A 214,124-nucleotide genomic window follows, 5' to 3' on the forward strand; every position below is an offset into this window, starting at 1 on the left:
GCGGCTTCCCAGTTTCAGTAAATGTGCATACTACCAAAACTCAGTAGAGGCACCTTGTTGGTGATATTTATTTATTTATCACACTTGTATACTGCCCCAAACTCATGTCTCTCCATACTGACCTCTGAAGGTCAATATAACCTTCAGTTTAATAAACTACCATTGATTAGTGGCTGTATATTAATATTTATATTCATATCTTTAATATTTTCATTTTGATTCTCGGCCGTGGTTCATGACTGAGGCAGTTTGTTGCAGGGGCGTAACTATAATAGGGCAAGGGGAGACAGTTGTCTGGGGGCCCACTGCCTTGCCACCCCCCCAGGCAAGTCACATGACTGACTCCCCCCAGCCGTGCAACCGCCCGGGCTTCCTTCAGTTGTATTCATCCTCCCAAATGGATGTGAGTGTTAAGACTTGGAGCTACCAGCACAGCATGTCTTTCTCTAGTACCATTACATGACTTGCATCATCCACAATTTACAAAACCTTTTAAAACATAATTTAGGATGACGTTCTATTGTGGCACATAGGAATATATATATATAGAGAGAGAGAGAGAGAGAGAGTGGTCCCTCGACTTACAAAGTTAATCCGTTCCGAATGCACATTCGTAGGTCGAAAAGTTCGTAAGTCGAAAAGCGGTTTCCCATAGGAATGCATTGGAAACGGATTAATTCGTTCCGGAGCCTAGGAAAAAGACCCAGACACCCAGTTTTATGTGCAAAACTCTTTATCAAGTGCACTTTAAAGGCATGCAAAATGCAAACTCTGCAAACTCCTGCGGAGCATTGCTTGCCATGGGGCAACGACCACATTATCAAAATTCGTAAGTCGAGGAAACCGCATCTAAAACCGCCAACGGTTTTCCGTTCGGATGTCGAAAAATTCGTAAGCGTGCGGCCATTTTTTCCTTTCGTAAGTCGAAAAATTCGGATGTCGAGTAGTTCGTAAGTCGAGGGACCACTATATATATATATAAATTTACAATGCTTGTTGTTACCACTATTCAGCCTTATTTAAGATTTCTTTACTTCGTGAGCTGAGCTTCAGTGCGGGGGGTGGCATTTTAAAATCTTGTCTCTGGGCCCACTTATGGCTGTTGAGTACTTACCAGGATGGGCCGGTGGTGTCATAGCCTGTAGTCATACTGTTTTGGCAATATTTAAAGCTTATATTTAATAGTTAAAGAAATATATATATATATTTCTGCCAGTTATATCCCATCCTTCCACTAAGGAGCTCAGGCACTCCCCTACAGTCTCCCCCACAAAAAAGGAAAAATAGCTTTACAAGCACCCTAAGGTTGCTTAGCCAAGAGATGGTGTCTGGCTTAGGCTTAATGGCTGAATAGAGATTTGAACTTGGGTCTCCTGATCCTAGTGCAGATCTGCACAACTAAGGCCCAGGGGCCAGATCTGGCCCACGGGGACTTTTTTGCTGGCCCCAGGGGTGTCCCAAAGTACTGTGGTGCCCCAAAGCATTGTGGTGCCTGGGGTGAGGTGCAAAATGCCACTTTGCCCCATGGACCTGGTGGGGGTCAGCCCCCTTTCAAAATTGACCTTTGCAAGCATTGAAAGTGTATGGGGGACAGGGAAGAGAAAAGGTTGCTTGCTAGGAGCCTCCTCGTGCTGTAGGTAACCAATAATTGCTTTCATTAATCTTCTTAATAATTAATTTTAATTTAATCATTAATGTGCTGAAAATTTACCTCAGTTCTTACATACCAAGTCATGGATGGTTCTGGCTCATCAGGGTATTTGACTTGTGCCCCCCTGTCCTAGTGCATCAATCTAACCACTATACCGTACAATAAACAACAACAACTAAGGTTTCCAGGTCCCTGAGATTTAGGGGGAAGAGTCTGGGAAATCAGGTATTTACCTGAATCCAAGACTAGGTTTCCCCCCAAGTTTTTTGGTATTAGAAATCAGAAGGTTGTCTTAAACAGAGGTGCTCCTAGGTAATTTCGGAGCCTGGACCTAAAGGCCTTTGGAGCCCCACCCCCCTTGCAAGTTAAGCATCATTTTTAAACACATTTTCTTGAGGGCACAAACCATACCACCCAGGACAGACTAAAAAGGATTTGGGGGGCCCAGGGGGTGTGGAGGCCCTGGAATTTGTCCCTGAAGTCCACGGGTATGAGTGCCTCTGGTCTTAAATGCAGAGTCCTGTTCCTTTCAGTTAAATGCGGGTATAACCTGTATATAACCACTACTTTGTTTTTAAGGAAGTCATCTTAAATTCAGAAGCCACCTAATGGTGCAGTGGGGAAATGGCTTGACTAGCAAGCCAAAGGTTGCCGGTTCGAATTCCCGCTGGTATGTTCCCCAGACTATGGGAAACACCTATATCAAGCAGCAGTGATATAGGAAAATACTGAAAGGCGTCATCTCATACTGTACAGGATATGGCAATGGCAAACCCCTCCTGTATTCTACCAAAGACAACCAAAGGGCTCTGTGGTCACCAGGAGTCGACACCAACTCGACAGCACACTTTACTTTACTTTACTATTACTACTTTACTACTTTAACTTTACTACAAACTTTTTAGATTGTGAGCCCTTTGGGGACAGGGATCCATCTTGTTTTTATTTATTATTTCTCTGTGTAAACTGCCCTGAGCCATTTTTGGAAGGGTAGTATAGAAATTGGAAAATAATAAGAATAAGAATAATAAAAAATAATATAATGACTTCCGACTACAAACAGACAAACATCTGCCACACAATACACCAGATATAACTGTAGTTGAGAAGAAAGAAAAACAAGTGAAAATAATCGACATAGCAATACCAGGGGATAGCAGAATAGAAGAAAAAGAAATAGAAAAAATCACCAAATACAAAGATCTACAAATTGAAATTGAAAGGCTGTGGCAGAAAAAGACCAAAATAATCCCAGTGGTCATTGGTGCCCTGGGTGCAGTTCCAAAAGACCTTGAAGAGCACCTCAACACCATAGGGGCCACAGAAATCACCATCAGCCAATTACAAAAAGCATCTTTACTGGGAACAGCCTATATTCTGCGACGATATCTATAACCATTGACAATAAAATTCAGCCATCCCAGGTCCTTGGGAAGGACTCGATGTCTGGATAAAACAAACCAGTCAATAACACCTGTCTGACTGTGTAAACAAGCATCATCATCATCATCATCATCATCATCATCATCATAATAATAATATTCAGAGTAGTCTTTGATTTGGGTAAATGGAGATAGTACCTGACAGATTGAAAGGAGAAGCTTAGGGTGGGGTGGAGCTAAGTAACAGCATGGGGCAGAGCTTGGCTTTGGCTGGGGAACAGGAGTGGTATAGCAAATAGTCAAATTTTTCAACCCAAGCACAAAATAGCCTGCCTCTTTGGTTCTTTCTGAAATGTTAGTCCTCCTGGAGACTCTAAGAAGCAGGGTTTAATCCCTGAAACCTCAAGCCAAACCCTAAGACTCATAAAATTACTCCTGTACTCCTCACTAAGCCTACCTGACTATACCTGCTCATTTTCGCTTCTAATGCTAACATGCATCTAGACAGACATATCAGCCAGCCACGAGGCCAAACAGATATTGTGCATATGCGCATGTGCACGTACACACACTCTCCAGCCCTGGCTGCTGAGGGTGTGTGTATCTACAAGTGACTCAGTCCATTCACATTCAGATAAGCACTATTGGAAAAGGTTTATAAATAAACGTGGAAACACTGTGGCATTACAACTCTGCTCTCCAAAGCAGAGCCTCTGGCTGCTGATGAAGCCCCTCACTGCTCTTTGCTGCCTACAGTTCCGCACAGAGACAGACAGCTTCTTTGAAGGGCAATAGAAGGGTCCAGCTTGCCTTTTTACCTTGGAAGTCCTGCCTCTAGTCCAAGGGTGTGGGGTGCGGGTGAAGATTGCAAAAAAAAAAAAAAAAAACCATGGCAAAAGCCTTCTGTTTGTGTTTAGGGAGGGAGGTAATCTTTCTCCTAACTTGCTCATCATTGTATTTTGAGATATCTGTCAATAATAATAATAAAAACAACAACAACAATTGTTGTTGTTAATATTAATAATTAATATAACAATTAATTAATAATTAATATTATTATTAATTATTATTAATAATTATTATTCCATTTTTCCACAAGAATACATGCAAAAGTATACTATGAATTGAGTTTTCAATTATTATTATTTTTAATTTTGCAAGGGCAGAATTGTGTGCCTGAATAAATTCCAATGGGTTCTGCCTTCACTTTCAAAAATATATCTTTTGAAGGCAAGTTTCTAGAGGCAGCAGAGAGGAACAGTGAAGCCAGCTTTAATAATTTTTTAAAGGATTAAGAGCAAACTGTTGCAAAGCAATATAAATAAAATACAATGTAGTTATCAGGATAAAACCTGAAATTGCTGTGTAGGATCACAAAGGTCTATAAAGAGCATTAAGCATTAGCACCCTGTTTTCCAATGCCTTTTAAAAATAATTAGCATAATCTGAAAGTCTGGGTCTAGAAGAAGTCCATGATTTTATGTGGTTGCTACAAGGCTCTTGATGCCCCACTGATTAGATGAATAACTACACCGTCCACAGTTTGCCGGGTTAAAAAGTGGAATGCAGAGACAAATCTTCGTCTACATATGATGACAAAACCGGATATATTAAAAGTTCAGACCATGTTTGAAAATGAAATCCGAAATGTTTTATATTTTTTGAAGGCAAAATTCAAGAGGGCAGCACTACAAATCAGAAAAAGCAAGAACAAGAACTTTCTGGGTTCAGAAGACAATTTAATTTTCAAACAGTTTGTCTAGCAGCCCCAGTGCATTCCAGGACACAGCTCTTCTTCAGGGAGTAAGGCAAATGTATCACGAAAAATAACACTCCTGAAGAAATGGAGACTTCCAAGCTGTGTTTGGAAACACTTTTTGGAGGACACATAATCCACCTCAGACAAATGCTTGAATCCAGGTAAAGATAAAGTGTGCCATCAAGTCGATATCAACTCCTGACAACCACAGAGCCCTGTGGTTTTCTTTGGTAGAATATGGGAGGGGTTTACCATTGCCTCCTGCCGCGCAGTATGAGATGATGCCTTTCAGCATCTTCCTATATCGCTGCTGCCTGATATAGTACCAGCGGGGATTCAAACTGGCAACCGTCTGCTTGTTAGTCAAGCATTTTCCCACTGCGCCACTTAAGGTTACATACTTGAATCCAGGTAGGGCATACCTAATTAGATAGGAAATCATGTGTGCAAGGTATATATTAATTACCTTTTTATCTCCAAGGGACTCAGAATAGTGTATATACAGGTGAAACTCGGAAAATTAGAATATCGTGCAAAAGTCCATTAATTTCAGTAATGCAAATTAAAAGGTGAAACTGATATATGAGACAGACGCATTACATGCAAAGCGAGATAAGTCAAGCCTTAATTTGTTATAATTGTGATGATCATGGCGTACAGCTCATGAAAACCCCAAATCCACAATCCCAGAAAATTAGAATATTACATGGAACCAAGAAGACAAGGATTGTAGAATAGAACAATATCGGACCTCTGAAAAGTATACAGTGTACTGTGCTTGATTGGCCAGCAAACTCGCCTGACCTGACCCCATAGAGAATCTATGGGGCATTGCCAAGAGAAGGATGAGAGACATGAGACCAAACAATGCAGAAGAGCTGAAGGCCGCTAATGAAGCATCCTGGTCTTCCATAATACCTCATCAGTGCCACAGGCTGATAGCATCCATGCCACGCCGCATTGAGGCAGTAATTGCTGCAAAAGGGGCCCAAACCAAGTACTGAATACATATGCATGCTTATACTTTTCAGAGGTCCGATATTGTTCTATTCTTCAATCCTTGTCTTCTTGGTTCCATGTAATATTCTAATTTTCTGGGATTGTGGATTTGGGGTTTTCATGAGCTGTACGCCATGATCATCACAATTATAACAAATTAAGGCTTGACTTATCTCGCTTTGCATGTAATGCGTCTGTCTCATATATCAGTTTCACCTTTTAATTTGCATTACTGAAATTAATGGACTTTTGCACGATATTCTAATTTTCCGAGTTTCACCTGTACATGCATAGAGTGTTGGACAAAGACTGGGGAGACCCGAGTTCAATTCTCCGTTCAGCCATGAAATTCACTGAGTAGCTCTGGGCAGTGTTGGTTACAAAGATAAACATAACCAAGTACACAGCTTGGTTTATTTGTTTTTATATTTATATCCAGCTCTTCCTCTGAGGAAGAGCAAGAGTGGGACATAAATATAAAAACAAATACAAAAATATCCTGTGTACCCATTGGCCCCTCATCCTCAAATGACTGTGGTCTGCTGCAGCCTCATGGTTTTGGCTTGTGTGCAGTGTTCCCTGTAAGAGGGATTCCCTGATGTTGCTGACTACAACTCCCATCAACCCAAGCTGTTATGGCCGCTGTCTGGGAATTATGGGAGTTGTAGTCAAGAACATCTGGGAATCCTTTTTACAGGGAACGCTGCTTGTAGGCACTGTTCCCTGTAAGAGGGATTCCCAGATGTACAAGCAGTATTCCCTGTAAAAACAATTCCCAGATGTTCTTGACTACAACTCCCAGCATCACCAGCTGCAATGGCCTTTGGCTGGGGTTGCTGGAAGTTGTAGTCAATAACATCTGGGAATCCCTCTTACAGGGAACACTGTTTGTAGGTACTATTTCCTGATGAGCATGAGAGCAACTGAGGGAATTCCCCCCCCCCCAAAAAAATGGTGCCCGTTGGACTCCCTGAGCAGCTGCACTTTTGCAACAGCAGTCCTTAAAGAGAAACATCTTGGGAAAAGGTTTGCGCAAAGCGGTGGGGAAAGCAGAGTACTCTTGTGGAACAATGGCATTTTCAGGAAACGGAGAACCACACATTCATAAATTTGTACTTTCTTTTTCTATCTCTCTCACACACAGAAGTTCTTCAAACATTGTGTTTGATTATTCACACCTGTCAACTTTGGAACATTTATGGAATATTTTGGCCCCTTTTCTCTTGCAGCCTACTTTCCTTATTCCGGCTGCTTTCTCCATTTTTACAGCCGAGCCAAGAAAACTGGATATTTCGCTATATATGCACTCCTTTCAGATTGTATTTCTAAATATTATCTTTGTATTAATCTAAATAATTTGATTTCCACATGTATTTAGGAGCGCTCTGAACTTCCCCCTGCTAAGATGAGCAAAAAGGCACCTTTCTAAAGTGGTGATTCTCTTTAGTGAGCAGGGGGAGAGCAACTGGCCCTATCCATCCCCAGGACAGCATCCCTCCAGTGGCTGTTGCTGGTGTCTGCCTTATGTTTCTTTTTTAGATTGTGAGGCCTTTGGGGACAGGGAGCCATTTCATTCATTCTTTCGTTCATTCATTTCTACGTGAGCCACTTTGGGAACTTTTGTTGAAAAGTGGTATATAAATATTCATCATATTTGTACATCTGAAAGGAATGCATATATTGAAGTGACCACTTTGATTTCCGTAGCTTGGCTTTAATAACAGAGAAAATAGCTCCATCCTGCCATTTTTTAGGGATTAACAGACTCCATACAGCCTGTCAGGCTTCAAGACCGGGGGAGTGCGCTGTCCATCTAAGTGGGCTAGAAGTGGAATGTAGTCAAAGGCAGGCAGAAGCCAAGACAGAACTCAACTGGAAGAGGACAGGAGCTATTAGGCAGAATCTGCAGAGGAGGAAGACAGTACTCAGACTGAGGTGCTGCCTCTAAGACCACACTTTCCATATGCATCAGGACTGGCCCTTGGGATCAGTGGACTGCCAGGCTAGTACCATGGCCTAGGTCATAGGAACATAGGAAGCTGCTTTCTATGGAGTCAGACTATTGGAACATCACTCCATCTAGCTCAGTATTGTCTACTCAAACTGGCAGCAGGTTCTCCAAGGTTGCAGGCAGGAGTCTCTCTCAGCCCTGTCTTGGGGATGCCGCCAGGGAGGGGACATGGAACCTTCCCTGCATGCAAGTAGGCTGGTGCTCTTCCCAGAGTAGCCCCATCCTCTAAGGCAGGGCTGCACAACTTCGGTCATCCTGCAGATGTTGGCCTTCAACTCCCATTATCCCTGGCTATTGGCCACTGAACCTGGGGGTTATGGGAGTTGTGGTCCAAAAACAGCTAGGGGGCCAAAGTTGAGCAGGCCTGCTCCAAAGGGATTATCTTACAGTGCTCACACATGTAGTCTCCCATGCAAATGCAAACCAGGGTGGACCCTGCTTAGCAAAGAGGACAATTCATGCTTGCTACCACAAGACTAGCTCTCCTCCTTCAAAGGTCAGGCGTGTAGCAAGCCTGAAGTGGACCCAGGGACACACTTCTTGTCCCCTTCGTCCTCCCCCCCTTCCCCCACCCCATATTGGCTTCAGAAGAACTGTATGGACATGGTGGAAAACAAAACATTCTTAGCGTGTCCTTCCTCTTGCTTCTGCGCAAAAGAATAATTTTAAAAAACCACGCCCTCCCCCATACTCTGGTCAGAAGCCAGCAGCTTGCCAATGTGTCAGGAAGCGGGGAGGGGAGAGCAGTAGCCCCTCCCCCCATGGGCCCAGGAATGGCCCCCTCCACGGCTTTCCTATTTATAGCCATACCCCTTGCCTTAGTGGAACCCTTGAAACTCAGAGTTCAGTCTACCAGAGTAGGAAGAGAGTACTGGTGGTACTAGTGCCAGGTCATGATTGCTAGGAGCCCCAGTTTCTCTCTTACACACAGAGGCACTCTTACCCGTGGACCTCGGGGCTCTGGCCCGTGGCCTCCTAGGTCTGGGGGCCTCTCTGAAGGCCAAGGGGCTCCTGTAGCCACGTTGCCCTGCCCTGCCGGGCAGCTCCAGCATGCCTTTACAAAAAATAAAAAAGCTTTGCTATGCAGCAGCAGCACTAGCTGTGGGGGTGGGGTGAGTTCCCCTTTAAGGAGATTTTACTGGGGGGAGGGTGGGATGGGGCGCAGCAGTGGTGGTTGCAGGGAGGGTGGGGTGGTGAGGAGGAGAGAGTGCCCCCGTTACCCTCCGGGATGGGAGACGACGAGCTCCATCCAGCTCCGCTCCCATCTCCCAAATGATGGCAGAGGCATATCTAGGGAAAATAGCGCCTAGGGCAAGCACTGAAATTGCGCCCCCTGTCCAAGAATCTGACACCCATCTTTCAGATAACTTTACCATAATATCAGCTGAAAAATACAAGTCAAGCTCGTTAATCTTTTAATATTTCAAAAACTATTTAGCAGTGGATGTAGCCAGACCAAACAATGCTGGGAAACTACAAATTTCAGTATGCTGGGGCAATTGAAATACCCAAATACTATGTGGAGGTGTACTTGGAAAACAAAACAGAAGTGCCTGTCTAATTCTCTACTATGCATTGTAGAATCGCTATTACATAAGTTTTAAAAATCAATGGAGAATTTGACTTTTCCCAGATACTCTGTAAATAATTAAAGGATATGCAGAGTAAACTGTGCCACTGCTTGGAATATATTCTAGTATTTCAGAAAGACAGTTAAAATGAGAGAAGGAGAGCAAGAAACTCCCAGTGGGCCTTAATACTAGGGATTTCACACTGATTCAAAGACAAACTCATCATTAATAGCCATATTATTAAGACATCACATTTAACTCACTTATCACAAGAAGCAAAGCAAGAGCAAATGAATACAATCCTAGCTCATAAGCTTCAGCTCAGTATTCACAAGCCCTGATTCTCTGTACATAGTGCCAAACTAAATATGTGCACAGTGACTTATATTATATTAATTTTTTAAAAAAATTTTTTACCTGTAGCCCCTTTGGGGTGCTTCCTAAAGGCCATGGGGGTGGGGGTCTGCAAAGGTTCCCCCTCCCCCCGCTGGCCTCTAGGGCCTTGCATGGACCATTTGAGCATGTGTGGTGGCCATTTTTTAAAATAAATTTTGTTTTTAAAAAATGGCCGCTGAAAACAAAATGGCTGCCGTGCATGCTCAAATGGCCTCTGCAAGGCCTGGCATGGTCTAAGGCCTCACAGAGGCCATTTGAGCATGTGCAGTGGCCATTTTGTTTTTGGCAGCCATTTTAAAAAATAATAATTTTTAAAAAATGGTGCCCCCTTCAAGTGGTGCCCGGGGCACATGCCCTGCCTGCCCCTACCCTAGATAGACCCCTGCCTCTCACCTCTCTGCTTCCTCCATGTGGAGGAAGGCCACTCAGCAGAGAGGCGAGAGGCTGTCACTTGGGAGATGGGAGCGGGACGGAGCTCGCCGCCTCCCATCCCAGAGGGTAACAGGGGAACTCTCCCCTTCTTGCCGCCCCACCCTCCCTGTAACCGCCACGCCCTATCCCACCCGCCTCCTGGGTAAGCATCTCCTTAAAGGGGAACTCAGTCCTCCTCACCACCCCCTCCCTGCAACTAGTGCCACCGCCACACAGTGGCGTCTTTTTAAAAAAAACAGTTGGCAAAATGGGGGGCTTTCTCCTCACCACCACCATCGCGATGGGGGGCCTCTGAAGCCCTTCAGGTCCAGGCTCCCAAATGACCTGGGTGCGCACACCCACACACATGCACACACACACACACACACACACACACACACTTTAGCCCTTTACTAGTAGATTTTTATTACTGCACTATCTAAATTAGGCATACATTGCTTAACATGCTGGAAAAAGAACTAACGGGAGTGAAAGAAACTTTGCTCAATGAGCTCCTAGATAAGCTGAGATCTAAGATCCCAGAAGAGCTACTTGCAGTACCATCGATCTGAGCTCAGCAGCTCAAGCAGGGCTAGTTTCATGCAATGCAATGTTATGTTTTCTTATCTGAAGTACGTTTGACCGTGTTCCCTGGGGTTTATCCCAGGTAAGCAGGGCAGGAATCAGGATTGCGGCCTAACTGACTTACAAACAAGCTGTGGTCGCGAAAGAATCTGGGCTGACATGAGAAGTGTTTTGCTTTGAGCCTTTGACACTTTGACACCTCGCAAGCTTGGCTTAGAACACTGGGCACAATGCATGTGGAGGTCCTTCTCCTTCATAGTGCTCTTGCATAACTTCCATTCGTTTCAACTGAGTTTATATAGAAGAACTTCCTAGTGGCGCTTTCCAGACTAGCTGCTCAACAGCAGCAAAATGCCTCCATTCAGGCAAGTTGCATTCGAAACGGAAACAGCAGCGGGGGAGCAGTCTTGTGGAAACTAACAACCCGAAAAAGAGCAACTTTTCCACGCTGGATATACGACGTCCTAGCTCTATATCACAGTGATTAAATTCGAAACAAGGCATTGGAATGTGAATGGCACCCTGCTATCCACATAGGGACTGCGGTGTCACAGCACAGAAAGTGTGGAAGCACACTTCCGAGATATGACGTGGCCCTGTTGCAGGGTCTAATTTGGAAAGTGTCCTGGTAGAACAAAATTATCAGCATGCAAAAGGTCCCAAGGTCAGTCCCTGATGTCTCCAGGTCAAAAGTTCTCAAGTAGCAGGGCTGGAGAGCCACTGTCAATGCAGATACATAATGCTGAGGCAGATGAACCAATGGTTGGACTCAGTATAAAATAGCTTAGTATATCTAGGAAAATGACTACCACCATAATCACCCCCACCTGTTAAGTGCCTATAATTCCTAAACAATGGAAGTCCCAACTCTACAAGTCAGCTATACAATGGGAGTCCCAATAATAAAAATTAGTTATGTCTGGCTCAAGGTGGATGTGTTGGGACTGGTTTCTACTAGTGCTTACTTTTTAAAAGTAATAATATTCCATGGCAAAGGTACTACCAGAACTCCTTTTTCACAAAAGTGACATGTGTTGGCATTTTTGCTGTACATCCAGTTGCCAAATATCCAAATAATCACGAATGCAAAAATAAGCACCACTAGTCAGTCCAAATGAGCTTAATCAGTTTAGCTGCTTGCCTACAATGTACATAAATGTCTGCCATACGTGGCACTTCATGGCTTCTGAAAGGATTTTCACTGTGATTAAGATGTTTCCTGTTAATGCCTCATGAAGCTTGATCATTAAATGCAGGAGATTTAATGGAAGAGAACAGCCAGGAATATTGATGGAATAGGGCAGCTCCGTCTTCATGGACATTCAGAATTAATATTTGGGATTACTTCGAAATATTTTAAGCTTTCCCAATTGGCCATACTGCTTCATTCCCCCCCCCCCCACTTTTTAAGCAGACTCACTTTTGTAAATTCACTATTGAGGGTGGCTAACATCCATATTCTTGGAGACGATTCTCCATAGAGGGTTGAAACACCACAGTCCTTTCACATCTGGTCAGCTCTCGTATTACAAGCCATCACCCTTGGGTTCCCAGACGTTGTTGGACTACAACTCCTATCATCCTTGCCACAATGGCCAGAAGCTGGGGATGATCAGAGTTGTAGTCCAACAACACCTGGAGACCCAATGTTGAGAGACCCTGATCTCACTGCAAGGGCATGACACAGAGCACCTGTGCTTTGGTGGCATGAGGTCATCAGTGGGGGTGTGGAGCTGAGAACAAATCTGCTTCCTAAGATCTTCCTTCCAGAGACAGACTGGCAGTGGTCCTCTTAGAATCCATATGAGATACAAGGGAGAAGAACTGGTCTGGTGGCAGCAAGCATGAATCTTGATTACTATATGAATCTTGACCTTTGCTAAGCAGGGTCAGCCCCGGTTTGCATTTGAATGGGAGACTATGTGAGCATTGTAAGATATCCCCCTTAGGGGATTGGGCTGCTCTGGGAAGAGCACTTGCCTGCTTGTGTGTAGAAGGTTCAAAGTTCCCTCCCTGGCAGCACCTCCAAGATAGGGCTGAGAGAGATCCCTACCTGCATCCTTGGAGAAGCCGCTGCCAGTCTGGGTAGACAATACTGAGCAAGATGGACCAATGTTCTGACTCAGTATAAGGCAGCTTCCTATGTTCCTAAGTTCAATAATATTAATATGAAATACAAACAAGATTCATTGCTTCCCCCTGCAAGCAAAACTGTCTGCAAAAAAATCACCAATGCATTTTATTAAAATTTGGTAGGGTTCCTGGGAGTCAGGGATGGTTGTTTAAGGGACCCAGTGCAGCCCTTGGGCCCCCAATTGGCCGACACTATTCTACGTAATCAGTAAGTCATGGAATACCAAAGATATATTATTTTAAAATTATTTTTCTTCCATTGGCAATAAAAAATCATGCCTCACAATTCAACCTTTTTGTTCTCTAGCACTTTTGAGTCTGCCAGGTGTTTTTTTACAATTCTTCTTGGTGAGTATTTGTTCGACTTAAAACAAAATTTGACATGACTTCTCTTCTCCAGCAGGTGGCAATCCCATCTCAATAAACGTTCAGCTCTGGGGTCAGCCAAATCGACTTTCAAATGGCTATATTTAGCAGGTTTGGTTGACGTAGCTACAGCTCAGCCCTTCTTGCTGCTCTGTGTTGCCACAGAATGCTTAGGGGCAGACCAAACATAAGACTTTTTCTGTTCCTTTTAAGATCATGACCTGCCTTATACAGAGTCAGACCACTGGCCCATCTAGCTCAGTATTGTCTACCCTGACTGGCAGCGGCTTCTCCAAGGTTTCTCAGCCTTACCGAGAGATGCCAGGCATTTGAACCTGGGAACTTCAGCATGAAAAGCAGATGAGCTACGGCCCCATACCCAAAGGTGGCATACATGGGTCCCCCATCCAGGCACTGACCACACCAAAATGTGCTTAGCTTCAGCAAGGCGTCTGTATCGTGTGCCATTAGATCAGGGCTGCACAACTCCGGCCCATCGGCAGTTGTTGGACTACAACGCCCATCATCCACAGCCACTGTGGCCTGCTATGGAATGATGGAAGCTGTAGTCCATCAACAGCTGGAGAGTGGAAATTCTGCAGCCCCGCCTTAGAACATGCTGTGGGACGGAGAAACATAACTTAGCCCATCTGGTCCTTCATTGCTCTGTCTGCCAGTCCCTGTTGTGAAATGACAGCTTGCAAGTGAAGTTCAGCAAATTGTGAGGAAAATGCACTGTGTTTTAGGGCCTACTTTACTCCAGTGATCTCTCCTGGGTCACGCCAGTATCTGGGAACAATGCCTTGTCGGGATGGTCATGCTTTTGTCTGTTTTGGCCCATGGAGTCCAGGCCGCTGAAGTCGCTGAGAGCTCCTCTTGGCACTGTGGGAAAGTTCTTGTCTTCTATATCAGTGCAAGCAGAATGGACAGGAAAGAAATAGGCCAGGTGGTGATCCCAACTTGGGGTCTCCAGATGTTGTTGGACTATGCCGCCTGTGATCCCAGGCCACAATGGCTATTGGCCATTATGGCTGGGGATGATGGGAGTTGTAGTCCAACAACATCCAGGGACCTGAGACTTGGAACCTTAGAAAGAGAGTTGCAAGAAATAAAGTATCTTGCAAGAAGAGAATGTTGATCTTGCAAGAAATAAAGTTGATAAAGCAATTCATCACAGCATCCATCTGGTGGCGCTGTCATCCCAAATCTAGATACCCTCTGTGCTTAAAATACTAATGTGAGTTCTCAGTGAATTGCACTGGAAATCAGACTGCAGGGGTTTGTTTTGTGTTTGCAACTTTTCTAAAGGAGACGTCAGGTACTCACTTGCATTCCCCCCCCCCCCGTTTATGCATAAGAACATATGAAGAGCCGTTTTGGGTCAGACAAAGGGTCCATCCAGTCATACTTCCTTGGACAGTCAGATGCCCCTGAGGAGCCCACAAGCAGAGAAACCTTCCCCCACTCTGACCCCAGCAATTGGATATTAGGAGATAGCATGCATCTGAACATGGAGGTTCCATTTAGCCAGCAATGATGAATATCTGTTGATAGACCTCTCCTCCTCAATGGAGTCTAATATCTTTTTAAGGAGTCTAGTTTCCTTTTAAGCTACCTAGGCCATCATTGCAATCTGTGTCAGTAAACACCATAAGTCAATTATGCATTGTGTGAAGCAGTCTTTCTTTTTGCCTGTCCTGAATCTTCTAATCAGTTAGAACAGATTAGGAGAATCTCATAACATTAGAACCAACACTAAGTCTTAATGTTAGGAAAGAGAAAGGAACATTTCTGCTTATGTACTTCGTTCGCTCCATACAGGTGCTCCATCTGAAAGGATCATTTGTAATCATACCTTTACAGAAAGGCAACTTTTCAGCAGCATGGTATATGCAAATATAGAAAGGGCCAGGAATAACGGTGTTGAATTTGGATACTTGTACACATACACTAGAGAGCTACACCCATACAAAGATTCCTGCAGATTTCCACTTGATTTAGTACATATCTGAAGGCTCCCTATGTTCCTGAAAGTTTGCACTGCTTCTCAGGTTGAGAGCCAGAGTGGTGTAGTGGTTAGAGTGTTGGACTAGGAGCGAGGAGACCCGGGTTCAAATCCCCATTCAGCCATGATACTAGCTGGGTGACTCTGGGCCAGTCACTTCTCTCTCAGCCTAACCTACTTCACAGGGTTGTTGTGAGGAGAAACTTAAGTATGTTGTACACTGCTCTGGGCTCCTTGGAGGAAGAGTGGGATATAAAATGTAAATAATAATAATAATGTTGGTTATTTGATATTTGCTTTCTTGCACAGGAGCTGAGCTGAGCTCTTGCAAAGAGGTTTGCTTTGACTGAGTTCCTTGCCTCCTGCAGAATTTACCTGGTTTATCTGAATTGCCAATAACCACTGAGGATTTTTATCTATATTTTGAATCATTATTATAGCAAAGGTAAAATTGATAGCTGATGATTCACGAAGAGGTCTGAGCGGGAAGTCCCTATTTGTTTATTTGTTGTGAATGTTAATAAGAATATTGTCAAAATCAATAAAAATTTAATATGCAAAAAAAAAAAAAAAACCCGCTGAGGAAATTAGCCCTTTGTGACAGCTCAGGTTAAGGTGATACACACAAAGTGGTAAACAAGATCCCGAAGTGGTAAGGAGGGAGGCCAGCACTTCAAAGGCACTGAAAGATCTATGGATTGAAAGATCAAGAGGCATCTGGGTGATTGCTCTTAGAAACAGAACCGTAGGCTAGATAATCTTTTGGTCTAATCCAGCATTGCTCTTCTTAAGTTCTTAATCTTATTATTTATGCAGTACTTTTAAAAGTGTAAAGCATTTTCCAAGCTTAACTATATTGCTCTTCAGCAATGGTCTTAGTAGGCATTGCTGTGTGCATCCCACAGTTCCATCCAAACCCAGGATTTGGTACTACTATTACTACTACTACTACAACAATTTATATACCGCATTTCAACAAATGTTCTCGAAGCAGTTTACATAGGCGGTAAATATAATAAACAAATAAGATAGTCCCCTGTCCCCAAAGGTCTCACAATCAAAAAAGAAACATAACATAAAGACCAGCAATAGCCACTGGAGGGAGGCTGTGCTGGGGCTGGATAGGGACACTTGCTTTCCCCCTACTAAATAGAAGAGAATAATCACTTTAATGCAGATAACCTGGTAGTGGATGCAGATTACTGCATTTAAAAACAAATCGATAAATGTTTCTAGCCGTTAAGACAGCAAAGGTGTGCTTGAAAGCGGGTAGCCATTGTCTGGCAAAGCTTCAGAGACCAGGGAGAGGATTAAGCAGAACTAGCTGGGCCAAGCGCAGAGCATCTGTGCCTCTAGAAACATAGGAAGCTGCCATCTACTGACTCAGACCATTGGTCTATCTAGCTCAGTATTGTCTTCACAGACTGGCAGCGGCTTCTCCAAGGCTGAAGGCAGGAATCTCTCTCAGCCCTATCTTGGAGATGCTGCCAGGGAGGGAACTTGAAACCTTCTGCTATTCTCAGAGCGGCTCCATCCCCTGAGGGGAATATCTTACAGTGCTCACACTTCTAGTCTCCCTTTCATATGCAACCAGGGCAGACCCTGCTTAGCTATGGGGACAAGTCATGCTTGCTACCACAAGACCAGCTCTCCTCTCTAGTTTGTCACCTGTCGCTGCAGCCCCCCCCACCCGCTGTTGCCATTTTGTTGCCTGCCCGTTGCCGCCTCCTTCTTCTTCCGCCCGCCCATTTCCGCCTCCTTCTTCCCCACACCCGCTGCCACCTCCTTTCCCGCCCGTTGCCACCTCACCCTGCCCGCTGCCGCCTCTTTCTTCCACCACCTGCCCATTGCCACCTCCTTCTTCCCCCATCCCCACCACCTGTCGCTGCCACCATTTCCTTGCTGGCCAGCTGGCCTGCCGCTGCCACTGCCGCCTTTCCCCCCCTACCACCCGCCCCATAGCTAGCCTATCTTGGAGCTCTACGAACCCTCGTGAGAGCTGCCACACATGGGATTAGCCACGGGTATGCCTTAGAGAATTAAACATATATATGTCCAGACTTGAGGAACTAGGGCTTCAGTGCTCTGTGTAGCTCCTTCTCCCTCCCCATGACTTGCAGGTGGAACCATACATCATACAAATAAAACATACATGTGCAGATCTGCTCAATTTGCATACAGCTACTGTTCTCAGTAGAAAATCTGAGATACCTTTGTGCAGAGTTGTCATACATTTCTAACCGAACCGAATGTAGACACAGCCTATGTAGGCCACTCCACACAGTGCATTCTTCCAGTTGCAAGCCCATCTCTTTCTCTCTTGATTCTTCCACATTATTGTTGAAACGATATATTGAAGCCACTGCCCAAAACATTTTCCCTTGTTCTCATTCTTCCAAGAGACCTTCACAGAGATGCTGATAGCCAGAGCTGATCGAACAGCTGCCAATCTATTGCATGTAAAAGCCCCAGATTTAAGTCTGGCCTCTACCACTGATGCATTCAGTATCCTTAGGCATGACTCTCAATCTCTCTGGCCTGAGTGGCCCAGCTATACAATGAGAATGACAGTCGCCTGGCTCACAGGTAGGAGTGCCACAACTTCCCCCCCTGGCAGGTGGCTTAACAGCAGCATAAGGCAAAATTAAGCATACTCAGTTTTCCCACGGTTGCATCTCCATGCTAGGAAATGGTTTGCCTATTGCATTGCTTTGCAACAGAAGTGGTTTGCCTGTTGCATTGCATGTCACGCCCAGGAGCCCGACCAGGAAAAGGGACAAGTCAAACATGACTACCCTCCATGGAAAGTTGGTGTGAGGACTAATTGGGAATCGCCGTTTTGCAAACAAGTTGTATCTAATGAATGGGAAAGGGGGGAAACACCCATGTTTTGGACTGATGTTCAGACAAAATACTGAACGGGAAAGCAGTTTGAATTCTGAAAAGTGCAATCAATATCCAACAATACGACTGTAGCGGTGGCAGTGTGGGAGCCGGGGTGAGGGAGCAGGTCAGCTTGCGATCATTGGCGTCAGGCCAGTGGCTGGGGGTGGGGGGGGGTGGAGAGTCTGTAACAGAGGCAGAGTGGAGGTTCACTCCCCAGTCCTTGAGAAGGGAAGTTTTAATGACACAAACAACAACAACCCCCGACAAAAGAGGAAAGGGAGGAAAGGGAGAAAAGGCCCCCCGCAGGGCTGGTTCCCATGGAGACCCCAAGGAAGTTTGAACTAGCCCTGCGCTTTTCACAGCCGCCTTTGAGTCATGGAGGGCATTATGGCCATTGATAAAAGACGACGTGCGCTCTTTCGGTCGTTGAGGGCCAGCCTCTCTAGTTAGCAGGCACCGTGGCTCATTTCCCTTCTTGCCAGTTCTACATTCCGGGGGTGAGAATCTAGGGCAATTCCTTCTCCTTCCCCTCCGTGCTCCCTGTGCTCTCTCTCTCTCTCTCTCTCTGGAATCCCATTGCGGGAGCTAAGAGAAACAACTGTGTTTGGCAGTCTGCTCTCTTGTCGTCCTCCTCACAGCCATTAACCTGGACATAGCCTCTTTCCTGATATGCGCTCCAACTGTCTTTATTTACCAGGCACAGTTCCTGTTTTCTGGAAAAGCCACTGTCCTTCTCCTCATTTTTTGCTTTGTAGAAGGTGAGAGATGAGAATAGAGATATTTATGTAATTCATATATGCACTAGAGTACTTCAGGTTGCAGCAAGTTATAGCCCCCCCTGCTTCAGGTCTTGATGTTAGATCTCTGACGAGTGGTGGTGTAGGACAGGTATCCGGACTCTAGTGTGCATGCACATAAATGCCTGCACATGGGGATTATATGAGTTGCAATTAGTCTATAAAAATGACAGCTCAATCTCTTCTGAACATTCTACAAAGAGAACTCGCATTTTGGACAGTATGAAAATGTGATAGATAAAGAAAGAAAGAAAGAAAGAAAGAAAGAAAGAAAGAAAGAAAGAAAGAAAGAAAGAAAGAAAGAAAGAAAGGGGTTTCAGTTTAACGAAGCCACTGTTGCTGGTTACTAATACACCTGCCTTTGGAAGCCCTTGCACGACAGGCTGTTTCAGAGCAAATCAATTAAATATCCAGCATGGAGAGAAGAGCCTTCAGCAGTGTGGAATGGGGTGTGGTGGGGAGCTCAGGTAATGATTTCTGGTGTACAAACAGCAAGCACACACAGGGGCATATCTAGGGGTAGGGCAGGCAGGGCACGTGCCCCGGGCGCCACTTCAAGGGGGGCGCCATTTTGTAAAATTAATTTTAAAAAAAAATGGCTGCCAAAAACAAAATGGCCACCGTGCATGCTCAAATGGCCTCTGTGAGGCCCTAGGTCATGCCAGGCTTTGCAGAGGCCATTTGAGCATGCACGGTGGCCATTTTGTTTTCAGTGGCCTTAAAAAAATTATTTTTAAAAACGGCCACTGCACATGCTCCAATGGTCCCTGCGAGGCCCTAGAGGCCAGCGGAGTGAGGGGGAACCTTTGCAAACCCCCCAGCCTTTAGGAAGCACCCCAAAGGGGCTACAGGTAAAAATAATAATTATAATATAATATAAGACACTGTACACATATTCAGATTGGCACTATGTACAGAAAATCAGGGCTTGTGAATACTGAGCTGATGCTTATGAGCTAGGATTGTATTCATTTGCTCTTACTTTGCTTCTTGTGATAAGTGAGTTAAATGTGATGTCTTGCTAATATGGCTATTAATGGTGAATTTGTCTTTGAATCAGTGTGAAATCCTTAATATTAAGGCCCAATGGGAGTTTCTTGCTCTCTTTCTCTCATTTTAACTGTCTTTCTGAAAGACTAGAATATATTCCAAGCAGTGACACAGTTTACTCTGCATATCTTTTAATTATTTTCAGAGTATCTGGGAAAAGTCAAATTCTCCATTGATTTTTAAAACTTATGTAATGGTGATGCTACAATGCATAGTAGAGAATTAGACAGGCACTTCTGTTTGGTTTTCCAAGTATACCTCCACATAGTATTTGGGTATTTCATGAGCCCCCGCATACTGAAATTTGTCATTTTCCAGCATTTTTTGATCTGGCTAAGTCCACTGCTAAATAGTTTTTGAAATATTAAAAGATTAACGAGCTTGACTTGTATTTTTCAGCTGATATTATAGTAAAGTTATCTGAAAGATGGGTGTCAGATGCTTGGACAGGGGGTGCAATTTCAGTGTTTGCCCTAGGTGCTATTTTCCCTAGATACGCCTCTGAGCACACAAGACTGTCCCTGTTTTTGCCTGTGACATGCTCAGTGGCATGTTTCCCTAGGGTTATACCCAACTGCCATACAGTATATCTAGAGACAGATCGTTAATTGTGAACCTTTTCAAATCATCGTTCCTCCAAGGTGCTCAAAGTGGCAGCATTATTAGCACTCCTAAGTCTATCACATCCTCCTTTTCAGAGGCTTTCCTGCTGTTAGAGACATCCACAAACATGGGGGTTTCCCTCCCCCCAATTCTTGTATTACGGCTGTGTTGGTTTTTTTGCTGCTATGTCAGTGCAAGAATGTGGGATAGGAACTTAGGAAGCTGCCATATACTGAGTCAGACCATAGGTCCATCTAGCTCAGTATTGATTACACAGACTGGCAGTGGTTTCTCCAAGGTTGCAAGCAGGAGTCTCTCTCAGCCCTATCTTGGAGATGATGCCAGGGAGGGAACTTGGAACCTTCTGCTCTTCCCAGAGTGGCTCCATCTCCTGAGGGGAATATCTTACAGTGCTCACACTTCTAGTCTCCCTTTCATATGCAACCAGGGCAGACCCTGCTTAGCTAAGGAGACAAGTCATGCTTGCTACCACAAGACCAGCTCTCCTCTCATAGGAACATAGGCAGCTGCCTTCTACTGAGTCAGACCCTTGATCCATCTAGCTCAGTATTGTCTACACAGACTGGCAGCGGCTTCTCCAAGGTTGTAGGCAGGAGTGTCTCTCAGCCCTATCTTGGGGATGCCACCAGGAAGGGAACTTGGAACCTTCTGCATGCAAGCATGCAGGTGCTCTTCACAGAGTGGCCCCATCTCCTAAAGGGAATATCTGACAGTGCTCACATGTAGTCTCCCATCCAAATGCAACCAGGGCAGACTCTGCTTAGCAAAGGGACAATTCAGACTTGCTCCCACAAGACCAGCTCACGTGGCTTCTATGTTTAGCAGAATGAGGTGGTAGAGTCCTGTCATGGGAAAGCAGACTGTTCGACTTCAGATTGCTAGTGATGGCTTCAGATTCATTCATGGAAATGAATCTCCATATAAAGAAAACATCATACAAGTAAACTAGAGAGAAATATTCTAACCAGCTCTCTAACTGCTATACAGTACTTTTTACTTGCAGGCCAGGATTTGTTTTGTTTGTTTACACAGAAGAACCATTAAAAATGTGACCACCCTCCACTGTAGTAGTACAGTCTGTCCATCACGTCAAGACTCTGACACCTGATTCCCAGCTCATTCTGCTATACATGTCGATCCAGTCTTAGGAGTTCTAGCAGGTGACTCTCATCAGAGTCAATAGTTCATAATATATTGGAACTCAAAAGGCCAAAACAATTATATCAAAAGGACACTAGTCACCATGGCTGAAGAGGCTGCAACACAGGGCTTTGTGTTGCTTGCAATCCCACTGCACAAACCCAGAAAGCTAGCTTACAGAATTCACCATCCCTATCATCATCATCATCATCATCATCATCATCATCAGCATCATCATCATCTATTATTTTATTTTACATGTATTCAACTTATTTCTTTTTTCCATTTAAAAAGGCAGGTTTCTAGTCCTTAAGTCTGCAAAGATGGGCTTGAAAATGGATGGGTTCTCGGAAGTTTGGTAGGATTTGGGAGCTAAGCAGGATTTCCAAAGGAAAAGTGGCTTTAAGACCTGGCATAACCCTATTCATGACTTGCCATCTAAATAGCCATAGGTACATCTGATTAATTTGCATAATATATTCAGGTGTTCTGCTTTTCTTGATGCAGAATTAACTAACATTCTTTGTGCAGCTTTTACTCAGTTCAATGGGGTCAAAGTAGAAGAACTCCTCAGTGGATAGCATCTCCAGGGATCTTTCTTCCAGGTCAGACTGGCTGGGTGACCCAGGTATTTGTCTTTTGTCTTTTTTACTAGCTCCTCGTTATTTGGCTTGGCTTGCTTTACATGAGTCCTCTGAAGGCATTTGCCTGGTGGCATCTGAAGGTGGCAGAACATCTGTTTCTGATTGTGGTGTGGGGCTGGCTGGTAACTGGTGCTGCTTTGGGGTGGGAGCAAGGGGTTGGAACAAATGGTCTCAGCCCCTGTGTGATGAAACAAAAATGTCAATAGCCCTATTCACACATTGTATTCCACACACATACAATCTGTGTACAGTGTATGCACATATAGATCAGTACAGATGTAAAGTCATTAAGACTACCACAAGACCAGCAGGGCTAGTCTTGTGGTAGGAAGCATGAATTGTCCCTTTGCTAAGCAGGGTCCACCCTAGTTTGCATTTGAATGGGAGACTACATGTGAGCTCTGTCAGACATTCCCCTTAGGGGGCAGGGTCCACTCTGGGAATGGCACCTGCCTGCTTGCATGCAGAAGGTTCCAGCCCAGGTTCCCTCCCTGGCTTCTCCAAGATAGGGTGAGAGAGACTCCTGCCTGTAACCTTGGAGAAACCGCTGCCAGTCTGTGAAGACAATACTGAGCTAGACGGAACAGTGGTCTGACTCGGTATATGGCAGCTTCCTATGTTCCTAGGCATTGTGTTCAAGACACGTACAGCAGCACACAGAGACTATACTATACATTTTGAGGGGTCCAGGCCCCTGGATACACTTTGAAATGAACACATGTACAGTCATTCACAGGGGAAAAAATGTGCATGTATACAAGCTCCTGTATGCATGTACAACTTAATGTCTGAATAGGGCTGATCTCTCGTCATTCACACTCATGTTTAAATTTTTATTGATTTTCTCACATTAAACAAATATTGACTTTCCGCTCACACCTCCTCGTGAATCACCACCTATAGAATTAACCCTTGCTATAATAGTAATTCAAAACATATATCTTAAACCTTACAAACTCGATTTTGATTTACTCAACCTGCTATTATTACTAAATTCCAAACCCTGTTGTAAAATCAATATTAAGAAAATAATTCTTTAAGTATAATAAAAATGGTTTCCAATCTTCTTTAAAACATTCCAAATTTTGATCTCTTATCAGTGCTGTGAGTTTTGCCATCTCCGATCTCTCGTCATTCAGACCATGGGGAGGGATGTAGCTCAGCGACAGAGCACCTCCTTTGTGCCCAGAAGATTCCTGCTTCTGGTCCACTTCCCGGTGCTTTCTGCCACTAGGGCAGCCAAGGCAGTTGAATGCCAAACCTGGGCCGAAAGGCAGATAAGCAATGGCGCCGGGTGATCAGTATCATCCGAAAGTGTCTAGCGTGGGCAAGCCACCCCATCGACTCCCTCTGTGACTCTTCGCCGTCTGGAGCGACTAGCCTTCTTTGTCCCCTTCCCTGCTGCTCAGGACTGTCCCCTTGCATCAGGCTGGCTGCAGGGGGTCGGGAGGGCACTCTGAAAGGGCAACCAGGTATCAGTTCTTTCGCCAGAAGAGGGGTGCATTGGGATTTTCTGGCACCAAGAGGTTTTGGGCTGTTGCTGTTGGAAATTCTCTGTGGTGAGAGAATCCCTTTCTCATTATAGCAGAGTGCACAGAGGCACAACACAGCGGAAGTTTAGTTAGGCATGCGTGTATGCTGAGAGTAAAGTAACTTGGAGCCAATTCATAGTTTCAAATCAATCTATAAGACATTTATTAAGGAACTCCATTCTAGATAGGAAAGTGAGGAGTTAGGATCTCTAATCTATCTATCTAGCTGGATGCAGATGGATTCTGCATCCTCTCTGCACATATCGTGCAGGGAGAGAGGCTTGCCATGTTGCAAGGCAGAAGGGCAGGTAGGGAAGAGAGAGAGGAAGGAAGTTGAATCCCTAAGATTAGCAATCTACTTTTCAAAGGGATGCTGGGATAGCATCAGAGCAGTGGAGACGGGATGACCAATGTCTTGACTCTCTAGCCCTCTGACTTACTAGTCTGTCCTCCACTGTCTGAGACAAAGAGACCACGCAAAGTCCTTTAACTTCCAACAGTTGCTACCTCAGGCCCTTGCTCCATGGGACTCCTTACATCTGGTACCGCCTCCCCTCTCCACCTGTATCCAGAGCATCACTGACTCTTCCTGCAACCATAACACTTAGCATGTACATTTCTCTAGGGCAGTGGTTCCCAACCTGGGCTCCTCCAGATATTGCGGAACTACAACTCCCAGCATCCCCAGCTACAATTTATTATGGCTGGGGATGCTGAGAGTTGTAGTTCAGCAACACCTGGGGGAGCTGAGGTTGGGGACCACCTCTCTAGGGCATGCAAAGAAGGGGCTGCAGCGCAGTGGGGAAGTACCTGCTTTGCCAGCAGAAAGTCCCAGGTTCCAACCCTGGCATCACCAGATAGGGCTGGGGAACATTCCAGGCAGGAGAACCATGGCTGCCAGTCAGTGTGGGCATTACTGAGCTAGCCCAGGGGTCCTCCCCAGCTGTGGATCCCCAGAGGCCATTAGTTAGAATATTACTCCCATCATCCCCCCTGCCAAAGGCAATTGTGGCTGGTGGAGTGGGGTGGGGTGTGTGTGTGCCTGATGGGAACGATAATCCAAGGACATCTGGGATGCAAAGTTGAGAACCCCTGAACCAAATGGTCTGACTTCATATGTCAAAGCCATGGAGGTCCTTCACGCAGTCAAAAACACTTGTGTTCTGCCCAGGTTTGGAAGCTGCGTATGCTCCCAACTTTCACTTGTGTGGAGCAGTGTTCTCTCGAACAGGCATTCCCAAATGTTGTGGACTACAATTTCCATAATCCCTAGTGACATGCCATTGCAGCTGGGGATGATGAGAGCTGTAGTCGTCAACACTGGGGAATTCTCGTTACAGGTGACATTGGTGTGGAAGCAAGGTAGGAGGGAAACCTGGGTAGAAGCAATTGTGTGGAAGCATGGGTGGCATCCATTGGACAAGTGGAGAAAAATGTCCTAGGCCTGGAGGGTCAGGGTGCCCACAAGGCTTGGGGTGCGCCGTTCTGATGCCATCCTTTCTGTGCTGGGCGCTGCTGCCCTGCAGTTGGGGCAGTGGGAAGCAGTGCACTGGGGCTTCCTTTATCCCCCCCCCGCACTTCCTCCTCCCAGTGGATCACTGCTGCTCCACCCGCTGGTCGCTATGCAGGAGCCGCCGGAGGCGGGGTTGCCTGGCTCCAATCTACCCGGCCCCATGCCAATGAGCCGGCGCTGCTGCTGGCCATGGTGGTGGCCACTCTGCTCTGCACTGGTGAGTTCAAGAAATGGGGATGGGAAGGCTTGGGTGGGTTAGGTTGTTGGAAGTTAAAGGACTTTGTGCTGTCTCTTGTCTCAGACAGTGGAGGACAGACTAGTAAGTCAGAGGGCTAGAGGGTCAAGACATTGGTCATCCCTTCTCCACTACTCTGACACTGTCCCTTTGAAATGTAGATTGCTACTCTTAGGGACTAACTTCCTTCCTCTCCTCTCTCTTCCCTACCTGCCCTTCTACCTTGCAACATGGCAAGCCTCTCTCCCTGCACCATATGTGCAGAGAAGATGCAGAATCCATCTGCATCCAGCTAGCTAGCTAGATTAGAGATTCTAACTCCTCACTTTCCTATCTAGAATGGAGTTCCTTAATAAATGCCTTATATATTGATTGGAAACTATGAATTGGCTCCAAGTTACTTTACTCTCAGCATACACGCATGCCTAACTAAACTTCCGCTGTGTTGTGCCTCTGTGCACTCTGCTATAATGAGAAAGGGATTCTCTCACCACAGAGAATTTCCAACATAGGTTGCCCTGCCCCCTTGCGTCTGACATCAGACACAGGGGGCATGGCTTGGGGTGCTGGGGTGCATGCAAGTTTTGCGTGTGTGATAACGGCCCCCTGGCTGAACTTTGTCCCCCAGCCACCGGGAACCTCGCTACACCCCTGTGTAGAAGCAAGGGAGGAGGAAAAGCTACCCAGGTTTTCCTCCTACCTTGCTTCCACGCAACCATAAATTGGGAGCACATACAGCTTCCAGACCTGGATAGAACACCGTTTTTTGATTGTGTGAATGAGCTTATACTCTCGAATCTTTCTATGAAAAAACCTGCTTTCCCCTTTAAAGCAGAGCTGGCCCATTTTATTTTGGTGCCAGAGGTGGGAAATACAAATGGCATCCACATCCCACCTCACAAATTAACAGGGACAAACCTACAGGAAGCTCTCCTGTGTAAGCTTCATTGAAATGAATGGAAGCTTGTGTGGGAGGAGTCGCGGGTGGAGGTGCCCCCTGAGAGATCTCTTTGTCACTCACTTTGCTTCAGTGCCCCGCAAAGAGCTCGGGCTTGTTGGCCTTTCTCATGGTTAGTGGAATCCAGATACATATTGTGAGCATAAATTGCAAGGAAATATGCAAAACAAAAGAACTTCTGCACATGTTCTACTACCACTACATATTCTTCATATACAAGCCAGTGTAGTGTAGTGGTTAGAGGGCTGGACCAGGACTGGGGAAACCCGAGTTCAAATCCCCATTCAGCCATGAGACTTGCTGGGTGACTCTGGGCCAGTCACTTCTCTCTCAGCCTAACCGACTTCACAGGGTTGTTGTGAGGAGAAACCTAAGTATGTAGTACACCGCTCGGGGCTCCTTGGAGGAAGAGCGGGATATAAGATGTAAATAAATAAAAAATAATTCAGCTTTTGTTAAGTGCAGTGTTAGGACTACATTGGTGCAGAGCTATAAGTGGTTGTGTGTGTGTTTAGCACAGACAGTTCTGAATATGATAGCTAAGTGAAACCTCCACTTTCAGAGGCAATCTACCTTTGAATACCAGATGCTGAGCACAAACAACTGTTGCCCTCATGTCTTGTGAAGCTTCCCAGAGACATCTGCTAGACACTGTATGGTGACCTGTACGAAGTTCTGGCCTGATCCAGCAAAGCTCTTCTTATGCTAGTGACTGAAGTCTTGGACTTTGTACATACCTTTTATTTTGATTTCTGGAAAGGCTACATTGAAATTGGTCCAGCACTGCCTCTGGCTGTGCCATTCGCACTTCCTGTCTGCTTACAGGATCAGAGGTTTCATTTTTGATGCTTCTTCCAGACACAACCAGCCATTCCTTTATCTGAATTCTAATCATTCAACAGGCTCTCCAAACCAGAGCAACCCTCCCCCAGGGTAGATCGCATGGAAGTCGACAGTTGCTTGGGGGCAGATTTCATGTTTGGAAGGCCAGCCGGTCAATTATGTTGCAGAATTGAAAACAAGTCTAGGCAAACGTCTCCAGCTCATCATCTGCCCCAAGGCAAAATCTGTTCGCCACTTCTGCTTCAACCCTTTCTTGACTATGAGGAAGAGAGACCTTTATATGTCTACATACGGAAAAGGGGAAGTGATTAGGAGATGTGGGGTTCAACGTTATAGAAACACACTGTTTGTCTTACCCCAGCCAAGCTGCATGATGGGGAGAGGGGGAGGCCTGCCGGCTATCCTGGTCTGAGACAACTGTACGGAGACAGACTGCTGGATATAGAAGGAACTGGGCCTGTGATGACATAAGAGGAGCCTTGCTGGGTCAGACCCAAGTCAATCCAATCCAGCATCTTGTTTCCGATGGTGGTCAGCCAGATGAGAAGCCCACAAGCAGGACATGAAGGCATCGACCTTCCTCTGCTTGCTGCTGGCATTTCATGCTCAGAGCAGAAGCAGGCTGCCTTTTAAACTGGAGGCTCTATCTAGCTATCCAGGCTCATAGTCATTGATAAACCTGTCCTCCATGAATTTGTATAATCACTTTCAAAGCCATCTATAAAGATGGGGACAAAGGTAACAATACATTCCCAAACGGGGTAGCTATCAGGAATGTTGTCCCCAACATGAATCTCAAGGGAATATTCCGTTCCTTCATAAAGCAGTGGCCTCTAACACAATGAAATCTTATAGGGGCTGAAATGTGTTCAGTTTTATAAGCTGGTGATGTCAGCCATCCCTTGACACCTGTTGAGAGGTACTTGACCTGCCCGGAATTTTGATAGAATGAGTGTGCTGTCCCCAGCACAAGATCACAAGGGCCTGTGACTGTTGGCTCATTAAAGTTGACCTTATTTATTTATTTATTTACTATAGTGCCATCAATGTACATAGTGCTTTACACTTTAGGGGCTTAACACAAGCAAAAACGAGAAGCTCCTGCACCTAGCAATGTGTGATCTAAGTAGGAAAGACAGTAGGAAAGACACCAAAGGGAAGGGAAAGGAAAGGAGGAAAAGTAAAGACAGGGATAATAAAGGAATGATCTGTGCAAGTGCCGTAAATCAGGACTGCACAACTTCGGCCCTCCAGCTGTTTTTGGACTACAACTCCTATCATCCCAAGCCACAGTGGTCAGTAGCCAGGGATTATGAGAACTGTAGTTCAGCATCTGCAGGAGAGCCAAAGTTGTGCAGCCCTGACACAGATCATTCATTTTCAGTTGAGTGTTCAGCGGTTTCAGCTGGGAGTTAGAACTAATGGGATAATGTCTATTGGCTCCACAACTGCTAATGCAGATTAGAATTCCTACTTATCCTGCAGGTATTTAGTGAACAAATGACTAACTCTTTTTTGTACATATGCCAGCCTGGTTCTGCTCAGAACTAGGCTGCCTTCTCCATCCATCATTTCCAGACCACTCTGCTGAAGGACCTATAAAATGGAGAGTGTTGCCACCTCTTCTTGTCCGCTGACAAACGATACTCCCCGTTTCCTTGGTTTTTAGTATCCGTGCAGTTCCTATGTGTTTGTTTCGCTTTCTAACCAGTGGCTGTGTTATTTGGTGCCAAAGTGGTCCATTTTCTTTGTGTTCCCCTCAGCATCCTGAAAGCACCCTGCTATCCAAGGCTAAAGCCTTGGAAAACTAAATACTTACACTGGTCAATTGCCACAGCAAACGTTAAAATTGCACATAAATCTTCATCAGGCAAAATGAAAAGAGTGGTAATCTTCAAACACCTGGAAAGTAAAGTTTGTCACAAAGGCAGACATGTTAATAACCATGGGTAGTTAAAGGCCAAAACCCATTTCCCCTTCACACAGTAAATATGCCATGTACCGTTGTACTGTGTATTTTGGTTTGAAATAGCTACTGCCCCCTGATTCCCTATTCATAGACACCCATCTAGATTCGAATCCCCACTGCGTTCATAAGCATGCATTAGAAGAGCAGAGGAGAGGAAATCTACATCATCATCATCATCATTTTATTTTATTATGCTCTTTACACACAGTCTACCAGATGTTATTGACTGGATTTGGTACTTTAATTATCGGGCCCTTTCCAAGGGTCTAGGATAGCTAAAGAAAACTTAAAGAAAACTTCATAGTATTCATGCTGTCCTGAGTAGTGTGACCTTCTGCAGATGATGTGTTGTAATGTCATTGATGCCCTATTATTATTTAATTTTAATTTTATTTCATTTCATTATGCTTTTAAACCAAATAGTTCTCAAAGCAGTTAACATAGCAAAAGGTATAAGACAATGGTTCCCTGTCCCCAAAGGGCCCATAATCCTAAAAAAACAAAACCTACAAACTTTACCACAGTTTAACCTCTCCAATTTGGAATGGAACAAGATGGTAACATTAAAGGCATTTTAAAGAGAGCACATCAAATAGCAGAAGGCTCCAAACCAATTCCAGCTGCCCAAGATAAGGACTTTGTTTCAGCTTGTTGCCAGCATTCATGAGACGATGGGTTTTAAAATGTCAAAGATACTTCTTTTCTCAAACTGCTGCACAGGTTGTTGTGTATGCCCTCTGAGGTCAATCTTCCTTCTCTCTCTCTCTCTCTCTCTCTCTCCCCCTGCATATCTATGCATATCCAGAATTTCAAATCTTCACTGTACCATGAAAGTGGGTGAGTTGTTAAACAAAACAGTTTTTTAAGGCACCACACACACACACACACACACACACACACACACACACACACACACAAACAGCCAGGTAGACACAACTACATGTAGTGAGCTAGAACCACTGTCTGTTCAGCCATGAGTCCCACCCACTCAGATCCATCTATGCCACCCATCCAGGTCACAGTACACCAGCAGAGAGCAAGAACCATGCTACAGAAAGCATGGAGATGACTCTTGAAAGCGAACCAAGCAGAAACCTCAGATGAAAACAGATGCCCTCTTCCCACACACAAAAGTGTGCAGCTGCTACTTCTGGTGATGGGGAGTCATCAGATATATTGACAATCTGTCAAACCCTGATCATGAACCCCATCTGCTAAGGCTGCTTTGCATGTGATGGATCTGTACTGTGTAATGTCTAGTGAACCCACATCGCCTCTTTCACTTAGTGGTTATTTGTGTATTTTTATTTTTAAAAACCCCACCTTTCTGTCAAGTTTCATATTCAAGGCAGCTGTGACAAAACAGTGATACATGTAAATAATGAAATCAATTAAGATTAAAGTGCCTGAGCCCTCAGATAAACACATCAGTGAAAACCCCCTTGATAATATCACCAAATAATTCAGATGACAGCCTCCCCAAAAGCTGTCTTAAAAAGTTGAGTTTTGGCTGTGCCGTGGGAAAACAGGTAGAGCCTAAGCCAGGTGGACTTCCCTGAGGAGGGTGTTCTGCAGCTGAGATGTGGCGACAGAGAAAGCCCTACCTTGTTTCGTTTTATGGTGTGTTGGCTTTTAATGCATTTTGTTTCATGTTATGAGTTGCCATCAGCATATTAATGCTTCAAAATGGAAAGGCGGGATCTAAATAGGTATAATAAATAAATAAAATACCTCACAAGCCTATCAGACAGCAAGAAGGAGATGATGGGAGTTGTAGTTCACCAGCAGCTGGAGAGCCAAGGGGATGATGGGAGGTGTAGTTCACCAGCAGCTGGAGAGCCAAGGGGATGATGGGAGGTGTAGTTCACCAGCAGCTGGAGAGCCAAGGGGATGATGGGAGGTGTAGTTCACCAGCAGCTGGAGAGCCAAGGTTGCCATTGCCAGCCTCTGTTCTGCAGGGTATCTTACATCATATGCCCCTATCCGTACACTTCATTCAACATCGGTTAACAGATCATATAAGAAGATTGTCAATATCAAATCATGTATGTGATAATATACTATATTTTTTGGAAACCTATTCCAAGAACCCACGACTGAGCCCCATGTCTCTGGTGTTCATGTATGAGCCACACTTCTAACATTATAATTAAAGAGTCATTCTACAAAGTGATAGATTGAGTGGTAGAATTCTGTAATGTACCATTTCAGAATCTGGATGGGGGAAATCATTTCTGAATACTCCTTCATGTTTAAACAAAAAACAACAAAACCCTCCCTGCATGTAAAAAAAAGAGCATGTTGGAAAGAGAAAAAATTGCTGTGCAGCCCTCTCTCTGAGAAGTTAGTTTACTACCTGCAGTGAGGTGTTTGTGTTTCTTTTTTCCACATGGGGGAGCCTTCAGAATTGCAGCCCCTGCCCCCCCAGTCTGAAGAGGTAGTGTCCAGAACTCTGCCACCGCATTTGGTGTCATTGCGCAGAACAGTCCAGTGTCTGCCGTGTGTGTCCTCACTAACAGTGCAACGTGTGAAGCAGCCCCAAGGCATCGTTTTCACTCTTCAGATGCTTTTTGGCATTGCCCATGTCCATAACTTGAAGAGTAAGCCTGCAGGAGCTCGACTGTACATCCCATTCAAAAGCAGCTCTCTTCCTCTTTCTGTCCCAGTTTAACAACACCTCAGATATGCACACAAATTGCACACAAATTGCTCATGTAAAAGTCCCCACATTTTTCAAAAGCCATATTATGGGCAAAATTCCATGCCATCCATTGTGAGATATGGCAGCCCTCTGTCCTTCATAGGGGATAGGAATAAACTCCAAAGATCCTACGGTGAACGCCGGCAGGAGGAAGAGTCTTTCCTGATCCCCACTGGCTATAGGTCTCACCCCAAAAGTATCTGAGAGAGTCATTAGAAGAACATGAGATAAGAGTGTATTTTAACCTGCCCTGAGCCCTTGAAGTAGGATGGGAAATATATCTAAATAACATACGAATCGATAAGTTGGTCGCTTAATTACAACATGCACATCCCAAACTGCAGTGATTGGGAGACCACACTGAGGCATTTTCCTGCACTGAAATGAAATTCAAAATCCAAGAGACTGTTTTCCCCTCTTACCTTGCAAGAGGCTTGCCTTATCGTGTCATGCCAGATGGGCCATGTGTCGTACATCCCTCGGAGATTTTTTTTGAAAAAAGAAGAAATCATGTTAGCCTGGAACACTCTCTTTCAAGGTTTGTCTGTTCCCTTCCCAGAGCGTTAGGAATAAAGTTGCAAAAGCGGGGGCAGGGGGGGGTGAATGTTGGAATGATTGACAGCTCTGAACTATAGGCTCATCCCTTACCTTAGGCCATGCAATCTGATTGGCTGTCTGCTGACATCCCCAAAGCACAGCACTTTTTCATAGAAGCTTTGGGTAGACTGTCGGGGGTGGGTGGGGGAAAAGGTTCGGGGAGGTGCATTTCTGACAAGGCATAAAGTCATTTTCCACTTCAGGAGACTTTCTTGGGCTTTTTTGGGTGTGTGCGCACATGAGGGGGGTGGGTGGGGGGGTAGAAAGGACCTGAATTTTTTTTGTCCTTAAATGTTTTTCTGCAAACTTCACGGAGAGTGGTCTTCTCCTCAACACCAAGCCTGGACTAATGGATTACCACCTGCTTGGATTAATTTTAGCTTTTCTCATCGGTGATACAAAGGTCTTAGCTGGTTACCCCATTTGGTGGTAAGACTTCTTTCCCCCTCGTCACAAACTTTTGGCAACTTATTTCTTTATTTACCTCATATCCTTGTGTGTTCACATTCTCTCTCAGTGCTTTGCTCTGATTCATATGTTTGATCCTCCCACTTTTTGATAATTAATGCAAAGTGTGAAGGTGATGGCATTTCATTTTTTAAAACTTTGGAATGGTGATGGTTTTAAATAGATGCTTGGTTTTACTTGATAGCTAGTTTTCCAGTCTCAGCCATTACTAGTTTCAAAGTAACATCTTTGAATGTAATCTTTAAGTAGCAGACAATAACATTGTGAAGGCGGAGGAGATAAAGGGATGGACACTTGAAAGTTTGAACAAGAAAGGTATAATTCAGATCCAGTATTATGAAGTATTTTGCTACCCGTCACAATGGAATACTGGCAGTACTATATAAAGTGCATTTGTCAGATGTGCCTTTTCTCTTGAGATAATGTGGCCATCTCTCACTCTTTTAAGGAATGGACCTGGGTGGGAGGGTGTCTGTTTTCCTTGGGTATGCTACAGATTGTTCTTTTGCGATATTTGATTATAAAGTCAGTGATGACAGAAAGATAATTAATGAAAACAAGTGAGATAAAAATTCTGATTTTATGAAGGTTTTTGTGCTGACAAGAATCTGTCATTTGGGGGCCCCCCAAAAAAATTCACCAAAAAACAAACAGAATTTTCTTTCCCAATAAAAGCAGCTCTTCAATGCCTTGTGTCTAGTCTTTCATTAAAACACCCCCCCCCAAAAAAGAGATAAAAGCTAAAGAAAATGTGGTTAAAGATTCACCTCCCATTGTTGGGGGGGGGGACATTTATAGCACAGCCAGATCTCAAGTTAATCTGAAGATATCAGAATGCAATATTCAATGTTTTGCTCCATTTATCTCAGTTAAGATTTCTCCTTGAAATATATGTGGTTGAAAATGCTCAGCCAAATGGAACTAGAAGCCGCAAAAGCAATGTGAACCCCAGTAGCACCTAAAAATGCCTCTCTTCTATCTTCCAACAATCCTTTTTATATTATTCATTTCTTAAGTCCCTTCTAAGCTAACTCAACAAAGAAATTAGCTAGACCGAACCATGGAAATAGGCTAAAAAGAGACTATTTTGGAAAAAATGTGTTTTGAAGTGGCAAAGCTCTGCTTTAGCTCCCTTGTAAATATAATTTTAAAAATGAATATTTCACACATCTGGATTTTTTAAAAAGTATATATTTTCTGATAATGTGGAAATGAGAAAATGACCTAAAACACAAGAACAGTGTATTTTCCTTGCCAAATGGATCATAAGTAATCAATTGGGAGCATAGCAAGTGTATTTATCCATTTCAATATCCCTTTATTTAGATTCATCAGATCTCTCTTTACCCCAGGTTTGATAAAAGTACCTTCCTGCAAGTTGCAATGTTCATTAAGAGAAGTTGCAAACGGAGCACCTCTGATCATCCAAGTTAAAACCTTTGTTAAATGCTGAGGAATTGCCAACGGGAGCCGATTCAAAGGACTGGATCCTGTTACCAAATGCAGCTCTCTTGGAGTCCAATTGGGCTTTTCAACCAGGGCAGGGCTCTACATCTGGATTAAAGCTAATCGGTTGTGAAACACAAAGAGCTATCTTAACATTTTAATAACATGAATAATCAGTTATCCTTCCTGATGAATGAAGAAACAAGGGATTAATTTCCCCCTTCTATTTAGTATTCCAAAAACTCTTCTTACCCTTCCTTCCAAACCCGCCCAGATGAGTCTCTTAGTTAAGTGAGCATGCAGAAAATAAAGGGTTAAATTTCTGGTTCCAAGAACCTGGACAACTTAACATATCTATTTCAAGAGGGATGGCACCCAACATCTTTTATTTGAAGGCAGCTGGGGATCTGCAGAGAATTAAAAAAAATAGCAATTACTTTAGAGAGTAAATATTCCATCTCTAAAGAGTAAATAAATCTCCATATGAATTAAGCTCTCAGTCTGTACAATTATGCTCTCTAAAGTAGGGGGTGACTATTATAATAATGGTATTGAGTACCAAGACTCACATATCTGTTCAGCTGGTCATTTAAAGGTAAGTGCCTGCTTGAGTGCATTAATATGCTCTGAACCAAATCATAATTTGTCATGAGCTGGGAACTTGGGTGTATGTGTGCTAGATCCATCTTCTTACCTTATTGTAGCGGATATTTTCTCCCTTGTGATCATTAACTTCCCTTCTAGCTCAGTTTATTATTTTCAGCTGATATCAACTCTGTCCATTTATTCACCTTGTGAGGTTTCCATATCTACATTATTCATTGGGTATGAAAGGGATGGCTGAACTGAACCAGAGCTCCTTGCAAGTGTTCAACTCCCCCTGCAGGATATAGCCAATATAGTTTGCAAGATATTAGCTGCAAAAAGGAAAAAAATATCTACGAATAGTGCAAGAAAAAAATTAATGGAGAGTCTTAAACACATAGCAGTTCAAGTCTCTGCATGGTTGGGTGGTTTAACAAACAGTGAACAATGTTATCTGAATAAATGCAAATATGTGCTAAAGTATGCAAATATTGTAGTATATGAGTGAGTTGTATCAGCTTTATTTCAGCATGGAGGGTGGAGAGGGCAGCCGTAGGCCAGGAAACGTGTCACATCAGACAGAGACATTTTGATCCAGAGATGCAAGAGTCATTGTCTATATACCTTGTGGGTTTTAAAAAGTGGACAGTTAGAACCTCAGCTGTGAACAGACCGCAATTCTCCCCAGTCAGAACTCTAACCAGAAATTATGCACTGATGGTACAGTTCTGAATTCCGGGCTAAATTTGGACTCATTGACTTAAAGTGTCCCTTATATTCCAGCTGCAAAACCTGAGGTTTATGGGGCAGGCAGTAGCATTCAGACTACAAAGGAATTTGTTAGGAGTACCAAATGTGATGTTGGATATTAAGGATGGAGTGATTGTATATGGGAAAGTGGGACAGAAGAGAGATGTCTGCTCAGCTTTCAACTTGCTTGGAATCTGAAGGATGGGACAAGGATTGTGCAGCTGGTCTATGCCCAAAAGAGCTTGCAAAAGGCTGTAGAGTCCCAGGGATTCAGCAAGAACCTTTAGCCTCCCGTAAGGCTTGCCAGTTCTGTAAGGCATGACTTATTATATTGTACCCCCACTCTGAAATTTCAGTTTACACTGAGCAGTTTCAATGAAAACATCAGATGTGTTAACTGGTGTTTATTTCACTGTTCATTTGTGTGGTTGACAATCAGCTGAGAGGGAGCTGGCTTGGTTCTAAGGTACCTTGGTTTTCCACATCCCTACCTTGATGTAAATTCATTGTGTACTCTGAATAGCCTACTTCCATCAGCCGCTTCTGATCCTTGCAAATGAGAAATAAGAGTGACTTAAACTGGGATGTAAGGGCAACAGTCAAGATTGCAAATAACTTTGCAGATGAACAGTGCTGTGTAGGTGGTGAGAACAGTCCTAGTATACAGACCTGGCTGGCAGAAGCTGAGGGCTGCTGGGTCAGACCCAGACCTCCTTGCAAGAGCTCAGCTCCTCAGCACAATAGTTTAAAATGTCACTATCATCTTGTGTTAAATATGCCAGATTCTGTGACCATACTGAATCAGCCCAAATTCACCCAATTCAAATACGAGGTCGTTCACACGGCTGGTTGAGTGCGGGCTGGGGGAGGCTAGTTTTACAAACCTTTCCCGCAAGATGAGTGGTGTTATGATTCTGGGAGCGCAGACTGCACTTCCAAACATGTAGTGCTGTGTGGAGCAGTACGCCGCTCCGGAGGTTAGGACGATGTGTCCCAGCCTCCGGGAATCCCATAATGCATCAGAGGGGCCCGTCTCTGTGTGCGGCTGGGATGGAAGCAGCCCGTGCTTGAACATGATAGCCCAGGTGAATGAAGCACTCGCTTCCTGAACCTTGGCTAACAGCTGGGCTGAAAAGGCCGGGCTAGGTGGCCCCAGAGGCATAACTAGGGAAAACGGTGCCCGGGGCAGGCACTGAAATGGCGCCCCCCCCACCGCGCCCCCCCACCGCCCCCCCAACATACTACATTATACTTAGGTTTTTCCTCACAAGCGCCCGCCGCCGCTGCCAAGCCAGGCCACTGACTGGCCGCCAGGCGCCAGCAAAGCAATGCGGGGGGGTGGGGGCGCAGGCAGCACGGAAGGGACCACTCGTGGGGAAGGGGGCACCGACGCGCTCCCTTGACTGCTGCAGCGCTGCTGCACTGAGCAGGAAACATTTGTATTAACAAAAAATTAAAAATTTTTAAAAAATTGGTCATGGCGGCGCCCCCCACGTGACCAGAAAAGATGGCGCCCGGGGCACGTGCCCCCCCTGCCCCCCCTATAGTTACGCCTCTGGGTGGCCCTGCTGGGATCGGGCCTGATCCCGGCAGTTCTCACGCACAACCTAACCCAGGCTGGGCTTCCCTAGCCTGGGTTAGGCTATGCATGAGAACAGCCTCTATGTTTTGCACCCAGGGCAAAGTAGCATGGACCCACTTCAAATGCATGCCTCGGCTATGTAAGGAAATCAGATTTCATGACATAAGCAAAGCAGCCTGATCACTCGCTAGGAGCTCTTATGCTGCGCCTTCCTACAAGGAGGACAGAGTGGGAGCAGCAGCTGCTGCTGCTGTGCCTCAGGACTGCTGCAAATGGGATTCCTTTTCTACATGAGAAGCAGTTCCATGTTTTTGTTTTTGTTTTAAGCATATGAAACTCATGTCATGTAACCATTGCACATCCATTTACAGCATTGGATCACACCTTCTGAAACGTCATCGTTGATTGCTACTTCCCAATATGAGTACACACAACAAAAACAGATGCATACATACAATGAACCACATATGGCCTGAACACTGGTCCCTACGTGGAAGTGCTTTATTCATAGGAAATAGCTGCATGATGTATAAAGAGGCCTTCCAGACTCTCTACTTATTTTCATCTTTGTGTGGAATGAGTTTTGTTCTGGGCGGCAGTATCCAAGCAGTTTATGTGCGCTTGCATTCAGAATGGGGCATTCCTGATTCAACCTGAGCAGTATCTAAAATTAACTGAGCGGACATCAAGAAACATGTGAGCGCACATGCACGCCTTCAACATGCACGTGCACATGTTTCAGTGAACATCTAAGGTGCCTTAATTATACACCTGAAAACACAAAGTGTAAATGCAGCAGTCAAGTGATTCCAACACAATCAGTGCTTGTCAAGAGAGCTGGGATTGGCTGCTCTTCTCTGAGTATACACTTAGGAGCAAACGCAAGTTTACTGTAACGGATGAAATGGTCCTCATGACTGGTAATTCAGGAGACAAAGTAGGGGGCTTAACCATTTCTCAGATACCTGGCTGCATACGCAACCTGAACCTATCCAGGTCCTTTTATGGATGTTTCAACACTTGCATCATATTAAAAGCATATTAAAACCCAAATATTCAGAGTTTTGGAATTTGGCAGGTTTTTGTGTGGCAGGTTTTTGGTATTTGGAGAGTTTCTTCCTTTGGAAACTCCCTATCCTTTGAAAGACAAGTGGGTCATATTTCCTTTGTCCCAAAGGAGCCCCCTCCTCCTCTTGCTGACAAAGCAAGGGCACCTAAAGTAACAGTGGCTGTTTCTTGACTCTGGAGCTCATATCCTCCTCTAAAGGCCTGCCGGCATCACTCCCAGAAGTGATGCAAGACCCTTTTAATGAAAGGATTTTTATTCAAGTAAGCGTTTTGTGGCAGGATGGGTGTGGAAAGAGTGCTTTTAGGAGCTGGGTTTTATTTTCATCACTCAAAAAGTTGATGGCTTGATTGAGATGTTGTTACCTGGCAACCAGTATTGTCAGATGTTGTCAGAGACCTATCACAGCCAGCAGCCAATGGACAGGTAGCGGTTGAGTTTAACCAATGAGATGAGCGAGGGAACCTAAACTCGGCATCCAGGTCAGTTTTCTGTGTGGTGCAAATAAGTCTAGGCTCTGAATCACCCAATCCAAGGATGAGCATGGTTGAAGGGGAGGAGGGGAGGAGACACTTACTTTTGAAAGTGCAGAGTTGGGGGAAAGGCCTTTGCATACTCTCAGAAGCATTCCTATTCTCATATTCCAGAGCTGAGCCTTGGAAGCAAAAACAGCTTGAGGAGCAAAATGTGAGCAAATCCTACTTCAGCTTAAAGTCCTGGCTGTAGAATCATAACATTTGGAGGTATCCTATGGAGTCACCTCATCTAATGCATGCATAGGGCTGCTGCTAGGAATGAAGTTTCCAATCCTTTTCCATTTTAATCTTTGTTAGAGGTCACCATAATGGAGCTGAATTGAGCAGATTAATAAAGGAATTGACTATTCCCTTAATAACTCAATGCTTTGGGAACATCAGTCCTAGCAACTCTCCTGTCCTTGCATTTGCTGTGAATTATGGCTGTCCTTGATCCTCTTCTTTGTTTGTTGGTCATCTAGTCTCTGACCCTTCCTTTATAGACAGGCTTGAATAAATCAAGCCTCCCTGACAGATGCCTGCCCAACTTTTCTTTGAAAACCTTCAAGATAGGAAAGCTAATCAGAAAATAAGCACTTTGTACATCCTCAGGGGCATTCATTATTTCTGCTTCCCCTCTAGTTTAAACCATTGAGGCTTTTCAGACAGCAGGCTTTACCACAGGTTTACCATGAGGCTTTACTGCGAGTTCAGGGCATAACAGATACACCAATGCAAAAAGAGGATTCTTTTCCCCCTCATAAAGATTTTTTTACCCTTTTTAACATAAATCAGATTAGGTTCCAGTATGGAGGGAAACCCCGAATTGTGTGTGAAATGCTCTCTGAAATTTCGCACGGACTTCCGGGTAAATCTGGCCAATATGTGAATGCACACCCACCCTCCCAAAGTAAAGTCACGGTAAAGTCGCCATCATTTACTGCTCCTCCTCTTTCAGATTTTCTTTCAAACATTTGAAAACGCACGCATATACACATATTGTAGTGAGTGTCATAAATCTGGTGAACTTTACATTTACCTTTACATCTTAAGAGGCTCAGAAAGAAATATTAGAAAAATTCTAACTCCAGTATATCTCAAAAGAATCCACATATCTTTGATACAAATATAATCCCCATTTCCATAATTTATCTGGAAAAGAAATGTATCATGTTATGAGTGTCAATTGTTAAAAACAAGCCTTATGAAACAAACATTCCTGACACTTCCAGCTGAACTTCATAAAGCCATCTGACGCTTCCAGTTGAACCATCTTAAGAATTACCATTAAATGTCAATATTCACCACATTTCTGACATTTACCATTGCGCGCACGTGTGTATGTTTCTAGCGCATTCATATATATGTGTGTGTGTGTATGTGTGTGTTGTGTCTGTGTTTCTGTGTGTGTCTGTGTGTATTTGTGTGTGTATATATATAATACAAGCATTTCATACCATTTTAAAACTGCCTGGAGCCCAGCTTAGGTATGCAAATGGTATCCACTTATGTAAATGCCAGACTGAATAATAATATCACAAGCCTTGGAAGAAGTTCTGCCGCATAGCGAATCGCTCAATTTTATTCTCTGAACACAAAGCAAGAAACACTCCTAGTTCGGACATGACATTTCTATCTGGCACCGTCATCCACAAAAGACACCCAGTTTTGCCTGTGAGATGCCCGTCTTTGTTAGCATCTTTATTCAGCTTGCTTTTACGATAGAACTCAGTCATGGCCTTGCCTAACATCCTTTGACATATTTTTGCAAGATGTGTAATACTTGTATTTTGGATCTCCAATAATGGCCAATTATCCAGAGAGATCCCTGTAGGAAGGGGGGTCTGGCTGGGATGCATATTAGCACCAGCTCTTTTCAATTTCTACATAAACGGCCTAATCACCCACCTACGGCAAGTTGAAATTCACGCACCAAAGATAGGGATAGGTGTTTACCTATCCTCATGTATGCAGATGACACGGCCTTATTGTCACAGACCAGAGTCGGCCTAAAAAGAGTGCTAGAATGCTTGGGTCTGCTCTGCAAAGAGGAATTTTTGGAAATTAATTATACCAAAACCAAAATCGTGAGATTTGCAAAGAAGCAATGGATCTTTAGATGGTCTATAGGTGGAGCTAGAGTAGAGCAGGTGAAGTCTTACAGATACCTGGGGGTGGTGTTTCAGTTCAATGGGGGTACTTCTATGCACACCAGTGCCGCTAAATTGAATGCCACCCAATCTTCTATGGCAATTAGGACAATTTTCTGGGCACAAGGTGGTGGCTACATTCCGGCAGCAAATAAAGCCTTTCAGGCCAAAGTGATACCTCAGCTGCTATACGAGGTTCAGGTTAGACCGTTAAAAGACCTAAAAGCTTTAGAAAAAGTCCAATCCAGTTTTCTGAGATCACTGTTGGGGGTACCAAAATGCGTCCCAAACTCCTTAATACGGCTGGAGACTAGGGCCTGGCTTCTTATCATCCTGTATTGGATTAAGACTTATCTTTACCCAGTAGGACTTATACCTAATCTCCTTGCCGCTACCCCACAACCCCATTGGTGTAAGGCAGTTGAGGAGAGACTCCGGAAGATGGGCTTCTGCCCAGCACAATTGTTAGAGCATGGCGAGTCAACGGCAAGACGCCTAGTTAAACAAAGGCTCAGAGACATAAACTTTCAGGAGGAAAGGCCTCTATAAGTAGGCCTCCACAACTGCTAAGCGCTAAGAAAGATTGGGCCATAGCCTCTTATTTTTACACAATCTATTCACCCAAACTTTGCTGGGCATTTACAAGAGCTCGCCTGAATGCCCTACCCTCAGTGGTGTTAGGGAAATTTGAGAGAAAACCCTATGATGAGAGACTATGCCCTTGCGGATCTGCTCCTGAAACATTGAAGCATTCACTGTTACATTGCCCGCTTTATATCGCTGAAAGAGATTTATTTTTATCCCAGTACCTGAAAGGTCTCAAAAGCCACTCGGAGGAGACGATTCTTACATATTTATTAGAAGATAGGGACCCAACAATATCCTTGGAGGTTGCCAAATTCTGTTATATTTTGACCAATTTAAGATAGGCTAGAGCACAGCAATCAGCTACTGCCAAAGGTTCTTGATTTTATGTATGTGATAACATTTTAGTTTTTGTTTCCGTTTTTCTCTCTTTACTGAGTATATTCTGTTTCTATTGCTGTTTGATTTAAGATCATAAATAAACAACTAACTAACTAACTTTGACATATTTTTGCAAGATGTGTAATACTTGTATTTTGGATCTCCAATTTCAGCTGACAACTAGGAGATTTTTAACTATTAGACCTCAGATGACCTGGAACACTGACCAAATAACCTCAAGGCTAAAGACACAGTAGCATACATTTAAGAAGGATATTGTGTGATTTCTATTTTGGAAACTCCATCATGGAATAAGGGAAAGGTCTCTCCTCCATATGAGGATTGACTTCTGCATCTTTTTCCCTGGGACCCCCAGAGATGCTGGGTTGCATGGAGTTGCGCCCAATCACATATCAGTCTGGGGAATGCAGTACCTAGCTTTTGCTCATGCTCAGAGTCCAGCTGAATACTACAGTTGGGTCTAGGAAGGATTTTTCTGGCCATTCCTGGGAGGGGATATGGTAGGCTTGTGCCTGAAACGTTTCGGAGGCCATTATGAAGGCCTCCGAAACGTTTCGGCGCTGGGGGCAGTTTTGGCGCCGAAACACTGACAGGGGTAGCACTTTAAGGGTGGGGGAGGGTGTACTCACCCCTCCCGCCGCATTTCCCCCGCCGGCGCACTGTCGTTTTGAAGCCCTTCGGGGCGGCAGCATTCCTCCCTTCCGCCCCGTTTCCCCCCGTCGGCCGGAAGTGGCCGGAAGTCACGAGCGTGCGTGAGGAATGCTGCCGCCCCGAGGGGCTTCAAAACGACAGCACGCCGGTGGGGGAAATGTGGCGGGAGGGGTGAGTACACCCTCCCCCGCCCTTAAAGTGCTACCCCCCGTCGGCACCGAAGATCTTCGTGCACATCCCTAGGATATGGTGTCTTCCTTTGTAGAATATAACATTTATTTATTTAGCACATTTATATCCTGCACTTCAGTTGTGGAACTTTCAGAGGCAGCTTACAAAACAGAAGTACAAGTTAAAACAACATCATCACAGTTGCATTGGTCCATTTGTCTGTCAGCCCTCAAGGATAACATGATGGGTAACATCCCTCTCTCTGGGAAGCCCTGGATGTTTTGAATAGGATATATAGGTATCTGATGACTGCTCATTATATGCATGTACATTAAAAGAAGGACATGTTTTAAAGTGTAGAAACCAGAAATTAACTCAAAAAATATCAAAATATCTGACTTCAGAATTGTGATTCCTCTCCACTGCCCCCTGATGCAAATTACTGCACAGGGACTCAAAATTAGGTTTTTCTCTAAATGTGCCTTCATCTTTGAAGGGCAACAATAATGGATAACTTCTTAGGGTATGGGGGTGAGACGTGTGTGTGTGTGTGTGTGTGTGTGTGTGTGTGTAGACCCACACAGCAGAATATTACCATATTTACTAGAATCAAAGATGGCTCTGAACTTAAGACAATCCCCTTAAAAGGTAGAGGTTAAATACAGGTTATACCTGGACTCAAAAGGAAACAGGATTCTGCATTTAAAACGACCTCCCGATTTCTAATATTTTTTAAAAATGGAAAAACCCTAGTCTTGCAACCGGGTAACGATAGCACAATGCGAATACAGCAAACCCATGTATCCTACTGATGCACTCCTCAGGGAGCTGTGATTGGCTGCAGCTCCCGAGTTGAGTATAAGGTGTGAAATGTTCCTGGTATTGGCTTGGATGTGGGAGGAGGCCTACCTGCTCCTACTGAAGGGCTAGGAAGCTGCATGCAGATGATTGCAGGGAAAGGGGGCTGGGGAAAGCGCTCAGGGCAGCTGGAAGGTGTGAGGGGAGTTGACCAATCTTTGTGGAATGTGAACTGCTGCTGTACAGTAAGCCAACTGAGCACAGCCTGACAAGCTCCTGACATAAAAGCTCCAGGCTGATCTGATAAAAAATGACAAGACTCCTGAAAAATGTTTAAACTTTTCTTTCTTTCTCTCTCTCTCTCTCTTCATAATGGGGCGGTACAGGGAGGGAAGCTCACTCCACAATGAAAACCAAAGGGGAAGAGAGAACAGATGTGGCTACAACAGGGAGACCATATTGAAAAATTGCTGTTTATAAAACAGCTTTAAAAATCCATTTCAAGAAAGCAATTGCTCCCTGAATTTAGATTATTTCAAAACCAGGAAGCTTTTCACACCCGTCTTTTTAGTTAACATCTTCTCCAGAATGGAGTGGGTGCATTCCCATATAAGCCAAATTTACCCTGAAATCCCTGCGAGCCTTTGGGGAGCACACACAATTTGGGTTTTTCATTGTGTGTTAGAGTGTAGCCTGATTTATATCCAGGGTTTAAAAAAATCCACTTTTTGTGTCAGTGTTTTGGGGAGCAATTTCAAACCCATGGCAAACTCATGGTAAACCCATGGCAAAGCCTGTTGTCTAGGAAACCTCCATGATTTAACTGCCTATGGTCGTTGGCTTTCCATATTAGTTTCCTTCCTTCCTTCCTTCCTTCCTTCCTTCACTTGTGTTTGCTGAATCACTTCAGAATCTGCTTTGGATTCTGAGTTGGTTTCATTACAAGGGCTACAAATGGTTTAGGAACTCTAAGAAACAATCAGTCTGCCAATTAAGATAACAAACTTTTTGTTACAGGCATGTCTGTAATAGCTGAGCAGCTAAGATTAAACCAGAGTTCTGTGCAGTAGCTCAGCTCCTCTGTAAGATCACTGATAAAATTTTAAAGTAGTTGACCTGATAAAGCAAAACCAATAATACAAGTACAGCTGTGGGTTTTCTGGGAAGTTATGACTTTAAAAATCAAAGGGTCATATAACTAAGTCATGACTTGAGTTATTCTATAACTTGTCCCATGGATTTCAATGGTGCTTAGTCATGGCTATCTAATCCTCAAGTAATTTCACTTAGTTTATTCTTATGCCTTAAATACATTGTGATTTCATTAGGCATGTTTATTTGACATTTGTTTGTTTATTTAGCAAATTTATTGACCACCTGACTTCCTTAGACTCAAGGGGGGGGAGAAAGAAAAGGGGGGAAAGAAAAGAAAAACACCCACACACTACATGTCAAAAACTAAACGTCTGGCAAAATAGATAGGTTTTCAGGAGCTTCTTAAAGGACAGAAGAGAGGGGGCATTACAAATCTCAGGAGGCAGAGTCTTCCATAAGGAGGGAGTGCAACAGAGAAGGCCCTCCCACTAGCCTGGGCCCCACATACCTCCCCTGGGCCCAAAACTCTGAGAAGGCCCACCTGAGATGATCTCACAGGGTGGGTCAAAGTTGGACAGGAGAGGCTGTCCTGAAGGTACACAGGCGCCAAACCCTGAAGGGTTTAATAGGTGATAACCAGCACCTGAATTGGTGAACAGTACCTTTATTTACTGAGCACACAAAAAAAGTCCACAAGCTAATTTTATATAAATGCATACAGTAAATATCTCAGACATTTTCCTATAGTCAAAAGTATTTGAAATATTTGATTAGAAAATAAATAAGTACATTTAATATGGTGTAAGTGTTGTATTCAATTGCAAAGCTTTATGTAGAAAATATTTTTTTTACTGCAATACTTTTAGAAGTTTAAAGACAGAGCATAGTATCATGTTTCCCTTGATTAAATTTTAAGGGGGGAAATGTCACTTAAAACTTTTGTTGCCACGCGGACTTTAGCAAAACAAAAGAGCCATGTATAATATGCCATTGTTGTCCATTCATCAACTTGGGTTTTTCTCTCTGAGGGCATTGGGGCACCTTCCATGAAGCACTTGCATGGCTTCTTAGTTCTTGTTCAGATTGAGGCAAATCTGATTTGCAACTGCTCAAGACATGTTCCTTTTCCACAAAAGGATGGTCCTTCTATGAGCAGAACATGTCTATGGGCAGAACATGTCTATGGGCAAGGGCAACATCATCCTACCTTGCTTGTGACTTATTCTTCATTAGCAAAAGGTTTTAAGAATCAGAAACAAGTGTAGCAATGTGTTAACTCGTTAGTCCAGGAATGGCCAACCTGAGGTTCCCCATCTGTTGTTGGACAACAACTCCCATCATCCCCAACCAAAATTTGTCATTGGTGATGATGGGAGTTGTAGTCCAACAACAGCTGGAAAGCTTCAGGTGGCCACCCCATGTTAGCCAATTCTTCTTTTTTTTGGTCATGATTGAGCTCTCTCTCAATCTCAGTTTCTCTCTCAATCACACACACACACACACACACACACACACACACACACAGAGAGCCTAAGAATAATCACTTGAAAAAAGTTAATCACATCTTTAAAACCAGTCAGCTTACTTCACATTGTATTCATAGTCATTCGTTATGTGGCACTGGTGTACATAATATTAAATAGTCATTTTAGAAATGGAAAATGCTCCACAGAAAAATATAGCAGTGGGAAATGTAGAGGAGAGCTGGTCTTGTGGTAGCAAGCATGACTTGTCCCCATAGCTAAGCAGGGTCTGCCCTGGTTGCATCTGAATGGGAGACTTGATGTGTGAGCACTGCAAGATATTCCCCTCAGGGGATGAAGCCGCTCTGGGAAGAGCCGAAGGCTTCAAGTTCCCTCCCTGGCTTCTCCAAGATAGGGCTGAGAGAGATTCCTGCCTGCAACCTTGGAGAAGCCACTGCCAGTCTGTGAAGACAATACTGAGCTAGATAGACCAATGGTCTGACTCAGTATATGGCAGCTTCCTATGTTTCTATGTTCCACCCCACATCATGGTGTGCACCTCCTCTTGTAACCCAATTTATAGGACAAAGCAGAAAAAGCTTGCAAGAATGATCCCAATAAGGGGAAGCCATTTCAAGACCCTTCAGTTGCTTATTTTGGTAAAGTATTGCAGGTATTGAGCAAATGAATCCAAGCTTACTGTTGGAGTTCATGCCCTCAGTGAGATACGCAATAGATCAAAATTGGAGCAAGTTACCACACAGGTGAACAGGACCAAAAATTCAGTTTAGGGAGTTAATCTGCTAGGTCTAATCAAAGCATCTTGCAAGAGCTCACCTGTAGGTGAATGAAAGTAAGCAGGGTAAAAATCTGAAGCTAAATTAAACACAAGGTCCATAGGTTTACATGCAGGTTGAATGCATCTGGTTAATTTCATGCTTGTGCAAGCTTTGCTTTCAGTTTTGGTGTAAAGAAATCAACATTGACCATGTTTGAGATTCCTGCTATAACACAGTAGTAACTGGGCTAGATTTAAGAGGGAAACATGGGGGGAAAATAAACCAGGATGAATGATTGTTGAATAGCTTGCCTTGTGATCCTCTGTTATACAGAGATACCTTGCAAATACTATTGGGTGATCTGCTGTGATGTCATGGAATATACCTTTTAACTTCTCAGGAGAAAGCATTAGAATGTTGGTAGAGAGCAGCAACTCTTGAGGTTTTTGGTCTAATAAAAAAGCTTCCCACAGGCCGCAGGGTTGTGTGGCTGGTAGGAAAGGAGCAGACCAGCAAGAAGCACTGGAGACTGGATGACAGTTATGTTTAAATCGTATTATCATTATGATTTGAAAACTGCCTAATATAGTTCTCTCTGCGCTTACTTTTATGGCTGGAGTTTGTAAATTTTCTGCTTTGATTTTGAGTTGGGCAGTTGTGAGAAAGGCAGCATATAAGTAATGAAGATAGATAAATAAGGATGCAACCTTGATTCTGCACACTACTGTGCTCTTTCCTGATCATGAGCATGGCGCTTCGGGGAAATCCATCATGGTCTTGCCCCATTTGGCCTCCTGAACTGCCCATATTGCTTTGCAGAATTACTCTCTTGGAACGATGCCGTTTGATTTCAAGGAGTCTGAAACGATTGGCAGATTTCAGTCCGATCCTGAAATTTTGAAGCAGATACTTATAGACAGTCTTAGAAGCTATTCCCACACTCACTGGAAAGTGGGCTGAGGGAGCTCAGCCCACTTTCCAGTGGTTGTGGGAACCACCAGGCTCACAGGCGAGCCCAGTGCTCCCAAGGCAGCTAGCCTGGCTAAACCATCCTCCTCTTAAATGAGGTGAATAGAGCAAGCAATCCTGGATCTTCTGGGGGCCGTGTGGCCCCTGATCCCCACAGCCCCGGCCGGCTCCGTGACAGAGCCGGCAGTCATGTGGGTGGTCGATCTGGCCGCCCAGCTACAAGCAGCTGCTCGGATGCAGGGAGAGTGGGCTAAGCCTGCTCGCCCCACAGAACCCCCTCAGGCGCTTCCCACGTGTCCTGTGAAGCACTTCTTACTGTGACTATCGTGGTTGTTAGCAACTAGAAACTGTGTGCATATTTGCTCATGAGCAAAACAGACATGTAACAGAGACACTCTTCCCACGTTAGCAACTGGAGATACTGGAGAGACATCTGGGAGAAGTGGCCTGTGGTTAAAAATTGTGAAGATGACTAGGGAAGACCAACATGTGGGCATCTGGGATAGACCCTAAATCTTGTTGAAATCAAGCTAAAACACAAGGCAGTAATGCAACGTTGTAGCACTGAAAGCCATTACAGTCCTAGGAATGTTGTTTTCAGGAGGAACAGGACTAATCTAAGTACAGGGAAACATGATTTGCAATGGCCTGGTTAACACAATTATTCAAATCTAGATTTCGAGTCAGTAACTGAGAGAGTGATTGTGTGAACCCATACTTAGATTACAATGTTGGTTTGTGTCCCAAGGGAGGTGCCTAAATCCCAGGTTCAATCCTTGGCATCTTCAGGTAAAAGGATTCCAAGACTGGGAATGATCCCTTCCTGAGACCTTGAAGAGCCACTGGTTGTCAGAATAGATTGAGCAATAAACTAGATTGATCAGTGGTTTGAGTGATGCTTAGGAAAGGCTCTGTTTCGTATGGTGACACCAAAAGAAAAATGCACAGGCAGGAACCTTTGGGGGGGGGAAGTGCTATATAAATCCAATAGATAATCCTAAGAATCTACTTGGGCCTCTCAGGGCTCCAAGTAGGTTTCAGAGTCACAGGACATTTGCACACCTTTACGTGATTGCTTTTTAGTGTGACTATTATTATAAACAGTTAAATAGACCCGTGTAAGACAGAAACATGCCAAAAGCACACGTCCCTTTGCTTGAAATTAAAGGTGACTGTCCGACCTGGGTTGATAACATTGCTGTGGTTATTATGACAAATGTATATTAAAAAAACCCACCCAGCAACAAATATATTTTGCAAAACAAATTAAATGTATATAATGTAATCTTTGATGTATTCAAGAACAGGCCTTTAAATCTTCCTAACATATTGCACAGCGCCCTGCTAATAGAAGAGCGGAGTGCATGCACTGGATCCATGTGATTCTGTGTCTCCTAAGAGTGGTCTCACCGAGCTAGCATAGTGTAGTGGCTAGAGTGTTGGACTAGGACCGGGAAGACCTGAGTCTGAATGCCCATTCAACCATGAAACTCACTGGGTGACTCTGGGCCAGTCATGTATCTCTCCGCCTAACCTACCTCACAGGGTTGTTGTGAGGATAAAAATAAGCATGTATGCTCTGAGCTCCTTGGAGGAAGAGCGGGCTATAAATGTAAATAAATCTCTGCAACGATACTGCTCCCATGATTTCTAACGGACCAGCGTCGCTACAGTGATGATGCAATTCTTAGGAGTCACAGAGGCTCTACAAACTCAGCAGCAGCGAGGATCTAGTCTGGAATTGCATGGAGCGAGTGGATGCCCTCCACCACACCGGTAGGACACTGCATGGCATGTAAGCCAGCCTTGCCTTCCTCCTCCTCAGATCTCTTGGCCCTCCTTTAGAAGTCTGAAATGGCACCCCTGGCCCTGGTTTTAAGTGAGGGGGGTTGGACCCCTTAAATTGCTTCCCTCTCACCATGTTCTTGACTCCTAAGCCCCCTCCTGTCACCCCATCTTCCGAGCTTCTAACCTTGGAGCCTTCAAAGCAGATCTAGCCAGCAACACACATAAGGGCTCTAACTTGGACGTCAACTCAGCTTTGGCAGGAGGCGTGAAGTGTCACGAGTGCCAGTTCTGTTCTTTCCTTGGATGCTAAAGATAAGCTGCGTTTCTTGCCCGAAGTCAGGTTACCTGCAGAAGTAATGACAACAAAGCAAGCAGCCGCTTACAGAGCAATTATTTCCGCCTAATCACCTCCCTGGGGCAGGGAAACTTGCCAAAGCTCAGACAAGCAACTGCACGGTGCCCTGTGGGGGTGACTCTTTTAGACCGAGCCGCACCTCATCGTGGGTATGGAAAGACCTTCCGCACCCATGGCAGGCTTGATCCTGACCCAACAACAAACTCGCCAAATCTGGCCTGACTTCCCCTCGGTGGCTCTTGGATCTTACAGCCTGAGGATGCAGCAATGTCTGCTGGAAATGTTCATAATTCACTGTAGGGATCGCATTTCTCCAGGAATACTGCATTTGCATCTAGCATCCGAAGATGCATGCTCGCAAAACAAGTCTAACGGTGTTAATTAGGAGCTTCCACAGGGCTTCCCTGGGACTTTTACACACAGCAGGCTTTACCCTGAGTTTATGGGGAGGCTTTAATACAAACTCAAAGTTGTCCCCCAAAAGCGACACAAATAGTGGACTTTTTAACCCTGGATATAAATCAAGTTACACTCTAATGTGCAGTTAAAAAAAAAAAAAAGGAATTGTGTGTGAACGGCTCCCCAAAAGCTTGCAGGAACTTTGGGGTAAATCTGGCCGATATGTGAATGAACCCCCCCCCCCATTCCAGTGGAGATGTGAGTTAAAGGTCTTTAAAAGCCCTGTATGAAAAACTTCCTGGAGATCAGGCTTTATTCCGAGCCCATGTTCAATGCCAGATTGAAACCCTGTGGCACCCGATGTCAGTAGCACTTCTGAGCATGTGCCAAGTGCTTTTCTTTCACCTATGAGTAACCGTGATCAGAAGGTGTAGTGATCAACACCTTAGCTAAGTTTTCAGTGTTGATTTTAAAAGATAAAAGTCTTTAGCCTTTTTACTTATGGAGATGTACAGGATAGCCTTAAAGGCACAGTGCTACTCCATTGTTTAGTCGTGAGACATAACCCTGTCCCTGCCTTCCAGTATTCTGGCTAGACAGTGCAAAATTACAATAGGCTGACAAGCACTTGGGAACTTGGAATTTTAAAATTACCAATGGAATATGGTTTCAATTCTAAAGCTAAGTGCCTTGCGTAAAGGCATACAGACTTGAAAGGGACTAGAAGGTTGAAGCTAAGAAACAGAGTTGGTAGAACTTGTCAGGATAGAATTTAAGCGAATGCATGGAGAAAGAAAGTCAAGAGCCGTTAGAAATATATTGACTGCAAAAGGGATATGCAGACCAATGGAAAGCCAGTCTTCTAGAACAGTGATGGCCCAAGGATGGATCCTGACATCAGCAGTGGGTCAGAGCGTATGTGGCAGGTTTTGGATTGGGGAGGGGGGAGAAAAACAGCTTGTATCTGGGAAACAAGAGTGGTTTATGAAATTATGAATGGTATGGAGAAAGGGATTTTCCTCCTCACTCTTATTTAATCCTAAAAGTTGGGATCATTCAAAGAAATGTACTGATAGTAGGTTCAGGACAGACACAAAGAAGCCCTCCCTCCTACACTGGGTGAGTTCTCACGATCAAAATGGCATCCGTTTTACTGGCAAATCTGAGATCTCCAAGCCACATGTGCACCTGTGCAGCATGTCATGTGAACACAGGCATTTTTGTCAATCCCAGATCTGTGCGGCAAACACTCAGCATTTAACCAAGATTGACAAGCCGAGTTCAGATCGAAAATGAACAATCCCAGTTAAATGGGTGTTTGCAGTGTGGATCTGGGATTGATGAAGAATTCTGAGTTCACACAACACCCTTCATGGGAGTTTGAAAGGCTCAGAGATCTCAAATTTGCCTGTAAGCAGACATCATTTTGATCATGAGAACCTGCCCAATGTGTAATTAACAGAATTTGCTGCCACAGGATGTGGTGATAGATCATACTAGAGATGGCTCTGAAAAAAGGGATTAGGCAAGTGTGTGGAGGATGGTGTGGGAGCCATCATCGCCAAGTAGAATCTCCATGTACAGGAGCAGGATACCTGTGAATACCAGTTGTTGCAGACAAACAAGGTAAAAGCACTGCAATAGCTATCATTACCTGCCCATTAACTTCCAGAAGCATCTGGAAGGCTACTGGCAGAGACACTGAGCTGACACTGAGCAGGACTAGCTGGTTCTTGGTTTGATCCCGCAAAGCAGTTCTTACAACAAGAGAAGTAATCAACCAAGGCACTAAAGCCAGCGTGGTGTAGTGGCTAGAGTGCTGGACTAGGAGTGAGGACACCCGAGTTCAAATCCCCATTCAGCCATGATAATTGCTGGGTGACTCTGGGCCAGTCACTTCTCTCTCAGCCCTGCCTACTTCACAGGGTTGTTGTGAAAAGAAACTTAAATATGTAGTACACCACTCTGGGCTCCTTGAAGGAAGAGCGGGATATAAAATGTAATAAATAAATAAATAAAGCTGCATGCTTTTTGAGATGAAGACCGATAACTGGGGTTGAACAAAAGTGAGACATCAGTGGCATCTAGAGATAGGGATGTACTGTGTTCTAATTGGAAACAAAACAAAAACACCAACCTGTTTTAGTTGGTGTAGTGTTCCCTACTCTACTGCTGTATGGATTCTCAAAGCATGAGGTGGATCTTGTTAGGGAAGACCAGAAGGTTGCCAAGAAAGACCTATAGCCCAATTCTGCCCCACACAGTCTCTTGACTAAGCCATGACAGGAGCCCAGCTCAAGCAAGACATGCTTTACCATTAAGTGGTCTGGAAGCATTCAATGCTGTAGCATTGTTGGCCGGGTGTGTGTCCTCAGCGCTTAGGTGGGAGATTGCTGAAACTGAAAGCCCCACCACTCAAGCTGCCTCAAGTTTACTAACACTGTGGGTTTTCCAGAGGAATCTTTAGATTAGTAAAGTCTGTTTTCCAGTAGCTGCAGTAACAGGATTCTATTGTTCCTTTGTGAGATATAACTTTGCCAAAGTTAAGAGTGTAGAGGTCTAAAAAGATCTGCATTTGGCCAAACTTGATGGTACACAGAGAATGTCGTTGCAGTTTATATGTTTGTTTTTAAAGATATAAAGAGCAGCCACGCAGGGCTCTAGTGCAGATTGGGACCACAGCTGGGGAGGAGGGCCGTAACCCTTTACTCCCATCATGAGCCCAGTCTGACTGTATCAGGACCCTGGTGGCTTCCTTTTTTGCCCTGGAGGGAAATTCTCACTGAGACTCATCATGTAATCTGACTATCTTTACAACATGGCCGCCAACATGATGAACAGTGGTACGTCTCTGTAACACGGTGCCCTGGGGATCCTGGAGAGTCAGAATGCATCCCCGATGCTAGTAAAATCAGGTGGTTGTGCTAGCAGCACTGCTGCCATTTCCCCCATTTGTGACAATAAAGGAAAACTGTGAAAGCAGTTGCTCAACCTTATCAGCGTGCGGGCTGAATTCTGAGTCCGTAGCAGCCCTGGAGCACAGCATGATGGAGGCAGTGTTCCCTCTAAGAGGGATTACCAGATGTTGTTGACTACAACTCCTAGCATCCCTAGCTGCAATAGTTTTTCCTTGGGGATTATGGGAGTTGTAGTCAACAACATCTGGGAATCCCTCTAAGAGGGGACACTGGATGGAGGTGTGATGCTGTGTGTGCATCCCGTGGGCCACCATTATGCACTGCACTGTCATCTAAAGAAATCTTCACCAATTCATCGCAGGAAATTTTAATACATCATTAGATTATATCTCAATACATTTATATATGAATTGAAACAATAGTTCTGAAGGGGGAAAGAAGCATTTGCTTTCCCAGCACTGTCAGCACATCATTTCGGAAGAAGCATCCCTACCTCGCTCATATGCAAAAGAAGTGTATCTTCCATGTGCCTGCATTTTTGTACGTTCTTAAATGTGTTGTTGTTGTTTTTATAATAAAAAATCTGCTGTCAATTAATAGAGGACATCTTTTTAAACAATAAAAGGTTTTTAAGTGATTAATCTAACCAATTGTCTACACTGTCTAAAAATGTTTCGTTATAAAGCATCTTGATGCTGGGAATATTACCAGAGTGACTATAGATTGCAAAACTGGTTTCAGTTTCCTTTGCTTGACTTTAAATGTAGATCAAGTTGTAGGGATGGGGAGCTTCAGGTGAGAATAGTGGACTTCTCCTTCCAGGAGAGAAAAGCACATGGCCCACTACTGAACCCTGCCCAATCAGGTAGACTCTCTAGAATTTGTGAGCTCAAGGTGGGTAATATAGGAACATAGGAAACTGCCATATACTGAGACAGACCATTGGTCTATCTAGCTCAGTATTGTCTTCACAGACTGGCAGCGGCTTCTCCAAGGTTGCAGGCAGGAATCTCTCTCAGCCCTATCTTGGAGAAGCCAGAGAGGGAACCTGGAACCTTCTGCTCTTCCCAGAGCGGCTTCATCCCCTAAGGGGAATATCTTCCAGTGCTCACACATCAAGTCTCCCATTCATATGCAACCAGGGCAGACCCTGCTTAGCTAAGGAGACAAGTCATGGACATGGGAGAAAAACAGAAGCCTGCATCCACATCACACCAACTATGAAAACAAGGGGAGAGGGGCCTCCTGGGGTTGGAGGTGGCTCACCAGAGGGCACCTTGCTAAGGGCCCCCTCCTCACACCTGGAGCCAGCCCTGTTTCCCTCTCTTGGATGCTCAGATACAGGCAAGTTTGCAACTGCCTTAAAATTTCTTCCCCTACCACCTTCAAAACATGCGTTGAGCGTTTGTGCTCAGATACCTCCTGCCACACACACTCTGCTTTGAACTTATGGCATGTTCTACCTGCTCCAAGGAAAAGCATCAGCACTTGAAGGCTGACTAACAGTGCAGATGCTGTAGGAGAAGTCAGAGGCCATTTTGATTAGGAACAACCATTGTTCTGGGCCCAGGAGCAGGTAAAGCCATGTATTTATTGTGAAGACTGGGAATGAGGGCATGATTCTAGGTGAGGGATGTGGAGTGAGAGAATTAAGGGTTCTGCAAGCTGAATTAAGTGGGGCAAATTAGATAGTAAGCTGAGAAGGAAATATGGTTATGAGCACACAAAGAGAGGGGTGTGGGGGGGGGGAGGAAGGGGTTTTTTGCCCCTCATGATCAAAAAGTTCTCCCCAACTATCTTATGTTTCTTTTAGATTGTGAGCCCTTTGGGGACAGGGATCCATCTTATTTATTTATTATTTATCTGTGTAAACTGCCCTGAGCCATTCTTGGAAGGGTGTTATGGAAACCTAATAACAATAACAATATCAATAACAATAATAAAAATAAATAATACCATCAGCCAATTATAAAAAGCAGCTTTACTGGGAACAGCCTATATTCTGCGACAATATCTATAACAGCAACAACATTGACAATAAAATTCAGCCATCCCAGGTCCTTGGGAAGGACTCAATGTCTGGATAAAACAAACCAGTCAATAACACCCGTCTGACTGTGTAAATAAATAAATAAATAATAATAATAATAATTATTATTATTATTATTATTTATTACTTTTTTGTTTTATTTATAATAATAGAAGTGAGCAATGGCTGGGAATTTGATGGAGAATATTGTGGAGCTATCTCCTTTCCCTTTCCTAATTTCCTCAATGGATGGGGTTTGCTCACACGAAGATTCTGATTAACCTCCACGTTTGGAGTCAAAAAGGAATTTTTCCATGCAAGTCACCATGGCTGTTGACTCTGATAGGGTCCGATTATCTGCCTGTCTCTAATATTTTGTATATTAAAATATAAAAATGGGCACACAAAGATAAAACAGTATGAAACAAAGCAACAGGCAATCAAAATTAATAAGGTCACTGAAGAAGAGAACTCTGCAAAACTCAGATAAAATCAATATAAGCAGCAACAAGCAATCCATAAAACCACTAAAAACCTTGGAGGACCAGGAGGTCTTAACTGGTCTTTGCAACGAGAAACGTGTTGGCAGCTCTCTTACTTCTTGTGATTAATCGACAGAAGGTCGATTTGACAATTTGACAGTGATGCAAGATTTTTTTTTTAACCTTTTAAAAATCATTTACCATAATCTTGGGTTTTGCATTTTTGGTAGCACGAAGCTGCCCTGGATTACTTACTTGTATTATCTGGATCTGTTGTTGTGTGATCTATCCCTCTGATGTAGCCTAGTTGTCTGTATTACATAGATGTATTTGTTGCAGGGTTAGTGCAGAGGTAGATTGTGTGTGTGTGTGTGTGTGTGTGTGTGTGTGTGTGTGTGTGTGTGTGTGTGTGTGTGTGTGTTTTAACTAGATGGCAAGGCTTGTGGTCCCATTGGTTGGTTTGCACCTGCATGTACATTCCTTGATTTCTCATCACTAGATTACTCTAAAATTGGTAGCTTCTTGTTGTAGCTGAATATGTGAAAGGACCCTACTAAAAGCAACTGCGTTCTGGAGCTGATGTGAATACCTGTGGCATTTCATCAGTAACGACTAATTCCTGTGAGTAATGTTGCACATGAAGCACAATATTAGCTGCTTTATAGATTATCAACATTACAAGGTCATCATTAGACTTTACAGTCCTCAAGCAACAGATCTGCATTAAGGAATCCACTGTAAGATTAGTCTTGAATGGAGGGGTGATTTGGTTTCCCCTACTCTGTTATGTTGTTGTTCTGTAGATTCACTCTAGCCTATGTTCTGCTGCTTGCCTTCTGGTTTAAACTTGGTGAATTTATAAAACCAGTTTCAGAATTGCTATATGAAGTGTGCAGTTTGCTGCCATTTCCAGTTTGCATCTTTCCCCTCCTTACAGGTGACTGATCCATCTCAGCATCCCATGTGCACATTTACACTGCTGTCAAAAAGGAGGTTTGTGGTCACACGATCACATCATGATTGAATTTTAATGTCATTGTGTGATGCTAAAATTCCTTTTTCTAGTTAATGCCTACATGCGAAGTTGCAACAGGAAAACGGCACGAAGGAAGGAAGGGTTTGTTAACTTATGGGTGCCACTCCAGAAAAAAGGCCAGGAAATGTGCGGGAGATGGCGATGGGAAACCCCTCCCGTGTTCTACCAAAGACAACCACAGGGCTCTGTGGGCACCAGGAGTCGACACTGACTCGACGGCACACTTTACCTTTTTACCTTTAATTTGGAACCTAAAGATCTGGGATACATTTGGAGGGGGAACATTTCCTAAGCATCCTTGCTTGAAATGTGGAACTGCCTTCATTTGCCACTGTCTGAACTTGGAGTGCTTTTATTCTAAGGCAGGCAGGATAGGGGGAGTGTCGGACAGCCATTCAGCATCTTGTGTCCTGAGGACTTTCTAAAGCCTTTCTCCTTGTGATCCTTTATTTCACCCCTGCTGAGACTGCTCCTTATCAAAAGGGCAACCACAGGCATTATAGGCATCCTTAACCCCACTAGGCCGTTTCCCTGGCGACCTCATTAGAAGAAGCTTATGCCCTCTTGTCCATGGGGTGGGGGGCTTCTGCTGCAGAACCCACAATGGAATCAGCCCGCCGTGTAATCCACATGGAAGTATCCAGCTTGTGCCTGCGCTGGAAGAGAACCTTGGAGGAAGCAGCTAGCTGGGGATGTAGCCAGAGGTGGCAAATAAAAGCTCTCATAAGCCTGCCATCCTATGCACACTTATTTGGGAGCAAGCATCAGTGAAACCAGGGGCACTTCTTGTTTCTGAGTAACTGTGCATATGGCTGCCACCTGCTGAGTCAAACCACTGGTCCATCTAGCTCAGTGCTGTCGACTCTGACTGGTAGCAGCTCTCCTGTGTCTTATCTGGAGATGCCAGGGATTGAACCTGGAACTTTCTGCATGCTGAGCAGACTCTCTGCCGCTGAGCTACAGCCCCAGCCCCAGCCCCCCAAATATAGATAGAAAAATATAGGTACCTATAGCTGCTTTATACTGTCAGACCGTTGGCCCACCTAGCTCAGGATTGTCTACGCAGCAGCTCTCCAAGGTTTCAGGCAGGAGTCTTTCCCAACCCTACCTAGAGATGCTGCCAGGGATGGAACATGCGGAGCATCTTCCTTAGGAGGCTAGGCTACAGCATCTGGGGCTCTTTACTTTGGAAAAGAGGTGACTGACTTGACTGAGGTGTATATAATTATGCATGGAGTGGAGAGAGTGGACAGATGGTAATTTCTCTCTCACACACACACACATGAACCAGGGGTCACCCCATTTTATTTATTTATTTATTACATTTATATACCGCTCTTCCTCCAAGGAGCCCAGAGCGGTGTACTACATACTTAGGTTTCTCCTCACAACAACCCTGTGAAGTAGGTTAGGCTGAGAGAGAAGTTATTGGTCCAGAGTCACCCAGCAATTATCATGGCTGAATGGGGATTTGAACTCGGGTCTCCCCGGTCCTAGTCCAGCACTCTAACCACTACACCACGCTGACTCCCATGACACTGAAGGTCGGAAAATTTAGGATGGACAAGAGGAAGTACTTTTTCACACAGCACATAATTAATCTATGGAATTCTTTGCCATGGGATGTGGTGATGGCCACCAGCTTGGATGGCTTTAAAAGGGGCTTGGACAGATTCAGGGAGGACAGGTCTATCCATGGCTACTAGTCTGGTGGCTGTGGACCACCTGCAGCCTTAGAGGCACGATGCCTCTCAATACCAATTGCAGGGGAGCAACAGCAGGAGAGAGGGCATGCCCTCACCTCTTGCCTGTGGGCTCCCCAGAGGCATCGGGTGGGCCACTGTGTGAAATGGGATGCTGGACTAGAAAGGCCTTGGGTCTGATCCAGGAGGGCTGTTCCCACAAAGCAGGTGCTATACCACTAAGCTATATCCCCATCCACATGATTGGGTTATGGCTGTATTAACCGGAATCCAAGAATAGTTTTCCCCCAAGTTATTTGGTATTAGAAATTGGGGAAGTCATCTTAAATTTAGTGTCCTCTTCCTTTTGAGTAAATACAGGTATAATCTGTATCTAACCTCTATTTTTAAAGAGAGTAGTCTTAAGTTCAGAATAGTCTTCTATTCGGATAAATACCCTTTCTCACTTCCCTCATTTTCTGCCAAATTGAAAGTGAAACCAACAAAGCTACGTTGTGTAGTCTGAAAACTTGGATTCCTCTAAGGTATGAAAGAACTATCCTAAAGAGGTTAGGGCACTCGTGATCGCAAAAAATGCTCAGAAATCCCTTAATATCACCAAGAGGAATGAGCAGACTGAACCTCCAAACTCCCCAAAATCACTAAAATGCCTCACCAACTGTAGATACTCTAGTATCTTGCCAACTCGGGTTTGGCAATTTCCCATTTGCGGATACTTAAACCCTTGGATGGTAAAACCGTGTTTGCTGGATTACTGTAGAAATATCCTCCGTCGTCGTCGTCGTCGTAAAGTGAGAATCTATAAAGGGTCAATGCCAGGTTATGTCGTAGAGCCCCTGGTGGCGCAGTAGTAAAACTGCCACCCTGTAACCAGAAGGTTACAAGTTCAATCCTGACCAGGGGCTCAAGGTTGACTCAGCCTTCCATCCTTCCGAGGTCGGTAAAATGAGTACCCAGAATGTTGGGGGCAATATGCTAAATCATTGTAAACCGCTTAGAGAGCTCCGGCTATAGAGCGGTATATAAATGTAAGTGCTATTGCTATTGCTATTGCTATGTGCAAGCACCACCTGTTCAGGTTGATGGATGCTTCATACATTCATGTGCTTATTTGATGCTGCAGGTTTTTCCTCCCATTAGGAGAAGCTTCATCCCCTCTTCCTGAGCACCATAGTAGAGACAAGAGGTGTAGGGCTGTGTCTAATAATAATTTCAATAGAATAATGGGTGGATTTTGATTATGCCCAAGATGGCTCACGCAAGACCACACATCTGGGGCCAAGAACCAGTTAGTGGTTAGACATCAACCGTTTCTGCCTTCATCTTTAGAGTATGGTTTGGCTCATGTGCTCCAGTCTCTAAGAACAATTTCCTCTGTAAGTGGCTTTCTGAAGTGCACCTGCTTTCCCCTTGTGGCACATGATAGTCCACTGGATTGCGTGAGCTGGATGATGATGATGGGTGGTTGGTGTGTGTGTACAAGAAGGCTCTTGTAGTCCTTCCCAGTTCTACAATCCTGTGTCCCATAAGCAAAGGGAACTTGTAGCAAGCATGAACTGTCCCCTTTGCTAAGCAGGATCCGCCCTGGTTGCATATGAATGGAAGACATTTGAGCACTGTAAGATATTCCCCTTAGGGAATGGGACTGCTCTGGGAAGAGCACTTGCATGTAGAAGGTTCCAAGTCCCCCACCACCATCCCTACGTCTCCAAGATAGGACTGAAAGAGACTCCTGCCTGTAACCTGGAGAAGCCACTGCCGGTCTGGGTTGACAATACTGAGTTAGCTGGACCAATGATCTGACTCGGTATATGGCAGCTTCCTGTGTTCCTAAGTGCCAGCCATGATCTGGGGAACAGTGCTCTGGGGAACAGTGGCATTGCCAACGGGGCTTGAGATCATGCCCAACTCTTCTGGAAAATAGGAGGTAGTAACAAGGGATGGCACTATAGGAAGTTGTAGGAATGAGGGAAACTGGAAATTGTAATGAAGACAGTTTGCAAGAGGACAAATGGATGTAGGAGCAGATGTTAAAGAGTTGTGTGAAAAAGATATCCAGTCACAAAGACTAACTAGTAAGATGGCAAACCTTTAGCCTGTATGTGTCAACTACCGGCTAAATGTATCTATTTATATCTATTTAAACTGCTTTGGGAACTTTTGTTGAAAAGCGGTAAATAAATATTCGTCCAAGAGACTACAACTTTAGCTGATCAACTGATGGGAGATCGATTTAATCAGAGAGAGCTAAGGACATATTTGTGCATTTTTAGAAACCATTTTGGTTGTGATATGTTATTGTAATAGGCGATGAAAAATGAAAGAAGTTTTAAAAAGACCCTTTCCATCTTACATGAAACCTGACATTTCAGTTCTACATTCTCACAATTCACTGGATATCTCAAGTTTTGGTATTGTGTACATTTGTTTAAATATCATCGGTTAAGTTAGTTATAAAGGCAGACATTGGGCCAACCCCACAGCCTTTACTCCGTTGACAGCCCTGCTGACTTTTATTTGCAGACAATGACACTGTGGCAGCAGTGTTCCCTCTAAGGTCTGTGCATGTGTGTGCGCTCACAAGCCTTTTGATATCTGCTCAGTTAAATTTAGATCCTGCTCAGGGTGAATCCGGAATCCAGAAGGGCCCACTCTGAATGCATGTGCGCGCACACTACCTTGATACTGCTGCCCAGAACAAAACTCATTCCGCACACAGATGGGGGGGGAAAGAAAGAACGAACATTGACTGGCAGCTTGGAGCACAACTTCAGGTTGCCTGTTCCATGTCAGTGGTAAACCCTGTGAGAGCAACCTGGGGAGTGGTTTGATGCAAACAGCTTACTATGTGAAGAAGCTGCCATGTGCTTGAGTTTTCGGAGAAGACATGGAAGGAGAACCATTCAGAGCTGTGCTTTGCGTGTGTTTATAGCCCCATTGGCATTGAACATGTGTCCAGGTGTCTGTACAAATGTGCATGTTTTTGTGCAAATGACTGTCCATGAGTTCATTTTAAAAATGAACCTGGGTAGAGGACCCCTAAGGCAGAGTACAGATAGGAGACGTACTGCTTTTCATGCACTGAACATAATGTGTGACTACTATACATGTATACACATCTGCACATGTGTATACTGTGTACACAGATAGTACATGTGTTGAACATACTCTGTAAATAGGGCTTATATACAGGTGAGTAGGACTGTTTTCATCCCATTTTATCATGCTTATAGCCTACCCTTCCTCCAATAGGCTTTGGACAGCATATATCAGGTTATCTATTTTTATCCTCATAATGATGTGTGGAGTGGTTCAAGCAGAAAGCTGGTTATTAGCGTGGTGTAGTGGTTAGAGTGCTGGACTGACCGGGGAGACCCAAGTTCAAATCCCCATTCAGCCATGAGACTAGCTGGGTGACTCTGGGCCAGTCACTTCTCTCTCAGCCTAACCTACTTCACAGGGTTGTTGTGAGGACAAACCTAAGTATGTAGTACACTGCTCTGGGCTCCTTGGAGGAAGAGTGGGATATAAAATGTAGATAATAATAGATAATATTAGGTCAGGGCTACCCAGGTTGCTTGGTGGCTGAGTGAGAATTTGTGTCCTAGTCTTCCTGATCCATGGAGAATCCTCTGTCCATTATTTATTTATTTGTTTATTTATTTACATTTACATTTATATCCCGCTCTTCCTCCAAGACCTCCACACTGGCTCTCAAATGCATCTCACAAAGGAACTAGCGTTGTTGATATGAGATAAAGAGTTTGAATTAGGGTTGCACATAGGAGGTGGTGGTGGTGGGGAATCTCAACACTCAAAACTGCTAAGCAGGGGCTTGGTGGAGAAAATCCATCTCTCAGTTGGGGACATTCATTGGATTTTGAAAAGCTGCATCAAATGGTTCCCCCCGCCCCGCCCCCCAAAATAATTATCTGCATACCAATCCAGTTAAGGATTTTGGATTTGAGAAAACCTTTTAGCATTTGGTTTGCTTTTAATAGATTTTCATGAACATTTTTTTTTGGGGGGGGGGGAGTCAATATTACTGAATATAAATTAATTTAAGGGGACTTTCTGATCCCAAAATTGCAAATAATAATAATCTAAAAAAGCTTTCCTAAGGATAGTGGCAAGATTATTGGAAATTCTTTTAAAAGTGCATTTCTGTCTTTTCCTATATTGGTTTCCTCTCTTTTGTTTCCTCCATGCTTTGATTCAGGACTGAGAGATCTGGGAACCCTCTCTCCCCTGTTTGTTAATATGCCATTGCTCTTACTGAGCCCTTTGGACATAACAGCCTGTGCATTTAAATCCAGACATTTAAATAGGGAAGATTCTATCTTGTCACATCATAGTGGACCAATTAAAGCCTCATGCAGGTGGGCTACCAGGCTTCATGACCACAGGTTCAGCACCTTCTCTTGGATAGCTCCCCATGCAAGGAAACTGACCAGGCAGCCCTAGTTTCCCATTTCGCACCTAGAAATAGGAGATTCACAGCTGACTTCCTCTAGTGTTTAAAAATGTATCCAGCCCTGCATGCTAGATGCCCTACAGAATACACAAGTGGGCAGCCCCTGCCCCACAGATCTTTCAATCCACATGGGATGAACTGGAGCATTGCCTTCCAGGACTGAACTGCTATAGTGGGCTGTCCTCATATGTGCTGCTTTGCAGAGCAATGTGAGCAGGCAAGAAGAAAGGTCCCTGGCCCAAGGAACCTCTGATCTGAATACTGGCAGTGGGGAAGGAGTGGGAGGATAGAGAAGGGGTGGATATGACCTGCAGCTACATATAGTGACGGTTTGTTTCAGATGGAGATGAAGGTTAGATTTTCAGACTCTCTCTCGTGGAGGGAAATCCTTTCTACTTATACTTCCCCCCCCCTCGTTTTTCTTTTGGCTAAGGAACGCCTGCACATCTGCCGTGAGAATGCTGTGCATTGCAGAGCACTCTGGAGCGTGATCTAGATCAGAGATTCTCAACATTGGGTCCCCAGATGTTATTGGACTTCATCTCCCATAATCCCCAGGCCCAGTGGCCTTTGGCTGGGGATTATGGGAGTTGAAGTCCAATAACATCAGGGGACTCAAAATTGAGAATCCCTGATCTAGATGCATCGACAACCTGTATGGGACATTTCTCAGTCTTCTTGGATTGTACCACCATTATGAACTGAGAGTGCGCATGCGCAACTTTCCTGTGCCTTCACAATGCTAGGGAAGATTGGTTGGCAAAAGGACGCAGAGCTCCCTAAACGTTCCCCTACTAACTGAGCAAAGAGGCACCTTTTTAAAATTGTGATTTTCTTTATTGAGCAGGGGGAGAGCAACTGGCCCTATCCAACCCCAGCACAGCATCCCTCCAATGGCTGTAGCTGGTGTCCATCTTATGTTTCTTTTTTTAGGTTGTGAGCCCTTTGGAGACAGGGATCCATCTTTATTTATTTTTATTTCTCTAACCACTTTCGGAACTATTGGTTGAAAAGTGGTATTTAAGTAGCAGTAGTCGTCGTAGTAGTTAAAAGTCTTTGAAAATCACTGGGTTAAACTTATAGGCATCATGGGCTCCCAAATTCATCCATCCCAGCATTCTTTTTCCAAAAGGGGACAGCTCAAAAGCCTCCGGGAAGCTCATAGAACAACATGAGATTATCTGGGGCACCAAAAACGTGTGTGTGTGTGTGTGTGTGTGTGTGTGTGTGTGTGTGTGTATACTTTATTGCACACTGAAGGTATTATGGATGTATATGATGTATATACATACTTTTAGCAATAGTGTCAGAGTGGTTAGCAATTAATTTTGAGGTTGTTAAAAATTCAAAGAACAGCAAGAAATTCAAAGCAATAATGAAACAACAATTCTCCCATTAAAAGAGCAGCAACTGGTTCTAATAAAGATCGGATTCTGGCAAAGTAAGTGCTTTGTGGACAAGGAATGTGTTCGCTTTCTTTCGGAAGGGGGATAGAAAGGTAGCGAGGCAAACCTCCCTGGGAAGAGTGCCTACCAAAGTCCTAGAACCGTATGGCTGTCTGTACCTTTGGAGAAGGCTCCTTGCTCAGCAGTTGAGCCTGTGCTTTGCATACAAAAGGTCCCAGGTTCAATCCCTGGCATCTCCAGGTAGAACTGGACCTCTTCCTGAAATGCCGCTGCCAGTCAGTGTAGACCATGGGTTCTCAACCTTGGGTCCCCAGTTGTTGTTGGTCTTCAACTCCCATCATCCCCTGCCAAGGCCATTGGGACTGGGGATTGTGGGAGTTGGTCCAGTAACCTCTGGGGACCCAAGGTTGAGAATCCCTGGTGTAGATGATACTAAGCTAGATAGACCAATACTCTGACTCTTAATGCATAGAGAGGTGGGCAATGCATGGAGAGGGATATAGAGGAGGAGGTCTCTCTTAACATAAGCAGAGTACAGACTGTATAAGATTCCCGACTAAGGATGGCTGGCCACAGGGACCATGTTACAGCCCAAAGAGTTATACTGGTTACAGCTGCTTTCTGGGCACAATTCAGGGGGCTGGCCTTAACCTTTAGATCCTTAGACTGCATAAGGATTTAAAGGTTAAGGCTAGCCCCCTGAATTGTGCCCAGAAAGCAGCTGTAACCAATATAACTCTTTGAGCTGCAATATGGTCCCTGTGGTGGCCAGCCATTCCTAGTCGGGAGTCTGGACCAGCAGCCTTCAGTGGCAGAGTACAATACAGTAGCCCAGAATTTTCCTAGAAAAAACTGGGTGTGGATTTGAGATTTATCCCACTTTTAAAATTTTTATTGGTTTTTACAATATAACAATCTCATTACATCCAATTAAACAAATGTTGACTTCCCACTCGCCAATCTGTGCGAATCACTAATTATACAATTCAGCCATTGCTATAGTAATTCAAAACATATATCCTATACCTTACAAACTCAATTTTACTCTACTCAACCTGCTGTTATTACGTGGATTTGAGATTTATCCACATGAACGGCCTTCAAGAGAGCCCTTAAAACAATGTATTTTAGTCTCACCTTCCGTGGTTTTTAAATTTGTTTTTAAGCTGTTTTAAATTCTTTTAACTGTTTTGATTGTTGTTTTATGGCTTCTCAATTTTCATCTGTAAATTGGCCAATGCTCCCAGATGGAGCAGTATAGACGTGTAGTTAATCAGTGCAGCCCAAAACCCTGTCTCTGAACCATGTACCTTGGGCAGGCATAACATGTGCCCTAGGCTTGCCAGAGATATGGCTGCAGTCACTTGGAATGAACTCCTGCCGTCTTAGCAGCTGAAAATGAATGTGCTGCCAAGATCACCAACACTGCCACCGGGGATAGCCAGGAGGCACTGAGTGGAGAAGATCTAAATGACTGAACCAACTCGGTGAAAGCAAGCAAAGGCTTTGATCTTTACACCATGTATTAAAGTAATGCTGGTAGCCAACAAATGAGGCGGTATAATTGGTTTTAATGTTGTCCTGGCATGCACCACTTTCTCAGACTTGATGGCTGCGTGAGCCAGTGTGCTTCAGCGGGCAGAGCATTGGGCCCGGGTTCAAATCTTACCTCAGCCATGGAAGTGTTGCTGGATGCCAAAAGGCAAGCTGCTGCTTCCCGGCCTGAGTCAGTTTAAGAAATCTCTTAAAATGACAGTGGCCTGCCCCGAGTTGTTACAAAGGTATTAAGAACAGAAGCACCATTTCCTTGTGAGCTGGTGGTGGTAGTAGTAGTAATGTGATAATGTCTGGGCACTCTGTTTTTAAAAGCTGGAAAGGATCCGAGAAAGACCCATACAGTATGGCCTAGAGAAGCAGGCAAATCAGGTATTTTATGTATGGAACCTATTTCCACCCTATGGCCCTGACTGCCCCCTATGAATGGAGCTCACCTACCTTTGGGCCACCTCTCTCTCCTTTCCTTCAGTTCCTTCCTCAAAACTATATTTAATCCCCATCCCCAACTGCTACCAAGTTTGGGTAATTACATTTGCTCAATGCTGCCCCTTGTTTTCTGTCCCTTGTATTTTCCTTGGCTTCCCCACTTTCTGTTTTAGGTGTTAATCTCCTTAGGGGCAAGGCCCTGTTATTCCTTATAAAACTTCATGCTGTTTTCAAACATTTAAAAGGATTCACAGAAAATGGAATGGCTGGGGGGGGGGCGCAGTTCAGGACAAGGAGAAATGTTTTTATGTACAGATATAAAGAAAGGTTGATGGGTAATTTGCAGGAATGCCTTAGATATTGTGTCCTGGGGCAGAGCTTCTAGGGTATCTATCTATCTATCTATCTATCTATCTATCTATCTATCTATCTATCTATCTATCTATCTATCTAATTCTCTAAGATGTACCCGTGGATACTCTCATGTGTGGCAGCTCTCGTGAGAGTTCACGAGCAAGGGGAGGGGAGAGGAAAGTGATGGTGGCAGGGGACATAAGGCCAATGGACAGGCCAGCCAATGGGCAGGTGGGAGGGCAGGCAGGCAGGTGGGGAGAGAAAGCGAAAACAAAAGCAGTAGTGGCAGGGGGGAGAGAGAAGGTGGTGGCGGCCAGTGGGGGGGAAGTGAAAGTGGCAGCTGGGGGGGGGGAGAAAGTGGTGGGAGGCGGGAAGAAAGTGGTGGTTGCCGGCGGAGGGGGGGGGGAGAAAGCGGCAGGTGGCCCGAAAAAGCAGCAAAAGAGAGAAAAAAACATTGGAGGAGGAAAGAAGAGGGTGGAGGGCTGAGAATGAGGGAGGGGGACTGAGAACGAGGGAGAACTAGAGGTGCTGATGCTCTGCGCCTGGGCCAGCTAGTTTCTATGATTTGATGTGTCCCAAGCAGGGCTAGAGCTATAATGGAACAGTGCGGGGGTGGGGGCGGGGGTGGGGAATGGCCCTGGGCCCCTGAGGGAGAGGAGGCCCATCAGCCAAGAGGCAGCTTGCTCTTTGCTCTCACCCGCCTGCCTCTCTGAAGAAAAGGTGCTAGGGAGGTCACAGGCAGGAGTGGGGATTGGCTGGTGTCCATCTTCACGTTTGAGTCCCAGGCCCCACTCCATCCCACTCCCAAGGCCATTCAAGTTGAAGAGATTTCCAACATGGTCCATAAAGTGCCAAGGATCGCCTTGCGGGAGCAAATCAAGGCTGGTCCCTCCAGCCCTCAGCACTCTAAAAGCAGCCAGACTCAGGCCTGTGAGTGCTCACAAGCAGGACATTCAGGCAATGACTACGGCAGATATTTATATACTGCTTTTCAACAGAAGTTCCCAAAGCGGTTTAAAGTAAAGTTGTACCATCGAGTCAGCGTCAACTCCTGGCAACCACAGAGCCCACCTGTGGTTGCCTTTGGTAGAATACAGGAGGGGTTTACCATTGCCATATCCCACGCAGTATGAGATGATGCCTTTCAGCATCTTCCTATATCGCTGCTGCCTGATATAGGTGGTTCCCATAGTCTGGGAAACAAACCAGCAGGGATTCGAATTGGCAACCTCTTACTCCCTAGGCAAGTAACTTCCCTGCTGTGCCATTAGGTGGCTCAAAGTGATCTACATAGATATAAGTACATAACATAAAATGGCCTTCTTCACTGTTCATCCCCACTGAAATGGAGGCTCCACTGAACTATTACAGTGAATAGCCATTAGCAGCCAAATCTCCTGTGAATTTAGCTTTATGCATTTATAGTCTGCTCCCCTCAGCTTACGGGGCTCCCGGAGAGACTTCTATAAAATCAATAGACAGCAAATCATTCAAATAACAAAAGGTAGGCTTTTCTTGCCTTTGTGGCGCCTCTTCTTCTTCTTCTTCTTCTTCTTCCTCCTCCTCCTCCGCCTTCTCTTCCTCCTGCTCACAGAATAGTTAGTGGTTCCAACTATTTTGTTTTATTTGCCTTAAAAAAAAAAAATTAAATCTAAGCCAGTGCTCATCACCCCGTCTCATGGTGTCAAATTCCACACATTAATTATGCTTTATATAAAGAAGTATTGAGGATATCCTGGTCCATATCTTGGTGGAAGCAAGAGTTATGGGTCCCTGGTTTCCAAACGGTATGCAGCAGTGCCTTTTCAGCATCCGACTGTATGTTCTCTCTTTGCAGGTCCCTTGCATTAGGCCAGCAGTACACCTCACTGGGGTCCCAGCCGATCCTGTGTGGTTCCATCCCTGGCTTAGTGCCCAAGCAGCTTCGCTTCTGCCGTAACTACATTGAGATCATGCCCAGCGTGGCTGAGGGCGTGAAGCTGGGAATCCAGGAGTGCCAACACCAGTTCCGAGGCCGGCGTTGGAACTGCACTACCATCGATGACAGCTTGGCCATTTTTGGGCCTGTTCTAGATAAAGGTATGGCACATGCCACATTAGAGGCAACTCCCGTCATCTCCAGCCACAATGGCCAAAGGGATTATGGGAGTTGTAGTCCAACAGCATCTGGGGACCCAAGGTTTGGAGCCCCTGGCTTAGTGGAAGAGCACATGCTTTGTCCAACTGAGTATATTTCACTCCTTCAAAATGAATCTGAATCTAACACCTGAATGTTAAACCTTGAACTGAAAGTTCAAGTAAGAAGTATGTTAATTCAATTTGTTTATTGCTAACCAGAGCTGGGAGATTTGACTGAAAATTCCCCGACTTCCAATTTATATTATTTAAATTAAAAAAAAAAATCAAAGGGAGGCACACACAAAGACTGCCTCCAACCAACCACATGGGGAAATAAAAAGAACATCGAATTGATTTAGCCTATAGGGTGAGTGCGCATAACCATTTGCCAAGTGGTAACTGAGCACATGGTGAAAAAGAATTTTGCTACACAGCTGAACAATCAGAAATCTGGGGAAGTATAAAATATATCTAGGGGAATAGGGACATTCTCACCTTCTCTGCTGTCGCTGTAGATGATGTGATTGCAAGTCCACCCTGGGAAACTTGGCAATTGGTGTCTGTATCCTAAGGATAGGCAGAAGGAATCGGAGGGGATTTGAGTTATATCTGCTTGTGAGACCTTAGGGCTGAGCCACCAAGCAGCTCAAATTCAAGGAAAGTTAGCATGTGCCTGAGCCAAAAAGGTTGCTGAGACAGTAAGAGAGTCAAGTTGTTCTTTGCCTTGAATATGCAATCTTAGCTGAGCCTATCTTCATCTGGTAGGTTTTGACCTATAACTTAATCACATCTGAGTACATTATTTGTACTGTCTTTGATCTTTGTTATTTGAAAGCAGACAGAGAAGAAAGAAGACAGAGATGGAGAAAGGCCTAGTTCTCACTGAGGTGGTAAGCCAGTCTCTGTCCAGTACTACTTAATGCTGCAGATGGTGGCTCACGTGATTAAATGTCCCTCCATACAAAACAATCCTATACATAGAAAACTAGTATGTTATAAAGAAGGGCTCTAGATTATCCTTCTCTCTAACATATTAATGTGCAGCGTGTGTGTGTAGAAGCATTTGATTATATGAGCCCCCACCTGCAGTGATATGATCCAGATATTGGTAAACCACTTCAGTGAGTATAAGGTGAATATAAGATGGTAGCGGGGGGGGGGATAATAAAAGATGGGTCTCATGATTCAGGGCAGGGTTAAAAGGCAGGATTCTAGGTCTGAGAAGGTTGAAGACTACCAACGTAAGCAATCACAAGTGAATCAGATGCTGAAGAGAGAGCTGTGCTACATTTCCATGGAACAAACCTGTATAACAAAACCTATATCTTAAAGGCCTCTATGCTTAGGGAAAACAAGAGGCCAGTTCTGGAGGCTGCAAAATGGCCTACAGCATTGTGATAACCCAGCGGTGTTTTTCAGCTGTGACACAGATGACAAATTTGCATTTAAAGAGGAGACTGGATAGAAAACGCAGGAGATTTAAAGGCAGCGCGGGTGGCGGGGAGGGAGAGAAAATGAGCTTATATACAGGAGAAAAGAGCTAAGCTCCAATCCCTACTGTGCAGCAGGGCAAGGGATATCATTCCAGGCCCCGAACTGTTTCACAACCCCGCGCCATTCACACGCCCTTTTGCCACTCAGAGCCCGGGAGGGGAGGACCGGCATCAGAGGTCTCAATAGGGGATTTCCTAGCCTGCCTGGTGGGCTCACTGGGGGATGGCAGGGCAGGGTGAACGCAGGCCCCGTTGCCAAGGGGTGGCCGCAGGGAATGCCAGCGTGGGTACCGCTGGGCCTGGCGGAAACATTCTACATTATGTGGGTAATACAGTGTGACACATGGTGAACAATGGGAAATTGAGTGTCCCAGCAGGTAACGGGGTCTGGATAGGAGACCATCACAGTGAAGCTCTGTCAAGAGCCCCTAATCCGCCCAAGCGTTGCCCCCCTTCGCCCCTTCATGGCTCCTGAGAACTTCAATTTTATCACTGGGAAATCGCTCAGAGGCAACCCCAACCCCCATCCCCTAACACAAGAGAATTCCAGGGCCTGAGGGAGGGGTAAGGGGGGTGGCTTTTTCCAGACTATTCACCCCCACCCCCCCCACCCCGCAAAAAAAGAAGGATGGACATGAAAAATCCCAGCAGATTTCAAGGTGCCAACTCTGAGGCAGCCTTCTCCAGCTCTTTCCCTTGCAGGATTATTTTTACACACCAGAATATCATCCGTTTTTTTTAAATTTCTAAACTGAACGGATCTGGGGCTCAATCCTGCTGAGTGTTATTTCCAAAAATGACCACTTCTCTAACACAGTCTCAAAAGATGCCTGGGCTTTGGTGTGAGTATCTCAAGATATCCCCTCCAGGTCTGTAGGGAAACCACTTTAGCTCCATAAATCCAAAACTTCTCATCCCACCCAGAGGCACATGTTTCCTGACCTCAAACGGGAAGGCACACTTAACCCATGTACAGCTGGGAAAGGCTTACATTTAACATTTGTATGAGAAAGAATTACTCACCCAAAGGAGCCCATTCCCTTCCTTTCTGCATGTATCTCTCCTCTAGAGCAGGGTTTCTCAACGTGTGGGTCCCCAGATGTAATTGGACTTCAACTCCCATAATTCCCAACCCACGGCCACTGGGGCTGGGGATTATGGGAGTTGAAGTCCAATAACATCTGGGGACCCACACATTGAGAAACCCTGCTCTAGAGGCATCCTTCTTTGAGGGCAAGTTGTTTATTATTATTTAAAATTTCTTCCAGAGTGGAATCCAAGGTGGCCTCTATGGCAGGGTTAGGGTCAGACTTGGGTCTGAGATGCTGTTGGACTACAGCCCCAATCATCAATGGCCAAAGGCTAGGGATGATGGGCATTGTAGCCCAACAACATCTGGGGATCCCCCCAGGTACTGATCAGACTTGCTTAACGTCATCAAGGTGGTTGTCTGAAGTGCCTTCAGACCATGGCCCAGGACCATTAATTTAGATCCGGCTTGTCAACACATGTTCTCAAAGTGGTTGTCAGTGATACCCCATACAATACAATGTATCAAAACATACAATTTCAATTTTTAAAAAGTCAGTATAAACACAGAAATGGCAGATGGCAAGAGCCAGACCAATGGTAGGAGCCCGAACTTCCCAATGCCTCAGTGTAACACCTACTGTGTTCCTGCATCAATTGCGATTGAATGGATCCAGTGACCTGATGTGGCAGAATGACCCAGCCTCAGCAAAGGCTGACTGGAAGGGGGCCATGCCCGAATAGTACACCATTCAGAGACAGGGCAGGCAGCCTTCCATATGGGTGGGTTATTTGTTTTCATAGGATTCCTTCAATTGTTAATTACTCACAGTACATCGCTTGGGAATTAGCACCCTCAGATCTGTCACCATTTCTACATGGTAGGCAGGAACATCATGAACATACAATGCTAGTCCCAGGTAACTGGTCCCTGCTGCTTTCGTATGGTTCATGTGTAGAATGGGGCTGTGCCTCAGTGGTTCAGCTTTGCGTGCAGAACATCCCAGGTTCAAACCCTGGCATCTGAAGGTAGGGCTGGGAGGGTCTGACACCATGGAGAGCAGCTGCCAGTCAGTGTAGACCAGGGCTGCTCAACTTTAGCCCTCCTGCAGATGTTGGCCTACAACTCCCATAATCCCTGGCTATTGGCCACTGTGGCTGGGGATTGTGGGAGTTGTAGTCCAAAAACATCTGGGGGCCCCTAAGTTGAGCAGGCCTGGTGTAGACAATACTGAGCTTGATGGTCTGACTTGGTAGCTTTCTACATTTCTGCGTTCTTATGTTTATGGCTGCACTTATGGTGAATCGCTTTATTGCTTCACTGCTGTTTCCTTGTATTTTTCTTGTGATTTGATGTATTATTGCAAGCAGACTGAATTCACAAGTGAAACAAGCAGGGTATAATTTTAAAAATGAATAACATACATAAATATAGTGGTTGCCCTCCATAGGAATGAAGGAGGGGTTTTAGAAATATTGACCAGAATTCTCAAGAGCAAAAGCCATAATTACTATGTCAGAGCCAGGAAGGCGAAATGTCATTTCAGTACATTAAATGACCAGCAAAACCACCTCCAGGACGTTTCTCCCCCCTGCTTGCAGCCACACGAGAATCTGCCTTTGTCCACGCCATCGCCTCAGCGGGTGTGGCCTTTGCTGTCACACGCTCCTGTGCGGAGGGCACGTCAACCATCTGCGGCTGTGATTCACACCACAAGGGCCCACCAGGGGAAGGATGGAAATGGGGAGGTTGCAGCGAGGATGCCGACTTCGGTGTGTTGGTTTCACGGGAGTTTGCAGATGCCCGAGAGAACCGCCCAGATGCTCGCTCGGCCATGAACAGGCACAATAACGAAGCTGGAAGAACAGTGAGTTGTTTTCCCCTTATCTTCCTCTGAAACATCTGTGGATAAACCTAATTCTATATCAATAGAACAGCTGTTAGGACTGGTGCTCTCCTTTGATTTTAATCATTATCAAAGCAAGAGAAGAGCTGGTCTTGTGGTAGCAAGCATGACTTGTCCCCTTAGCTAAGCAGAGTCTGCCCTGGTTGCATTTGAATGGAAGACGACGTGTGAGCACTGTAAGATAGTCCCCTTAGGGGATGGAGCCACTCTGGGAAAAGCATCTAGGTTCCAAGTTACCTCTCTGGCATCTCCAAGATAGGGCTGAGAGAGATTCCTTCCTGCAACCTTGGAAAAGTCACTGCCAGTCTGTGTAGACAATACTGAGCTAGATAGACCAATGGTCTGACTCGGTATATAGCAGCTTCCTATGTTCCTAAAGCAATGTTCAGCTCCTTTAGAAACCTGCTCAGTATAATGGCATTGCTGTGACCTCTACGAAACTGAAGACCTCTTCACTTGGTTAACACCACTCCTGGCAGCTGTCCTGTCTATGCATTTGTTGTGAGTTGCAGATGTCCTTGATTCTCTTCTTTCTTTGTGACCTAACATAAAGCTCTAGCTCTGTCCTGAATTCTTGGCTCCATCGCTGGAAATACTTCGAATCCACAAACTAAGCACCCAAAGACTTGTGTCACACACATATACCACTACTTACCCCTACTTCATTGATTCTAACCCCACAAGCCCTGCTACTAAAGAATCCCCCCTCCCTCTTACCATAGTTCAGTCCCATCAGAGAACAGAAAATGAGGGGAAGTCCATACTACATATGTTGCTATCATGGCATACCTTACCCAAGGGCAGCTGTTTAGTTATAGTTCTTACAAGGAAATTATATATGGATGTTAGTGAGGAGAAAGACTTAGAATTATGAGATCCAAGAGTATGGGACAAACATATAGAAAAGTTGGAGGCCTTGATCAATGATCACTGGAGAAGAAATGAAGAATGCCATAAGGAAGTGAAAAGATAAGGCCATTCACACTTTCGATGGACTTCCTAAAGAGTGGAACACTTGTATAGATGTTTTATTAAATCCATTTGATGAAGAGTACCTGACACGCTTTAAGATTCAAGAAATATATATGAGTATATGACAAGCTCAGCCACTTGCTGAGATGTGGTTTCGCTGACTTTAATCTTATTTGGTGGCATTGCCCTAAAATAAAAGTGTATTACTGACAAGAAATAATTTGTCACAGATTAATGGATTTCCCCTCCACTCCCAGTACCTCTTGTGTCTTCCACCCAGAACCAGAACCAGAAGCTGCAGGAGACATCTCTGGCAGCTTGGGAGGGGAAGTTCCTCCCAATGTGGGATCCTAAAATCCAGATTGTTTTAGTGTCTTTTTAAGATACTTTGTAAGCCACCACTTCAAGAACTTCATCTGCTCGGTGGGATACAAATAATTCATTCAGTCATCTTTGGGCTCTTTAAACAATTCTCTGTGATATGAAATGGAAGGCTGAATCTTATGACTTAGATTTGCTGCTAGAAATTAACTTAGTCAGTTGGGGAAAAGCAGTTACACTCATGAGGGATACTTGAAAAGAATTTGGCAAACAGCAGGAATGAAAGAGTTGAAAAATTTAGTAATTTGAAAGGAACAAAAATTTGATAAAAATTCATGGAGGACTGCCTCAATTGTTCACTTTTGGAATGCAAATTGTAACAGTGTACAGTTGTATGTTCCATTTTAAAGCTTTCCCATTTATTCCATTTTATCTGTTATGAATTATTAGGAGAAATTGTTTAACCTGCAATTATTTATATGCTATCATTTCCTCTGTGATATGTAATGTGTGGGTTTTGTTGATAAGAAAAATCAATAAAAATAGTCTAAAGGTATATTCTAATATAAAGGTAAAGTGTGCCATCGAGTCCATTTCAACTCCTGGCACTCACAGAGCCCTGTGCTTTTCTTTGGTAGAATACAGGAGGGGCTTGCCATTGCCTCCTCCCATGCAATATGAGATGATGCCTTTCAGCATCTTCCTCTATTGCTGCTGCCTGATATAGTACCAGCGGGGATTTGAACTGGCAACCTTCTGCTTGTTAGTCAAGCATTTCCCCGCTGCACCACTTAAGGTGATATTCTAATATCAACCTCATCTATTTGGTTCATCGACACATGAATTTTCATTTACAAAACTTTAACACAGAACTATCAAACAGCTCAGGATTAACAAAACATTACTAAAGTCTTCCCCTCCCCAATTAATTGTTAAGTTGATTTCTGGCAGCACATGGAAATTTTCAATCCAGGTCACAAACTTAAACTTTTGTTAACTTGCCAAGGAGTTAGAATTTTATCGAAGTTCTGGTAAGTTTTTGTCAGTTACAAAAAGGAGCTTTGAGTTGCCTTGAAAGTGTTTAGTTTTGCTGTAGCAAGCTCAGTTCCTGGAGAGCTTCCCTTAACTTGTCCAACAAACCACATTGTTTCAAAAGCTTCATTAAAAGTGCTGTTCAAATATATGTTTAATGTGGGTTACCAATATTAGCATGGTTGTGTGAACCCATTCTAAGACATGACTCTCACGTCATAAATCAGCTTAGCTTAGGTTCACACAATCACACTAATGTTGGTAACCCACATTAAATCTAGACTCAAATTTGTGTTTGAATCAGGCCAAGGTAAACAGATTTTTTGAAATGGAGGAGCAGGAGAGAGATGCTTCCTACTCAGAATGCTACTGTTGCAGTTCTCAAAATGTATTTATAGGAATGCCATAGATGAATTGGATTGGATTCCAGATACCTATATTCAAATTCTGTCATGGGCTCAACTCTATAGCACCAATCAGCTACAAATGCAAATCTCTCAGAGCTTCTGACTGGCTGTCAGGGATTCCAGCTGGCATCACTAGCAGTCAACTAGAGGTTCTTTGAGTACCTAGCCCAGGCAGCCAAATGTGAGGGTTTTTTCTGTCTTTAGAAGGGGGGCAGGTACAAATTTTCTTTCCACTAATAGGGTTGAATGGAGGGTGGAAGCATTAATGGAGAGAAACATGCCTTTAGGAAAAGGGTTCCTAAATGATAGTACTCCAGATGTTGCTACATTACAATTTCCATCACCCCCAGCTACAATTTATTGTGGCTAGGGATGATGGGAGTTGTAGTTCAGCAACATCTGGAGTACCACTGGTTGAGAATCCCTAGCATCATAACTCCATGGATGCTTCTCCAAACTGACAGAGGCTTGTGTTGTTTTGTTCTGGATAGACTATCTTGGACCACATGCACTTGAAATGCAAGTGCCATGGCCTCTCAGGCAGCTGCGAAGTTAAAACGTGCTGGTGGGCCCAGCCAGATTTCCGGGCCATTGGTGACTACCTGAAGGACAAGTACGACAGCGCTTCAGAGATGGTGGTAGAGAAACATCGGGAATCCCGCGGGTGGGTGGAGACGCTGCGAGCCAAGTATGCCCTCTTCAAGCCACCAACAGAGCGCGACCTGGTCTACTACGAGAACTCTCCCAACTTCTGTGAGCCCAACCCCGAGACTGGCTCATTTGGCACCAGGGACAGAACGTGCAACGTGACTTCGCATGGAATTGATGGGTGCGACTTACTCTGCTGTGGCCGTGGCCACAACACCAGGACGGAGAAGAGGAAGGAGAAGTGCCACTGCATCTTCCACTGGTGCTGTTATGTCAGCTGCCAGGAATGTATCCGGGTTTATGACGTCCACACCTGCAAATAAGAAGGTGAGTATGCGTGGGGTGAAGGGCCAGTCAGGACAGAAGTTAAATGAAACAAGAACTGGTGCAGCATAGTGACTGAACAAAGTGAGCCTGGTTCACATCTCACCTCTGCTGCAAACTCCCCAGGTGACCTTAGGCCAGGGATCCTCAGCGTTGGGCCCCCAGATGTTCTTGGACTTCAACTCCCATAATCCCCATCCAAAGGCCACTGGGCCTGGGGATTATGGGAGTTGAAGTCAAAGAACATCTGGGGGCCCAACATTGAGGATCCCCGCCTTAGGCAACCCTTGGTCTCCATGTGCAACCCACCTCCACCCACCCCACAATATGGTATTGAGGTAGTTGTGGCCATTACTCGGATCTGGTTGGCAGATGCTCAGAGTAATGATCAGTACAGTACATATCCACTGTACTGTGCAGATAGGATTAAATAAAACCTTGCAGGGATTTAAAGAGTAAGGTGAAACTTAAGATTATGGAGAAGCAACACCCTCCCAGCATTTGTTTCAGCACCAGCTAGAGCATTTCTTTAATCGGCATCAGGAGCATGGGTTCTAAGGACTGTCCCACATCTGGACTTCCTGAGAATATTTTGTGATTAGAAAAGAGAAAATTGTGTTTCAAAAAGCTGGTATTTATTGGGGGGGGGGGCATGATATTTGAGCTTTGACTCTTATCAGAATAACAGTGACTTGCTGAGTCCATGAGGATGGGAGATATTGCCCTGAGAGAGTATAGAGCAAGAGGAAGGAGACAGCCTTCTCAGGAATAGGGAATTCTCAGGAATTCATGAAGAAGCTGGAAAAGATAGGATGATATCCAGCAGAGGACTATGCTCGTGCAGGCACTTCTCCTTTGACACAACAAGTCAAGGGGTCCCAACCTATGATGATCCTCCAGAAGTTGCTGAACTACAACTGCCATCATCCCCAGCCACAATAGATGGTAGCTGGGAATGATGGGACTTGTAGTTCACCAACATCTGGAATACCACAGGCTGGGAATTTTTGGCTCAGGTCATGCAAAGCAGTTCTTTGCTTATCCTGACCAGAGAATCGAATTGATCAAGAAACCTCAAGCCAAGATGCCCATACCTTGCAGTTGGCAGTGAAATGGGCTATGCATATCAGAGTTAGCAGAGCTGAGCCCCTGAGGGTCAGGCTACATGCTGCTCTCGTCTCTTTGAGGAGGTTCTGGGTGTAAAATGGCTTAAAAGCCATTCTTTGGCACAAGTTCACTTTCTGAGTAGAAGTGAAAATTGTCATAAACAGGCATCAAATTCCATATTTGATGATTGAATTTAGAAGATGAAAACACTTTTCTCATGGCCACTTTACTCATGACACATTCAGGTGTACATCTGAAAATGTTTAAAAAAGCAAAAAACAGTACAGCCGCCACATCTGCAAATGTGTGCACCACAGGGATAGAAGCCCCAGACTGCTGTTCCCTGTTGAGCATATCCTTGGTGCCAAACCCATATTAGACTCGGCATGGTGTAGTGGTTAGAGTGCTGGACTAGGACCGGGGAGACCCGAGTTCAAATCCCCATTCAGCCATGATACTAGCTGGGTGACTCTGGGCCAGTCACTTCTCTCTTGGCCTAACCTATTTCACAGGGTTGTTGTGAGGAGAAACTTAAGTATGTAGTACACCGCTCTGAGCTCCTTGGAGGAAGAGCGGGATATAAAATGTAAAATGAAATAAATAAATAAAGTGTCAAATGGCCCTCTGGGCGCAGTTAGAATGGCAGCAGGAGATCCATGATCTGATCTCCCTGTTGTTCAATTTTAAAGTAAAGGTGGGTTTGCCTATACAGGGCAAATAGTAGCTTCAGGGGATGATTTCTAGTGTGAAACAAGACCGAGGCAAAGATTAACGCCCCTATTGCTATGGCCCTGACCTGATCAAGTTTCCATTCCTACCTCCCTGTGACTGCTTTTGCTATTTATTTTTTTTAGCAGGAGCTCTAATCATTAATACACTAAGACAGCAATCCACTAGAAAGCTTAACACTACATAGGCTGTGACAGCACTCTTGTTTTTGTTTCCTCTTCCTAGTAGAACTGGAGAATAAGAGACACAAACTGCCAGGAAGCACCACAGCTTAGCTCCCACCTTTCTCCTGCCACCTGAAAATGGAGCAAACAGAAAACCATCCCCAAATCGAGGCAGACAATGGTGGCAGAAGAATCCATCTGGAATTGTACCCAGCAACCAAGAGACTTCTTTGGAATCTCTACCAGTCTTGAGTGAACATCTTCCTTGACTTCAGGCCACAGTTCCAAGGTGGTCCTCCCAATCTTTGGTGGGGTGTTTTGATTTTGCACATATAAAATACAGACACAGGAGTTTTGGATTTTGGGCCCCCAGATGTGGTTGGAACTACAACTCTTATCAACCTTCAGCCATTGTGGCTAGGGATGACGGAAGCTGTAGTTCAAGATCTGGGCACCTAAGATTGGGAAGCCCTGTGTGTCATATAGATTAAAATAAAACCCAGAGAAAGAAGCAAGGCTGTAGTGACACCCCAAAAGGCCCATTATAGCTTCTCACTGCAATCACTGCCATGCAAAATGCAGACCGGTAAGAGCTGGGTTTCAAGTATACGTGAAGGGAAATAAATACTGTAATGCATTTGTTCATCCTGGAGAGAATCTATCTGTGTGGTCACTAAGAGTTTACACCAACCTGACGGCACTTAATCAATGCATTTGTGTCACTGGAAACAAAGGACCTCCTTGATGATGGCAGTCTCTCACACTGAAGTTAGCAAATGGTAATGGCAGTTTTTGTGAATATCTTAATATGTGAACTTACCCTTAAACACTTACCTGCCCTCCATTCCAAAATACATACCTATGTAACCAGCCGGGATTTTTAGTCATCCACTATGTAAGCACCATTGGTTTGAGAGTTTGGATGCAAGGGGTGGGGGGTGGGGAAGAGAGAATAAGAGCATCTTGCTTTTCTCAAATTCAGGATTTTCCTGAATAAAGCAGACAACTTCCTTTGTACTTACTTTTCAACCCTTGTCAGTCTGTTGTGATCCAGTGAGATTTATATATATATATATTTAAATGCATCCTATTTAATGTGTATATACATTTTTGTTTCTATAACCCAGGCACTTTTGAAAAGGACTGGGATGGCAGTGGGTGGGTGTGGAGGGGGAGAGGGAAACCCTATGAAATAGCTGTGACCAGCCCCTACTTTGAAACCTAAGCCCCTGTCAGAATTTTCCAGCAGGTTGAGTAACAGACAACAGTTTGATCCTTGGGGCAGATGCATATGACAAACTGTGGTTTTATAGCAGTTTAATCTTCTTCCAAAGAATCCTGGGAACTGTAATTGGCTAAGTAAAGGTGCTGAGAAACATTTGAAAGATTCCTGGCCCTCTTCTGTGAACTACAGTTCCCAGGATTCCTTGGAGGAAAGGAACAACCATTCTAACACTTGGTCTACATATGCAACAGAATGAAGTAGTAAAATGTATGATACCACTTCAGAATGCAGGAGTAGGGGGAAATCATATTTTTCAGTGCTCTCCATTTAAAGGGGGGGGTGGGAGAACCTCTCTGCAAGTAGAAAGTTAGCACTTTCTCCACTTGCGGAAGAGTGGGCTAGCTGAAACCCCTCTGATGTGGTAATTTTTTTTTTTAGTTGCAGAGTTCATTATGTAGAGGAGCATTAAAACTACAACACACACACCTTCCCCTTCCCCAGAGAAGTGTCAGTACAGAATTGAACAGCTGTCTCCCAATCCCCTAGTTATGGTTAAGAAATCCCTGGCAGTATATCTAGATATCTAGAAGGGGCCAGTTAAACTGTACACATGCCAGGAAGTTATGGTTTCAACATTTCTACCATATTAGAATGTCTGCCTGGGCCAGTTTAGACTTAATGAAGAGCCAGGATGTTATTCTAGCTACAGATATTGTCCCTGAGCATCAGAACACACACTCCCCACTTCCCTGCCTGCACACAAGTCCAACGTATACCAGTTCTGATCCTGGTTAGGAACAAGCCAGAACTGCTAATTACATTTGAACTGAGCAGAACCTGGCTTATTCTAGCCAAAGTTTTTTGGGGGGAGAAACAGGATTTGAACCCAAGACTAACTTGTTCCTAACCAGAGGTGGAATACTTCCAGTTTTTGCACGGGCAGGGGATGGGGGAGTGTGTATTGCCAAATCTTGGAGAGACCACAAAGCCAGGCTATGATTCTTGCTCTGCATTGTGTGTTCAGCTAGCCCTCTGTTTTCACCCTAAGAAGCAGACTTGCAAAAAAGAAATTGCTTTCCAATTTTTAATTAAAGGGCACATATTTCTTTATAGTGTGTAGTAATTTTTCCATTATTTTCTCACTGTAGCCTGATATTCATAGGACTGAAAGAGGGTGGGGGAAGAAAACCCACCACCCCACACTTCTCCACTCCCTCTCCCCTCAACCTGCTGTATCCAAAGTTCTTTACAAAGCTGTAGAGGGTTTTCACCTTTTTAAAAGTTATATTCAGAAAATGCTCTTTTTATAATTATTTATTGTGCAATGTATATACCATTGAGTTAACTAAGATTATATATTATATAAATATATAAATATATATATATTTGAAGAAAATATATTTCACCTCTTTTTGATCCTCTTAAGTCATTAAAGGTAAAGGCACTTAAAGGAATTGTGTATTTTTAAATGTTTGTCTTGCGTTACACCTTGGAAGGGAGGAGGTTATCGAGTTTTATGCAAAGCAAGGGCTGTTTGCCAATGATTAATTGGAAGTAAGAGTCATTACTTGTTCATGTAGGAAAACAAAACTGAGAAAGCTGCTGTTACAGCTTACAAAGGAGCAGGGGCAAATCACAGTTAAACAGTTATGCAATTCTTTCTAAATGCCAGGATTCCCAAGTTGTAAAGACATCCAGCAGAGATTCTAAAACCTTTTAAAGGGGGGGAAACCCCAAATAATTACATTAATTGGAGCAAAAGCAGGTTTGATGGAAGTTGCTTTGGTTTCCTTAATTTAACACACAAGCTATAAAGGGACTTTTGGATTTCAGAAGGGAAACCTGTGGCCTGAAGCTGGAACCTAGCCTAGGAAGCCATCTAGTACCATGTGCACCCAGTTAACTTCTCAGGTGTGGAAACAAGTTAGGAGATGCAGCATTGACCTGTGTGACTGGCAGACAGCTGGAAGTCTCTAGATCAGCCAGGCTTGGTATAAAATAAATACTAGGAACTTGACCTTCAGCCTACTACACTTCAGGTTCCAGCTACTGACCTCAGGGCATATGAAGCCACTTTATACTGAGCCAGATCATTGGTCCATCTAGCTCAGTCTTGTAAAGATGGCAAGCGCTCTCCGGGGTTTTCAGAGAGAAGTCTTTCCGAGCTCTACCTGGAGATGCCAGGGACTGAATCTTAGAACTTCTGCACACAGAACAGTTGTGCTACCACTGAAACTATGGTCTCTTCCCTCTCTGGACTGGAGAACATATCCTCCAGGCCCAGAGAACATAGCCTTCCCGTCCCTCTCATTCACTCTTCTCCAGAGGAGAACTGCACAGCTACCCAGCAGCCCAGAACGTCACATCCACCCATCAGCTGGCTGCAGAGGATGGATGGCGATGGCCACGCCCAGGTTCAAAGTGGGATAGCTACCCAGGTCCCAGCAGGCCCTGACACAAGTGTGCCCTGGAGAATGTCCTCTCAGCACCTCATTTGCTTTGCTCTCCAAATACACTTCAGCCCACTTCTCAGTTCATGAATCTGATGAAGGAAGTTTGTGCCTATGAAACGCCACAGGTCAGTTTAACTTCTATGGTGAAAACCTTTGATTGTACAGGCTTCCAAGATAAGCGGCACAGCTCACTCAGATGCCACTCAGTTCACAAGACATCGCTGCAGTTTAAGTATCTGTGTCTTTTTTTTTTAATTGCATCAATTCGTCTGCATTTTAGCCATACAATCAGTCAATATATATATATATATATTTGTATTTGTATCTCTCAATATAGCTTTGGACAAAAACCACAATAAAAATGTTTACATCATTTGATCCAAGACATTAAGTTAAATACAACATCATGAGTGTTTGCTTTCACTGAAAGATGAACGATTGGGAGAAAAGAAAAAAAGAAGAATGGAGCCGGGTGGGGCAGAAAAGAGATGCAGCTGAAAGCAGCCCAGTCACTTGCCCTAGCAAAGGAGGAATCTCGCAGGTTCACCTGGGATTCACAAAATCCTTAATATCACTAACCAAATAATAATAATAAATAAATAATGGGGAAAACATAGCTAAAGAAAAAAAGTTGCTAATTCACATAAAGGAAATTGATCAAGTTGTGATTCAAGTACACCACGGCAGCATCTAACATAATAGTTTGTCTTTTGCTGCACAGGGTTGGAGAAAGTCAACCGCTGCTCTCCAATGCCCAGTTTTAGCATCTTGGAGAGATGAGGAGGGATAGGCCCAACTACTTCACACTGGCAGTAGGGTGGGCAACTACTTAGGGCCACACAGCATATTGTCCTTCACAAAGATAAGCTGGCTTCGTCTTGACACTTCCTAGAGAGAGCATGATCACTATAGTTAGCTGGTTTAGCAGAATTTGCCACCATGTGAATCCTATCATGTAGTTCCCACACCCCCACCAGGCAATCACTGACAGGTAGTGGGGAGGGAACTCCATTTATGTGATGGGCAGGATTCAGGTAGAAAGTTCTACTAAAAACACAGCCAGGTTGCGGTGGGGAATTGATCACAGGAACTGGGGTATAATAGCTAGACTGCCTCTAACATAATATATACCATGAAGCTCAGGCAAGCTGCTTAGAGGGCTTCTCAAGGAAAAACGATGGACTGATTAGAAACAAGTGATCTGGCATGCCTGGGCACTCACTGGTTCAGCACAGCAGTGTGTGGCAGAAATCACAGGAAGTATCCCTGGGAAAGACAAGTTAGCTGTTTCCTCATAGGACATCACTATCCTGGAAAGCACAGCGTCAACACCACTTTAAGTAATAAAGTCAACACTTTATTTTGTGGGGGGGAGCCTAAAGAGCAGATGCACCCTGAACCTATACACTGTGAAAACTGCACTCTTGACCCCTAAATTAGATCTTGGGACATGCCCTTACATGAGAGAAGTTGGATTCCACCAAGAGAGTCCAATACAACAGAAGGAAAGCATATCTGAAGTTCCACCGGCATCTGAAGAAGTCTGCCTCAAAAGGCAAGCCCACTCTATCTGGTTTATAGAAGCCACAAAGACATCAGGAGTCCATTGCTGGTGCTGCTGCATCCAGTGGGCAACCATCACTGGAAGTAAACTGGCTACAACCATTGCTGAGCCTTCAAGGGTCACCACCACAATAGTCCCTCTTGTCTAAAAATTCATGCAGAAGATCCTCTCTCTGGATTTTGGTGGTTCTGAAACTAGATGTGGCATTTAACAGTGTAATTACCAGGTGTCTTGGAAGGAGTCTGAAGCTCCCCGATACAGGACAGACCTCCAAGGAGCAAACCACTGCTTAGTTGGGGGGCAGGGAGTGAGTATCACTGGCTATCAAGAGAAGCCAACACTACAAACCTCAATCCACCTTGCATTTTGGATTGCAAGGGTGGAGGAGGAGGAGGAGGAGGAGGACTTGCCCATGTCTGGGATGATCTTTGTATCAGCATTTACAGGTCTGTATGTGGCACATCTGCACTCCTCCCCCTGTGAGCCAATATCAAGTGAGTGGATGCAGCAGGCAGCATAATACGAAAGCACAGTTACTCTAGAAGAGACTCAATTTGCCACAAGACACCAGGATATTAACAACAGAGTATGAAGGGCTGAGTGCTTGGTTGCTTCCGACATGCAAAGAAGTGGGATGGGGAAAGTCTCCGAAGGGACCCAAACACTGCACTCTTGTCCGGACACGCCACATGGAGGAAGAGGAAGAGGAGAAGAAGATGATCCTGGTGGTGTGGTCTCCTGCTTGGCAGCTTCCCCAGCCACTGGCTTCTGCACGTGGTCCCTGCTTCGCTCTTAGTCCAGCGGACTACTGCAAAAAGAGAAGAGTGGAACTGCCACAAGAGGCATGTGTATCTTGGGGGTACAGGCGCCAGACACACACTGAGACGGCCATCGAGACAGGAGAAGTGCATGCAAGTTCACAAGCCAGTGATGTGCCATGCATTATTCGCAATAGCTGCAAAAGAAAGAGGGGTGGACTCTCACTCTGTACTCAGGCTGAGGGGAAAACAACACAGCCAAAAACCAGCTTCCCAGCATCTTATCACACGCTGGCTTAAGTGGCATTCATTTTGCTTCATTTTCAACATTAAGCAGTAAGTAGCCAGATCCAAATCTGAACCAAGGGTTACTCTGCAAGTACTACCCTGAACACATGCAAATGCATTGAAATGTTAATTGATATGTTCCTCCTCCAGCCCCTGCTGGTCGAAACAGAGATGATTGTTTCCACTCTGAAGACATACAAGAATAAAGTCTACAAACTCACCACCAACCCAGATGCAGGCAATGTCTTCCACCTAGTTTTGTGTGGACATAACTAGAAGAGAACAAGTCTCAAAGTCCAAGAACACATTCAGAAATAAAACATGGTACAATCCTTTCAGGACTCTACCACTTTAGACTGCATGTGTGTATGGTGGTGGTGGGGTGGATTGGAGGGAGAGAAAAACTAAGCAATTGTAAGTTTCCCTCTATCAAAAACTCTCTCCATGGACAGTTAGCATGTCATGGGGAGAAGGTCATGCCTAGATTCCCCCTTAATGTGCTAGTTTTCTTCATGCAAGAAATCTGAATGCTTCCAAACATATGCATGATTCTCCCACACTTGCAAGCTGAAATGGTACAGCCCAAAAAGGACTGCACATATTTCTTAACACATTGAATACTGAGAGGCAAACAATTTGAATTTGCTGATGCTAGTACTTGGATTAGTGGCTGGGAATTTGGATCTAATACTGTGTATTATCTGGGACTGTCTCCATTGTACATATAGAACAGCCAAAAATGTGTCTTTGAGTGTGTACAAAGTATTTTCCTCATGCCACTGAGTAATCAAACAGATATGAGGATAAGGCTTTTGGGTCAGAACACATGGCTTCTATGCAAGCTTGTGTCATGCATACACACAAAACTCCCACTCTTTTTACAGACAGACAGACCAGAAGTGAACAAGTGAGACACTGTAGCAAGAAATAATGTAACCAAGACAGAATGATGATTCAAAGATTTGGGTGTGGAATAATTTAAAGGTCAACCAAGGACTGTGGCTCTTAAGAAGTTCCTACTTCAGCCAACAGCAATTAGTAAGCAAGGCCACAGATTAGGTGAGAGTAAAACACATACACATCTCCATCATTTACTCTAAATATTACTTACGCTCCTTCTTCTCTTAGAAGTGCCAGGAATTTTCTCACACGGTATTCTGGATCCATCTTTATTGAAAAGCAAACATACAAAAACACTCCAGTTAGCCACAACAAGTCCACTGAAAGCCAAGGAGCAAACCAAGCAGATTAGGGTATGCCGAATACAGAACAAGAGATTTGCAACTCGGTTTGTACTATAGAGCAAGCTGCCAGAGGAAAATGACGTCTAAGCAGGGCTGTGCACATTCTGTGATTTGCTGCACAAGAATCTGACAAGCTCAAGAATTTGCACTGGGCACAGTTCAGCATCCCGAGATGCTGAACCACACAAGATGCCTCTAGAGCAGGGATTCTCAACCTTGGGTCCCCAGATGTTATTGGACTTTAGCTCCCATAATCCCCAGCCCCAATGGCCTTTGGTTGGGAATGATGGGAGTAAGTCCAACACCACCTGGGGACCCAAGGTTGAGAATCCCTGCTCTAAAGGCTGCCCAAATAGCCTTGAAAGTGTGTAAGCAATGCCTGGTAAACTCTTAGCAACCAGATGGCCAACTTAAACAAGAGTTTTCCAGGTTGCACCTGTTTAGCCCTCAAATATATCCCAGGACATATGGTCAATTTATACATGAACTACACAGCATCCTTATTAAACCTCTACTTCCGGGTTTTTGCTGGGAAGCAAGCACCTCTTACAAATGACATTGATGGCCTTTGAAATACTCTTTAGCTTATTATTTTCAAGGGCTGCTCACTCCTCCCTCAAAGGCTGTCTGTGTTTAATCCCACCCCCCCCAACAAAAAGTGATAAAAACTTCATATTGCAATATCTAAAGTCTTTTGCCTTACAGTCACTATTCACCATATGTGCAGTGAATAAATGAAGTTATTCAAATCAGTCTTACTGACTTGGGCCCAAAACTCTGACCTTACAATTCAGATACAAAATCTGGGACTCGGGCATGATCTTCTGGAGTTACTTTTTAATTCAACGATGCAACTTCTGCATGAGCGAAGAAAATTCTTTCATGGATTTTCTGGTAGCAGCTGGCATCTAAAAGACCATGAAACCCATTTCACATGCCGAAAAGGGACTTTGGGCTCCTGTTTTTCAAACAATGTCTCCCCACCTCGCACTGCAAGATTATTTTTGAAGATGAAGGTAAGGAAACCTTCAAAAACAGATTGTGATATGGCATGGGGATGGGGTCTACCATTCACAGAAAGAAAAGTCAAAAATCCCATTGGGCATGTCCCAGTAGAAGAGTTCTTTGGATCCTGGCTGGCTGATGCATTTAAGCTTATTACCAGGTTGGTTTTAGAGAACCTGAGCCCTAAGTCTGTAGGGACAGAGCACAAGAAATATCCAAAACAATAGTTGGAAGTGCAGCCTCAATTTTTGGAGACGCACTTAATCTTTACTGCTGGGGGAGTGTGGGGGGAGACTCAGGGGGAAATGAGACTGGGATGATTGTGACTATGTTTGTGAAGCCACCCCAGGTGCCTGGCTGGCCATTGTTTGCAGAGGAAATGCCAAAACTAGATGAACTACTCATCTGACCCCCTACAGCAATTGTTATGCTGTCTTATGGACACCAGCTGTGGCAACAAGTAGGACCATTCACTTTGCTGGTGAAGTTGCCTGCGTGTTTTGAGCCAAGCCGACACACATAGCTTCCTGTCGACTTCCTAGTAGGGGTGTGAACCCACTATCCACCTGTTTAATGTTTCCAATTTCAGAATACTGAGGCTTGATGCCCTCTAGTTAGAAGCAGCATGTTCATGCATCTGAAAATATTATAGGGGCAGTAGCAGAAGCAAAAAATAACCCAAAAGTGGCTTGCCTTCCAGCTATAATGCCTTCCTCCGCTCTATTCCAAGACTAGAATTTGTAATTGCAGGGAAAATCTGATGCCATCCAGTTCCACCTATTCCCTTTACTACATCCCTTACTCTAGGGGTTCTCAAAACTTGCGTTCCCAGACGCTGGCCTACAACGCCCATCATCAAGGCTGTGGGTGATGGGAACTGTAGTCTGACAGTATCTGGGGACCGCGTTTGAGAACCCGTCTTACTCTATGATGCAGTTTTTGCTGTGTACTCCTTCTGCACTATTCCCTTGCTCAGGAAGCATTAAATTCTGGGAGTTCAAGATCAAAATGGGAAGCTAACATTGGTGTTTTTTTTTTGTTGAATGTCTGAATACCAATTCATTTTTTTAAGACAACAAAAATGGTGAAACTGGCTGAAAGCGGGTCAGAATCAAACCTTACAGGTTTCTGCCCATTATATACACTTTAATAGGTGTGAGCAATAACTTACTGACTTTTGCCTGTAGGTATGGAATTAAAGAGTCAAGGGGAAGAGAGGAAAAAAGTAATCTAGATAAATGACTTTGTACCCTCAGGTGACATCCAGTTGGAGCAGATCCCCAGCCCTGTGCAAGTTTCAACAGAATCGCAAAGAACGGGTGGCGTGGGGGGGGGGGGTGCGCGTTCACATTACTGAACTGCATGCCTCTTGGCTTACACTTAGAAGTCTGCCCTAGAAAGATGCAAAAAGGCTTCCTTTAGCTGTGCCAGCCAAACCTAACATGCGGGGCTCAGGCCTGGTGCAGCAGCACCAGCTGTTGATGATGAAGGGTGCTAATGATTCAGGCACAGAGGAAAGCATCCTCATCAGAAATTAAACAGAGACAGTGCTCGAAACTCAACTCCCATTAGTTTCAATGAAGACCATATGGGAGATGGTGCCACAGATTCTCATGGGTCATATGAAGTTGCCTTGTCTCAAGTCAGACCATGGGCCTCATCTAGCATCACTCTGACAGACATCTGCTCTCCAGGATCTTGAAGGGAGTTCTTTCCCTGCCACCAAAGATCCTGTAGCTGGAGAGGTCAGGGTCTGAACTGGGGATCCAATGCATGCAAACATGCATTCTACTGCTGTGCTGGATACCCATTAAAATCACCTTGTTGAATCAGATCAACAAGTATTCTGTATTCAGTATTCTGCCTTGAACAGTGGCTAACTGATTGATTGATTAAGTGCCATCAAGTCGGTGTCGACTCTTAGTGACCACATAGATGCCCCTAAAGCAGAAAAGTAGGACACCATCAGGAGGAGGAGGATGAAAGTAGCCATTCCCTGTTCTTTATCCCCAACCATATGACAAGTTCGACTTGGCGTCTATAATCACTGTTTTAACTAATACAGCCAACAGTTAGGGCAGCTATTCCTTGTTCTTTGTCCCCAGAAGCTGGTATGCAGAGGTATATTGTTTGAATGGAACATTCAACGTAGCCATTGATAGACCTAATCTCTGCTAATATGTGTTCATCCTCTCTTACAAATTCGGCCAGCACATTAAAGATCTAAAGAACTACATAACTAGTTTCATGCAGCAGTGGTTTTGTTTTGTTTTGTTTACAGCAGCAGCATCTCATGTTGCAGGCCTGCTCAACTTAGGCCCCCCAGATGTTTTTTTGGACTACAGCTCCCATAATCCCCAGCCACCGTGGCCAATAGCCAGGGATTATTGGAGATGTAGGCCAACATCTGTAGGGGGCCCGAAGTTGAGCAGCCCTGCTTGCAATGCAGACTGCTTTTCAAATGCAGAGAAATTTGGATCCAAAGCAGTGTTTGGTTTGGAAGGCAAAGCCTACCATTCAAAAAAAGTCAACGACCACCAAGAGTCAGTTCTCACTGGGCAAGTGAGTAGCTCTATGCCCTGGGCAACAATTTCAGTTTGGCATTCCGCAGGCACCAGGGCTCCATGCAGCCAAATGGTTGGTGTGAGGCATCACCTGTCTGGGCCGGTGCATCAAGGTGATGGCATGATTCAGGGCGTCTGGGGCTTCATCAAGGATCACACTAATTCAGAATGACAAAACTCTGAGCCAGTATAGTTTAGGGGCTAGACTGTCTCCACCTAAACTTTCTCAGAGGGTTACTGTGAGAATCAAATGAAATAGCCCCCATATAAGCTGCCCTAAGCAAATGTGGTAGATTAGGTAGAAAACGTGACCAAGAGGTACAAAAATTCTTGCAGAACCTCAGAACTAGCTTGGAAGGAGGGACAAAGACTCAAGTGCACTGAGGAGAGATCCTGTTTTTGCTGGTGAATTCTGTCCATTCTCCCATCTCTCCATTTTTTCCCCAGGCAGCACTTAACTGATAAGTGCCTGGGCTCAAGCCCACCTGAAAACCATAACCTCTTGGCTGGGGAGCCCTTCATTCTCCAGTGAGTGGCTGCTGGTCATGAAGAACTAAGAAAGCAAGAGGCAGAAGGGGAGGCAGGAACCAGGTGCTGTATACAGCAGCACAACTGGGAGGTGCAAAAAGCCTACCCTGCTTCCAACCCGCTTCAGCAACCAGGTGACAGGACCACTGTTCCTTCTAACAGGAATTCCCAGATGTTGTTGACTACAACTCCCAGAATCCCCAGCCAAAAGCCACCGCAACTGAGAACGCTGGGAGTTGTAGTGTGAACAACATCTGAGAATCCCTATTAGAGGGAACAATGGACTGGACCAATTTTTTAAAAACACCAGTGGCAACCACAGAGATTTTTTAAAAAGGCCAGAGTGACACACAGCTTGAACGTCCAAACCTTCCCGCCTTATCCAGGGTGCAAGTGAGAGTTGCCCATAGAAATCAATGGAGAAATGCAGTATTTAACAGCTGTGATTGGGTAGTCGGTGTCCATCTCCCCACGCCCAAAACAAAACAAAAGGCACTAGCAAAAACAGGAGTTTGTGTGCTACCTCTGATCTTATTTTGCATGCAGAATTAGTAGGGGGGTGTTATTTGAAATTTTCAGATATTTAGTAGTACAGCATCCGCATGCAAGTCAATGGAGCACAAACAAGAGGACACTGGATTTGGGCTGGAAGGGAATCTGAGGGGGGAAGTTACTGTACTAACCTGCACTGCAACCTAAACAGTATTTTGCAAGGGGGGGGGGCGATTCAGAAGGAAACCCAAAGCAACCACAGGCCCTGCCCTCTTGAACCTCTGCAACGGACCCCATGCCAGGATTCTTGTAAACCACTCTCTTAGTCTCAGCCTGACCTCAATCTGCAATCTAGACTATACTGAAAGGGCTATTTTAAAAACGTGTTAAAAAGCTTAAACAAAACATTTCTCACATAAAATGAGACCCAAGTGTGAAAAAGCAGGAACTCCTTTCTTTGCTGCTATCTTTTTTGTGGGGGGAGAGGTAATATGTTGCTTGCCAATCACATTATGTTAACATCCTGGATTTTCCCACTAATTTCTATGGAAACCCTCACTTCCAGCCCAGGAGAAATTTAAATATAGCTTCTTCAACATAAACATGAAAATTCCCTTTTCTCTGACGCTACTGCAAAAAGTCAGCTAAAGAAGCCATTCCGGTGGTGGTGAACCTGGTTTGTCTCCCAAGCGAAGATCGTCATATGCTGACCATTGTGATCAATTTGCCACCACTTTAGAAAAATAAAAATAAAACCAGGCGCAAACCATCTGCGCTTCTAGTCCCCCCTCCGCTTTCTCCCCGCAAAGCCCAGCCACCAGTCGCCGCTTTCTCCAGCCTGACCCCCGCCGCTTTCTTCCCCCTCCCCTGCCCCTGCCCACTTTCTCACGCCCCCCCCCAATGGCTTTTCCCTCCCCCCATCTGCCTGCTGTTGCCGCAGCCGCTGCTTTTCTCTCCCCCCCACACCAATCCATCCATCCATCCGCCGGCCACCGCTGCCGCTTTCTTCCCCCTCTCCTCCTCCCTCGGCGGGGCTGGGCCGGGCCGCCTCCATTATTATTGCCGGAACTCTTGCAGCGTGTCACGAGAGTTCTGCCGCCAAATCCAGGCCACGCATGCAGGGGTGTATCTAGGGTGGGGCAGGCAGGGCACGTGCCCCGGGCGCCACTTGAAGGGGGCACCATTTTTAAAAATTAAAAAAAAAATTTTAATTGCCACCAAAAACAAAATGACCACCACGCATGTTCAAATGGCCTCTGTGAGGCCCTAGGCCATGCCAGGCCTTGCAGAGGCCATTTGAGCATGCACGGTGGCCATTTTGTTTTCAGAGACCATTCTTAAAAAAATTATTTTTAAAAATAGCCACCGCACATGCTCAAATGGTCCCTGCGAGGCCCTAGAGACCAGCGGAGGGAGGAGGAACCTTTACAGACCCCCTCCCCCACGGCCTTTAGGAAGCACCCCGAAGGGGCTACAGGTTAAAAAAAATTTAAAAATTAATATAAGTCACTGTACACATATTCAGTTTGGCACTATGTACAGAGAATCAGGGCTTGTGAATACTGAGCTGAAGCTTATGAGCAAGGATTGTATTCATTTGCACTTACTTTGCTTCTTGTGATAAGTGAGTTAAATGTGATGTCTTAATAATATGGCTATTAATGGTGAGTTTGTCTTTGAATCAGTGTGAAATCCTTAGTATTAAGGGCCACTGGGGGTTTCTTGCTCTCTTTCTCTCATTTTAACTGTCTTTCTGGAATACTAGAATATATTCCAAGCAATGACACAGTTAACTCTGCATATCCTTTAATTATTTTAAGAGGATCTGGGAAAAGTCAAATTCTCAATTTATTTTTAAAACTTATGTAATAGTGATGCTACAATGCATAGTAGAGAATTAGACAGGCACTTCTGTTTAGTTTTCCAAGTACACCTCCACATAATATTTGGGTATTTTATGAGCCCCAGCATACTGAAATTTGTAGTTTCCCAACATTTTTTGGTCTGGCTATGTCCACTGCTAAATAGTTTTTGAAATATTAAAAGATGATATTAAAAGATTAATGAGCTTGACTTGTATTTTTCAGCTGATATTATGGTAAAGTTATCTGAAAGATGGGTGTCAGATGTTTGGACAGGGGGCGCAATTTTGGTGCTTGCCCTTGGCGCTATTTTCCCTAGATACGCCTCTGCACGCATGCCAGCTAAGAGAATTAAATATATAGAAGTGCTCACAGTCAAACTTGGGTGAAGTTTAGTACAGTGTCAATAGTTTTTAACTGAACTAAAATATAGCTAGGAATGAAATGTTATTGAGCTTCATCATCACTAACATTTTAGAGTGTGGATTTTTGGATTACAAATTGCTTTCTCAGAATTGGAGGGTAACACAGAAACTAGTGTCTTCTTACCCCAAAAGGTGCAAGTTTGAAACTCAATGCTACAAAAGTAATCAGCCTCAAGGCAGACACTAGAAATTAGTTTCCAATTTCATTTTCCCAGTGTTATCCTTCAACGTTCTGACTTGACTAGAGGATGAGCAATCTATCTCCCTAATCAAAGGGCAAGCATCTTACCTGTAATGACATCTCAATCAACATCAGGAGCTTCTTGATCCCAATCCAGACCTTCCTTCCTTTGACATTCTGGGCAATGGTGCTGCGTTCCTTGTCTGTGAAGCTGCTCAGGAGCTAGAAGGGGACAGAAGAAAGTCAGTGCTGATAAGGAAAGCACTTTGAAAAGTTGCATCTCAATGCTTGCCTCTTACAGATGTCAATCTACATCACTCCAGTTTATAATTAACCTTTGCACACAAGCAGATCACAGGAGCAAATGAATCCAAGCCAGATGGGGGGGGGCTAAAAGAGGGGCTTTAAAAAAGCCCCCTTGGGGCTGCCACAGATAGGTCCAAGAGGTATGCTTAGGCTCTCCCAATCTTATTTGAAAAGGTTCACTGGGTGAGCTTTGGACACAGGGGCCCAGCTTTCCCTGCAATGCTTGCAGTGAGAGACCTTCTCTACAAGTCAACAGAGTCATAATCACAGAACACCAAGTTGTGTACTGTAGCCCTTAGCACGTGATTAAACCTGGTCCCACATAAATCTGAAAATCAGAGGTTTTTGTTGTATTTTTCTAAAGAAAAAGCCACCTAATGGCGCAGAGGAGGAGAAACCTGCCTAGAGAGCAGAAGGTTGTTGGTTTGAATCCCTGCTGGTGTGTTTCCCAGAATATGGGAAACTCCTATATCAGGCAGCATCATTATAGGAAGGTGCTGAAAGGCATCATCTCATACTGTGTGGGAGAAGGCAATGGTAAACCCCTCCTGTATTCTACCAAGAAAACCACATGGCTCTGTGGTCGCCAGACATCGACACCTACTCGACAGCACAACCAACCTTTCTAAAGAAACTAAAAATTAAAACCTGAAAGAACAACTCTGAATTATGCAGCTAGGGTCCAGAAATGTAAGATAAATTGCAGAAGACAAGTGCGTCATCTCTATGTGCTATACTACACATAGTGCAGTACTACCATCACTTCAGCAGTAAATGATAGTAGATCTAGTAAAGAGAGTGTGCTGCTTGTCTTTCGCCTAGCTGTTGAGTTTGAAGGGAAAGGAAAAGAGACTCAAGGGAAGGAATATTAAATATTAAGGGGAGAATGGACACACACACACACACACACACACACACACAGAAGAGTAACTGGTGGAGCAGAAGAGCAAGTAAAAGAAATAAAAGGAGGCAACAGGACATCAAGGAGGCAGCTGACATCTGAGGGCCAAACTAGATAAGCTGGGAGCAGCCATATTTGCTCTTCACATGTTGGCCCCATTCATGTAAAAGACAAAGATAGGGGTCTTTAAAAAAATCAAACCAGATGCTAAAAGTGTGCACAAAACAAGTTTGCCTGGTTCGGTTTTGCACTCCAAATAGATCCCCCAGCTCAAATTCGAGCCAGTTCGGGTTTCTACAGTTTGTTTATTTTATTTATTTATACACACACACACACACACACACACACACTTTTCTATAAACTCACTGCCTCGGGGTGGTGCTGCTGCCACAGCTGGGTCTCCAGCGGTTCCCCCTCCCCCCCCCCGCCAGCCTCCCCTGTTTTGGGGCTGTTCCAGCCCTCTCTGACGTCGCGGTGGCCATTCTGGAGGCCACCATGTATGCACCCTGGCCATTTGTGTGGCTAGGTCACCCAGCCACACAAATGGTCAGGGTGCATGCGCAGCAGCCTCCAAAATGGCCACTCCCACATTAGAAAGGGTCAGAACAGCCCAGGGGAGACCAGTGAGGGAGGGGAACTGCCAGAGACACCCCGTCCCTCCACTGCCACGCCCCACAGAGATGTAAGTTGTTTAAAAATATTATTTTTTACTGTAGAATCCCTGAACCGGCCCTAAGTTGGCCCGGGGGTGGGGGCAGGTTCAGCTCGAATTCGAGTGAGCCCTTGAGCTGGACCAGTTTGATGGCGAACCTGCTCAAGGTCGAGCTGGTTCACACATCCCTACCGGATATAGAGATGAGAAGAGCTGAACCCTGTCTCTCCCCTCTACCTTGAATACACTGCACCTCCAGGCATTTCTCCCCAAAGTAGTTCACTTCCAGTATCAGTGCTGGGCTGAGAAAAATGCCTGAAGCAACACAGCATGATTTTTTTAAAAAGGCAGGGGAAGGGGACCAGGGGCGTAGCTATAATTGAGCAAAAGGGTTCAAAGAACACGGGCCCCCAGCTCTATTTTCTTCATTATCTCCCTCACTCTGGGGGGCTGCCAGAGAGTGGGATGAACACGGGTCCCCTTTCCCCTAGCTACGCCCCTGGACACATTCCATGTACCCCTTCAGGTTAAAATTAGACCTGACCTCCCCTATTCCAGATGTGATGGGGCAGAGTTATGAAGACTAAATGTGGCTGATCCCAATGCATCTAGTCTGTCCCTAATCCTCTGGAACACGACCAACAGGAGATCATCAGAAGATGTGGGTGGACTAAGAAGAGCTTCCCTTCACAGAGAAACTATAGATGCATAGTGAGGGCATCTTTGCTTAGTCATTCTGTGGAATGTTTCCATGGGCTGGCATTAAAGTAACTGACACTGTTGGGTTAAAATTCTGCATTTTTGTTCACCCTCTGTTTATAGGTTTATAGGCATTAATTAGGGCTGTAACTCAATTAAAGAAATATTTGTTGCTTAATCCCTGTGACTTCTAGTCAATTCATCAATTAATTGATCAACTAAATGTCCGCGTGAGTACAAGCAATAATTGTAAAGGAAGATGCATCTTTTCTTTGTGTTTAGATGATACACACATGTAGCAAGCATCAGCTTAGAAGAGTCATTCTTTTCTAGGCGAGAGAAAGAAGGGAAAGCCTCTTCTGAAGTGGTGCTTGCTACCTGTCATTTTTATAAGCATTTGTATTAAAAATTACTCATTTAAAAAATCTGCTGCTAAAGTAGTTAGGTACTTTTTCAAGACAATTTAATTGATTAAGACAAAGAACAAAAAAACCCCATTCTGATTAAACACTGAAGCCCTGCTAAATAGGGGTAAATACTGTTTTATTCTGTTCAGAATATATAAAACCAGCACTGAAAGTCTCTGGGCATGTCCCAAGAGTGATTCTCTGTTTCTACTCACATCCATACAACTCAAAGACCTGTATTCACTACAGAAATAGTAGCAGAGTGCAGATGGGGATTCCCTTTCTCCTTTCCCCAGCCAGTTAAAGATTCTCAACCCTTTGCTTTGCAGCTTAGGGGGTGTGCACAGCAGCGGTCTCCAAGATCTTGCATACTAAGCTTGCACAGTTTTGTACCGTTTAAAATTAAGTGCTGGAGACTTGTGCAACACTGGAAATCATTAATAGTGACGGAAGGCCTGGGGCTGGGAGATCAGTCAATAACGAGTCTGAAATGTCCCCTCTGGATTCTAGTAATAAATATTAATTGCTCCTATGATTTCAGGCGATGTTTATTTCCCTCTGCAGTCTTAATGGCAGGAGAGGTTAACGGGCACTTCCCTTCTTCTCTTCCAATCCCAGAATGAAAGCAGGGGTTTTCAGGCCATTACTCTGCACTGGGAATACAAGCCTTCCCCAGGCAGCAGCCGCAGGGTTCCATAGCTTAGTCTGCCCCAGCTCTTCTAATCCCCATAAAACTGGGCTCCCTGTTTGGCTTCCTTCCCTCAGCCATTCCCGAGGGCCTCCTGACCTCCAGGGCCTCCATGAGATGATCTCCTGTAGCAATGTTAGGAACATGGACAGTAGTGCTGAAAGCATCCAGCATCTCCATCTCCTGAAGGACGTCCTTGCGACTGGTGGTCCCAATGATCAAGAGCTTGCGACCCTGCACATGGAAACAATGAGGAGAGATTTTTAAAAGTCATACAAAAGAAGAGAATATTTTCCAGATAGCAGTTTCATTAAAATAGATTAACAAGTGTTCTTTTTGCAGGGACTTTGAGCAATAAACTTTAACCAGCTAATAATGTCGGCTTTAAAGTTTTACTTTCATCACTCCTTTCAAGTAGTTAGCTTTTTGGGGTAGCTATACCATTGATAGACTAGTTAACATGTCTTTGAAATACAAGAGCTCAGACCAAAAGCCCGCCTAATCCAACGACCTGTTTTCCACCGTGGTTTTCAACACCCTCACCAAACTACAATTCCCAGAATTCTTTTGGGTGAAGACATGACAGTTAAACTGGTATAAAACAGATACATCTGTAGTGTAAATATGTCCTTAATACTTAAAAGAAGAAGTAGTAGTAGTGACTGCCCTCTGTTGTCTGTGGGCTTCCTCAACCATCACAAACTGAAGTTTTCCACTAGTGAAGAATAACAAGAGATTGATATCAAACACAGAGAGTGCTAAAAATTTTAGTTGTTGCTCTTCGGCCCTGATTCTGAACTTCTGATTCTGAAATACCTCTATTTCCCCTTAGTGAGAAGGTTTTGAGGACTAAGTTAGATATTGCAGGTGGGGAGTCACAACCCAAGGGCAGATCTCTGCTTGAAAGAGCTTTGAGGGAACCACCAAGCAATTAAACTGTGCCACCTTTTCTTCTTCTTTGTAAACTGACTTCCATCCAGTTCTCGTAACTCCACCACCTGAGCTAATTTCGTTGGCAAGGTTAACCCAATTACACCCAAAAGAATGGTAAAATATCTGAATAGCAGCTTTGCCAGCTGCTGAAACACAGAAAGCATTAGGTCTCTAAAAGTCATAAAAAGATCATTGCGATGAAAGATGGAGCCCACCCGGGCAATGATGCTACCTTGCCAGCTAAAAGGTCATAGAGTCTAAACACGCCCGCTGGTAGTGGATCAAACACATGCTGAAAAATGTGAGCGTTTATTGTTGGGCACACCCTTCATTTGAACTGGGAAAACACACACACTAAAACATTAAATTGTTAGAACTGCGTTATTGTCCAACTCAGAAGGACAAATAATTATAAGCCACCCCTCCTCCTTCCCTTTGTATAAAACATAGCTCCTAAGAGCTGATCTACGTATCTAGGGGCAAACAGAGGGATCAGCATCTCAGCCAGGGAACTTCAGCTTCCTCAAAACACAGTGGCAGCTGCAGTTTGCAGGTGAGAACTTGTGGGCAGGTGTTGGGGACCACAATTCTCCCTCCAGTTGCTTCTCTCTGAGTTTCCAGATACAAGCGCAACTGATCAAGTGCAGCGGGGGTGGTGTGTGTGTGTATGCACACATACGCACACGCGCGCACACACACACACACACTCCAAGAAAAGCAGCTTGTGGCAGCCTTAGCTGACGAAAAACTAAGCATCTCTGAGGCTTACACATGGACTATCCAACTGTGCTAATGCTTCAGACTGGCTAAGGTAAAGCCTCTCCTTTTTTGATCTCTCGCTGCCTCACCAGTGAAATCTTTAGGCCAAACATGGGGAGGGAGTCTTTTGAACAAGCCTCTCAAGGAAGCATCCCCAAAAGAGTCCACTGGACTTCTTATAACACTGACCAAATTGTCTGTCCAGCTTAAGAAGGAAAAAAAATGTGGAGGGGAGAGAGACCGCAGTGGGCTTTCACCCTCCAAGCCCAATTGTTAGCTTTTTCAGAGGAACCAGCAGGGAACCACATGTGAAACCTCGTGGGGTTCCCGAGCGTCCAATGCCTTGTGTGACTCTGCATGTAGATGAAGGGAGCCTCTCAGGTTTGGCCAGCGGCTCCTGCTCCGTTCTCAGAGAAACCCTTTTCTCTCTGGCTTGGCTCCCCGCTGAGACAGCCCTTTTCAGTCTCTCTCCCCCACCCCCACCCCAATCCCTCACCCCCTTCCATTCCCTCCCCTCAACAATCTCTTCTCCTTGCAAAACCCAGGGAGACCTGACTGAAATAAAAGAGCTGAGAGAGGAGTTTTATTTTGCTTCCCTTCATTTTAGAAAAGTTTTTAATGGGTTTTTGTTGTTGTTGTTTTTTAGAGAGAGAGAGATTCCAAACAAGAATTGTCTGTGTTTTGAAACTGTCCTTGAGCTGGTAACAGATATCATTTAAAAGAAATGGGGGGAAACAGAGAATAAATTGGATCTCTACCAAGCTGAAGAAACTCAGAAGTCTAGGCCATGCAAACTCTAATGCGCCGACTGTGTTCTTTGGGACAGCCACAGCCACACTATAGATCTACTCCAGTGAGAGAAGTATGGACAAAAAATAATAAAGGAATGGGGAAGACTAGGCAGTAGATGGCATAAGCTCATTTAAAAACCATGGCATTGAGCTCAAAGCATGATGCTTCAAACAGGGGAAGAACACATTGCTCCCACATGTGCAGGCAGTATTTACAGGGAGCTCGAGGCAGACAGGCTGCATGAGTGACAGGACAACACAGCGTGAATAACATAATCTAGCCACTGTATCTGGAAAGCTCTTGGAACTCTTGATATATGCAAAGAAGAGGCAACCATATCGCAAACACAGCCTTGCGGTTCAACTGGTTTCAGAGGTTTTGTGGTGCCTTCTATACAATGCCTCTGAGGCCTTCTGCAAGCCAAAAAGGATTTTTATGACTTGGGGACCACTATTCATCAAGCTAAATTGTGAACAAACCCCTCACATAGAAGCTTCTACATGATGTCATGTGGGGGAGGTGATTGAGTGAGTATGCTACCATGTGCAATAATACACATTAAATTCTCTCTTACCTCCAAGGGGCTCAGAAAGGCCAAATGAGGCTATCCCATTTTATTCTCAAAACCACCCCAGAGGGGCAAGAAAGAATGAAAGACAAAGGATTTCCCAGGCATAGAGTTTTAATTATTTTTTAAAGTGCAAAAGTACTTACAGCTCCTGCTTATAAAGCCCTCGACTACTTGAGGCCTACAATATCATCTCATATTCCATCACAGTGGCTACATATGGTTTGCTTGCGAGTTGCTCCTGACAATGGACTTCATGGATCATAGGAACAGCCAGTGCCATAGTGAGGATGCCGCTGGCCCCAGTTCAGCCTGATGCCGGCGGCCCCAGCCACGCCCCCTGCACCTGACAGCAGACACACCAGCATCAGAAGTCAGACGCAGGGGCATGGCTACATTCGCAAATGGGGCCGTGCGCCCCATTTGCAAGTAAATTTCGACCAGAGCCGCATTTGCAGCATGGCCGGGATGGTTTCTCCCTGCTTGCAAAGGCAGGGAGATGCATTCCTGGCCAGGCTGGGAACCCAGGGCTGGCTGAACCTTCTTGAAAACGGAGTCACGCGGCTTCAATCCTAGCCACGATGCAAATGTGGCTCTAGCCGAAGTTTATTTGCACACAGGGCATGCAGCCCAGTTTGTGAACGTGGCCACACCCCCTAAGTGTGCCATCAGGTGCAGGGGATGTGGCTGAGGTGTTGGGTGCAGCCCCTGGAGCATGGCAGCCTTGGTTCTTTGAATCCACCCCCCTACCCCCGCCATGCTGGCTACGCCCTTGGGAACAGCTATGGCATACTCAGAGGCATTCTTGATGGTAAGCCAAGAGGACTATACCAGATTAAGCCAGTAGTGCAAACATGTCCTCCTTACACAAAGATTTCTTGATCTAATCCAGTGATTCTCAAAGTTGGGTCCCCAGATGTTATTGGACTTCAACTCCCATAATCCTCAACCAAAGGCCACTGGGGTTGGGGATTATGGGAGTTGAAGTCCAATAACACCTGAGGACCCAAGGTTGAGAATCCCTGATCTAATCAATTGTGAATGATGCCAAGATAAAATGCAATCCCACTTCACCAAACACATTGTGTTATATGCATAGTTTGTTCTATCCCCCCTCCCCGCCCCCTTCTGTAAACAGCAGTCATATGGTTCAGGATCAGGACTACATTGTGAAGAAGGGAAGTTGAGCCCTTTGCCCCTTGGGCCAATTAAGATTGCCTCCCCTCCCCTCAGCTGCTGCTTGGTACCAGTGGCAACTTCCTTCCTGCAGCAAAACAGGAGCTTTGTGGGGGAGGAATGTTCATCAGGGTGAAAAAAGGGGGGCGGAAAGCCTATGCCAGTCCAGACTGGGCTCTGCCATGGATGCTGTTGAAAACAAAAACAAAAATGGAACACACAGCACAGAAGAAAATCAATGTGTATAAATCACATTAGTTTGGCCTTGAGGAAACCAAAGACCAGAAGTCTGTAATAACCATAACCAGAGTTTTCTAAATGCAGTTGGAAAGGTCATTTCACAGGGCTCTTCCAGATGGTGACATATCCCAACAAAAATTATGACAGTAGATAAAATGAGAAATTGATACGATGTGCAAATACCTATTAGCGTAATATTCTTAGTGCCATCTGCTGGCAATCCAAGAAAAGCTGTGTTTTTAACAAGAGGAATTTGAGAAAAAATACAGGTTTTTTTTACTGATTGCCACAGTTTGCCAGCAGATACACCTAAGAATATTATGTGCCATTCCTTGAATCCTTTGTGTGGATTTCTCATTTCATCTCCCATCATGATTTGCACTGAAGTTGGAATACATCACCTTCTGGAAGAGCCTGTGGTCACACTGTTAAAGATTCAGGAGACAAAGTGTTTAAGGAGGTGGAATTATTCTGTCCTGATTGGGGAAAATACTGAAAATGGATGAAAAAATGATATAGGAAATGCCTTACATCAAGTTAGATGAACTCAGATCAAGCATCATGCTAAACCATGGTTTGCACTAACCAAGGTTTAAATCCCAACTCTGGACTAGAGTTACTTCTGTTTTAGTTTTCCATTATCTCAGCATTTATTCATAAATAAATTCCTTTCCACATGCTGTAGCAGCCACTTGAGGGAGTGTGGTGGCCAATACAGACATCATTCTAAGCTTCCTTAACCATGGTTTGACATGTCTGAACTGAGCCTCTCTCTAGACTAGCATTGTTTACTCTGAGTGGCAGCTGCTCACTCCAAGGTTTTGGGATCTTTCCCAGACCTGTCAATCCAAAAATAGCCTTTTAATGTGCAGATGTCAGAAACAGCACCTATGATCTACATGGAGACACGATAATCTACCACTGTGATATAGTATAAACCTGCCTCAACTGATGTGGATGGGTACCAACAGGGTGTTCTGTAAACAGCAAATATGCTACTCTCCTGGCTGCTGTTCAGCTTCTTCTTCTTTACCCCGCAATCTCTCAAGTTATTCACAAGTTTTTTCCTTCCTTATGGCCAAGAGTCCTGGATGTTTTGGCACAGGAGCGATCTTCCCTAGTCTCAGCTAGAAAAATGTTGCCTTGGAGCTTGCTGAGGACAGAAAGAACTGGGGCGGGTTATCCACCTCAGGCTCTAGTGGGCGTGGCTTAGTTTTTTAACTATTTACTTTCTGTCCTGCCTGGAGCTCCTGAGAGAGGATAACCCATGAGATGTCCCTGGCCTCAGCAACTGAGAACAAACGGTACCCCACCTGCTACTCCCTGATACTCAAGGTTCCCAGCCACTGTGCATTTGAACACACACAAGGAGCCTTGGACAAAAACTCAGAGATATGGATATTTGCGACCAAGTCTGCTGCTTTGTCCTCCCTGCTGCCACTCCTGTCATGAATGCACACACAATGCATTCAAATTCAATGCATAACAAATTTTTATCCTGCTGCAGCAATAGGAGACTTACATGAGGTGGTGCCTTCTTCAGTAATACCAGAAGAGCTTGTAACACCAGGTTGGAGAACCGTGGCCCAATTGGGACATAATCTGAAAGATGAAGGATAAGAGAAGACAATTCATCATGTTGACGTACACTGGCACTCCTGTATTATTGTCTCAAATTTTGGAGGCCTTGGTCAGTGCTGCAAAGGTTCAACTGCCCCTTTCAGGCCTCAATGTGTGTTGACCCAAGTAATGTCCGTCAGGGATTCAGCTGAATGCCACTGCCATTCCGCTCTGGTCAAGAGAAATCGACTGCAGGGAGACCAGTCACCCAAGCAATCAAGCTTCTGCACAGGGACAGGCCAAGAGGCACTCCCTGAACTCTATAAAGGCTTCCGACTCAGGGTTGTTCACTGGCCTGAACTACCAAAGACCTACAGGCTACCTTCCGCTTCCTCTCTGGACTCTAAAGTCCTGCCTCCATCAGAAACCTGCCCACAATGACTGGCAGCAGCTCTCCAAGATTGCAAACACGGGTTTCCTAGCTCTAACTAATCCCACTAAGACTGAACTACTTTTACACAGCCCTCGTACTGGCCAACAGCTGGATGTGAACCTTGTTCTAGATGGGGTGGCACTGCCCCCCAAGGAGCCTGGTTTGTGATCTGGGGGTCCTTTTGGACTCGTGCCTCCTGCTTGAACAGCAGGTGGAGACTGCGGCCAGAAGTGCGTTTGCCCAGCTTCATCTGATTCGCCAATTATGCCCTTACCTTGATCGGCAGCCATTAATGACAGTGACCCATGCCCTTGTTATCTCCCACTCAGATTATTGTAATGCTCTCTATCTAGGGTTACCTTTGAGGACTATCGAAAAGCTACAACGGGTCCAGAATGCAGCGGCTCGCCTACTCATGGGTGCCAGAAAATATGACAGGGTAACACCTCTCCTGCAGTCCTTGCACTGGTTGCCTATTCGCTACCAAGTTCAATTTAAGGTCCTGGTTATGACCTTCAAAGCTTTGCGGGGTTTGGCGCCAGTCTACCTACAGACCTGCCTCTCCTATCCAGTTATATCCCATCCGGTCAGATCTGGCCCTTTTGTCAGTCCCTGATTTACGAGAGGTTTGGGGTGCTGGGACCCGTGAAAGGGCCTTTTCGGTTGCTGCCCCACTTCTCTGGAACTCCCTTCCTCTTCAGATTCGTTTAGCTCCTTCATTATTGATTTTTAAATCTCTACTGAAGACTTTTCTTTTTTGCCAGGCTTTTACCCTGTAGTTTACCTATTTGGGTTTGGGGTTTTTTTGTTAGTTACTTTAGTTTTTAATTTAGAATGTTATTTTAATGCTATCTTGCTCTGTATGTTTTTGTACACTGCCCAGAGTCTTCGGAGTGGGAACTATGTTAAATATTTCAAATAAATAAATAAAATAAAATAAATAACTGGAGCTACCAGGGATTGAACCTGGAACCATCTTTACACAAAGCAAATGCTCTACCACGGAGCTACAGCTCCATCCCATTAAACTGCATGGGAGCTGGGTCTTAGCACCTCATCCCACAACTTGAATAATGTTGCCTTCATACCTCATGTCAGGTATGAGGCCTAACATGGAAAAACATGCTGCAGAAGCAGGTGCTGGCCAAACAAAGACCCAGAGTGGTTTCATTTGACTGCACCATCTCTCAGGGGTATCCCATCTCCCAACCTTCTCACCTAGGAGCCTTTCAATGTCGTCCACCACCACACAGCTGAGCTGCGACTTGTAAGCATCATCAAAGATCTGTTTTTCAAGAAGCAAAAGTCAGTTCTCACCTTGCAGTATAATTGCCACAGCTATTGTGCCTCTCTCCCCCTCCCCCCATGAAGCAGGTGCAAACATGTTTTAACACCCTAACTTACAAATGCATTGTTTGATTCTCCCCCCCACCGGCCCCGCCCTCCAGCCTTTTGCAAGAAGTAAAAGCAAGCAAACAGAATGCACTGTTCGCTTATATTCAAAACGTATTTTGAGATCGTTGAAATATTCATAGAACGCAAAACAAATTCCAGGAGTAGCAACTTGGCAATGGTGGCGGCCTCGAACAGGCACAGTCAAGCCTAAAGAACAGGTGTTTTGAAGTCTGCTAAAATGCAGAGATTAATGAAGGAATATTGTGCATTATATACTACCAATAACTGCATTTCCCTCCTTTGGAAAAATTATTAGATACTTGGAACTGAGATAAACTGCCCCCAATTTTTGGAAAAACTAGCATTTTCTTGCCAATTTGTATTTGAGAGTACCAAATAATGCCCCTGCCCACACACTATTTCATTTATGTGTTCTTTAAAAAAAACACACACACACACGCGCGGAAGGATTCGTTTTGTCAGTTCTTGTTTCTTTTAATCAGATAAGGGCATTTATGGCTGTACACCTGCAGAGTACACAAATGATTTTCAAAGGCCAATATCATAAGATTGAACAGGATGCCAGATTATGTATTTGTGGAGTATTTGCTGCTGTGGATCCTCATTTATTTTTCTGCTGTCTTTATGTAAGTCTAAGGGAACATCTACTTGCTTTTTTGTTTGGCTGCTGAAGATAGTTTTAATAGTTTATATTAGGGATGTGCATGAACCTGTTTGGATGCCCTTTTACGGGCCTTTGAACAGGTTTGAACACTCACCGGTTCTAATGTTCAGTGGGGGTGGGGGTGTAGGACTTTAAGGGTGGGGGGAGGGTGCACTTACCCCTCCCCCCACTGGCACTGCAGTTTAGTAAAATGCCTTGGGGTGGCAGCGTATCTCCATGCCGCCCCTTCTCCTTATTTGGCCAGAAGTGGCCGGAAGTAGCAGGCGTGTGTGCGCACACCACACATTCATGTTAGATGTGCATGCGTAGTGCGTGCCCGGTACTTCTGGCCAGAGAAGGAGAAGGGAAGGCAGGGAGCTACACTGCCACCCTGAGGCATTTTACTAAACTCCAGCGCCAGCAGGGGAAAAGCGGAGGAGGGGTAAGTGCACCCTCCCCCACCCTTAAAGTCCTACCCCTTCGAACCACCCCCACCTGGTTCCGTGCACATCCAGTTAGCAACAGCTGCAGCAAAAATGAACAGTTTGTTAATCATATATGGTATGTTGCAACGGCGATACTTTACATCACGCTGGCTATATATATCTCTCTCTTTTGGACTATCGGCAGATTTTGGTGCATTTAGCGTTTTTCTTATGCAAAACTGTAAAATCTCCTGGCTAAGCAATAAACACGACTACATTAAGCTGTTCATAGCTATCACCATCACTGTTTGCTAAGAGGAGGAAACAGCTGGCACTTTCCTAATATTTCAGGATGTCAGCAGTAAAATCAAGAGAGGGCAAGAATTCCCTCTCTGCTGAGGAAAGTGGTGTGGAAGACCAACAGTGGTTTAAACTGTTCCAGGGAGATAGTTTTTGGCTAAACACTGGAAACATCAGAAAGACCTTTGAAACACAAGAGTACAAGCAGCTGAGCAGCAATTCTCCAACTGTGGAATGTATCAGTTCTCCCTGGAGGTGTTCAAGACAAGACTATGCAGGCATTTGCAGCTGGTAGCATTTCAGGAATAGGATATCCTGCCTCGGGGGAAACAGGTTAGTCTAGATGGCTTGTAGGTTCCCCTACAACACTGCAGCCATTGCACGGATCAATTATTCTTCACTACTGTTTCCGGTGACCTGTCCGCTTCATCCTTTCAGTCTCGGTGTCACATGCAACCCTGCACGTAGCTCTCTGAAATTCTTCTTTGCTTCTGCCTATCTGCTCCAGTAACCAGTTCTGACCTGCACTCGCCCATGTGCCCCAGTCCCTGGATTACCTTTGCCCCTCTATCCTCAGGCATCAGACTTTGGCCTTAACTTGAATTCAGAACTACCTATCCAGCTCATAACAATATTGAGACAAACCAACAAGCATAGACAGAATGGCAGTGAAACGTAAACACTGTCCTCAACATCAGACAAAAACCTGGCACAGAAAACAGATTTGAAGCATATACCTTCTTCATAGCCTGGCACTTGGCAGTTTCCGAAAAGCCGATCATCTTATCGGGAGAGCAGATCTTGATAAAGGGGAAATTAGATTCTTCTGAAATCTTTGCAGCTAGAGCTGTCTTTCCACTGTGTGGTGGTCCTGGATGATGAAGAAGAAAGTATTGTCAGGACATAACTGAGCAAGTTGGTTACAGTAGATCCAGACAGGTCCAGAGAAACAAAACATCCTTGAGCAATGCAACTTGTAAGCCTAGAATGACAAAGTTCCTTTTCACTTGACTGTTGCACACATTCACACTTCCCAAGTTCTTTAAAAAACACCTATAAGTCTAAAATTCTGTACAACCGCCTTTGCATCAAAAAGCATTCCTTCCTACCAACCCCATCTCCTACATCCCTCTACTCATCTGCCACCAATCTTCTTTCTAAGCTCAAGATGCCCTCTTTCCAACCTAACAATGAACAGTCACTTAGCATCATCCACCATATTTAAAAGTAGAGCTACAAAAATCTAGGTACCTGGCTGCCATTGGAGACTTAAAACTCGGGCCTGGTGGCTGGAGATCAGGTAGCTGAAGAGAGCACAGAACAGGCATTTTCTCCTCCCTTCTCTGCTGCTGTGTGAAAGCTTTAGGTGCCTCCACTTCCTTCCTCAATGTTTTTTTTTTAATTATTATTATTTTATTTAACATATTCCTATACCACCCAAAACTTGTATCTCTGAGTGATTTACAATTAAAATCATATAAACATTAAAATTATTAACATTGAAATCATTTAAAAACCCAACATAAAAAGTATTAGAACTATACATCTAATTAAAAGCCTGGACGAACCAATATGTCTTCAGTGCCTTTTTAAAAGTTACCAGAGATGGGGAGGCTCTCATCATAAAAATTCTATCAATATGAGTCAAATATGAGCTTTCCAGAGCACAGATCCAGGACTATCTTTTAGGAACATAGGAAACTGCCATATACTGAGTCAGACCATTGGTCTATCTAGCTCAGTATTGTCTTCACAGACTGGCAGCGGCTTCTCCAAGATTGCAGGCAGGAATCTCTCTCAGCCCTATCTTGGAGAAACCAGGGAGGGAACTTGGAACCTTCTGCTCTTCCCAGAGTGGCTCCATCCCCTGAGGGGAATATCTTGCAGTGCTCACACATCAGGTCTCCCATTCAGATGCAACCAGGGCAGACCCTGCTTAGCTATGGGGACAAGTCATGCTTGCTACCACAAGACCAACTCTCCTCTCCTGGTTTTTCAAGACCAGGGTTCAATTTTGGAAGATATGAAAGAGAGGCTGTAAGTATAAGCTGAAAAAAGCAAAGAGGAGATCTGAACGCAGTGAGAATAGGATCTTTCCTCTTCTCACTGACAACATTCAGGTCTGTATCCTGCCCTCTATGTTGGCTCCTAAGTTTTGAAAAGTGTTTGCACCCTTAGTCTAAAAGGACTTCTCCTTTGGGTCAGGCATTTCCTCAAACCTCATTCTTCCCAGCCACACTGTGTGTGCATCTTTCTGTAAACTGTGGCCATTGGACAGAGACTATTCCTTTCTTTCTTCTGGCTCGATTCAGATATCACATCTAATCACGGCTTGCACTATGTCTTGAGCTTTCAAATCATTCAACACCACCACGCTTTAGAACACCTGTCTGCTTTTGTTCCTTCACTTTGCTTCATAAATTCACTCCTCTCTCCAGGGTGCAGCAGCCTCTGATGGCAGAGCAATGACCACAACTATGTCAACCAATAGTTAGCATCAAGCAATCGTTAGCATAAACCATACCTTACAAATCTACTTCAAAACAATGGTTTCAGATTCTGTTTTGGCTGCTGATTGCAAACCACGGTTTCATAATGTCAAACCAAACCATACCATGGTTAAGTTTTCTTCACCATGGTTTGACAAAGTCTAAATGAAGCCTCTATAGGGAATGGGCGAGAGAAGGGGGCTTCAGTCCTCTTACCCCACCAGTGTGCCAAAGACGCCCCTCCTTAATTTCCTCAACATTTCAGTGGCATTTTCTCATCCAAATCACAGGATTGGCTGCTGAGAACGGATAGCACCTAGTCCCTTCCTCAAAGAGCTGCTAACTCAGAGAAGGAAACGTACCTTCCAAAAGAACGCTGACCAGGGGAGTACGGTCACTGTTTTTGGCCTGTTGAACAAGAAGCTCTCCATCATCCAGCACCCGGGTGACAGGGTCACCCCATTTGATGATGCCATTCATGATGTAACTTGCATAATCTTCTTGATTGGTCCCAAATGCCTGCAGGTTGAAGAGAGGATATAGTAAGACAAGGAGTAGTTGTCACTATCTTCCAGCCTGCCCACAACTGCAAAGGTGGGAAGCACCATAAACCACTCCACTTTGTCAATGTCCAACAACAAGAATAAGTGTTCACTTACTGGTTTGATATCATTCTCCAGAGATGTCATGAAGTCTCCCCTTGTCACCAGAAGGGATTCTGCTTTCTCCATATCAACTTCCACTTTGGTGGTGGCCTGATCACAGTAAGAGACAGTAGGTTACAAAACAGCAAGCTAGAAGCATGTGGGTATAAGCCAAGAGCCCGTCAACTAGGACAATTGTTTGGAAGCTCTGCTAGCGTCAGAAGCAGCTCAGTTTCAGTTTAAACAAAGGGGGGATGAGACCTTATGAGGATAAGAACCTTTGGGAACGCAGGTACATGGTGTATTCCTTTCCTCTCCACCCTGAAGAGGTACATGGTGCATTCCTTTCCTACATCCGACCCTGGAGCTCTCCTTGAATCCCATCTCACTGTCAAGATGGCTGCTTTGAGCCACCAGTTTGGGCTCTCTATGCTGCAAACACAAAAAAGCATCGAGTGGAAAGGAAGGAGCCACCTGCTTTGTCTTTTCACAACTTAACCATCTGTGGACAATCCTTGCTGGTTCCTGTTAGGCAAGTCAGCTGTTAGGGGCTACTGTGGCAAGAAGCACTTCTGGACTGGAAGAATCAAAAGTACTACAACAATGCATGCAATCCTCCCATATTAAAGCTACTCCTTGTTCCCAAATATCCCTCTTCAGAGGTACAACAACAAAACATTATATGTAAGAGAGGGGGCTGTGTTTCTGGCAAATTGCACAAGTTGGCTAACCCGATTGAAGATTCTTGGGGGTTATTTCAGGGGTTGAGTTAGTGGAGAGGACACCACAACCAACACATCTCCACATTGGCTACTTGAGGCTGCATTTTCAGCTTTACAACCATGATCCGCCATGCTCCCCCCCTCCTGAAATCAATTTGCACAGCATTCACACCAACACCTGCGTGTTCCAACATGCATTCCAGGTCCTACACCTGTTATGAGCTAAGAAAAATATGTATCAGAATTTCAACACTCTCCAATATCAAAAACTGATTTTGCATGTTTCAGCTAATCTCTAACCCTCTCACCCTGACATTTCACAGCCCACATCACTCGTTTCCTGCTAAAGGCACAGTGACCTTTTCAAGTCAAAACACAGAAGGAAGGAAGGAGAAAGACACCCACCCACATCCCATCCTGAAATCCTGCCTTCAGGAGCTGAGACACATTACCAATGCTTATCTAGGGCAATCCACAAATGGAGTCTTCTGTGGAGATCTATAGGTGCAGAAATCCAGTAGCATGCATTTTAAACTTTAAAACTCAGAGTATTTTTAAACACAAATCTCCAACCCTCAAGGCTACACAGAAAGAAAGAATGTGGAGCAATGCCTGATGAAAGCCCAAAAATCAATGGGCAGCAGAAATTCTAGTCTTCAATGACTAGAGGTGGGGTGCAGGATTAACTCTGCACAGTATCTGCATAAGCCTCTCCCCATCTCCACTAGAACCACGTTTCCCGTCTTCATGTCTCCTGCCAGCATAGGCCTTGTATATTTTGCTTTGTTTTAATGTTCCCTCATGTAGAAAAAATTCCCTGCACATGTGACGGGGGGGGGGAGCACATCAGGAAAAGCCTAGGCCTGAAAGTCCTTTACCCTGACATGCTAGCTTTCCATACACAGAGATTATTTTAGAAGAAGGGCATTCAGACATGCAATCCCTCACTTGCATGATCTGGTAAAGTAAAGGTAAAGTGTGCCGTCAAGATGATTTCGACTCCTGGTGCCCACAGAACCCTGTGGTTGTTTTTGGTAGAATACAGCAGGGGTTTACTATTGCCTCCTCCCACACAGTTTGAGATTATGCCTTTCAGCATCTTCCTATATTGCTGTTGCCCGATAGAGTACCAGCGGGGATTCAAATCGGCAATCTTCTGCTTGTTAGTCAAGCATTTCCCTGCTGCGCCACTTAAGGTGACTTGCATGATCTGGTATAGCCCTAGAAAAACCTATTATCACAAATTCTTCTATACCAGGGCTGCACAACCAGTTCTCCGGCTGGTTATATCTTGTTATTTCTTTCAGAAAGCTAGCAAGGTTCTCCTTGAGGATGATGATTCTTCAGCGGATGAAAGAGAACTGAGGAGAAGGTTGCAGAGCACATGACCTAGGAACAGAGGGGAGGAGCCTAAGTACTGATCTGGAGAAAAGAAAGCTTGTGAGGTTCTAGATGTTTCTTCACACGAACGTGAAGCCCATCTATGTGATGGACAGAGACTACTCAGAAGAACCTGTTATCACAAAGTCTTCTATACCAGGGCTGCGCAATCAACCCTCCAGCTGTTGGACTACAAGTCCCATCATCCCCAATCTCAGTGGCCAATAATAGGGAATGATGGGAATTGTAGTCCAACAGCAGCTGGAAAGACAAAGTTGCGCAGCCCTATTCTACACATTCAGGTTGGCCCTGTTTTGTTCAGACCCCGGAACCTTTTCTTATTAAGAGGGGCTGGAACAATGGAAGACAACAATAGGTTGTATCCATGGGGTGATTATGGTCAACAGATTGGACTCAAGGTGGGAAAGGGAGTAGAGCCTATTCAAAGCAACAGGGAAACAGTGAAAACAAGTTTCCAAGCCACCTGCAGCTCCATAGTATGAAACCTCTGACCATTATAAAGAAATGCTTTACATAGCAACACAGGAAACTGCCATATACTGAGTCAGACCATTGGTCTATCTAGCTCAGTTATCTTCACAGACTGGCAGCGGCTTCTCCAAGGTTGCAGGCAGGAATCTCTCTCAGCCCTATCTTGGAGAAGCCAGGGAGGGAACTTGAAACCTTCTGCTCTTCCCAGAGTGGCTTCGTCCTCACACATCAGTGCTCACACATCAAGTCTCCCATTCATATGCAACCAGGGCAGACCCTGCTTAGCTATGGGGACAAGTCATGCTTGCTACCACAAGACCAGCTCTCCTCTCCACCAGCAATCCTCTCGTCTGCTTTCTGTCTCATTACCATTTTCTCCACAAACCAGAAGAGAGAGAAACTTTAAAGAGCCAGCGTGGTGTAGTGGTTAGAGTGCTGGACTAGGACCGGGGAGACCCGAGTTCAAATCCCCATTCAGCCATGAAACTAGCTGGATGACTCTGGGCCAGTCACTTCTCTCTCAGCCTAACCTACTTCATAGGGTTGTTGTGAAAGAGAAATTCAAGTATGTAGTACACTGTTCCGGGCTCCTTGGAGGAAGAGCGGGATATAAATGTAAGTAAGTAAATAAATAAATAAATAAATAGAAATGTGTGTGTGGGGGCAGGGGGTGATTCTACAGACTGTAAGACCCCAAATGGAGACAAGTCCCCAAATTTGGAGTAAGGGAATGTCCAGATTCACTGTGACCAAGCAGAATGTGTGTCTCCGCCAAGGGAGGAATTAAAAAGAAATAGGCATAGACCCATTAGAAGGAACAGAGGAGCAGCCTTGGTTTCACAGCTAATGATATCTGAGATGTGGGAGGAGGGGAAGAGAAGAACCAAACCTTGATATGCCTGTTCATCGCAGTGGACTGTGCTGCACGAACGAGACCCTCCAGCTCAGCACCACTGAAATTCTTGGTCTCCACTGCCAGCTCTGTAATGTCAACATCATGAGCCAGCAGCTGGTGAGTCCTCATCCTTGCTGTGTGGATGTTGAGAATCTGCATTCGGCCCTTTTCATCAGGCAAACCTACAAGGGATCATTACGGTGAGCTCTTTGGTTTAGATGATGTCGAGCTTCCCCACCGCTGCAATACCACTGGGTGTGAAGTAAAAAGCCCACCCTCTTCAAACTCCAGTCCTATAACTGTCTCTAGGCCTCTGGGAGTGAGGAGTAGCCCGTCTTCATACTAAGAGAGGTCAAGGGTAGTTTTTTACATTATGTGAATGGGAAGTTAAATGGCAAGTCAGGACAAAGAGCGAAGACTGCCTATACTATTGAGGGAGAGCAGAGAGAAGAATCGCTTCAGTGCCAAGGAAGGTGGAATTTTGCAACCTGCATCAGTTATGCAAATTAAGCTAATCTGTATCAATGTGGTCTTGTATGTGAGCAAAGAGCTATGAAGGAAGGTAACACCCCAACCTCTGTATTTTGGAAATCCTGAAACTGAAGGACGTATTCGATTTCTTCTTATTTTTACTACTAGTAGTATTATATCAAAGGCTGCTCTAATCTTTGGTAATGGCCTGAAAACTCAGCAGTTTCTCCAGACTCCCACATGAAGCTTGTAGGTTTTCATATCACTGGTCAGTATAAATGTCCCCCTGCTTACTTACCAATTTCCATTTTCACCTCCAGTCGTCCAGGGCGCAGGAGAGCCTCGTCTATGAGGTCTGGTCTGTTGGTCATACCTATGTACCCAATAGATATAGTTGTCTCACCCATCAAAAGCAGACCGCAAAAATAAATAAAATATATCGAGTCCAAAGGCTACTGTTATCTCTAGGGCTGGTTGGGAGAATGCTGCTCTTTGCAGAGCCCCTTGTACACCAAGCACAAAAATGGGGAAGGCGCAAAGATGTGCAGTGGTTCCTTTCTGATCTCTAGAACTCTCTCCATTGAGAGGCTAGTCCAAGACCCAACTCAAGCTTTCCATTCTGGCCAGATGAGGCTGTTTTCATTCAGACCCAACAGCTCAGAGGTCTGAACTGCAGCACATCCAGTGCTACCCAAGGTTCCAGTATATACCTTGGAGATCACAAATGTTACAGCTGCAGAGTCCTGTGAGCTGCCAGTTTTCATGTTATACTGCTTACATGAGTAAGTAGACAATACAATACAAGTAGCCCAAGTTAATATGCAAGCCAGTTCTTGGATAACATTTTAGAAATCTTCCAAAAGCAACACAAGGGCCTCCTTTTATTTGAACAAATTAGGCAGGGAATAACAATGGAAGGGTAGCAACGGTACCTGCCTGTTTTCCCATAGTGTGTGCTTTGTTAGAGCTGCAAACTCTACTTAGTAAATCAACCAATCAAAGCTTCAACTGATTAATCAATGGGGCAGAGAGTAGTAGGAGGGGCTGAAGATCAGAAGGCACACACTTTTAGAGTTGTGGTGTGCTACTGTAATAGGGAATGGGAGGAAGAGAGCCTTGGATGCCCTTCCCTACTAACACTGAGGGTTAGTTCGCACCTTTTTCTTTTCTTTCTTTGCTAACAGACACCTAAAAGCATCAAGTGTGAACTAAACAAATGCACATACAGCTAAGCTCTCATAATTCCTTCGATAGTAGACTGCAAGGCCCCTGGGGATAGAAATGTGTGTCTGGAAAATTGTTGCAATCTGTTTCGAGTCCACAGTCTAAGATCAAGGCATAAATCTCCTTTGGTGCCAAAAGCCCAGGTGAAAAAAATGTTCTGAGTAATGTTCTCCTTTTCTGCCATAAAAACTGTAAAAGGTTGGGGATTGAAATAGGCAATTCAGGAGTGAAGAATTCTTAAGGTCAGATGTGAATTATCAGCCAATTTCTTACTACCTAAAGCAACATTCATAATTCAGTTTAACCATTTGCTCCAAACCTGCTGGTCAACTTGTTCTGTATTTTTTCAATTTTAGATACACACAAATCTGAGGACAGGCAATCCAATAGAAACATTCTAACATAAGCCCCGCAGTCACATCTTTCTATGGGAAACTATAGCAAAGACTCCACCCCAGGAGAATGTGGCGTTTTCATACCAATGACCAAGATGTTGTTCAGCTGCTCAACCCCATCAATTTTCGACAGGAGCTGGTTTACAACAGTGTCATGGACGCCAGTGCTGCCTGCCATGCTCCCTCGTTGTTTGCAGATGGCATCAATTTCATCAAAGATTATGATGTGGACACCGCTGTTTGCGCCAAGCTGGTGAAGAGAAGCAGAAACATGTCAAACTATTGACAAAAGGGCTGCCCCTTCTCTTTCCCACCTATTTATGGGTGTGTCTCCGAGAAAAAACTTCTACATCAAGCGTTCCCAACCTTAGGTCCTAGGTGGCCAGATTTGGCTTTTAAAAAGCCAAATTCTGGCTTACAGCCCATTTGACCCACGATTATATCCCTTAGGTTCTGGCAACTCTGCTTAGGTCCCCAGATGATGTTGAACAACCACTCCCATCATCCCCAGCCACAATGGCATTTGGCCAACATCTGGGGACCCAAGGCTGGGAACCCCTGGTCTACACAATATACCAAGGCTCATGACTGTAAGAGCCTGTGCAAATTAAGGATTTTCGCTATATGTACGGAATGTCACAGCATCCCACAGTAGGAAGAGACCCCCTCCACTCACTCTCCAATGGAGTCATTGAGCTAGTATCTTACTTTAAGACAGGATACTATATATCTAAAACGATCTCCCAAATTCAAAGTGGCAATAGCTTTCAAAACAAGAGGAAAGAACTTGTAGTGCAACGTAATAATTGAGAGCATAAGCTGGAAAGTCACCAGGTCAAATTTCAGCACATCCCTTAACATATCGTAGCACTAGGAAAACCATAATCACTCAGCCTCGAATATCCAATCATAATTTGTGGGTCTGTTTTCTAGAATTCCCGTTGTGCAGGGTCACAATAATGAGTCCTATATAATATCTTAACAGTAAAAAACATTAAAGCAACAAAATAAGTTGCTTAAGGAACAGGGTTTTAAGGTTTGGCAGGTGTTTTAGGGGAGTGCTTTAAGGGATGATGTACCTTGTCTTCATGGTACAGAGGAGCCAGCCTTGAATATCAGCTGGGTCTCCCATAATACTGTATTCTACAAACCACTACAGCTGAAACTAGGCATTACAGGGAGGCTGCCACTAAAAGTGGCAGTCCTGAATTTCAGCCATCTATTACCTCCACAACATCTACGACTGCAAACACAGACTGTAATCACACTGTGTCTTTTTGTCACCCCTGTTCAGCTTCATTGTCTGCTGCTTGAACAGGCAGACAAACTCACAAAACAATGAGGCCACATACTGTATTTTGCATTAGAAGCTGTTAAGGGGAAGAGAGCATGTAGATGTGCAGAGCTAATGCTTCTGGTGGTAGCCATGCACATTCCACCAAAATCCAAAACCTTATCTAAAGTGACAGCCATCTTATTCTTGCATTTTTGTCAAGTTACCCTCTTCTGTTCCTCTTCTGCATCAGCAAAGAGCTTGCGGATGTTGGCCTCTGATTCACCGACATATTTGTTGAGGATTTCAGGCCCATTCACTATTTTGGGCTCTCTGGCGTTCAGCATCTTGCCAATCTGCCTGGCCATAAGAGTCTTACCACATCCAGGGGGCCCATATAAGAGGATACCTTTAACGTGCTTGCAGCCTGGAAAGAAAGAAAGAAAAGAGAATTCTGGATGATGCCATATAAACAACCACTACCATCACACAGTCAAAATAAGGGCTCTTTCCTGGCCTGGGATACACAAGGAACTCCATATGGGGCTGCCTTGGAAGCTACAAAATAAAGTAGATAGGCTGCTAACTGGTATTCCTATTAGGGAAACATGTCTTGCTTAAAAAATGACACTGGCTACTGATTTGATTGTGAACATAATACAAAATACAAACCCTAACCTTTAAAGTTGTAAATGGCTTGAGACCAGGATACCTGAAGAACTGCCTGCTCTCCCAGGAACTTGCCGAAATATCAAGATCTTTTTCAGAGGCCCTATATAGAGTGCCCTATCTTCTGAGGAAGGTGGATGGCGAAAAGAAACAGTCTTCTCAGTCACAATACCTTATCTCTGGAATTCCCTCCCCTCTCTCTGCTGTACTTGGGGGCTGGGGGAGTTAAGACATTACTCTTCTTAACAGCTTTCAGTATGGTATGAGGCTGCTTTATGAATCTGAATATTGAATAGCAAATTGCTGGCATTTTGTTTTTTACAAAGTATAGTGATCAGCCTCCCTTCCCCCTAAAGAGTTAACCAGAAGTGAACCCTGTCTTGACTGACAAGCTGGTGGATTCCAGGCATCAGCCAATCAGCACACCAGGTGGGTGGGACCTAGAGAGCTGTTGCCAGGAAGAAGATCGGTCTTTGTTAGGAGGTGCTCAGAAGGACATGCGGCCATGGAAGATGGCTGCAGGAAAATAACTCTGCAGATTCTTGAAAGACAGGAACCTTAAATTCTCATCTGGAGTTTGGTGAGTTCAAGGAAAAGGGAAGTTTAGTCTAGGGAAAAGTTTGTTTAATCAGACTTGCAATAGAATTGCTATTTCTTTGGCAGGGGTGCTTTTCCATATTCCTGATACTGTTTTATTATAGTTTACCTGCAATGTAATTGAAATAAGAAACACTAGCCTACGCCCATCCTACCTAGGTTGTTGCTAAAGACTCGATAAACATGTAAACGTGCCTAAAACAAGCTATTTTTGTAATCCACTAAGTATTCTTAACTGTATCTAAGAAAGCTAGAAAGCCTCAGACAGAAGCAGTCTGCAGTAATTGAATAAAACTGGTTTTTAAAAGTATTTTCTTTTTACAAGCCTCTCTGAGTTGGTTTTTAACTGAGGATAAGGGCCCCCCGAAGGGGGATTCTCTCTGGTGCAAACACATCCTCAGACGTTCAGCAGCTATCAGTTTTCTCATCCCGTGTAACCTCACACGTGGAAGCGTTTTGGGTTTTTTTGTATTTGCCCAATGCCCAGTTACTGAGGGACCTTGGATTACAGCACCCAATCCACTGGTCCAGTTCTCTGCAAGTTTTAGGGTGCTTGGTGGCAGCATTTTGAACCTACCTACCGATATTACAGAATAGTTTTAGGAAAAGCCTAGCCAGGCAGCTCAACAGGGATGATTCAGCAATTCTTTCCCACACGTGAGCTTTCTCTGAGACAAAGGCTTTAATCCGCTACATAAAGACATTTATAAAGACATTAAAACAGCTCTCTAGTGTTCAGAGATAATTTCCCTGGCCCCATCTTACTGTGTTACATACAAGAGGTTCAAATTGGTTTCTAATTTATTTTTCAACTTATAATTATTTTAACATATTTCTACTGCAAAATATGTTACAGAGAAATTCTTTACTACTACTACGAATATTTATATACTGCTCTTCAACCAAAGTTCTCAAGGCAGTTTACATAGAAAAATGCATCAATAATATGATCCCCTGTCCCCAAAGGGCTCACAATAAAAAAGAAACCTAAGATTAACACCAGCAACATCCATTGTGCTGTGCTGGGGCTAGATAGGGCCAGTTGCTCTCCCCCTGCTCAATAAAGAGATTCACCACTTTAAAAAGATGCTTCTTTGCTCAGTTAGCAAGGGAATGTTTAGAGAACTCTTTTTAAAGTGGTTATCTTAGGCTTCTTTTTAGGTTGCGAGCCCTTTGGGGACAGGGATACATCTTTCTTTATTATTTATCTATGTAAACTGCTTTGAAAACTTTTGTTGAAAAGCGGTATATAAATAATTGTTTTTACTGCGGAAAAGGAGAACTGAATCTGAAATCTTTTGCATGAAAAGCCATGAGACCATGGCTCATACCAGTGAGCCATGAGACCAGCCTTGAAGCAAGCACAAAAGTACAGCAATGGCTTCCTTGGAGGTGCCTGGGAACTACCCCCCAGACTTTGCTTGAAAGACTTTCCAACACTGCAGCTCCCAGGGACAGAACTAAGGCCAGCTGCCCGAGCTCCAAGATGGACTGAATCACAACAGTAAATACGGTGACATTCATGATTTTTATTTTTAAGCCTGAATCTGCTTTTCCATTGCGTTGATGTTATCATGGTGAGCTGGATGGAGAAAAATTTATTAGTCAACTCTCAGGCATCTGAGAGAGATAGAAAAAGCAAACACATACACTTACACACAATACGAAAGGGGGAGGAAAGAAAAATATTACTGGAGGTGAAAGACTAATTTTACACATGAACCAGCAAGGTGGTGATAAATTAAAAGTGATCCTTGTCAAATTAGTGTCAGGGAAGAGCCTGTTAATTCGGCATGTGGGGGAACATGATCTTTTGTGTAGCCAAAAAAACAGCAAGGCGGGATTTGAATGATGAGTGATGCCGGCGAAGGGGAATCCCAGCTTGCCGAGACGAGAGAGGCTACAAAAAGGCTACGAGCAAGTAGAGGCAGATTTAACAGGTTTAGGGAATTTCTGTTGTCAGGCAGGCCAGATGGACGTAACCCCTTGCAGTTGTTCACTGGCTGTCTTGCAAAGGGAGACCACAAGACAAGGGGAAGCATGCAAGGGTTTCACTTATTAGAGAGGTGTCATTACCAAATAACTGAACATATGAAGAAGTATCAAGCATTTGCAGATGTACACACAAACCCCAGTGAGACGTTATGCTGTAAATGAATACAAGTGTTTGTACACATACACGCTTTTGTGTGCACAACCACATGTGTGTACTTTAAAAGTGAACCTAGATACAGCTCCCCTTGAATGAGGGTACAGATAGGTGTACTATGTATGAGCGCTGAACACAGTATAGAAATAACTGTATGTGTGTACAGATCTGTACATGTATACACTGCACACCAATTACATTAATTTTGCAGAGTTTTGTTTGGAGAATAAGTTAGAAATCAACTATGGTAAAACAAAAGGTAATTTTATTTATTTAATTTATTTATTGGTCTTTGTAATGGTCTTTGCTAAAAGACCTAAGAACTTTACTTGGTTCATCAGTGGTAACATCCTCAAACAGGTATCTGTATTTAAATATCTAGGAGTTGGAATTCATGCCAGGGGTAGCAGGAAGGCACACGGGGACATGGTTGCTTGTAACGTGCATAAGAGTGCTGTTGCCTTTTTGAAATTTCATTTCACCAGGGAAGGCCAATTTATTCCACCCTCAAGTTATTTGAGGCTAAGTCTTTGGTCCAGATTTTGTATGGAGCACAATTAGGTCTACCCCCTAATATTGCTACTTTAGAGAGAATACAGTCAAAATTCCTGAGGGCTCTTTGCCAGGTGCCATACTGTGTTTCTAATGCGGCCTTACACTTAGAAGCCAGCTTGGTGAGTGTTTCCACTAAATTTTGGTTAGCTATGCCAACTCATTGGCTTAAGCTTTCCATTTCCCCAGTTGGTCTTGCACCCCTGATACTTGTTGATGACTTCTATTCTTCTTGGAAAAGTGCAAATCAATCTAAGCTCTCTTTACTAGGATTTTCATCCACACAGCTTCTATCTATGGAGTTGGAGAGGGCTAAGTCAATCCTTAAACTGAGTGTCAAGTGGACTTAGCCACAGTCCCTTTGCTGCCCTTACATGAGTGTGTGAGATATCTAGTAACCCCTGTGGCCTCTCTCTTCCAGCTGCATCTCCTTCACCATTGTAGAGCATTTTCTTTGGCAAGATTTAACGCCCTGCCTTCTGCTCTAGTTGAGGGTAGATATAAAAAACTTGCATCTACAGAGATTATACATGCATTGAACATAAGAAGCAAAACTAGGGCTACACTCTTAATTGCTGTATCACAAGATGACTCTCCCGTTTGCTGATTGGTAGCTGCCAGTCTAGCCTCTGAACATCAGTTAGAGGTACAGAAGCACCTATACTTTCAAACAATAGTTCTTCACAACACAAAAAAGTACTTTGTTTCTGCCTTGTCCACATTGCCAACTCAGTAGATAGCAGGCAGTGTAAATGTACATACAATCAAAGGAACATAGGCAGCTGCCATATACCAAGTCAGACCATTGGTCCACCTAGCTCAGTATTGCCTACACAGGCTGCAAGCGGCTTCTCCAAGGTGGCAGGCAGGAATCTTTCTCAGCCTTATCTTGGAGACACCAGGGAGGGAACATGGAACCTTCTGCATGCAAGCAGGCAGGTTCTCTTCTCAGAGCAGCTGCATCCCCTAAGAGGAATATCTTACAGTGCTCACACATGTAGTCTCCCATTCAAATGCAAACCAGGGTCAACCCTGCTTAGCAAAGGGACAATTCATGCTTGCTACCACAAGACCAGCTCTCCTCCAGTACACAGTACAGTATTTCAGCGCAGAAGTGACTGCTGAAGTAAATTACTTCTGTTGGAGAGTACAGGTGTAACTATTACTGGATAGAAATGCTACTTCAAGGACCAGTTCATGTATTCATTCCTTGTCCTTCACAGCTGTACCAAAAGGGCAGCTTCCATACCTGCCCCTTGGTAAGCTAGGTTTATGCACAGGTTTAAGCAATGCTAGATTTCCTAATTTCCTAAACTCTGTGCTGAGGCATACTTGTGTGGTATGAAAAATAGGTGAAATTCTTAAAAGGATCCTGTGAGCCTGGAATGTCCACTCACAGAGGACGATGCCCACTGTGTCCGTGGATGATTTACTGCACCAGTCTCGCCTCTCTGTAATAAACCTTTGCTGTGGTTGGGTAATTCTGATGTGTCTTGGCACATGTTATTCTGCGCTGGCCTCCTGGAAACTGGAATATCCATGCTAGGCAAGCAAGAATTCATTGAGTCCCAGCACTGTAGAAAGTCCTGTAGGCCATCCTGTAGGCCATTCTTGTGTCCAAGCCCTTGTTTGACACACGAAACCCATAGCTAGAACATCCCCAGAGGATTACCCAGACTCAGCCTGAAGACTTCCAGCAAAAGAGAACCCCCTCCACAGGTAATTTGTTCCATTACTGAACTGCTCTCACTGGGCACCACCCAGATCGAAGCAGTCACGACTAAGTCCCATTAAAATTGACAGGAGTTACGTTAGTCATGTCACCTTAAGTGGTGCAACAGAGAAATACTTGACTAACAAGGTTGCCAGTTGGAATCCCCGCTGGTACTATATCAGGCAGCAGTGATACAGGAAGATGCTGAAAGGCATCATCTCATACTGCACGGGAGGCGGCAATGGTAGACCCCCTCCTACCAAAGAAAACCACAGGGCTCTGTGGGCGCCAGGAGTTGAAATCAACTTGACGGAACACTTCACCTTTAAGTTAGTCATGACTAACCTGTCTCACTTATTTCACTGCTGCTTAGTCATGATGAACTAGTCTGAATGCTGGCCACCGCTCAATTTCTCTTAATGTTCAGTTGAAGTCTGTTTTCCTGGAACTTAGGCCCATTAGATTCAGACCTGCCTTCTGAGGTAGCAGAGGACAAGTCTTTGCACTCTTCTGAGTGACAGCTCTTCATCCTGCCATGACATCACCATCCCCTCCCCTGCCTTCTCTTCTCCATGCTCAAGATACCCAGTTCTTTCAGGCTTTCCTCTTTCCAGACCCCAGCTACCTTCACTGCCCTCCTCTAAACAGGGATGCATATCAGGATTCCTTATCAGCATCCCTAAATTCCATAAGTCAATATAGTACAGTAGATTTTTCATTGTTAAGATGAACTAATTGTCACGGTTCATACGTAATAGGCAGGGGATGGAATTGCAGTATGTCCAAACGCATGGAACTGTGGCTTTGGGCTGAAGACAACCTCCGGTTTGCCTCATCAAACTCCAAATTGGACCTTCAGTTTGCACAAGGGTTCACCGCCAAGACCTGAGGTTTGGCTGCAGTGGTGCTATGTACAACTCCAGACATAGCCATAATCATGGTTTCGTAGAGATTTTCAAACCACAATCACAGAGGAGGTGGGGCAGACCTGCCCGAGGACATGGCTGCTCCATTCCTTTGGTGTGGCCGCCTCTCAGAGAACAAGCCCCATTCCTCCTGTCTGTTATGCAGCTATGGAGTTGCCAGGCAACCGGGATGCTGCCATACCCCATCCCAGACTTGTCAGCCTGTCAAGCTGCACAGTCACTCAGGGGCACTCCCTCTTCCCATTCTGTCCTTTGCTCCCGTCACCTGAGAAGCAGGAGGGAAAAGGGACAGGATAGCAGGAGGCGCACTAAGTTCTTTACTCCCTGATAAGCAAGTGACAGCAGTATATGCTCACAAGCACAAACACTTGTGGCTGCATAAGCAGGGCACCCCATCACAGTGCTGGGAGGGGAGCATTGGGCAGGGAGGATGCCCGGGATCAGCTCCAAAGGGCAGCAGCAGGCAGGGATTCTCGAGCAGCCACGTTCCCGCCCCCTACAGAAAGGAAGCGGGGGCCCAGCCCCTTCCCCTTGGTGGTTATTGCTCCTTTGGCTTGCTCATGAGAAAAACCATCTGTGAGGAGAACGAAGAAGGTACTCTGAGATGCCCTTGTAGTGTGCCCATGCTCCCACAGACCGCTCTCTCACACGAGTGGCAGACCTTGGGGACTCAGTATCGAGCCAGGATGCAGAAAAGCCGTGGAGACGGGTACTTCAGCAACTGCTGTCACGGTCTTGGTGACCACTGCCAAACAGCTGTCAAACTGTGCACCCTGCCAGCTCGTGCGCCCATGCCAAAATGTTTGGCCTTGCCTGTGGCCCAAACAGTGACCCCGCTGTCCTGGGGCTGCTGGAAGCCAGGGCTCCCCTCTCCCGCTAATCCCCGCACCAGGCGGTCTGCATACGGTGCAGCACCGTACTGGGCCCGGGAATTTGGAAAGGGTGTAAAGGAACATTGTGGAACCCGGCGTCTCCACTGTCCATGCACGTGGGCATGCCCTGACACATGGACCCCTCATGACAGGGATAGCCAACATGAGCAGGGCATCACCTCTCTGGGTGGGGAGTAAAGCGTTGGGGGGGGATCGTTTCTGGGTTTAAGAGGTTGCCACAAGCAGTAATTGTGGAGCTGCCAAGTTCTTTTTCTTTTCCATAGAGAGGTTGGGGAAGTGGGGGGGGGATGTTCACTCCCTCAGGAGCAGGGCCGGGCAGCAGGATTCCTCCTATGTGATGAGGATGGAAACTGACCCAGAGCAGACCATGCTTGCTCAAGAGAGTGCCAGGCCATGGGGATACCCCCACACAATTCATGAGAAGAACCATCAGAGGGAGGGGAGAGAATTGCCAAGCAAAATCTCTAACAGTGTGTGATGACAAAATATCCCCTTGCTCCCTCATGAGAGTGTCAGGCCATTGGGGCCAGGTTGCTGTGTGGAAGGAAGCGTGGGGAGGGGTGCCCTGGAGACTGCTTCCCTTGTTTTGGCGGCTGCTGCCAAGCTGCCACCAAAGCATGCCCCCTGCCCAGCCTGCCCATGTGGACATGGGCAGTCTTGCCTACGCCCCTGAAGGGCAACCCAGCTGTCCTGGGGCACCTGGAAACCAGAGCTCCCCTCTCCTGCTGATCTGCATATGGCACTACACAGGCCCTAACCCAGGAATTTTGAATGGGTTTAAAGGTCTGGCTCTAAACCGGATGTCTCCCCCATCAGCGCCACTACTTGTGGGGTGTGTGTGTGCTCATGGCTGGGTATAAAGGGCAGCCCCAGGGATACTTGATCATCAATTTTTCACACTGAAAAGTTGAGGGGGGAGCCCCTTCCTCTTTGGGGGGTTGTGCTCTCTAGGCTTACTCATGAGCAGGGCCAGTCACTGGAATTAGTAGTGCCCCGGGAGGTGGGAAGTACACTTCTACTGAGAAGACAGGGTCGCCCAACATCTTCCCAGGTTATGGTGGGACAGAAACCCCAGCATCCTTTGCCTTCCCTCATCTACATATGCCCTCCTAGGACGTCTCCAAGTTCCCCTCCTCTCCTTTAGTAACATCAGAATACCAACACCCCCCAAACACTCCCCCCAACCCCAAATTCGTGCTTGTGTGAGACGGGACTATAAGGGTGCAGGGCTCCGGAGTGGGGGGGGGGGAGAGTGCCATTGCTTGCAGAAGCAGCGCTGCCATGGCACGCCCCCTTCCAGATCACAGCCAATCACAGCCACGCCGCTGATGTGGTGATGCTCTCCCCACAGTCTGGCCATGTAGCTTGCTGGGATCTGCTGAGCAGCAGGGAGGGGTTTGGCAGGCTGCAGTTTGACAGACATCTGCAGTGCGATTTGGAGTTTATGACTGAAACCGCGGCTTCCCCTACTTCCAGTTTGGCGTTGCATATGACCTTGGCCTTTGTTCCGACTCTACAGCCAATCAATTTCTGTGTAACCTTGAGTTCTAGTGTCATGTGAGAGGAAGAAAACCAGCCAAACTCAAGGTCACCCACTAAAACAGATTTGCAGTAGCTCATTTTAGCTGGAGATGCCAAGGGACTGAACCCCAGGCCCTCGGCCGCATTCTACTGCTACGTCCTCCCCACACACACACATCGCATCTCACAAATGGAGAGCTTGCCTGTACAAACTGTGCCCACCTGGAAGGCACTGAAATAAAGGTAGGCCTCCATTAAAATGGGCAGGTGATGACAAACTTCAAAATGTCACGACCTGAGGCTGCACTCCAGCTTCTCCTTCACTGGGACAACACTTGGTTTTGCATCTTATCTCCACTCAGAGAGAAAGGCAGGCAGTGTATCCAAATGTCAGTACTATTAACAAAAAACTTATAAAGCTCAGCCTCTTTTTCTAGGTGGGCATGTCTAAATGCCTCTAACAGTGGAACCATCCCTGAAATCGAAGGTCACTCATGTAACTGAACACCAGGGCTATCAAGCACTTTTTAAATTACTTGTTCACCCACCAGCAACGCATACCCACACAGTGAAAATAAATAAGCTGCAGGGCAGCTTGTCAAAGTGACAGCAACAGATAAGCCAAGATCCCAAGACAAGGTTGTCATCACTGCAGCAGGCTCCACAACCAAAGGCATTCTCAGGGAGTTGACATTTGGCATAAATGAAGACGGAGACAACCATCCTCTCATTGTTTCTCATTAAGCTCGACTGCAAAGGTCAGTTTGAGATGCCATTTATGGGATTACCTGCTTTGTTATAGATCCCAGTATCCCTCACCCTAGTATTCTTCTACAACTCAGATGTTGTAGATGTGCATACGGATATTTGTAGGCTTTTATCAATCTAGCAGCTGGACCCACATAATGCTCTGATATTAAGGAGGGATGCTGGAAGATGCTATTACCGACATAGCATCATAAATGTCATATAGTTTCCATAAGCAAGAAAGAGGCAGGTCTGTCCCCGTGTCTTTTTAGATTAGCTTAATCTAAAATTTCCACAAGGTATAGAAAAGGCTTATTTATTTTAAGCCTTTTTATTTATTTAATAAGCAAATTTATTTTATTTTATTTTATTTATTTTTACATTTATATCCCACTCTTCCTCCAAGGAGCCCAGAGCAGTGTACTACATACTTGAGTTTCTCCTCACAACAACCCTGTGAAGTAGGTTAGGCTACCAAATGTCGTTACCTATGATTAGATTTGGTTACACCTGGGAATGAAAAGTAAGGTGTTAAGGCCCAGGCCAACCTGACACAAGAGTGACTTCCAGTGGCAGGCGGAGAATCTCCTTCACAGCTCTGTCACTCCCCAAGGATCCTTACTCACTCACTCCCCCTCATCTAAATACTCCACAAATCCTGACCCAAATTTCCTTGTTACCATGGTCTAAACCAGCCATTCCCAAACTTTCCACATCCAACGATCTTGCCAAGGAGTCACTCTGCATTTGCCCAAGAATCCCTGCACCCTGTAGAAGATTTAGGGGCAAATGAGCACTCCATTCACACGGGGCACTGACCAGGCCTACGGGGCCTCCCCATAGCTCTGTATGGGATATCTAAAATGCATCCAACACTTCCCTGCAGCTATACACTGCAGAAGAAAAAGCCAAGATGTCTTTCTGGAAAATGCTCTGCCATTGCTGATCTTATTGAGGAATCCCTGACTAGATCACCACAGGGATCCCTTGAACTTGAAACCAACTTAATTTGCAAATTGAATAGAGAGGTACTGCTATTAAATCTTTATTTAGTGCTAATAAAGTGTGGGAGAGGTTCAGAATGTAGGGAAATCTAGTGTGATCCAACGTGGAAGCATCTCAAACACCGCTTCCACCCATCCTTGAACCAACTTTGCATCTTATTAAATCAAACAAGAGCAATTTAACACAAATAGGCTTGCCCTGATTTTCATATTTAGTCTATTGAACAACCAGCAAAATCTAGTTGTGCAACATTACCCAGGGTGTGGTAAGTCTCTAGAGCAAGGGAATTCCCAGGAGTGCTGGGCAACATTTCCCCTTCCTAGTCTGGATATTCCCCTGCAAGCTCAGAATGAGCCAAGCAATTTCTCCCCAAACAGGAAGTTGCTTAGGCTTGTTTTAAATTAATCAGAATTAAAATGAGATCCTTTCATGCTCCTAACTGTGGAGTGGAGCAATGTCGTATAATCCCTTCCCCAACCCTTCTCCCCCTCACTTTCATGCTGTCCTTGCTGCTAAGACTCCAGCAGGATGAAGGGAGGTCTCACTCCCCAACCCCAACCACCACCCCAAGCCCTGCTACAGCAAAGAGCCAGGTGTGCTAGGAAATGAAGATTTCCCAGTGTTTCTGACAGATGTCAGAAGCACGGAGAGAAAACTACATTTCCCAGCATTTCTGGTGCCTGGCCCACTGTCATAGCAGCACTAGAGGAAAAAGAGGCATCCCTCTGTCTGACCACCACAGCAGAAGTGGGTTATAATGTTCAACTAGTATTTGAAGCAAGCTCTGCAAATTGCCAAGGTGCATCTTCCAAGCCATGTTGTTATGAAGTGATTTCTCTTTTCTAGAGATCTTGCAACTGCTGGGGATGCCTCAACAATGCACTGTTATGGATACTTGATGCCTAAATGGTGTATCCTTCAAGGAACTGGAAGCTTGGACTGCATTCAAGTCTGGCAATGTCAAATGCATTGTCTAGCATTTATTTCCAGGCACAAGTTGTTGGCAATTTCCTAACACATCCAGGGCCCAGAATACATGAGGAGAGTCTCTTTATATGCAACCCTCTCCCTGTTCACCAAGATCCGTGGCAGACGCCCTGCTCCAGATTCCAGTCACTAGAGTGACAGCATTCGTGGTTTGTCATATGAGGTTTTACTGTTTATGTTTGGATTAATTTTGTTCTGCACTGTAAATTTTATTCTAATAAGTGGGGGAGAGAGGAAAAAAATAGATTTCATTTGCTTTGCATTTTCCTCAGGGGGAAAGGGGGCCAGATAGCTCAAAGGGGGTAGGGGATTAACTCACCAACAAAAGTGGTTCACACATGCAGGTACACTCCTTGATTTCTGTATGTTCATTGACTGGTGGCTGAATATTTGTACTGAAACAGACTAGTTAAGGCAATATGAAAGTTTTCGATGCTGTTGCATCTGCAATAGTCCATTTATACATGCAAGTTATCGCTTGATATTTCATTCTTCAAGTGACAAACTAATTTGTGAACAAACCCTCAGAAATTCTGGCACAGAAGCAAAGGAGCAGCTATTTTGGCATAAACCACTGAGAGGAAAGTGGTCAATTATACTGCTTACACAACTGGATTTTTGTCTCCTGCTTCTATGTTGTTTCAATGGGCCAAACTAGATATTATGGGGTAATGCCCACGCCATCCTCTGTAATGCCTAATAGGACAGACTTTATGTTATGGCATTCTACAGATCCTCATTCCCACTCTACCAATGGCGGAAGGTCAGGAAATGTACAACACTGTGACATTGCAGCCCAAGGGAAGTTCTACTAGACATTATGGATGGCAAGGAGGTAACTAGATGCATGACGGCCATTTTTGGTGGTTGCCCTGCACTTATCATATTATCTACTGAACCTCAATGTTAGGGTAAAACCAGAACCATCTGCAGGAAGTGCGACAGTGAAGGAGACTAAACTGAAACCAAGTGTACCCTCTAGGATCTATGCAAACTGGAGAGCAATTATCTCTTCCTGATGGAATGCAAACAAGAAAAAAAAATCAGATTAAAGCAAAAATTCCTCACACACATACAGAAAAGCCTTGGGCTATAAAGCAAAAATTGCATAGATTCAAAACACACACACACAGACACCTTGAGCCCAAAAGTGGGACTCAAATCCTGGTTTTAACTACACATGCTAGGTTTCATTTGCTGTAATTTCAGGCTTTTAGCAAAATCACAACCGCAGAGAAGAGACACAAGCAGCCCCATCCACTAAGAGCATAAAAATGAGAAGGCGGCCGAACAGCTGCTTGAAGATTAAAAGAAAGGCCACCAGCATGGATGGGTTGCAGTTCACTGGGGCTTAGTTCCAGCCATCAATCGTGGGCAGCACTTTAGACATCATGGCAGGTCCTCATCACTGGTAATTTTCTGTAGCCATTCAAAATCCAAGATGGGTACTTCTTGTCAAACACAAAGTGATAAATCCAGTCTCTACAACTGGATTTATCCTCTAAAACAAAAATGCTGATATATACCGGCTCAGTGCAACTGTTTGGGATAACAATGGCTGATGAAAGCAACTGTTACAGGCATAACACTAATCACAATTAGCTCCAAAGCTGAAGGAGGTGAGAGAGAGAAGATGCTCATGCGAGAGGGAAGCAGCAGAAAATCTGAGGAACCATCTTGCTCAGCTATTGATAGGTTAGCTGGTAGTATTATATATATATCAGGCCATTTTAGCCAATTCATAACCCGAGGGTCTCCGATGAATATGAAAGAGTTAACAGCCTCCCATGCCTTCAGTTCAGCAGAAGTAAATCCACCACAGTTTCCAAGAGCAAAGTTTACTCTTCTGAATGAGTCCCCAGAACAGCATTCTCAGATGATTGCCCTGCAGCTCCCCATTTCCCTTCAATAGCCTTGTCTGAATGGATCTAGAACATGCTAGGATGGCCTGATAATTGGAGACCTTAATTCTCCGAAACACACATTTCCTTTTAAGTTCCACATGAGCACAATAAATTACGTAGATATCACTGACCAAGCAAATGGTATTTGACCCAATACAAAACGGACAGGTTTGAATGGAAACTCCATTCAGTAGAAGGATTAGCAATTTATTCAACATAATGTCTAGCCAGACGTAGATGTCGCTGTGTCCTAACTAGAAAACAAGGATATGATTGTAAAAGGCTAGGAGGGATAAGACTCTGAGGACAGGACGACGACTAGGAAAGTCATGGTTGTTGGAAATAGGATACATTTGGACAGGGATTGGCAACCTTGGCTCTCCAGCCATGGTTGAACTCCAACTCTCGTCATCCTCGCTGCACTGAATTGTGGCTGGGGATGAGGGGAGTTCTAGTTCAACAACAGCTAGAGAGCCAAGGTTGCCTACCCTTGCATCAGGAGGAGCCCCACCAAGCTGGGGGAGGGGGGGAGGGGACATCTCTCTCTGCCAGCTTTAAAGCCCTGCAGCATCTAACCAACTTCCAAGAGCAGGCTCCACTGCTACCATTTTTAAGCCTCTTTAAACAAATAAGGCTTGAACCTTGATTTGAAAATGAAAGCTGAAATACCATTAGATTGATTAGGTGTATTCGATTGTAACAGATGTATTAGAGAGGTTTGGATACATTCATGGAGGAGAGGCCTAGCTGAGGGCTATAGACCACCTCCAGCCTTGGAGGCAGGATGCCTCTGAATATCAATTGCAGGAGAGTATCAGCAGGAGAGAGGGCCTGCTCTCACCTCTTGCCTGTGGGCTTCCCAGAGGCATCTGGTGGGCCACTGTGTGAAACAGGACGCTGGACTAGATGGGCCATGGGCCTGATCCAGCAGGAATGTTTTTTATGTCAGACTGGAAGATAAATTCTAGGCTTGATTACACAATTGAAAAACTGGGCAGGCCAAGCCTTCTATCCAGTTTTGGGAGCTGGATGCACTCCTGTTTTGTGGACACATAATGTAGGAGGCGCCAGCTGTGATTGTCAGCTAGCCTCTCGCTGGGTAGGAGGCCTCCATCTTACCAACTAGCTGTATGTAGCCACTGAATGAGGTAGGAGGAAAAGCCTCCCTACCCAGCCGGAGGCTAGCCGGCGATCACTGCCAGCACCACCTATCTTGGGCACAGCTCCTAGGACTACTTAAGTTTCATTTGTGTGAATGAGCTTTTATTCCCTTTTTGCTGAACTTGAAAGAACAAGCCATAAGCCCCTCCCATAAGCCATAATGCCATAAGCCCCTCCCAGGACCAATATAAAGAGAACAGTTAAATGCTTTAGTTTAGCAGAGGTGATATGGGGTTCCATAATGCCATAAGCCCCTCCCAGGACCAATATAAAGAGAACAGTTAAATGCTTTAGTTTAGCAGAGGTGATATGGGGTTCTGGCCTTTCCACTATTACAAATGACAACAAAGGACTGCCCAAGATTCTAGCCTGAAAATCTTTTGAGAAGGAATGAAGCAAACAGAATGAGGTTGACCCCTGTAGAGAGCACAAAACCTCTGGCTGGCCCTTGGCAGTGGCAGCCTAGAAGCTCAGGGGCCACCTACCCCCACCCAGTTCAATTCACAGGTGTCTTTAGAATGCCCCTGTCTTCTCTCATCATTAGCTGAGAGCTCTGGGGGTAAACATGAAATACACTCATCCTGCATTTCCCCCAGAGAATGGATGTTTCTCCATTAGTTGAAATCCCAGTTCCCAGAACCACTGGGATTTCCAACTAGAATGAAGCACCAGCGTTCTACGTTCTACTACATTCTCCAGCCTTCCTTTCTCCATTCCTGTACCTCATAAATCAGGGACTCAACAATCCCTGTAAGCCACAAACCATCCATTGGTATGTTCTCTCAAGTGTAACTTGGGAAGACAGTAAAGAGTCCTGCAGCACTCTGAAGACCAACACATGTATCGTGGCATAAGATATTGTGGGCTAGCACCCACTTTGTCATCTGACTCAGTGGGCTGCAGTCTACAAGAGCGTATGCCACAATACATGTATCCATCTCAGGTGCCATGAGCCCTTATGGCTCTGTTTGTTACAACAAACTAACATGGCCACCCCTTCGGAATTTGGTAAGTGGGTTCAAAGCAACCTTTTGCTTCTTGGTTCAGAAATAATTGTTCTAGCTCTTGTTGCAATCTCACACAGTTCCTGTTCTTTTCAATAGGGCTTGAGCAGGAGAACTCCACGACAGATTGTGGCCCATGGGGCAGATCCGTCTGCCTCCAACCCTGCCAGGATTAATGGCACCTAACCCTCTGCCTTACCTTGCCTCGTGGTAGGGCTGCCTTTGCAGATGTGGAAGACCTTGATTTATAAGGTTTTCTCAAACTCAGCACTTATAAAAACAAGAATGATGGAAGACCATGTAAGTAGTCCGAAGCAAACTGTACTGCAGAAGACTGATCCAGCCAGGCTGCTACTGGCATGTTTATGGCTCTTCATTTGTGAGGCACAAGAACAGGGGAAAGGGAGAGAAAACACAAAGGGTGTGGGGGATCTGCTGCTGCTCCCATGCACAGAAATGGCTTTCTTCTCCTTTCCCCCTCATGAATTATTATGGCAGACCTGCACAGATGTCAGCCTGGCATTTGAGCCCTGAAATATAGTTGGAAGAGCAAGTTATAACTAATGCAAAGAAAAAGGATGAGTGTCGGGAAGCGGCACTTTTCTTCACATTTCAGATAAGCTTCTTTAGCCTAAGGGGGGGCCTGTCGAAGAGAAGGGGGAGCGGGAATGGAAAGCTTGAAGTGCTGCTTTCTAATAAGTAAAAAGCTCCAAATGAGAAGCACCACAACTTGTCAGGAGAGCACATATTCAGCATTATAGGAGATTCAACTGCTATCATCTCCTGGCAGCAAGTCTCAGATTAACAGGCCCAGGTGAGATTCTCCTGTTCAAGATATCCTAGAGGGCTGGATTCATGGTCAGCTGTTTGGGGGCTAGAGAGGTCTGTAAGGGTTGGGATAAAGCAGTTCCATGCAGGACTATCTAAAGAGAGAGGAGGTTGCCTGCTGCATCTCTGCCATGGGTCACTGCTCAGGATTTACATCCTTGCTTCTTGCCTCCTTCCACACTCTAAAGTTAAAACTTTGGGGATACAAAAACAAAGTGTGCCTTGGATTCTTAATTCATAAAGCATGACTCAGTTACCCGAAGTGGGATTAACACCGAACTCCTGGAACAGCCAAACCTATAAGTAAATATGGAGTTGTGTGTGGTATGCACCTCCTCACATTTCACCTTTCATTATTCAGAGTGGGACCTCGCTGATTTAGCAAGAAGCAATTCAAGTTATGTGGCTGTCTTTTTGAAAGGACTTTCCATCCTGTTTGGGTGTCTGGCTAGCTGAAATGTTGGGTGCTTTTCAGCAAGTTGCACACAAGAGCTGCAAGTGGAGGACTGCTGGAGCAAAGTATGCATTCAATAGGGCATGCTAGCTTCAATAGCCAGCATGGTATAGTGGTTAGAGTGTGGGACTAGAACCTGGGAGACCCGAGTTCAAATCCCCATTCAGCCATGATATTTGCTGGGTGACTCTGGACCAGTCACTTCTCTCTCAGCCTAACCTACTTCACAGGGTTGTTGTGAGGAGAAACTTAACTATGTACACTGCTCTGGGCTCCTTGGAGGAAGAGTGGAATATAAATGTAAATAAATAAGATTAAAAATAAAATAAAAATAGCCCGGAAGAGGCTGTTAAATTATGCTCCAGAGAATCCAGTTTTGCCTTACATCTAGTTCTATCCACCATCAAACTTGCACCAAGTATTTGGTGTCCATCTCCTGTACTCTCTTTTCCAAGGGAATTCAACACAAAGAAGCTGCCCTGTTTTCTTTACTTCCCATTGCTTAGGGGAGGGAGGAGGGGAAACGACTCTAGTAATTTTGGCCTTCGTGGCCATTTCTAAACTTTCTGCTACCTCTCCTATTCCATCCTAGATAACTCTGATTTCAATTCCTCCCCTCAGTTAACCTGTGCCCTACCTCCCTTTTTTCCATGGGTAAGCCCTGCCGGTATGTTTCCCAGCTTATGGGAAACACCTATATCGGGCGGCAGCGATATAGGAAGATGCCGAAAGACATCATCTCATACTGCATGGGAGGAGGCAATGGTAAACCCCTCCTGTATTCTACCAAAGACAATCACAGGGCTCTGGGGTCGCTAGGAGTCAACACCGACTCAACGGCACACTTTACCTTTAAGCCCTCTTTACTTCTATACTCTGACAAGTGCTTAGCCCACTGGTGTGGTATCTCATCCATCTTTATGTTTGGTACTCACCCATTTGCTCCACTATCTCAGGTGGGAACACTCGGGAAGCAAATGCCCGCCGGAAGATGTCAGAGAACTCTTTATCAAGACCCCCAATGCCCATCTTCTCAAAGTTCCAGTCAGGGTTGATGATAGACTGGCGGTTTTCCCTAGTTTTGGATTTGCCTATGGAAAGAAAGAAAAAAGATGAAGTTGTCTGTTAGGAACATAGGAAACATAGGAACATAGGAAACTGCCATATACTGAGTCAGACCATTGGTCTATCTAGCTCAGTATTGTCTTCACAGACTGGCAGCGGCTTCTCCAAGGTTGCAGGCAGGAATCTCTCTCAGCCCTATCTTGGAGAAGCCAGAGAGGGAACTTGAAACCTTCTGCTCTTCCCAGAGCGGCTTCATCCCCTAAGGGGAATATCTTGCAGTGCTCACACCTCAAGTATCCCATTCAGATACAACCAGGGCAGACCCTGCTTAGCTACGGGGACAAGTCATGCTTGCTACCACAAGACCAGCTCTCCTCCAGTTCAAGAATGAGAAGCTCATTCAGCACATGGCAATGTCACCAAGTTTTGTTTTCTATCTGCAAGAAGTTACACCACATTTCAAAACACAATACAATAAAAGCTCTGCATGCAACACAAAGTTAGTGAGAGCTGGTGTAGTGGTTAAGAACAGGAGCCAGAAAGTCCCAGGTGCAAGTGTCAGCTTAGCCATGAATCTACTAAAGGATCTTGGCAAAACTCCATTTCTCAGGTTCAGCCCCACACTACCACTTCTAACCTAAAATGTAGCGATTATTAGTTTTCATTTTTAGATTTATGCACCATATTTCACACCAGTCACTATCCTATTTACAGATTACAGGAACATATATGTAAAATGCTTTCCACACTTAGAAAAAACTATAAACTTTAACTACTGGACATGATTAATTAAACCTCAAGTACACAAACTTTTGAGCCAACTAGAGATCTGAAGGCTGGGGGTGGGGACAAAAAACCTAGAGTTCTCCCATAGAGGTTTTCCTTTCCCCCATCCATGGTCTTCACATCTCTAGAGCCAACTGAATCTCCCTATATTTCTATACTACAGACAACATGGAGAGGGCTTAATCCATGGGACTCCTTGGAAACAGAGCTGAAGTTTGAAGGATAAGCTAAGATTCTGATCTTGCCCCAGTTTCTCTGTCTCCTTAGAAAGATGTTTTAAAATTGCCCAGAAGCCACACAGACCAGTCTAGAAATCCTGACTTCTCTCCTGGATATACAAGAGCTATTTCTAGGCTGAGTTAAGAATTTCCCATGTGCCTGTGACATGAGAAATGCACAAATACCTGTAAGCCAGCATGCAAGGAGACTCCCTGTTCACTTTTAAAAGAAGCACATTTCTAGATCTCATGGGTGTAGAGATTTGTCTGAAAAAAATGTTAGCAGTATCTGCAAAAGACTCTAGTGGCACAAGGAGAGAAGCTCACTGGTCCTCTCTCACAGGCTCCTAACTCTCACTATCCCCTAACCATAATCCTAAATTGCAAATTTGTCCTTTCCTGTTCTCCCCCAAATTTCACACCAAACAAGTGCCAATGGCTAGTATTTCTTTTTTTCTCCAAGGGAAAAAAGTACATTTAGAGTTCAAATATCAAGAGGCTAATAAATGTGGTTATCCCATAAATAAAACAATTTTAAAGGGAATGATAGATGCTTTTCTATGCAGGACACATAGCAAATACTGCTGGTCTAGACCAAGAACCGATTTCAACAATATGTCACTATAAAAGCACTGCAAAGGAGAAGAAAAAATCAATACTACAATTCTCCTGATGCCAAAAAATAAATAAATCCTTTTTTCTTTTTAAGTGTGGATAGACAGTAAAAGACTCAAGAGATTTTAACAAGGTACTCAATTCTTAGTTCTTTTTTCATACAATGTGGTATATTTCCATTACTTTGAACAGATATTTAGATTCATCAATACCATTTCACATTTTGCAATGTTACTCAGTCCTTTAAAAGAATACACTTTTCTTCTTAATAAGCCAGAAGAGTCACTATCACTCATTAAACCCAAGAACCTTATGGCAACCTAAAGATGTATTGCTGCATATGCTCAGTTACAATACTATTTTTGTTGCAAAAGGCCAACATGGCTGTCCCATGGGAAGTTATCTTTAGTTACTTGTTCCAATATGCAAGAAAAAAGATTTTCCTTAATATACTTCATCTCCCTTCAGTAATTTATAGTAACTTAGCCACTACTGCTAAATCCCACCGTTTAAGTATCCATTCTCACAAAGCTGGAATCTTATTTCTAATAATGAGCTGAAATAACAGAGACCATATTAAGTGAGCTCAAAGGCTTTTCTAAAAAGCCAAGTCTTGGCTGCATGCCAGAAAGCAACAGTGAAGTGGACATGGAAACCTCTTTGGGGAGGGCATTCCACAACTGAGGTGGTGCAGCTATTCGGCCTTGATTCTTGCCACCACTCAATGTATCTCAGACGGCAGGGGCAGCATCAACAAGGTCTCTGTTACTGAATGGAGTACCCAAGCAGGTTTGTACAGTTAGAGCACTACCCATCACAGAATGGCATCTGAGAGAAACTTTATCTTTAAGACAGGTTAACAAAACGTTGTTCTGGTAAGAACTAATCTACCTACTTTCCTTTCACTATAATTGACCATTACCATCCTCACAAGTTAGCCATCCACTATAATTGATCATTACTATCTTCAGAAGTTAACCCACTTCAGCCTTAAAGGTTCACACATTCGCCATCTTGAACTGGAGTGGATGACATCACCACAAACAATGCCACTGTACACTCCCTACAACTGTACCAAGTTTGGTTCAAACTGGTTAGGTGGTCCACAAGTTAGCTCACTTGCACCTCAAATGTTCATGCATCCACCTTCTTGAATCAGGGTGGAGGACATCATTACAAACTATGCCCTTGAGCTATCCCTATATGTCCCTACATCTGTAGCAAATTTGGTTGAAATCGGCTAAGTGGTTCACAAGTTAACCCAGTTATGCCTCAAAGGTTCATGTGTCCACCATCTTGTGGTCACGTGGGGTAGCTGGCATAATCACAAACTATGCCATTGAGGTTTTCCTATGTGTCCCTACAACTGTACCAAATTTGGTTCATATTAGTTCAGGCATTGCCAAGTTGATGGGGGGGGGGCAAGAACACACATACACACAGACCCAGGTGATCTCTTCAGAATATACTTCAGGATATAAAGTTACTTCCTCAACATTGCTTTCACTTCTGGTTTTCCAATATACTTTATAGCATGGGGCAGCCCCACCTACAATGCAACAGATATGCCTGTTTCTTTTTTTAAAGTCTGTCTTGAATTGTATTTATTAATATGAAGTTTCAGACACCAACAGTAGTTTAGGGAAGTAAAAACAGGTTACAGTCCAGGTTCTGTGAGGGAAGGGAAAGTTGTCCATTCAGTTGGGATAGAGACAGGCTGAAGAATGGAGAGTGTTCCTAGAATATAGGGAAACTAAGGGAAAGCGAGTCCAGAGGCAAGAGGGGTACAGAGTAGACAACAGACCGAGAAAGAGGGACTTAAACGGGCCGATATAGAAGTATTCCCTATGGGAAGAGGCTCTGCCCATGTGGTGAGGGTCAAATGGAAACAGTCACCCATGTGCTATTGGAATGTTTGTTCTATAGAGACCTGCGCTGGGATCTCATTTACCCTTTGATAGCTAAATGCCCAGGTCTTGATTCTCCTCAGATGACTGACAGGCTGTTGGAAGGAAGTAATTCCTGCGCCACCAGACAGGTAGCTAAATTTTGTAGTGCAGCCCTCCGTTTGTGGAAGAGCTTAATACCGTATTTTACGGACTATAAGACGCTACGGACTATAAGACGCACCTTAATTTTAATCCAGTTTTTCAGAGTTTTAACATATTAAACTGTTAAAACATATAAGACGCGCCTGAATTTTGGCGGATATTTTTCAAGGAAAAAAGTGAGTCTTATAGTCCATAAAATACGGTAATGGGAAAATAGGCGATGGATTTAAGGCCAGAGCAACTTGTAGCCATAATGTGGCTAGCTGCAGGTGGGCACGCAGGTACTGGTATCACCTGTATATCAGCAGTAAATCTAATGACAATATTTTCCAGAGCTCCTGAATTGTTTAACCCCTCTCAGATTTAGGAGTCGAGAAGGCAACTGGTTGAGTTTTGATTTGTGTGTAATAGCCTCATAAGTAGGAAATACTGCTGCCTCCTTTATCTCCAATTATTTTAGTAGTATTTTCAGTACCTTGATCTAAGCTGAGGAGGACTTTTTAAAATTTATTTGGTGTTATTGTTTGCAATAGAAGTTTGATTATCTTCTCTTTTACATTTGTCTTAACCTCATGCTGGTCGCTGACCGAAATAAAGAGATTGAGGAACTTAAAGAGCAAGCACAGAATGCTTGCTTTAAGGGCAAAGAAGATACAGAACTCAGGCAAGAAAAGCTTTTTAAGAGAGATTAAAAAACAATTTACAACTTTGCAGCACTTGAGGTCATGAGGGGTTCTATGCTATGGGGAAGGCAGGAAAGAAGGATGCTAAGAGGCTGGTCAAGAGACAAAGCTGCTAAACAAAGTGAGACAAAGTATACAGCGGCCTGAACAGCAGGGACCTGAGGAAAAAATAGGTGGTGCAGACATGGAACTAAAAAAAGTGCCAATTTGAGAACTGCACAGTACATTGCGACATTCTCTTGAGGTTCTGTAAATTGCTCAGAAAGTAGAAGAGACACAAAAGGGAGGCTAGAAGTACTGGCACAGTGGGCCACGGTGTCAAGAGGGTTTAGAGTCTAGGGTTGAGAACCTCAGAGTCTAGGTTCCGAGTCTAGACCTTCACGTGGGAATTCTGCCTGTTGTGGCTCCTATTGTCACTGCTACATCGTGACCTGCCCACTTGAAGAGGCCAAGAAGGAGCACAGGAGGATGCCCACTGGCTTTTGATGTCACCAACCAGTTATTTCACTTCAGGCTTCTAGTGCTTTGTTCCTTTCCTTGGGGCAGATATTATCCTACCACCTCTTCCAAGCACACAGAAGCCTAGTCACTGCTCACCCTGCCTTGCCTTGGTTTTCTTATTCTCTACTGCCACATCCTGGTCACAAGCAGTATTTTAATAGCAACAGAAAAGGCCTGTGGCCATTCATTCTTTCAGGATGACATTTTTTGTTCGATTCCAGAGTCAAGACTGGAATCTATTAACAGGAGTGGTTCCTGAACAATGAAGTTTAAATTTGAGCAAATGAAGGTGAACTGTCAGTGGAATGCAAGTCACTTGAACTATGCAAAGTAGCAGAAGATTCTACCAACTGGCCAATGCTTTAAAAAAAAAAAGATTAGCGACATTTCCCCCAAACTCTGTTTTAAATAGATGTGTGGAGGCCTCATCTATTTGGATATAATATATATATTAGGGCTGGGCTATCGCAGCTAGGAGAAGCCCTGAAAACGCCACTCTCTCCCCTCAACCTGGGTTGGAAATTAAAGAACCCCCAACCACTGTACTGCCTGGGGTGCCCCAGGAATGGCATTGTTGGGGCTTCTGTCTCAATCCATGGAGTATCACTGATCTCACAACCATCCTGAAGAGCCATACCCAGACTTACATATCCCTCTGTAAAGATAGCGGGAAAGTGGTTTGATCAGCCAAAGAGCAGCTCTTACGAATCCTGACTTCTCACCAGTCAGTGAAAAGGAGCAAGAAAGGGGAGGGCTGCATGTATCCTGCAATCACACAGGAGCAAAGAATATGGTATTGGATGCAAAATTCAGCTTCCTGAGAAAATGATTTTTTAAAGCAAAGTTTCTAGGCCTAATGGTTAAACAAGAAATGCTTATAGAAGAGTGTGGGCAATGCCTGTTTAAGCCTCAGAAGACAAAGATATGGCAGAATAAGGTTATTGGTGGCCACCGACAGTGGTGGATGGTGGTGGTCAGTGCCCTAAATAGATCCTCACTTTTCCTCATAAAAAGCAAAATCAGGATAAATTATGTAAAAGAAAAGAAATAGTGCAAATCTGCTCAATTTGCATAATGTACAGGCTGCAGATTTCAGCTCTTCGTACTGCAGAATTTCGGTAACTTCTAAACTCATCCAAAAAAATTTTTTAGTTAATTCATTGTTGCTACGACACAGCCCTGACTAGGATTTTCCTTTGATTCCCAGGTGCATCCTGCAGTGGCTCACTGCTGTTTGGACTGCCATCTATTCCCAGCCATGCTAACAGCTTATTCAAGTGGCCAACATATATCTGGTGCATGCACAGTAGTTATTAAATTTTGCCCCAGCTTGGCCCACTCACCCAACCAGCATCTCTGAGCCTTCCAAGCATGGAGAACAAACGAACGAGAACCAGAAAGCAAGCCAACATTCAAGTGAACAACTGAGAACCAGAACGAAAGCTCCTGCTGGATACTTTGGCATAATCCTGCTTCCCCTCGGCCTGCAGTGAAAGACAGGAAGGGGAGCCAGGCAGAACTCCTACCCTGCTACAAAGATATGGTAGGATGAGGATATTTCCCCTCCCAATGGTCCATCATCCTTGTGGGAAGAACCAGGAGAAGGAAGCTGGATTAGTTCCCATCCTGCAGGGGATCTCAAAGGAGTCCTTGTCCTCTCCCAAGGGCATGCCTGAGCTGCTTATACTTCCCTTTAGTTTGGGATATATAGCAACTTGCCCCTTTTCAGCTTCCTGAAAAGGCTTCTGGAAAGTTCTAAGGTGAAACTACGTGTCACAGTGGTTTGCTGGGTTTTTCCCTTCCTGCAACCCCTCCTGGCTGCTCCCCAGCCTGGCGCCTTTGCTGTCTCCAACTCCAGCCGGGGGGGGGGGGCATGTGGGGAGAGGAAAACTTCAGCAACCCCTCTTGTCCACCACTCCTTTGCTAGACATCACCTCCGTTCCCCACTTCCCTGCTACCTGGTAATTCAAAAAACCCATCTGCTCGCATCCCATGTGGTTCCACCTTTATGGCTGATCAACTTCAAGCCGCACCTGCTATCTCTACATGCTATTAAAAGGAAGTGTACATCAGAATGTTGGGCAGGAGCCAGACTAAGTTTTTCATGTCTAAGTCTACTGAAATTAATGGAACTTAAGCAAGGCATTACGAACTTATCTTACTTATTTCAAAGATATGCAAGTCTTTGCCCATTAATGGCTGGCAGAGACTGCCCTTTCTGTTCAGGCTTTTGACCAATGAGCTGTCACTTGGTCTTAAGTTTTTAGCTGCATTTGTTCTGTTTTTATTCAATTGTTTTTATCTTGCTGCTAAGCACCCTGAGGTTTTGGACGAAGGGCGTTTTATAATATAAACAAAAAACAAACAAACTACCCTGGGGAAAATCCCATGGAGTCGAGGTTGTTTGGTAGGTTCAAAAGGAAATCGAGCATGTTTTTCAGTCCAACTTAAAGTGCCTGGACTACATTTATACGCTATGTAGCATCTAGAGGAGGACTGATGGATAACATATACAGATCTGCATTTATTGAATTAAGCAAATGCAGATTGCCTGAGGGAGAATTTGTAACATGGAATAGGGTAACATGAATGGTAAAGGAAGGAGTTGTTAAAGTGCTGCTGAATATAGCAAAGAGGCACCTTTTAAAATTGGTGATTCTCTTTATTTAGGAGGGGAGGGCAACTTGCCCTATCCATCCCCAGCACAGCATCCCTCCGGTGGTTGTTGCTGGTGTTTACCTTATTTTTATTTTTATTTTTTTAGATTGTGAGCCCTTTGGGGAACCATCTTATTTATATCTATGTAAACCGCTCTGGGAACTTTTGTTGAAAAGCGGTATACAAACATTCACCATATTCATTGTATTATTTGCCCAAGTGGTACAGTATTATCCACAGACTGGTAACATTTTGAAATTAATTAATTCATTATAGTAGAACTGAAAATTTAAAGTGGCTGACCCCAAAAGTACATTGCCTTGCCTGGTGAAGCCAGTTGATGACTGAGCACTGTAGCTTCATTTTTGCCGGTTTGAATCTCTGGTGATGCTCTTGCTGCCACAGGGAAGGGGGAGGTTGCATCTCTTATGATGAAGGGCTATAGCTTAGTGGTAGAGCCTGTGCTTTGCATGGCAAAGGCCCCAGGTCGTCAATCTCCAGTTAAAAGAATCTCGAATAGGATGACAGGGAAAGACCTCTACCTGGTGACAGTGGTGGCCACTGTCATCAGCTGAAGTAGACAGTGCTGGACAAGGTGGACCAATGGTCTGATTCAGTATCAGGCAGCTTTGTATGTTCAAAATATACACATGGGCCAAATACAGTATCTCTTCCTTAATCAGCTACAGAGTAGTTGGCTGCTGCTGTCTTCTGCTGTGGCGGGGGAGCATTTATCTCCAAAAGAATTAGAAACAGGAGAGAAAATATGGTACGTCAATGGCAGAAGCCTTTGCTGCTACAGAAGGACTGGCCACCCTTTTGCTAGCTGCAGTATCCCTTCTTCTGCACAGCTATTACATGTACAGCAGCCCTGTCATTCTCCTTCACAGCTAGCAACCCTCCCTTTTCTGTTCACCCTTGCCATGATTTCTCTGGTTGGGGGAGGGGGGGAGAAAGACACCTAACTCTCCTCCAAAAAAGAATGTGGTAACTGATCAGGATGCAACCTAGTTCTGGGTCCTGAACCATTTGAAGACCAGTAGTTTGATATATTGGTTAGGAACCAGGGTTAAAATTTCAAATTAATGAAGTTTTCATTTACATGTATCATATTTGTTTATTCATGTATGCAGCTAATTATTTGGAACAGTAATACATCAGTTGAAAATTAAGAGCAGAAAAACGTGCCATTTGAAAATAAAGCCCAGGTTTATGAAAGACATAGATAACAGACAGGGGTGGGAGGGCAGTAGTCTTTAGAATGAGGTCTTCCTGTTCTTAAGAAGAGTTAAAATGAATTCCATGTAACAAGGGAAAAAGAGAATACACGGGCTTGTAATTTAGCCACACACCTAAAGGCCTTTGGTGACTAAGAACTTTGTGGTCTAGTGACTTTTGCAGATTTACTGGCAAGGCTGATACACACTGCTTGGAATACACAACTCTTTCTCACTACCACACTTACCAATGAGAGTGAGGGAGGAGCTCTCAGCCTTTTCAAATGCAACTTGACTGTTCCCAACCACAAGACCAACGTCAATCTGTGTATGGAAGCAAATAAAATCCACAATTAAAGCCCTGAAAGATGCTGATAGACATTCATTCTCTCAGTAATCTCCAGGAGTATAAAAGGAGTTTCACTTTTATAATAAAACATTTTCCATAGCAGCAAGAATCTCCTAGAAGCAGAATATGAAGTCATAACAACACAACTGGCATTCAGCCTCTTGACAATATTCTTAGCAACATATGTCAAAAAGACTTTTCCCCATCAAGATCAGCTCAATCTGTGAAAACTGGGGAAGAGAACCCTGGAATCCAGGACTGCAAAAAGGAAGTCAGCTGCCCAGAGCTGCTGAAATGCAAAATTGAGCGAAGAAAGGGACATAACACTGTTTCACTCAAATTAGGACAGCACCAGCATGAGAGGGGGCTTTATAAAATAAAGTATAAAGTATGCAATATCTACACTGGTTTAACACATACATTTACAAAGGGTGGGGGAGAGAAGAATGGGCACTGGTTAACTAGGGGCTACTTAAGAACATAAGAAGAGCCTTGCTAGATCAGGCCCAAGACCTCTCTAGTCCAGCACCTTATTTTCACAGTGGCCCACCAGATGCCCTGAGAGAGCCACACAACCAAGAGATGAAGGCATCCCCCTCCCCCGCTATTCCTTCCCTGCAACTGGTATTCAGAGGCATCCTGCTGTTGAACATGGAGGAAGCCTACAGCCATCAGGACTAGTAGTCATTGATTACCTGTCCTCCCTGAACTTGTCTAAGCCCCACTTAAAGCCACCCAAGCTGGTGGCCACCACCACATCCCATGGCAGAGAATTCCATATATTAATTATATACTATGTGAAACAGTAGCCACCTAAGGGTACAGCGGGAAAGTAACTTGTCTAGGGAGTAAGAGGTTGCTGGTTCGAATCTCTGCTGGTATGTTTCCAAGACTATGGGAAACACCTATATCGGGCAGCAGCGATATAGGAAGATGCTGAAAGGCATCCTCTCACACTGTGAGGAAGGAGGCAAAGGTAAACCCCTCCTGTATTCTACCAAATACAACCACAGGGCTCTGTGGGTGCCCGGAGTAAACACTGACTCAACCGCAAAACTTTACTTTATGTGAAACAGTACTTTCCTTTGTCAGTCCTAAATCTCCTGGCAATCAGTTTGCCAGGCTGATTGCACATACTTTTCAGAGGGACACTCCCAACACATTTGTGAAACCTTTGACATCACACCTCACTCACAAACTATGGGCATTACAGCCCCTCATTTTTTCTCCTGCTCCCACCTTTCTCTTCCCCCCTCCCCCCACTTCCTTTGCTCATCTTTCTTCTTCCTTCATAGGGTGGCTTTAATTCTTAGCATGACAACTTTGGTGGAGGTTAGACTGTAAGATTATCCTAGCCTGCTGCCCTGGGGAGGAACGAGTATTTTAGCGAGTCTGTATATTTTGCATCATGAGGAATGTAATTCATTCAGAATTTAATAAAAACTGTACTTCTTCCTCACTTAAAGAATATAGCATCAAGTGATGATTTGAATGAGTGAATAAGCCAACACAGATCAGAACCTCTGTATCAATTTCTGTAAAATGATCCCTAGCAATCAGGGATCAGGCCTAAGAACCAACCAGCCCAGCATCATAAGAACAGCCCTGCTGTATAATGCCCATCCAGTCCAACATCCTGTTTCACATAGTGGCCCACCAGATGCCTCTATGAAGCCCACAGGCAAGAGGTGAGGACATGCCCTCTCTCCTGCTGTTGCTCCCCCTGCAACTGGTATTTAGATGCATCTTGCCTCTGAGGCTGGAAGTGGCCTAAAGCCACCAGACTAGTAGCCCTTGATAGAGCTGTCCTCCATGAATTTGTCTAAGCCCATTTCAAACAGCCAACAAGCAGATGCCTTTGGGAAAACCACAGACAGAGTACTGCCTCAAAGACACTGCTATTCAAGGGAGTCCATTCACACATCCAGCTACCAGGCATCAAATGATGTACATAAATACAGCCTGAAAATCATGGAGAGCTATGATGAAAGATGGCTCATACCTTCTGTTTTTTGCCTGAGGCAGGCTCTCCTTTGAGGATGCTGGGATCCATGGCTTCAATGTCCTTGACCAAGAGGCCAAAAAGTTTGTCATTGAAGTTAAACACAAACTGTAAGGGGGAAAGTGTTAAAAACAAACAAAAACAAAAATTATTAAAATCCTGCCATGCACTTTTGTTGCTAGAATGGCTAGACAAGTGACGCTGCAATCTGAAATCAGGCAAGCCACATTTTTATATCAAGGGCATATAAAACTTAAGGTTCAAGACCTCAACTTGTCTGCATACTTTGGGGCAGAAGTACATGCAGCACAAGACACTGGGCTGCTGCTTAAAGTGGTATTCCCATGACAAGTTATCCTCCAAAACATCCAAGATCATATGCTCTACAGTCATCATTTTGCACACTTCCTAGGATGGGGAGGCATGGTGTTGCTCTCCCCCTGCTAAATCATTGGCTGCCACTGGTCAAGGCAGGAAAACACGTCTGATGATATTGCAACACAGGGGTCATGACACTGTATGTTACAGGGAGGGAAACACATGACAAGAACTTAGGAAGTGGTTTAGGCCTGCCTGTTCTGGATGGGGTTACACTCCCCCTGAAAGATCAGGCATGTAAGCTTGGGAGTATTTCTGGACTCAAACCTCTCCCTGATATCTCAGGTTGAGACAGTGGCCAAGAGCACATTTTATCAGCTTTGGCTGATACCTCAGCTACATCCATTTCTCAAGACAAACTAACTTAAAATAGTGGTGCATAAGTTTATAACATCCAGGCTTGAATACTGTAATGAGCTCTATGTTGGGCTGCTTAGTATGTCGTTAGGAAACTGCAACTGGTGCAGAATGCAAGAGCCAGGTTGGTCCCCATGGCCACCTGTAGAAACCACGTTACTCCTATTTTAAAAGAACTACACTGGCTGCCAATTAGTTTACAGGCAAAATACCAAGTGCAGGTTGTTACCGATAAAACCCTGAACGACTTGGGCCCAGGGTATTTAAGAGAGCACCTTCTTCTTCATGAACCCCACCGCCTATTAAGATCATCAAGGGAAGTCTGGGTGCGGTTGCCACCAGCTCGCTTGGTGGTGACCCCAAACTGGGTTTTCTCTAGGGTTGCCCCAAGTCTCTGGAACACACTACCACATGACATCAGAGTCTCCCCATCTCTATTTTTAAATGACTTTTGAAAACACACCTGTTTAGCAGGCTTTCAGTTTATGTTTTAAAGTTTTATTTATGGTAATTATAATCTGTCTTATATAATTTTTAGATTTTACTTGCTGTTTGAATGGTAACCCTACCTGAGATTTTATATAGGGCAGTATATAAATGTGACAAAAACAAATCAAATATGCTACTTTCAGCAGCCTGTATGTCATGTGTAACATTTCACTCCACCCATAGCTGTATATCACCTGCATCCACTTGGGACTTACACACCATTGTGGCCAACTTCTTAATCCTAGTGGTTTTTAGGATATAATGAGAGTATCCTCTTCACTGTATCCCTCGTGCACCAAGTCTGAATGCCAACAGCACATCTCTTGGTGTAGTTCTTGAGAGCGTGCATAGCAGAGTGGATAAGAAACTGAGCTACAACTGACTAAGTCCTTTGTTCACATCTAACTTCTGCCATGAACACAACAGGTGGCCTTAGGCAAGCCACCATCTCTCACCATCAGTTCCCCTCACACGGGAATATTCTGAAATACTGGCCTGGTATAATGAATGTCAAGCATTTTATACACTCTGGAACCCAGCAGACTGCTGACCCACCCACACTGCAGGCCATATCCTGAGCTCACTGGATTCCTAAGATATTCTACACCCACTGCTCTCCTGCTACATGTCTGCCTCCCCTACCATTCATTATACTAATTTTCCTCTCCCATCTCCAGCCTATACTCTGCGTAAGGCAGCTTTATACATTTCATATTCATCGGCTAGCACATGAGTTGCAGTAGCACATGGAAAGGAAATTACACTCCCCAGACCAATTAAGATTCTATTATCTTTCATTGGTCTTGAGAGTGCAACTTCCCTTCCATGTGCTACTGCAACCAATGTGCTAGCCAACGCGTATGGAATGTATGAAGCTGCCTTCTCCAAGTCAGACCATTGGCTCTCTGTCTCCTCTGACATCTGACCATGAAAAGCCTGTATTGCAAATGCATCCTCAAAAGGTTGCAGTATACAAAACATTTACTAACCACCTGCCCACACAATTATATTTGTCATTTGTGGCCTAGAAGGAAAAGCATGCCAACTTTTGTAAAAATTCACTACCTGGTGGCAATTCTTAATTGTCACAAGGAACCAGAAGGGTAACTTTTTGCAAGGCTGGTATCTTGCGAAACTGTTCGCATCACTGGTTTAAACTAGTCTTTACAGAATAGAAATAGTAGCATTGCTAAGCAAGGAACACACAAAGGAAAACAAACCTGCTGCCCAACTGTGAATGCCTGGTTGTTGAAATGCTGGATGAACTCTCCCGCCATTTTGTCGGAGTCATAAGGGTTGGAGTCAACATTCTTCTTCTGTAGAAAGTCTATTTCGATGGTCATAGTACCAATGCACTGCTTGGTCTTATCAAAGTTATACAAGGAAACTGAAAGGGCGGCGGGGGGAGAAACACAAAGACATTGTAGTGAACTGCTGCAGGATTCTAGCTCAAACCATTCCCAGCCATCCACTTAAGAACCATGTCCTCAAAGAAAATACAAAGCATCTTTAGGAAGTGCTTAAATTTTGGATTTTACTCTTCAGTCTAGTTTTTCCCCTCTTCTCTCCATATCTATGTGACTTTAAAGCTTAAATGCCTCTTGAGTTAAAAAAAAAATCAATACATCACCCCCAGCATTCCTTGCACTGGTCCTGTTAATATGATTCACTTAAGAACCTAAGAACAGCCCAGCTGGATCAGGCCCATGGCCCATCTAGTCCAGCATACTGTTTCACACAGTGGTCCACCAGATGCCACTGGGAACCAACAGGCAGGAGTTGAGGGCATGCTCTCTCTCCTGCTGTCACTCCCCTGCGTTGTGCCAACATAGCTCGAAGAATCATCTGACGAGTAAAAATTATCTGGCTGGTAACCTGAACTGATGTTTCTTGACCCCTTGCTGCTACTGCAATAGATGCATTTGTTTTTAAAGTGTCATGACACTCACAAGATTCCTCCTTGCTTTTTCTGTACAGACTACCCCTCGCATTACACATCAGATAAAGTGGCCCACAAAATGTTTGTTTGTCTTTAAGATGCCACAAGACAAAACTGCTTTCATTGCAATTTGACTAATATGGCTATACCACCTGGGATTTGCTCTACACAACACTAAGGTAAGTCTTGAAAAATCCCACGTGCCAAGGTGCCATGGCACCTAGAAATTAAATTATGGTGCCCAGACTAGGCTATTTTAAGATAGAATTACCTAAAAATATTTCATTTGTCCCACGCAGCCCTGTTTCTGTTTTAAGTATGTTACATTTAAAGGGGATAAAGTGATGCCCATTTACCCTTCCCCTACACAACTGTCCATCACTAAGTTCTGTAATTTTGTCAAGTGTCCATTGGCTGGTTCCTAATCCAAAGAAAATTGGTCAAGGCTTCCCTTCTTCAGGCGAAGAGTGCTTTCCCCAGAGTCTAGACCATCTGAAATCTATTTTTTTTCAACTCAAGGTTGCAACACTAGTTGCTCTCTCTGAACAGAACCTAACCAAGGAAGGGAGAGATGCAAAATACAAGGGGAGCTAAGCAGCTGTGTTTTAAAGGGTACCATTCAAACTTGGAGTTCTCCATGCACAGCAAATATTAGCATTATATTAGGTCCACATCTTGAAATTCCAGCCCTCCTTTCAGACCTGCTCACTCACCAGTTCAAAGAATGCTATTAAAGAGTTGTGGATTCCAGCTAAAGCAGTTTCTAATGTGGTTTGTTTTAGACACAAAGAAGGATGCTGCCTCCCACCGCTCCCCTTGCTTTCAAACCACACAAGAAAGCAAAAATCCACAAGCCATTTCTAAACCTCATCTGCCCAGCATGTCTTGAAGATCTTACTCCAGAACCGAGTCCTTGGAGCCTCCCAAAAGAATTCAACCCTCACCAGTTTACTTGGCCCCAAGGAAGGAATAAAAGATTCATCACAACACGCAAAACGCAACTGGCCACTTTCCAGAAGCAAACTGCAAAGTCAAAGGAAAGTGTTGATGCAGCCTTCCGAAAGGAAGTCAGAATGCGGAATAACCTCCAAGCGGCTCAAGACACCCCCTCTAGAACTGCTAGAGATACCAGTGTCTGGTGGCGCTTTCGAAAACAAAATTTCAAGTATTCTTTTCATCCTCTGTCAAAGAAAGATCAAAGTTGCCAAATCAAAAACCCGAAGAACCACATGTTGAAAAAGAGAACTAAAGGCTATAAGTAGTTCAAGAATGGCCTTTTAAAGAACAAAACACCAAATTTGTTTCCTGCAAGCAGGTAAGAAGTTGAAGATCCATGGGTCTGCCGTATTTTTTCCTCTCTCAGGTTGGGAGAGAAACCATCCACCATGTTCTCATTCTTCTTCCGAGGAAACTTCAACTTGTATAAGCTTGTCTGCACAGCTAGAGCATCCTTACGCACATCAATTCTACCTTCCACAGGTGGGGTTTTATTTTATACTAGCAAAATGGCTGCCAATGGGGTAGGGACTGCAGTGGTAAGAGGAGGGCCTGAATATTGCACAGGCCCCTAAATGGGTAGAGTGTGTCCCCAAGCATACACACACACGATCATTTGGTCAGTGATGCCAATGCTCCTACTGCAATAGTGAACTCAAATTTAGTCAATTTGCTTTTCCATAATAAGTGGATGGCAGCCATTCAAATATAAAGAGGTGCACTAGGGAGCACTATTGAGATACAACTGTCCCTGATGACTTCAGTGTTTGGTGGGAAAGGCAGGTTTGTCCTCTATTGTGTCCAACTGTGGTGCTTTTTACTTTTGTCCCGCAGAATTCAGTGGGAGTCTCTGAGAACTGAGATAGCCCTAGATTTCATTTCTTGAAAACACCAAAGTGCAAGCAGAAACTGATTTTATACATATAAAAGTATGGAACCACAACAAAACTTTGCACTACATTCCTGGTATACATGTGTTGCCAGAAAAAGAAATTAGCAACAAAGACAGGAGTCTCTGCTCCAACTCGGGTCTTGCTTAATGTGCAATTTTAATTTTTTCTGTTTTATGAGTGGTTTTTTGGGTGGGGGGAGAATGGGGGAGCACTAGTGCTCAGTCCCAGCTCCTTTTCATCCAGCCCTAAAGCTTCAAGAGTTAATATTAAGGATGATGACTTCGATTTTGTGGGTTTCAGCTACAAAGTGGGCTAAGGCACATTTCTTTTGCTAAGTTCTGTTATGGCTATCTGAACCTCCAAGGTGTTCCCATAAAGCTGGGAGCTGTGAAGAAATACCCTCAAAACTTGCCCGCCAGCACCTGGGAGGACAGTATGTCATAACACCAAGATATTAACTATGTCAAACTCCTTTTCCCTTCAGAAACAAAACAGGGTTACCTGACTGGTGAGGGAGGCACAGAATTTAATCATTTTCTTTTGTGAAGACTGCTTTGCCCCTTGGAAGCCGTGGAGGTGACTGTCTTGAGGAAGCATTATTCAAGCTGAAACATTTCCCACTCTTTTTACTGAAGTCCTTCCCTCACTTCTAGCCACTGAATTTTATTAGCTGCAGCCACTTCTTAACTGTCTGAGCTGATGAACATTCTATCCCATTGACTAACATGGGGGCAGTTTGTGGGGAAAGATTTCCCCACTTCAGATTTTTGTAAAACTGACATATCTGCAGGACACCTCCCACTTGCCCACTGGCGCTCTGGTTCTCCGTTCACAAGGATTATAACGTTTCCAGCTCTCAGGCTTTAGAGGTAGCCTCCTGGCTGAAGTACGAGAGGGAATAATATTGCGTCCATCTCCAATTAGTCCTTCATGTACATTTCATAAGCATCTGATTTGCAGGGAAAGGTTTTCATGCTGCCTATAGTGGATTCACTTCCCGAGAAAGTTCCCCAAACAGAATATCTTCGAGTAGAAAGCCAACACACTCATTGTTCCACACCCACCTCCCTCCTGTTATCTGGAATGTCCACATTACATGTTAAGGCCAACCTCCTGCTGCTTTCCCACCCACCCCTCCTCCCAGTTCCAATTATTAGATGCATCATAACATCAATCTAGGTTGTTTTGTTCTCCTATTGAAAGAGACAGGGGATTAAGCGATAAACCGAAGATGCTTTTTATGCCATTACCGCAGTACGTTATGGTATCACTAATAACTGCATAGTTTTGTCTAAATCACCAGTGCGGATTTGAAATGACTACCTGAAGTGCTGTTTGTTTCTGTCTCTCACAGCTGAGCAACATATAAAAGACACCTCCCACTTCTCCCCACTAACCTGAAGAATTTTATCAGCTGCAGTCTCTGAAGTGCCAGGCACAAATACTGACTTTGTAAAAACACAGAAGAGGTTTCCTCAGAAAAGGAATAACTTTGGTCAGTACTGGCAAGGGGAGGGGCCATATAGCTCAGCAGTGGAGCAAAGTTCTGGGTTCAGTCCTTGGCATCACCAGTGAAGGAATCTTAAAACAGCAGAGCTGGGAAAGAGTCTGTTTTACCAGAGACCTTGGAAAGTCACCACCAGTCAGAGTAGATGGAGAGACCAATGAATGAACAGGGTAATAAATTTTATCTTCTTCCAGCACCCTGGACAGCGCACTACATAAACTGACACCATATTAGGGATGTACAGCAAGTTTTGAGCTGGAAACATTCTGACTTGAAACGAGCTGTTTTGAGCTTGAAACGTTCCGATCTGGAAAGAGGTCATTCTGTTCCAAGTGTCCCGAGTGCTATTTTGGAGGTGTGTTTTTCCCTTGCCCTGTTTTTTAGTTTTGTTTTTTATACTGCCCCAAACTTAAATCTCTTGGCGGTTTACAACAAAAAAATGACAACAGTTTTGGCACTGGCTTGCAATATCCTTGCTTCTTAGTTGGCTTATCATACACATCAACTTGATTCGAATGACAACAAGCCAACCAAGAAGCAAGGAGATTGCAAGCCAATCGGAAGCCAGTGCCAGAACCAGTCAGCAAGGGAAAAACACGCCTCCAAAATGGCACTCGGAACACTTGAAATTTCCCAAGCTTGTTTTGTCAGAACCACCAGCTCAACCAGTTGTTCCGATGGAATGTTCTGGGCACTTGTGTTCCATATTGAGCTTAGAGTGGAACGCAAATCCTATTCTGTGCACATTGCTACACCATATGTTTTGGAGGAAAGGTTAGGGGAGGGAATCACGAAAGCCAAGGTTTGTCAACAGTCTCCAAAGCAGCATTACCCATGATGCTTTTCCATAGGAATAAACCTGTGCACAGATCCCCTACACCCAAAGATTACACACATCTATGTCACTACACAGACATGCAGAAAGCCATAATTGGCCATGGCTTCCCAGCATGAGTACAGCAAGCACTGTTATGCCCTGCATGTGGGTTTCAAGCTTATTCATACATGAAGTGTTTACCATGCATTTCTGCACTTGATCATTTATTTTTAGTAACTTCATCCAACTGGTTCTCTTACTTGTTTCTTTGGCATTATCCTATGTCGGGCAGGATCCAGACTAAGTAACAATGATTTCATTGGGACTTACTCATGACTAATTTTCCTGGATCCTGTCCACTAACAACATTCGATTACATTTTTTTATCTCTGATCTCTTCCTTTTCTAATAGCTCTGCTTGTTTGTTGTAAACTCACTTCCTTAAGCTTAACTAAACTAAAAGTGAATTTCTTATTTTTCCTCCTGTTGCTTCATTATCTTCTCAGAATATAGATGTTTTGTTTTAATCTTTTCCTCCTCATATTTCTTCTACTGCTGAAAGCTCTTGCTATCAACTTTTTAATCCAAGACATATCATTTGCTATGGTTTTGGCTCAAATTTATTCCTTGATTTTCTCCCATCTGGATTATTGTACTTCTGTATTTGCTGGTTTACCTTTGTCTCATCATCAGCCTTTTATTTCAGTTCTTCATTCTTTGCTCAATTTATTTATTTTGATTGTATGATCATTTTTCTCCGTAATTAGTTTCTTTAGCCATTACCCTATCATTTTCAAATTTAACATTTTGTTCTTAACTTCTAAATGCATGTGTTTGCTGGCTCCTTTATATATTTCTTCTTGGTTCATTATATTTCCCTCCTTTTTTTCTGAAAAAACTATAGCTTTGACCCAATTTTCTGACTGCTCTCTATGCCTGATCCTGGTTAAATGCTGTTAACTGTAATGGTTTGACTAGGATCGCCCAGAAATTCCAGGTTCTCAATACATGCTCCATGGAAGCACACAGGGCTTAGAGATCCCGGCTAACTCTTTAACCACACTCCTCATTGTCATGAGAACATGGTCTTAGTCATTTCCCTAATTATATTATTTTTTATTCCTCTTTCATTGTTCTTAGCTTCTTCCTCTCCCCCCCCCCTTTTGTGCCTTGCTGTTTTTTCAAAAATTGTTCTTCTACAGCATCTAGTTACTAGTGGGTGCCATCTAGTGGGCAGCATCTAGTGAGCATACTGAAGGCTTCTGGGAGCTGCATCTTTTTTTTGCACCAAATCTTGAGAGCTACGAGAGTGAAGTAGCTGCTTGGGGAAGCAGAGCCCATCACAAAATAGCAGTTTGTACAAGGTTTTACACAGAATAAGGGATTTTAACATCAAAACCTCTGATTTTATAGAGAAGGTTGCTTCTGGACAGGAGGGGAGCAAGAGAGGCTGCTTTGTAGGAGAAGAAACTAGAGAGAAACTATTAAAATTAGCACAGTCATGCCCCCACTCAGCCAGCCAATCAGATTTGCAATACTGGCAGAAAGAGAAGGGTTGGAGAAGCAAGTCCAAACACCTGGAGAACTACTTCAGATAAACCCAGGAACTACCAGTAGCTTCTGAGCTACTTAAGCCTGCCCCTGTTAGAGGCGCTTCACTAGGATATTGATGCAACCAAGATTCAATGCAGCACTGTTCAGCTTTTGCTTCCATCAGCATACATGGCCATTTTACCATCTATCTGGTTTCTGGTCTGGAGTGCTTTCTGATCACTCTAGTCTGGGCAACATCAGACAGGGAGAAAAGGAAGGAGGCAGACAAGTGATCTCAGGTTAAGGGGAGTCACCCTCTAGCATAAGAAGAGGGTGGTGGGATCATTCCAGAAGTCAGACAATGAACAAACTGATAGGAAATACTTACCATCTATTTCTTGCCCAATAGAAAGTCCAGCCCATTTCCTCTGAAAGGAAAAGAAATGAAATTGGAATATTGAACATTGCAATATTCCAAACATTCTTCATGACAACAGAAAGAAAGAGCCTAAATTGGTGTTAAATAAGCTTTTGGGCACACTTGCTACCACTCACATCCAAGTACAATTTTATGTCACTCTCAGATATAGCATAGTCCATATGAGAGCTGGTGCAACAGGGTGGCTTCAACACCAAGCAACAGTTGGCAAGTCCCTGTTTTAAACCTTGCCATCTCTCCGCTGCCCCACCTGCAACATGGGGATAATAATATTGACCAGCCTTACAGGGATTTGTATAGATTACACCACGATAATGTGAGTGAAATGCTCTGAACACTGAGAAGCACTATATAAACACTCGTCTGCCTCAAGCTGCTTTCTTGTTTCCTGTGCCTGAGTCCTTTTTCGTCTCTCATCCACTGAACAGGAAGCAGCATGAAGCAGACAGGAGAGTAGGCCTAACATGATGGCACCGCCACACCAATTCAACTGAGCTTGGGCATTCAAGTCTGTAACTTGCATTATGCTACTCATCTGTTGCATTGGTTTCTGTACCTTAAGGTTCCCTTATTATCCTTTAAGTCAGAGGTTCTCAACCTTGGGTCCCCAGATGTTGATGGACTTCAACTCCCATAATCCCCAATCCAAGGCTATTGAGGCTGGAGATTATGGGAGTTGAAGTCCTATAACATCTGGGGACCCAAGGTTGAGAATCTCTGCTTTAAGTGGACTTGGTCCCAGCACCAGCTCAAATGAGGGTGCCACCAGCCACACCCCTGACACCAGCATCAGTGGTCAGCGCCAATTCCGCTTCCCTCACGTGAAGCTCTCCGGCTGCTTAACCTTCTGGGCAGCCACGTTTTTAAAACCCAGGATTGGTTTCAAAGCGATCTCTAATGTAACCGTGCAGCTGCCCAGGAGGTTAGGCAGCTGGAGAGCCCCATGCAAGGGAGGCGACAGAGAGAGCAAGGCACTTCCTCTCTCACTCTTCCCCTAGCCTATGCCTTCCACCTACAGGCACCCCTCTAACTAGATGGACACCTATAGGTGGAGGGCATGCAAGGATGGGGGAGAAGAAAGTGAGAGAGAAAGTGCCCAGCTCCACTGCTTCTGTCCCCTCCCTCCCAGCTTCCCTCACACATGGATCTCCCAGCTGCCTAACATTCTGACTTCCAGTATAATAGAAACTGATCTCCAGTATAATAGCCCTGTTGCCCAGAAGGTTAAGCAGCTGAGGGATGACCCCAAGGGAAGTAAGGACAGCAAAAAGCTGGGGACTGGCAGGTGAGCTGACAAAGGCGGGTGGTGGGGCAAGATGCCTGCGCTTGCCACCTCAACGTGCAGGTGCCACCTGTGGCCATCGCCTCACCTCACTGGTGAGCTGCCCCTGCTTGGTCCTTTTGCACCTCATCCTTCATTGAGTCTGACCATTTTTCCTCTCAAGTTCTGCATTTCTCCGCTGCTTCTTTCTTGCTTTCTAAACTACAAATTCATCTCTTTTAGTCTGGCGCATTTTCTCTCCATGTCCTTCCTTCTTGAACATTTTGACTCCTGAAATCCAATCTGTCCTATCCTCCTCAATTTTTATTAAGCATCTCTAAACTCATTTGCTGCAATTAGCCATTAACATTACACGATTTTCCTTCTCTCTCTCTCTCTTTTTTTAATACTTGTGGTCAGGACCTCATTCTTTTTGAAGTTTATACAGTGCCTAGTTATGCTGGAAACATAATATTTTTCAGAAATTAAATAATGTAAATAATACATTTCTAGCCCAACTCACCTGTAGCTCAGAGTTAGTAATACTAATTTAATTATTTCTTATTTTGAGAAGCTATCATTCTTATTCCCTTTCTAGAGACAGAGGATCAGAGGTTTTCCACATGACTGCCAAGGAGTCCATGGACTGAAGCAGATTTTGCACCACGTTTCCTGACAAATACAGTTTATTTTAAACAAAGCAAAAACTGGAGAGAAAATCCTATTTTACCATGTATAGCTTCACAGCCCTTCAGGCCATTTCCTCTCATTGGAAGAGAAAAACCCCATTCCACAATCCACTCTGCAAGCTGTGCTGTTATTCGTTCACAGGTTCAAAGTGTTTCTGGCACTGCAGGAGGCTCAGGGAAGCCACGAAGACTAATTACACATTGCAAAGTGTTGCTACTAAATATCCAGCAGTGGTGTTACATTTGACAGATTTCTGCACCGGGATTTGCAAGTATTAGATCATCAAGAAAAGATTACCTTTTTCCATTTAACAGCTGAAACCCAATCCCTTCTAACTGGGCAAGCAGGCACCTTTTAAAGTAGTGGCTTACTTATATTCAACTGAAGGAGAGAAACTGAAACTATTCATTCCAGTGGTTATTGCTTGGGTCGCCTTTGTGTGTGTGCGGCGTTTTTTTAATTGAGAGTTCTTTGGGGACAAGGAACCATTTCCTATTCATTTTGCTATGTTAACTGGTTTGAGTAATCGTTGCTGTTGATAAGCAGCATATAAAAATGGGTATATCTTGCATCACTACTGTTTCTCCAAAACGAATATATCCCACACTGCATGTGTCAGGGAATCCAAGTGGCAGACCAACACCACAGCTGGTACAACTGTATCACTGCTGCCTGTACTGTGGCTGACGACAACATTTATCCTTTTTAAAGTACAGGAGACTATTCATATTGCTCTGCTGCCAAGCAATTCCATTTTCTGCACACCACATATAAATAAAAGGCCTTGCTCAGCTAGGCCAAGGTCCTTCTAGTCCATTTCTATGTCTCCAAGAGTGATCAGACAAAAACCCCATTACCTTAATCCAGAGATTTTGTACATATTCTGAAAACAGTAACTTCTAGAAACAAAACCCTTTCACTTTTGGCCCAACAAGGAAAGGAAAATCAAAGCCATACCTGTGGTAAACTGAAAGCAATAGTGCCTGGAACAACCGATGTATAGGTCCTCAGTGTAAAAATATATTTGTGGGTTGGTGAGGTCCTTACAATGACATGCCTGCAAAGGGCGTGGGGGTGGGGGTGGGGGAGGAGATAGAAAACAGGATGAATGTAACTCCAAAATCTGAGTTGCCCTTTCTGTGAAAATGCAGATCTAGCAAGACAAAGGCTCAAACTGTAGTTTACAGCATAAACTCTACGCAGTGAAGATGCTTTCTCCTGCTTTCCCACCCCCCTAGCCCTGGGCAGAGAAAAGCACATAGCAAAGGGCTACTTAGCCCTTTCTTTTTCAGTCCTTTTCCAGCTCAAAATCACACTTCCCATGCTGCCTTTTTAACCAAAGGTAGATACAAGGAAGATAAAGATCCCAATATCTCCTCCACTCACCACACAAACAGACACATGTATGTGAAAAAGCAGCTTGAAGAGGGCAGCTTCAGACTGAATAGAAACCTAAGTGCAAAGAGTCGCTTCCTGCTTGCCCTAGGCTGCTTAGGGTTAAAAAGAATGTACACAGGAAGTCTAGACAGGTAGCTTTCTATAGTCAAATATCAACTGCAGGGTGTTTTGTTTTGTTTGTTTGTTTATTTAGCTTTAGTCTGTAGTAAAATACAATTTTAACTTTATCCTTTACAATTACAGAGAAAAATCTGGAAGTATGGAAGTAGATAACAAGGAAGCCACAGGCTGGTTTTTCACAGAGGTGTTTCAACCGAGTCACAAGGCAGCATGCCAAAAATAGTGTTCTCTCACCCACATACAAAGAAAGTAGAGTTGCCTGTTCCTTACATTGGTTATCATGGGAACATCTCCCGCTATCTCCCCCGCTCTCGAATACAGCAATCACATATTGAGGATAAGCAAAACCCATCCAAGGAGTCATTACAAAAGAGAACACTGAGTACAACATGTAATCAGCACTAACATTTTACTAATATAACAAATGTAGTTATATAACCAGTGGGTGTTCTATTGTCCCAGTCAACAACTCACTGTAGCCACAGGCCACTTTGCAGAAGAAGTGAAAGAGCAGTTCTTGTCCTTCAGTTCCCTACTGCTCCCCAGGTGAACCTCTCATCAGCACACACCCACACCCCATGTGACAGGCAGCAGGGGACAGAGGTGGCTCGGAAAATATGCAAAGCTGTGGCCAAGACAGAGAAAGCAGTGGCAGGCAAAGGAAGCAGCTGAGGCCCAGAGGACATTCCTCAAGTGGTGGGATATTGCCTCAGGCTATGTTATAGAACCCCACTACAAAGCAGTGGTTTTGTGCCTTTAAGGAAACTCCTTCTATAATCATTAGTCCACCAAGAAACCCCTGCACACTGGAGAGGATTCTGAGGCATGGTCCAGACCAGTGGTTCCCAATCGAGGTTCCTCCAGATGTTGCTGAACTACAACCCCCATCACCCCCAGCCTCAATAAAGTGTAGCTGGAAATGATGGGACATTCCCAGCAACATCTGGAGAATGCTGGTTGGGAATTACCCGTCTAGAATGTACATACAATTACATGCAAGGTGACTGCCAGGCGGGCTTCACCACTGCCTTACATTAATAGGAACACACTCAAAACTGCCCTACAGTTGCATGTTGTAGGGTAAGATTGGCAGGCAAGCTTTTTCTCAAGGAAGTTGTTCTTCCAATAATTATCTTCTCATTAAGGCATTCAGAGTAAGGCTTCTGAGGAACCCCAAGGTTCAGTTCCCCAGAACACAGTTTGAAAAAATTACTTTTAACATATCTATATTGCTTTTCCACTGAGAAGCAATTTTCAAGGCACTTACAGCTGTATATTTCCAAAAATAAACACTTTTGAACATTTCACATGCACACCATAAATAAAAGCAACAGTGAAATGCAATGCCACTAAAATAGATAGATAGATAGATATTATTGTTATTATCTATATATTTAATTCTCTTGTGGCCGACCGCATAGGGAGCTGAGTGGGGGGGTGTCTGGTTGCCTGCTGGAACTCTCCGAGGTACGGCAAGAGTTCCAACCATTGCCTTGGGAGGGAACGGCAGCCAGGGAGGCAGGCCCGGGAAAGAGGAGGAAGAAGCAGAACTGAAAGGGAATCTGCAGAGTCAGGGGAAAGGAGGAAGAAAGGAGGAAACCAGAACAATTGCCTTGGGAAGAAACAGCATCGAACACAGCGAGACTGGGGCAGAAGGAGCAGTGGGGAGAGGAGTAGGTAGGTGAGAAAGAATGGTGACCGGGTGGGTGGGCGGGAAATCAATAATGGCGGCAGTGGCGAGAAAGCAGAGGAGAGGCTGGGGCACAAGGGGGCGGGGGGAGGAGAGGCTGGGGCACAAGGGGGCAGGGGGAGGAGAGGCTGCTGCCTCACAGATGCTCTATGTAGGATCAGCTAGTTAGTGTTAGTAGAAGTAGTAGTAGTAGTAGTAGTAGTAGTAGTAGTAGTAGTACCACCACCGTATTTTACGGACTATAAGACGCACTTTTTTCCTCGAAAAATATCCGCCAAAATTCAGGTGCGTCTTATACTCGTAACTGCGTCTTATACTCGTAAGCCTGCCCAACAGGTTCGAGGATGGGGGATATCCCCCGGCAAAGCCTGTACCGATGCTAAAGGAGGAGGTTGGGGGCGACCCTCTATTAACCCCGTGCCGCCTGGGGACTGCCGCTCCAGCTCACCCTCCGCCGCTTGGGCCGTGGACTCCTCCTCCTCCCCCGACGAGCTGGTGGCCTCCGAGGATCGTGCCGCCGCAAAAGGTTCCAGCACCTGGGCCCTCCTGTGCTGCCACTGGGCCCTCGCCTGGTCTGCTTCGGCCTCGAAGGCCGAGTCAAAATGGCGGCCATCACTGTGCGCGCCCGCACACGCCGCGGTGGCCCTTCTTTGAGGCACCAGCTCCTGCAGTGGGGAGCGTCGCCGTGGATGGCCCTTTGCCCGGGGGGGGGGTGGTCCTGGGCGCAGCTGAGGCATGCTTGGTGGCAGCTGCGCTCGCAGCGGAGCGGTTCGCTTTCGCCATTTGCGCCCTCGCTTTCTCCGTTCTGGGCCTAAGGCCCTGCAAACAAGGCACTCTGCTCTGCTCCATGGCAGAAGGAGGGAAAGGACAGAGCGGGGGGCTTGGAGGGGAGATGGAGGCGAGAGGAGAAGGAAAGCTTGAAAACGGAAGAGGTTGTTTTTTTTTAATAGGGTCAGAAGCGAGGTTGAAGAGAAAACAAGGAGTGGAGTAGGAGCAATTGAAAGAGGACTTAACAGTTTAATATGTTAAAACTCTGAAAAACTGGATTAAAATTAAGGTGTGTCTTATAGTCCATAAAATATGGTATATCCTCAAAAAAGCTAAAAAGACTACAGAAATTAAGAACTTTCAAGTCCAGCTGACCAGCAGGCCTCCTTGGGGAGAAATTGCAGTGCTGCAGCCCTGCTCCGCACACTTACTGACAAAACGTCCCATGGATTCAGGATCCATAGCCAGGTCTCATCTGCAGGGATCAGGAAATGTTTGTTCTGTTCATCAGCCAGACTTTTGTTTTTTTAAAAACTCATTGAGCTATGTTGATACATTACTTGTTAGGATTTTCTTCATTTGTCAGGCATTACTTTTCACTTGTCACAGACAAATAGACTAGTGGATTTCTTGAGCCCTGCTCATCTGAAGATCTTAGAAGTTTAGTTGGGGAGACCCTGAAGGGATATCCCCTAAGATATGCTGAGCCAAAGTTGACTTGACATGGCTTAGCAGCAATCTCCAAATCTGAACACAAGTGGTTGCCCACACAGCAACTTGTACCACAATTTTAATGTCATAATTTCACGAAAGCCCTTAAAACCTACCTGTCTGGCCTGGCCTTCCAGGGTTTTTAAACTGCTGTAAATGGTTTTTAATTGTTTTAAATGTTTGTCCTGGTTTTCCAAGGTTTTAAACTGTTTGCATGTTTAATTAGTTGTATTCTGTTTTTATAGTTTTGACTTTAATTGTTAACTGGTTTTAATTGTTTTTATTCTGTTGTAAACCGCCCTGAGCCATTTTAGAAGGGCAGTATATAAATCGAATGACTGACTGACTGACTGACTGACTGACTGACTGACTGAATAAATAAATAAATAAATAGGCTCTCTTTGTAAGCTTCAACTTTATAAACGTCACCTTAAGTGGCGCAGCAGGGAAATGCTTGACTAAGAAGCAGAATGTTGCTGATTCAAATCCCCGCTGGTACTATATCGGGCAGCAGCAATATAGGAAGACGCTGAAAGGCATCATCTCATACTGCACAGGACGCAATAGTAAACCCCTCCTGTATTCTACCAAAGAAAACCACAGGGCTCTGTGGGTGCCAGGAATCAAAATCAACTTGATGACACACTCTACTTTTATAAACTTCACCAAAAAAAAAAAAAAAAAAAGCCCATTGCTTAGGGATGCCTCTCTATTGCTCTCTTATTGGTAGTGACCCTCGTCCAGGGACAGCCAATCTGAGGGTCTATAGCCTTTGCTGGACTACAGCTCCCACAGTTCCTGAATACTGGTCCTTGTGGTTGCAGATGATTGGAGTTGTAGTCCAGCAACAGCTATGGGGCCTCAGATTGGCCATCTCTGTTCTAGACTCAGCCTAGACTCAGAAGCCAGGAAAGCTTTTTCAGTTCTCAGATACAAGAGGTGCCATCTACTTGGATTAGGAGCAAAACCTTTCAAGTCATTTATCTGAATCCAGGACTAGGTTTTTTCCAAGTTCTTTGATGTTAGAAATTGAGAGGTCATTTTAAATTCAGAATCCTCTTCCTTTTGGGTAAATAGAAGTACAACTTGTATGTAACCTGTATTTTTTAAAAAGTCATATTAAATTCAGAGTAGTCTTCTATTTGGGTAAATACAGGAATACAGATCCCAGGCCTTCAAACTTTCACCCTGCAACCTCCACAAATGGCCAAATGTGTTTCCCTCAGAAATTTTTTTTTTTGGGTTTTTTTAAACACCCTCTGCCTCAGAATTTATGTATTTCACTTTTATGCATCTCTGGTTATATTTTTGGTCAATTTAACTGGGTTTATTTGACACAGGAGCTTTAATTATCAAAGGAGTTTGGCATAGTTGCTTTTCACACTAACACCATCTTCACTTCTTGTAATGAGCAACAATGCTTGCACTACTGCTTGCGGACTTGTGAATTTTCTGGGATCGGAACCTGGGTTTAGAGTATGGCTCACCCTACCCATACATTATCCTCCTACATCAAGCAAGACAGACTACCCAGAATTTTAGGAAATAACCAATCTGAGAAATTCCCCTTCTTCTATCTCCCCCAGAAAAGGTAGCCTCTTCAGGTCATCAGAAAATGAGGAGAAACTAGCCAATACTTACAGGCCAGACTGAAAGTCCTTTTCATTAACCACAGCGCAGTTGCTCAAGGAGAGATCGTCCGTGGGGCATCGCGCAGCTTGCATAGGCTGTGAAGGAATTGGAGAGGAAGGAAGAGAAAGGTCAGCAGTGGAGCACCAGAGGGACATTCATGCAATCTAAAGCCCACATTTTAGTCAAGCCAAGGGCACAAGCAAAGCAAATTAACTACGTGTAAGTTTATTGGTCAGCCGTTTCGTGCTTAGAGGGATACCTCAGCAAACTGGCAGTTCCCACAAGGACTAAGGGGTTCCCACAAGGAAGAGGAAACTGGATCCGAGAGCGCTTGTGACTAGCAATGTTCCTCTATACAAAAAAAATTGCCTCCATAGAGCAAACAAGTGTGTCTGGGAGAAGACTAGGCTAGAATTCTTCTCCCCAACATGCCCATTTTCTATGTTTCTTTTGTATAGAGAAACATTCAGCCACATGAGCCTCCACCTGCAGCCAAAACTGCTGCAGCCCTCACACAGGTTTACCACTGAAAACTAGGCCTGAGCTGGAGGCTGCTAGAGAAGCAAGCACAGGTAAGTTCTGTCATTATGAACTGTGAGGCCTGGGATACAAAGATAGTGTCCCTGCATTGGACTTCCTGGAGCTTTTTTTTTAAAAAAGAGACTTATGCCACCCATCCTGGAGAAAACACTGGCAGGCAACTGCAAATTACAAGTTGGTAGCCAGGTTTTCATAGTAGAGGTGAGGAAGAGAGAGGTGAATCTTCCACAGTAAACCCATCCATGCTTCTGTACTCAGCTTCCTCTTCTGCCAACGTCGCTGTTCTTGGCAGGAGGTGGATGGGAGAGGAATTGAATTTCTCCTTCATTTCAAACATTACCTTCACATGGAAAACTAGCACATCAAGGAGAATGATTCTATAGCCACATCTTCTCCCTGTGCGCTAACTTTCCAAGCATGAGGAGTTTTTTAAAAATGCATCAAAATGTGTGTCCTGCCCTTTCTCAAAAAAGTTCAAGGCAAAACATAAGATTATCAGTCCCTGGCAGTAACCATTAAAACCAAATGAAGCAAAAATCCTGGAGAAGGCTTAACAAGAGTAATTTAAACCCCTGACGTTCAAGGCTTGAAGAGTTGATGAAATTATTTTAAATGTCATTCCTAAAAGGCCCATAGTACTAATCTCCTTTGGGGAAAAGTTCCACAGCCCAAGGGCCTCCTTCAAAAATGCCCATGTTCCAGAGTTCACTAAACATTTCAGAAGGTGGCAATACCTGGACACCTGTTTCCTGCTGATAAACTACATGTGGGAGAAAGTGCACCTTCAAATAACCTATACCCAGGCCATAGAGTTCTTTGAAGTGCAAGCTGGAATAAAGGTGACCAGTGTAACTATGGAGACTTTTCAAAACCTGTGTTATATACCTCATCTGACTTCACCTCCCAAGACAGCAGCCACATTCTGAACCAGCTGAAGTTTCTAAACTGTCAACAGCAGCTCTATGTAGAGTACACTACAGTAGTCATTCAGTAGGGCATGCAAAACAATAGTGTGATGTTTGTTATTTAGAAAGGTACATCGCTGGCCTTAGTCACAGGTGGTAAAACATGCTCCCAGACACCACTGCCACCTGGAAATCATAAAGGCCCAGATCCAACTGCTAATTGGTTCCTTTAAGCAGGGGAGTTTACCCTCACACTCCCATCCAGGACAATCGTATCCACTATCACCAAACAAGCCAACTACCATAAGCTCCTCTGTCTTTTCTGGATTCAGCTTCAGTTTATTCACTATCACCCAATCCATTACTGATTTCAGACAATCAGAAGCCTACTGTCTCATCAGGTTCTGATGAGAAAAAGGAAAAAGAACTGGATGTATTAGCAAACTGATGGCGCCATGCTTAAAAAATCCTGAATAAACTCACACAGCCCTTTCATGTTAAAAAGCATAGGAGAGAAAATAGACCAGAGATACCTTACCTGATAAGAATCACAGTGAAAAACTTCTCTTCCCTAACTTAAGGGACAATTTCAACATGTAATCTCCTACCTCTATTGTCAAGTGACACAATCCAAGAAAGGATTTCCTTCATGCTTTTTTTTCTGGAGCTTTGTATAAAATCTCCAAAGTAGCAATTGAATTTGCAACAGGGATTCCCTTTAGATATCACACACACAGTAAGTACTGTGAACCCTACTATGATTATTTATACAATGCCATCTGCGTACATGGCACTTCATAGGATATTATAAGCAGAACTAGGCAGGTCCCTGCCCTCAAGCAGCTTCCAATCTAATAATGACTCTGAATTAAAAGTCAGGATTGCCTCACATCCCAATGTATATCATATATACACAATCAGAGCATTCATTTCTGCAGCACAGAGAACACAAGATGAACTTGGGCACTGATCTGCCACAACACGACAGCAAGCATGCATAGCAACAATGATCTATGAGTCAACTACAGCCCATCAGGGTCCGAAACGATGAGCTCAAAGCAAAATAAAAATCCTTGCTGCAACCAAGGACATGGGTTGCCTCCAGCTTTATTCCAAAAAAAGACCTGCACAAGTGCAACAGCAAACAAGTATAAGAGAACAAAGCAAACAGCTCTCTTCACATTAGATCCACTGCGGTTTTCAAAAGGAGACCCAAAGAGCCGAATGCAAAGTGGCTCGCACTCCTTCACCCCACTTCCCAATGCTGAAACATCTCCTAATTCAGTCAGGAAGCAAAGTGCCAATCTGCCTTCCCCAGAACAAGGGGACATAGGAGGCTGGGCATTCTCTAGGCCAGGACTACACAACTTTGATGACGCTCCAGCTGGTTTCAGACTACAACTCCCATCATCCCTGACTACTGGCCGGTATGGCTGGGGATGATGGGATTTGTAGTCCCAAACAGCTGCAGGGCTAAAGAGGCACAGCCCCGCTCTAGTCTGTGATGACATCACTGAGGGCCAATGAAGTATTTTTAGACAGGTGGGGACTTCTAGTATCTTAACAGCCCATCCTGGAATCTTTACTTCACCTCTACAAGGGCAACAAGGACATCATACCCCACCTTCATCTATCTGTGCACCGTATTCTCAACAGAAGCAGCACAATTCTTATCTACCATGTGTCTGCAGGCCTCGTATACATGACCACACCCTACATTATTCTAGAGCAGCTATTTCCTTCCCTTTGCCATGCAATCCTTCCATTCTAGCACCACCCCTTCTGAAAAGTGGGACAGTGCTGATGTAGGAAGGAGCTGAACCATGGACTCCTCCTCCACATGACATAGCTACCTCACTTACATGGTCTACATATATTTCTACATGTTAAACAAGTAGAGCAGGTTATTTACTATCTTTTACTGACCAAATGCCAATTTCTTTCCATTTCTTTCAAACCATTGCAAAATATGTAAGAAAGTGGATCTAGAGTCATTAGGCACCTGGGGATTGCCCAGCCCTTTGTGAAGATATGCTAGTTTCCAAGTTACATGGAACCCATACAAGAATCTAAATAAATGAGTAGGGCCAGGAAAGGTAAAGTGTCTTTCCCCCCTTCGCTTGCTGTACTCTCACAGACTTCAAGCCGTAATATTTGCTGTAAAAGAGAGAGAGGTGATATTCTGAGAAATCTGGCGGTAGCTATCATGCTAGAAGCCAAATGCCACCATTCACAGCAAAGCCACAGCTGCGGAGTGAGTTACCATCCCTTTGGAGGTGCACACTGTATGAAGAGCTGCCTGTTTTCAGATCCAGTAATTTCCACATGAGAGACAATGAGCTTCTAAACAATCAAGTGCGCGAACTGCAGATGGTGCCCTAAAATATGCTAAGCGTTCGGGGCGGGGGGAACCAAACCCCGATCGTCATGTGTGTGCTCAGAGTAGAAGGCAGGGAGAAGCAGCACTGGGGGCAGGTGGGACATCGGTGGTGTGCTTGTTCAGTGTCAAGGCCTTCTTAGATTCTGCCCCAGAGTTTGGACCACAATCACTTCCCATCCATTCTCTAAGCCAATACATGTGCAAAGAAAATTCCCGGATGTCACCCAACAGGGCCAGGTTATTCTGGGGGGGGGGGGAAGGCATAGGTAGCTTATCCTAAGGTGCAAAGGGGAGAATAAGGAAGAACTGACTTATTGCCCCAGTGGTCTCTGAACTGTGCCACACACACAGAGGGAAAATTAGGGATGTGCAGATGGCTCAGGCAGCAGTTGGTGGGGCGGGGAGTGGCTCCCTTAAAAAAAGGAACCACCATTCCGCTGCTCTTCCACTGGTGGTGCCAGCTCTCCATAAGGCCGCGTGAGGCTGAAGCGCTGTTCCCTGCAGCCTCCACGCGGCGTCAACTCGGCACGCACATGGCCGGCATGCATGTGTGCTGGCCATGTCCATGCCAAAGCCACACAGAGGGTGCAGGGAACAGCACTGCAGCCAAGCACGGCCTTTTGAAGAACGGGCGATGCCAGCAAGAAAGGAGTGGGCCAGCTGCCAAGCAGGTCAGGCACTCCTTACCTGCTTTCAAAAGGGAACCACTCCCCGCCCAACCAACTCAAACGCTGGCACCCGAGCCAGTGCAGCGCTTCCCAGAGGAGGTGCCAAACTGGCTCGTGCACATCCCTAGGGCAAGTACCAGTTCCAGGAAAGGAAGGGAAACCAAGAAATCGCAGGCTTCCTGTTATTTAAATACACAGTTACATCAGCCTCGTCACCCACGCTGCTGCTCTGCACCCAACTGTATGTAGTAGGCTTGGTGGGACACAAAATCTCCGGGAGATTTAGATGCTATTTTGTAACCTGCTCTGCAGGGATTAGCGAGATAAGCTTTTCCTATGTCACATGAAGAGCATCTTTCTCAGCAAGCACAAAGGCAAATGATATCACCTAGGCAATGGAGAGCTGGCAACTGATAGCCACTTGCTGCAAAGGGAGATACAGGACTGAGGAGCTATGCAGAAGACGCGTTCAATCTACCATTTTATTTTCATCTCTCTTTCGAGGAATCTGGAATCACACAGATTTGCAAGCCTAAAATAAGAGCTTCGTTTGTATCATTCATTTTTTTCTTCAGATTGATAGCGCATCCTCAGGGTGAATTTTGGCAATTACTCATAAAATGCAATAGTAAATGTCTAATACAAGTTAAGTCTCACATTGGGGCTCAAGTCTGATCACAAGTTGCACACTCTGGTCTATAATCTCATCCCCCAAATTCCAGAGATGTGGAGACTAACTGGGGTTCTCTGTGGCAAGGTAAAGGCCCTCTGTGCATACTCAAAGACTCTCATTAGTGCTGCACATTTTCCAAGGATGAATCCTGGTTCAAAGCAAGCCCCAAGTAATGGAAGGATCTCTCGCCTCTAAAGGGTTTGCTTTTCTATACAGATGAGCAAACAGGGCTGGAGAAGCTCCAGACATCTAGACAAAGAGATAATATTGGAATCAATAGTACAGTAAGGGAATCCTGTCTATTACTGGTGTTTAGGGAGAGGAAGCAGGGAAGATCCAGTCTTTCTGTGCATGCAGCACACAGCCTGCCACTGCTGTAGCCTTCCTTTCCCTGGGCACTGCAGCATGGGCATGCTAATTCTGGGGAGCGAACAAGGTTGCTGCAGACATCAGCCTCCTCTCCAAGCAGCACAAAGCAATCATTTCAGAGCCCTGCAACTCTGGGAGATTCAAGCTGCAGAAGCTCTCTTACCCCTGGACTTCTGAGCCAAGGTCCAGGGCCTCTAAGCCCCGTGGAGCCCCCCGCCCGCCCGCCCCAATCCTCTTTAGTCTGTCCTGGGTGGTGTGGTCACCACACCTCACCACCAGCCTGTGTTGCACCAGGCGGCCAAGCATGACTGTGACCTGTGCTGGGCGGCCAAGCATGAGTTGCCTGTTGAAATGTGTCTGCTAATGCATACATATGCTTGTTTTATATTCTTACATTCTTGTGAGTTCACCACATCCCATGGCAAGGAATTCAATAGATTAATTATGCGCTGTGTGAAAAAGTACTTCCTCTTGTTAGCCCTAAATTTCCCAACCTTCAGTTTCATGGGGTGAACCCTGGTTCTAATGTTCTGAGAGAGTGCGAGAAATTTCTCTGTCCACCTTCTCCACTCCATGCATAAGTTCATACACCTCGATCATGTCTCCCTTTAGTCACCTCTTTTCCAAGGTAAAGAGCACCAGATGCTATAGCCTAGCCTCGTAAGGAAGGTGCTCCAGGCCCCTGATCATTTTGGTTGCCCTCTTCTGCACCTTTTCCAGTTCTACAATATCCTTCTTAAGATACGGTGGCCAAAGCTATACGCAGTACTCCAGATGTGGCCGCACCACAGATTTGTATAAGGGCATTATAATATTAGCAGTTTTATTTTCAGTCCCCTTCCTAATGATTCCTAGCATGGAATTTGCCTTTTTTACAGCTGCAGTGCACTGAGACGACACTTTCAATAAGCTGTCCACCAAGATCTTTCTCCTGGTCAGTCACCGACAGCTCAAATCCCATCAGCATATATGTGAAGTTAGTGTTTTTTGCCCCAGTGTGCATCATTTTACACTTGCTTACATTGAACTGCATTTGCCATTTTGTCGCCCACTCACCCAGTTTGGAGAAATCTTTTTGGAGCTCCTCACAATCCGTTGTGTATTTCACTACCCTAAATAGTTTAGTGTCATCTGCAAATCTGGCCACTTCGCTGGTCACCCCAACTTCTAGATCTTGTTGTAAACCGCACAGAGACATAAGTTTTGGGCGGTATAAAAATATTTTAAATAAATAAATAATAAATACATAAATTTATGAACAAATTAAAGAGCACTGGTCCCAGTACTGATCCCTGTGGGACCCCACTTCCTACCTACCTCCATTGTGAAAAATGTCCATTTATTCCTATCCTCCATTTCCTGTCCTTCAACCAGTTACCAATCCACACAGAAACCTGTCCCCTTATTCCATGACTTCTAAGTTTACTCAAGAGCCTTTGGTGGGGAACTTTATCAAAAGCTTTTTGGAAATCCAAATATACTATGTCAACCGGATCACCTTTATCCATATGCCTGCTGACACTCTCAAAAAATTCCAAAAGGTTAGTGAGGCAAGACTTTCCCTTGCAGAAGCCATGCTGGTTGTCCTTCAACAAGGCCTTTTCTTCTATATGGTTAACAATTTTGTCCTTAATTATGCTTTCCAGCAGTGGGGTGGGGGCTCCAAAGGCCTTAGGTCCAGGCTCCAAAATTACCTGGGTGCACCTCTGTAAAGATACATCAAAAGCTTGAAGGAATGCCATCTCAGCAGGAAGACCTGCTCTCCTCCTTTTTAAAGATCCTGTTCGCTACTCCCCGCCCCGCCTTGGGAGATCCGGGCAATTACAGGCCTGTTAGCATAATGTATTTTCCAGGCAAATTGATGGAAAGTATTCTCAAGGATCAAATTGTAAAGCATATACCAGAACAGGCCCTGCTGAAGGAGAAACAACATGGCTTCTGCAAAGTGAAATCTTGCCTCACCAACCTTTTGGAGTTCTTTGAGAGGGTCAACAGACATGTGGATAAAGGTGATCCAGTCGACATAGTATACTTGGACTTTCAAAAAGCTTTCAACAAAGTTCCTCATCAAAAATTCTTGAGAAAACTTAGCAGTCATGGGATAGGGGGACAGGTTCATGTGTGGATTAGTAAATGTTTGAAGGACAGGAAGCAGAGGATATGTATAGATGGACAGTTCTCTAAATGGAGGAAAGTAAGAAGTGGAGTCCCCCAGGGATTCGTACTCGGACCAGTGCTTTTTAATTTATTCATAATGATCTAGAAATTGGGGTACACAGCGAGGTGGCCAAATTTGCAGATGATACCAAACTATTGAGGGTACTGAATCCAGAAGAGATTGCGAAAAGCTCCAAAAGGATCTCTCCAAAATGGAGGAGGTGAGTTTAGATAAATTCATGGAAGACACATCTATCAATGGCTACTAGTCTGAGGGCTACAGACCACCTACAGCCGAAAAGCAAGATGCCTCCAAATACTCATTTCAGGGCAGGAGAGAGGGCATGCCCTCACCTCTTGCCTGTGGGCTTCACAGAGGTATTTGGTGGCCACTGTGTGAAACAGGATGCTGGACTGGATAGGCCTTGGGCGTGATCTAGCAGGGCTGTTCTTACTGATTTACATTTATTGATTTACATTTATATCCCACTCTTCCTCCAAGGAGTCCAGAGTGGTGTACATGGTTATGTTTCTCCTCACAACCACCCAGTGAGGTAGGTTAGGCTGAGAGATATGTGGCTGGCCCAGAGTCACCCAGTAAGTTGCATGGCTGAATGGGGATTTTAACTCTGGTCTCTCCGTCTCCGATCCTAGTCCAACACTCTAACCGCTATACCTCACTGGCTATATTTATGGCATGAAGGTCTTCTTCAAATAGGAAAAGGGGGCAGGGGGAAATCCCACTGGGAATATCTGAAGTAACTCTTTGTATCCCAGCTCATGCTTGGAACAATTACGTGGTGTGTTTATCATCAAGGGACAAGCATACATCTGATTTCTAATATTAAGAACCTATCCTTTTCTACATGCTAGTAGAAAAGGAAGACACAACAAGCAGACCTGAGGCATCTGTTGAAGAATTTAACTCTTTGCAGTTTGAAGCACTTAGGCAATATTTACCAGAAGATATTTAAAGGAATGTTTATGTTGCTGCATCTGGATTTCCCTATTCAATGTAAACAGGACTCAGAGCTTGTTCTGGAAAGGAAGATGGTTTCTTATGTTTAAAGCAAGGCATTCCCCACCTCCCATGAAAACCTACTGGTAGAATCAAAGGATGTTAGAACTGGAAGCAACATTGGAGTTGTTCTAGACCAGGGGTTCCCAAATAAAACCCTGAGGTGATACAAGTTGTAGTTCAACAGTATCTGGAAGAACCACCTTTGTTCCACCAACTCCCATCCACAATCCATTTTGCAACAGCAATATTGTACTATAAAATGTGCAGGAAGCACTATTACAAGGGGTAGGTTGATACTCCTGACATCCAACTTGCCAGTGTCTGTTTTAAATATGCATGTGAACAAGACGAAGCCCTGCTCTCCAAGCCCAGATATGATTCTTGTTATTGACAGTAAGGGAAATATGTTCTGCATCTATTCAGAGGCCCTCTGTGCTCCAGCCAGAAAGAGCTTGCATATTTGGAAACGCTTTCTGTGCATCATATGGAATAAAGTTCCGCACCTCACACATCTACTTCCAGAAAAGCAGCGTATGGGACCAGAAAGTCAAAAAGCTCCTGCTGTCGTTAAGCACTGTGCAACATTATTTCAAATCAAATCAATCTTTATTACAGTAATAGACTAGCATAGAGTAACATTATTTAAAATGCTAACCCTCACCAAGACACTATGACAGTGGAAATGCTCCAGACATCAAACAAGATCAGGATAAGCAGGAGAGTTATCACAGCATGAAGCTGAAATAAGGAGCAAAAAGGGGAATAATTATACAGCAATGGAACTGTTCTAACTGAACAAAAAGGTTGACGTAGACATGACCCACATGAGACTATTCAAAGGTTGTTACTCCTGCTAGAAGAAAATTGTATGAGCGAGGTGGTTTATTTATGTATTCAAGCATATCTTGCAGTTAGAAACCACTGCAATTTTAATTCCACTTACAGCCCTATCCTATTCATATTTATTTGTAGTCTCACTTTCAAGGAACTGCATTTAGGATTTCAGCTTAAAATAACTTCAGAACAGTGCTTGTACCTGGGGCAGCAACAAAATTACACATAGTCCTAAATCCTTAAACTGGAATGTCATTTTGCCTCATATCCCCACCCACCCACCCCCAGCAGGAAGGCTAGAAATGGGTAACATTTCAAAGGACCATTGCAATAAAAATCTGCCTATGCAAGCAATACTTCTGCGCACAAGGAGATGGTGCTGAATGAAAATTTTGTGAGAGCATCTCACAGTCTCTCCACTTTTCTGTAAGACTGGGCTGCACCCTATTAGGAAGGAAGAGGATAAGAAAAGGAAGTTTGCAGGGCTGAAAGTCTGGGCCTTGCCAGGCTGCTGTACCTTTAAGAATTGCACAGAAAGGGAGTTCTACCAGCCTTAGCTTCTACCATCACTGCAGCAATGTGACCTAGCAATTCTAAGGAAGCAACAAAGGTGCTACATTTTACATATTGATTTGAACCACCTAGCTAGTGCTTTAGCTTCAGGCTTCCAGTCTTCAAATGAGTGTTTAAGCAGTCAACCTAAACACTGCGAAACCCCCACACATAAAATTCCTAACAACATTTAGGACAATACGCCTTCCATATAAAATATACCAGTGGCTGTTCGTTTTGTGTTCATAAATAAGAAGGGAAACCTCATATTTATGCAAAACATTTTCAAACACTGTATTTTGTCAGTTCACATAAAATCCACAACTGCAATCCAACTTTCTTTACACAGGTCATCAAGTTAAAGTTGTTTACTTTAAACAGGCCAACAACAAAAGCACCCAAAACCAGCCAGCTCCCAAATGTTATGTCAGGCCCCAACTTAAGCAGGTCTCTAAACAGACATTCATCTTTAACAAGCCTGAACTGAAGGGCAATCTTTCCAAAATGAGTTAGTGTTTTGTTTTTTAATTTAGGTGGCCAGAAATAATGGTTGTTGTGGGCTTGTGAATTTGGGGACTTGTCTGCAAATCTGGAATAAAGGACACTTGGGCACCAAGCTGCCATATTTTCTAATGTTCCTAGATCCCTAACCAAAAAAACTATGTATGCATTTTTCTGCTATACTAAGATAGCATAAAATCACTGCATTTCTCATTTATATGACTATTTAACCAAGGGCAGTTATTTTTTTCTAAAGCAATAGTTATTTCATCCTAATCAGTTAACTGCAGTCATTTCATATCTAAGATAGGCTTCAAAGCTCTCCTAAGCTAGCAAGAAAACAGGGTTCTCGAGTACATTAAGTAGGAAATATGCATTATTTGCATGGTGAACACTCACATCTTTCCTCTTGGGGAAAATCTGTGTCCGGAAAACAGAGGTGAAGAGTTAAAGCCCACCTTTCTCTGTACTACCACTCTGTGGCTGCAAAAATTTGAGGTTTTTGCATACCAACAGCAAGTAAAATATGCAATAGTCCACTGCGATAGGGACAGAAATGCCCACACTCTGGTGATAGCTTATGTGGCTTACTCATTCTGTCTTAACCATCTTAGAGCTAACCCCCATAAATGCACCCCTGTTTTAATCTGCACAACACTGAGCAACAGAGAGGCCACATCGAGTTGCTGGGACAAGTACCTGAGAGAGCTACTCAGGCTGGGGAGAGGTGCAACGAGCAGCAACATGATGGTACAGACTGGTGAGGCAAGGAAGATTGGCCTAGCTGAGTGGATCAGGGTCGGCAGCCATCCTCTCACACGTTATTTGCAAGGCTGACTGAGTGCAAGGTGAGCTTTCAAGCTTTTCAGAAACATACAAGCCATCTCTCCCACAGTGAATGCTTGCAGCAAATCCGCCCTCATTACATACCTCCCACCCACATTCAAAAGAAACTGAAGGTTGTTTCTTGAATTACTTTCCCCTTCATACAAATCCTAAGCTATGTGCAAGTAAGACAAGTGATGCAGGCCTGACACTTAGATGTGACCATTGACTGTCATCTCTGGCACATACATGCTCAATTACTATCATCCAAGAGACTCATCAAACTTGTATCTAACAAACTCATCAGGCTGTCTGCAGGTTAGAGATATACATTTCCTGCCCACTTCTATGCGTGCATTTTAACAATTCACATTGGGAGAAGTTAATATGAGAAGCACCCTCAAAATGGGCAGCCCACTGCTTAGGGCTAACTAAGAGCACAGCTACAGTTTATGAATCATCCCTTTACCTCTATCTGTGACAGCAAAGCCAAACATCACTAACAAATCACGAAATCAATCTAGCCTAATCCTTTTAAAAATATCCTTTTAGTTCAACATCTTCCATAGAAATTATTAAGCACAGCCAGCACAGCTTAAGAGGAATTGGGCCATGTGACTTTTGTAAATTCTTTCTAGTCCTGACATCCACTGTAAAAGTTTGTGTCAAAAGCAAATCCTACACCATTCTCTGGCCAGATCAATCTTTTGGCTTGTTTCCTGATGAAGCTGCACCACACCAGTTTCTTTAGACCAAAAAAAGAATACAGCATTGATACCAGCTAAACTTAGAGCATTTTTTCCTTACTGCTGCATTTTAACTACATAATTTTCTGCAATTATCCATCAGAATGATCACCAGCCTTTTGAGACTTGCCAGCTATTTGTAACTCCTTAATATTGCTGAGCAGCGGTCAATGAATGCGAGCACCCTTTATTTGAATATTGGTTTCTGGTCTATAAACAAAATCCTACAGGCATATTCTGACATTCTCCCAACTAGAGAGAGAAGTTTTTCCTTTTAACTAGCCCCACCCACTATTTCAACAAGCCAGCAGAATAACCAGTCATTCAATTGCTGTCATGCAATTGTCTCTTTGCACAAAATTAGTATGACAACTTCAAAATCTCAAGCCACCTTCTTCATGCCACAAACAAGTATACAACAATTCTGTGTGTGATTTGTAATGGGTCATACAGATTTGTTTCCCGATTATCCTTCACATGCTACAATCCATGAGGAAGGAGCACATATCAGTCTGCTATGATCTTATTACCTAAATCAACATCCTTCATTCCTTCATCACCAAATGGATACTACTTGTGGCAAAGGCCTATAAGGGTCTCTGGTATTAAAGACGATCTACTCAAAAGGACAAACTAACTCTTAGATGGGTAAATTCATTAATCTTCTCCCTGTTATTCCATCACTAACCTACCCCACCCTTCATTCTAAAAGGCATCCAGAGACACAACATGCAGGCACAAAGTGTTAACTAAGCCACTGCTCAATTAAAGCAATGCCAATCTGACATCATTGTGACCAGCAGCATCACCACAGGATCAAGCCAGAAGAAACCTGCAGACAGAGTCTTCCGCTTGCCAGCCAAGTATACATTGCAGTAAAGGCGCTCACCGCATAAACAGCTTGATCCTCCCACCCTTTTCACCACCAGACACTCCGATTCCAGATGGAGGAAGCAACCTTGTGACAATAGCTTATTAACTACAGGTTACCCCCAAGTATTTATCACACAATGAACCATTTCAGCATTAAATCAGTCAGGCTAATCCCTGATCAAACAATGTCCTATTTAAGAGTAACAGATGGGGGAGAAAGGCACATTTTTGCCAGAAGGAAAGCCATCTAAATCAGGAGCATGAAAATGAATTCATCACTTCCCCAGGTGTTCTTGTTATAAATACACTCTGCTGCAGTCACCTTAAGGTTTGGGGGATGGAAGGAGCCACTCACACCCAGCAGACCCTACACAACCCACAGAACATTCAAGGTTTTTCCTAGAAAGGGGAATAATCTTAGTATCTTTCACAGTAAATCCACCAAACACCAAATATATTAGAAAAGTGATTAATAAAGGCTGCTAGAGCTAATTAATACATCTGTGAAATGGTAATAAAAGCAGTATAAGATGTGGTTGACAATGGGGAGAGAACAGCTTAAGGGAAAGATTCTAAAATGCAATCAGGTATGAACAAGAACAGCAACACTGCTGGAGAAAGGGCTGTTCAGTCTCACAATGAATAGCAAAGAAATAAGAACAACAAAGATAACAAGCATGGCTGGGTAACATGGGAGCATGACAAAATCATCTTTAACAGTGCAGAGCAACACTGTGACATATTTCACAGTGCGCGAAATATTTCTATCCTTGGAGCCAGGATAGGTGCGTGTGACTTTTCAGCTTTGTGTTGGTGTATATCTTGGTCTTCCACAATAACAGGCAACAACAATGACCTACATCACAAGGATGTCACAAACATCTAAGGACAATAAAGAGCACAAAGTGCATAATAAGTTATAATTTATCAGTATTTAAATATAAATTACAGAGGTCATCTGTAGGAGGCCATCGTAGGAATGGCTCTGAGAGAATGAAAGCTTCCTCTATTGTGAAATTATGGGTCCATCCATAGAATGATGGTTGAAATGAAGAAAAAGCACACAGCACTTTTGTTTGTTTGTTTTAGTGTGTAAGCTCCCCAGGGCAGAGATCTGTCTTTTTGTTATTCAGTAAACCATCATGCACACAAAACCAATTATGCTTGGTTCCCATTCTCTTACCAATAGTAGGATCAATGGAGAAGGCAAACTGTTGGCACCAGGGAGTATATAATAAGACAGAGCAAAGGCTTAAGTTACCCCCCAAATAGCTATGAAATGGAGAATACACCTATCATGGGGTGGAAGAGGACACCCAAAAACAGATTAAAAGAGACAGGATATATCTGGCATAGAAAAAGTATATGGCGCTGCCCCTTAAGAGAGGAAACATAAAAACTGCGAGTTCTCTCTGGCTGCCTCCAACCTCTTTGGGGGCAGCATGCAACGTGAGAACTGCTGCAGTAACCAGGTGGAGACCCCTTTACCACTCTTGAGGCGCCAGAGCACCAAATCACTCAAGGTGGACTCTTGCGGCTGAGGTGCGGAAATCCGAACCGGGCTTCCCCCAAACCCAGCCCTCTAGCCACTGCACCAGGGGCGTTATTAAACTAATGTGCCCATAACAAGAGGAAGGGGAGCTTCCGTACTGACACGTCAGTGCCCCCGCCTTCCTTCAACTCCATCAACCACTCACCCGGCCCGCCATCTTGCTGCTCCGCTGCTGAACGAGCGGCTGACAGGAAAAAAAGGCGAAAGCGAGTGAGAAGCAGAACACGAAAGCTGCCGGGAGCGGAACGGGGCGGGGCACACAAGACGTATGCGGTATACGTCACCTTGCCCCACCCATTTCCGTTCTCCCTCCCCAATTACCCCCCTTTGCTCTGCTTTCCTGCCCGCCCTGAAGGAGACACACTTCTAGAAAAGCAGCGAGAGAGATTTGTGGCACTACAAAGGCTAACACATTCCTTGTGGTATAAGCTTTCGTAGATTGGAGTCTACTTCGTTAGGTGCATTTAAGCGGTCCCTCAGAGAGTAGAGAAGAGATTCTTATTCTAGGATACCCCTATAATATAATGAAACCAAAGCAGCACTTCCGGTTCGCAATTGAACGCGCGGAGAAACAAACGCAGGTTAAGGGGATAGCCATATGAGTGGTTCTCTGGATTCTTTACTATGACTGTTGCTCCATTTGGCAGCATCCAAGGAGAAACCGGAAGTGAAGACTGTCTAGCTGTCCTATCTCTATTGGCCTTTCACGTACACAGAAGATGCACTTTTGGGCGATCCTTTCGAACTCATTCAAGCGCAATTCTAACCTGAATTACGTCACACTGAAACTTCACTGCTCGATCTCCGCCAGGGGCGGAGCCAACATTCGCCACCCCCTTCCTCTTCTCTGCCATTCACTATTCCTTGCAACACGCCTCTGCCCGCCCCTTTCCGTTCTTGAAATTAGTACCACCCACTAGGCTGCTGTTGCGTCTACTGCACAGATTCCAGAGGCAAATCCCGCCTGCTCGAGTGACACCACCATCACTTAAAAAGCTTCGCGTGGCGCAGAATGTCTGCAGCTGTTGCTGTAATGCTAGGTGGGCTCAAGGTGGTGGGCTGCTGACGCCATTTTGGTGTTGTCTTATGGGTATCAGGCTTGTGCTATGGAAAAAGTCAAATAGCTTGATCACATGTATGTTCACCTAGAATTAAGACTGATTATGTCCAATTCCACTGAAACAAATTGCCTTGGATTGAGCCCAAAGCCAAAAGATGATGCTGCATCTCCATTTCCATTCTCCAGTTGTCAGCATTTGCCAATATTTTCTAGCTTGACTATTCTCTTATTTTATAGTCTCTTTCTGGAAAACCGTTTCCCCTCTATTTGCTTTTGAGGGGAGATGTTGGGAATGCCATTTTAAAGTGTTGGCTTGAATGGTTAAGGTTCTCATTCAACCCCCTAGTTCCATAGAACTTTAATCTCTGATTGGGAAATGGATGACTCTTAACGATATAAAATGCCAGTGAACTTCTTCCATACCATCCTTGCTGTTATGACTGCTTCTCTTCTTATCACCCACATAGCTCCGTTTGGAAAGTAAATGGTGCTGAATGTTTTGCTCTGTAAATACAATTCACCATGAGATTAAACATTCCATCAATACTATAAGCTTTTGTTATTACTTAAAGTAAATTCTTAACATACAGCCAGTGAAGAAGAGCTGATAGTAATGTGTATGGGAGGTAGTGAACCTGGAGTAAGTGTAGGTCTGTGATCTTCATTATTTTTCAAGTGTGGGCCAATTTGGCAAAACCTTCAACATGAGAATAATTTCCCACTGTGTTGACCGCCAAATAGTACTGCACTTTTCTCAGTACTGGGAGGACCTTTTAAAAGATATGGAGCCTCCATGGAGCCCCCTCAAGAGCCTTGCGGGGAGAGAACTGAGAAGGACCAGGGGCGTAGCTATTATTGAGTGAATGAGTTCAAAGAACCCGGGGCTTCAGCTCCTGAGGGCTCTCCAGTTCCACCCCACCCCATTTTCTTCATTATCTCCCTCACTCCAAGCCAGGGAGAGGAGTGAACACGGGCCTCTCTCCCCTTGCTATGCCCCTGAGAAGAACTACACTTCCCAGCATGCACTGCTCACTCACTTACTTACTCACTCATTCACCCAGTGCTGCATAGTGAAGCCAAAGCTTTGTAAAAGTAAAATGTGCCATCGAGTTGGTGTCGACTCCTGGCGACCACAGAGCCCTGTGGTTGTCTTTGGTAGAATATAGGAGGGGCTTACCATTGCCTCCTCCCATGCAGTATGAGATGATGTCTTTCAGCATCTTCCTATATCGCTGCCGCCAGATATAAGTACCAGCGGGGATTTGAACCAGCAACCAGGTCTCCTGTACTCTTAGTGCCTCTTTTGCCTGGATCATCTCATCCCTTCCCTTTTCAATCACACAGGATGCCATGCTTAAGGTGGTGATGTGTGTGTGTGGTGGTGTCACCGTTGCACTCCCCTGAAGTGAAGTATGTAATTATTGCAGACTCTGTGGTCTGGAAAATGTGGAGGGCATCCATGTGAGTGAAATTCCATGATTGAGAATGAGAATCTGTAGTGTCAACAAGCTCAGAATTTGTACTCAATATTTTGTATCAGTGGAAAACTTGATTTGAAATAAAATTAATATCCTTTTATAGCAAGGGTTCTCAAAGCTGTGTCTCCAGCTGCTGTTAGACGAAAACTTTCATCATCCTCAACTACAATGCCCCTTGGCCTTTATGGCTGGGGATGATGTAAGCTGTATAGTCCAACACCATCTGGGAACCTGAATTTGAGAACCTCTGTTTTAAAGGTATTTTTATGGCATGTCAAATATGCTAGCAAGTGACCCCTGCTGGATGCTCAGAGGAAGTCCAAAAAACCAGCAGGATTTTGGCCAATCTACTACCCTGAAGGAAAATGCCTTCCTGGTTCCAAAAGTGGCAGTCACTGCTATTCTGGGCATGTGAGCATGGACCACCATAAGCAAGTGCTCCCTCAGCCTGCTCCCTCAGCCTGCCTTCCCACTTCACTGGCTGACTAGTGTCCTGCAGGCTGAATTGCTGTTCATTATGCAGAGGCAGGAGAGATGTGCATTCATTTTCTGAATGAGTGGAATTTAATTCCTTTCTGTGTATGTTATTAACAATGCTTAAATTCATTCCCTTGCCACAGACTTCCTCTCTATTAGCTATTCATCTGGTTGTCTCTGGAATTACAGATGTATCCAAATTCATATTTTTGTTTCACTCCATCTAAAAGAATGAGGTTTAGGGTGTCTCTTGTTCCCCGGCATTTCCCTTTCTATGTAGAGCTCTAATCTGCATTGGATGATCCCGAGCATTATTTTGCTAGCATGTAAAATTAAGGATACTAGTGGGCCCGGGCACAGAGCATCTGTGCCTCTAGTTGGGCTCTGCCCAGGCCCACTGCCGCCGCCTGCGGCTCCGGCCGGGCCCGCCGCCGCTGCCTGCAATTTGTATACTTTCCCCTCCTCCGCCTTCCCATGTGATTGGATCCAGAGTAAAATCCAGGTAGCGTATTTGAAATCGGTGTAAATCCGGGTGGAATTTAGCAGCCGGGTGGAGGAGCGAAAATCGAGGGGCTACCTTAAATTCTGGGGGACATCCAAACCCTACATTCACACAATCAAAAACTACCCAAGTTTGGGAGCTGTGTGTGCTCCCAATTTCTGATTGTGTGGAAGCAAGGTAGGAGAAAAACCTGGGTAGTTTTTCCTCCTACCTGGCTTCCACACAATCATTTCTACCCAGGTTTTCCTCCTACCTTTTTTCCATGCAACCAAAAATTGGGCATTCTGCTCATCATTGTTTTTAATATTATTAGGGAAAGGGTGCCTCTTATCAATCATTTCCCCCTGAAACTCCCCCCGCAACTGCTTTACCCCCTCCCAATGTTTTGGATCCATGTTTCCTCACAAACAGGTCCAAAGCCCCACAGTGATGAGAACCGGCCATTGGAATCCCCACTGGGAATTGTGGAGAATTGTCAGAAATTTATACTGTGACTGTGAGCTTTGGATTCTGTTGAAACAAAATATGCCTATGCATGTTGTTATTGAGTACGAACTCATTAGAAGTTAGATTATGTAATTTTTTTAGGAGAACTTCATGTATTTTTCTTATTTCAAAGGCATTATGTTGTATACATACAATGTAGTATCCACACATTTTATTTTTATTGTATTTTATTTTTTATTTAAAAATGTATATCCTGCTTTTCTCTAGAACTCAAAGAGGCTCAATGCCCCTATTTGGATATTGTGTTGTATGTGTGTACAGGTGCTTGTACACATGTACATTTTTTGTATGAATGACTGTACATGTGTTCACTCAAAAAGTGAACCTGGATACAGGCCCCCTTAAAGCCCCTTAAAGCAGAGTACAGATAAGTACTGTACTATTGTAAGTAGTTGAACGTAATGTGTAAATTACTGTACATGTGTAGATATTACACAGATTGTGTTAATAGGGCTAGAATGGCGTAATTATTTGTGTCACAAGGTATGGGGTTACATGTCAGGCTGAAATTCAGTAGGCACCATTTTTGCTACCCTGGAGGTATAGTAATTTAATTTCTTTCTGTCAGAAAAATGACAGAGTTGCACAATCTTTAATGCTTATCTTAACAACACCACACCACAGTTGCATGGAATGTTCTGATTAACATCTGTGGACCCTTTTCTTGGGGACCCCCTGGGTTTTTCTGGCATGTCACTTACCTACTAGGCTATAGAGCTAGCTAAGAAGTATAGGCAGGAGAAAATCCCATCAGAACTACAAACATGGTCCTTGGTTGGATTGTGTGTGTGATACAAAACTTCCACTAATAAATCCAATAAAGGACTCTTTATTGGAGGCAAGGGTGTTCACCAACAGTCAGCATAGTTCCAAAGGAAGCACAGTCGTTATTGGCCACAGTCGCCGCACACAGGACTATGTGGGGGCTGCTGGGTTACGTGTGTGTGTGTGTGTGTGTGTGTGTGTGTGTGTGTGTTTTATATATAGCAAACTGTTGTAAACTGCCTTGAAGATTGTTTGATCAAAAGGCAGGATATATATCTAATAGATAGATTAGATAGATGCAGTAGTTTTGAGAAAGCTGTGTGTACTAACTGATACGTGTTGGAATCAAAGGTGCACTTAGGTAATTTTGGAGCCTGAACCTAAGGGTCTTTGGTGGCCCCCTCCCTTGCTGGAGGACCCCTGCTGCAAGTTAAGCATCATCCCCTTACACACACGGTGACAAACACAGTATTTTTCACACATGGGTTCTTGAGGGCACAAACAGCAACGGAACTCACAAGAATGTAAGAATATAAAACAGGTATATTTGTGCAAATATGCAGTAGTGAAACATTTCAACATGCAACTGAACATATTCCCATCCCACATAGTTATTTCCCCACTCCGTCTCTAGAGCACTCACACAGGTCATAATCACACTTGGCCGCCCGGTGCGATGCAGGCCAGTGGTCACCACACCACCCAGGACAGACTAAAGAGGATTTGGGGGCCTCCAGGGGGTGTGGAGGCCCTGGACTTTGGCCATAAAGTCCAGAGGTAAGAGCACCACTAGTTGGAATGGGTTAGAAGGCCAGTGGAAGCCCCATGTAAGTTGCTTTGAACTGTCCAATGAAGAGAGGCAGACATTTAAAAAAAGAAAATACAAGGAAGAGGTACACACACACACACCCTGAAATCCTCATGAAATGTATTCAGCTCATAAACTTGTCTTATAACAATTATAACCCATTTTTCTGACTAATGGTTCTGAAGAAGATTATTTTTCCTCACAACTGTTCCCGGGAGAACGGGACAGGTTTACAGAATTATCGAATGTTCTGGATGAAAGTAGGCATTACATCATAAGTATTTGCAGGGAAGACAAATCACCATGGAAACAGGAATTTTTACAAAAAAAGCATACCACAGTATTTTATTTGGTGTGTCACTTTAAGTGTAGGGTGTATTGAAAGGCATATGGGGGCACAGAGAGCTAAGAGACTAACACAGGAAGTCTCTGGTTCATATGTCTCACCTCTGCCATCACCTAATTAGGCCATAGTCTCCTACTTGCAATATGGGGATAATACTACTGAACTGCCATAAAATACTGTTGTAAATACTGAGGCAATGTATGTGAAGCACTTTGAACAGTGTGCTATATCAGGGGCGTAGCAAGGGCTCAGAGACAAGATTTTAAAAAGCCCCCCCCCCCCTCACTGAAGCACAGCTAGAAATAAAAGGTTTTGTAAATTGGTAACAATGCAAGTCATGTAATGGTACTAGAGAAAGACATGCTGTTCTGGTAGCTCCAGGTCTTAACACCCATATCAATTTTGGAGGATGAATACAACTAAAGGAAGCCCGGGTGGGTGTGTGGCTGGGGGAGTCAGTCATGTGACTTGCCTCGGTGGGGGGGCCAAGGCAGTGGGCCGCCAGACAACTGTCTTCCCTTGCCCTATTATAGTTACACCCCTATGGTATATAAATTCTCAATATCGTTGCATACCCTTATTTGTGAGTAAAGTGTGTTTAGGTTTGCAGCTTGAATTTACTTTTACACCCCGATTTCTGCACATTTGATTAAGAAAGTAAGCCCAGTTGTTTTCAATGGAATTTACTTTAAGAGAGGTGACTTAGCCTGTGGTGTCTTACCCTTGATGTAGATGGGGCTCGTTCCAGGTCCGCTTAACCAATCATCAGACACAAGGATTGGGAATTATTAATTGAGGTTTTATTGCTTCTGCAGATAGCAATAGGAAAATCAGTAGGCTCATTCTCTCAAACTGATTACAGTTTGGTTACAGGTGCACCTTACATTTATACAAACCATCTAAATGGTGCTAACACCCTATACACAGTATGGTGGTCTAAGTATCTAGTATGCATGAAAACGCCTGATTAATTGTTAATTGGGTGATTACACCTTATTTGGTTAGATCCTGTTTTCTAGCAGTGGGAACCTTAGCTGTGTTAGCAAGTTTCATAGATACAATTTAGCTGGAGAGAGATAATGACATTAATCATGAGAGGCAGTGATGTCCCTGAGGTAGATTAGGTTACTTTAAGTTAAAATGAGGTTTTCTAGGCAAAAATGGAGTTTCTTTGGTTTTCTAAACACATCACCCTAACCTATTGGCTTTTAAAATACGTAAGTTCCAGTGACATGAATGGGGCTTTGCATTTAATTGGGGGGGGGGGATCAAATCATACTCTCTGACGTGAAACGAAGACTCCTAAATCTGAATGTATGAGAGTGGGTTGTAAAAGAAAGGCAACCTGCATTTTGCACATGCTCAGAGACACTCTTGCCTTTATTACGTTCACATTTCTCACGAGGGCTGATACCTGGTTTGAATGAAACAACCAACCCGGTTCTGAAACGGAACCCTGGCTGAAAAACCCCAGCCAGCCACCCCCGTCACCTTACAACTACGTAAATACGTTTTACACAATTATTTAGAGGAAAATGAGTTTGTAGAAAGTGCAGGATGCTATTCAGCACCACCATCCCACCTCCGTCCTCTCCTTCGGTCTCCTAGCAACTACCCCCCCATCACTTTCGTTGTGTGTCTCAAAGACTACACTTCCCAGCAACCATTGCTCTTCGGCGCACGAGGCAATAGTTTAACCATAGAGAGAGGACCACTTAGTTATGTCTATGGTTTGACACAGCCGAGGGGAAGAGACCCGCGACTTCCGCTGGAAGTGGGGCCCTGTGGTTCCGGCCGGCGTGAGTGAGCGAGTTTGGCTTCTTTAAGATGGCGGCTGCGGCGGGCTTGGAGTTCCAGCGCGCCCAGTCTTTGCTCAGCACTGACCGTGAGGCTTCCATCGGCATCCTGCACTCCATAGGTGAGGTGGGCCCGCCGAGAGGGGAAGAAGGGAGGGAGCCCGGCTGCGGAAGGGTGGAGGGGAGACGGAGGAGAGGGGCTCTGGGAGGGTCGGGCTGAAGCCGCTGCTGACTCACGGTGAGCTGCTCTGAAGGGAAGGGGGAGCTGACAGCAGCCGGACGCTTCGGGGGGCGCAGCCGGGCTTGGCTTTGATCGTGGCTTTACTGAAATGGGGGAGCGGGGCTGATCTCCAAGACAACGAGCAGAGACTGGAGATTGGACTGACAGCTCCTGGAGGGACTCACAGGCTCGGCTTTTGGCCTGCTGTGTCGGGCAGGGGAGGCGGAGAGGGCTGAGGTGGGGTGAAAAAGTAGCAACTGAGTGGGGAGAGCTTAGCTGACAGGAGCCAGCGCTGCTGTTGCTTTCCCCTTGCCCTGCCTTCGCTCTGCCCCACTAACTAGCCTGTCCAGCAAGAAGCGATGCTGCCGTTCCTTAGACTATCGACCAGGCCTCCCCAATCTGCTTTCTTTGCTTCTCAGGCCAGTTCCCATTCTCAGCTCAGGGTCACCACTGTCACACCTTTCAATAAAATTCTGCTGCTGGCCTTGGAGGGGGAAGGAAGAAGCAGGACTATAGAAGTGAGGGGTCTGAAATGGGGGTGCAGAAAAGGACTGATCTGAATGATGATGAGTTTTACTGGTGTGAAGGGAGATTTGGGAGAAGGGCTGGTTTTGGTGAATGCTACCCAAGGTTGGGGGTAGGAGAGAGAAGCAGCATTAGGATGAATCCTTTTCTACTTGGGCTTCTCTTATTGGCATGCATTGATGGACAAGCAGGTTCAGGGGAGGGCTGACTTGACTGTGCACATGTGTGTGTTTGGTTTCTCCTTCTGTGTAGTTAACAGTAGCTTGAATTGTACATATTAGCTGGTGATAATGGTTATCTCTGATGAAAGGCTTCATTTGCTGGTTTGTGAAGATTGAGATGCACAGGAGCAGATCAGACTGGTTTTTCTGGCAAACTACAGCCTTACTTGGAGGAGCTGTTTACATAAAAAGAGGAGGAAGGTGGTAGTGAGGAGAGAGTGGCTTTTGAGGGGAACATGGAAGAGGTTTGTTTTAAGATGAGGGTAGTAGACAGCGAAAGCTTGTATGAAACATTTAGTTATGGGTCTGAAAAGGTGGTGGTGAGGAGATTGGACTGGGGGTGAGAGAAATGGAGAAGCACTGGGAGTTGTGACAATGACGGTTTAGGCTCCAAAGGTGCTTTGCCATTTCTACGTTGGGAGGTTCCTGCTTGGTGTTGCTGTATAAGTTGACAAATTCTGATATCTACAAATGTTCACCTGCCTGCAGTTTTGCCTGTAACAGAGATTTGCAGATGTTGTTGACTACAACTTCCAACATCCCCAGCTGTGATGGTCTTTGGCTGGAGATTGTGGGAGTTGTAGTCAACATCTGGGATTCCTTATTACAGGGAACACTGCCTGTCTGTCATCTGTTCCACAACAAATGAATAGGAGGTGTGAGAATGAGGGACACGTACACACTGTTTGTGCATTTGCCAAATTATGATTTAGAATCTCAGAATACATACCAGGAAAGCAGATTTCTTGATCAGAGATCAGTGAGTGAATAGGTTGAGGTGGTCCTTATTTAACTTTGTAACTAATTGCACACACTGATAGTAGCTGAGACTTGCCTATCTTTCTTGAGTACACTTCACAGTTGTAAACAAAGGGCCAAGTTAGAAATAGAAGAATGAATGGCTGCTATGCAAGGGATTTGGAGCATGCCCTGTTATGCTTGGAGAGTTCCAAAGGTATGTACAAAACTTTAGAGAAAAGGTATTCTATAACTGCCCTGGTATCCTATTGCCAAGGAACTTGAGGGTCCCTCTGCTTTAGTCTACCATCTGCAAGACCTCCCCACCACCACTTTTAAGTATCCTCTTGCCCTCTCTTTGTTCTAGACTTGAGCCCCATCTCCATGGTTCGTGCTACATGAAACAAGCCTATCCACTTGCTTTCTCCTTCCCTTTATCCTTGCAGCAGGTAGCATTAGCCTGAGAACACCACTACCTATTGTAAATAATCTTTATTTGTGTGAGCTTGACAGGAGAGGGAGGATGAAGACAACAAGAGTCAATGTGGTATGCCTCTACCAGACAGGTTCTCAGGTCCTGAAACCTTGGTGGACTTTACTGGTGAACCGATGCTTGTGGGGGGGAAATGACATGGCTGACTCGGGGAAATAATTCCTGTGTATCTTAAATGTTTGATAGTCACTTCTCCCTGTGGGACAAACAAAGTCTTGAGAAATGCCCTAAAAACTTGTGTTTGGGGTGGAAAGGATGCTTCCATGGGTCACCACTACTGCTGTGGAGGAAGCTTTGTGGGTGGCAGGCTAGAACAGTCTTTAGTTTAACAGGCTGCTAGCAAGGCTGCCTTATATCACTCACAAGTTATTGTATTTCTTTGTAGCCCTGTGGTCTCAAGTGCTATCGCAGCTGGCAACCCTGCTAGAATTTTCATTTTCATATCTCCAGAGTGAAAAGGATGTGTTAGGAGCTTTTAATCTTGCCAAAAGTGATGGTTTCTATTTCTTGAGTTTGCCTTTTGAACGCATAAACAAAATTGGAAGTTTCAATGAGCCTACGGGTTATTCCATGATTGACTGTGCATAAGAGGCCTTCATTGTTGCTGAAGCCAGTCCTTCATGCTTGACACAGTCAGTAATGTATGTCCTCTTGGTTAGTATCCTAAAAATGGCTGCTGTATACTGTGGTTAAGAAATGTTACCCTAGGACATAGATGGTTCCTTTTCTGAACCAGTGTTTTTTGTGCTGGTCTTTACGTGCAAATACTCTAGAACTAGTGGCATGCTTGCCCTTCTTGGCACCGGAAAGCTTTGAATATAGTGTTTTATTTACAGTATCTGGTGACACGCTAGGGAGGGAAGGAGATTCATTTCACAGCTGCAGCTGTAGCCATGTTGTTTTTGTGATAGTATTCCAAAAAGGATAGATGACATCAAGCATTTTATAAATATTTTTTTCTGATCTCCTTGCCACGTGGCATTTGATTTCTCTGTTGCATCTCAGAGATCCCTGGGTTATAATCTGGCTACCTTATTGCTTTATAGGTTGAGTGTTTTGCCCCTAGCAATGCCAGGTACTGGCTGGCCCACAAGAAGCAAGTTAGTCTTTGAAAGGAGGAACACGAATAGCTCTGAATGGTCCCTGATTTGGTGGAGGATTTTTCTTCTGATAAAAACTGATTTGCCTTGACTTTCTTTAATCGAAACCTTTGTCCTTCTAGTGAAGCGTGATGTCCAGGAAAATGATGAAGAAGCTGTGCAAGTCAAAGAGCAGAGCATCCTGGAACTGGGGAGTCTGTTGGCCAAGACTGGACAAGCAGAAGGTAAGTCCCATGTTTGAAGCAATTTAATGAGATTGCATCTCCAAGCAGCGTCTCTCAAACAAAAGATCAAAGTGTAGAGTTCTGGTATGTTGCTGTTGTCTAGTACAGGATATCTGATATTTCCCCCACTCCTTGAAATTCATGTTGTTGAAACTCTCTACTCTCCCCTGGTTCCCCAATCTAAGGCAGGATACCTACCAATTTCTCATAGATGAATTCGAACTGTAGTGTTTCACAGTCACAGAACACATCCATTTGCAGAAGAAATGTAGTCAGGTTGGATCATGTAGAGTTATTTGCTCAGTGCTAAAATCTGTATTGGTTGGTTCTAGGGAGAAAGACTTCAATTCCTTTCACCTCTATATCTGTCTGCACTCCAGTGTGCTTTCATTTAACTTGTGAATCTAGGATGAGTAGCCTGATGCCTTGGTGAGAAGGTTGCTATGTTGATCCTGTGTTCATGAGTGAAGAAAGGGCTTTCTTTGGTAGCCTTCCCTTTTTGAGGTACTCTGGGTGAATACAGACTTGTACAGGATAAAAGGCACAGTTTGCTGTCCTTTGGACTAACTACTAGGGACCGTGGAGGCGTGGTCTGACGCCGGGAGTGTGTGTTGCTTTAAGTGTGAGGGGGTTGTTCTTACCCCTCCCACCACTTTCCCTCCTCTGGCACTCCATTTTCAAGTAAAATCTCCGGGGCGGCAGCGGTTCTCCCTGCTCCCTTGTTGTCTGCAAAATGCAGAAGTAACTTCCACACATGCACGCCGCCGCGTGCATCACGCACATCACTGTGATGTGCACAGCGCGTGCGCACACGTTGGCAGTGGCGCACATGCATGGGAGTTACTTCTGCATTTTGCAGACAACAAGGGGGCAGGGGCGGCAGGGAGGACCGTTGCCGCCCCGAAGATTTTACTTGAAAATGGAGCTCCGGAAGGGGAAAAGCGGCAGGAGGGGTAAGAACACCCCCCCTCCCACCCTTAAAGCAACACCCCTGGCGACGGTCCGCCGGACCAGTGAACTGGTTCACAGGCCTCCAACATGGCCTGCAAACCGGTTCGTGCACATCCCAACTAACTACTCATTGGACATAAGCAGTGGATACAGTGGGGGAAAAGATGGATTTGTGGAGATCTGAACTGGGGAGTTGGACCAGAATGGGAATGGGGCTGTAAATGAAGCCAACCAGTGTGGCATTTTGGATGCTGAGTCATTAAGCCACAGAATTGGGCTACCAGCTGGTAATCAACTTTGTAATAGTGATCCAACAAGTTGGATGTCTGAGAGAGGTGTGTGTATGGATGGGATCAATTTCTCTTTGACAGAGAAGGCTTCACAATCTGGCAATAAATCTGCTGCCATCAAGTTCCAGTAATCTTGTGAGGCGATTACTCTGATGTTCTCTACATGGGGTTGCTGTTGAAGATGGCTTAGAAGCTGTGGCTTGTGGAAAATGCAGCTTCCTGCCCATTGACTGGGGCTTCACATTAAGAACCTTTGACTGCACCAGTTCATATACAACTGTATTGGTTACCAGTTTGCATTGGGGGGTGATCATGATGATGACTATGATCTAGAAAACCCTGAGTGGCCTGTACCCATCAAGCCTTTGCAAACATCTTATTCCTATGAGCATTCCTTCTTGTTGGGAACTAAGCAGTTGAGGTATTGCTTCAGATCCAACATGAGGCTAGAGCAATAACTATTTCAAGCATGGCCTTTTTGGTGGTGACATTGCAGTTGGATTTGCTCTCAGAGGAGGTCCATCAAGCAGCAGCATTGTGCAACTATAGCCATATAAAGACAGACTTTTCTTCTGCCAATTCTTGCAAAATTTGTCTTTTGTTTATAAACTGGTAAGTGAGCAACTAAAAGTAAATCTACTGCTTTTAAAAACATTACTAATATTGATTTTAGTAAGTTTGTATAGCCTTGCAAACTTTCCAAAGATGTTGGCCCACAGAAAAATGTGAAGTCTGTCTCTTTACAGGTACATATGATAGTAATTTGTGGCACATCAGAATTTGGAGAACTAAGAAAACAACAAAACTCTCCATTTATAAAATCTTTGTGCCTGAAGGAAATTACATAGGAAGCTGCCATATACTAAGTCAGACCCTTGGTCCATCTAGCTCTGTATTGTCCACACAGACTGGCAGCGGCTTCTCCAAGGATAAAGGCAGGAGTCTCTCTCAGCCCTGTCTTAGAGCTGCTAGGGAGAGAATTTGGGACCTTCTGCATGCAGAAGGACCCATCCTTCCCAGAGCGGTCCCATCCCTTAAAGGGGATACCTTACAGTGCTAACACATGTCTCCCATTCAAATGAAAACCAGGGTTTACCCTGCTTAGCAAAGGGGACAATCCATGCCTGCTACCACAAGACAATTCTACTCATTGGGCGAGTGGTTATTTACGAGGCTGGTGTTTCACAGTGTTATGGAAAAGAAATGATTGCTACAGGGGAGCATTTGCTTATGCAGAAACCATGGTGAAGCTATCCTGGAAACTGGAGCAAAATCATGTGCAAATAGGCATTTGCCATCTTTAGAATTGTGTGGTCATTGCCTTCTCTGGATTATAGTTTTGGCTTTTAGTGCGTCCTTGAACAACTTTGGTGCCGGAGCTCTGCTAGGTCTTGACTACTTTGTCTTTAATGCAGAGCTTGGAGGACTTCTGAAGTATGTGCGTCCTTTCTTGAACTCCATCAGCAAGGCAAAGGCAGCCCGCCTGGTTCGGTCCCTGCTAGACCTGTTTCTAGATATGGAGGCAGCAACAGGGCAAGAGGTGAGGCAACTGAATTCAAGCACAGTCTTGCCACCTACAAAGGGCAAAATGCTTGCAATTCCTTCTCAAGTGTCCTAATTGGTCATGTTTAGAGGGAGGCAGTCAGAAGTTAATGCAGAAAAATAATCTCCAGCTGGTGGTAGTACAAGAACTAGAAATAAGACTGAATGTGGTTTCCTTTTCTAAGGTCGACCTGTGTCTGGAATGCATTGAATGGGCCAAATCAGAGAAGAGGACGTTCCTGCGCCAAGCTCTGGAGGTAGGGTATGAATTGTAGGCCTGTAATCATCCTGACTTGTGTGCAACTTGAGACTACTGTGCCCCACTCGTATCTCACTTTTTGCCTGGATTTAGAAATTTGCCTTCCTACCCGGCAGTTAACTATATCCAAAAAGCTATTATCTCTTCATTTCCCCTGCATTGCATCTTCAGATCATCGTTGGCATGTTCTCAGGTTTCTCAAATGTTGCTTTAGGTGTGATTCTTCCATGCTGGGTGTTCAGACATTAAGATGTTCAGACATTAAGATGACAAGCATATCTGGCTCTCTTTTCCTCTTTTGCCTGGGTCCATAATGCAAGCAGGAGAGCAGCCCTTGATGCATTCTTTCAATAGCAAACATGCATTTATTTAAGAACTTATTAAGCGCCTTCCACTGCATTCCAAGGTGATGTACACAGTAAAAGTACACAGTTAATATTCAAAGTACAGAAACAGAGCCAATATATATTGGAGCAGATGATTCCAAACATGAATCCAGATAAATATAAAAAGCCTGGGTAAAAATCAAGATATTTAAATGGCAGTGGAAAACTGAAAGGGCTGGGAGGGTATGAACATATCTAGGATGGTCATTCCATAGCCTAGGGGCAATTGCCAAGAAGGCCCTGTCTGGTACACAAAGCCAACAGGCCTCCACTGCTTTCAGCATGTGGAGCAGGGGCTTTGGCAAGCATTCCCATGTGGTGGGCAGATTCTGGGTGAAGCAGACAATCCTTTAGATCTCTTTGGGGCCCAAGTTACTTAGAGCTTTAGAAGTCAAAGCCAGCACCTTGTATTGTACCCCAGAAGTGAACTGCTAGCCAGTGCAACAGTTCCAAAATTAGGGTGATATGGTCATACCACTCAGCTCCAGTAACACTCTGGCCACTGCATTTGTATTTAACCCGTGTTAAGTGAGCAAAGACAAATCTTTTAAAAGCGGTGATACTCTTATGTTTAGCAGGGGGAACATAACTGGCCCAATTCACCCCCAGCACATCATCCCACCAGTGGCTGTGACTAATTTCTACCTTGTTTCTCTTAGATTGTGAGCCCTTTTGGGATAGGGGAGCATCTTATTATGTATTTTTCTATGTAAACTGCTCTGAGAACTTCTGATATAAACAAGTATATAAATATTTGTTGTTGTTGTAGTAGCTGAAGCTTCCAAGGGACTGCCTTGCATACAATGTGTTACAGTAATCTAAAGAGGGCACGATCTGTTCACACGACATGACATATTGCCTCTTAACACTTTCCCCTTGCTGTTGGTGAATAAGTAGTGGTAAAAAAAGGAAGAGTCTTTTTCTCTCCTTTTAATGCATACTCATTAGTGTAGTGGTGGTTCTCAGTGCTCACTAACACCTTTATGGAGCCAGGGCATGGGAGATGGTCCAGACTAGTCAATGCAGAGAAGTGAGGGTGTGTGTGTGTGTCTGTCTGTCTGTCTGTCTGGTGTTAGTATCTTGTTGATCTCTGCTCTATGCTTTTTTGGCACCACATAAGTCAATCTGCAGTTAGCACCATTTGTGCCTTTGACTCATATTTCTTTTCTCTGTTTCATTGCTTCCTGAATTCATAACAACTTCTCCCTCCAACTTACTGTTGGTTCTGCAGAACTCCTCCTGCATCACCATGCATACTCAAGTAGCCTTTCCCTACATTGCCTCACTGACCTGAAATTGTAATCCTTCCCAACAGGGCTTTGTCTGTTACACACTAACTCCTAAGTAAATATCTAGTATTCATATAGTAGTTTTCATTGACATTCATTCCTTTTTCTAGGCAAGGCTGGTGTCTTTGTACTTTGACACTAAAAGGTACCAAGAAGCATTGCAGTTAGGTAAGTTGACGACCAGCTGGGGACAACTTGACTTCTACACTGTGTGTGTGTTGTTCTTTTTTTTAAAGAGTTGAATGAGTAAGTAACTACTAACATTTTCCTACGAGGGCTCCTAGACCAGCTGTAAACAATTAGTGCAACATCAAATGCTGAACTACTTGTTGGGCCATGGAGCACCACAGTTTCCTTAAATGCTGGGCTTTTCAGTTCAGACATCCTTCTGCCAGTTATCATAATGCAAGAGCAAACCACTCGTTTAGCTGGCAGCTCCTCAATCAAAGACTGAGGCAGAAGTTAGGGCACTGTATATAGGAGTCTATAGTAGAGCAGGTATTTGCAGATACTTTCTGAAAGAGCTTCTTATTCACCAAATATTAATGGTGGAATGCACTGAATCAGGCACGTACATTAGGCTGTCCGGAAGGGCAGTACCCATGCCCCTGATTGGGGATGGGGTGACATACATATCTCACACTGGGGCGGGGAGATTCACTTCCTACCTTATTTGTTTGCTTTGTATGTATGTCTTTCTGCAAATCTTCCAGAGTGGTGATCTAGCCTTCTGACAACCCCAGGAGGAAAGTTAGGCTGAGACAACATGGTTTGCCCTAGGCCACCTAGCTGAATTGTTTGAACCTGGATTTTCACATCAGAACTGGACACTCCAGCTATTGCAGAACCCTGGCTCTCGACACCTTGACGTGCACAAATTCTGTTGAGTGGGCAGGCTCAGGATCAAACATTTCAGAATCCAGAGGAAGGCCTATGACCTTGGGTAAAAAAGCTTCTCAGACTGCTGGCTTCATTGTTTGGCTTTTGTCAGGCTCACAGCTTTTACGGGAGTTGAAGAAGATGGATGACAAGGCCCTGTTAGTGGAAGTGCAGCTGCTAGAGAGTAAGACCTACCATGCCTTGAGCAACCTGCCAAAAGCAAGAGCAGCATTAACCTCCGCCCGAACCACAGCCAATGCCATCTATTGCCCTCCCAAGTTACAGGCGGCACTGGATATGCAATCGGGTAAGTCGTGGAACTGATCTGTGCGCTCTACACGTAGGCTTATTGCTCTCTTATGTCCGTTCCTCTTGTGACACAAACTGCAGTGGTGCATTATCAGAAAATGCAAAACATTGCTTCTGTGCTTGCTTGATGACAATGTATTCCCTTTCATAGAACAAGCAGCAGGCTGCAGAATACTGATCCAATGCAGCTATGTTTTACAAACAATTGCAATCTACCAAGGGGAACTCTTAGAAGCTCCCTCCTAGCAGGTTTTCAAAATAAACTTGGACAGGTAGCTTTCAGAGATCCTTTAGGTATAGGAGATCCTGTCTTGGGCTAGAGGGTTGAACTAGGTAATCCTTTGTGTCCTTTGCAACTCTTACAGAAATTCTGTAGCAAAACCTAAAATATAGGCATGTTGCGGTACAAAATAAAGAGCAGTTAAGGCAAGAGCTCGTCAACTGGCATACAGAACAGATCTGACCAGAGCTTGGAACACTGGCAAAAGGAGAACTGATGGGCTTTTACAAGAGTTCAGTGGAATTCATGAGCAGGTCGTTGTAAAAATGACCCAAGTTTGAAGCAAAGAGCTGTTTGGCTAGAGCCTCTCTTGAGGTATATTTGAATTTGTCGTCCCCACACTTAGTCAGTCCGTGTGGCTGGTAGAGCCGTGCTTCTGTGGAAACTCAGGACCAAAACAAAAGAGGGATTGCCAGTTTCTCTGCTTGTGTGGACTAATGAGTAGGATTTGGTGGCTGTGTTTCCCCCTCTGCTATCTTCCAGGTGAATCTGTGGTGGTTTGACTCTTGCCTCCCCTTCCAACAGGTATCATCCATGCAGCGGAAGAAAAGGACTGGAAGACGGCATATTCTTATTTTTATGAGGCATTTGAGGGTTATGATTCCATCGACAGCCCCAAAGCCATCACAGCGTTGAAATATATGCTGCTGTGCAAGATCATGCTGAACTCGTATGTGGCTAATAATGTCATAAAAGGAATGCAACAGCCCCTTGTTTACTTTCTCTCTCTCTCTCTCTTTTTTTTTTACAACCACCGACACATAGAACTTTATGGTCAAGACATATGCTACAATATGAGACAAGTGCAAGGGTCCTTAATTTACATGATTGATTTAGTTCATGATCCTTGGTGGGTGTTGAGAAGATGTACAAGTAAGGTGGAATATACTGTAGCAAAATAAGGGAAGAAAGGTTATGAGTCAGAGAGGGGGCAAAGGTTAGCAGAAAACGTGCCTTTCTCTCAGACTTTTGTAAGCCCCACTTAGACCTCTTTTGCTTATGGAAGTGTTAACACAAGAAGAAATTAGCTTCCTAGATCTTTCTCTTGAGAGAGGGAGAGGGAGGTGCTATGGGGAAGGCCCAACTGTTGCCAGTCTCTTCTTTCCTGTGAAGCCCACTGTGCTTCCTGAAAATATGTCCCTGAGGATTGTGTGAGCCTCAGACATATTTTCAGGAGGCACAGTAGACTTCAGAGAGAAGGGGAGATCAGCAAAAATAACTCTTCCCCTAAAGTGCCAGTGCAGGCTGGAAATCGGCCTATAAAACCTGCACTCTCTTCAGCATTCAAGAAACCTAGGCAGTGCTTCTCTTTACTTGAAAAGAAGCAAATCCTCAGAGTGAAAGAGCCACTGGATTCTTGGCTCCCTGTTTCCTAACTAAATGGATTTCTAAGCTTCTTGCCAGGATGGGGTCCTCTTTAAGGAGGCACGATTGGCTGTAGGAGTGTAGATACAGAGCTTTGAAATAAGCCTACTTAGTGGAAGACCATGTCCAATTCTGTGCTGTGTTTACTCTGAGAAAGGGGAGAAGTGTTTCCCTCCTTCAGGAAGCAAAACTTCTTAAAGAAGTTTCCCTTCAGGAACAAAATAACTTTTTTCTGGTGAAAAGAAAGGGAAGAATTACATCCAGTAGTGTGTATATAAATGTGTGCCTTCTGCTCTTGACACAGAGTACAGGTGGAAGTTGCTATTATTTTGTGACTCTTTTGCTGACTCAGTGGCATTTGCTGTGACCTCTTGCATAAAGGTTACTCACATGCAAGCTTCGTTTGGTCAGTCAGATTTTTAAACTTGCTAGGAGACCCTTCTTCTAGCAAAACTTAATTTTTAAGTTGTTCCAGGCTTATGTTCATCTTCAATCTGGAATTTCCACAAGTGACTTTTTAAACACTTACGATAAAGTTGATTACAGAATATGCAGAAGGCATGGATTATGTTCTGAATTGTAGTAGTGGCCTGTCTTTGAGGGCACAGTGAATGACATCTCTCTTTTTTCCCCTCCAGGCCTGAGGATGTGCAGGCATTGGTGAGCGGAAAACTTGCTCTGCGGTATGCAGGCAGACAGGTATAGAACTGCTGAGCTACCTTCTGTCCTTGGAGAGTCTTTCAATCCTAGCTAGCACTGTTGGTTTCTGAATAAATTTGGCTCCCCTGCAGACAGGTCTCTGCTGCAGGGAACACTTGGACAACTCCAGCTGTTCTGTCATTGCCATTTGTTGGGTCCCTGCTGTCCAAGTGGGGTTCTTTTGTCCTGATTGCTTATTTTCTATAGCTGCTTTATGTGCTTCCTGTGTAATTTAGCAGCTGCCTTTGATAAGTGCAGATGGAATGAAAACACTCTTAGGATTCTTATCAAGGATCATTTCCAAATTTTCTTCTGTCCCACTAAAGGATTGTTCTCAAGTGTGACTGCCACAGGCATAACCTGTATGTGTTATGGTTTGGGAGAATGCCAGTGCTAACTCTTTCCTTCCTGTTGCAGACAGAAGCACTAAAATGTGTTGCACAAGCCAGTAAGAATCGATCACTGGAAGATTTCAAAAAGGTAAGCAGGTGTAATAGGAAATGGGGATTGGTTTACTTGGATTAGAGCACCTTTAGGCCTCAAAACAGAACCTCATTCAGGAACAGTGTAATCTCTGAATGCCTGGGAGCAAAGTGGGGAAGGATATCTTCTCTGCTGCCTGGAGCCGAGGACATCTCTGAGTGGGTTATCATTCCCACGTGCTCCCAGGCAGGACTAATTGAACATTGTTACAAGCCTTAAGAAAAAGCTACCTAATGGTGCAGCAGGGAAATAACTTGATTAGCAAGCCAGAGGTTGCTGGTTTGAATCCCCATCAGTATGCTTCCCAGACTATGGGAAACACCTATATCAGGCAGCAGTGATAGATGCTGAAAAGCATCATTGTATACTGCGCGGGAAATGGCAATTGTAAACCCCTCCTGTATTCTACCAAAGACAACCACAGGGCTCTGTGGTTGCCAGGAGTCAACACCAACTTGACAGCACACTTTACTTTGCAAGCCTTAAGAGCCCAGACTGCATAACCCTGCCCAGTTCTCTTAGTCCTGCTGCACTCCTGGGCAGACCTCTACAATTTATCTCTGATATTTTAACAAAACTCCACTTCAAGGATCACTCTATCTCTTCATACTCTTGTCTAACTTCTAATACCTCTCTTAGTCTATTGTTCTGCACTTCATTCTTAAAAAAAGATCCTCCGCATCTTGCCTTTTCTTCCCCTCATTTTCTGTGTGTCTATGAAGCGATGACAAGCTATTAGGCACATTTTGCTTCCAAAGGGAGCAAACAGAATTCCTGCTCACCACCCGAGCAGAAGGTTCACCTCCTCCCACGGCATCACCATTAACCGCCACACAGCCTGGATTAGGGTTTCGTTTCACAGGGTTGTACAAAGATCAAAATTGGGAAAGAAAAGGGTCAGGGAGGCATCTTCTTCCTCCTCATCTCCTAATTCAGGGAGCCATTCCCCAAGGAAGGCTAAGAGAAAGAGGAGAAACAGTGCCTCCCACCAAGAGGACCCTAATTTTCCCCAAGCAAAAGAGCAAGGAACCTGCCCTCCCTCTCCCTAACTGATTGCTGATAAAGTTAAAGAGAAATGGCTATTGGCAGCTTCTAACAGAAAATCAATAGCTGTGGCTATTAAATAGTATTCATTTCAACAAGCAGTGGCGGATATGTTTAAGGTTCCTCCCACAGATGCGCCAGTGGTGGCGTTACTCTCTGGCTCACTGCTCCCAAGAGATGGGGAATCAGCCCTGAAGGACCAAAATGACAAGTGCATAGAAGTTTCTTTTAGGTGGGCAAATGAGGCATCCTCTTTATCTCTCAGAGCCTCAGCTGCAGCATCCATGTTGTCCTGAGCCTCTCTAGTTTGGTTGGATGATTTAATTCAGGATCCTCCATCTGATATGTACAGCCTCAGACACCAGTTGATTAAGATACAGAAAGTGCAGTCATTTGTGTCAGACACCACATTGGATGCCACATACGTTTTGCTCTTTGCGCATCTACTCTAACTGTAGTGGGAAGGTGTAATTTATGGTTAAAGCACTGCCCTTGTCAGCTTACTCCCAGACATGGGAAGGAACAATTACAGACGATTGGGTCTTGACCACCATTGTGACAGGCTACAAAAGCCGGGGAGGACATGGTCCTTTTCTCACCCCATGGATAGATGTTAACTGGCAGGATGCTGGTAAGCCAGTAGGGAGAAACATAATGGCAGAACTGGATAGATTCTGCAGTTGCACCACATGAGTGTTAGGAAGCAGGTGTTCTCAACCCTAAAAAGTGTTTGAGATGCAAAGATAGATTTGAAAGTATGGGTAGTGCTGGTGCAAATTAAGAATCCTGTGCAGAAAGTTTGAACAGTATTTCCAGTGGTTAAATACAGGAACTCCCCAGTTATAAACGCCTGTACTGTACTTACAAACAAAGCTCCATAACATATTGACATCAAGCAAGACACCAACCTACATACAAACAAGTCATCACTCTTGAGAACTCTATGCATTCCAAGCTATGAACACCCAGCTTACAAATTGTATTCCGAAGGTTTGTTTGTAAGTTGGGGACTTGCTGTATTGGAGTTTCAGGGCCCATCGTAAGATACTGCTCTTCCCCATGACTAGTAGGTGTAGAATATATTATGTACAATATATACATATATGAGCAAAGCATATTCACACTGTTGTATAATAGACTTGGGATGACCTCAGGTAACTTTCAGTCCCTTGGCCTGAGAATAGTTGTTGACCTGGACTTCTGCCTCTGTTGCTGATTAACCAATTCTTCCATAGGCTCTGAAAGATTATAAAGTGGAACTCAGGGATGACCCCATTATCAACACACATTTGGGCAAACTCTATGATAACTTATTGGAACAAAACCTGATCCGGGTCATTGAGCCTTTCTCCAGAGTGCAGGTAAGTAGCTCTTTCAGAGCTCCCTATCCCATCTTACTGACTCCAAAAAGTATTAGTTGTCATCTGTTTGGATTCCCCAGTCAAATATTCAGAGCAAGCAACCTTATGTCCCATCAACTCTGTCAGCATTGAATACTGACTGTGCACTGACTAACTCTAGTTCCAGGTAGCAGTTCTTATTTGATCAGACACTATCATTTGGGTATTGCTCCAAACTATCTTAACATAGTTGACAGTGTAACCCATTGTCAATATTAATGCAAGGATGAGCTCGGCATTGTTTTAATAATGTGTATTTCTCCTCCTCTTACTTCTCTGGGTTGGGATAAAATATTCTCATGCCGTTGGTTGGGGCCAGAGTGGTGATGTGGAATTTCAGGGCAGAGAGGTAGAAGAGTCATAAGCAGGCAACTGTGGTTTGGAGCATTAGGTGAACAATTGGAATATGGCTGCTAGATCCTTAATTTTTTATTATTTATTTATTTATTTATTTGTACAGCAAATTTTGCAATAACATTTGTAGTCAGAGGTTGTGGGGGAATCCCCAGATACTAAGAATTTATCATGGCAATCATCTAGTTCTTGCTGGCTTCCAGTGTATTTAATGTATTAAAACACAACAAATCTGCTTGTGAGCACTAAAAGTAACCAATTGGATAACAGAAGGGACTTTCACAGTGTTTAAAAAGTAAAATGAGTAGAATTGCCTGCTGAACATCTGCAGGCTTAAAAAGCAGGGGTTTACACAGCTGCTGAATGCTGATCACCTTTGTCTGGCTAGCCACAGTGAAAATAAACCATAACTGTTATGTTTGCTCCCTTCCAACCACTTTGACACAGCTTTCTCAATTTTGCAGATTGAACACATATCTAGCCTTATCAAGCTGTCTAAGGTAAGAGCCAGAGTACAGCAGGCTGAGCAAGAATACATTTATGTCAGCTGCACTGTGTACTTTTATTGTGGATAGAAATAGCTGTGAAGAAGAGGCCTCACTCAGTTAAAAGTTCTCATCAGAACTGATTTAGAAATAGGCCTCTTGGGTCTCTTAAAGAGTTTGAATTACATTTCCAGAGTTAACAAGAGAACAGTAACTGTTTCAGGTTTTATTAGGGGTTTGTAAACTTCAGAAGTATAGTGGAAATCATCAATGCTACTACTTGCACGTCATGTGTCTTGTAGGGCAGATCCATTAGAAATATGTAGATGTGGATAACATTGTAGAAACCAGCTTATCAGCAAAGTTCATAGCTTAAAGCATTGCTTTGCTCATGGCAAAACGGAACATCTTCTTAGCTCTACATGTGATTTGCCTCAGCAGGCAAGATCTAAGGTTTATCATCTCAAGAACCATAGAAACTTCAGGCTGGCAAGATCAGCTTGCCCATGGTAGCTCTAGGAGGCTGATGATCTTCTGGTTCAATTTCAGGCGGATGTGGAAAGGAAACTCTCACAGATGATCCTAGACAAGAAATTCCATGGTGAGTCATCCGTTTTGTTGGCTTAGGCTTACACCTGGTTTTTCAGCCACATGCTTGAGTTGGCAATGTTCACCATGGTCTTCAAACCCTCACCCAGTGCATGTCATTTCTAGAATTTAGTGCGCATTAGCAAAAGGTTGTTCTGGGCACAAACAGAACATTGTTACCATTGAGTAGGAAGAGAGTAGTTTTCCCACCTTGCCAACATCTGCACAACTCTACTGATTGAACCTGGTGGGGTCCATATTTGACAGCTTTGTGCCATCTTGGAAATAGGTACAGTCAGCTTATTGTACACTGTTTTACATATTTAAAAAAACACGTGACCTTAAAATATGTGTTAAATAAATTTGAGGGGTGGATCTGTTTGTGGCAAAACAGCGAGCTGCTTGTTTGAGAGGCTTAACTGGGACTCTTCTCTCTTTTAGGGATCCTTGACCAAGGCGAAGGGGTCCTGATTATTTTTGATGAACCGCCAGTAGACAAAACATATGAAGCTGCTCTGGAGACAATTCAGAATATGAGTAAAGTAGTGGATTCCTTATACAACAAAGCCAAGAAGCTAACATAGGTGAGCAGTTCTTATGGCCCACAGTGTGAGCTATAGTAGAGTCTTGCAACCTCTTCTGGGAAGTTGGTTCAGATGAATGACATGACTCCATCTTTTTTTCTTACAGAGTTGGGAACTGTTGGCTGTTGCTTTGGAGAGTGGGTGCGTGAAACCTTTTCGGGGGGGACAAAAGGCTAGAAGACTGGCGGTTTTTTGTTTCCCCCCCTTTGCTCTACTTTTCACTTGGAAAGTTTTAAGACTTCCTCATCTGATCCATCTTGTCTATACAATTGTGTGTTCCAGTTTCCATGTAACCTTTTACCTGCTGAACTTTGTACTGGGATGGGGAAATAATAATGTTTAAAAAAAGAAGAAAAGAAAATGTTTCTTTGGGAGGGGTGGGTGGGAAGGAAGCAATGGCAGGATCCTAAATAAAAGGAGAGAGGCTTACGCTACCTTAAAAAAAAAAAAGTGCTTCCCATTTTCTTGAGGGTGGCAAAGGGGCGGGTTAAGGTGGGTTTTTTGTCTCTTGTAGGAACTTGGCCACCAGAGGCTGCTTCATATGTGAACAAAATCCCTACACAGAAGGTGCTTCTCATGTACGTTGTAATATAACATGATTATAAACATGTGTGCTTACATTGAGAAGCCATGACTGACAGTAGCTTCTTGCCATGTGGGCACACAGCAAGAGTTTACCTGTGGATTTCCCACAAACTCCCTCCATAATATTGCCTTCAGTTTAGGAATTTTGTCATCTGTGAAGCAGTCAGTTAGAAAGCAGGAGCTGTGTTAGCCTCGTGTTCAGAACTCAGACTTCAGGCAGCCAAAGTGAGATTGGTTTGCTATCCCACAACCGCCTGCTGAACACTACACTACTGAAGAATCGGTTAAAAAATATTAAAGGCCTCCCTTACCCTTAAATAGTCTCCATTTTGAATTTTCTGAGGCCTTAACATGTAGAGTCTGCTTGAATAAGTTTTTCTATGATCATAAAAAGGCAAGAGATGGCTATAGCTGCTTTTGAACAGTGGCTCTGAAGGCTTCGTAGTTCTGAACTGCATGCTGTGTCTTCTCTTAAAAAGGCTAAAATGTACTTGCCTTTAACTTCACAAAATATGCTGTTGGAAGAACAATTGAGCTGCTTTCTCCTGAAATGTTGACTCTTTCCAGAGATGAACCTCTTAGAATTTACAGCCGGCTGTTTTTGGACCACCCAAAGGCTTTACCTTTTTGCGATCCCTTGAACATCAAAAATGAGCCACTGAGGGCCAGGTTACACATTCCACCTGCCATGGGGGTGCACAAAACAGCACTCGCATGGTGAGTTATTTCCCCTGCCATCCTTGTAGTAACACCTAGGCGTATATGCCATGTGATCCAAGGTCACGACATTGTGTCCCCCACCAACAGCAGCCAATGATGTAGAATGGGGTCAGGAAAGCTCACAAAGTGATGACATCACATGGCGAGCACTCCTAAACTACATCACCAACTGGCAGCCCCAGGACCAAATCTGTCCTCCTGTTCCCTCAGAGGCCAGAGGGTGTGTTTGTGGAGGAAGCACTGACTGTTGGGTTTGCTCGTAGTCCACTTTGGGGAATGGTGTTGGGAGGGATCCTAGCCTGCCACTCTTGGTTATCTTAAGGTGACCTTCCAGTAAAATGAGTTACTGACCAGAACTCTAGATATCTTGGCAGAGATGAGGAGAATGTTCCACTGGGGGACCATTTTTAATGGCGTCCCTGTGGCAGGTTTAAAGTGTACTTTGGCTCTAAGCCTAGCTCTTTTCAATTGCAGGGAAACAGTTTGGGTGTTGCTCTTCTGTGGGAGAGGCAAGGTGGTGGTGACCCTGGCATCATATGTCATTGAATGATGAAGTTATATTTAAGGTGTTGCTGATATCTGAGTAGTGTAACCTTCTGCATCGCTGCCCTCATCTTCAATTTCCTTTCTTTCCATGCTTCTTTACACTTATTTTGTAAAACAATTCTCCTCTACCAAGAAATATTTTTGCATTTGCATGAAATCTCTCAACTGGCTGAATCTTTTTCCTGCTGCTTTCCCTTTTCTATCCTCCCTGCACTGTAATGTTCTTTAACTTTCCTCTCTCTGTCTCGGCCAGTCAGATGTTCTGAGGAGGTGAATTCTTTTTGGTCTTGGGGAGGGTTTTGGCACCATGAATTTCAAATGTACAAATGGTTCACGCTAACACACACCAGGTATATCTGATGTTCAGATGGCATACAAATAAAAAAAAATCTTTTTTTCAAAAACACTGTCTGTTGTCTTCAGCTGCAGAGGCATAAAATGTGCAATGTGAAACTCAGGGAGGTATCAAAATAGCATGACGTGTTTTACTGGGTGACCCCTTGTTGCCAGTTTTCATCATAGAATAGCATCATTTACTGAAGGAGGTAAGTCATAACCCTTAAGATCAGTTAAGCACCTCTTGACTACCCTCTACATGGCCCTCTATACCATGTTTAGACAGCAAGGACCCATAGGAAAGTGTTTCGTGGCTTCCTACAACAATTAAGCTCTCCTGTTCAGAGAACCTGCTCAAAAATCTGAGTATCTTTTGAGGGGATGGATTTTAAAGCCTTTGATTTGTGTTGACCATTAACACTGTCTTAAGCACAGCTGTTAACAGATGAGAGATATAATATAATGGGTGTGAGTCCCTAATTTGAATGTTGGCTCAATCATAAATGCATAGGTAGTCTTGGTGTCCCTTGGCCTTATACTTCATCTCCAATGGGGAAGGATAATATTTGGCCTACTTAAAAAAACAACTTTTTTTGTATTTATAAGCTACTTTTCACTGGGTGTTTACAGGGTTGTCAAGGTAACATACACCATGTTTTCAACACTCAATTGCTATATAAAAGTTAAGTATTCTCAAACAGCAGCATCTATTCTTAGCTAAAGGGACTGTGATGTAATCGTGGGGGCAGCTGACTTACAGGAGACATGCATGATCCAGTCAGTTGACCTGCAGAGAGATCCAATGAGTAGGATTTGGTGTGGTCAGGACTGGACCAGGAAAGGACAAAGTGGAAATTTCTTTGTGAAAGCGGTTTTAGGCTAGGAAAGGGTTCTAAACTTAGCTGTTGCTTGGCTCCCATCCTGAGGTGTTTTAACAGTCTTTCTTGCAAGCCTTAGCTCGCTCATGTGCAGCTATCTAGGGGAGCAAGCTTCATGGGAAACAAAGTATTGTAGCACTTTAAAGACAAATGTTACTATGAGCTTTCATAGTTTATCTTGTTTGGTCATCATATGAAACTGATTGCCAGGAAATCTAGGACCAAAGAACGGAAGTACTTTTTCACTGCATAATGCATAATCAACTTGTGGAATTCTCTGCCACAAGATGTGGTGACAGCCAACAACCTGGAAGGCTTTAAGAGGGGTTTGGATAACTTCATGGAGGAGAGGTCTATCAACGGCTACTAGTCGGAGGGCTATAGGCCACCTCCAGCCTCAAAGGCAGGATGCCTCTGAGTACCAGTTGCAGGGGTGTAACAGCAGGAGAGAGGGCATGCCCTCGACTCCTGCTGTAGGCTTGCAGCAGCATCTAATGGGTCACTGTGTGAAACAGGATGCTGGACTAGATGGGCCTTGGGCCTGATCCTTCAGGGCTGTTATGTAAGGGTGTGGCCATCTTGAATGAGTAGTCGTATCTGCTGGCTATGGACTTCAGCCTAACCCAAGCTTGTGCAACATTTGGCTTTTTTTAAACTTAAGATGTCACAGGACTCTGTCCTGGTACAGATAATTTTTCTATTTTTACATCCAAAAAAAGCACATGCACTGCATTCTTTTCCTCTTGAGTCATAACTTAGAGTTGCCATTTGAAAACAGGATAATCAAACCCAATTTTTCATGTCATGTGCCAAAAAATAATGGCAAGTCGGAGAGAAGGAAGAGGATCTCTTGGCCTAACAGCATTATTACTCAAACCATATAGATAAGAGCACATTGTTGTGCTGAAAGTACATCGGGGTTAATGACATCTTTGTTCCTTATAATCATTCCTCTGGGAAAGGATTCTCAGAACCAGGGCTGTCTGTAATTTATGTGCTGCACCATAGTGATCTAAATTTTGTTTTGAGAGAAGTTCCGTTTTGCAGACTGCATTAGATTAAGGAAATGTGCATAATTTCCTCATTATTTATTTAAAAATGTATATTCTACTTTATCTCGTTTTGAAAGTGCCTCAAAGTATACTACTTTGGCAAGAAAAATAAATCGGCAGACAGGAAAACCACCGGTTTCAGGAAAAACAAGAATCTACCTGTATATTGAGAGCGAATCATTTATGGGGGGGAAATCTGTTTTTAACCTGATATTTGAAAGAGAACAAGGAAGGGGCAGGGCAAGCTGCCATTTCTATGGAGTTGGTGTTACCACAGCAAAGGTTCTGGTAACCTCCTGCCAAGCCTCATTTGACACTCGGAGCCGGGCTTCAGATGTCAGGTGGAGTGCATAAGGAAGGATGTGGAGGGGCAGAAAATTGCTGGAGCCCCCCACTTGAAAAACCTTATTCATACCGCCACTCTTGTGTTGGAGTTCTGCAGGCATTGCTCATATAATTTCAAGCACATCTGTAGCCATAACAACTAGAAACTTGCTCTGGAAACAAATGAAAACAGATTTGTAGGAAACTGAATTCTACACCCAGTACCACATCCTGCAGGTTTTTTGCACTCATCAAATTCAAGCATACAGGCACCCCTGCCTATTTCCAAGTTTTAGAGAGAGATGGGGAAATCAACCTTACAACCCTGAGTGTGAATCCTACAGACTAATGAATCAACATCTAATTTTACCCATATAGTCTCTGACATTGCATCCTTTTAATGAGGTACAGCCTGTTAGAGCAGCCCATCACCAGTGATTATTGCATTCAAATAGTAGTTATGCACAGTTTAGGCAGACCATAGTTCTGTGGTTTCTCATGGAGAGCGGCAGATTACCTTACTACTGAGTTAATTTGTATGAATATGCAAGAGTCAAACCAGGGGAACCTCCATGCATGCTAGTTCTCAGGTGTCATGATCTTCTGCCAGCCATGTAGAATTTCTGCACTATGAAATAGTAGCGTTTTCTCAATAGCTTGGCATGACAAGTGATTCAGAAATGGTTGCAGAAGCCCATTAAGCTTGCCTTGTTTGCATTTTTCCTTCTGCTGTAAATGCAGAAACTAATGGAGAAAAAACTGAAGTATGCCTTTGAAACAGAACTAGGGAATTAATCCAGCAGGCTTGAATACTAGTCCCACCTTTCTGTCCTAAGCAGTACACCTCTCCTGTTCCAACTGTGCAGCAAATCCTTTTGCCTTGTGTGTGGTTCCCTATGCTCTCCATTGCTTAATCAACTTTTCATCCTCGGAGTTAAGAGTAAGAGCCAGTATTCAGGACTGTGTTCTGTAGGAGTGCAGAAAAGGTACCAAATGTAGTATTGGGTGCAGAATAGAGCTTTCTGAGAATCTATTTTCATTTAAAAATAGCAAGCGGTCTATACTTTTAAAGGCTGCAAATATGTGGTTGGAAATGTACAGAATGCCTACTGAAATCCCAAGGGGTAGCTGAATCAGGCTATCCGAGGTTGGGTGTGGGTCCTTAGTTTCTGTGCCTTTCCCATGGTTAGCAAAACCAGAATAAACTATGCCAAAGAAACGATGCAAACTCATTCTATCTGCAAAATTTCTACAAGTCACAGAACGTAGCTTTTCTCAGTGCAAAGTCTGGATTGCCTATTTACAGAATTCTAATTTCTTTAGCACACTACACAATACCCACCCACGCCCTTCCTCAGTGTCCCCTACACTCTTTAAATAGTAGCTTGTGTTTTGAAGTTCGGTACTTCAGGAGTGGGCCATAGTATTAGACATGTTTTTTCTTTGCCCCTGTCCTTCCCTCTGGATCATCAAGGACTGCCCCATCTTCATAGGCTGTTGGGTGATGTTAATGCATAGCATCCATTGACTAACTTAGCACCATGGCTAAGTTAGCCATGACTAACTTGTCTTACTGTTTTCAATGGTGTTTAATCAGGGCTAATGTAGTCTGGATGTAACCTGCCAGGTAACCTGCTGGGGAGCGCTTGCTCAGGTTCAAGGTCTAGACTTATTTCACACAATCATTCAAATCTAGGTTTAACGTGGCTTACCGACAGTAGTGTGATCCTGTGAAACCACACAACCAAGACAGGAATTTCAGATTCATCTCTGGTCATAAACCCTTAACATGGGTTCTCACAATCACACTAATGTTGGTAATCCATATTTAATCTAGATTTTAACAAATCTGGAGTTGCTGCAATGTGTTTGTAGCCAACGGGAAGCTGAGTTAATCACAATTCTCTAATGAGTGTATGTGTTGTGTTCACACCTTGCATTGCTTTCCTTTCCGTTATGTCCCTTGACTTGCTTGCTTATGAGACTGAGGGCTGTTTACTCTGCTTGTGTCATGTTATAGCAGAGATTCCCAGCCTTGAGTCCCCAGATGTTAAACTCCAACTCCCATCATCCTCATCCATAATGAGGAATAGCATCTGAGGAATTCCTGTGATATGGATTGGATTGTGTGAGTTGGCGACAAGCTAATCTCTCTTTCTAGCACTAGATGGCTGTTGGGTCTTCACTTCTCTAGGGAAAGGCTTGGCTTCCATTCTCTCTCAAGTTGTTCAGCCTCCAAATGTGACTGGAAAAAGGAATCCGAGTCCTGCTGTCAGAATGTTTTTGATCATTTTAGTTGCCACTACAAGCCTTTACTTCAAAATTTCATTCTGGGTTTGTGTGATTTTTCATGGAGCCCCTGGACTAGCACTGACCAGGAATTTACATCATTTACATCCATAGGAAAGTGAGAGGGGAAGGTCACATAATACATATTATGTGATATTATATTATGTAAGAGAGCCAGTGTGGTGTAGTGGTTAGAGTGCTGGACTAGGACCAGGGAGTCCCGAGTTCAAATCCCCATTCAGCTGGGTGACTCTGGGCTACTCACTTCTCTCTCAGCCTAACTTACTTCACAGGGTTGTTGTGAGGAGAAATTTAAGTACGTAGTGCACCACTCTGGGCTCCTTGGAGGAAGAGCGGGATATAAAATGTAAAATTTTAAAAAAATGTTTTACCTGTACTGGCAATGGAGGGGGTGAGGTTGGTAGGAGCCAATTTACATATTCACCACTCTTGCATTTCTGGCTCATATCCTGTGCACATGCAGGCCAACTTTGGAATTAAAAGTCCATTCAGTTTTTGCCAAAAATGCAAGGAGAAGCTGTGTATATGATGCTAAACGATAGTAAATAGAGCAAAATGAGAGTCATCCTGGCAGCAGAAGGTGGTAACCCTGTGTGGACATTCTCTGATGTGTGTGTGTGTGGGGGGGGTCAAAATAAGGCCTTCCTCAGGTCCACCTAACACATGCACACTGGGTGCTATATTAGAATTGGGCCTCCAAGTAGAATTCTGGTCCGTATGATTGTTAACCCTTTCCTTTTGAGGGTTAATGATCAAGTTTAGGCCTGTATTTGGAAGTGGGGGAGGGTGTTATTTCCCCTTACTTCATCACAAGCAGATTAGACTAAACAATGTACAGCTACTCTGGGTCCCCAAATAGAATTGCTAACTTTTTTTAATTAGCCATGTTCCTGTCCTGGGTCTTTAAGAGCATCCTAACATCCAGAAACTAATGTGAGGCTTTTCCCATCATCGTGTCTGCTTTGGCATGAGCCCCTTCATGCTTTTAGTCCTGTTATTCTTGCAGCCACAGCTTATTCCTCAAAGCCACAGTTATGAGGTCCAGGGCCTCTGTGGATTTTTTTTATTCTTTAAAAGTTGCATAAAAGGGGACACTCTACCAGGGAGCACTTTGGTCTCTGCTGAGGCAAGCAACATCAGGCGAAACCATCCCACATAAGGAAAAAGATGGGGGTATTAGAGATCTATTGCTATTATGAGTCATTTACAGTATAATACTGAAAACTGTGTCAAATACTTTAAATACGATAAGTTATACCCCACTCCTCCAGCACATTACTGTTCAGGGCAGCTCACAATATTAATAAAATAGATGCAATTTAAAACAAAAGGCTAATAAAGTTAAACAAGTTTAAAAACCAGGCTAGGACCACACTTAAAATTACAGGGTTTTTTTTAAAGTTTCAAATTAAAAGTTATTTAAAATGTTAAAAACTGAGAGGTATAAAAACTAAAGAACCTACCAGATATAGGCAGCAGATAAAACATTTACAAGCCTCTTCAAAAAAAAGTTTTAATTGTTTTTAAAAAACACTGAGGGGAGGGAACATGGCAAAGCTCTTTGGGGAGGGCATTCCAAAGCAGAGGGGCCACAACTGAAAAGGCCTGCCTCTAGTCCCTGCCAAATGGATCTCTGTTAGGGGGCAGGGCCTGAGATGACGAGTGGAGGGCCCTGGCAGGTTTATATAGGTAAACATGGTCTGACAGGTATCTCAGCCCCAAGCCATGTAGAGCTGTAAAGGTCAAGTCCAGCACTTTGAATTTAACCCGGAAGTGGACTAATGAAACTGCCACAGGATGGGTGTGACATGTCATGGAAGTGACGTGTGCCCGTGAGCATCCTTGCAGCAGCATTATGAACCAGCTGAAGCTTCTGAACAGTCTTCAAGGGCAGCTCCACGTAGCACACATTGCAGCTATCCAATCTGGATGTTAACAAAGCATAAGTGACTGAGGTCAGTTCTGACTTCTCCAAGTAGGGTTGAAGCTGGCATACTAGGCATAGCTGGTAAACTATGTGGCACCTCAGTACATCACCGCCACCTGTGCCTCCAAGGACAGTGTCGGGTCCAGAAACAACCCCAAGCTGCAGATTTTGTCTTTCATAAGGAGCATGACTTTGTCCAAAATCAGATTTACCTCACTACTTGGATGATCAGTGTTACCAACCCAGAGCACTTCCATCTTATCTGGATTAAGTTTCAGCTTGTTTGCCCCCATCCAGTCCAGAGCAGTCTCCAAACTCTGGTTCAGAGTATCCACTGCCTCCCTGGTGTCTGCGGACTTAAAAGATAGAAAGAGCTCAGTGCCATCATCATATTGATGGCACCACAAGTCCACACCCACAGATGACCTCTCCCAAAGGTTTAAAGTAGATGTTAAACAGCATCGGGAGACAGAAGAGATCCCTGTGGCATCCCAAAGGCCAAGGAATGGAGCAGGCATCCCCCAGCATCACCTTCTGAGTACAATCCTCCAGGTAGGAGCAGAACCACCATATAACTGTGCCCCCAAGTAGGAATGTGCAAGGAACCGGTTTGGAGGCCATTTATGGGCCTCTGAACCGGTTTGAAGAACTGGTGGTTCTGCCGGTTCGAATGCGGGGTGTGTGTCTCCCTTTAAGAGTGGGGGAGGGTGCAATTCCCCCCTGCTCCCCCCCCCCAGCTTTCTCCCCCCACCAGTGTTGGTTTTTTTTAACAGCCCATCAGGGCGGCAGCGTACCTCTCTGCCGCCCCGCTGCCCTCGTCTTCCGGATATGACGCGCTGACATGCACGCCTGTGCCAGCGTAAGTCATCCTCCAGGGCGACCAAGGCAGTTTCCATCCCATATCCAGGTCAGAAGCCAGACTGGAAAGGAAATAAGTAATCAGATTCATCCAGGGCTGCCTGGAGCTGAGATGCGACTACACACTCTCCAATACTTTGCCGAAGAAGGGGAGGTTAGAAACTGGAAGTTATTTAAACCATCTGGGTGCAATGAGGAAGGCTCCTCAAGGCATTTTTCACACAGTAGGTTTTACCACAAGTTTACTGTGAGGCTTTACTGCAAGTTTGAAGTTGCCCTCCAAAACCAATGCAACCTGGATATAAATTGGTGTCACCTAATGGGGCAGTAGGGAAATGACTTGATTATCAATCCAGAGGTTGCCAGTTCGAATCCCCACTGGTTTGTTGCCCAGACTATGGGAAATGCCTATATCGGGCAGCAACAATAGAGGAAGATGCTGAAAGGCATCATCTCATACTGCCCAGGAGGAGGCAATGGGAAACCTCTCCTGTATTCTACCAAAACCACAGGGTGCTGTGGTCACCAGGAGTCGAAACTGACTCGATGGCACACTTTACGCTCTGAGGTGCAATGAAAAGCCCAAATCATGTGTGAAGACTTCCCCGATAGCTCACAGGGACTTTGTGGTAAATCTTGCCAAATGTGAATACACACCCTCCATTCCGGAGGAGATGCGAGCTAAAAGCCCTGTGTGAAAAACATCCATGTGAAACTGAGTTGGTTCAATCCCCAAATAACTACTGTACCATGTTACAAGTGAATACAAGGTTCTGTCAGCACTGCAAACTTATATTGGGTTTGTACTAGCCACCTAATGGTGCAGCGGGGAAATGACTTGACTAGCAAGCCAGAGGTTGCCAGTTCAAATCCCTGCTGGGATGTTTCCCAGACTATGGGAAACACCTATATCGGGCAGCAGCCATATAGGAAGATGCTGAAAGGCATTATCTCACACTGTGTGAGAGGAGGCAATGGTAAACCCCTCCTGCATTCTATCAAAACACAACCACAGGGCTCTGTGGGCACCAGGAGTCGACACCGACCTCACGCTTTACTTTTAATGACTGCTTCTTTCAGCTGGGGGGGGGGCACTGCCCCCTGATTCAGTCAAAAACTTGACTATTATAAAGTTAACCCTGTCGTAGAATCTTCTATCTATTATATTAATTCTCCTGGGTGTGCCTTGGAATGTGTGTCCCAAAGCCCAGCTGATTGGCTGGGTGGCGTCCGCGCCTGATTGGCTGAGGCGCACCCAGGAGGATTGGTTGCTGTTGAGTCCAGAGGTGGTGGGCCAGGCCCAGCCGTGGAGGCAAGGCCCAAGAGGGGGCAAAGAAAGTGGGGGTGAGGGACAGAAGTGGCAGTGGGGAGAAGAGGTGGCTGGGCCCGGAAGCAGAGACTGGGGCAGAAGAAGGGGAGAGGTAACCGCTGGCCCCAAAGAGCGCACAGATGCTCTGTGTGGGGTTGGCTAGTTAGTTTGAATTGTCAAATGTATTTTTTGACCATTTGACTCTGTGGGTTGTTTAAACAAACAAGCTATCTATGTAGTTTATATCAATTTATTACATTTTAATCCAACCTTTCTTACATTACGGAGCCCAAGGCACCAGACATAATGTCCACCCACCCAGACACCAACCATACATGCTCTTAGCTTCAGCAAGGTGACTTTATCATGTGCCCTCAGATCATGCACTGGCGGCAAAGGTAAAGAGTACCACAGGATCACTGGGGCAGCCAAGGAAACTTTAAATTTTCAGCCAATTACAAAAAGCAGTTTTACTGGGA

At 44.4% G+C, this 214,124-nt stretch overlaps 3 protein-coding genes across 8 annotated transcripts; 2 read left to right on the forward strand and 1 right to left on the reverse strand.

Moving 5' to 3' along the window:
* Positions 1 to 22,303: 22,303 nt before the first annotated feature.
* On the forward strand, positions 22,304 to 83,702 carry WNT3 (Wnt family member 3). 4 transcript variants are annotated; one of them, XM_053266118.1, is made up of 5 exons: positions 22,304 to 22,394; positions 68,998 to 69,239; positions 73,403 to 73,668; positions 76,931 to 77,414; positions 79,476 to 83,702. In XM_053266118.1, exons 2-4 carry the CDS (start codon positions 69,113 to 69,115, stop codon positions 77,408 to 77,410), a joined length of 873 nt encoding a protein of 290 aa, XP_053122093.1. In that variant the 5' UTR covers positions 22,304 to 22,394; positions 68,998 to 69,112; the 3' UTR covers positions 77,411 to 77,414; positions 79,476 to 83,702. The 4 variants fall into 4 exon arrangements, with proteins under 4 accessions (XP_053122093.1, XP_053122094.1, XP_053122092.1 ...); XM_053266119.1 differs by having other exon boundaries at positions 22,334 to 22,371; XM_053266117.1 differs by lacking the exon at positions 22,304 to 22,394 and adding an exon at positions 33,009 to 33,187 and having other exon boundaries at positions 79,473 to 83,702.
* NSF (N-ethylmaleimide sensitive factor, vesicle fusing ATPase) lies at positions 83,312 to 178,652 on the reverse strand. 2 transcript variants are annotated; one of them, XM_053266111.1, is made up of 21 exons: positions 178,499 to 178,652; positions 163,767 to 163,852; positions 158,396 to 158,495; positions 155,437 to 155,476; positions 148,584 to 148,750; positions 146,140 to 146,247; positions 144,037 to 144,112; positions 134,930 to 135,085; positions 117,111 to 117,310; positions 115,695 to 115,860; positions 114,290 to 114,364; positions 113,515 to 113,702; positions 110,047 to 110,142; positions 109,750 to 109,906; positions 107,636 to 107,769; positions 105,333 to 105,399; positions 103,644 to 103,723; positions 97,753 to 97,887; positions 94,109 to 94,222; positions 86,811 to 86,866; positions 83,312 to 85,461 (listed from the first exon to the last, which is right to left on the reverse strand). In XM_053266111.1, exons 1-21 carry the CDS (start codon positions 178,508 to 178,510, stop codon positions 85,446 to 85,448), a joined length of 2,229 nt encoding a protein of 742 aa, XP_053122086.1. In that variant the 5' UTR covers positions 178,511 to 178,652; the 3' UTR covers positions 83,312 to 85,445. The 2 variants fall into 2 exon arrangements, with proteins under 2 accessions (XP_053122086.1, XP_053122087.1); XM_053266112.1 differs by lacking the exon at positions 83,312 to 85,461 and adding an exon at positions 85,502 to 85,608.
* A 597-nt stretch (positions 178,653 to 179,249) lies between these two features.
* On the forward strand, positions 179,250 to 205,055 carry PSMD11 (proteasome 26S subunit, non-ATPase 11). 2 transcript variants are annotated; one of them, XM_053266115.1, is made up of 14 exons: positions 179,250 to 179,393; positions 189,512 to 189,613; positions 192,270 to 192,394; positions 192,582 to 192,653; positions 194,441 to 194,498; positions 195,322 to 195,516; positions 196,324 to 196,468; positions 197,802 to 197,862; positions 198,280 to 198,342; positions 200,625 to 200,750; positions 201,608 to 201,643; positions 202,178 to 202,229; positions 202,658 to 202,800; positions 202,907 to 205,055. In XM_053266115.1, exons 1-13 carry the CDS (start codon positions 179,366 to 179,368, stop codon positions 202,798 to 202,800), a joined length of 1,206 nt encoding a protein of 401 aa, XP_053122090.1. In that variant the 5' UTR covers positions 179,250 to 179,365; the 3' UTR covers positions 202,907 to 205,055. The 2 variants fall into 2 exon arrangements, with proteins under 2 accessions (XP_053122090.1, XP_053122089.1); XM_053266114.1 differs by lacking the exon at positions 179,250 to 179,393 and adding an exon at positions 186,028 to 186,214.
* Positions 205,056 to 214,124: the final 9,069 nt, after the last annotated feature.

The sequence above is a fragment of the Hemicordylus capensis genome, chromosome 6, assembly GCF_027244095.1.
Source record: "Hemicordylus capensis ecotype Gifberg chromosome 6, rHemCap1.1.pri, whole genome shotgun sequence".
Lineage (NCBI taxonomy): Eukaryota > Metazoa > Chordata > Lepidosauria > Squamata > Cordylidae > Hemicordylus > Hemicordylus capensis.

Coding starts and splice junctions, on each gene's coding strand:
- WNT3 (XM_053266117.1), top strand. CDS start 33,108: ATGGATTACCACCTGCTTGGATTAATTTTAGCTTTTCTCATCGGTGAT. Junction 69,240..73,402: donor TGGGCCTGTTCTAGATAAAG/GTATGGCACATG, acceptor CCCTGCTTGCAG/CCACACGAGAATCTGCCTTT. Junction 73,669..76,930: donor ATAACGAAGCTGGAAGAACA/GTGAGTTGTTTT, acceptor TGTTCTGGATAG/ACTATCTTGGACCACATGCA.
- NSF (XM_053266111.1), bottom strand. Junction 146,248..148,583: donor CATTCACAGTTGGGCAGCAG/GTTTGTTTTCCT, acceptor TCCCCCTTACAG/TTTGTGTTTAACTTCAATGA. Junction 115,861..117,110: donor CAGAAGAGGAACAGAAGAGG/GTAACTTGACAA, acceptor TCTCTTCACCAG/CTTGGCGCAAACAGCGGTGT.
- PSMD11 (XM_053266114.1), top strand. CDS start 186,124: ATGGCGGCTGCGGCGGGCTTGGAGTTCCAGCGCGCCCAGTCTTTGCTC. Junction 200,751..201,607: donor AGCCTTTCTCCAGAGTGCAG/GTAAGTAGCTCT, acceptor TCAATTTTGCAG/ATTGAACACATATCTAGCCT. Junction 201,644..202,177: donor GCCTTATCAAGCTGTCTAAG/GTAAGAGCCAGA, acceptor GTTCAATTTCAG/GCGGATGTGGAAAGGAAACT.